Source organism: Sander vitreus, chromosome 2 (genome assembly GCF_031162955.1).
Source record: "Sander vitreus isolate 19-12246 chromosome 2, sanVit1, whole genome shotgun sequence".
NCBI classification, from domain to species: Eukaryota; Metazoa; Chordata; class Actinopteri; order Perciformes; family Percidae; genus Sander; species Sander vitreus.
The window spans coordinates 29,349,416-29,637,773 of NC_135856.1; the positions used below are offsets into that span (position 1 = coordinate 29,349,416).

The 288,358-nt window shown below is 40.8% G+C and overlaps 5 protein-coding genes across 10 annotated transcripts in view; 4 read left to right on the plus strand and 1 right to left on the minus strand.

Annotated features, from left to right (window-relative positions):
* The first annotated feature begins 927 nt into the window (after window positions 1-927).
* dtd1 (D-aminoacyl-tRNA deacylase 1) lies at window positions 928-24,754 on the plus strand. 2 transcript variants are annotated; one of them, XM_078264963.1, is made up of 6 exons: window positions 928-1,048; window positions 1,520-1,610; window positions 3,947-4,182; window positions 6,142-6,239; window positions 14,895-15,059; window positions 23,316-24,754. In XM_078264963.1, exons 1-5 carry the CDS (start codon window positions 1,006-1,008, stop codon window positions 15,048-15,050), a joined length of 624 nt encoding a protein of 207 aa, XP_078121089.1. In that variant the 5' UTR covers window positions 928-1,005; the 3' UTR covers window positions 15,051-15,059; window positions 23,316-24,754. The 2 variants fall into 2 exon arrangements, with proteins under 2 accessions (XP_078121089.1, XP_078121099.1); XM_078264973.1 differs by having other exon boundaries at window positions 14,895-15,050.
* Window positions 24,755-26,968: 2,214 nt separating this feature from the next.
* Window positions 26,969-115,193, plus strand: LOC144527079 (sodium/potassium/calcium exchanger 3-like). Its single transcript, XM_078264952.1, has 17 exons — window positions 26,969-29,194; window positions 38,070-38,198; window positions 79,826-79,902; window positions 85,080-85,154; window positions 88,449-88,533; window positions 89,640-89,743; window positions 93,878-93,952; window positions 95,513-95,538; window positions 96,163-96,216; window positions 96,315-96,448; window positions 103,644-103,804; window positions 106,527-106,797; window positions 107,593-107,759; window positions 109,503-109,617; window positions 110,570-110,682; window positions 112,565-112,630; window positions 113,871-115,193. The coding sequence occupies exons 1-17, from the start codon at window positions 28,999-29,001 to the stop codon at window positions 114,021-114,023; spliced, it is 2,001 nt and encodes a 666-aa protein (XP_078121078.1). The 5' UTR covers window positions 26,969-28,998; the 3' UTR covers window positions 114,024-115,193.
* A 3,482-nt stretch (window positions 115,194-118,675) lies between these two features.
* Window positions 118,676-173,010, plus strand: LOC144527101 (ras and Rab interactor 2-like). Of its 2 annotated transcripts, none has more exons than XM_078264986.1 (13): window positions 118,676-118,934; window positions 132,184-132,337; window positions 141,118-141,212; window positions 141,853-142,051; window positions 143,831-143,945; window positions 146,490-146,562; window positions 148,323-148,414; window positions 156,883-158,289; window positions 162,563-162,645; window positions 164,312-164,537; window positions 165,057-165,188; window positions 168,924-169,087; window positions 171,624-173,010. In XM_078264986.1, the coding sequence occupies exons 2-13, from the start codon at window positions 132,269-132,271 to the stop codon at window positions 171,948-171,950; spliced, it is 2,982 nt and encodes a 993-aa protein (XP_078121112.1). In that variant the 5' UTR covers window positions 118,676-118,934; window positions 132,184-132,268; the 3' UTR covers window positions 171,951-173,010. The 2 variants fall into 2 exon arrangements, with proteins under 2 accessions (XP_078121112.1, XP_078121120.1); XM_078264994.1 differs by having other exon boundaries at window positions 168,924-169,127; window positions 171,624-171,715.
* Window positions 173,011-180,509: 7,499 nt separating this feature from the next.
* On the plus strand, window positions 180,510-185,321 carry LOC144527115 (uncharacterized). The gene is made up of 6 exons (XM_078265005.1): window positions 180,510-180,785; window positions 181,663-181,764; window positions 181,855-182,082; window positions 183,294-183,436; window positions 184,056-184,156; window positions 184,580-185,321. The coding sequence occupies exons 1-6, from the start codon at window positions 180,650-180,652 to the stop codon at window positions 184,722-184,724; spliced, it is 855 nt and encodes a 284-aa protein (XP_078121131.1). The 5' UTR covers window positions 180,510-180,649; the 3' UTR covers window positions 184,725-185,321.
* Window positions 185,322-208,555: 23,234 nt separating this feature from the next.
* LOC144527125 (potassium voltage-gated channel subfamily KQT member 5-like) overlaps window positions 208,556-288,358 on the minus strand; it is a 172,945-nt gene continuing 93,142 nt past the window's right edge. The window contains exons 2-15 of one of the 4 annotated variants that reach the window (XM_078265016.1): window positions 256,979-257,069; window positions 253,524-253,650; window positions 246,996-247,171; window positions 244,414-244,539; window positions 240,437-240,547; window positions 239,113-239,208; window positions 236,754-236,848; window positions 232,158-232,184; window positions 227,008-227,231; window positions 222,983-223,094; window positions 219,299-219,430; window positions 217,623-217,730; window positions 215,959-216,085; window positions 208,556-211,782 (exon numbers count right to left, since the gene is read on the minus strand). In XM_078265016.1, the coding sequence (XP_078121142.1) occupies window positions 210,511-211,782; window positions 215,959-216,085; window positions 217,623-217,730; window positions 219,299-219,430; window positions 222,983-223,094; window positions 227,008-227,231; window positions 232,158-232,184; window positions 236,754-236,848; window positions 239,113-239,208; window positions 240,437-240,547; window positions 244,414-244,539; window positions 246,996-247,171; window positions 253,524-253,650; window positions 256,979-257,069 (2,824 nt within the window). In that variant the 3' untranslated portion in view covers window positions 208,556-210,510. The remainder of the gene's footprint in view (window positions 211,783-215,958; window positions 216,086-217,622; window positions 217,731-219,298; window positions 219,431-222,982; window positions 223,095-227,007; window positions 227,232-232,157; window positions 232,185-236,753; window positions 236,849-239,112; window positions 239,209-240,436; window positions 240,548-244,413; window positions 244,540-246,995; window positions 247,172-253,523; window positions 253,651-256,978; window positions 257,070-288,358) is intronic. The other 3 variants (XM_078265024.1, XM_078265033.1, XM_078265040.1) reach the window with 3 other exon arrangements.

Consider the following 288,358-nt stretch of genomic DNA (forward strand, 5'->3'; position numbering starts at 1 on the left):
AGCTTCAAAATGTACAACAGAATCAAATCTACAAAAGAATCTCAACAACACTGAACACATTTTACATGGCTATTGTACTACGTTGTTTTTTGTTTTTCCAATCATCCAGTGTAAGCAATATCCGTTCATGTAATACCTCAACTTTGCACTATATTGTAATATTGTTGGTGTTCATACTAATTCAAATTTGCATGGCATTTTTGTTTGAAAATGCCATACAGTTAGGCTGTCAATTTAATAATTTAGCTATGAAGGGAAAATAAGCACTCTCATTCCCTAAATGTAATTTACAACCATTCACATTTAGTATTTGCTTACAACCACTAACTTAGTATTCAGAGACAGTATTCAGATCCTTTACGTGAGTGAAGAAATACCACATTGTAATACTCCATTACAAGTGAAAGTCCTCGCTTCACATTTTTACATGAGTAAATGTGCACAGTTATAATAACAAATATTAACTTAAAGGTGAAAGTAGGCCTCTCTGCAATGCAGGACAATGACCCTTGTCAGAGTTAACATAACGTGCTAATTCTTAGTGCTGGATTAACATGTAGGCAGCATTTATGTTGTAGCTACCTGAGGTGGAACTAATCTGGGCTATTTTATATACTGTTGGGTGCTTACGTTTACTGTTTAACAATACATCGCATATTATGCTTATTAAGTAACTATAACTCAGATAACTAGCTAGTAAAAAGTACAATATTTCCCTCTGAAATCTAGTGGAGTACAAGTATAAGGCAGCAACAAATTGAATCACCCAAGTAAGGTAGAAGTACCTCAGAATTGCGTACAGTACAGTACAGTACAGTACAGTAATTGAGTAAATTCTAAGTAACTTTTCCACTTCACAAGGTCATTTTTGTCCCAGCAAACCTCCGGAAAAAGGAGAGGATGTGTGCTGCGTGCTTCGGCCGGTAGAGGGCGACAACGCCCGCCCACGCCCGTAGGTAGGTCTTTGGAAGTTAAGAGAGCGTGTGCCCCAACACAACCAAAACAATGAAAGCTATCATTCAGAGGGTCACCAAGGCGACTGTGACAGGTAAGCGGCTGTTTTGAACTGAGCGAAGGTGGCATGCTTTGACGTCTTTGATAATGTCGCTAAACTGAGGCTAATAACTTTGTTTTATTAAAGTCGCTGACCATGCACGTTAGCTAGCTAGCTAACCTAGCTGGGTTAGCATTAGCAGTCCCAGCGAGCGAAACAAATGAGGCTCCGGAGACAGCCAGTTGCGTCTTTGACCGGAGTCCAGATAGAGAACCGCTGGCTGGGTGTACACTCTCGGAGGAAACCAGTAAATGTTATTTTACTGCGCAAATGATGAAAGAGTCCTCTGGTGTCGGTGGCACTGGCTCCTTTTCTCCACACACACACACACACACACACACACACACACACACACACACACACACACTGTCATTCAGCCTGTCACCAGTCAGTCTTGGCTGCTTGTCACTGAATGACTACAGTACCTGCTCACTCAGTCATTAACCTTTTCCTATTTTCCTACAGTGGGAGGAGAAGAGATCAGTTCAATAGGACGAGGACTGTGTGTACTGCTGGGAATATCAGTGGAGGACACCCAGAAGGATGCTGACTACCTGTGAGTGTTTGTGGGAGGGACCCTTCACACCAGAAACAGAACCCTGACTGGATTTAAAATCACTGTTTAAACATTTGTGCCAGAAAAACTAGTTTGTGGTAGGTGCAATGTCACACTGATGAATTTGGAATTCTTAACTGACAAAAGGTATTGTATGTGATTCTAGCTCATAACAAGATGCATCGGTACAGAAATCCTTAAGATCTATTGGAGGTGACTTGTGACTGTCTCCATTCCAGTTAGTCCACCAGGCAGCACTGACACGTTTATTTTTCAACTTTAAAATGTCCCGTTTATGTTAGATTAGGGGGTGCACGATTCAGAAAATGTCAGGATTCAATTCAATATCGATTTTTAGGCTCAAGATTCGATTCAAAATCGATTTTGATTCAAAAACGATTCTTGATTAAAAAAAAAAAAGATTCTCAGTATGTAAGTGTAGTTACTTTTTATACTTTTTTTTGCACACCCCTATGTTAGATGTATACTTGACATTTCTTCTGATTTATTTAATCACAAATATCTGTATCAACCTCAAAAATCCTGTATTGGTTGGGCTATAGTTTCTACCAGTGCCATGATGGTAAGAGGTGTTGCATGTGTTAGAACATTTACATATGCACTATGGTCTCGCCCTCAGCATTTTTATTTTATTTTTTAATTGATAATTATTATTATTATATTTTTAGTATTTGGGGTCTTCTCAACCTTGGGGGTGTTTACATTTTACTATTTAAAAAAACCCCAATACTTAGTAGGTAGGCAGGTCATTTAGAAGCTGATTCCAATGTTTTTAGACTCAGTATGTGTTAAAGTTTTACAAAGTTTTAGACTTCCTTGCTAGAAAATGGAATTTACTGAAAGTGAACAGTTGGATCAGTTAGGCTAACTGAACAAATATGATGGGTGGTAGGGTTTGTGTTTATGGGGGGGGTGGGGGTCTCTTCTAAGTCTTGGCTATGGCCGAGTTTACAATATAGCTAACCATTTAAATGTAGGTTTCTACTATTGGCTTCCATTCATTTTTGCACAGTATTAAAGTCTTCTAATACAGTCTTGAAATGTGTTCAAGTTGTGTAATCCAACACACACATCAGCTCTGCACATGAATGGCATTACCATGCAACAATAATTAAACATGAAAAATAATGACAGACTTTATGTTCACACTGATGGATTACAGAATTTACAAGTCGACTTATTGATTTTCATGACTTCAATTTTATTTAACATACATATTTATCATAACAAGAGTTATCTCAAGACACTTGGGGTCTAGACCACACTCTATAATATATAAAGACCCAACAATTCCAGTAATTCCCCCAAGAACAAGCATTTAGTGCAACAGTTGCGAGGAAAAACTCCTTTTTAGGGAGAAACCTCAGACAGACCCAGGCTCTTGGTAGGTGGTGTCTGACGGGGCCTGTTGGGGGTGTGATGAACAGTGGCAATAATAGTCACAATAAAGATAATGGAACAGTGACAAGAAATAGTAGTTGTAGTAGTTCATGGCATAGCAGGGCACTGCAGGGCGTTACAGGACGTAGCAGGGCACAGCGGAGCATAGCAGGGCATAGCAGGACGTAGCAGGGCGTAGCAGGACACTGCAGAGCGTAGCAGGGTGTAACAGGGCATAGCAGGGTGGCAGCAGCACCATGGCGACAGCTGCCACCATGATTTAGGCGCCACCCTAATCCAAGGAAACATGCTGGGCGAAAAAAAAACATAAGGACTCCGGGGAATAAGCTCCCCAGAGCTAGGTTGGTAACAAGCATTTCTGGGACATGGATGCACACAGATGGAAAGAGAGAGGAGAGAGAGGCTCAGTGTGTCTCATCAGAAATGAATGGAAACCAATGAGTGTCATGAACAAAAGGTAAAAAAAAAAAAAAAAAGGGACTTAATATAGCATGAATTTAAAATGAGCAAAGATGTACTGTAAAGTATTCATGAGTTGTAGTTTAGGAGCTCAAAACTAACAAACGCAAGCAAGGTTTTTAAAAATGATTCCTGCATAAACTGCACAATATTGTAACTCTGATCAACAATATAATCAACAAAGTCCTTGTTGTAATGGATTATCTCAAGTTCCAAGTTGTTTTTCATGTCCTGGCATGAAAAGCAGCCACTGCCTGCCTGGAGGATCAGTCTACAACCTTGTAATATACTTTAAAAAATGTTCAGTATTAATGGGATAAAAACATGAAAAGTCCAGTGTGGTCCCTTCAAATAACACTAATAAGGTATCTGCCAACATTGACCAGATTGATCAGAGTGATTGTCACAGTTACAGACAGGTTGTTTCTCATTTGCTTTTCCTCGTGTGTTTTCAGAGTACGCAAGATCCTGAACCTGCGGCTGTTTGAAGATGAGAACGGGCGGGCGTGGAGCAAAAGTGTCATGGACAGGGACTTTGAGGTGCTGTGTGTGAGCCAGTTCACGCTGCAGTGCATACTGAAAGCCAACAAGCCAGACTTCCACTCAGCCATGCCTGCAGAGTTGGCCCAGCCCTTCTACAATAGCATCCTGGAGAACATGAGGAGTACCTACAAGCCAGAGCTCATTAAGGGTGGGTGGACTGAACTGATGACTGTTGGACCTTAGAGGAGAGCTAATAAAACACTTAATTCATGCAAAGATATGCATGAATTAAGTGTTTTATTAGTTTTCAGATTAAGTGAAATCAGTTGCCATTGTCCCACTTTTTCCCTTAACATTTAAAGTGCTCATATTATGCTCATTTTCAGGTTCATAATTGTATTTAGAGGCTGTACCAGAATAGGTTTACATGGTTTAATTTTAAAAGAACACCATCTGTTTGTTGTACTGCACATTGCTGCAGCTCCTCTTTTCACCCTGTGTGTTGAGCTCTCTGTTTTTAGCTACAGAGTGAGGCATCACACTTCTATCCCATCTTTGTTGGGAGTCGCACATGCTCAGTAGCTAGGTAAGGACTACTAGCCAGTCAGAAACTTGAGACAGCAGCTAGGCGAGCATTATAACGTGTGTTACAAAGTGACGCACGTTCGTCACGGAAGTAAAGGCTGGACTACAGTAGAGCTGTTTGGAGCAGTTTGTGAACAGTGTTTTCTGTTGGAGATGGTAAGTCCCTTTGGGGTGGACTTTGGGCTTTTTCACTTTGTAAACCTATAACATGCACACAGAAGATATATAACACAATAAAGGAAAGGGAAAAGGCCAAAAAGCATAATATGAGCACTTTAATGTCAACCCTAGGTCAGATATTGAGTAGCTGATAGCCATTGTTTGTTTTTTGACAGTATGATGGATTTTGTGCAGTCGGAGTTGAAAAATTGTTTTAAGGGTCATTGTGAAAAGTGCGGAGATCAGAAGATAGAGGCCAGTTTCAAAAAAAGTCCCGGGAGGTTAGAAGACAACATGGCTTATAAAAAAAACTGGGATCTTTACAGCCACAGCACGTTTCCAAGCTTATTAATAACAAGTCTTGAGGCTCACCGTTATATCCACTCACTTATACGTTTGGATCAGTGCCCTGTCTCCCCCCCCCTGCTATTTAATTGCCTGTATTACTACGTCAGTGTAAGGTTATAACTCCTTTGGGGGTGGGAGGTGTGGATTATCGGTGCTGTGACACGCTGGTGGTGACGGTCGCGGTGAATTGGGTCAGCCCACGGGGGAGCAGGTGCGGAGAACTCCTTGTCCCAGCAAGGGAGGCATAAGTTCTCCTAATTAGTCCCCCCCCCCCCCAGAGAAGAAATATGATGATGCAGCGCTTCTTCCACCCAGCCCACGACTTCATTGTGCAGATGGTGTCATTAATCTCGTGGACCCAGTGGAAGAAAAGGAGAACATTTAAGTTGAAACTTCCTCTCCTCCTGCGGCCCCTTTGTCTTTTGTCCCCAATGTCTCAAGGCTCCACTTTATCCTACATCCTTATAAAACATCTACTGTCAATGTCAAACCAATTCCACTTGTGTTTAGCGCCTATTAATACTAGGATGTTATGTGGGATGCACTTGGCTACTTAGATTACGCTGCATTTACATGGCTCCGTTTTGGTTTAAAAATGAGTATCTTTTGCTATGTTTACACCTTGCATTGGCACTGCTCTGGCATCTCAGAGCCCCCACACCGGAGACATTTGAAAACATTTCTGACCCCGTTTTGGTTTGGAATCTGCGGGGTTGTGTTGCAGTCTCAACGGCCGCAAACGGAGACCTTTGGCAACGCCGACACTGACGCCAATATTTCGCCGTCTGATTGGGTCATGACGTCTCGTTCTCTGAGACTAAGCTACTGACAGAGTATACATGCTGCCTCCTGTTTACCCTGGCACGCACATGCCCAGTGTACAAGAATGTTGATAAGATATACCGGTTTGGGCGTGTTAATTTAAACGCAGATTAGTTATTCTACTGTAGGCTAACTGTGGCACTGATGCTATTAGATGAAACTTGCCTTTATCTTATGTCTTTGATTTTTGATTCTCAGGTCTCATTCTTTATGGCTTGTAAAATGTCTCTCTGTTTTTGACTTGTGTGTCCAGACGGGGAGTTTGGCGCCTATATGCAGGTCCACATACAAAATGACGGGCCTGTTACCATTGAACTGATGTCACCTAGTGGCCCCACAGACCCCAAACAGGTACGTTATTGAGCATGAAGGTATGAACAGAGTAGTTTGACAAAAAAAAAAAATCTTATCTCAAGGTCCACTGATTAGCCCTTTTACTGTGGCTTTACTGGATGGCTTTCTCTCTTGAGCCACTAGGTGGTGATATTTGCTCTTCTGTTGTGTGCAGTAGCCATAGACCAGGGATCTTCAACAGGGGGTCCTCAGATTCAATGCAGGGGGACGTCCAAATTATTGTTAATTGCGGTCTTAACATGAATCCAACATATTGTTAGCAAATATAAATCCCCACTGAGGATAGGCTTACTGGCCTATAGGTAAGGTAGTCCCTAAGCTAGCCATCCAAACATACAGCTAATCCTGAGGATTCACTGTGCCACATGTATGTTTTAAATTGAAAACATGATTTACAAAATCATGCCAACAATTATAAGGCTATTTTAAAAGCTTAGTATTCTATGCAAAAAAGCTATGTATAAAGGCTTTAGGCCGCCCACACGTCATTGCAGGCCCAGTTTAATATGCAACTTCATTTTATACAATATATGTAGTAGGGGGTCCCTGCTCCATCTCTCTTTCAGTTAAGGGGTCCTTGGATTCAGCTCATAAAAAAGCTCATTAAAAAAGGGGGGCAAAAACAAAAGTGTTGTGTTTATAATTTTGTTCAGTCTATCTATCTATCTATCTATCTATCTATCTATCTATCTATCTATCTATCTATTTATCTATCTGTCTACAGACAAAGTAACAGAGATACAATGCTAATGTTGCTCTGTGTTTGCTGGTTGATAAATGGTGCAAATAGGCAACTGCTTGTATGGTGCCAGTTTGTCAATGCTGTGCTTTCAGTTTCAGTGCATGCAACTTTAAATACTCTTTTGATAGTTAAACTAGCCTGTCACTAATGAGCAATTCACTTTTATGAATTCTTCCTTCATTTAGTTGTATTCTGGTGTTTCTCTATGAGATGCAAGCTACAAGAAATTATCCCAACCATTACTTACTGATGTCATCTTTGGTGTTTCACTGCTGCATTTTGTTACTTATCACACACGTCACTGCTGTGATAAGGTAAAATCTGCCAGTAATTTCTCCCTGGCAGGTTTATTGGACGGGCTCTACACTCGATGAGTGCACACTCCCGTGGTGCATTTGCCCCTGAGATCAAGTATTGAAGGTAGGGCTGGGTGATATGAAGAAAATCAAATATCACAGTATTTTGGACCAAATACCTCAATATCGATATTGCGACGATATTGTAGGGTTGACTATTTGTTTTTTTACAAAATAATTACACAATGAGATTTGACATTTATAATCATCAGTAATGTGAATATAATGATTAAGTGGGTAAAGCAAATAATATAACAGCTAGAACAGGCTGGTAGGTTCAGAAAATTACATCACTTAACTGTAATGCAGCCTGTAAAACCAGGAAAAGACAACCCCTATGTCATATCACGACATAAGACAATATCTAGTCTCATATCCCGATGTGGATATAATATATAATAATTGCCCAGCCCTAATTGAAGGTAAACTACTACAAGCTAAATACTGATAAAGGATAATAAATGTTGGAATCTTGGACAAAAAAAGAACTTCCCCTAAATCCAGACCCTAACAAGTATGCCCTTTCCTAGAGTGACGTCTGCCATTGCCACCTCTTCCACAGCCTTGTGGAGTGAGACTGATTCACTGTGTTCTCACTCTGTCACCCCCATGGCATAGCTGAAAGCCCCCCAATTTGGCGTGTGTGTGTGTGTGTGTGTGTGTGTGTGTGTGTGTGTGTGTGCGCGCGCGCGCCAATGTGTTCTGTGTGGACTTCAGATGATTGGCAGCACAAGCCCACATGCACAGGCTTTGGGGAGCTTGCTGTGGCCACTTCACGCTCACCCTCTGCAGACCTGCTCCCAGCCTGCTCATTTTGATCTCTGTCCATTTCCATATAGGCTACTACAGTGGTGCTCATAAGTTTATGAACCCATGCTAAAGTTGACTAAAAAATGGAATAAAAAAAGTCATCTTTTGGATATTGATCTTAATGCCTTAATAAAAAAAAGAAGGAAAAATCCAACCTTTAAGCCAATTTTCGTTGTGAATGAATAATGTATCGTAAATAAATAAATGTTCTTCCTTAAAATACAGGGAGCATAAATATACACACCCCTATGTTAAATTCCCATAGAGACAGGCAGATTTTTATTTCTAAAGGCCAGTTATTTCATGGATCCAGGATACTATTAACCTGACTCCGCCAGGTGGATTGCTTCGCATTTGCTCGGCATATCCATCTGGGAACTTTCCGTTGGAGAACTTTTGGGAAGGGGCGAAAATACTGGTTAGCTGATTGGATAAACCATCTGTCTATCACCACCTACAGTCATGTGAAAAAATTAGGACACCCATGCTAAAGTTGACTGAAAAGAGGAATAAAAAAAATCATCTTTTGGAAAGTGATCTTAATGCCTTAATTAACAAAATGAGGAAAAATCCAATCTTTAAGGACACCAATTTTCTTTGTGAATGAATAATGTAGCGTAAATAAATGTTCTTCCTTAAAATACAGGGGGCATAAGTCAGTACACCCCTATGTTAAATTCCCATAGAGGCAGGCAGATGTTTATTTTTAAAGGCCAGTTATTTCATGGATCCAGGATACTATGCATTCTGATAACGTTCCCTTGGCCTTTGGAATTAAAATAGCCCCACATCATCACATACCCTTCACCATACCTAGAGATTGGCATGGGGTACTTTCCATAAAATCATCTCTCAATGCAAATCAAACCATGCCATGACGGTCGCCTCGTGCCAGACCGGGGGGGGTGTTGTGGTGTGAGATACTTATTTTAATACAATCAAGTATCAAAAACTGAGGAGGACACGCTGTTGGATGCTCCCCTCCTCTCCTACTCTTTCTTCAATGCCTAACGAATCTCTCTCTCTCCCTGACCCTGTCTTTCTGCTTGAGCAGCACTGGTTGAAGCCTGAAAATATTGTAAACAAATTAATAACATAACTAATTACACTGGTCGGACTGTTGAGCTCTGTTTCAGACTGATACCTCCAGTTCAGGCTGGTCCTCATCCTCAACACGTGCGTTTTTCAGTGTAAGAGTAAAACAATGACATAACATTATTTATAATAAGTTTATTTGATTCACAGCTGCTACATATAGTGTTTTGACCTCGACAACCCAACTGCTTTTTACCGCAAACTTGCAACTAGTTAACTTTCTAAAGCAGGCACAATTTCTTGCTTGCTAAGAGTCGGGTCGGGACTCCAACATTAACACACTGACAACATTGTATTCAGAATATGAAATATCGTTATAGCACTTTTTAAAGTGTGATTGTGTAAAGGTGTTCACGAGATACCAACCTTTCGTGAACTTGTGAATTTCGTCAGCCGTCTTCTCCTGTTTCTCCTGCGTGCGTGCGTGTGTCACAAGTGACAGAGAGGAGGAGGAGAGCAGGGAAAGGAAATGCAGCTGGACGAATAAGCTGCGTGTTTTAAATAGCGTTAAAAATTTTTTTTAAACACTGTCAACTTTAACATGGGTTCCTAAACTTATGAGCACCACTGTATATGCCTCATAGGGCTGGGGGGGAAAAATCGAATCAAATGTATCGTGATTTTTATTTTTATTTTTTGTGCAGATTATTTTTTTTTTATGTTTTAAAGATTATTTTTTGGGCATTTTAGGCCTTTATATAGGACAGCTGAAGCTATGAAAGGGGAGAGAGAGGGGGAATGACATGCAGCAAAGGGCCGCAGGTCGGTGTCGAACCTGCGTCGAGGAGTAAACCTCTATATATGGGCACCTGCTCTACCAGGTGAGCTAACTAGGTGCCCTGTGCTGATTTAAAAAAAAAAAAAAAAAAAAAAAAGATTATTTTCCTCAGAATCGATATTTTTTATTTATGTTTTTACCAATGATTCACCTACATATTTTCTGTTTATGTGGTACCGCCGACTGCAACTACATCATATCCGTTTCAAAACAAGCGAAACGGACCGGAAGCAGGAAATGCTGAAAATCCATGTTGTGTTCTTCTTCTTTACAAATGAAATAAATGTCAGACTGACTGACTGACTGACACGTGATGTGCATTCGTTTTTAGAAAACAATTAGGTTTTAGAAATGTCTCATGATATATTGTCTCTAGAAGTGTATTATACAACTTTTGTTTTAGTTAAAGAAGGAAATGAAAATCGCAACACTCAATGCTATCGAATCGCAATAAATGAAAATAGAATTAGATCTGGAATCGCTACCAATGTATCGTGGAAGAATAGAATCGGGAAGAAAGCATATCACCCCAGCCCTAATGCCTCAAGATGCGTGTCCATTGTCAGCGTCGTTTCCACGCTTCCCATTCATTTCTACGGGAGCAGCCGTGCAATGCATTCTGGGGGCGTCGCAGGGACTTTGTAGAAGCGGGGCGTCGAGTCGCCCGCTCCTCATTTGCATAAAGCTGAATCCAGGCACTTTCATGCAAATGAGGAGAGATGCCAGCTTGTTTACTTTAAGCAACGTTTTGCCAGTGTTACTTTGCCTAAAGTGGTGGACGTGCTGACATTGCCATCCCTAGAGCCATGCTCCTACCATATTTAAACAGTATTATTCTGGGCGCCCGGATAGCTCAGTTGGTAGCGCAGGCGCCCATGTATAGAGGTTTACTCCTCAACGCAGCTGGCCTGGGTTCTACTCCGACCTGTGGCCCTTTGCTGCATGTCATTCGCCCCCCCCTCTCTCCCCTTTCATGTCCTCAGCTGTCCTGTCAAAAATAAATGCCCAAAAAATAATCTTAAAAAAAAAAATATTATTCTAGTATCAGTATCTAAACTTAAACATTAAACTTTAGATTTACACAATATTGTTCTTTCTGTAATGGCTCTGCACCCCTAGTTTAGGAACCACTGGATTAATCAATAATGTAAATGTGTTTTTGGTAAATAATTTTTTTTTAGTATAGTTTTACAAGTATGTTATATGTCTATTGTTTTATGAATAAAACCAAAATAAAATAATGGTTAGTTTCACCTCTAAATATCTTTAAAAAAAACAAAAAAAAACACCATTTGTATACACCCCACTCAGCCTCCTACTCCAGAAGTTATCATATAGCCGTCCTGAATCGATTCTGGTCACATCCGTGGATTCCGGCCAACGTCCTTATGCTTTGGCTACGGGCCGGCTTTGGCTGCTCTCCCCTTGGTGGGCTTGGGAGGGATATTAAGCAGTCCTCAGAATTTTAATCTTGTCTCTTCGGGATGTTTTGCTGTGGGGGCCGAGGAGCCGAAGCCAAGGCTGAACATGAGGGATAAAAGGCCAGCCAATAGGCTAAGCTTGGCACGGGGGAGAAATGAAGCAATGGCCAACAGACACTGTTCCTTTCTTTCCATGAATCAGGGATTTAGTCCACTGCAGGTCAAATGGGGAGCAAACTATAATGTTATCCAGAGCAATGGAAGTCATCCTGTTTCGGATGTTCACTTTGGGACGCTGAGCGACAGGGGTCGATAGCAGAGGGGTCCTTTTCTGGAGTTTTTCTCTTTGTTTACCTGACTGTTTGTGCATTTTGTTTTGGTCTCTAGTCTGGGATGAAACCCAACATACACAGCATACACAACATGATGTAATGTTTGATCATGTTATGTCATGTTTTTAAAAGTGCTCATATTCTGCTTTCCCCCTTTCCTTTATTGTGTTATATATCTTTTTGTGTGCATGTTATAGGTGTACACAGTGAAAAAGCCCAAAGTCCACCCCAAAGGGACTTACCATCTCCGACAGAAAACACTGTTCACAAACTGCTCCAAACAGCTCTGTTGTAGTCCAGCCTTTACTTCCGTGATGAACGTGCGTCACTTTGGCTACGTTCACACCGCAAGTCTTAATGCTTAATTCGGATTTTTTGCTCGGATCCGATTTTTTTGTTTGGCTGTTCACATTACCTTTTTAAAATGTGGCCTATATCAGATTCCAGTGTGAACGGTTTGCGGTTTCGAACTGACCCGCATGCGCAAAAGAACAATAAGAATGACATCAGAGGCAGCACGCTGTCGCACTAAAGTTAGGGAGGTTATGGAGGAAGTAAGCTTTTTAACTTTTATTTCAAAATGTTTGTGTAATGGCAGCCGTAACATTAATGAGCAGGTGCTGAGGAGGAGAAGAATGAAGAGAAAGCGAGACTAATTGGCTATTTTGGCCTTTTGCAGGGTTATGGCTGCAAATTCACTACAGAGGTCTGTGTGGATGCAGAGACGAAGCCAGGAGTGGTGGGACTGCATTGTGAATAGCTTCACAGAGACCCAGTTTATTCAAAACTTTCGGAGGTTGAGGGCAACTTTTAATTATCTCTGTCAGATTGACATAAAAGTCGCATCAAATCCGCCTTGGTTGTTCACACTGCGGCTGCATTGAAAAAAATCTGACCTGGGTCTGATTCAGGACCACATATGGAAGTGGTCTAAATCTGATTTTGAAAAGATCTGGCCAAGATTTGAGTGTTCACACTACTTCTGAAGTCTGACCTGGTCACTTGACCCCCAAAAAAATCACATTGGGGCCACTTTTGCCTGCAGTCTGAATGTAGCCTTTGTAACGCACGTTATAATGCTCGCCTAGCTGCTAGCATGGCACGCCCTCATACTCTGCTTCTGACTGGCTAGTAGTCCTTACCTAGCTACTGAGCATGTGCGACTCCCAGCAAAGATGGAACAGACGTGAGATGCCTCACTCTGTAGCTAAAACAGAGAGCTCAACACACAGGGTGAAAAGAGGAGCTGCAGCAATGTGCAGTACAACAAATATATGGTGTTTTTTTTTTTTTTAAATTAAACCATGTAAACCTATTCTGATATAACCTAAATACAGTTATGAACCTGAAAATGAGCGTAATATGAGCACTTTAATATTGAGTTGGCATTCCGGAGTTTGGGGTTTAAATGAAGCTTAAACATTAGAGTAAAATGTTGATGCTTGATTGCAAAAAGAGGAACACGTATAATTAGCACCATTCACCAGCCAAATGTTGGTAAAATATGCAAGTGGCTGGTAGATTTGTTTCACTCACCAGCCCAAAAAAACATGGTAATCTATTTAGTGGTTGGTAAAATGTGAACATTCACTAGCCATTTGGCTGGTGGGTTGATTTTGAACCCTGCGTATGTTTATTCCCAGTGTTAAGTCATCAACAAAGGCAGTAGGCCTGGTTTGATACTACAGCATGTTTATGGGTTCAAATGGGAATAACACAGGTTTTTGGTGTCCTCTTTGAATAATGTAACATCTTACGCAATGCTTTGTATTTTAAGATGACATTTAGTTCATAAATATTTCCCCAGCAGCATTAAAGTTTTAGCATGTGTGTTTACAGGCCCTTTTCAGACGGCGCGTAGCATACCTACTTCATCATTACTGCTGTGGTGTTTTATGGACCGTGAAGAATACAATGAGGAAGGGAGTTTGTTTGGAGTAGTGACTAGTCGTGCTGAGTGGCGCTGGGAAGGGTTGTTTCGGAGTGTGTGAGAGGCAGTGCATGCTGTCACAACATTGGAGTGATCGTATGACAACCCAGAATAGCTCTAAATGAGGAGAGAATAGAAGTGGTTGTGCGTCCAAAAAGGCGAGTCCGATGTGCGAGTGCTGCTTTGTGGCGCTGACGTGTTTCTCCTTCTTTGTTTAATCAGTTTAACTAATTCATGCGTGTTGGGAGCTAAGGGTGAATACTGAACATACTGCAAAGGTCATGATCTGCAAGTCATGATGCAGCATGTTCATGGTGTGTGCCTTAGCCCGCTGAACCACAAGGAACCCCAGACTGATAAGGTTTCAGTTACTGTTCAGCCAAAGGAGATTTCTTTTTTTATGTTTTTAGAACTTTTCTTGTCTTAAAGAGAAACCAAAGATTTGCACACGACAAATGTGGATGTCCCACACATTTATTGTATATTTAAAACCCTTTAAGACATTATTTTCCATCAGATATTCATGATTAAATGAGCAACAAAAAGGGGCGTGGGGAGGTGGGCAGTAGCTCAGTCCACGGGGGCTTAAAGACCGTACAGAGTGTGCACTGTTAGCTGGAGAGGTGCTAGTTCGCCTCCTGGACACTGCTGAGGTGCCCTTGAGCAAGGGACTAAACCCCCTAACAGCGTGGACCGCCGACTACATGGCAACCCCTTTACTCTGGGTTTCCACAGGCAGCTGAAGTAACAGCAGAGTGGAGCGATTCACCTCATTCCCTATGAGAACAGCGGTATGAGCGAAATCCAGTGACAGCGGGGAAAGTGCCTGGATGTTCACTGCTCTCCCGCTCTCCCAAAGTTGACAATGAGAGGGCGGACTCGCAAACGTGCCACCAATATATATTCTGCCATGTATACACACATGCTATATTTAAAATTATGAGCAAATGAAAAGATCATGATTTTCCTATAGCCTACTTCACCATCCGTCTCTGTACGACTACAGGAATGTTAACAGCTAGCTTGGCAGAGGGCTGACCAGGCAGAGTTAGGTTTTATTTGGCAGTTGAGTTCAAATATCAACAGCTCTGCTGTAGCATCGCTTACTGCACCTTTATGGGCACATGAATTTAACTGTGAGATAGATCTTAAATGAACCAAGCTTTCTGGTTTCTTGTGTTTCCTCAGCTGTCCAAGCAGGAGAAGCAGCAGCAGAGGAAAGAGAAGACGCGCTCCAAGGGCCCCTCAGAGTCGAGCAGGGAAAAAGTCGCTTCACGTTCCCGACAGGACCCCAACGCCAGCAGTGGAGCTGACGGTGATGTGTCATCAGAGAGGGAGACCTAGGTCAGCAGGGTGAGGGAGCCTCGGAGACGTACCCAAAAAAAAAAGATAGCACAAATGTATGCAGTCACATATAGTCAGTGTTGGGAAGGATACTTTCAAAACGTATTCCAATACAGAATACATGCCAAAAAATTTAATTTGTAACGTGTTACGTTACTCAATCGGAGTAACGCATTCTGAATACTTGGATTACTTCCACATTGAATTACATTTTAGAAGTGTAGGAGTGCGGCCATCACATACAGCTTACTAAACAGGCCTATTCTTGTGTGTTCTTCTGTTCCAACTGGCTGAATGGGTACCTGAACAAGCAGATAGATTTGTAGTATTTGTAGTCCCGAACTGCATACCACAAAGTCTAAGCTACCACGAGCTAATTTTAGCTAACGTTAGCTAGCATGTCAAACGGGGCTAGTCAGTCTTTCAACAGCTCTGGGGCGGGTAAATCAGCACGTAGGAGAATGTAAAGTTGCACGTCAACTATAAAATAGCAAGGTGACCAGTAAAACTACAGCAGACGACTACCCTTGGCTAATAAAAAAAAAAAAAAAAAAAACTTACTTTAAGATGCTTCTTCAGGTTGGAGGTGGAGTCTTTGGACACGTAAAAGAGGTTGGTTGCTGGCAAGCAGAGGTCGCACTGCAGTTATATTTTGTTCTCCCTGTTCTGTGAAATGCTGTTTGAATTTCCAAGATAGAAACGCAGTCCTGCCCTGGCTCTGTTGTGCCGGTTCCGGCTCCATCTCTACCTCTATCAGTGATCGTTTTCATATTGGGGCTTCTGGAAAATGCGTGGAGTTGCCTTAATTTATTCAGAGAGTGAATAAACCAGTGAAACAGAGAAGTATCGTCATGTAAGCCATTGATTTCAACAATGTAACTGTATTCTAAATACCAACTATTTAAATTGTAACTAACGGAATACAGTTACTCATAATTTGTATTCTGAATACGTAACGCCGGTACATGTATTCCGTTACTCCCCAACACTGCATATAGTACAGTGTTCTTACACACACCAGGTGTCTGCAGATCATTAAAACAACACGTCTTTTATGTAACCCTTTGAAATCCGCAATAGATATGGTCGGCCAGTGCCTGCATTGATATGTTTGCTTTATTGTGATGTCATTTTTTGGAGAATCTTCAAATGCTTCTTATCCCTAACATCAGTACAACCTACGCTCAAAAGGTTATGTAAGTCAATCAACCATAAAAATTAATAAAAGTATTAAAATTGTGTCATTAAAAAACATAAAAATAAGATTTGGACATGTGTGCGTCACTTTTTACTAAATAAAAACACAAAACATATTGATCCAAAACAATTCTAAATGTAGAAACATTAACAAAATATTCCTTAATGCTGCATAAGTTGTTTGAACTATGTACACATTTTTGTTTTTGAGATATACAAATTTTTACGAGTTTTGATAGTTACATCTGCTATAAAAAAAAAAAATAGGTCTCGAGCTGTTGTACATGTAAAGAGTTATGTATGTAAAAGTCATATTGAATAGAAAAAGTAGTCTGTATTAACTCAACTCAACAGCAGATACCACAGAAACCTTGACAGACCTGAACACACAAGAAACAATATGCGGAAAATGTACAGCTGTGCCTTTTTTGCAAGAGATTGCACAGTTGGTGTTTTTTTTTCTCTCTCTGTTAGCAGATATCATTTTCCAAGGGAAGTTAAGCTTGGGAATTTGGCACAATTTCGTACCTTTTTAATAGTGAATCTTTAGGTCTTTTAGGTCATGTTTTGGTTAAAAAAGTATGCCCATTTAATAGAATTGTAACCATGCACTGCATTAAAGGGTAACTACAGTTTTTTTTCCCCTGTGTTTTTGTGTCTAAGTGACTGATGGGAACAACAATCTTTGACATTGGTCCAGTATTAAGCGAGATCGCTGCAGTCGGCAGCGGCGAAACAAGCTACAATGTAAGTTAACAGGGCAAATGTCCAGCTTGTATTTACGTTCACAAAAGTGCTCGTTTTGCCACTGACAGGGTCAGGTTAATAATCTAACTGTCTGACAACATTATGGAAAGGATTTCTAAGGAGGTGGACCTTTCTGTTAAAGAGTAAGATCCTTTTTTTGAAACCTAAAAACATCCGCAAAATTGCGTTTGCTAAACCCACCAGACTCCATGTAAATAAACGTAATTTTAGCATCGTAAAATACACTTCATTCAAAGTCGACAGAAACAAAATAAAACTATGAAAAGGCATTTTGGGTCGTCTTTCCACTTTTCCAACCATCACAACTCTAGTTTTGGTTGGAATAAACACACAGTTTACCGATTTGAAAATATGTTGGCTCTATACACGCTAAAAGTATTGCTTTTTTAAATGGAGTCTGGTGGGTTTAGTGCTATCGACCTCAGAGCTGTTTCTGGTTAAACAGAAAGGTCTCAAAGAGATTTTAAAGGTCTATCTCTGAAAGGATCCTTTCATTAATCTGAGCCTGTCAGTGGCAAAATGAGCACTTTTGTGAAGGTAAATACAAGCTAGACATTTGCCCCATTTACGTTAGATTGTAGCTTGTTTCGCCGCTGCCAACTGCAGCGATCTCGTTTAATACTGGACCAGTGTCAAAGATTGCTGTTCCCATCAGACACTTAGACACAAACACATAGGAAAATAGGGTCCAGGTTGAAAAAAAACGTAGTTACCCTTTAAGCCGCACTCTTCCATTACATGTACAGATCATTTGCCGGTATCCCATTAAATAGTAATTAAATGGCAACCCTGTGCATGCACAGTGTATTCTCAAGCTTGAATTCTTTCTAAGTACCTTTCCCCATTAGTTAACTTGCTAGCTGGCTAACTCACCACATGACACATTTCACGCTGTTTTACTGCATTATACTGTATGTATTTGACAAATTCATGGATTTATTTGGCAAATGAATGGATTATGTCTTATGCTTATGATATGGTATAAGTTGTGTTTACATCTGCATATGACACGGTAAATACAGCCGGAGCAAAAAAAAAAACAACCCTATATTTCCATTTTATTCCCGTTAATTACCATGAAACATTTCCACCTTGAATATTCCTGTAATTTTGCAACCCTACTCCCATGTATTATGTTTAGGGCTGTCAATCGATTAAAAAATGTAATCTAATTAATTACATACTCTGTGATTAATTAATCGAAATTAATCGCGTACATAATTAACGGTGCCTGAACCGATACTTTTTAAGAAGGTAAAAAAAGAAAAGAAAAAGGGTATTAAACAACAGTTGGTGACATTAAAGAACGGCTTGTTTATTGCTAAGGCCATATGGTCAAAATTAAATGATTTAATAATAATGTATAACAATAACAATAACTTATTTCACTAGTAAATTGCTGTTGAACGACAAAAACAACAACCAGATAGGAAAAGGACATTTACAATAACTTCAAATGCACCACGAGGCTGTAGTTTACCAGTTTCATTGAACGCACCGTCTGTGTTGTTTCTCCGACGGCAGCTGCAGATTGTTACATCCCGGTGTTGAATCCTCTACAGTAAAACACAGTCAAACTTTACACCGTTTAGCGTTAGCTGTCAGCATTGTAACCGTGTTTAATCCAGCTACTAGCTAGCGGTAGGCTAACGTTAGCTGCTGTTGAGTATTGTGTTAACTAGCATCACATGCAGCGGGGTTTGTGTTTCCTGTAACGTCTGTTTCAGAGCAGCAGAGAGAAGCGCAGACATATCAGTGGAACCAGATTTTCGTCTGTATGCAAACGTCAATATGGAATGGATTAATTTGCGTTAATTTTTTTAACGCGTTATTTTTTCTCAGATTAATTAATCAAAATTAACGCATTATTTTGACAGCCCTAATTATGTTAGTGTACAATATGGCAGCTTTAAATGTGCAGTGAGAGGAGAAAAGCAGTGTGGTTCACATTCACCTCAGCATCTCTGTTTTTTCCACTTCTCCTCTTCCTGTCTGTGCCTGCTCTCTTTGATATTGTTGACATCGCAGTGAAACTCGGCAACGCTCACGAGAGACAGACCTGTTTGTTTCTCATTCTGTGGCTCATACTGCCGGGGGATGAGGAGGGGTTGGGGTTGCTCTTATTTGCCTTCAGTATTTGTTTACTAGTGCAAAAACAGCGGAGTTCTGGGAGAATGGAGACGTGGAGGCATTGAGTCAGCTCCCTCCATGTTCCTTCTGCCGTCCCTGCTGAGGCTGCTGCTGCTGCTGCTGGCTCCTGTGGCACAGCTCCTCTCCCTGTGTGAACTCTCTGGCAGGCACACGCATTATGAGGATACGCCGTTAAACTGGCACTTTAACAGCAGCCATACAGCCCGCTCCTCTGTGCACACGCACTGTCCGACACCAGTATGAACATTTTGAAAATTCACCATTGAGGTGTGTTGCATATAGGGCTTCACGATATGAGGAACATATGCGATAACGTTGTTGAATATCGCGATAACGATATTAAGTGCGATAAATAAACAGGTGATGTTAAAGGGTACTCAGTTCTGCCTTTCTGCTGCTTTCAGGATTCTGCTAAAATACAGCAAATTGCTTGTTGAATTTAAAACAAATGAAAGAAAATATTTTCCAACATTCATTTTTTGAACAAAATGAACATTGAATTTAATATATAAGGCACCACTAAAAAAAGAATGACAGTTACATTTTACAAGTTTTCACACCAAAAAATCTCTCTTTCACGATGTGTTTATTGCGCAAGTTGATATCGTGATGACGATTAAGAAAACGATATATTGTGTATATATTGATATATATTTTTTGTCTTGTTTGGTACAGTTTTGTCTGTTCTATAACGCCTACACACACACACACACCCACCCTGTAGTCCCATCTCAGACTCTTCTACTGCGGGGGGCCCATGCACTGTAATCCCCAAGTGCATGTTGGGTAAGACATAGAGGCTTCAGCACCTCGTTACATAAGACCTTTTTGTCTGACAGAGAGCCAGATCGAGGGAGATCGGAGAAAGAGGGGGGGTGGGGGAGTCTGAAAAGTCAAGAGAGTTATTTGGATTTTCATGTCAGCAGGGGAGTGCACACACAGCACTTTTGGAAATGTGTGCGCTATGCTGGAAGGAGAGGTGGGAGAGGGACATTTGGATGTAAGAGAGTTGTCAGACAAGGGGCTTGCATGGCTCTGTGGCTGCATATTTTAAAGAGAGAATTGGTGTTCCCGAGGTCTGCTCTGCATGACTTAAACATGAGCAGTGTGCTCTTTCTCCCGAATGAGTAATTTGTGACAGTCCTCCATTATCTTTTCTGGTCTTCCTTCCTTCCTGGCTGCAATCTTCTGATGTTGATATAAACAGCGTACAGGAAGGTTTCTGCTGTGAACCAGCAGACTGCTGTGAACAGTTTCTGGCCCACATTGTCAAATGCTTTTTCAAATTGTTTGGAAATCAACTATCAAAGACCTGTCAGAGATATATTTAGAGAGCACATTTAACTTCCATTTTAACATATTTTTATATGGCAGCTCAAGGTTGTGCCTTTTTTTTTTGTTTGTTAAAATATGCTGACAAAAAGTGCAGATTTCCCATTCGACCACTTCATATCACTGAATTTGTATCTGGGTGAGGGCATTTTTTAGATATTTTTAGTATTTAAGCGTCTTTCAGCCAATTTGAACACAACTCAGAGAAATGAAAAGAGAGCGATTACTGGATTTGCATTCCTAAGGGGACCAAAATTGTGCTCCAAATGAATGCTTATGTTGCTCCTTATCTGCTGGATGTGTAAATAGGTGTGCTACTGCAACTGTTACATAACAGCAAGGTTATAAGATGTTGATAGTGTGTTTTGAGCTTGTTGAGCTGCCCTCAAGCTTGTTGAGCTGCCCTCAAGTGGCCCAAAAAAATCAATGAATGCAGACTGTGTTACTTTTGCAAAAATGTAATTAATTAGCTAAGATTAGCTCATATTTTGTTTTTTGGGGGGGGGGCTAATGTTTAGCTCCTTTATTTTATTTACTTGGTTTGGTATGACCGGTAGCTCATGGTGGCTAATGTTAGCAAGCTTTTAGCCTAACGTTAGCCCTCCTCTCTTTGTTTACGGTCTTAACCCCCGCTTGCCTGCACTTCGGTCGGTAAATGTAGTGCAGTAAACATTCCCTCTGAGGTGTAGTGGAGTACTTATGAAGTAGCAGCAGGGGCAATTCTAGGATCAGACCTTTAGGGGGGCTCAGCCCCTAATGAGAATGTGACACGGATATAGTGCCTTGCAAAAGTGTTAAATCTGCACCATGAAATCACCAACTTCTTCACAACCGCACTACTGCTCTCCCTCTGACTCAGCCAAAGGGCCAAAATTATAATGTATTCTCATACGAACTATTTATGTCAGCACAGCTTAGCCAGTGTATCCCACCATAATGGTTATTATATTGCCAGATTCCAGACAATCCCACTTACACACTATATATATATATATATATATATATATATATATATATATATATATATATATATATATACACATATATATATATAGAGAGAGAGAGATAGATAGATCTCTGTCTATCCCACTTACAAATATGAATATATATTTCTACTGGTATGCTTCCTAGTGACATTAATGCAAAAATATGAAGAAAAAACTATTCAACCTGTGTGTGCATGGTTATAATTCTGAATAATTATATATAATTATGAATTCTTTTTAAGTTTTACAAAGATAAAAACATTACCTTTTTTGGAGGTATTTACGCTTCTGAGCCGAAAATGTCCCCGGATTTTGTCTCAGAAATCTGGTCACCTTATAGTATTCGGTCTCGTCACAAAATCTCTGCGGTACCGCTTGGGGCGAGAGAGGTTACGTTAGCGACGCGAAGAGAGGAGACCGCTTCTTTGAGGAAAAAAATAAAATAAAAATCCATATAGGCTGTTAAATATATAAATCTTACCTCGTAAAAACAAACAGTGCTTGTGTGAGTGTCATGAACTCATCTGTCTCTGGCTCCCGCATCACTCAATATTTCCCACACTGGCTGTTAGATAGTTAGATACTCCTTTCCATGGAAGTCTAATTACATAGATATTGCTATTTCAGTGTAAACCAAAAAAAAACTGGAGTAAGGGAGACCCTCTACAGTATGGGGGCTGATGTATTAACGTTATAATTGACAATAATAACAATACTTTGTTACATTTCTTCAATATTAGCTAACGTCTTGTCGCAGCACTTTAGTGTATTATTTAATTGATTTATTTTATTTGGATTGCAACCACCAGTATTAATCACAAATACATTTGATTACAACACATTCTCACACCCATCTCGTAAAATATGGGACGCTTGGTCAGGTGCCTTTGTCGTTCTCATTGACGCAAAGTCTCCTTTAGCGCTTTAAGTAAACGCGCTTGGTCGGGACTATTGCCGTCCCTTTTGATGCAGTTATGTTAAGGAAAAGGTCGTGGGTGGGCTTACGGTTCCGTGACACGCCCGGGAACTACGGGACGGTCGGGTTTAGGAAAGAGGGTCGTGGGTGGGCGTACAGTTCCGTTACACGCGGGAAGAAGCGGGACGGTTGGGTTTAGGAAAGGGTCATGGGTAGGGCGTACGGTTCTGTGACACGCGGGAGGAAAGACAAAAAAAAGCGACTGTAGCAAGCGGGACGCGAATCCCGCTCTCCTGGGTGAAAGTCCTGTGTTTGACCCATCCACCACCCCGACCAACCTCCTTACGCGGAAATTTGCCCTTTCATACTACTCGCTAAACCCTATCGAACTGCTGCTCTCCCCGGTGCGTTACACAAACACGCTGAAAGACGCCTTTTTCGTCGCATCAGACGCTGAGCAGACGCTCAGCCACTGTCCAAATGTCCTTATTTTATGAGTTCGGAATGAGAACAGGTTGTTGATTAAGCTATCAAGCTCAAGTTTCATATTTATGTTTCATTATTTTAATTTGCAATGGGAACTGAAGTTATGTTGAGGCAGAGACAGGACAACTAGGTGACATTCACAGGTGTACAGACTTGAGCAGGTGAGGTAAAACCTGCACTGGAGCCCCGCACGAAGGAAGCAGAGATCAAGGGCGTGACAAAAAGAATCATTGACTTATCAAAAATCAACAGATTAGCCGACTACCAAAAAAATGGCAACTAGACTACCTAATAATCAAAAAAGTAATTCAAATCTCACTTTTTGCAATATGGGATCTTTAATACTTTACCCAGACGATAATTAATGATAGTACAAAAGAGAAGAGCCTGAGACCAAAACTATTGTGTTCTGTTTTTTCTCTTGTGCAGATGTCAAACCGGGGACATAACGGTGAGCCCAGTTTCCACAGGAAGGCCTTAATCCTCAGTGACTCTTACAGCTGACCGTGGACTGTCCTCCTTCCTTTGGAAATCAGCAGGATTCTCTTGGCCTGTCGCAGAGCATCACCCCCCTTTTGCCGGTGTCCTTGGCTTCTCTCCTCCAGATATACAGTAGATCCTCACAACGGATTGGCTAGGTGTAAAGTAAAAACACTGCCCAGTTTTCTTAGATCGATGAAGGGAGTTTGAACAAGGGTGCACAGGAAGGAAACAGCCATCGGCAGCACTGTACTATTTTTTTTTCTACTGCCTATCTTTTTCATGTTTCTACCTCCATCTGGCTTTGTTTCTGTCCCATCTTTTCCTTTCAGATTCCCCCTGCCTGTCTCCCTCTAATCCCTGCTTGGAGTCATGGCACTGACCCTGAAGCATACAGTAACTCAGCTCCAAGGTGGCAAAAAAAAGTATCAAAGGTACCCAGCCCTACCTGAGTCACAACCCGCGATGCATACTGGGCGATGGGGGTTTTACACATCATATTAAAGGAGAATTCCGCCAATTTTTACGCTAATCTTGATCGCTATAGCTCTGCGAGTACTAAAAAGTAGCTAAAATCGTAAGGGCCCTGTTCATGTGGCACAGACATATTAATTGCATTTTGGTGTCTGGTAAGAGGCACAAAGGCACTCTAAAAACTTGCCCCGACCACTGCCGTTTTAGCTCAGGGGGACGCTTGTAGTACGTAGCTGCAGCTTCTCCGTGTTACCTGCACTGATTCGGGTCGGGGGTTTTTCTATCGAAAGTACTCGCGTAGCTATAGCGATCAAGATTAGCGTAAAAATTGGCCAGAATTCTCCTTTTAAGTAATTCAGCGATCTGAATGTCTCTCAAACGGCTTCGTGAGAACAAGTGTCAATTACATGTACTTGTCCCTCTGTGGACAGGCTCACACAGACACAAAACGGGTTTTGACCGCCTGCCCCTTTTTCTGGGAAGTTTTTATTTTCAAATATATATATTCCTGTTTGCGTACAGCTTTCCTGTCAAACTAATTTACAAAATAAGCGGTCGGGAAGATTAGACTGTTAAGTTACGATTAAAATAAATTGATAAGGAAGTCAGAGTTTTGTTAATATATTTAAAGTTTTCTTCTTTTTTTTAATTATTATTAGATAAATAATTATAAGAAGTGCCCTTTTTCCACTTGAGACCCTGCCCCCCAAAATGTCTGTGGACATCCCTGTCTGTGGAGAGGGGCCATCTGTGCTTCACCATCAGTGGACACTGGCACCAGTCGGGATGGGCAGACTTTGGCCTCCCAAAAAAACATCTACTATTTATTAATGTGTTTGATTTGCGCTGTCCTGCTGTCACTTGACAGATCTGAATGTACATTTTCTTTTCATTTTATAAAGATGTCAAGAGAATGCTGTTTTGTGTGTGTTTTTCCACTGCATTATTCTGCTTGTTTTATATGTGATGCAAAAGCAGGGGTGCTTGTCCTTATTTCTCCTTTCAGCATCACCACCTGGCCCGTCTACACTGTCCCAACTTTAGCCCTTTTTTTAATTTATTTTTTAGTTCAGAAAGTTATTCCTGGCCAACTAGCATACCCCCCCCCCCCCCCTCCTCCTGAGCTGAGGTTTCTCCATGTTGTGGTGGAGAGCAGCAGGAGACGGAGAGGAGCTGCTGTAGCATGGGCCTGGGTGCTCTCGGAGAGAGAAGACATGACCCAAATATGTCTGCTAGCTAGCTAGCCTTAGTACTGCTTCAAATTGGGCTATCACTGCAGCTCTCCCACTGCAATGACTGCATTGTGATCCCCAGCGGCAGTCGGGCTTTAAAGGAGACTGCGGAGCCTTGGATTATTGATGTACTGTAGCAAACATCTGAGAGGGCTGCAATTGATTACAGCTGTAACGGGGTGAGAACAGGGAGTGTTGAGTAGGGCAGATGTTCAAGGTTTGTCTGTTTATGGAATCACCTGGGTATCAAACCAACCGGGCTGTTTGTGTGGACACCCTGAGCTGTGGGGCAGGGCAGTGGGCGCGGTGTCCCTCAGACATGGGGAAAGTGGGTTAAATTCCAGGCATTCTCTCACATCTAAAGCCACACTGTTTCTGGTTTGTCTTCTCAACAACTTATCGTACATCTTGTGCGTGTGTGAGAGTCCTTTGCCAAGCCCACTGGCTATGGAAAAACAATTTAACTGGATTTAATTTGTTGCCCACCCCCCTCCCCTCCTTCTTCCCCTTGCGTTTTTTTCTTCTTCTTCTTTTGTGTGCCTCTGAGAGGTTGGGAATTCATCTTGTTTAGTAATTCCATGCCCAGTCTGAGCTCGCTTTGCAAGTTAGAAGGGCCAGGTTCCATGGGCAGCTCTAGGATCTCCTTGATCTCCTTCATGTGTGGATTATTACTATAGTTTCCTTTTCCCATAAACGTGGATTATTTTTCTTGAAAATATGTTGGGCAACTCTCTGTCACATCTCTTGCCTTCCCTCCCGCGCTCTCTTTCTTGTCTTTTATTTTATCAGTCTAAGCTCCATGCTTCTAAGGGTTAAAAAAGCACAATGAAACCAGTTGCCTAGAGCCCTGACCACTTTTTCCATTCTTGCTGGAAAGTTTCCAGTGCTATTTATATGAAACCCCAGGCCCGACAATCAAGAAACCCATTTGGCCAGGATAAAGAATTATGCGTTATCCTAAAGTTCTTCTGTTTAACATAAATCGGTACGCAGAAAACATCAGAAATGGCGGCCACACTGTGAGATCTATCTCGGTTTTGTAGACACAGATAATGCAGTGAGTGAGTAGACTACATGTACAAGCAGGCACAAGTGAAATCAATCCATATGACCTAACTACTATTGTGCAGCCAAAGAAAACACTACACCTAATCTGTCCTGGCTTGATGTATGATTTGCTGCAGTAAGAGTTCCAACTCTTATTTTTAGACCAAAATTCCGAGGAGAAACCGAAACGGTTGTTTATTCATGTTGTCTTTTGGCTGAGATAGTGACATATTTTGGAATGATAACATTATTACTGCTATCGTTCGTTAGGAGATGTAGTTGGCCTGGAAGGCATCAGTGTTTGGCTGCTGCCCGCAGGGTTTTGTGTGTTTTGAATGTGTGAGTGGGATTAGTCCAAAACAACTCAAGTTATTGTTGTGTTATGTCTTTATATGTCTGCTGCATTCTACCACTAGGCGGCACTGTTGTAAAGCAGGTATTAGTTGAGACCCTGTGTACAGAGAGTGAGAGAAGAAGATGGCGACTACTGAATGTACCGTGCTTTGCTACCATGCTTGCTATTAAGAACTGTTGGAATAATGTAATGCTTCCTGTTGAAGTAAACGGGACTTGTTGAACATTCCGGCGTTCTTCTATTCACCAGCCTACACTACAGTTATAAGACAGCCAATACAGCTTCACAAACATAACTTTATATTATTATAATTATTCAGCAATGCAGTACACCATTTCCTTCAAGTACAGGCTGCTGCACTGTATATCAATAAAAGGCATTCCCAGAAGAGGGCAGTGAAAGGCACATGTCTACTTCACCCCCCCTTACAGAATTCGGACTTTAATCTTGGAATTCTGACTTTAAACTCAGAACTAAAAAAAATGTTTAACATGTGGCCCTAATCCTCTTCCGTATTCGCACTATAGCTTTAACTAACTTTATTTTTATGAGCTTTTAATGTCAAATACATGGTTTGATCGAAATTCAGTTGTTGAGCCAAAACCATCAATCAATCAATGTCTGTCTGAAATGATGTTTTTTTTTTTTTTTAAGATTATTTTTGGGGCATTTTTAGGCCTTTATTCAACAGGACAGCTGAGGACATGAAAGGGGGGAGAGAGGGGGAATGACCTGCAGCCATGGACCGGGCGCCCTGTCTGAAATGATTTTAATGTATTGTTGGGTACTTTTTGACCAGGGATCGACTGATACTGGTTTTTCAAGGCTGATACCGATTATTAGTAGTTAATAAAACTGAAACTATTTGGAACCGATATGCATATACAGTAAAAATGAAAATCTTGAAGTCAAAATGAAGATTTTGGAATGTTACAAACTCCAAGACAAAACTTTGTTTAAATGCTTTAGGCAATTATTTAATACATGAAAACACTTTCAACAGAATACACAGTAAAAGATAGTCAGTCAGATAGTATTGTGGGCGGGAATCTGCAAACTACCAAAAAACGGCCGATAATCTGCCACGGCAGATAATCGGTCTATCCCTAATTTTGATTACCAAAATATTACCCTATTTTGTAAAATATTTAGTACTTTAAGTGTGGTTTTGTACCTGACATTATTTGAATAGTTGTGAATTAAAAATAAAACGTGTAGGCCTGTGTATATATATACAGTACATATGAAACATTGCCCAAAATATAAATAAAAGCAACTAAACATACAGTAAAGAATTGTACCTGCACCTACAATATACTGACGTTGTAATCCAAAACATGCTCACATTCAAAGCGATTTTATTCAAGAAAGCGGCACTTTCTCAGCGTTGCTTCACACACGTGTTCATAGGAGACTTAGTTGGAACATTCTCAAATCCTGACCATTCAGCAACTGGGCCATCACTGCTGTATGGCCTACAAGTGTGTCCCAAGTGCACTATGTCTGTATACACTTTGAGCCGCTACCAAACAGCAGGCAGACAAAGTCAGCTGGTGACCATAGTGATCATTTTGCTAAATATTTAGAGTAAATACTGGACTTCATTGGTCTGGTGGCTAGTAACTCAACAACAAATGAATGCTAGTGTTGCTGAGTTGCTAACATGTCCACCATTAGGGTTGGGCATCGTTTTAATTTGAACAGTTCTGAATCCAATTCCGATTCTTCCTTTCGATTTAGGTTCGTATTGATTCTCGATTCTTTTGGGGGAGGGGGGTGAAGCAATTTTGTTTTGCTACAAAGGTGATTTACAGTTTTTAATGTAAAATAAAGCCACACTTTAGAGCGCCGCTTACTGTGCGCGTAATTACGTAATATTTTTTTTTTAAAGCGCTTTCTAGTTCTCCATGCCCAATCCTATTCACCATACCTACTTTATGAGTAGATATGGGAAAAATCTAGCAATGCAGCTTTAATGGCGGTAGTCTACATTGAATGAAATAGAAATGCCAAAAACGTACACAAGTTCAGTGTCACATGGGTTGACATTTCTTAGCCACACACACAGCCTGTAAGTTTTTTCCAGTAGCCTATAGGAAAAATATTTCTTACCTGGCTTTTTACCTTAGTCAATGTGCGTGCGTACATTCCCACGCGCATCGTCTCTCTCTCTCTCTCTCTCTCTCTCTCTCTCTCTCTCTCTCTCTCTCTCTCTCTCTTTTTTCCCCCCCCCCCCTCCATGGAGAGCTCGTGCAGCAGTCCTCTGCTCTACTACTCCCAAAGCCACATTTCAACATGACTTGAGAAGCTGAGCCCGGCTCTTCCAGACAGAAACTGTTTTTGCTAAACAGCCCTCGCAGCATCCCAGCGGTACCACTTTCCAACTTTAAAACAACATTCCCCCCCTGCTCCTTTTGAAGGCCCTCCCCTTTAGTTTTTTTTTTCATCCATTCCAGGGAGATACGTCAGTCCCGGGAATTAAACGAGGTTGCTAGTTTTTTTTTTGTTTACTTCGGGGCTCCGCATGGATGTGGCAGCGGCAGAGAGGATGACTCTGCCGGGTATCCGACTCCGGAATCGGCCGACGCAAGTGATGCCGAACCAGCGGAAGGTGAAAGCCAGACGGAAAAGACGAAAGGAGTTGGTTTTAATCCAGATATGCTTGTTCGGCGGCTTGCTTCTGGTCGTGAAGGGGTTTTCCTACTTAGCGGAAAATTCAGGTGAGGATTTTAGCCGTTTGTTCAGCTCCTGTTCGGAGCACTGGGATGCCGGGGAAGGGGAGCTGAATTCCCCCCCAGTAGTTCGCTTGTTTGTTTCATAGCTGTAGGCTACATGTTTGGCTCTCTAACATTTCTCCAGTTACCTGTCTTTTATATTGTCCCTCTTGTCACCAAACACACAGCTGTAACGTTACTTAGGCCAACTGTGCCACACATTAACATTAGTGTAAGCAGCTACATAGTGAAAACCATCGTACTAAAAGCTTCATATTATCACTTAATGCTAAATGTTAGACTACTCTTAATTTCTCCACAGGAACCTAGTGTGTCACATTCACCAACTGTGTAAATGAACTGTTGTGTTTCAAGGTGTCTTTGGTACTGAAAGTTATGAAATTGCCTATTCTTACAAGACTCTCACGTTAGTTGTGTTCGTTTTTTTTTTTTTTTTTAATGTAATCGCGATATCAACTGGCCCAAAGGTTGCGAGGTATCGCGAAAGACACCCCGAGATTTCTTAGTTGAAAGAAAATATCAGTAGAAAACTGTACTTTAAAATGTAACTGTCATCTTCTTTAGTTGTGCCTTTTTATAGGCCTATTCAATTCAGTGTTCAATTTGTTCAATAAAAGAATGTTGGTTAATGATTTCCTTTCATTTGTTTTAAATTCAACAAGCATTTTGTTGTATTTTAGCAGAATAAGCAGCAGAACTGAAAAGCCTACACTTTACTCATTTATCGCGAGTAATAGCCTCTCGTTATCGCGATATTCAACAAAGTTTCATGTATCGTATATTTCCCTCATATCGTGCAGCCCTATTCCCAAGCATTATAATCATCACTTACAAAAGTGTGTGTTTCATATCATGTATGGGTTATGGTTAAGCTGTCCATGACAGAACCACTGCATTGTCATATTGTGTTAAAACGTGAGAACCGTCAGCCCAGTTTGAGCTGAAAACTCCCATGGGCTACTGTCATGTAGGTGTACTGCAGACTGTCATTGAAATCCATCAGAGCTTTAACTACTGTATGGGATGCTGTTCTGGGCTGAGGGATGCAGAGGCTCCTGTACGTTCAGGTGTTTTAGCTGCAGAGTGGTGAAATCAGGGCACTGAGCCCTCAGGGTACATAGGCCTACATCTCCAGGTTACTGCAAATGGTTGCACATCCCTCCAACTCTATTTCAATGCTGTTCTGACATTAGAGGTGGGGGGGGGGATTTCGATACAGCATAGTATCGAGATATTTTCCGTGGCAATACTGTATCGATACACAAAAGGCGAGTATCGTTCCATTATTATGTACGTGTTGGTCAGTTTGTCTGCTTGACAATTGCATTTTGCAGCAATAAAACTGAAGTGAGGTGAACAAACGGAGACAATTATTTTTTTTCGATGAAACGGATGTTGACAAAGTTTCCTTTTTTTGGAGACATCATTTGAAATTGGGAAAGATTGGAAGTTGGGAAAACGGTATTACAATGCAATATATCGCAGAATATTGCAATATGTTTAAAAACGCAATAATATCGTATTGTGACATAAGTAACGTGATAATATCATAGCGTGAAACTTTGATAGTGAATACATTTTTCATCATTGGCATAGATTTCGATTGGGGGGTCGGTCGTCTCCCCCAATATTTAGAAGAGGTAACAGGAGCGTAAAAAATAAAGAGAGATTTCTTGTCTTTTTTTTCTTTCCATCTATTTTTCTTTCTTACTTTTTCTCTTTCTTTTTTTTCTGAATTATGTGTTTAACGCTCAACATTTCCCGGGGTCATGGCGCCCCTGAGTGCAGTTCTTCCTAACGGCAAACATCTGCACCATTTGACTTGATGTCTGCATGTTCCTCTCGTTCTCTTTTTTTGACTGAGTCGGTGTCAGCTAAAGTGAGACGTATTCATCACTTTCTATGGACAGAAGGCCTGCATGAATATTCATACATACTCATGATGTGTGTATCATCAGTGGGACTCATTTCCCCCCACCCCCCCCACACCCCCCACTTCTTTTCCTCCCCATGCACTGCGTATCCTGGTTACATGGAAATGCAACAGTGCTGCTCGCTCTCTGCATGTGCTCCAAATTAGAGTTGAACAAGAGGATGACACTGGGGCATTTAATGCATTTCCCTTGTCCCCATTGTGTTCTTGTTAAGATCCTAATCAGCTCGCCGGAATGTCAATTGAAGTTGATTATTTATGATGCGCTTAATGAAGTTCTGCTAAATTGAGCTTGGTGCTGTGGAGCTGGAAGCGGAGAACTCCACGCCTCCTCATCACTGTGGTGCATTGATCATTCCCTCCTCTTTTTCTTCTTCTCTCCGCGTGCAAGATAGCGAAAGATAGGAGGGAGGGAGCAGTACAGCGATGGCAGGCACGCACGCAGACCCCACCGCTGCTGCCGCTGTAGCTGCTGAGTGTGGTGTAGTGAAGGTGAGGCCAGGTGAGAAGTTCAGCCCTGCCCCGAGGACTGTTGAAGAACTGGGCCTTTTTCATTTCATTTGAATCCCTCTCTCTTAGGCCAGGCTTGTGGTTGGCAGGGTGGAAAGGGCCGAGCGCTCCTGCTGGGCTCTCTGAAGTATGAAATTAATTCATTGGCGTTGCTGCTTTACTTGAAGAATGTGCAGATGTAGCCACAGTGGGAGCCCCACTTTGTACGCTGCGCTGTTGCTCCACCCACCCCGAGAGGACTTTTGCTTTGGAAAAATCATGAAATTCCCCCTTCAATATATGAATCGCGGGGTGAAGGGAGGAGGGGGGAGATATACCAAACTGACACATCTGTGGTGCACTCCTCCAGCTGTGCACTACCCTATTGTTACATAAATAATCAAAGTTTAATGTGACGGAGAAGACGACCCTGGCGCAGTAAAAAATAAAACACATTGCTTGACGTGCACTTTTCTACCTGCAACATCACAGCAACACTAACGTGTAACCTTTACATCGAAACGAAAAGGCCCAATTCATGACAGTAAAAAATGTTGGTAATATGGTGAATGTGCTGAAATAGAGCTGACACTAGAGCTGAAACAATTAATCAATTAGACGATCGACGGGAAATGTATCTGGTAATCGATTATTTGTTTCACTCATTTTTAAAGGAGGATTCCGGTCGATTTCAACACGTAGCTCTGTTGTTTTTGTCACGTAGTGCTGTCAGTAGGGAGAAAAACGAAAATAATCGGTGTTGCCTACAACGTGTTATCCTGCTAGATTTCTCACCCATGTGGCTGAAACGGGGCAGGTTTTAAACGTGCTTTTTAGCCTCTTAACATGTTCGAGATGTCATTACAAGTCCCTACCCATGTGAAGTGATTCCTTCCGAGTGAACACAGTGACATTAAAGTTCTGCTAATTCAGCTCTGTTTAGTTCCCGTGTTGAGACGGCAAGACGAGTACTTAGGGACCGTCTACAAACTACAACACCGAAAAGCGATACAAAACTATTTTCAAAAATAGGCATATACTTATATATATAAGCATATTTATATAAGTCAGTGCTGTAGTACAACTAGCAGGAGAAAAGTTATAATTGAGGAAAGTTTGGAGACACTACCTTATTTAATCATTAAATTAATAAATAGTTTTGTATCTCTTTTCGGTGTTGTACTTTGTAGACGGTCCCTAAGCACTCGTCTTTCCGTCTCAACACCGGAGCTAAACAGAGGTATGAATTAGCACAACTTTAATGCATTTCTTTCACATCTACTGCAGCCATATTCACTGTGTTCACTGGGAATCAGTTCACATGGGTAGGCACTTGAAATGACATCTTGAACATGTTAAGAGGCTAAAAAGCACGTTTAAAACCCGTCCCGTTTCAGCCGCCTGGGTGCGGAAGCTAGCAGTAGCATAACTCGTTGTAGGCAACACCGATTATTTTCGTTTTTCTCGCTACTGACAGCACTACGTCACAACAAACAGAGCTACATGTTGAAATCGACTGGAATTCTCCTTTTAAAGCAAATATGCCAAACCTTCTCTGGTGTTATTCTGTCCAAATGAGGCTTATTGTAAACTGAATATATTTGGGTTTTGAACATTTGACATTTTAAGACTCCACGTAGGGGTCTAAGGTTTTTTGATGGGCATTTTTTTCACTTTTCGTCAACGCTGGTAATATGGTAAACAGTGTTGGGAAAGTTACTTCCAAAATGTAATACATTATAGATTACCAGTTACTGTCAATTGAGAGTAATTAGTTATATTACTATATAACTGTCTCTGAATTGTAATGCTTTACACTACTTTTGCGTTACTTTTGAGTTACTTTCACCAAAATAACCGTGGAAGTATAGGCTATGACAGGTGTCTTCGGCGTTTTTTAATCATCGAATCCCAGCAACAGAAAACGTTACTCTTTTACTCATTGAATTCATAAAAACAAAAAAACAAACACTTAATGTCGGTTTAAAATGCGTTAACGCGTAACTGAGATTGTAACGGGTATAATATTAATGAAATGTTATTAGTAATGCGTTATATTACTGCGTTACATCAAAAATGAATACGTTACTGTACTTTTGTAATGCGTTATTCCATACACTGATGGTAAATGGGCTGAAATATACTAGAGCTACAAACTATTAATCAATTAGTTGATTGACAGAAAATTTATTTGGTAATCAATTAATTGTTTCACAGATTTTTCAAACAAAAATGCCAAACCTTTTTAGGTGTCATTCTGTCCAAGTGAGGATTATTGTAAACTGAATAGATTTGGGTTTTGAACATTTGGCATTTTAAGACTTCACGTAGGGGTCTGAGGAATTTTGATGGACATCATCTTCTTCTATTTTAACTAGAAGAAGAAGAATCTAGTTTAACTAACTAAAAGATTACTTAAGTATTCAAGACAATAGTCAGCAGATTAATCAGAAAATATTCATTTATTGCAGGCCTAAAATATACTGTATATACTAATCTATGTATTTCCTTGAGAGGTTTGTTTGTCCTCGTACACAGAAAGTAGTCACTCTTGCTCAGATTCAAACTCTTCTTTCAGGCCCCTGTACACTGTGTGTAGTTGATGTGCGAGAAATGTGTAATGTTTGTAGAGCTGCAACGATTAGTTGATTAATTAGTCAGTGAGCAAACAAAAGAAATTTAAAAACATTTTGATGTTCAATATCATTTAGGTCATTTTACAACCAAAAAAGCCTTCTCAAATGTCAGCAAGTGCTGATTTTGTTAGTCTATTATCTGAGTTGTGGACGACAAAACAAGACCTTTGAAGACATCGCCTGGACTCTGGAAGGCAGATGAGCACGTGCCCCATGTACAAAGGCGTAGTCCTTACCACAGCGGCTGCAGGTTCCATTCCGACCTGTGGCCCTTTGCTGCATGTCATCCCCCCCCACCAAAATGAAACATACAATTCACAACATGAACATACATACCCCCCCCTCAAAAATCAGAAAAGATGACACAGTAACTACAACATTCAAGACCATACAACAAAATAGTAACAAAATAGACAATAGACCATAAAGCAAATGAACATATGTATAAATGATAACACCATAAGCCCATCATACTCGTCTCTCCCCAGCACAAAGCTTCTTAGGAGCCCTCCAGAAAGCTCAGGTACTTTCCCCATTTTCTAGTGTAGACATCCAACCTGGCAAACCGTTTATATGACATTTTTTCAAACGCCTCCACCCCAGCCATCTCACTAGCCCACTCCTGGATTGACAGCACCCCTTCATTCTTCCATCCTCTTAAAAGAATCTGTCTGGCTATCATTAAACTAGTGTGGACCCAGCTTCCTATGTGTTTATCCATCCTGTTTAGGATTGACCCAGCTCCCAGAACAAATAATCTTGGGCTGAATGGAACCTGGGTCCCTGCATCATGTATCCTGGTCCAAAGTTCCTGGACCTTGTCACAGGACCATAGGACATGAAGTAATTGGCCATCCTGGCGAAGTTGCAAATATATAAAAAATGAAATTTGATTTTGCCAAAAACTTGATAAAGTATTTAGATATAGATCGAGATCAAGATTTGGTCCAAACGATATTTAGCCAGACCAATCGATATCGGGCTATCGCAGACACATCGCCACTATCTGTATCGAGGTATATGTTGTCCAATATGCGTCATTATGAAATTTTTTCACAGAACATATAATGCAGAAAACTATGCTTTTTTCTCAGTGTTTATTTCTTGACAGTGTATGTAAAATGTATAATAATGTTAAATATTCTTTAATAAAGTTATTTGTTTAAAGCGTAACTCTCGCCAAAATGGAACCTATGGTCTTTTTGTGAATATACCCGAGGTATATATATATACTCAAACTTTCGTATAATTAGGACGGAAACGTCACTTTTAACATTTAACGTTAATTTAATTCTCGTTATCGGTCAAATGGCCTTTTGAATGGGAGTGCTAGGGGCACTACTATGATAGCATCAAAATAGCTATTTTTAAAAAACTAAGAAGGCTCGACACAACATGAAACTTTGCTCGAAGTATCACCAGGGGCTCTACACATGAACTCCAGCATTGAGAACATTGTTTGTGTACACAGAGTTTACTAAAAAGAAATGCTTTAACAACTCACTTTAGCAGTTGTTTACGCTATCCGCCATCTTCTTGCCAGTCATAAAGAGTCGATCTTCGAATGCAACGTAACAGGGAGGAGAGTAAAGATGGAAAGCTCCTAAAGCTTAGTTCCATATAAATGCACGGATAATTTATTGTGTTGTCGTTAGTGAAACACAATATTGACCTTGTAGTTGAAAAAGGAGCCTGATATAAGAATGACATTTCCTCCTATGGAGTCCGTTCATTCGCATTCGGAGATCGACTCTTTTTGACTGGGAAAATGGCGGATAGCATAAACAACAACTGCTAACGTGAGTTGTTCAAAACCTTTCTTTTTAGTAAACTCTGTGTACACAAACAATTTTCTCAATGCTCGAGTTCTTGTGTAGAGCCCCTGGTGATATTTCGAGCAAAGTTTCATGTAGTGTCGAGCCTTCTTAGTGTTTTAAAAGAATACGGTAAATCTTGAAAGTGGCGTTTCCGTCCTAATTATGCTTTTAAACGAAAGTTTGACTTGGGTATAGTCACAAAAAGACCCTATTCTGGCACCATTCTGGCGAGAGTTACTCTTTAAGAAAGCAGCCTGCATAATTGGTGGACAAAATCGGTATTCAGATATAAAAGGTCCACTTTCCTTCAAGCCGAAAAAATTCACTTTATTGGCCGCTATATTGTTAATCTGTGAGTTTTCCCGTTCTGAAATCTGTATAGGTCTGAAAAATCCTATATCAGTCAGCAGGGTTTTTCCCGTCTCAGATTGGGCCTTAGGGGGGTGACTATGCACGACGGTAAGCATGATCGGTCCGCGTACAGTAAAGAGATGAGTCTGTGTTACCTTATTTGGCAGAAATCTACGCATTTTCCTGTTATTTCTGACAATTTGATAAACAAAAAAGTATATGATGCTTGATTAAATAAAACCCCAATTAACAAAACTGGTTAAAAAAAATAATCATATTAACATTTAAATAAATCACCGGAAGAGTCCGGTACAGCCCGACCCTGGAGTTAACACTGAGATTAGCTCTCCTATTCAAATTTATGTTTTGCTTGTTCAACGGTTGTTTAGATAGGGTTTGAATAGCTATTTTTATTTTTCTATTGTTATCATTTTGGTGCTGGTGATTTTCCTTTGGGGCTGGTTAAAACCTCTTTACGGGGCGCCAAAAATTCCTCTATGCAGGAAAAACCCAGAGTCAGTCTCTAGTATTCTCAGAACATGAGAACGGCGCAGATGGACTTGATGAGATGTTTCTACTTGCTGTGTGATTTCCTTATTATTTACATTGTCACCAGGCACTCATCGCACTTCCTGACTTGCCTCAAAACTGCTTTGGTAGCTCACCTGGTTGAGCGTTACGTGCGCCCCATGGACCAATGCTCAGGCTACATTTACTGTACGTTGCTACGTTTTGGTTATTAAGCGAAGTTTTTCAGCCAAAAGCGTATCTTCATGCACACAAGTGTTTTTAGCTCCAGTAAAAGAACTAATCTGCGTTTAAACTAGCCCGCCCAAACCGCATATCTCATCAACATTTTAGTATACCGGGCATGTGCGTACCGGGGTAAACAGGAAACAGCATGTATACGCTGCCTGTTGCTGGTAGTTGCCATGGTAATGTTAGTAGCTTAGTCTCTTAGACCCAGTCAGGCGGTGAAACGTCGGCGTCAGTGTCGGTGTTGCCAAAGGTCTCCAGTTGCGGCCGTTGAGACTGCAGCAACAACCCCGCAGATTCCAAACCTAAACGGGGTCAGAAAAATGTCTCCGGTGTAGGGGCTCTGGATGTCCAGAGCAGTGTGAATGCGAGGTGTAAACGTAGTGAAAGATATGCGTTTTCAAACCAAAACGTAGCCATGTAAATGTAGCCTCAGTCCTCACCGCAGCATCCTCGTGTTCCGTTCCGACCCGCGGCCCTCTGCTGCATGTTATCCCCCCTCTCTCTCTCTCTCTCTCTCTCTCTCTCTCCCACTATTCTTCATCTGTCCTATCAAATAAAGGCCAAAAAAAAAATGTCTGACACAGATCGGGACCGAGACTTTTTAGAGTCATTGCGCAATGAGCTTGTATGGTTATTATCACACCTTTACTACAGTTTCTGTTATAAATCATAACTTTTACTGTTTTCTTTTACCCATGCTCATACTACTCAAACAGTTTTTCTTTTATCAGTACTGAAACTCAGGTATCTTATCACAGTTTCACACTCAAGGTTCTGTGTATAAAAACGCTCATCTAGATGTTTGTAGCCGCACTGAGACGTCTTTGAATCTATTGGGGGAGAGTCGACTTTAAACTGTGATAAACATCCTCCAGGTCTCGATGTGTCCAGCCACGACAGCGACGGGCAGGAGAGATGGGCAGGGAGGAGGCTACTGCAGGAAATGGACAACAGCAGCCTAGAGGACATGGAGAGTGAAGAATCTAAGAACTGCACGGCTCCAGGTAAGACGGAGTCAGGATGAAAGAAAGAGGACACCCAAGTGTTCTCTCCCCCCCCTCTTCTCTCTGCCTCCCTCCAGAACAAAGAGACGGGGATGGGGGGGGGAGAGCGAGAAAGTGAAAAACAAATGATCGCCCCAATTGTTCTGTCTTTCTACCCTCTCTGGTCCCCCTATTTTCTCTTCCTGATGTGGGGTAACCCAGATTGTGAGGTCAGATGATTTCCCACGAGCACCGGCTACAGCAGGCGGTGACATTCTGGCTGCCTCAGCGGGTTTTTTTTTCGCGCTTGGTCTCCGTCACATTTTTTTTTTTTTCCCCTTCTTTTTTCTCGGATCCTGCAGATATCATTCTCACTTCCTCCACCTAAGCTTTCCCCTCTCTGCCTCGCACCAAGTCTCTTTTCATCTCTCCCATTCCTTTTCCTCTGTGTTTCCCTCTCGGTCCCCCCCCCCCCGCGGTGGCCACATCTCAGAAAGAAAAATCTCTGTTTCCATGACGACCTTTTTATCTTATCGTCAACCAGCAACTTCTCGTCGAGGCGCTCAAGGATGGCGTGAGGATGCCTGGAGGCATTTTGGGCGGCTTATTCTTTGTAAAGTAAAAACAAAACAATCACTCAGTCGCGTTGGAAGCATTGAAACAGGCCACACGTAGGTGACTTCATTCAATGAAATGAAATGCTTTTACGTCATTTAAAAGCCTGTCTTGTCATGTAATACAGCCAGTTTCTCATCGAATCTAGGGCTGCACGATATGAGGAAAATATCTTATTGCGATTATTCTGACCGATATTGTGATAAGATTCACGATGTTGGAGGGAATGATCATTTTTGTATCCTTTTTCTCACATTTTCACTGAAAAATATTAAAATGAAAATGATTATACTGTGAGATGTGCAATGATCTGTACCAAACAAAGATTTTTTGCTGTGGGACAGGATAGGATTTGTAGGCCGGGACGTCTCAATAACAATTCAGAGTGGTTTGACACACGATTTCGATAAAATTGCGATTAATTGTGCAGCCCTAATTGGATCAGTCCTCCGCCATTACCCATATCTGTTGCTATTTTTAGATGGAACTAGGAGATGGAAGGACATTTGATGTTCACTCCTGTTATAATTAATGTGTACAAGGTAGGGTGGAGAGAGGTGGCTTCACTGCAGGTCACACTGACATTTGTTCTTTTTTACCTTGAGCGCGAGTCGATTGGCCTCTCCATCACAGGGAGGGGCCGCATCTCTCCTGAGCTCATTGGGCAAAATGGCCGTCATCAATCTTCTTTCTCTCCTCTCCCAAGGTCGGCGCTGTCGTCTATAAAGGGAGCCGCGGTCAAAGTTCAACTTATTTTCTTATCCTGCTTATTATACAGTAGCTGCCCTCGTCTCCTCTGAGGCTAAATTTAACGCTCATACCCTGATGTCGTTAGCTCCTGCCACCCTCTTGAGAACGGCAAGGTTTTTGCTGAAAGAACAACTTATTTTCTGGATGTGTTGCCCCCTCTGATGATGCGCTCCTCTCCCCGGAATAAGACTTAGAGTAAGAGTAAGAGTTAGTGAGTTATTCTTCATTCGACCGTTGAGAGGGAAGAATCTGTGTGTTTTAAAAAGGATGGTGGCTGTGTGAAGGGAGGGATGTCGAAGCAGAACGCATGGGCTGTAAAGCGAGAGCAGTTGCATTTTAGTAGGTTACGTTCAGGGCTGCAACTAATGTTTTTTCAATGTCAAAAACGTGTAAAATGTAAGAGAAAAGTAAATAATTCTGCAACAACTTACTAGAGTCCCAGGTTGAAAGGACTTTTTTTTTTTTTGTCCAACCAACTGACTCAAGGTTTTCTCTTTGACACAGCCCAGTATCCCGAGGAATTACGTTCATTCTAGTCTCGCATTGCCCGACCTTCCTCCACAGCGCTGCGAAGGAGGGTCTGACTAGTCCACACAGCATTCCGGGATGGGAGAAAAACTTGCTCTGATTTATTGCCATTTCTTTAAACCAATCACAATCGTCTTGGGCGGCGCTAAGCCCCGGACGGAGCCACGGCGCCTCTGCAAAATAGCCTCGGGAAGGAACTTGTTTTAGTGGAACGTGTGTACGTGCAAAGGTTGTTTTAGTCGTGCAACAGAAAACTCAGATTGGACAGACAGTCTAGCTAGCTGTCTGGATTTATCCTGCAGAGATCTGAGGAGCAGTTAACCATAGTCCTCAGAAATCCACCGGAGTTTAAAATGCCAACACAAAGAAAGCGGAAGGTGACAGACATCCGGCGGAATTTCCGGGGGCACCTGAACAATCCCGGAAGTGAAACGTCATGCATATAGACTTCGTTCATTCAGACCCAATGCAAGAAGTAGTGTGCCTTTTTATGTAGCAAGGCAGAAAGTAAGCATGTAGAGGTGTAATGTATCCGACATTCATGCGGGAGACCGCAGTTTGCGTCCCGTCACAAACCTGCTCCTGAGGTTCACTCTCATTTCGTTTTTTAACCATAACCATGATGTTTGCCTAACCTTAAAGAGGAAGTGATTTTACACATCGGAGTGTGTTTACAGGTGCTGTGGAGTACTACTACATACGCGTGGTATAAAAAGTGGTATAAAGCCTTTTAAAGCCTCCAGAGGGAGCTGCGCTAAATCTAATCATTTACTTCATGTGATGTCACTTGAGTCAGCATTCAGAGTTTGAAAAAAAAAAAAAAAAATTTAGTTTTTAATTTATGTCATTTGGCTAATCAACTAGCCAGTTATTATTATTAGTTATTTGCGTGATCGAGTTGTGTGTGTGTGTGTGTGTGTGTGTGTGATCATGGAGAAGCTTGCACAAGCATTTGTGCTAGGGCTGCACGATATGAGGAAAAGATCTAATTTTAGAGATTATTTTTAATTTTAGAGATTATATTTATTACCGCAATTATCGCAATCCCGATATGATTCACGGTATTGGAGAGAATGTTCATTTTCATTGAAAAATTAAAAAAGAAAATGATTATAGTGTGATTTTTGCGAGGATCTGTACCAAACAAAGATTTTTTTGTCTTTAGCCTGTAGGATACGATTTGACAGTTTGACACACATTTTGCCGTTAACAAATATTGCGCCCCACCTGCGATTTGGATATTAGTCCATATTGCGTGTTTGATAAAATTGCGATTAATTGTGCAGCCCTAATTTGTGCAAAACCAGATTGCGTGCGTGTGTTTCCACAGCTTGCCAGCCACAGAGTAGAGCACAAGCCTGGCTGATGAGGAAGTATCCCAACATGAGCCCTGTGTTCTGGGATGATGCAGCACTGCGGAGGCACTCACTGATTGTTGCCTGAAATTAGAGGCCTGCTGATCAAGTGCTTGAAAGATGAGGGAGAGAGACAGTCGGAAAGCAGAGAGGGAGAGAGAAAGGCCCTCATTTGCTAATTTCCCCCCTCCCAGCCACACACGAAACAAGCCATCATACCCATCATTACAGCTCCCTCCCTGATTTTAATTGTGAGGGGCCCCGCCGCTTCTACGGATTTCTTGTTTATTCCCCCCACCCCCTCTCTATCACTCTATCATTTCTCACTCAGGGGGAAAAGAGAGGAAGCACAGGCAGCTGTAGTAGTAATGGTTGAGATTGGTTACATCTTAATAACTTTCAGGCATTAGTTTTCCCTTGAGGTTTACAAATTGCTAAAAAAAATGTCAAAGAGAGATTGCTGGCTGGAAAATGGGTGGTGAGTTCACATGCTGTGTGTGTGTGTGTGTGTGTGTGTGTGTGTGTGTGTGTGTGTGTGTGTGTGTGTGTGTGTGTGTGTGTGTGTGTGTGTGTGTGTGTGTGTAACTGGGGAGGTGAATACAAGCAATCTTACACAAAAAGAGCCCTCTCTTTCTTGCTCTTGACAAGAAATGGAAAGCAGGAGTTGTTCATTTTAATGAATTTGCTGCCCAAATCTAGTGTGCGAGGCCACATGTACTTTGATGTATTCTGGGAAATAAGAAAAAAAAATCCATTACTTTTTGAAGATGTCTGAGCAATGTGGAGATTAGTCATACTCTAGTTTTCATCTGCAGTAGGCCTGCTACTAACAATTATTTTCATATTCGATTAATCTGTTGATTACATTCTCGATGTATCATTATGTTTATTGTGACTATTATTGCCACTGTCCATCACACCCCCAACCGGCACCGTCAGACACCGCCTACCAAGAGCCTGGGTCTGTCCGAGGTTTCTTCCTAAAAGGGAGTTTTTCCTCACCACTGTCACACTATGCATGCTCTTGGGGGAATCACTGGAATTGTTGGGACTTTATAAATTATGGAGTGTGGTCTAGACCTACTCTATCTGAAAAGTGTCTCGAGATAACTCTTGCTATGATTTGATAGTATAAATAAAATTGAATTGAATTGATTAATCGATTAGTTGTTTGGTCTATGAAATGTCAGAAAATGAAAATTTTTTGAGACAGCGCAAGTATTTTTTTTCCAACTACTCGCACATGAGCGACCTGCAAATTTGACATTTTATTTTTATTTCATGTTGAAAAAATGAGGGGGGAGTGAGTCTGCCAGAGTTGGCCAATGTGTATGAGAGTGGGTGGGTCCGGGAGTGATTAGTCAACTGCGTGGCTACGTCATCTACACTCGTGTGTCTCGCTTTCGTGGCGTCATCGTCCGTAAAAGTAAGGCCCTTCACAACAGCAAATTGCAGACAGGGTTTCCGTGGGGTTCTTAAAAAGTCTAAGAAAGTCTAAAATTTTAAAATCAAAAGCATTGTGTTCTTAAATGATTTTAAACAGGTCTTCATTTTCCTACGTCCATGTAACGCTACCTCTAATGCTCATTGAAATGTCCCGCAGAGCTTTAGAATGTTTTTATTTTGTGGTGTTGTAGTTCTTTCTGTCGCAAGTCCAAATATAATTCTCTGTATTACGACTACAAATGAGCCCAACATGCTACTTATATTGCAGCCAATCTAGACACCAGTCCTATAATGCCAACGAGGACATCAGGGGATTGTTCCAGACAATGTTTCCGGACTCTGACATCTGACTTTGTTTTTGATATCGTGATATAAGTCTTACATTTCATTCATAATGGTCTTATGGTCTTAACATGGTCTTACAAAGTCTTGTGCCATGCACATACACCCACACACTCGTTCTTCCTCCTCCATCAAATGCACACACCAACACAGTCCCGATGCATCCTTTTCTTTCAGTCCTTCTTTCTAAAGCACAGGTGGCTGAGCAGCTCTGTGTACAGTAGCATTGGCTGTGTGATTCGGCAGATAGCGGTCTGGGTACCCCCGTACATGTGACTGCTCTCTCCAGGGGTCTTTCCCCGGAGGCTGTCCTCCTCCGTTATTAAACATCCTCTCAGCTCAGCTCTGACGCAACACTCCATTTTAGGATAGGAGACTGCTATGACTTAATCAGGGCTCCCCTGTGATAAATGTGATGTGTGTGCGCGCATGCGTGTGGCTGCGAGGTAAACCGTTAGTAGGGTAGAGTCGTTAGGAATAGTATTGATTAACGCGAGGGTGCTGGCCCTGCATGGTTTCTGCACCGAGTAGGAGTGTGTGTGCACAACCTGTGTGTGTATGTGTGTATGTGTGTGTGTGCGCTTGTTTGTTCAGGCTTGCCTCAATTCACGTGGGCAGCCTCCCCGCTAATTTACCATGTGCCAGAGGCAGGTAAGTAAGCATCGCCATAATACAGCTGATGAATTAATCAAATCATTAAGAAAAGATCACTCCCTAATACCTCGACAAGAGACCTCCACTAATCAAATGCAAAAGTGACCCAGGGAGCTCCCGGAAAGATTTCCTCTGAGAAATCAATTCTGCCATGTTCCAATATGAGCTGTGAGTGGGCTGCTGCTGCCTTTATCCAACACAATGACAACAACTGTAATAACAGTTGCAGATGGTGGCAAAGTTCTTTCATAACTGCCTAACGTGCAGATTGGCAAAGTCGTTGTGTTGTGTTATTGCAGCAGCAGGAGCTCCATGCTCTGGGGAATAAGAGCAATCCATCACAGCAATTAGCTCAGCAAGCGCCAGACTCCTCTCTACATCAGCTCCCGCTGGTTCTCTGCCTGTTTCCCCCCTCACTTTCTCTTACTTTCCTGTACCTAGAACATTTATCCGACATTATGTTTTGTTTGTCTCTTGCTGCTTTTCCCCCTTTTTCTTCTTTTCTTTTGTCTTGCCACACAGAGAGAAAATGCTTCCTAGTTCCTCTGCTGAATTATAGAGCCTGTGTTGTTTGCCAGCAGCAGAAGTGGCACGACACACCTTTTAAAGATTCATCCTGCTGGTGTGACTTTGAGCAATGTTGAGGCCGTTTCCTGAGTGCCACAATCATCCGCCTTTACTGCCGCTTTCCAAAGAGTTTCGAAGAACATAAAGGCATTCAGACAAAGTATGGTTCTGAACAGCATGCTGAGTATATTGTTAAACTGGGTTGCAGCGGGCATTTTTGGCATTTTATACCTTTATTAGAGTAATCGACAGCTGACAGGATATGAGGGGGAGAGAGATGCAACAAAAGTTCCTGGCCAGACTCGAACCGGCGAGGTTTTGATTACATGTTCATGGTCTTTTTTTAACCATTTTTGTCCTGCTTATTCCCCATCTGTCTTTGCATTTACCGTTCATTTTGAACTTGATAAATGCTCTGCATTGTTTTTCTGAAACTTGACATGCTCCTCTTTACTCATTGGCCGACCGTAAAAAAAGAAATGTCCTTATTGAGATTAAGGGGCTGCTGTAATGAGAGCTTTTCCTTCTAAATCTCAAATGGATGTAATAAGTGAATGAGTAATGAGTAGGGGTGTCATGGTTTTGATTTAAGATCGAGGATTGGCGACTCCCCCAGTGTATTTCTCTCTCCACGCCCGCCTACTTGCGCACGTACGAAGAAAAACAACAGACACAGTGTAGCTTACCGGCAGATAGCATGCAGCTAAAGACACAGGGTAACGTTAGCTGACCGGTAGCCTGTAGCTGCACTATTTCAGGCACCATGGCCACTGCCGGAGTCAAGAGATAACGGAGAAACAACAGAACTGGAAAAATGCCAGTGAGTGAGTTAAGTAAACAGACAACCACTGGTAAAGCCTGTGGGCTCCAACACGGGACGTTCAGGCGCCCCTTGTTAAACTCATAGTGCATTCAATTGCAACTCGTAAACTCCGGGGGAAATAAACTTCAAACTGGTGTTGTTAAGTACCCTTCTGCCATCTAGTGGCTCTTATTGTGACATTGCTGTCACTGCTTAAAAAATCCAGCTGCACCAAGGGATATGCATGAAAACTGACCAAAACCTTGATTGATTGATTGATATGGATATGAATAAAAGTATTAAAAGAGAGAAGAGGTATCTCTCTAGTCTATTGGAGTTGTTGGAGCTATCAAAACTCTGTCCACTTGCGGTTGTACAGTAGTGTTACAGAGTGGAGCTTCTTTTTTGCCCTTCCGGGTGCGGTCAGCTCAGGACGTCTCTAACAACGAAGTAAGGTTCAGTCAATCAAACCATTATTTTAGGGCTGAAACGATTCCTCGAATAATTCGATTACAAAAAATCCTCGAAGCCAAATTCTTTGCCTCGAAGCTTCGTTAAATCAATGTAATTAAGGTTGCACGGCTCACTGTGTTCCCACACGGAGGATAATTACTAGCGCACACAACAGGTTGACGCTTCTGTGGACACAAGACCGTTTATATACTGTCTATGCACGAGACTGACGGCCCAGATTCCAAATGAACGAAGACGAAAATAGCGAGGGTCTAAGAGAAGAGACGGGCGAGAGAAAATGACAGAAAGTTTGGGATCATTTTAAGCTGCAAACATGCTACTACATCATCTTTGTAGAAAACATCCAGTCTACTCATCCATTCCACGGCGCGAACCCGACACAAGGTAGCTAACTAACGTCTGCTGCTCTCGTCCACCGCGCTGTTTTACACAACTAGCCTACAGCATGCTACTCTGCTAATAGCGATGTTTTACCAACAAGCTAAAACGAGAGCTGTCGGTTTGTAGTCTGTTTATTAGTTTGCTACTAATCTTTGGAAACTTAGCTTCTGCCGGAGACAAACCGACTCCCCCCCCCCCAGCACGGCCACTTAATATGCACGTGAATGACGTCATCATGCCGGTGATGTCTGCATTCTTTATTCTTTCTCCTCACTCAGTATTAGCCTTCTTAAAATGCCCATATTATGAAAAAAACACTTTTTCTGGGATTTGGAGTGTTCTTTTGTGTCTCTGGTGCTTCCACACACATACAGACTTTGAAAAAAATCCATCCATGCTGTTCTGAGTGAGATACGGTTTCTGAATGTGTCCTGCCTTCAGTCTCCGGGTGAGCTGTTCAGAATCGGCACGGCTTGTGACGTCACAAGCCGAGCTGGCTAACCGCAACCGTTAGCTCGTAGCGTTAGCGTTAGCATGCTAACGCTAATGCTAACGCTAGCATGCTTCCTCGTTCTCAATAGCAAAGCACAGCTACAACACACACAAGTTCACCATAATCTACAAAAGAACTACTTACATGTGCGCCCTCATTTAGAAGAAGTCTCCCAGCTAATCCTGCCTTGTAACTGACCGAAGGTGGAGAAACAGCCTTTCTTTTACTGTCTATGGAGCTAGCTAGCTGACATGATCTACATCTGAGCTACTGCATGTGCCAGTGCAATCAAAGATAGTACAGAAGAAGCAAAGAGGTCTCACTCTGTAGCTAAAACAGAGACCAGCTGAAAAGAGGATCTGCAGCAGTGAGAGAGAGCTGTGCAGTACAACTAAAATATGGTGTTTTTTGAAAATTAAACCATGTAAACCTATTCTGGTACAACCTTAAAATACAATTATGAACCTGAAAATGAGCATAATATGGGCGCTTTAAAATGTGTCCCCCAGAACAGTGTAGTTGAATAGCCCCGCTGTAAGCTTTGTACCGTCACATTTACCTGGGCTTAGTGAACAGCTCTTTTGCATATCCAGTGCAAAGAGCCAGAGGCAAGAAGGGGAAGGGGGTGAACAATATTAACATTTGGGCCACCAAAAATGTACTTGGAATTTGGCAATAAAAAATGTTGCTTTTTCAAAAAGTCTTTTCCTGTCTTTTGTATATATACAAAAGACAGGTTTCCTTTTTTTTAGTACACAGCAATAATAAATATTTAGTATTGCTGTTTACTAAGTATTTCTTACTAAGTATTTCTTATCCAATTAATCGATTAATCGATGGAATAATCGGTAGCTACATTATTTTGTTACAGTGTTTTCATTAGTTGTATGGAAGTGAGGTATGGTTGATACTAACAAACCAATGATCACATACTTTTAACTCAGTATTTGATGTAATTATTATGAGAAATAGAACTGTAACAATACCAAATGTTGCTGTACAATTTAATTGTCTCAGAAATAATTGCGATTAACAATATCATTGTCTCTTTCGGTCAAATTTTAAAAGATGTATTCATTTCTTACTTTTTTAAACAAATTCAAGTTTTGAATGAATTCCAGGATACATCTTTTGGTTAAATCACTGTCATGTGACCCAGATAATGTAATAACAAAGGTACACAGCCTATGAAGTAATCCCCGCCTCTTTATTATCATAAAACATCTTTTCTAACTGTATCCCCGCCTTGTTGTTTTTGTTGCTATGAACGTGTTATGAATTAACAGTCATATGCCTTAAAGTGCTCATATTATGCTTTTTGGCTGTTTCCCTTTCCTTTATTGTGTTATATATCTTTTTGTGCATGTTATAGGTGTACAAAGTGAAAAAGCCCAAAGTCCACCCAAAGGGACTTACCATCTCCTGTAACACTGTTCACAAACTGCTCCAAACAGCTCTGTTGTAGTCCAGCCTTTACTTCTGTGAGAAACGTGCGTCACTTTGTAACACACGTTATAATGCTCGCCTAGCTGCTAGCATGGAACGACCTCATACTCTGCTTCTGACTGGCTAGTAGTCCTTACCTAGCTACTGCGCATGTGCGACTCCCAACAAAGATGGAACAGAAGTGAGATGCCTCACTCTGTAGCTAAAATAGAGAGCTCAACACACAGGGTGAAAAGAGGAGCTGCAGCAATGTGCAGTACAACAAAAATATGGTGTTTTTTGAAAATCAAACCATGTAAACCTATTCTGATATAACCTCTAAATACAATTATGAACCTGAAAATTAGCATAATACGAGCACTTGAGCTAAGGTTAGCAATTAATTGCGGTTAAACAAAGAAACCACGACTAAGTAAAAGATTGACAATTAGACAATTATGTAATAATTGTTACAGGCCTAATGAGAATATTTAGAGACTTTTGACTGTTTATTGGTGTTTTGATACAACATCATATCAATGGCATGTCTTTCAGGTCTGGGATATTACTAGGCCACTGAAGGCTGACTTTTCTCCTCACTTTTTTCTCTTCCAACTTTTTTTGGCTCATTGTGCTGCTCTTATACAATGCGTTTTCACATTAAGCAGGTAAAGCCGGTTCACCTCACAAATCGATGTGGCTGCATGATTTGTTTCCTGTACCATTATGTCTTCCATTCTTTAAACCAAAATCACATAGATGGTTTTGAGTGGTGCCCTCTACACACGGTGCATCACATTACAGCTCAAAAACTCAACTGACCCTTTGCCTTTGCAGCAAGATCTCCAAGATGCTCTGAGATTGTGTCAGAGTGTCAGAGTCTGAGAAAGTTCCTGAACTTGAAGTCTGCAGTTGTCATGTAAACGTTACGCTCTTTAGAAATCAGCATTTGAACCTCTGGACTGTTTGTGTGTTTATTCACCCCAAGCAGACAATGTACTGTACTGTAAGTGTACAGACGTTAGCCGTAAACGAGCTACCGACTGCGTGTGTGGGAGTGTGTCTGTGTGTTTTTGTGCAGCTCAGCCTCTGGCTGATCTCAGAATTCTTACTTTCCTCCAGTCTCTCTCCTTTTTTCCATCTCCTGTGAATATACAGTGTGGACAGTTGTACATAAATTCATGCAAATTATAGTGACATCTCGGGTGATACCAACAAGTTTAAACTCTAGTTTTTTACAAATAGCCAACATGTATTTTTTCAGTCAGTTTGAATGCTGCAGCTCCACAAAATTAAGAAAAAGTTAAACAGGTTGGGAACCTCTGAGAGTGTAAAGAGAATGAATTTGAACACAGTCAGCGTATCATTGCACCAGCTGAATTCACACATCCAAACAATGTCTGTCTTAGCTTACAGATCTCAAGAGTTTGCAACAAATATCTAATTACATACAGTGTGTGATTATTGTATTTAAAGGGGGTACCTTTAGAGGAGATTTTAGCCTCTAGTAGTGCTACAGATTAGGGATTTTAATTAAGAGTATACCCTGTTTTGTTTGTATCTCCTGAACTTGAGTGACATTAAGTTTTGTCCTGCCGATGGTTTCACACTAAAAGAGCTTGAAATCTAAAAGCTTTTAGCCAAAATGTGTAAATTTACAGCTAAAATCTCACAGTATCTTACTGTTTTAATGTTATACAGGATCATACTGTAAATGGCAATGCATTCTGGGAGAAAATAATAATATTACAGCACTATCTGCGAATATTAAAGATTACAGGTGTTTACTGTTAATACCAATGCATCTTGGGAACATAATGGAAAAGGCGGAAATTACACTGCTGCTAGTATATTACTGTAAATTCAAATAATACAGTAAGAAACTATATGTCTACAGAAAAATACCTTCACATGTAAAAACAGTACGCTCACTGTAATGTTTTAAAATCCTTATTTAATAGCTTTTTATGCTTATTATTAATTGTAAGAGACCTTACAACATAACTTAAAACCATCTAGAAACTGCACTCCAACACTAGTAGCCTATCAACAGACAAAATGTGTTTTTGTTTCGTCCATTTGACCTACAGTTTTAAGCTAGTTTAACATATTCATCTTTAATAAAATGCATATATATAGACAATATAATATGCCTTTGAATATATGATTCAAAGGCAGCTTGACTAATGGAAACCATGTGAATTCCTTTAGAGTGAAAGGGTGTTTGGCAGTTACTGCTACTCTACTAAGCTAGGGTAGTTAGCTTTTAGCAGGACTAGTTCACCTGGTGTTACTTTTTTGCTCCATTATAATTTAAATTGTCTTATTAATGTGGTATTAAAAACTTAATCTTAATCATTTTAAGTAAGATGTTGGAGCATCAAATGGATTTTTTATGTAACAATATGCTAGCAAAAGTAAGAAAAAAGACTGCCATCCAGCCAACATGGATATGAACAATTTCCAATTGTTCCAAAAAATCGGCTTTGCAAGTGTTTTATGAGGAAAGAAGTGCATTTAACACATTTAACCTCAATAATAAACGGTGTTTCGGTGAGAAACAATAAACTTAACACAACAAGGTTCCTTTTAATATGTGATAGTATAAAGTCAATATCAGTCGGGAAAATAGGTTGTTGCAGTGGCAAAAGTGATAAGATGCAGCAGTGGCACACAACTACATGTACAGTATAATAAACAACACCATAAAATAGTAAAATAATCTACCGAGTAATATTTGTTTGATTGTAGGATTATGTTCAAATTTGTCATTGTCGTGTATCAAATTGTAGACAGACAAAGTGTGTAGATTTAGGGATAATGTAGTCTCGCATAGCCAGACCTTCCTCTACAGCGCTGCGGAGGAGGGTCTGGCTAGTCCACACAACATTCCGTGATGGGAGAAAAACGTGCCCTGGTTAACTGGCGTTTCTTAAAAACCAATCACAACTGTCTTTGGTGGCGCTAAACCCCCGGACACAATGACGGAGCCTCTGCAAAATAGCCTCGGGAAGGAACTTGTTTTGGTGGAACGTGTGTACGTTCAAAAGTTGTTTTAGTCGTGCAACAGAAAACTCAGATTGGACAGATAGTCTAGCTAGCTGTCTGGATTTACCCTCCAGAGATCTGAGGAACAGTTAACCATAGTCCTCATACATCCACCAGAGTTTAGAACGCCAACACAAAGAAAGCGGAAGGTGTGGGACATCCGTCCTAAAAAGAAGGGACATCCGGCGAAATTTCCTGCGGCACCTGAACAATCCCGGAAGTGGAATGTCGTCGATATAGACTAGGGAAAATGTGATGACTAAGATTTGTCATCTCTTAAAAAAAAATAAACAAGCAACTAAAACAAATGAAAAGCTGAATACAAACCACTGTGGCAATGAAAAGTACCATTGTTTGCATTGCAGGAAAACTGCAGACTTTAAATGAGTTAATAGTGTTGTGTAGTATAATCAGTGCTGTCCATTAAGGCACAGTGTTCAAATCTTTGATGCAGTACTGTGTCATCACACTGCAGATGTGAAAAGATTTTCTATTGACTAAGCTGGCCTCATGCTGAGGTAATGGGAATGTGGGTACAATCTATTGCTTCAGTCACTAATATGAAAAAATGTCAGCGCAAGACTAACATTCATTCATTATTGATATTCAAATAATGTTCTGTGAGGTACGTGTTATTTCCTGGAAGCAGTATTTTATAGCCAGAGAGGGCAAGTGCTCAAGAAATGCTACACACACATATCTCTTCTTCTCTTCTGTGCTACATACATACACTCAGTTGATGTAGTACTGTAGTTTCTTCCTGCAGTTTCTTGAAATCACTTTTCTTATTCGTCTGATCTGAATGCAGCAGCCTTGTTGTTTTTCCACAGAGATGAATCATGAGCAGTTGAGCTTTCTACATGGATTCAATGGACTGAACTTAACCTGCTCCAGAGTAAGCTGTGAACTCTGTGTTACCATGGTGATGTACAGTACACTGTTTAAAAATGACTCATCGGCATTATATTGAAAGGCCAGGGTTATAACTTAGCTCCATGGATTTCATCACACTGATTGGTGGATGTGACATGCGGTATGACACTGGGTGTGATAGGTAGCTATAGAAACCTTTTCTTCCATATTGTTGACCAGAAAGCAAAGGCTTTCTGATGTGAACACCTGTAATTAAATACATGTCAGTATCCACTCGTTTCAAGTGGAGAAATCTTAGGTACTGAGCCAGAAGTGACTATTCATATTACACCTTAGTGTCTTTTTAGAAAGAGATTCCCTGAATCTTTCCCTTAAAAAGAATTATTGATTTGACAACACAGCTGTGCCTCAGTCATCTTATGATAAACCCCATGTACTGTGTATAAGTATATCTGTCCTTTTTAATCTTAATTATTCAGTGATGTCAGAGGTACACATTCTGCCTCACTGACGCATTTAAATCCAAAAGGACGCAGTAAACTTACCAGCAATGCGTCCAGGGGACACATACCAGGGGTTTTCCTACCATTATAACACTCGATTATACTCCCAAACGGACGCGTACATGGACAGCTGGACGCAGACTAGACGCATTCCACACAACCGCAGTAGATCGCTACGCTACCACTTGTAGAGGATTTAAACTAGAGATGTTCCGATACGGCTCCAATACTGCCTAAAACGCTGGTATCGGTATCGGGAAGTACTGGAGTTTATGCACCGATCCGATACCACGTAATAAAGCCCTAAAGAAAAAATACGTTAAAGTAGTTTAATTATGTTCTTTTTCCGTTATAACTGTCAAACTGGATAAAAAAAGAACGTTCTGTGGCATTCATGTTTCACAAAGAGTTTAACTTGAGCCAGACCGACAACAAAGATAGAAATCATATCACATCCATACAGGGATAGTATACAGTTCTTAAAACATAATAAAATATATGACACACTGGTATCGGATCGGTACTCGGTATCGGCCGATACGCAAGTTCAGGTATCGGAATCGGTATCGGGAAGCAAAAAATGGTATCAGACCATCTCTAATTTAAACTGGATATAAACATATCCAGGGGTGCGATTTGTGAAAAAAAGCAGAGATATTTTTTGATCATGCACAACAAAACAAAACATGCAAGAATGAATCCCTCTTTCCATACCATGGATATAGTGCCACTCGGCAAGCCATGGCAAAACACCTATTTGTGAACTTCAATATTCAATGGAAAATCATTTCAAAAATGAAATGGCACAAAGTGGTGTCAACATAAAACACAGCGCTTTCAAGCCGGAGAGCGGAGTTCACTTTACAGCGAAAAACAAAATACTTTCACCCAGGAAACACTCGTTCGTTCCTCGGGAGCGTTGTAACCGTGTTTTCTTTCCTAAACTTAACATCGTTTTGGTGCCTAAACTTAACTGTCAGCGCCACATGACGCAACCTTTTTCTGGTGACATTTTGTCCCCACTGGGGATAAAAATAATTCAGCAGATGCAGGGATATGTAGACCAGAAAGAGGGAAATCCCACGCATCGCCCCCCCACCCTGGAAAATCGCACCCTGTCCATTTCCATCCATGTATATAGAGGCTGACATTTATTCAGGAATCTTGCGGGTCATGGAATTCCTGTGGGATTCCGGCATTTTGGACCAATTATATATAATCCACAGATTACTATCAGCCTTGCTAGGGCAGTTTCAGTGTCAATTTGGACCATTGAGGTGGAGGAAGTGTGCGACTCTTTGTAAAAATAGAGCCAGGGTGACCGTTTCTTCAAACCAGCGACACGTCGCTTAGCCCGTTTGCTGCAGCATGGAGCTGGTTAGGACATGCCACAACACTGAAACAATCTAATAATCGCTCAATCGCATCACGTCCAGTTAGGAATCACATACACAATCACACCTGGGGGAAGTAACTTTTAAAAAGTAGTGGTTACTCTTTACTTCTTAAAAAAGTAATCCTTTACTTTACTTAGTTACCCCCTATGGAAAGTAACTTTTTACGTTACTCGTTACTTTTATGTTACTTTTAAAAGCAGGCGTCTCTGGCAGAGACTGAAGTTAATTATACAAAAACTATCTTTGACCATAAAGCCAATCTATGGTTTATCAGTGAAGTGTCACTGCAGACTGGATTCTCTACTCACAGAGTGACGGCTGATTCATTATGAACGAGTCCAGCGCGGGTTGAATGCACATCAGCAGGTCATCGGCGTTACACGGTGTTAGTGTATACTATCTAATGTCTGTACCGTCTTGTACCGGTCACGCAGCCACGATGGTCCGTGCATTGTCACATGCAGCCTCTGTTCTGGAAATCCTTGCGTGTCCGTGCAACCGACACAAGTCCACAGCGGTCTGCTGCGTGTATGTATGAGGCCATCTCCACCGCATCCATCTGTGAGGTTGTCAGCTTTGTGTCTGCGTGGCTCAGAGCGCCGTCCAGCAAACCAGCCTCTGTCACGTACCGTGTGGAGCTTGTGAGAAGGCAGTGTCGCTGTCAAATCTGTCCCTGGGGAAAGTAACGTTGCGGCGAATTGAAAACCACATTTTCAGTAGTAGCGCGTTACACTACTTTTTGCCTGAAATAAGTAGATACGTTACTGTAACACGTTACTTTGTAACGTGGCAGCCTGGGAGCTATTATCATAGTATCAGTGTATTACCAAAGCCGTGTACAGGAGGGTCAGTGAAGTAAACTAGCCTAAAATATAAGCTACTGATAATGTATGTTGCATTCAAACATTCAAAGCAGATTTATTTGGAAGTGAAAACAAAGGTGAATGCTGAAATGATTACCCAAACTCTCAACATCCTTCAAATTTGACTTACTGTACTTAATGTTCTGCTGTGCAGTAAGGAATTATTACTGACATGTTGGCTGTGCTAGGTTTCACTTTAACCTCCAAACAAAGAGGCTTAGACAATTTGGCCAAACTAATGACTATGTTATTTCTGCCGTAGCAGTAAAACAGTGTTAACAGTGGACCTCGTCACATTTTGTTACAGTCCCCACCAAGAAATCTTGGACGAGAAAGAGAAAAAAAAAGAGGATAAATGTAGCATAATAAACAGCCATGAACTAGTGAGTGATGTGTCATACTCAAAACATACAGAAACAATTTTCTCAGTCTTCTTAGCCGAAGGGAGCTAGACTTATGACATGGTGTGTGCGTTCTACAAACTGTGCATGGAAGGCAAAAAAAACGGGAGTCCTTAAATGTCACATTACACAGCACGGTAACTACGCTCACGACATGCGATGTGTCAGCCCGCATCATCCTCGCCCACTGAGCATGTGCAGAACAGGCCCCCAGCCCTCCACGTGCCCTCAGAATATGCACGAGATGTACACAAGGATGAGCTTGTACAGATCCCTGAGGGTAGGCAATGCAACTTTAATCACCTTTTTTTTGTGTGTGTGTTATGCTGAGTGCCATTATCATCCCCCTGGTTGTTTTTGTTATTGTCCTTACTGTTTGCTCTTTGTGTCCCAGCGCCATTTAAGCATCCACAGCTTCGCAGGACAGCTGCGCTTCCAAGGGGCAGCTGTGAGTTCTTGTGACATCAGTGTGAATGAACCCTCTGCATCATCTCTGTGAGAGAGTGTGTCGATGTTAAACTCATCGCTCTCTTTGCTCTACCTCCCACACCCAGTCAAGTCAAACTCCCAGAATGCTTTGCTTCCAGCCATATGACGCAAGGGCAGCTTTTTTAAAGGGCCCATATTGTAAAAAAGTGAGATTTCCATGTCTTTTTTTTATTATCAAGCAGGTGGAGGTGCTGTATAAATACTGTAAGATACTGTATAGATACTGTAAGTATCAAAACGCTCAATCCACAGAGAAATGCACACAGCCTGTATTCAGAAACTGTGCCATGTACGGTTGTGATGTCACAACTTTACTGTTTATAGGTAGAAAGTGCCGTTACAGTCATTCCCCGGCTGCAATGACGGTGTAGAGACTATGAGTGTGCAGTTGCTGAAGACCCAAAAACACTGACCAATCAAAGCAGACTGGGTTTTTAGGGTAGGGGGTTTAAAGAGCGGGCGCAAAAAGTGAGCGTTTCAGACAGAGGGTGAATACAGGTATATTCATACAGACAGTATGAGACAAATAATGTGTTTTTTGAACAATAAAGTATGTATTCATGTTCTAGTAGAAACCCCAAATACAAGTATGAACCTGAAATTGAGCATAATAGGCTACTTTAAGGTGCTATAATGTCTATATTGTCATTTACATCCATTGAGCAGTGGCCCCGACTCTTTTTCACCTTTTTTTTTCTTTTTTTCTATGTTGAAATAAAAAAATACAAATAATAAAGCAGCAGCACAATGTGCGAGTGATAAACAGTTGATCTCAAACGCCCTCCAGCACACTGCTCTCATGCAGCCCCTACAGCTGAGTGGCTGTTCATCTCACAGCTTTAGGAAAGCCAATACTATTCTGTTTTCTAAATCAGGAGGAAAGTCAGATTCATTTGTCAGGGCGATAGCGCTTCAGTGAACTTATTCCCTTTGACTAGATTCAAAACAACATGCCAGCTGTGGCATTTTTGTTTCTCCATTATCTAGAGATTTGCGTTTAGATGGTGATTAAATGTGTCCAGACACATACTGATCCTTCAGTAGCTAGTTAAATACCAAAACAGATGGAAAAAGATCAAGTTGATCAGATGGTATTTGAAGTTTGCCTTTCTGATCACTCCCTGGAAGACCATTTCTCTCCTTTCCTTTTAAGTCCAAATATCTAAAGCTGGCTCTGTCCATCTCTCCAAGCAAACAGGAGATATTTTCTACAGAGGGGAAAGCACACAGTGACTACACACACACACACACACACACACACACACACACACACACACACACACACACACACACACACACACACACACACACAAATCATTTCCCACTGTGCATAATTAGCCAGAAGTGTGAGATGCAGAATCATTGCATTCGTAATGGGCTAGGTTACAGTTGATGGTAGTTTGACAAGACAGAGCATAGGGAAATGTATTGCAGATCCATTTTGCCTCACACCCTTGTGTGGAGCGAGTTAGCAATAAATTAATTAATGGCATATTTAACTATTATTCATCCCCACCGCGACACCCGCAGATCTGCTAATGGAGTTCCACTGTGGCAGTTTACTGTGGGATCCAGAGCATTTGTATGGCAGCTTGATAACAGTGAATAATTCATTATGACAATAGGCAACCAACCAGGACTTCATAGATAAATTATGGTTTAACGTCTTATTTTTGTAGTTTTGGCCATTGTTTCTATAAAAGCACTAAACTCACTGAAGTTAATTACCAAGTTCAGTCAGAGACATATTTATATACTTATTTATAGCAAATGGTTGTACAGTTAGACTTGGCTCTGCTGAAGGAACTGATAAATACATACATGAAGTAGGGATGTGCCAATCCGCTGTTTTTTTACCTCTATACTGATCCGAGTCCTTTCAGTATTGGGTTAGTCTGGACCGACGACGGGTCATTTACTGGATAGTTCTGGCACCGCCGGAAGTTCTGCCGGATGTCCCTCACCTAATGCTATCTGTGTGTTGCTGTTGTAAACTCCTGGTCGGTTTGGTAAACAACAACCAGAACCTCAGAGCTAGCAAGCTACACGCTGAAAATGGATCTTCCGCCGGATGTCCCTCGCCTTGCAAAACGTCGTTGGTTTCGGGAACATCAACAAACTTTGAGCTAGCAAGTTATTCGCTGACAATGGCAAGTTTTGATGAAAATTTTGGATCGTGCAACGAGGCAGGCCTGCTTGGTTCTTTCGGGGAATGGTTGTAAAGATTTACGAAGAATATGTTTACGGCATTTACTCTCTAACTGGGACGTTTTGGGACCGATTGGTAGGATTGCTGTGGACGAAGTACACACAGCGTTTTTTCTCTCCTATCCCAGAATGTATCTGTGGTGTAGCCAGACCTTACTCAACAGCGCTGTGGAGATAGGTCTGGCAATGTGAGACTAGTATTGGGCATCTGCTGATACAGAGTCCATACTCAAATATATGTATCTGACACAATGACACACCTCAATTTTTTTTCACAAGCTACTTAATCCAAATACTGAAAGTTCTGGTTCAAAACTATTAAGTTTAAAAACTTAAATGATTGATATGATTTCATTGGGAGGATGCAACTTCTGATATTGAAATTGAATTAGCTAATAAGACAGAGAGATGACAGATTTGTTACAGCGGAGCTTAGCGAATCTGTGAACATAAAATCTTATACCAAAAATGTAATATAATACCAAAAATATAGCACATGGAGGAGGAGGAGGTTAGGGGGCTGGAGGCAGCTGCAACATTAATCAGCGTAGATGCAGCATAGTATTGCGATATATTGTCTGTGGCAATACTGTATTGATACAAGGGCGCCAAGTATTGATCTTTTATTATATAAATTGTGTAACTTTTTGGTACTAGAAGGATAACATTTTTTTACAGTCCTTTAATGGTGGAGTTTTTTTCTGGTGAGGTCAGCCGTTTTGACTTTGGGGACATAATTTAAAGTTGGAAAAAAGGTAATAAATTGCAATATATTGCAGAATATCGCATTATGGTTAAATTCACAATTATATTGTATCATAACATAGGCACCGTGATAACACCGTAATGTGGCACCCCCTGCTGATTCCCACATCTAGTTGACATGAGCATAGCAACAGTTATAATGGCTGTGCTGCACACCTGCGTGAATGATTGAATGTTACTAGTCAACTGGTAGCCACACAGTCGAATGAGCAAGCAACTGTGAAGCATGAATGAAACAGCTGATGCCAATCAGCTGATACGGGCGCAACTTCAGAGCAATGCCTGAACTATACTCGACATCCATCACAGTTTCCAGCTAACAGTAAATTCCTGCTTTAACTTTGACCCACTGAAGTTTTGTGCGCACAGTTTTCTTAAGCAATGAGGGATTATTATTACTCATACCAATACTTTATTTTGCGTTTGCTAACCTTTAGTTTTACCTCCTGAAAAAAGTGGTTTAGACAATCTGGTTCAACTCCTTTATAATGGGATCATCTGGACACTCGTGGTTTTCGCTCTTTCAGACTTCATTGTTGCGATGTTACTTGCTGTTCACAGAACTTGTTGATGTATTGAGCAGTGTGATCTATGAACCGGTAAAGGGGTTTTTCACACCGCTGCGTCCCTCCAGTCATTTCACTCCGCCTTCCAGTCTTTTCGTTTGAGGGTAAGGCGGCAGAGGGGAAGCGGTTTCGATCACAGCGAAATGAAACGGTTGCCACCCACGTGAACGGCGTTCACAGTGCTGAATTTCTGGCAGTTACCATAAATGCTTTGCTTTTTTCGGGAAACGCTCTTGCAGGTACGTGGTGGTCGCGCGGCAGGTTAAAAAACAGCTTAAGTCTAATTAGTATGTTTTTGATAGAGCCAAACTGTCTTCATAGGGGACTCGCTTGCAGACTCACTCGAATGGCAATAGTGTTTCATCAAATGGTTTCAAATATCCGATCATAGTGCGTTTGTACTGCTCTGTCTCTCACTCTGTCTATCTGTCTGTTTGTTTATCCAGACACACACACACACACACACACACACAGTTAAATCCTCTCTTGAGCCTTTACTCCAGAGGTCTTGTCTGTAGCAAACCGTAATATAATATGCTTAGTCATCACAACAGCAAAACAGCCATGCCCCCCCCCCACACACACACACACACACACACACACACACACACACAAACACGCAATGTGCAATCCAAATAAGAGCCTGCCATCCAAATCTCCAAATGCAGTTAGACAACCCCCTCCCCTCGTCATCTTACCCCCCAACGCCAAATCCAGCCAGCGGTGCCTGTTCGTTTCCATGACAACGTCCTGAAAGTATTATATCATCAGAGAGCAGGGCAGAATTTTGCACGCATGCACACACACACACACACACACACACACGCCAGAGCGTACGGACACTTGCCTGCGTTACGTAAGACTCCCTGGCTCCTACTCGGGAGAGATGACATCATCACCGATCATCATCGTTGCTGCTTATTGCTACTCTGTAAAGTTCAAGCTTACAGTTCCACTACGTCCACAATGAGATGTCTGCTAACAGGATTGAAACATTAGCAGTTTCAGTTGGCAGAACAACAACTTCAAGTTACTATATGTAACTTGTTAATGTTTCTGAAACTGTGTCATTTTTCATCTAATGTTCATAAATGGAGCAAGGTTAAAGGTAGCAGGAGTTTTTTTTTATATAGGCGTAATTATGTTTTAATTTTATTTTAGAAGTTATCTGTTGTAGTTATGGCTGATACTGGGGCAGGGCCATCACAGAAAAGAAGGAAATTAAACGAAGAACAACTCAAAGCTAAAAGGGAGAGACAGACGACGGTCTGGCTTTCAACAGATGGAGACAATTACGGAATGGTAAATGATTCAAAGTCGTCCCCGAATTGGCCCACAGGTATGTTATACGTCTATTTCATTAAAAATAACTTAACAATGCTCAATGTGGTTGTATGTCAGTAGCCGACATTAAGTTACGCCCCCCTTCCGTTTAGCGCCTGGTTTTTATTTATTTTCAGTCCGTGTTTGTGTTGGCCTACTATTTTATTTTCCTTTGTCCCCCTGTAAATCGTCCTTGGGTTTAATAAAATGTGCTATATTAATCTAAGTTATTATTACGTTGGTTGATACAACAAACTCCTAATGCTTTGGCTCGTGACACAGTGACAGTGATACCCGGTTTAGCTCACAATACCTCCAAAGTAGGCTAAGTTACCGTATGCATCACTTGAAATGCAACAACGCATCTGTAACTTATTCTTTTATTGTAAATGAATGATTCTGAGTCTGACCAAAACATTTATCGCAACTATATGACCTCCTGGTAACGCTAACTCGGTAATACAGTGGGCGATACAGCACTGTAAAGACCTTTACGACAGCAGGTGTGGTAAAAACACTACTGATTTTGTCCAAAGTGGCCGCTAGAATCAACACAAACTGAAAGTTACATATAGCCACTTTAAGATACTCTGAACAATTTACTGCATTTTGCCCCATTATGAAACCATTGACATCGATGTAGCTGGTTATCTGTGTAGCCTGTAAAGGCTCTGACACACCAACCCGACGGCCGACCGCCGGCAGAAAAGGCAGCTGGACTGATCATTCGGCTCCCGTCGGTCCAAAAAGTGCCTCGGAACATACTAAAGCAACGCCCATTTGAGCATACGTGCTGCGCGTGCGCGAGACGTAATACGTCTCCATAACAGCAGGCGCCGCTAATCTGGCTTCTCCCGAATTTCAAAGCCGACCATAATGGCGGCTCGTTCGGAATACGATCACGTATTTTACAAAAATAGTTCACAGAAACGTGTTTCTGAAAACATTTTAAGCGAGAAATAGGCCATGCAGTTGCTGAATCCGTTTGTTTTTTTGATCGACAAAGGTCAGTTTGAAAGATTTTCGTCAGATTTTGAGAGGCATCGTCACGCTCATCCCGCTCGTCATTTCCGGTAAGTGTTTTAACATAAGTTCACTGATTCGCTAGTCAAGGGCTAGCACTCCACCAATCAGATTGGTCATTAAGTCCGACTGCCCACTGGCCGATTCAACAAGTCAAATCGGCCGAATTAAAGCCGACGGCTTCTCTGACTGACGACGGCACGGAACACACCAAACAGACTCGAGTCACCGACCTCGCCAGACACTGATGGTTCCTTTGCTGTTCACTTGTTTTGCCAGCTTTATTTAAAGGTGCTCTAAGCGATGTTGGGTGATGTTACTTCTTGTTGACGTTTGAAGTATTGTCAAACAAAACGAGGCCAGCTCGCCCCTCCCTCCTTCTCATCCCGTCCCCTCCCCCTCCCTTCCGTGCTTCCGCGCACTAACCCCCCAACCCCCACCCCAAAATCCTTCTTGGCTGAAACGGTGCAACACTGTTTGTTATGTTTGGTGGTGCAGGTTGGCGCAGTTTGTTTTTGTTGCCGTTTGTGGAGCCTGGGCTGTCTACAGAGACCGTGTTTTTTTTACAGTGTGTTCAGGGGACAGGCAGCTAGCGGATAGTGCGGAGAAGTTTGCTGTATGTGACAAAAAACGTTGTAGCTTTAAAAACGCGTGACATCGCTTAGAGCACCTTTAAGTGAGGGAGTGGGCCTGTGTTGTGGTTTTGATCTCATTCGCTGGGACATGAAGTGAGCATCCGGATATTACTTGTGATTATTACGGATGTACAACTAAAATATGCAGCAGCCAGTGGCTTTAGCATTCTTGCTCTTCATGGCAAGAGTTCTGAAAGGCATAAGCGCTGGGTAGAAAGTGGTGAAGGGGAAATGTAGCTGGGGCAGGGGGCTTCCTGGCTCTATATTTCATATTTAAACAGTCGAGATTGCAGGAAATCCCCAAAGACTCTCAAACATTACTCCACCGTTTCACCCCCATCTCCTACTGATTATAAATAGATGTGAAAGATGGAAGGAGTGGGGAGCCTTAGGTAAAGATGACGAGAGTGGTTATCCACTGGGATTTGTACAGTAGATGAGGGAGAGTTTCAGGCCAAGAGCAAATGTAACACCACCATATGCATGTGCACAGTCCTCCTACTTCTCTTCTCTATTTCCCTCTCTATAAATAAACCCACACACTCGCCCACATACATGCTGTGTTACTTTATGTGATAACATGATGATCTGTAACCTCACTAGTGCTGAAACCACCAGCCAATCGACCGAAAATTCATCAACAACTCTGACTGTTTTGATATCTTGCCATCTTTTACAACTTGCGTGCATACATAAGCTCAGTGGCAGCACGGTGGCTCAGTGGTTGGCACTTCTGCCTCACAGCAAGTTGGCACTGCAGAGTGGTCACTGGTCTGGGCAGTAGAGTTTGCATGTTCTCCCCATGATTGCTTGGGTTTCTTCAGGGTGCTCCTGTTTTTCTTCCACCATAAAGACATGCATGCTATGGAACTAGGACTACAGTTGAAAATTAGCCACCTGGCTAACACTGGTGCATTTACATAAATGTTCATTAATGTGCATTGTCCTAATCAAATAAATCAAAATAAGTAAAATAGTAAATAGACTTTATATAGAGCTTTTCAAGTCTTAGCAATAACTTAAAGCTAAGCTTAAATGCTGGCTAGTATTGTAAAAATACTAGCCAGCATTTACCAATTCATACGTCCATACACTGTTGACAGTACCACCTTCTCATCGGGAGTGGAGGGATAAACATTCCCATGTACACTCACACATGATGGCACAGCCATCAGGAGTATTTTGGGGTTCAGTATTTTGCTAACTTCGACATGTAGACTGCAGGGGCCAGGGATCGAACTACCGACCTTCCGATCACTCTGTTTTATTAATGGTTCACAGAAAAGTGTTCATGTGGATCAACATCGGGTGTCAAATGTCAGAGGTTGTTGAACTAGGTGAAAAGAGAAGACAAAAAAAAAACTTTTTATTTCTTTTTAATGTCATGAGCCGTCTGTGGCAACCCAGGGTACTAGGGTGCAAGAGTCACAATAAAATAGACTCAGAGACCAATAACTTTAAACATAAAGTGTCTTTTACTTAATAATTCAGGGGAAAAGGGAGTAGGTCAAACTCCTTTGGCCTGTATGTAGCCGTCTCTCAAGTCAGGCCTGCTTCACTGTCCTGGGAGGGTTAAGAAAGAGAGGGTCAGTCCTTTTCCTGGCCCGATGGTCCCCTTTCCTGGCTCTTAGTAGAAGCTAGAGCTAGGTGTTGCCTGCTTGGTTGTTTGTTCCCAACTTCTCTCTCTGCTGCATGGAGCTGGCTCAGTAAACAGGCTTGTTCCCAATGAGCCAGCCTCCGCAGAATTGATCACCGGCGATCGCCGTCCAATGCATGCCGGTTAGATTTGTGTCCAACTTGATCCCGACTTGCTCTGACGGACACGTGGGGCAACGATAACCTCACGAGATCAAGGCAGCCGCAGTTTTGAAAGACAGGCACTGCAGTTTCTTTCCACCGACTGCAAGACCCAGGGGAATGCATGGCTCTCAGCTGATCTAACAGCTGATTGGTTCAGAATCGACTCAACATGACGTTTAATATAAACTTTTTTTATTTTGAATTGGAGGGATTTGAATTGCTATTTGTCTGATTGAAAGGCTTAGTCTGTACAGAGCACATGTTGTGTGGCTGATAGTGACGTTTAGAAGTCAGAGAGACTAAATCTGTTCAGATTATGGATCATCTGCAGTCTGTTGTATATTAACATCAGCAACAGAAGTAGAGCATTTTAACAGCTAATCTGTCATAATAAAAACAACTGGAAATTGTGTACAAGCTGATATATGGGTCTGATAACATTTTAATAAATCGGAATTGGACCTAACAGGATGTGAGTGTATCTGTGACTTCCTTTTTGTCACCGCCCCCGGCTGCTGCCGCCTGCTCTTGTCCACCTCACAGGCGAGGCGCAGTTCATCTCAAACGTGCCTATTGCCTTCCCTAATTCCCTGATGGGCTGCAGGTGTGACCAGTGCCATGTGCCTTAGTGGCTGCAGCACCTGAACTGGGTAATACACTTCCTCTATCACCTCCCCCAATCTGAGTACAGGATCCGCCCCCTGTACCGGATTGGCTTGGCTGTTTCCCCTGGTTTGCCACACATCCCAGATACACCATTGGTTGTCTTCCAATATGACACACTGGAAGGGATGAAACGAGACGCCCAAGTGTCTTTTTCGGGTCGAGCCATTATCAGAGAAAAACAAGCAAGCAAACTTTCCCCCATGCACGTCATTACAAAAGAGACAACTGTAAAACATTACAATGCATTTTTTATTAGTGTCACACACAAGTCCCTCTTTGTGCTATGAAGATTGTATCTTTTGGGTCCAATCGTCCAACTTTTGAAGCCATAGAGGTAAATTACTTGAATCATGTGTGCAGGGAGTCAGCTAGCTCGGCTAGAAAAAGTCTATAATGCACATCCTCTATGGGCCCAAAATATGCACCCAGTGAGCATCTGACATTGGAATGACTGGGACACCATCTTGAAACACAGTATCCAAGGCAATGCATGATGTCATTGTTAGTTGCAGCTCAAAGTCTCACTGGGGATCCGCAGACATTCCGCAACCAGTGGAAATTGAGGGTCAGCTATTGTACCTTCTGATTTTGATGCCTGTAATAAATCTGAAGGTAACATGACCCAATTCTCTTGTTAGATAGAAGAATAAAGCCGGAGTGAGATCAAAGATAGTCCACGCAGTCTACAGCACACTGTACTGCTAGTAGAAATTATGCAGAATAAGCCTGAAAGAATATAATAAGAGTCTGAGGAGGATGAATATAGGAAGCAAAAGAGATTTGGCAAAATCTTTACAAGCTACCGGGATACGCTTGTGCGTCTGAACGTGTTCAGTGGAGCATAAAGGAAAAGCAAAAGTGGCGCAGAGATCCTGCAACAAGCAACAGAAGTAATGCTACATCTCCATTCAGAGCCCCTCAGTGGCTCACAGTGGCTCCGTCCAAATTGCCTGGTGAATTACACCGGCATGGGATGATGCAGGTATGTGGGCGAGCAGGCGGGCAGTCAGCTTCAACAGGAGAAAGCAAACTGAGGCCGAATGTGTCCCCCAGCAAGCTAAAGCCTGATTGCTGATTGATACATTGACTGCCACTGATTGTGCATAGTGAAGAAGAACGGGGAAACCGGGGTGATTACAGAAAGGGAAACAATGGAAAACGTACTGGCTTTGTGTGTGTGTGTGTGTGTGTGTGTGTGTGTGTGTGTGTGTGTGTGTGTGTGTGTCTTTGCATGCGAGTTTGTGTCCTGCTCCATCTGCTGTTCAGTGTGTGTTTTTGTGTGCGTACTACAGACAGTGGGGGTAGTCGGGGTCAGAGCACCATCAGCAGCTGTTAAGGGTTCAACCCAGTGACCTTTCTTACAACTGTGCTAATTACCTGGCCAACCAATACATATACATAAGACTTGGATACAGTGTTTGTGACGGAGCCCCGTTCATTCCTGTGCGAGTAGCTCAGTGGCGCATGAAGCCTTCATTGGAGCCATAAGTTACCTGGAAGATCTGCACTACTTCCGCATTGTGCGGCCAACAGAGCAGGCACACTAGAGACCAAATTCCAGATCATAAACCAGACCAAATTCTGATAGTAAAACAAGCCATTTTGCGGGGGTTGTGATACTCAAAAAAAGGTATCAACTGATTTACAGATGTGTCTTTCGCCATATAAGTCTATGGGGAGAAAAAAATCTTTTGGGGCCAGAGGACATCACGTGACGGCCCGGGAGATGCAATTCCACCACGCACTTCCTGGGGGCCTGGGCCAACCACATCACTTTTTTTTCTGTCTCTTTCTTCAGTACACTTTGCTTTCCCAACATCCTGCTTCCTCAACATGCCTGTTAACAGATATTATTGCCTGAGGTGTGAAATTCACATTTTAGGTATCTCTCTCACGAAAAGTTTCCCCCGTCAGCTCTCCTTCTCTTTACTGTCCACTACCCGTAACACACCCAAACCGATCCCATCGTACACCAAGGCATGTGTATTTTTTTTTTCCCAATCCCCAAACATCATACATAATGCACCGCATCTCAGCCTGCGCTCTGCATGTAGTACATTAAACTTCATCGCTAATGGCAAGTGTACCACAGAGCAGCGGCTGCAGCAGTGGAGCGACTCCCTTCAGGTTAAAGCTAGCAGTCTATTATTTTTGCCCACCTCTCCCTTCTGCCACTTAAACACACTCCGCCTCAAGGAGACTCTTACTCTGTTGCTATGGAGTTTGTGTTCAGACGGATACAGTCAAGCACATTCCTGCAGGCACCCAGGCAGGAGTGCTGATATTGATGAAACGGATCAAAGTGGACTGATGTGAGTGCGTACGTTTGAGCGTGCTAGTCACACAATTTTTTTCTGCTCTGACAAATTGTTAATTAACTTCGACAGACTTTCCAAACCCTGAAACGGGCATTGTGATCTAATATTTATCAGATTACTACCTACAGACTTATTCAAACAGACTGAGCCAGGAGCAGCAGGAATACTGTCTTTGCTCTGTGAATATTGAATCCTGAATCTTGAATTTGTGAACTGTACAATGGTTACCAAGTACAGTATGTGTAGAGTAACTGGACATAGGTATCTTCTGGCAACTCTGAAAAGACAAGTTTGCATCTTTTGTTGAACCTGAAAGCGCCCTGTCTTTGCCTGGTTGTCCTGGATGAACGTGTATGAACAGGGTGAGAGTAAGTGGCTCCTCAGATGCACAAATTGAAAAAAGAAGTGAATTATCTAAACTGTGAAACAGACGTTTCATTGGTTAGCTTTTGTTCTTTTTGATAGATAGTCATATGTTGGTGATCATTTGCCCTTGTGTTAATGAATGGGTTGGTTGCTGTACGACATCTGACATACTGTGACCCCCCTGCATGACTTTTTATGCCAAAAATAAGCATTGACAAAAACAACCCAAGAATACTTCATTAAATCTTGACTTGAATACGAAATGACCACTTCTGATACGCCAGTGGACACGCCGACAACTAGCACCACTACGGATGTCACAAAAGACAAGTGTTTCCTCTCCCAACCATGTGCTCCAATAATACAAAAACTTCTCTTTTAGATTGAAGCAGATTTTCTGCTTATGTTGTTTGTTAAAGTTTCTTTAAATATTTATCAGTTACTTTTCAAAATCCACATGAACCACTCTTCAAATCATCATGAATTAGATCCACCGCAACAGCCATAGCCTATATCCATTATTACAGCTACAGGAACTCGGGAGAACCGTCCATATGAGCCTGCAGTGCAGGGTTGCTCAGCCGGGCGCAGTCCTGTGAGTCTGCTTGCCTTCATTATGTGCGCTCATTATGCCTAGTTATATAACTCTGGATTCAGCTATTATTGCATGTTACAACTTTTAAAACATAATGATTTAAATGAGGACTATTTAAGTGTTCTGACTGGTAAGTTGATCGCTGATATATAGACCTGTCTTTCGCCATGTAAAGTCCATGGGAAAAAACGTTGCAATTCCACCGTCGACCACTATGCCCATGTTTGCATCAAAGCCTGCCGCTGTTCCTGGGGGTTTGCTGTTCTCGGCGCAAAATTGTGACGATGATCGCTCTAGAGTGACGTCAGAGTTGTATGAATGCCGATCTGACTGTCCAGACAGGATGCCTTTTTAAAATATTCCAACCTGTAACAGATTTGGACCACATGTGAAAGTGGCCCAAATCAGAGCTGGAAAAGTTATAATGCCATGTGACATGTATTTACGCTGTCATGAAAAAAATCAGATATGAGCAAAGCTGGCAGGAAGACTCTGTATAGCACAGTGTGTGAGGAAAGCGCTACCCTGCTGTCAGTGTGTCTGAACTGTTAAACCCTTAGCCAGCTCAGTGACCAGCAGTAGAACATGAATGGGCAGCTCCCAGGAGTCAGTGTGTGTAACTGTATGAATGCTTAAAGTGAGACATGTCGGGTAGTGATGGGACAACCGACTCTTTTACATGAGTCAGTTCAACCAGACGGTCGTTGGTTGGCCAACCGAGTTAATAGATTCAGTCACCAGTTCGCGTGCCCTCGGCGGCGGGGGGTGATCGCGTTCCCCCGCCAGGAACCAAGACACCGCAGAAGTCTCGAGCGGTTGCAGTTACATTCGGTCTCGACATACTATTTACACACTCCTACTGACCGACACTAGACTCACGCACTGGCCACGGTTACATTCGGTAGCCTGGTGGGCAGTCTCCTCGTGACAGTCTAACTACCATGTAGCAACATTCACTTCTAACATTTAACTTAACATAACTACCAAGATAACATTACTAGTGTTTGTATGTGATATAATACTTTCCCCTTGGTAATGTAGCCTATGAATTTCCATGAACACAATTCTAAAATGCACGAGACATAAAGGCTTCTGCTATCGGTTGATAACTCAAACTTGCCGAGAACCTAGACACCCGTTTGATTACATACACTCATGCATTAGGCACGGTTACGGTCTCATTCAGTAGCCTGGTGCGCGGTCTCCTGGTGACAGCCTATTTACCATGTAACAAACATTTAACTAAGATACTACTAAGATAACATGACGTGCAATTGTATGTGATATCCATCGATAATGTAGTCTATGAATTTGTATGTACACAATCATCTAAGATGCACGAGAAATAAAGGCTTCTGGGATCGGTTGATAACTCAAACTTAGAGAATAGACTCATGCAGTACCCTCGGTTACGGTCCTTACGGTCTCGTTCAGTAGCCTGGTGTGCGGTCTCGTCGTGACAGCCTACCTACCATGTAGCAACATTTACTTCTCTAACATTTAACTTAACATAACTACCAAGATAACATGACGTGTATTTGTATGTGATGTACTTCCCCATCGATAATGTGTGAATTGCCATGAACACAATCCTCTAAGATGCACCAGAAACAAGGCTTGGTTAATAACTCAAACTTGCCGAGAACCAAGACACCGCTTGATTACATGACTCGAGCGGGCCGGCCGGTTGCACGGTTACATTCGGTCTCGTTCAGTAGCCTGGTGCGCGGTCTAGGTAGCTCATTTCCTGATTGATTCTACCACCACCACTCCAGTGGAGGCACTAATGAGCTAGATTACTACACATACAGTAGCAGAAGAATCCCAGCTTCACACAACGGCACGAATGAAGTAAAAGAAAACAACAGGAGTGAGTCGGTTCATTGACATATGGCACTCGAGTCTCCCGGTTCAGTGACACAAGTCGGGTTAATTAACCGGCTCTTCGGTCAGTTCGTCAACACTAATGTCGGGAAAAGTGTGCTCTACATGATGGAAGGTTTAAGGAAGAGTAAGATTGTGTTGATGTGGTCACACTGGAGTCAGTAAAATCTCAGTTCAGGTCATTCAAGGGATTTCTACACAATTCCAAAACTAGAAATATCTATAAAACCTGCGTAGCCTACATGTATAATGAAATTATTAAAGTTTGAGACTCTGTAAACTGAGTCACTTAGGGGGCTTTCACACCAGCCTCATTTAGTCCGGTTGAATCACACTAGAGTTGGTTTTTCTCCTTGGTGCGGTTCGTTTGGGCAGGTGTGAATGCAGCAATTGCACTCGGATGTGCACCAAAAGTGGACCAAACAAGTGTACCGAGACCTGCTTCATGAGGTGATCTCTGTATGCTTTCAGTCCAACTCTGGAGCGGTTTGTTTGTGGTGAGAACGGGATCCGACCACAAACAGCACCAATTGTGTACACTGCAAGGCTGAGCTTAACGGCTCCTGTGGTCAGGTGTGCTTTGCAATCTGCGTTACGCTTTGGATTTTTCAATGTGTGAAACGAAACCGAACCAAGGGCAAATTGCTCCAATCATCATCAACTGATTCGGACCAGAGCAAACTATAGGTGTGAAAACGCCCTTACAGTCACCTCCTGACACATGGAAACACATGGAGGACTAGTGAATGTGTTAAATTACTGTACATAGATACTAGGGGTGCACGATTCAGAAAATGTCACGATTCGTTTCAATATCGATTTTTAGGCTCAATTTTCGATTCAAAAACGATTTTCGATTCAAAAAAAGATTCACAGTATGTAAATGTAGTTACGTTTCTCATGTGAATGCAGTAGACTTACAATTTAAAAGAAAAGAAACACAACAAATTAAATGTAGTTTGATATTACTTATATACTTATATTACTTTTAGATCTAAGATGGCGCCGCAGACGGTCGACTCGGTGTGTCTGTGTGCATTGTTTTGTTTTGTTTTGTGTTTTAACTTTGTTTTTTGCGATGGTACCCGGATCTCTTTCTCCAGAGAAGAGCTCTTGAACATCAGGGGAACAACGCCAGAGGATTTATTTCCTACTTTTCTTCTCCCTACACTGGAAATTTTGGACATTCTAGTCAAAGGTGCGCTCACCTTTGCTCACGCAGTAAAACGTCGGAGGAGAGGGAAACGGGCCGGTGCGCTGGTGCGTCTCCGCCAGCGAGGATTACGCACACCGTTACCGGGCATATTTCTCTCTAACATGCGTTCACTGCCCAACAAACTGGAATAATTACAACTGCTGTTGGGGGGAAACAGGGACTTTTCTTCATCTGCTGTTTTGTGCTTCACGGAGACGTGGCTCTGTGGATTAATACCGGACTCTGCGCTGCAGCTGGCAGGCTTCCAACTCTACAGACCGGACAGAGACACGGACCTCTCCGGCAAAACTAAAGGTGGAGGAATCTGTTTCTACATCAACAGCGGTTGGTGCAACGACGTGACAGTGATCCAGCAGCATTGTTCTCCTGACCTGGAATCTTTCATCATAAACTGTAAGCCTTTTTATTCACCCCGTGAGTTCCATTCATTCATTCTGGTTGGTGTTTACATGCCGCCGCAGGCCAACGTGCAGGACGCACAGCGCATGCCCGCCGACCAGATACTGTGTGTGGAGCGGACCAACCCGGACTCCCTAGTTATTGTCCTTGGAGACTTTAACAAAGGAAACCTCACTCATGTACTACCTAAATATAGACAGCATATTAAATGCCCGACCAGAGAGGAGAACATTCTGGATCACTGTTACACCACAGTCAGGGATGCTTATCACGCCGTCCCCCGTGCTGCACTGGGACTATCTGACCACGTCATGGTCCAGCTGATCCCCGCCTACAGGCAGAAACTTAAGCTCTGCTAACCTGTAGTGAGGACATCAAGGAAGTGGACCAGTGAGGCTGTGGAGGATCTCCAGTCGTGTTTGGACTCCACTGACTGGGATGTTTTCAGGACTGCAACCAACAGTCTGGATGAGTACACAGAGGCTGTGACGTCATACATCAGCTTCTGTGAGGACTGCTGTGTTCCATCATGCACCAGGGTGAGTTTCAACAATGACAAACCCTGGTTCACAGCCAAACTCAGAAGGCTAAGGTTGGATAAGGCAGACGCGTTCAGGAGTGGGGACAAAGACAGACTTAAAGAAGCAAAGTACAAGTTTAGCAAGGCGGTGAAAGAGGCTAAACAACGGTACTCTGAGAAACTCCAACACCAGTTCTCAGCGAACGACTCTGCTTCTGTCTGGAGAGGGCTCAAACAGATCACCAGCTTCAAGCCCAAAGTCTCCCACTCCACCAACGACCGACGCCTTGCCAACGACCTGAACGACTTCTACTGTCGCTTTGATGGACAATGGGTCGGTCCTGACACCATCCCCCTCAACACCTCCCAACAAAGGGTCTTCCCTGACACCATCCCCCGCGACACCTCCCAACAGCTCCAGCTACAGTGCATCACCTCCACCTCCCCCACCTTAAAGGTCCCCCCCTCCACCTTCCCACCCACTTCAGTGATGATTCTCTCCATCAATGAGGAAGACGTCAACAGACTGTTCAGAAGACAGAACCCCAGGAAAGCTGCTGGACCGGATGCTGTCTCCCCATCTAGCTTGAAGCACTGCGCTGACCAGCTGTCTCCAGTGTTCACAGACATTTTCAACACCTCACTGGAGACATGTCACGTGCCAGCCTGCTTCAAGTCCTCAACAATCATCCCTGTTCCCAAGAAGCCAAGGACCACAGGACTTAATGACTTCAGACCCGTCGCCCTGACCTCTGTGGTTATGAAGTCCTTTGAGCGCCTTGTGCTTTCTCACCTCAAAGCCATCACCGACCCCCTCCTGGACCCCCTGCAGTTTGCCTACAGAGCCAATAGGTCTGTAGACGATGCAGTCAACCTGGCCCTACACTACATCCTCCGGCACCTGGACTCTGCAGGAACCTACGCCAGGATCCTGTTTGTGGACTTCAGCTCTGCCTTTAACACCATCATCCCCGCTCTGCTTCAGGAGAAACTCTCCCAGCTTGGTGTGCCTGACTCCAACTGCAGGTGGATCACTGACTTCCTGTCTGACAGGAAGCAGCATGTGAAGCTGGGGAAAGACTTCTCCGACTCACAGACCATCAGCACCGGATCCCCTCAGGGCTGCGTTCTTTCTCCTCTGCTCTTCTCCCTGTACACCAACAGCGGCACCTCCAGTCACCAGTCTGTCAAGCTTCTGAAGTTTGCGGACGACACCTCCCTCATCGGACTCATCTCTGATGGAGACGAGTCCGCCTACAGGTCGGAGGCTGACCACCTGGTGAAGTGGTGCAAGCAAAACAACCTAGAGCTCAATGCTCTAAAGACAGTGGAGATGGTTGTGGACTTCAGGAGGAACTCAGCCCCACCTGCCCCCCATCACCCTCTGTGGCTCCACAATTAACATTGTGGAGTCTTTCCGCTTCCTGGGAACTATCATCTCCCAGGACCTCAAGTGGGAGCTGAACATCAGCTCCCTTGTCAAGAAAGCACAACAGAGGATGTACTTCCTGCGGCAGCTGAAGAAATTCAACCTGCCAAAGACAATGATGGTGCACTTCTACACAGCCATCATTCAGTCCATCCTCACATCCTCCATCACCATCTGGTACGCTGCTGCCACAGCCAAGGACAAGGGCAGACTGCAGCGTGTCATTCGGTCAGCTGAGAAGGTGATTGGCTGCAATCTGCCGCCGCTCCAGGACCTTTACGCCACCAGGACTCTGAAGCGTGCTGGAAAGATTGTGGCTGACCCCTCCCAACCCGGCAACAAACTCTTTGAGACACTCCCCTCTGGCAGGAGGCTGAGGTCCATCAGGACCAAAACCTCACGTCACAAGGACAAGTTTTTTCCCCTCTGCCACTAGCCTTATCAACAAGGCCCGGAAACCACCCTGACTCTCTCCACACCCCCCCCCTCTGGCTCTTCATGCCACTGTACTTAATCTGCTCTTTTTATCTTAACTATTACTCTCTTATTTTTAATACATTCTGTGTGTGTATATATATATATTTATACTTATATTGTTTGTTCTGTTTAACCTGCTTGTTTAACTTATTTTAGAGAATGTGTGACATGCACCTACAACACCAAAACAAATTCCTTGTATGTGTAAAAAACGTACTTGGCAATAAAGCTTTTCTGATTCTGATTCTGATATTTCTTCATACAAAAATAAAAATGTTTGCAACTAAAAACTGCAAAGTGCAAAGCTTTGGCCAGCTTTCAAATACATTTAATTCAAGTATAAAATAAAACTGTTAAATAAAAAGAGCTTTTCGTTCAGAGTTCGGTGGGAGTTTAGAGCATTGAAAGAGAGTGCGTTGGTTGACCGGCATGTTAGGTACTTTAGGTTGTTGTTCGTCCACGTTTTTAATGTTAATCTCTGGGTGATGGCGTACCATTTGAGTTCTCAAGTTTGTGGTGTTTCCAAAATACTTAACTTTCGCTTTGCAAAGCCTGCATATAACATGATTCCTATCAAGTTCCTTCTCCCCCTCGAGGTTATAAAAGCCGAAATGTGCCCAAACTCTCGCCTTCAATGAGGATGGAACAGGTTGAATAATTCTTCCTGTGAGGTTGGCCATTGTTTGCGCCGACTAAACTACTTCTGCTGCACTCGTTCTTCTTTTGATTATAACAAGTGCCCAGGCGTCAGTGTGAATTCGACGCAGCGCCATCTATGGGAATGGCGAGCTAAACACATTTCAGGACAATAGTATACACGCCATTACAAAATGAAAAATATGAATCGATTTTGAATCGGTGGAGCTTGAATCGCGATACGAATATGAATCGCTTTCTTTGCACGCCCCTTATAGATACTCTGTGCTTTCTCAGCTGTATGTTAGGTCATCACAAGGTAAAAGATGAGATCCAGAAGTTCCAGAAGTTCACAGACTATCAAAAACTAATTTACATAAACCATGCATTATTACTAGACCTATCTGCTGAGACTCCCCCTTGGGTTTCCATTGAAAAGACTGACGTTAAAAACATCTCTCTTCCAACACTCCTTTTCTCATTACCCATATCTCCTGCAAATACTAAGGTGAATAACTTCATCATTTTGAATTGCTTGAGAAATTGGCAGCAAATTAGGAGGGGCTGCAGACACTTCTATTCATACCCCAGTATATCATAATCCTGCATTCCCCCCATCCATCTTAGATGTGTCTGACAGTTGGAGGCTAAAAGGTATAGTCACCTTGAAAGATTAGTACATTTACAAGCAATTTGCCTAATTTACTCAGTTAAAAAACATGTTCTCTCTTCACAATTCTTCCGATACTTGCAGATCAGGAGTTATGTTTGTCAGTGTGTGCCTATCAACGACGTTTCAATATCTCCAGATATATTACAGCAATATTAGGTGTAAGCAATATTACACAAGGAGACCAGGCGAACAAAAGATAGGAAAAAAATGTCTTAGACCTCAGAGTTAAATATGCCCTGTTTCTTTTATGTCCTTTTTTTCTACTTTGTCTGTTTTTTGTCTTCTCATATGTGTCTCTGTTTTCTGTAATATATGAAAAAACCCAATCTAAACGTTATTACAGACATAGGACATATTTACACAGCAGTGTGACATGGTGAGCATGTGTTTCTGATTCACATTTAGCGAGAGCGAGGTGCTGAGAAGTGGAACCTTTGAGCGTGGTATTAAACACCTTGTTTTCATGAAGGCTCAGTGGGTTTCTTGTGGGAGTATGCGGTTCTGCATCACATCCGCACATGTACTTACTACTTCTCATGGGAAATTGGGCTTCATGCTTCTTAGAACATAATTAGCACTAGGGTTTTTATCTGCAGGCTCTTTGAAGAATTCAGAGTCAGCGTCAGCATTCTGCTAATTTTGTTACATTTTTTAAGTCTTTCTTTTTCAGTCTTTTCTTTCACTCTTATTATTACATTACAATCCATGTCATTTAGCTGAAAGCGACTTACAATTGCTATATAGGTCAGAGGCCACACGCCTCTGGAACAACTAGGGATTAAGTGTCTTGCTCAGGGACACATTGGTTGATGTATCTTAGTGGGAACTGATCCCAGATCTCCCACACCAAAGGCATGTGTCATATCCACTGCGCCATCACCACCATAATGTATCATGGTCTTTTTGGCATTGCTGCTTTCTACATTAAGCCCTCATTCATGTCATGAGAGCTGCTTGTTGTTTCCCTTCACACACTAGCCTGGCATTTCGGCTGGATTGAGTTTGAGCTAGCTAACACCGGCATGTAACAGTAAATATTAAACACATCCAGCTGTCGCTGTGAGATGGCCGTCTGCTCGGGCTGCTTCGTACCCTCTGTGTCTTTTTTACAGGCTGCTCTGCATTGGGTTAGACTTAAGAAGGTTTATCAGTGGAACATAGTGCAGAGGAGGACTGCAGCCACTCAAACAGCGAGATGCTGTAGATGCAAATAGGTCAACAGAGTACAAAACGGGAGGGAGAGTGGGAGAAAAGAGTGGGAAAGTAGTGAACTATTCTTTGTGCTCCCCTCTTCCTTCTGCAACATGTTGTGAAGGAGTTTAGACTGAAATTAGAGTGACTAAATGAAGGTGGAATGATAAACAACTCAACTACTCCTTACTCACTCGGTTTATTCATTCATTCCACTTATGGTTAGCCTTACTGTCTCTCGAGTGGGTGTGAGTGATGCAGAAGGCATCCCCACACTCTGTAAGACGCACACCATGCAACCTTGATGTTCCTGATTCAAACCTTTGTCTCATGTCATCATCCCCTCTCTGTCTCTGTGTTTCCTGTCACTCCTCACTCTCATACTACTACTTAGTTAGTCCATTTCATAAGAGATGCAGTTAGAGCTGGACGATATGGAGAAAATCAAATATCACCATATTTTGACCAAATACATCGATATCGATATCGCGGCGATATTGTAGGGCTGACTATTTGTGCTTTCACAAAATATTTACACAGTTACACAGTGAGATTTTTGATAAATAATCATCAGTAATATGGCATCACGGTCTCAAGGCAGTTTGTGAAATGGTCACGTTATTTTTAATCTATTGATTCGTGTACACGGACATGTTAATCTCGTTTATTTCGTGGTGGTCAGCTCATAATGGCAAGCATCTAAACGGAGGTTGGGTTTAGAAAAAGAACAACGGGGAAAGTTAACGTCACACGCCGCGACACGATCCGCGGTCTCTGGGGGACGCGGGACAACAACGGGACCCTTGTGTTTAGAAAAAGAAGAACGGGGAAAGTTAACGTCACACGCCGGGACACGATCCGCGGCCTCTGGGGGATGCGGGACAACAACGGGATGGTTGTGTTTAGGAAAAGAACAACGGGGAAAGGACACGTCACACGCGGGACATTAGTTTAAAATACGTGCTGACCACCACGAAATAAACGACATTAACGTGTCCGTGTACACGACTCAATAGATTAAATAAAGTGACCATTTCATGAACTGCCGTGAGACTGGGTTGAATATGGATATAATGACTGAGTGGATAAAGGCAAATAATAGAACAGCTAGAACAGTCTGGTAAGTTCAGAAAAATCACTTTACTGTAATGCAGCCTGGACAAGACAACACTTGTGTCATATCGCAATATTACGATATCCAAAATCTGAGATGATATCTTGCCTCATATATCGATATTGATATAATATCGATATATTGCCCCGCCCTAGATGCGGTCTGTTAGTAATTATCCTCCAAACCCACAGCTTTTGATAGCATTAATGTCCTTTTATAGTAATCAATTAGAAAAGCCTGTTGTCATTAGCAGCAGCCCTGCAATCCAGGCTAATGCAGTGTTTCAAAAATGTAGTTTAGAAGTAATTAGTTAAAGGTATAATATGCAGTATTTTACTAACACTGTGTTAAGACGAATACAAAAGTAATCATTTTCAATCATCACTTATGACCCACCCACTAGAAGTGTGTAGCAGTGTGTGTACCCTGCCCACTGCCTGGTTTCTCTCTTTACTTCATATTTTTCTGTCTGCGGGACGTTTCTGGGTGTCAACAAAGAGCGTGCAGGGTGTGCAGCCCGTTTTCATTCCCAGGTCAATGACAATTGGACATCATTATCAGGTCAAAACTTCACTTTGTCCAGCACTTTGGTGTTAGACAGAATACATGCAACACTAATAACATTAGTCAGCAAATGTCCTATAATATGTTGACATTCTAAATATATACATAATGGTAACAACGATATTGTTCATCTGCAAAACATAAGCATGTTAGCATGTTTCATTGTCAGTATGTTAGTATGCTGAAGTTAGCATTTAGCTCAATGCACCACTCTGCTTTGCTCCATTTCTTTTCCACTTTCCATTAAAAATAACTTATTTTCATCACTTCAAACTCCTCCTGTGAAAATATGGATTGTACTGTAGTGTGTTGACAATGATTTTAATGTTCCATCTCATTGAAGTATTTCATTTGCCCTTTATTTAACCAGGATGGTTCGCATTACAATTGTGTCACACAAACAGACAGAACCAACCAGGCTCCAAAATAAGCCCAATTTACCAGCTTAATGCTTAAAGTGGCTGGTACATTTCTTTTCACTGACTACCCAAAAAACAATGGTAATGTATTGAGTGGCTGGTAAAATTTTAACATTCACTAGCCATTTTGCTGGTGGACAAAAAAAGTTAATTTTGGACCCTGGAACCAACAGTCACTTTCACACAATATTCAACATACACACACAACCATATTGTAACGTGTTTTGGTCTGTTTGTGTGATCAGAGTACTCCTCTGAATTGTCAACAACTCTGGCCAGATGTCTTACGTATGTCTTCCACAGTCACCTTCTTGTCGTTGTTTCCCGTAAGTACTATAACTGTAGCACCTAATGGTTAGCACTGTGGCCTTACAGCAAGAAGGTACCGGGTTCGAACCGTGGTCCTCCGGGGCCTTTCTGTGTGGAGTTTGCATGTTCTCCCCATGTCTGCGTGGCTTTCCCCCGGGTGCGCCGGTGCTCTGGTTTCCCCCACCGCTAAAAACATGTTCCTGTCCCTCTCTACCAGGCTGATGTGTGGTGAGCGTCTGGCGTCGTAAGGCTGCCATGCATCACCCCAGGTGGGTGCTACACATTGGTGATGGTAGAGAGTAGTCCCCCCTCCCCCATGTGCCGGTCAATTACATATTTCTGATTCTGATTAAGCCCAACTCTGTGCCTGGCTGGACTAGTATAGGTACTGGAATATGTAACAGATGTTAGCAGTGGCCTGTGAATGGGCTCCTGATTTGTGTGGGAGGAAATGATGACACGGGTGACTTGATGCTTCAGGGGTGAGAGGCAAAGGTTCCTCAGCACTCTACGGCAGCCAAGCGCCTGTCACTGGCTGTGACTGTAAGGCTGAGAGAGGGGAGGAAGTCAAGAAGCCATGGAGAGGGGGTAGAATAACTCAGGCCTCTTTTTTTCTGTCTGTTTTCTTTCACACACTCTCCGTCTGCCAACTTTCCACGTTTCTTTCAATCTTGTGCTCTCCATCTCTAGCTCAATTGGGCACACATTCCCATGCAGAGAAGTGCAGTTTGCACATTGCGGTTAAACCACCACCACCACCCTTTTCCCTTTTTTCTCCTTTGCCCTCCATCCCACTTGCCATACCCTAAATATCCCTCGCTCTATTTTTTAAAATGCTCTCTCTCCTCTTTGCCCTCGCTTTGTCCTCCTAGTGCTCTCTTTTTCCAGTTCCCTAGTCTCCTCTTGTCGCTCTCAGAGGTGCTCATACACAGACCTTGGCAGGGCACAGTTTGACTGTCACACACAAGGGAAAGGTCTTCTCTGGCCAAAGCTCCTTGTCAGTACACATGAGTTCAATGGGTTTCTTTTCCCATAGGGCTGACCTCTCTGCTGTGCATTGGAAACATGTTCCCTGTACTGTACCACGCTCTGCAGAAACACACACATACATGAACTGTTCTAACCATATGTGTCTGTCTCTTCCAGCTCTGCACGAGTTCCCTACAGACCTGTTCACACACAAGGAGAGAACAGAAGGAGCTGTGGCGCTGCATGTCCTTTGTGTAAGTTTACCTTCAAGTATACAACTCTGCATTCATGTGCGGGTGCGTGTGTGTTGACATGTGACACTGTGAATAATTGCCCAAGTGACCTTTTACATCACATCAACAAATGTCAGCAAATACTAGTCTGGATCAGCGACAATTCATTTCCCCCCTGCCAGAGGGGAAGATGGGGGGGTGGGGGGGGAGAGAAGGGTTATGTTCTGTGGGGAAGGATGGAGAATAATTTTTTATTAAGAAAGCACATTTTTATTTGTTTGACAGGTTTTGTTGTGTTTTTTTTCTTTTCTTGACTTGGTTTTGATTGTTGTGATTGTGATTCTTCTCTGAAAATGGTCCAATAAAGGGACTGTTAAAACTTCTCTTCTCCTCTCTTCTCTTCTCCTCTCCTCTGGCAGTATTGGTTCAGCACATGCATGACCAGCTCCACTGGCCTATCCAGCATGGCCCAGCAGGGGTCAATATGCAGGGACAAGGCTACGACGGAGCCCCTCTCTGCCGTCACTCTTATATGACTGGCACATGGCATGATGACCCATGTTGGGTTGTGCTGATAGTCTCTGGGGGGAGGGGGGGGCTGACTGTAATGGAAGATCATGCCAGCAGAGCAGCATCTCCGGGGAACTTTGCTGTGTATAAACAGGGCACTAAGATACAGAATGGACCATTTTTCCAGTATGTTTCTGGCATTATAGGCAATGTCACTTCTTACAGTGCGCCCCCCCTCTGAGTAAGCCTTTTCCTTCTGCAGAAGGGCAAATGGAAGTAACCTTTTTATAGGATGCTTAGATATTAAAATAACAAAAAAAGCCAACAAAATACAGTATATCATCACAAACTATTTCCCTGTGATGTCTAACCTTTAAAAAAATGTACTCTATATCTCATTTCACAGCAGGTTTTAGCGTACTTGGTTTTTTGCAGAGAACAACATTCTGTGAGTTTCAGGAAAGACAATCAGGGCTTCTATCTGCAGAGGTTGTTGTATAGTTGTAATGCTGTTATATCTTTCCACCATTCTATTTTTTGGTAAAAGAGAAAATGGGCCAGAACTGAGGAAATAAGATTGCCCACCGTGACTACATGTGTTTGAACTAACATGCAATACAACCACAAAAATTCCCTCAAACAGTTTTGTAGGAAGTAAACCAGAGAACAAGCTAAATAAAAGCAGTGACAATTTCTCCTCATACTCAACATAATATGCCATATGAAAACCTGATTTATTAGTCAAGTGCCTTTTAAAGAAAGGTATAAAACTAGGGCTGCAACTAACGACTATGGAAACTGTTAATATGTTGAGCGTTAATCACAGGTTAATGTGATGTGATGCTAACACATGAAGCCAAATCTCTGTCAAATCAAATGTCTTGCTTAATGTCAACCCAACCCTAACGCTAACCTTGTGGTTGTGGGGCAACCATTTTACCTCCGGACCACAAGCCACAAGCCACCCCTCATGTCATAGTTATGACGGTGTCATGTCAGTCTTATGCACACCCCTTCAAATAAAGTGTTACCAAATACTCGTAAGGACCTTAAGACCTTACTAGCCTTTTCCGGAGCCTGCATCTCACATTCTTTATTAGCAATCCGAATGGTCTTTATTCACTGGGCTGGAGACATCTTGTTTTCGGGTTGTCCTTCCTATTCTTGTGAACGCTGTCTCAGGAACCCCTGGAGGGATTTTTTTCCCTCAAATTTGGCACAGAGAATAGTTGTTTAGAGGCTAAAAACTAGTTTAAAACTTGCCCTGTTTAAGCCTGTTGGCTGCTAACTCTAGCAGGAGGATTAACACGGTATAGGCAGCACCGATTGTTTTAGTTTTTCTCGCTACTGACAGCACTCCAAATTTACAAACAATAGAGCTACGTGTTGAAATCGACCGGAATTCTCCTTTAACACATCTCCACCCAAAGCAGAAAATCAGTCCGCTAAATTCCACAGGATCGCCGCTGAAATTCCACAGATTCCGTTTGGGTCTGTTAATCAGACAGTATGCCTACAGTACCTGATTATGTTCCTGCTACAGTGCAGGCTCTAATATATATTCCCTGTGAAGTCAAATCATAAAAACAAAACAAAACTTAAAATCTGAAAATGCTATTCAAAAATTACAGAACAGATGTCATGTCAGCGTGGGGCTTATGTTGTCTGCATTATGCTGCACCTGTAGCAGCATATGATCTCGGTTCAGGGATGCTGATTTAAACCCTGGATATGCCGTCTTTATCTTGTGAAGTGAAGCTGCTGTGAACTGATTCCACTGTCAGTCAGAGATTGTCAATGATCATGTATGTGGTATTGGATTCGGCTTGGAGACAGAAACACACGCTTTGTGTTAGAGCTGAATTTTAATATCACAGTATTTTACTTCCAGCTGCTGTTCCCTTGACAGCTTTACCCCCCCCAACTCTGCACAGCTCATTAATCATCACTTCTCAGAAAAGATTTGCTCTCAAAAACACAAAACACAACTACACGCAAGATAAAAACATGCACACAAATTTACATTTGGGATGCACGCTATGTTCACTCATAGCTTAAGTAGGCTTGAGCTAGTGATGACAGCTTTTCCCTCCATCTCTACCTCAAATCTGAATCAGGATTAAGCCCAGTTATCAGGATTCCCTGTGACTCTCACCTGCTTTCAGAAACAGGAAATAGGAGAGCTCCTGTTGCAAAGTCAAATGTGACTCAGTACTGAGCATAAAGGAAAGAGGAATATTCACTCTCCGTGCCATTCTTGCTTTAAGCAGGTCTTTGAAGGGCTTCATTATTACAAAGTTTAAGGATATTCATGGCATTCCGTTGTTTACACCTTCCCCGTCAGTCCGTCGTCACTACCTGCCATTTTCTCTCTTGATCATCGCTGTCTGTCTTTCATCTCCAATCTGTCTTCTCTCCGTGCTCTTTGTTTTATGTATTATGTGATGCCAAGGTAAGGTTGCATGTGGTAGGTTTGTATTAATAGTACACCAGGGAAATAAACACATCAGTAATATACATCATTAAAAACCTTTCATACGGTAGATTAGTTACAGTCAATGTGTCACGGAAGACATTTGGAAGGGTTTTTATTATTGAAGTTACTTCAAGTTCCTCAAGGGTGAGTGTTAGGCCCATTATTGTTTTATACGTGTATATTTGTTTTTAAGGTTTCCAAAACCTTTATCCTTGACGTTCCACTTCTGGGATTGATCCGTTGCCACCGGGATATCCGCCGGATTCATTTAGGCCGGATATCCATTGCCTTGGGCTTCCTTTCTGTTGGCATTTTAAACTCCAGTGGATTTCTGAGGACTATGGTTAAACTGCTCCTCAGATCTCTGCAGGGTAAATCCAGACAGCTAGCTAGATAGAGGTGTGAATCTTCACTGATCTCCCGATTCGATTACAATTATCATGTTTTCGATTCGATATCTCGATGCATCCCGATGCATCACGATGCGTCAAATACATTTTTCTATTAAAGCCATATAGGATATTTAATTCAAAGCTTTTCAAGCTTCAAAAACAAAACATTCTGCAGTGCTCTAATACTAAATAAATTGGATACATAAAACTACAGCACTGAACACATGGCACTTCCTGAATGTGCAAAATATAACAGAATATGTAAACAGAAAGGTTGTTAGGCATACATTAAATTGTAAACAGAAATAATCGATTATGGCCCAGACGATTATTATTTATTTCAACACCTCTATAGCTAGACTATCTGTCCAATCTGAGTTTTCTGTTGCACGACCAAAACAACCTCTGAACGTACACATGTTCCACCAAAACAAATTCCTTCCTGAGCCTATTTTGCAGCGGCACCGCAGCTTTTCTCCGGGGCTTAGCACCGCCCAAGACGATTTTGATTGGTTTAAAGAAATTTAACGTTTTCCTCCCATCCCCAAATGCTATGTGGAGTAGCCACACCCTCCTCCCGTGCTCTTTGGAGGAGGGTCTGGCAAAGCGAGACTACCAAAACATTGACATTTAGTTTATCTGCAGATTCCATTTTGTTGTGGTAAGAATTTTAAAAGTCATTGGAAATTTTAAAGTGTTGGTTTGATTTATTTTAAGTAGGACTAAAATTTACAAGGCAAACATGATCCATGTTAAAACTGAAAAAGTGTCTGAAATAGAATTTTGATGCCGTGCTAATACATAAATGTAATGGTGTAAAGTTAAGGATATCTTGAAGGAAATTAGGGTATATTTGAACCTGGCATATTTCTTATAAATGTAACCATTGTGGCTCTATGGGTTGTGCTAACTTTGCTCCTGCAACCTCCTTTGTAGCGATTCGGGGAAACAAAGACTCACGCAAAACAACGTACATCGGGGCATGCTGCCTCCTACTTTTCACTTAAACTTCCACACAGTATAATCCTTACTTTTTGGATGTATGGGAAATACATACAAATCCAGTGTTCTTGCTGTGAAAGAGAGCTCTAAGAATTATGTGTGTATATATATATATATATTTACATAACACCCCCTCCTGGGCTTTTGTAGTGCCAGTATGTTTAAAAAGTGAAAACTAACTTCCCTATTTAAAAATGTAAATAGTGTGGTCCCACAGTGATGTTATTCATGAATGTTTGATGTCTGATCCATTAATGCACTGCACTGCATTAATGCACTGCATTTTTATTTATTTTTTTATTTTTTATTTAACCTTTATTTATTCAGGGGAGGTTCACTGAGAGGCAGCCTCTCTTTTACAGGAACGCCCTGATCACATTCACACAGTTGCACACATTCACACCTGGAAGCTGCCCAGCACAACCGCAGTCTGATCTGCTGGCCATGCACTGCACTGCATTTGCATGGGATCAGATCTTTAGTTACTTTGCGCCCTGTTTCATTGTTCATGGTAATTAATATCTGAATTTAATGTAGCAGTTAGAGCAGAGAGGTAGGTCTTTATGTACCATCTAGGGTACATATGCAGATTTGTTCAAAATCGAAAAGCAGGATAATACATGCAAGGTGATAAACAACAATCACTTGTTGTTATCCATGGATAAATCCCAGCTGGTTGTACTGTATTGCCAGAACCTGTCTTAGCTTGCACGTTTCACCCCATCAGTATCATATCATCAAGCAACATGTTCATGCTTCACTGATCCCTGTAATATTTATATCTCTCTCTCTCTCTCTCTCTCTCTCTCCCTCCACAGACCATTTACATGTTCTGTGCCCTGGCCCTCGTCTGTGATGACTACTTCGTCCCCTCCCTGGAGAAGTTGTGTGAGGTATGAATGTGAGATATTTAAGGTCCTGAAAGCTTAGTTTCAAATCTTGAATATTTCTTTATAATATAACTATTAAAGACTGAATAAGTGACAATTCAAATGTATCTGGAAGGGGAAAAAGTTCTTTGGTGTTATTTATTAAGAGATTAGTATATATCCACGACGTTCCACATCTGGGATTGCTCCGTTGCCGCCGGAAAGTCTGCCGGATGCCCCTCTTTTCGGCTAGATGTCCGTTACCTTCCGCTTTCTGTGTGTTGTAATTCTAAACTCCGGTAGATTTCTGAGGACTATGGTTAACTGCTCCTCAGATCTCTGCAGGGTAAATCCAGACAGCTAGCTAGACTATCTGTCCAATCTGAGTTTTCTGTTGCGCGACTAAAACAACCTTTGAACGTACACGTTCCACCAAAACAAGTTCCTTCCTGAGGCTATTTTGCAGAGGCACCGTGGCTCTGTCCGGGGCTTAGCACCGCCCAAGACGATTGTGATTGGTTTAAAGAAATGCCAATAAACCAGAGCACGTTTTTCTCCCATCCCCGGAATGCTGTGTGGACTAGCCAGACCTTCCTCCGTGGCGCTGTGGAGGAAGGTCTGGCAATGCGAGACTATTAAGAGATTAACTCAGCTGATCTTCTTTATTAGGGTAGTGTGGGTGTGCATCATAGTAACAGTACAATACACTGCTTCATATCAAACATAAAAAATAAAGCAAGATTGTCCAGTGACCAACAAGTCCTCCAAACCATAGGATGATATGGGTTGTTTATTCCTACTCTCTAGTTTTTTCAGTCCTTATATCCAAACCCCCTCAGTCTGAACACAATAGATAGTTTGTATCTCTCTTTTCTGCTTTGCATCCTCACTGCTGTGTGTTGCATGAAGATACAGAGATAACATAATATAGTGCAGCCTCTCTCTGATGCTGTCTGACATGCCAGGGACATAGAAATGAGCGGAGTACAAGGATAAGCTCTCTGCTCTGAAAAATATATGCAGTGGACCCCAAACACTGTCGGTTGCGGTTTGGAATGCAACGGTCGCAGTTTTAAACACTGTTAATGTTGTGAAACGGTCACAGTTTGGTTAGGTTTGGGCACAAAAACTACTTAGTTAAGGTTAGAAAATGTTTGGGGTTTGGGTTCAAATCAGACGTTACTTCACTTCTGCTTACACTTGTGACGCATGACGAGAAGTCACTGTTTGTTCCGTTAAGTAAAAAAACCCCGCTGTTTACTTTTCTTTTTAAACAACACCCCAAACTGCCCACTTATGAGGATCTTGGCGCTCTTATACATTGTCACATTACTTTCTGCTTTGCACCGGTAACAATGACTACGGCCACGCATGTAGACATATGTAGAAATCCAAAGGAAAGACATCAATCATTGTGCACTGACACATGTATAGAGTGTTGTGTTTGGTATGGACTGGTATGGACCATAGGAAGAATGGCTGCCGCTGCGGCTACAGCTAATGGAGATCCTAATAAATGACATGAATGATAAATACACCCTTATTTTTCTTCAAGTAACTGAATACTTCAATGTTCACTATTTAAATAGCTAACTAAATGTCTTTATTATATAGCTAAATGTTTTCCTGTTTTAATCTCACTAAAGAAGGTATAAACTAGTTCCCAGTGAAAAGAAAATACAAATAATTTTAGTTTGAATCCAATTTCTTCTTCCAGACTGACAGGCTACGTTCAGACTGCAGGCCAAAGTGATATTTTTTTTGCTCCTATATCATATTTTTCATGGCAGTGTAAACTGTCCAAGTCACATGGCATCCGATCTTTTCCAGTTCTGATTTGGGCCACTTTCATACAGTAGCCTATGTGGTTCAAATCTGTTACAGGTCGGATATTTTAAAAATGTAACCTATCTGGACAGTCAGATCGGCATTCATACGACTGTAACGTCACTCTAGAGCGACCATCGTCACTATTCTGCGCCGAGAGCAGCAAGCCCCCAGGAACAGCGCCAGGCTTTGATGCAAACATGGGCATAGCGGCCGACGGTGGAATTGCAACGTTTTCCCCTTAGACTTTACATGACGAAAGAAAGGTCTATGTATCAGCGAATAAATGTTTTTAGGTACATCAGCTTACATAGTCCTCATTTAAATCATTATTTTAAAAGTACGAAGTCCATCCCACCAATGTATAAAGTACTGCATGCTATTAAAATGTCTTCAGATGTCCTCTGCAGAGCGCTCAGGTCTTTTGGTTGAATATATTGCAACATCTCAGTCTCCTTGAAAAATTCATTGATCAGTATAATTGGCAACTATAAAATCCACAACAGTAACATGCAATAACAGACATAGACACAGCACGACATAACAATTACATCTCCTTGGTTCTCTTAATACATCCATGGGTTTATTTTGCGCATGCGGGTCACTTTTAGGCCGTGCCCAGTACTTGAATCTAATGTGGGCCAAATAAAAAAATAAAATAATTTGTTGACAGTCAAAAAAAATTTGATCTGGAAAATCGGAATTGAGCTTTAAAGGTCCAGTGTGTAACGTGTTTAGTTGTTCATTATCAAAATCTTTGTTGCCCGTTTACATTAATATTTACCACCACCAACAATTCCAAGTATTCCTTTTGGCTTGAAATTTTACATTTGCGTTTGCATGAACTGGGGTAGACGCACCATATTCATGCGCCATCTTGAAATATGTTAGCCGGTAACGGACATACAGGACATACGGCTCCGCCTTTTGCGTTTTCGCTGTCACATGATAAACTCACAGGTGCTGCTAATGCTGATAATGGGTATCGTAGCTTCACGGCCCCGGCAAGTTTGAAGAAGGAAACATGGAGGACCACATGGAGGACTTTTTCTTCGCCCAGAAAAAGAAAAAGGATATTGAAAAGGGCAAGAGACCGGCTTTTTGAAGCGCGAAGGCTACCGTAGCTGTAATACGTACTTTGAACTGCGTGGTGCGAGAGAGCTGATTGCGATATATGATCTCAAAGCTAGATGGCAGAAATTCCCACACATTGGACCTTTAAGGCCTGTGGTTTGAATGTAGCCATACTGTCATTTTTTGACATTGAGTGGTAAAATACCAGGTTTACAGTGTGTTCACACAGTTGCACATATGCAGGTTTGAGTGGATGTGTATGATCACCTAAGGCTCAGGGTCAGGGGTCAGGCTGTGACTGATGTCCTACTGTTTGTGTCTTGGACTGGTCTGGAATTTCTAATCACAGCTGGTATTTCCTGTTTGAAAATTAACCTTTTTTTTTTTTTTTTTGTCTCTTGCTACTTTTCCCTGCAGCGTCTCCAACTCAGTGAGGACGTAGCAGGGGCAACATTCATGGCCGCTGGCAGCTCAGCTCCTGAGCTCTTCACATCCATCATAGGTATTCACCACAAGCACCCCTCCGTCTCTAAACTGTATATAAAGATGGACGACGCTTCTCCACTTCCTCCCACTGTACAAAAGTGAAGCCAAAATATCCCGCTTTCATCTTGTAATTTTGGAGCCAGAGCCTGCGCAGTAGTGATCGGGCGGTGGGGCCGCGGTATTGAAGTCCCGTCCATACACCCGCCCGACCAATTGCGAGACAATCTCACCGGTCAATCATGACGTTTTACCCGGTTTTCATAGAATTGAATAACTAATAAAAATGAACACTTAAACAAACATCAGTGTGATCAGAACTACCTAAAATAACAGAAACCGCTAACATGGAGGGGGCGGGGTTTAATGACCTATACTGAAGCCAGCCACCAGAGAGGGTGATCCATCAACCCCTGGTTCGGACTGAAACGCATGCCACAATACTGGAGATGCATCATGGGGGAAGCATGCATGCCTTTTACTGTAATGGAATCCTAACAGAGACACGCGCAGTAAAGAAACATGGCTTTCAATATACTGAATCGCATTAGAATCACATTAAAGTAATGTTATGTACTAAGCTCTAGAGAATTGCTGGTGAGGAGTAAAGTCCATATGCTTTTTTTTTTAATGTTTGTTCAGCGTAGTATCTGTCTGAATCAACAATATGAAGAACATTCATTTCAAAGGAGGGACCGTCACATTACCATACTGTGTTGTTCATAAAGCAATCTCATTTTATATACAGAGTGGGTAGATGCTTCTTTTCTTTCTCCATGCGTGTGTTTGTGTGCGTATGTTTGTTTGTTTGTGTGTGTGTGTGTGAGTGAGAGAGAGGTCCATGACCAGCATGGCCGAGTAGATATTTACATATGTTTTGACAGTTATGTGACGTGTCGTCAGCACTGCAGATGCTGCGCCGCAACTGGAAATGTCAAGTAGTGTACAACACATCATCTGTGCTCTCTATAGAGTCATAATGCTGTGTGTGTGTGTGTGTGTGTGTGTGTGTGTGTGTGTGTGTGTGTGTGTGTGCGTGCGTGTGTGTGTGCGTTTGTGTGTGTCTTTGTATTTGTGCGTGCGTGCGTGCGTGTCTTTGTGCGTTTGTGCGTGTTCTCTCCCCAGGGGTGTTCATCACCAAAGGTGACGTGGGTGTAGGGACCATCGTGGGATCAGCTGTCTTCAACATCCTCTGCATCATCGGTGTGTGTGGCTTCTTCGCCGGTCAGGTATGATGTCATAGCGGCATTCCACTGCTGCAGCCGATCCCGCCGCTGACCTGGTGGCATTTCACACAGTACATCCAACAGAGTAATGCCACCTTTAGATATCCAGCCACAGAAGCACAAAGTGGGAGAAAGTACTCATGCGTATGTTAATGCAGAAGGATGCGGGACACACAAAGCTGCTGTAGATTTATGCATGCACCCAGGCACCTAAATACAGCTTCAGAGGAAATCTGATCCATGTGTAAACCATGTAGATTTTATTTAAATTCATTTTCATTTTTATTTCATGCAATTTTTAACCTTTGCTTAGAGCTGCAAAGAATTAATCAGTTTGAGTCATTTTCTTTTTTTTTAATGAAAAGAAAAGTTCTTTCTTTCAATCAAATTCTTTGATTCCAGTTCCTTAAATGTGAATATGTTCTAGTTTCTTCTCCCCTCTGTGACAGTAAACTGAATATCTTTGAGTTGTGGACAAAACAAGACATTTGAGGACATCGTCTTGGGCTTTGGGAAACACTGGTCGACATTTTTCACAATTTTCTGACACTGTAGACCAAACAACTAATCCATTAAGTGAGAACATAATTGACAGATTGAGCAACGAAGAAAATAATCGTCAGTTGCAGCCCTAATTTTGCTGTCATAACATGCTTTTATAATTTCATCTGTTTGCATATATATATATATATATATATATATATATATATATATATATATATATATATAATATATAGTCTGATTTGTCTTATCTTTCACACAACTTTCTTGTCTCATATGAAGAATTGTTCAGTAGTTAGTCAATAGTTTTAGCTCAGGATTAAAACTTTTGATTCCACAGTCATCCACAGCCTCGAGTACACATTTCATTTGATTATTTCTTTGTATATTCTCCTCTGTGCTCCGTGTGCTTAACCAGCCACGTATACAGTACAACGTCCCCTCAGTCTGAACACAATAGATAGTTTGTATCTCTCTTTTCTGCTTTGCATCCTCACTGCTGTGTGTTGCATGAAGATACAGAGATAACATAATATAGTGCAGCCTCTCTCTGATGCTGTCTGACATGCCAGGGACATAGAAATGAGCGGAGTACAAGGTTAAGCTCTCTGCTCTGAAAAAGATATGCACTGGACCCCAAACAGGGATGCAATCCCAGATTGTGCGTTACATAATCCGAGTGAGATAATGCAGGAGAAGGGCGGTTGTAATTGGGCTTGGAGGGATGGGGGTGCAGTAAAATCGTCTTCAAGTCCGGCCGTTGCACATCGCTACTGTTACTGTTACCTTTGGCTGGCAGTTTATTGAAAAAAATAAGCACAAAGTAAAACTTATAAGCAATTAAAAAGGAAAACAAAAATAGGGGGGGGGGGTCAGGGTTAGGAGGGGTAAGGGGGGGAAATGACGTGCAACATTATGACTTTGTATATGTTTTGTTTTTTTGTTGCTGGTGTTTTTGTTTTGTTTATTTTGTTCATTTTTGTTTTGCTTGTTAGTTTAGTCCTTTTTAGGCTATATGCTATGTATATAGTATATTAATATAGCATATGCTGTGAATATAATTAGGCACAGTTCACTCTAATATACTGTATATAGGTATAGGCAGAGGTGGAATGTAATTAAGTACATTTTCTCAAGTACTGTACTTGAGTATAAATTTGAGGTACTTGTACTGTACTTGAGTCTTTTCTTTTCATGCCACTTTCTACTTCTACTCTGTTACATTTCAGAGAGAAATATTGTACTTTTTACTCCATTACATTAATCTGACAGCTTTAGTTACTAGATACTTTTTTTTGCACACAAAACACATGTAGTTTTTTAAATTTGATGTTTTATTATAAGATAAACTACCCAACAGTATAACGGCCTACAAGTCCAGCTGAAATGATTAGCAGATTAAACACTGAGCTGATTGACAGAACTGTTTGGATCGTTTTCAGTTTGTAAAATGTGAGGACTTTTCTGCATTGAGTACTTTTTTATTTTACAGTGTGGTATTAGTACTTACTTACCTTTACTTATTTAAGTGAAGGATCTGAATACTTCTTCCACCACTAGGCATAGGTCTCACTTTCATTGTCTCAGTTAAAGTTAACTGGGCCGAGCCCTCTGTTGTGTTTTGACTAGAATTTTTTCACAAGAAGGAGCTCATGCCTTTGAGAGGGGAATATGTTTCAGTAGCTAATGATTAACTGTGCTCTATGTATTTTGGTTTTGGACTACATTTGCAAATTAATGAATAAAACATCAAAAACAGCAAAACAAAAAAGAGGGATCCTTAGCAACATATAAGCAACAAATAAGCAACTCAAATAATATTGTTCATGTTCTAAAGGGCTAGGACGAAGTTGAGAACCTTTCTTGTCTTAACCCCTCTTTATTTTTATACTTATACTATTCTTCATAGATAATAGAAATTCAATTTGCATCCATCAGGGTCCATGTTTAGCTCGGTCGGCTTTAACAAATCGACCCTTTTGGACAAAAAATATGAACAAAATAATGTAACAGATGTAAAATAACAGATGAACCAAAACCCATTAAACAGTCAACAAACAAGAAATAACCAAACATATTTGGATACATTGTTACATTTTTTTCAGCTCATTATCACAGTTATTCCACAGATGCAGTGCACGTTTCATACTAGTTCTCATTATCTCTACAAAGCGAGTACGGGGAACCAGAGTACAGGCAAACATTTCAAAGCTTTGTTATGCTCTGACTTTGCTCTACGCCTCGCAGCAGCAAACGATTCTACGGCGGGGAGTGGCACATTCAAGATGTGACTTCTGACCCTCCTCTTACGTATATCCAATGTGAGCTCTGTGTGGGAAAGCGTTACAGCGTTAGTCACTGCATTGTGGGCTCCGGCAATGTATCTGATTGCATAAAGTCGATAAACACACCGGCACCTTTGAAACGTAGGATGGCACCTTTGCAATTGGCTTTTTCAATGACTGTGATCCACGAGGTCAACTCCAGAGCTCCTGTGTTTACATCAGTATGGTAATGATGTCAGAGGCGTTCCTGTAGCACACTGCTGCATAAACTCCAGCAAAACTATAAAAATGAACTGAAGCTGCATACATATGTTGTTTTAGGGCTGCAACTAGTTTCCAACTAGAAATTCCGATTCAATTTTTGAAAAAAATGTTAATCAGTGTTTCCCAAAGCCCAAGATGACATCCTCAAATGTCTTGTTTTGTCCACAACTCAAAGATACTCAGTTTACTGTCGCAGAGGAGAGAAGAAACTAGAAAACATTCACATTTAAGAAGCTGGAATCAGAGAATTTCAGTTTCAATCAGAGTTTTTTTTTTAATAGAAAATGACTCAAACCAATTGATTATCAAAATAGTTGGCGATTAATTTAATAGCTGACAACTAGTCTCACATTACCAGACCTTCCTCCACAGCACTGCGGAAGAGGGTCTGGCTAGTCCAAACAGCATTCCGGGACGGGAGAAAAACGTGCTCTGGTTTATTGGCATTTCTTTAAACCAATCACAATCGTCATGGGCGGCGCTAAGCACCGGGCGGTGCAACGGTGCCTCTGCAAAATAGCCTCGGGGAGGAACATGTTTTGGTGGAACATGTGTACGTTCAAAGGTTGTTTTAGTCGTGCAACAGAAAACTCAGATTGGACAGATAGTCTAGCTAGCTGTCTGGATTTACCCTGCAGAGATCTGAGGAGCAGTTAACCATAGTCCTCAGAAATCCACCGGAGTTTAGAACGCCAACACAAAGAAAGAGGAAGGTAACGGACATCCGGCCGAAATGACTGAAATCCGTCAGAATTTCCGGCGGCACCGGAGCAATCCCGGAAGTGGAATGTTGTGGATATAGACTAGTTGACAACTAAATGAATAATCTTTGCAGCTCCATTATTAATGCCTCCACCAAACTGGGAGATATTAACATTGAGGGCTTTTAGTTTTTTAGTTTTAGGGACTGTACAAAAAATAAATGATTTCTTAAAAGAACTGTTTCATTCTTCAACCGATTAATCGATTATCAAAATAGTTGGCGATTAATTTAATTGTTGACAACTAATCGATTGATTGATACATCTTTGCAGCTCTATATTGTTTTCAGTGTGCTTAACTCTGTTTTCGTTTTTTTTCCTCGCAGGCAGTGAAGCTCTCTCACTGGGCTCTACTCCGAGATTCAATTTATTACACGTTTTCCATCACGGCCCTCATTGTGGTAAGGGGTTATACACTCACATGCAAACAAACATGATCAAGTGTGTGGCGATTGCAAAACTACTTAACACCACTGTCGCTTACTATTAAGCATAAAAGGCCAATTTGAAAGTGCAGTTTGTGGTTCTCAGCTTTGGTGTCAATACCCAATATGCACTTTCATCAGCTGTTAATGTGGATTTTTGTGTGCATGTAGTATCAAGAGAGGATGGAGCATAATCCAGTTTAATGCTCAGCATGTTTTGAGTAAGCAGTGTATTCACACAAGAAAAGGGTGTCCCTTTTCTTGTGGAGTCATGTATATTAATGAAACCTCATTATGCATACTAAAAAACACTACATTTGAACTCATTTGAACTGATGTACACAATGCAATGCAAAAAGGAAATAGAGCCTAGACCAAGTACACTTACTAAAGTATTGTACTTAAGCACAGTTTAGGGCTGGGTACCGAATTGCCTCTAAAGTATTGTGTATCGAAAAATGCCTCGTCATTCAATACCCAATTTCAATACCTAAGGAGTAAATCTCATCAGCATCAGTGAACCAATAAGCATGGAGCATGCTTATGCCAAGATCTAATAATGTTTGTGATTGGCTGTTTAACGTTATAGAGACACGCAAGAAGAACTCTCTGTTACCAGAGAGACTCACGTAGCAGGAGCTGAAAAATAAATAAAAAGATTTGTGCCGTAATGTTGTAATTTATTTTTGTTTTATAAAATTCGCTATCAAAAAAATCGTTTAGGAACCGGTATCAAAGTCACGGTATTGGTAATGGTATTAGTATTAGGTTTCTGTGGCGACATTCCCGCGCTGGCGCACCGGAAGGATGCCGATACAGTGTGTGGTACTCGAGTATGAGTATACTAGTTTATCAACTCCATAACAATGTTGTTACATGTGCAGTACACAAAGTTCCATTAGCCAACCTTGCTTACTCAGTCCCAGTTCTGTACAGCTTTCTGGGTATTCTGGCTCTCTGATTGGTTACACAGTATGTCAGTCTACCTGTATTACCCAATACCTTGACAGCCAGGAAGATGGGAGGGATCACAGCGACGTGGCGTTATTATGAATACCCTGCTTTTTTTTTTTTTACGCACGTCGACAGGTTCCCTCCCACCACAGAAACTGTATCTGTGTATCAGGAACACAAAAGTTCAAAAAAGAAGAAAGATCCAAGGCACTCGTCTTGCAAAAAGTTAAAAGGCCTTAATTTAGATGGCTGTTTCACACTGAAATTGTTAGTACATTAAAAATAGAGCTGGGCAGCAACCCACATGTAGCGGTTAGGTTAAAAAGATAAATCAGTGTAACAATCACACCACGATGTCATATGACAGCGTGATCCATGACTTTGCATATTCAGTGTGCAGCATGCTTACGGAGCACACCCAATGAAACCAAAAAGTCATGCTTTGAGCTGTTTCTGTCTGTCTGTGCTCTGGATTGTTCATGCCCTCTAGTGGAGTAGATGTTGAAATGGAGAATTCATTTAACTTCGTATTACCGCCTCCACCTAATGTCCTTTTCTGTCGTCTGGGTCTTGCCTTTTTAGATCATCTACGATGAGAAGGTGAGCTGGTAAGTAATGATCTTTCTCTCTCGATTTCAATTCAATTCAATTTCCTTTATTAGCATGAACAGAGCTGTTGTGTAGGACTAGATGTTGATATCCCTCAATGATTGCGTACTTGAGGCACCGATGAGACTCCGTGGGATGGTCAATTGAGTGATGGCACCCTTTGGGTTGTCAAGTGGGCGCCCTCCTTCTTATGTGTTTCGCTGTGTATTCAGCAGTGAATCCCAGCGTCCCAGGTTCACTCCCTAGATGCCATCAACTCACTTGAAGGCCCAGGCGGAGTCCTTTCTTTTAACCCAACAGCCACTTGCTCCCCTTTTTAGCAGCCCTGGAGAGGTCTTTGACTGCCTGCCGATGGGCCTTCCCTCGCACTCCCATCTCCCTAAGTAGCCTGGATGTTGAGGTGGCTACGAACCCTCTGCAGCCTACTTCCACTGGGCGTACCTTTGCATTCCAGCCTTGTTGTTGCGCATCGGCTGCAAGTTCAGCGAACCTCAGCCTACCTCAACAAAGAAAACATGTTGTCGCCAAAACGGTTTACAGAAAATGGATATACTGTATAGTACATATATATATATAATACTGAATGCCTGTATAAATGTGACTGCCCTTGTGATTGTGTGCAGGTGGGAGTCTCTTATCCTGATTCTCATGTATGCGGTCTACATCCTCATCATGAAGTGAGTATTATCATCTAAAACAGCAAATGTCCGGAGTTACCTGATTAGCTGCATTTAGTTAAAAAAAAAAGTTTCTTTTATTCCTCTGTCATTGGCAGGTTTAATGGCAGGGCACATCGCTACTTTGACCGTCGAAAGAAGAGCTCTGTGAATCTGTCCAACGGGCTAACAGGAAGCACTGATCTGGAGGATAATATCACTTGTGATGCTACTGCAGTCCTGCTCAAGAAAGGTAGCAGTACCTGCTCTATTTTACACAGGCTTTGTCCTCTAGGAGGACTCTGTAGGGTTTAGCTGCACATCTCCACGCACTGAATATTTACATAAATATGAAGGCAGCTGGGGCACCAGTGCTCATCTATTTCTGTTCAGCTCCAGGACAAGACAGTCAAGGATGACTTTATCGACAAAGTTCTGTCTATTTTGTCCTGGGATGATTGCCAGCATAGATCCTCAGTGCTAAATCCGTTTTTTTGGGCTGTGTACCAGGGTAATTATAAATGGACTATATTTATATAGCGCTTTTCCAGTCTTAACCGGTACTCAAAGTGCTTTTACAGAGTACGGGAACCATTCAGCATTCACACACATTCATACACTGTGGCCGAGGCTGCTCATCAGATAAACATTCACACACATTCACACCCCGGTGAAGCAATTCGGGGTTTAGTGTCTTGCCCAAGGACACTTCGACATGGGACTGCAGGGCCAGGGACGAACCCCCAACCGTCCGATTTGTAGGCAGGGTTTCCGTCTGAAAAAGTCTAAAAACAAAATTTCAAAATCAAACTTTTAGGCCTTAAAAAGTCTCAAATTCACTAAATTATTGTGTTCTAGGTCTTAAATTATTTTAAAAAGGTCTTCATTTTCCTACATCCCTGTAACGCTACCTCTAATACTCATTGAAATGCTCCCGCAGCGCTTTAGAATGTGTTCTTCACCGTGACTAGACAGCAGTCCTATAATGCCAATGACGATATTGAGGGAATTGTTGGATATAGGGAAGAAGTTTTTGGAGTCTGACATCTGACTCTTTTTTTTTTTTATGTTGTGATATAGGTCTTAAATGTCATTCATAATGGTCTTAAAACGTCTTAAATTGGACTTGGTGAAACCTGCAGAAACACTGGGTAGGCGACTGCTCTACCACCTGAGCCACAGCCGCATAACTATTTGTTAAAGCCACGGACGAAAATTGGAGGCAGTGCTGATAAATCAATAGTTTTTCATGATGTAATCTCACATACAGTGCACTCGGTTACCGTATACTTAATGAGTATCCCTCTGGAGACACCCTGGTGTTGGTAGGCGGCTACAGCCGCCCTATTGTAGTAAACTTAAATGAAAATAGGCAATGAAAAATATTTTTAGTGAACTGAAACAAATTAAAAACTAAACTAAAGCTATATTACCAGGTTAAAAAAAAAATGCAAATCATTTCAGTTGTGGGAAAAAACAAGGAGACTGCATGAATTTCCGTCGACTCTCATTGTGACATTGAACCACAGAAATTTAAACGGACTTGACATGAGGTGGCGCACAGATTAAACACTAAACATCATGGCTATTCTCCAACCGTGTATTTTGTATGTACTGTATGTGTCGCCACATACTTCGGAAATACCTGATTATACTTGGCCCTGACAAAAACAAACTAAAACTAAATATGTAAAAACCAAAACTAAACCTTTCTGAAAAACTGAAACTTAACTTAAACTAGCAAACACACTCTGAAAACTAACTGAAACCAAACTAATATGAAATCCAAAAGTCTAAACTGAAACTAAATAAAAACTAATTGAAAACTCTAAACTATTATACGTTTGCTGTGTGCTTGGTGAGACGATGGCTGATGCGTGATCCCTGATCTCCTTGTCAGTGAAGACTTCTACCTCCCGGCCCCGCGTACAGAAACTGTTATTTTCCACCAGGCGTGTCTGTGCTGCGTGCTGGCTGCACCGTGGTTTTGTTCCGGGGAATTGTCATTTGGTGAATTGACTGGATGCTCTCACTTCCTGTCCAGCTGTTTGAACGCCCCGCGGCTCGCGTGAAATTAGACCTGGCGGTGGAAAAAAGGGGTTAGAGGAAAGCCACAAACCAGCTGCAGACCAAGCCAGTGTCACTCCTAAACTGGACAATCTCTGGGAGTGTGTAGATGAGTCAGAATTCACTGACTTCAAATGAACGCCTGCCCCTCAGCAACACCAGAGCATTCTCCTGCTTATTAGCGTGGTGGCTGCCTGCCTCGCATCTGGTTCTGATAACTGGAGCAAGGACAAGGAGACTCTGCACAGCCTCACAGTAATCTCTCTGCTGGCCCAGTTGATGGTGGCAGGGTACAATTGGTGCAGATGAATCTGCCATACCCTACCAGCAGTGGTGGAAGAAGTATTCAGATCCTTTACTTAAAGTGCTCATACTATCATATTATAACCTGAAATACAATTTTCAGGTTCATAATTGTATTTAGAGATTGTACCAGAATAGGTTTATGTGGTTTAATTTTCAGAAAACACCATATATTTGTTGTACTGCACATTGCTGCAGCTCCTCTTTTCACCCTGTGTGTTGAGCTCTCTGTTTTAGCTACAGAGTGAGGCATCGCACTTCTGTTCCATCTTTGTTGGGCATCGCACATGTGCAGTAAGTACTGCTAGCTAGTCAGTTGCAGAGTATGAGGGAGTACCACGCTAGCAGCTAGGCGAGCATTATAACGTGTGTTACAAAGTGACGCACGTTTGTCATGGAAGTAAAGGCTGGACTACAACAGAGCTGTTTGGAGCAGTTTGTGAACAGTGTTTTCTGTTGGAGATGGTAAGTCCCTTTGGGGTGGACTTTGGGCTTTTTCACTTTGTAAACCTATAACATGCACACAAAAGATATATAACACAATAAAGGAAAGGGGGAAAGCCAAAAAGCACAATATGAGCACTTTAAGTAAAAATACTAATTCCACCCTGTAAAAAAAATACTCTGTTACAAGTAAAAGTCCTGCATTAAAAATGTTACTTGAGTAAAACTATGTAGGTATCATCAGGAAAATGTACTTAAAGTATTAAAATTAAAAGTACTCAATGCAGAAAAATCCTCACATTTTAGAAATCCAATCCAAACAGTTGTGTTCATATTGTCTAATCATTTCAGCTGGACTTGTAGGCCGTTATATTTTTGGGTACTTTAATTTATAATAAAACATTATATTTTATAAACTACATGTGTTTTGTGTGAAAATCTTAATTTGTAAAGTAACTAGTAACTAAAGCTGTCAGATGAATGTAGTGGAGTAAAAAGTACAATATTTCTCTCAGAAATGTAGCGGAGTAGAAGTGGAAACTGGCATGAAAAGAAAAAACTCAAGTACAGTACAAGTACCTCAACATTTGTACCATACAAGTACAGTACTTGACTAAATGTACTTAGTTACATTCCACCACTGCATACCAGGGATGTTGCCGGTGCCTTTGGCTATGCCATGGTTTTATTTATGGTCAGCATCAGAGTCTGTTTAGCGCAGAAGGATAAGGAAAATCTCCTGGGTCCGCCACTATCAAAGGACGGACTGTTTTTGCCACCCAGCACTTCCACTGATTACTCTTGTGTTTGCATTTATTATTTTTTGCCTCTCTCTGTCCTTAAAGGTACGGTTTAGTATGGAACACAATAACAGAAGAGAGCAGCACAAGATGCTGGCTAAGGTCTGCACACATCTTTGCAGCCTCCAACCTACTTCAGCACAGCCTGCTCCGTCAGCTTGTTGTGCATCTGGTTCTCTGAGCGCTGCCCCAGAGAGAAACAGTCACCCTGCTAACTCGGTCCTCGGGGTGTGCTGAGGAGGCGATGAAGAGAACCAGGGTGGCAGGTGGCAGTGGCTTCAGCAGACGCTGGCCAGGCTGGATGTGTTGGAATGTGCAGCGGCAAAATGGTCCTCACATAAACCAGCAGGCACCTGGACTATTGGACAGATCATCAGTTTTTCTTTCTTTTCTTTCTTTTTTTTCATTTAGAAGAAGTCTCCCAGCTAATCCTTGTACAGGCCGAAGTTGCAGAAACAGCTAGCTAGCTCATGTAATCCTTACCTAGCTACTGCGCATGTGCAAAGATGTTACAGAAGTTGAGATGCCTCACTCTGTAGCTAAAACAGAGACCTGACACAGGGTGAAAAGAGGAGCTGCAGCAATGTGCAGTACAACAAAAATATGGTGTTTTTTGAAAATTAAACCATAAACCTATCCTGATACAATCTCAAATTAAAAATTATGAACCTGAAAATGAGCATAATATGGGCACTTTAAGTTGCTGTGTTTATGGATGCCTCTCTCTTGATCATACCCTACCAGGTTGGGTATGATCAAGGTTGGTTTATTGTTTTATTGTTGATTAAGGATCCCCATAAGTCATCACCGTAATGAAGACTATTCTTCCTGGGGTCCAATACAAGACAAACATAAACAAATATTATAAAGCAAAATACATACTGTTATATAAGAACAATGAAAACATCCTGGATTTTATAAAAACAAAATGCACAGAAGCATGTTTTTCATGTTATGTTAAAACAACAAAACAGTAACGTGAAATCAAATATATAGTAAAATACAGCTTCTCTTAGTTTCTTTTTGAAGCTTGAAATATTTCCCATTTGGAATAAATGTGAGGGGAGGCTGTTCCAATAGGTTACAGCTCTAAACGTTACCGTTTTTTTAAGAGCATTGGTTCTGGGGATTGGCAGGGTAAAGCCGTAACCCACGGCCAGTCTAGTATCGTAAACATGTCTATCATTGGTAGGTAATAGCTGCAAGAACAGGCTGGTGGGTTGTACAAATATTCTTTCAAAATACTTGGTAGACGTTATCACCGTGGCGTCACTCGAACACAAAAAGTTGCAGTTGACTTCAATTGCAGATGTATGTGAAATCTGCAACTTGTCTATTTCTGTTGTCATTTTCAGCCGTAACTGTAACGTTTGAAGATATTTAGTTAAACACGGAGGTCCGACCTATCTGACGTTTCTGCTGTGACAGACTGACTGTTAGTTTGGGTGGTGTCATTTTCTTTAGTCTGTGGCCCAACAGGTAAATTAGCTCTCCAACCTAATGTTAGTCAAAGTGTTGACATATGAAAGCATCAAACATGCGTTTTAGATAAATGAGATGAGAGTATATTCAGTTGTTCCTCACCCATATTTGCTCAGCACTGTTAAATTGTATGTATGACGTATATATGTATGATATATATATATATATATATATATATATATATATATATAAGGAATATATACAAGGAATTCAAAGCATGTAATATGTTATACTGACTCATTTATTTATTATCATACAGTATCAGCTTTGATTAGTTGTTTGGTATATAATCAGTGAAAACAGGCTATTGCAATATGACAAAAAACACTAGAAATGCTTTACTCAGGGTATTAGGAAAATATTGCTAAAATGAATAATTAACCTATTTTTCACTTACAGAGCACAACCATGTTATGTGCACTGCGTCTACACCTAATGACAGCCTATAAACTACTGTCAACACATCCCCCAGACTCTCAAGTGTAACGTTAACTAAATAAAACTGTAACGTTACGTGATCAACAATTTCAATTCAATTTCAATTCAATTTTATTTATAGTATCAAATCATAACAGGAGTTATCTCAGGACACTTTACAGATAGAGTAGGTCTAGACCACACTCTATAATTTACATAGACCCAACAATTCCAGTGATTCCCCCAAGAGCATGCATAAGTGCATAAATGCGACAGTGGCGAGGAAAAACTCCCTTTTAGGAAGAAACCTCGGACAGATCCAGGCTCTTGGTAGGCGGTGTCTGACGGTGCCGGTTGGGGGTGTGATGGACAGTGACAATAATAGTCACAATAAAGATAATGACTACAAATAGTAGTTGTAGTGGTTCATGGTGTTGCAGGGCGCTACAGGGCACAGCAGGGCGTGGCAGGACGTGACACTGTCAATAAATAAAGCTGTAACTGGTTTGCAGCCGAGATTAATAATTAACACGGTGGCAGTGCATCGAGTCTTTTGAGGACGAGTCTCAAGTCAAGTCTGAAGTCAATGTGTGTGCGACTTAAGTGTGACTCGAGTCCGAGTCTCAAACTCGAATCCCCATCTCTGGGAAACATGAACATGAACCTACCATGGCTGACATTGATAATGTTGGTGCTGCAACAGTTCCAGCAATTAATAAGCAGTAAAAAGGTGTTGTTGTGACAACAAAGGGGAGCTGTGGGTGGAATTCACACTGTTTGCACATTGCTGGGAGCCTTCAGACACAAGATCTTTTACGTTTCAGGCCTGGAAAAAATGCTGCCATAACATCCAAACGTGGAACCCTGTAGATAAATTGAAATTGTTTCCTGACACCGCAAGCTTGTTTGAGAAGGTGAAAACGAGGCACAATTGCCAACACGAGACTATCCCATGCTAGGGGTGGTATTTGCTCGAGGGTCTTAGCAGACATCTTTCAGCGGCACATCTCTTGCAACGCAGTGGAAATCTTCTTCAGGCTGTAGTTAATTAACCGTAATCAGCTGTAGCACACTGAACAGCTTGAAAACGTACCTGCAAGATGAGTCAGTTTAAATGCTAATTAGCTCGTAAGCTAGGGTCAGCAGCAAGCAGACTCAAACACATACACAGGCCCCCTCCCCAGTCGGAGGCTCGCAGAGTAAAGCTGCAAAACCACCTTTTTCTTTCACTAATAACATGTTAACTTTTTTTAAGAAACAAATCGCACATCCAGAAATTCTTCTGTGCAGGTGCACTGGAAAATATCAGTTTGGAACAAAGGAAAAAATCCCCCACTCTGCTCTTGCTATAGCATCGCCGTTTATTTACAGAGAAGTAACGTTTCGGTCCCTCCGGACCTTCATCAAGAGTATTTTGAACAACAAACACAACCGGGCTTAAATACATTTTGCCCCTCCCATTCTGTGACCCCAGGTGTGGGACACTAGACAATCTCTTTTCAATGGGAGTATCTCTCAATCAACACACGCGTCACTTGTGCAACATTTCACATTCATACAGGCAATCGATATCTTAATTCAATTGCAATACCACATACAACTATTTCATATCCCCATCAGGATTATACAGTGTCATGACCTGGCTCACGAGCCGCTCAATGGTGTTTTAAGCCTCCAACGTCGCCTTCCAGGCGGCTATCCCTAATCTTAACCCTAAACATAACCATTGCCGCACTGCCTGGAAGGCAGTGCACAATTGTGTCCTTTGTAAGATGTTAGAAATATCTTTCAAAATCACTTTCCCATGATTTTTGACTGATGACTGAACAATAAGCACTGCAGTCAGATGGACGTGTGTGTGTGTGTGTGTGTGTGTGTGTGTGTGTGTGTGTGTGTGTGTGTGTGTGTGTGTGTGTGTGTGATTTGTCTCTGTAGCTAACTTCCACTGTAAGCCGTCGGTGCTGATGGTGGACGAGCTGCTGTCTGCGTACCCCCACCAGCTGTCTTTCTCCGAGGCCGGCATGAGGATCATGATCACCAGCCACTTCTCCCCCAGAACCCGCCTCACCATGGCCTCGCGCATGCTTATCAATGAGGTACATACACACTCAACTCTACATGCTCTCACATATTATTCTTTACGATCCTCATTGGGGCTGCAATATATTTTGGGTTTTTGTGTGGCATTTAAGGCATTTACTTGGCAGGACAGTTTAAGGCATGGAAGGGGAGAAGGAGGGGGAATGACATGCAGCAAAGGGCTCCAGGTTGTAATTGAACTCACGGCGCGTTCGGCGAGGACCGAGTCTCTGTATATGGGGCGCACGCTTTAACAGGTGAGCGCCCCATATATATCGTTTTTGTATCGTCATCGCGATATCAACCGGCGCAATAAAGACATGGCTAAAGGCTGCGACATATCGCGAAAGACACTCAGAGATGTTTTGTGTTAGTTGAAAGAAAATATCAGCAGAAAAAAAGAGAAGCGAATTAACTAGAAAATAGTCACGTTTAAACGTTTCAAACCGATAATCAAAATAGTTTAGGCGAATAATTTAATTGTCAATTAATCAATTCATCTTTGCAGCTCTATTAATGCCTTCACAAAACTGGTAAATGCACATTCAAATGTCATTCTTTTTCTAGTGGTGCCTTTTATGTTCAATTCAATGTTCAATTTGTTCAATAAAAGAATGTTGGAAATGATTCCCTTTCATTTGTTTTAAGTTCAACAAGCAATTTGTTGTATTTTAGCAGAATACTGAAAGCAGCAGAAATGCAGAACTGAGTACACTTTAATATCTGTTTATTTATCGCACTTAATATCGTTATGGCTATATTCAACAACATTATCGCATATTTTCCTCATATGCAGCCCTCATAGAGCTGTTTGTTTTCATCTGTGTATGTATGTGTATGCATATGTATGTGTATATATTCACTCTTTTATATACAAACATATCTGTACATAGTAGTCTTATGTTTATGTTTATCTTGTTCAACTTTGTTGATTTTGTTTTATGCAGAGCTGCAGCGATTAGTCAACTAATCGATAAGTCGATCAACAGAAAAACATTCGCTAAACTATTTTGATAATCAATTTATTGTTGGCTGACAAAATTGCCGAAAATGCTGTTTTCACTCTCTCAAATATTTCCTGCTCTTTTCTGTTTAAATATTATATCATATTAAACTTAACATCTTTGGGTTTTGAACAAAACAAGACATTTAAAGACATTAACTTGGACTTTGAGAAACTGGGATGGTCATTTTTCACTATTTTCTGACATTTTTGTAGACCAAACGATTAATTGAGGAAATAATCGGTAGATTCATTTATAATGAAAATAATTGTTAGTTGCAGCCCTGGTTTTTAGCCGTATGTCTATTTTTGTGTTCTTTAGAGAGCATTGAAAAGCCAGAGTCAGGTTTCCTGTATGTGTTTACACTTCTTTGGCCATTAAATCTGATTCTGATATGTGTGCACACTGTGTTCGACGCTATGTTGAGTTATGTGGTTTTACATGCTACAGTCTATTTCAAATTGGGAAAAGTTGAAAAGCAACAAAGCTACCCTCAAGTTACTTTCAAAAAAATCCCTTCCAACGCAGAGTCTTAGCATGAATACAAACTAAATAACCCTGTCTGGGTTCCACAGAAGAGGGAGTGAAATGAATGTTAATTTTCTTTCGGATATTACAGCCAACATTTTCTCTCAAGCACCTGTCTGCTGCAGACTACAGTCTGGATGTAAATCCAAAGCAAACAACCACATTTGGACTGAAAGAAGAGAAAACAACATTAAAGGGTAACTTTGTTTTTTTTCAACCTGGACCCTATTTTCCTGTGTTTTTGTGTCTAAGTGTCTGATGGGAACAACAATCTTTGACATTGGTCCAGTATTAAGCAAGATCGCTGCAGTCAGCAGTGGCGAAACAAGCTACAATGTAAGTTAATGGGGCAATTGTCCAGCTTGTATTTACCTTCACAAAAGTGCTGGTTTTGCCACTGACAGGCTCAGATTAATATTCTAAGTGTCTGACAACATTATGGAAAGGATTTCTAAGGAGGTGGACCTTTCTGTTAAAGAGTAAGATCCTTTTTTGAAACATAAAAACATCTGTGATATTGTGTTCGCTAAACCCACCAGACTCCATGTAAATAAACTTTTGTATTGTATTTTGTATTTTAGCATCGTAAAATACACTTCATTCAAAGTCGACAGAAACAAAATAAAACTTCTTTCCACTTTTTCAATCATCACAACTCTAGTTTTGGTTGAAATGAACACATCGTTTACCAATTTACATGTGAAAATATGTTGGCTCTATACACGCTAAAATTATTGCTTTTTTAAATGGAGTCTGGTGGGTTTAGCGCTAGCGACATCAGAGCAGAAAGGTCTTAAAAAGGTTTTAAAACGGCCTATCTCTGAAGGGATCCTTTCCATAATGTTATTGCCTTTCAGTGGCAAAAAAAGCAATTTAAGTGGACCAAATTGATGATGCACATTTGCCCCATAGGGTAACATTGCATCCCGGTCTGTGGCTGCCGGTCACAGGGTTCTCGCTCAATACTGGAGCAATGTCAAGGATTGTTGTTGCTATCAGTCACTTACACACAAAAACATAGGATAATAGGGTCCAGGTGGAAAAAACACGAAATTACCCTTTAACTAGTTAACTAGGATTAAAAAAGGATCTGACACACTACCATTCATGTTACGCAACAGCAATACAAAATGTCCAAATGTATTAATGGAACTATTGTAGTCAAAGCTTAATGTTGTGTGTAATAATGTTCCATAATCCCTTCCAGAGACAGAGACTGATCAACACCACGGAGACCCGAGTCAACCGCATCACTAACGGCGACTCTGACTCGGCGGCCAGGGCTCAGGGGAGGCGAGGCTTAGAGAATGGGATGGGCGGAGCTGAGCAGGGTCTGAACGGGAGGAGTCGACTTCAGCTGCTGGAGTCTGGGAACGAGACGGAGAACGAAAACGAGGACAATGAAAACAATGAGAACGACGAGGAAGGAGAGGTAGAAGACAACAGCAATGGCCCCCTGGTGCCTTTCAAAGTGCCAGGTACAGCACAGCTGATATGTTGAAATCAAATGATCCCTAGCAAGAAATGTTTTCTTTCTTTTTTTGTTGTAAATATGTTTATTGCAGATCAACATTGGGTACAGACTGCACTGGTTCATATAAGCAATATTATTTTTTTATTCATACAATTACAACAATACAACAGCAACCAAGAACATATACGATTGTAATTATTTGGCAGATTCTAAATACATCAATGGTGAGGCACAGTAGCAAATAGCAAGACTTATGTTAACAGACTAAAGAGCAAACCCAGAGTCAAAAGAGGAAAGAAAAATGTCCTTTGCAACTACCACTATTACAGTATTAATATACAGTATGTGACCCCCCCTCATCCCACACTTTCTACCCTCAGCCCCCTTAAATGTTTCAAAACTGGTCCCCATGCCCTATCAAACACAGTCCTCCTCCCTGTATTCGTGAACCTAAAGCCTCTCCAGATGGAGGACCTCGCCCAGTTCTCTCAGCCACATCTCAAATGAAGGCACAGCATCAGACGTTTATATACCTTTTTTTTAGCCAGTACAGTACCCAGATACACTGGACATTTGTCCCGGCCAGAGTTCAAAGCAGTGTCATTTGTAGACCCCAGAATGGCCACAAGGGTGTTGGGCTCCCATTGCTCGTTAATGGCTTTTGAGTAGTAATCAGATACAGAAGACCAGAATGAGTGGAGGTTAGGGCATGTCCAAAGTTGGAAGAAATGTTTGTTGTTGGTGCAATGTATCACTGAAGCCATCATGCTATCTGCTATCTTTGTCCTTCTCCCTCCAGCTGGAGCGTGTAACAAGCTGAAGTGGCTAGTAATGTGGCCGCTGTCTCTGCTTCTGTTCCTCACCGTGCCCAACTGTGCCAAGCGGCGCTGGGAGAGGTGGTTCATGGTCTCCTTCTTCACCGCCACCATGTGGATCGCCGGCCTCTCCTACATCATGGTCTGGATGGTCAGTCCAGTCGCTCTCACTCACAAACACTAACAAATTGCACTTACATGTCACAGTTGCATGTGGCTCTTTGTAGTTTAGTTTAAAGCTACTACTACATTACTTCCCTAGAAATAGACCTTTTTCCAGAAATAAGGCAACAGAGTGTTATAATGAATCAAGAATATAACATCTGAGACTGCATGAAAATAGTTCTGGTTGATTGTTAAAGCTTTAGTGCATAACTTTTTGATATTAATGAACGTCCGTTTCATTCAAGCCATTGCCAAATGAGTCGCTATGAAGCTAATTAAGACTATCAGCTCCACACAACTCTCTCTGGATTTCTCAGTGTGGCTGTGTTCAGAAGATTGTGTCGTCTGACAACTTTCCTGCGCAGAAACTCGAGTGAAGATAATTACCTCTTCTGAAGAGTCCATTATGTTTTTTTAATCATCCGTGTCTTCCTTGGCTACTAGCAACTGTGTGGAGGAGGGGTGGTGGCGTGCGTGGTCATGGAAGGCTTGTATCATGCCGACAGTGGTAGTCTTTATTTGATTAACTGTTCTGCTGAACTATATATGCAGGGCTTAAAGTATTCCGGCACCGTGCCGGATCTCCGGCGTGCGGCTGTGAGGAAAAAAAAATTTGGGAACTTATATGCGGTTTATTATTTTCGAGTCAATTGATTTCACCTACCAATCATATGAGAGGAACGCAGCTCTAAGTAACGCAAGGCTTAAAGTACTCGGGCCTGGTGCCGGATTTCTGGCGTTTGACTATTTTAGAAAAATAAATACATTAAAAAGTCCACATGGGATTTGTTTTGATGCGCTGGGTTTAACCAATCATAGAACTTCCACCTACCAATGAAACTAGTTCTAGCCAATCAGATGCAAAGTAGGGCGGGTCTTTGCCGAAATGTGAGAGTGCGGTGCCGGTGGTGTGGTCTCAGTGGTAACGCGGCTAAAAAAAAATGGAGGCAAAGTTTATCAAACTTGGAGCATGTAGACAGACAGCTTTAGTTGAGAAAGTAGTTAAAAACAAATGGCGCTGGGCATGAATAGAGGACAAGAGGAAAAGGGTGGAGACGGGGAGCTGTTTAGCACTTGGTGCCTCAAATTGAGGGAGCCGGGTGCTTGCTTCTACAGCGCATGTTCAAGGAAGACACTGTACGGCAGCTGTGGTAAGAGTGCTTGCTAGTCATTAGATGCTAGTCACAAAGCTTCGATCCGTGCACTCTGTCATACGAGTATGTTACCGTCAACGACGGCTACCGCTACCACTGCGACTGTTACAAACAATCCGTGTGTGCACGTTCATAGCGGAGCACGATTTGTCATTAACGATGGCCACTGTGTAAAAGCTATCTGAAGCCCAAACTGCCTTGACAAAGCTGTCTGTTTGGAATCAGCATGGCAGTTATTTAAACATAATGATTCATTGTAGGATTATGATATTATTGCAATATGTAAATCCACATTGACTCTTAATTTAACATATGGTTGGAAGAAGTGAAAATTGATCCAAAACTTTTTAGTTTTGAAAAATTATGACTTTTATTATTGTGTAATGTCAGAAGGACTTTAACTGTTTTGCCAGTCAAATTCACTTTACTGAGTGCATATTGAAATATTACACTATGAACCCCCTTGAAAAATGAACTTTGAAAAAAAGTTTCAAGCTCAGGTTTTTTTTTCACTTTAAGCCCTGTGTATATATATATATATATATATATATAAAAGAGTATATGTTTTTTTTCAGGTGACTGTGATCGGCTTCACTTTGGGCATTCCAGACGTTATCATGGGCATCACCTTCCTAGCAGCAGGCACCAGCGTCCCAGACTGCATGGCTAGTGTTATAGTCGCACGGCAAGGTACACACACACACACACACACACACACACACACACACACACACACAGTGAAAAAGCCCAAAGTCCACCCAAAAGGGACTTACCATCTCCAACAGAAAACACTGTTCACAAACTGCTCCAAACAGCTCTGTTGTAGTCCAGCCTTTACTTCCGTGACGAACGTGCGTCACTTTGTAACACACGTTATAATGCTCGCCTAGCTGCTAGCGTGGTACTCCCTCATACTCTGCTTCTGACTGGCTAGTAGTCCTTACCTAGCTACTGCACATGTGCGACTCCCAACAAAGATGGAACAGAAGTGCGAGGCCTCAATCTGTAGCTAAAACAGAGAGCTCAACACACAGGGTGAAAAGAGGAGCTGCAGCAATGTGCAGTACAACAACAGAGTGAGGCCTCTCAACTTCTGTAAGATCTTTGTTGTCAGTCGCGCATGCGCAGTAGCTAGGTAAGGATTACATGAACTAGCTAGATCCAAACAGTTGTGTGTTTAATGAGCTAATCATATCAGCTGGACTTTTTAATAATTTTAATAAAACATCACATTTTATAAACTACACGTGTTTTGTGTGCAGAAATTGTAATTTGTAAAATAACTAGTAACTAAAGCTGTCAGATGAATGTAGTGGAGTAAAAAGTACAATATTTCTCTCAGAAATGTAGCAGAGTAGAAGTGGAAACTGGCATGAAAAGAAAAGACTCAAGTACAGTACAAGTACCTCAACATTTGTAATTAAGTACAGTACTTGAGTAAATGTACTTAGTTACATTCCACCATTGAGACACACACACACACACACACGTGCAGGAGGTAGAAATCACTATTTGTGTTGGGTGAAACAAAGCTGGAATGCTGTTAAGAGGAATGGCGTGACTCAGCACAATATTGCTTGTCACAATTGACTTGTCCCCTGTCTGTATACAGACCTTGACAGTGTTTCTCTCCCTGCATCAGGTCTGGGAGACATGGCCATCTCCAACTCCATAGGCAGTAATGTGTTTGACATCCTGGTGGGCCTGGGCCTGCCCTGGACCCTGCAGACACTCTGCATCGACTACGGCTCCAACGTGAGTGCTTCTCAGCTCCGCCACACGACATTCTGCTGGACGTATACTCTTTAATGATAATCTTTGTTTATAGAGCACTTTTCAAAATCCAATTCAAAACAGTATGCAAAACACAGAACTTACAACATGAACACATCCCCTCCCCACCCCCCAAACACTCCCATTCGTTAAAAACATCAGGGGCCTCATTTATCAACAGTGCGTAGAAAAGGTTCTAAATTCTGTCTCAAGTACAAAAAAATCTGTATTTATCAAACGTGCGCAAGCCAATTGTACGCACATCATCAAGTAATCAATCTTTTTTTAAAGATTATTTTTTGGGCATTTTAGACCTTTTATTTATAGGACAGCTGAAGACATGAAAGGGGTGAGAGAGGGGGGGGAATGACATGAAGCAAAGGGCCACCAGTTGGAGTCGAATCCACGGCCGCTGCGTCGAAGAGTAAACCTCTGTATGTGCTACCCACGTGCCCAGTAAGTAATCTTGATAAATCCCATCTGTTCTAAACCACAATCCTCGTTCACGCTTAGGTCCATTTGCATTCAGAAATGCAAATCACACAAATGTGTTTTTTGTAATAATGGCAAAGAGAGCAAAGAAGAGGAACTTCTCAAACACAGACATGGAGAGGTTGAATCCAACCAACAAATATAGTTTGGTTCACTCAGTACACGAAAATTTACAAAGAAAAGAACAAAAGCTGCATGGGAGAAGGTCACCAATCCAGTTAATTCCGGAAAAAACTCTCCCAGGAAAAAAAAAAAGGGTGTGACGTTAAAATATCGTCTGTGCGTAAGTACGGTTGATAAATGATTTAAAACAAAATCAATACAAACTATGGGGTGTGTTGAAACCTGTACAGTGTAGGTAAGAATAGGAACAACATTGAAAAGAATAAAAGACCGTTCAAAGGAGGTTTAAGCTCAAGTAAAAGCAGGAAAGGCTCCCTGATAAAAGTATGTTTTAAGAAGGGCCTTAAAGGAGACACTGGACTCAGCTGACCTGATATCTTCGGGCAGATGGTTCCAGAGCCTCGGGGCCGTGATTGCAGACGCTCTGTCTCCTTTAGTTCTCAGCCGGGCCTCTGGCACAGACAAAAAACCTACGCCCGAGGATCTCAAAGTACGTACCGTCGGGGTGCAATTTCCAGGGGGGATGCGTGGGATTTCCCCCTTTCTGGTCTACATATCCCTGCCTCTGCTGAATTATTTTTACCCCCGGTGGGGACAAAATGTCAACACCCCTCCCCTTCCCCCCCCACCCCCCAAGTGATCAATGCTACTTCACCAATAGACCATATAATATATACCTAAAATAGAAGTATTTTATAAGTAAAGGGCTGTAACGTGAACAGTCTATAGTGCCATAGAACGATATAATACGAGCAGCAGTTGTATTTAGTTGTATTTAGCTGCTATAGTGCTCCGGGATGCCGGCTACCAGCGGCACTACCAGATGACACACCCAGCATGCCGTGTGTATGGTACCAGGAGGACAGAGAGCAGGGTGTGAGGCCATGAAGGGCCCTAAAAGTGATCAGTAAAATCTTAAAATCTATTCTAAAACATACTGGGACTGAAACCAGAAGAGAACAGAGCTGTGTTCATAAAGGACGGGAACAATAGTAATAATAATGTAATATTCAGTGCAGACCAGTGCAGTGAGGGAGCTGTGCACAAATGCACCCACAGCTGATTACTTTTCATAAGTCATTTGGAATAGGTGTAATAAAAGTCATAAATACAGGACGTGATTCTGTGTGTGTCAGGACAGAGCAAGAGTCTCTATCCTATTTTGTTTGGACGGACTTTTTTTTAAAAGGAATGCTGACACTATATCTTCTGTGACAAAATAGTGTAATCTCTGTGTTTGTCTCCTCAGATCTATCTTAACAGCAGAGGACTCATATTCTCTGTTGGACTCCTGCTAGCCTCAGTATTCGTCACAGTGAGTACCAGATTTGTACAATTTACTGAATTGGGCTGTCCTGGCGACTCTGGGAGGCTTAAGCACATAAATCCAACATCTTTGTAGTTTTTTTTTTTTTCCTAAATATATTTATTGGCATTTTTTTTACAACAAACAAACAAAGGAACAGCTTAGACAAGACATGACCAAATGAGAGGGTAACAGTAGAAAATACAAATTAAGATAACAGACATTACATTACTTCCATCTCCTGCCCTTCCAACCTACCTTTTTTATTTGTCTACATATTTTCATATGTAGACAAATAAAAAAGGTTACAAGATCGCTATTTTTTTTTTACCAAGGGGGGAACAATGATGGGCTAGACTGGATTAGGAAACCCTTGTAATATGTAAGATGACTCCAAGTAAGGATCCCAGACTTTATACAGTAGAATATTTTCATTGGGAATACACTCCATTACAAGATTGTGCCAAAAAGCAACAAAAACAATTCCTAGCGGCAAAAGTCAGTAGACCGAATAGCCTTTTTTTGTTGACATTGATGATGAGAACATCTTGAAAGCCAAGTAGGAAGCACATAATAGATCTAACACTATTGGAGCACCAACGATAACACACAATGCTAGACCAGGAGCTTTGTAGCTTCACACGTGACCAGAAACAATGGATGAAACTGCCAGTCTCAGTAACATTTACAGCGGAGCGGAGACACATTAGGATCCATCTTGTTTCAGCAGGTGTAACACGCACGCAATGTATAATATCTTTGTAGTTTTCAATCCAACCATAGGTATCAATTTAAAATAGGTATGATATCTCTATCAACTTCCAGGATTCCGACATTTTGACTTTAATCACAAGGCTGATACAGTTGTGTGCTATGGACAAGCGCAGAGTCAGCCTACTGTGGTGCCAGATCCCTATACATGAAGTCCCGCATGTAGATAGGAAATCTAGCCAACGATGATGGAGACAACATGATGAATTGAGAGAAATCTGTCAACAGTGTGTTGAGAGAAATGACAAAAGGAAACGCAGTTCAGCCAACTCGTGTGGAATGGATGATGATTTGAATGTAGCATATGTACAGCAATGAAGTGAAAAGAGGAGCTGCAGCAATGTACATTACAACAAAAATATGGTGTTTCTTGAAAATTAAACCATGTAAACCTTTTCAGGGACAACCTCTAAATACAATACCTGAAAATGAGCATAATATGAGCACTTTAAACTAATTCCTCCTCTCCTGTCTGCAGGTTCTCGGTGTCCATTTGAACAAATGGACTCTGGACAGGCGACTGGGCTTGGCCTGCCTCGTCCTGTATGCCATCTTTCTATGCTTCTCCATCCTCATCGAGTTCAATGTCTTCATCTTCGTCAACCTCCCTATGTGCCGAGACATCCACTGACCTTCCCCTTCCTCTTCTTCTCCGTCTTCTTCTTCTTCCTCTGGTCGAAGGAAGAAAACCCCTCTCCCGGCTTCCAGTTTCTCGGCGCCTTGAAACCAAGTCCTATCTTTTTAAATTTTTTTCAACTAGAAAATAGAGCACTATATGAGTTATCTTTGGTGCAATACACACAAGAAAGAAGACACCGGAAGTTGTTTTTTTTGGTTGGGGGGGGGGGCCGGACAGGAGGCGTGAAAAAGAAAGTCCCAGCAGCAGAGATTGCTGCCAATCGTCGAATGAACCGAAAGGTTGGCTAGAGTGAACTGAACTGTATTTACACCAACAGTTAGGCTACTGTTGGTGAAGAAGCTGCTACTGTAACTGACTGAGAGAAGTCCTGCGCTAACAGAGAGTTTTAGCTGGAATGTTTGTTACTCTTTGTACAAGTTTGGATATAAGCACACCATTAAGGTACTTTTAGGTAAAAAAAAAAAAATGTATTTCTGTGTATATATTTGAGGATTATATAAGTACTTATATTAGCTGATATATGGGATTCTCTTATGCACAACTGGATCCGTCTTGCCGAGCTGAATGATCCGATGACAGTGACAATATTATGTGTTTTACTTTAGTGATTTGGTGTGCCAGTTATTCACTCCAAATGCTTCAAGATGTCTCCCATGCGCGGTAGCAGCCGACACAGCATGCTGTACCAGCCACAAGTCGACTCTAGCTTTGCACTTTGACAGGCAGAATCTAGATTGTTAACACTATTCACACAGTTTCTTCTCGTTTGTCTCTCTACAGGCATATCCGAGTACATGTGGGCTTTATTTATTACTCTGTAATAAAACCCACATGTGAACGGGGTGTGCCTGGAACTGACATCCAGCACTGTCACTTTATTGATTAGAGATCTTATTCTATCATTGCAAAGCGTCTATAGGTACTCAAAACATATAACTACTGAATTTAAAGTTCCCTCTAGACGGTAGACCTCTTGTACATAATGAAGAATTAGTTTTTAGTCTCAGAGTTGAGTATAACATTATTACTTCTTAAAGCCAAAAGTATTTTTAGAATAGGAGTAAGAGTCTTAGATGTGGACTTTTGAGCATCAGCTTGAGTGCACAGTAAGTGTGTGTGTTGGTGTGCGCGTGCGTGCGTGCGTGCGTGCGTGCGCGCGCGTGCGTGCGTGTGTGTGTGTGTGTGTGTGTGTGTGTGTGTGTCACAGTCTCGAGGGGAACCAAGGACACCACTGTTACTGGGAAGACATAATCATGATTTATTTATGAATTAATTTATTCAAAGATCATGTCTAAGTACCAGTTTCAGCCCTTTGGATCATGTACAGTGTATTTAAACGGGACGTTTTCCGCTCTTTGACGACGGAGCTGTACAATGTACTGTACCTAATATATAATCTAAGTACTGGAAACTGACTTGATGTTGTTTATATTTAAGAATAGAACTTTATAATTTATACGTTTTGTATAGTTTGGAAAGATATCGCAACATTTCTATAACATAATTATTATTTTTTTTTTGACAACGCACGGCCGAGTCAAGTTGCCGTGGAAATGTTCTGATTTTGGTGAGATGGCCAAAAAAAAAAAAAAAAACGTAAAAAATCTTAATCACTTGTCCTAACATGGGTGGAAGATGTTGCCCCTCCCCTCGCTACGGTTGGGTATCGTTACAATTCTTTCCATATTAATACCGTGACCTTGATTTTGGTTCCTGAACGATACTTTTTTCGATACCAATTTTATAAAAACCCATTTTAACAAGAAAAAGAAATTACAACATTATACGTTACGGCACAAATCTTTTTCTTTATTTATTTATCCTACCACGTGATCCCCGTCTCTGTGTAACGTGGAGTTTTTCCTGCGTGTCTCTACAACGTGCAACGTTTGACAGCCAATCACAAACACTATCAGATCTTGGTAGAAGCATGCTGCATGCTTATTGGCTCACTGACGCTGATGAGATTTGCTCCTCAGGTTTTGAAATTTGGTATTAAATGACGAGGCATTTTTCAATACCTCGATACTAAGGAGGCGATTTCGACCGGTGCCTAAAAAGTTTTTAAATTCGGTACTCAGCCCTACCCCTCGCGTGTTGAATTAGTGATGAGTCATGGATGTGAAAGATTCCCTTCCACATAAAAAGGAAGTGCGTCCTGATGGCAAACCACCCTTTGAACTTTCACAACAAGATGTTTCTTAAATCACAGTGCTTTAACTCTCGTGCCATCCCTTGTATTTAAGGCTTCAAAACCAACGCGTGTGGCCATTCTCCTGCTTGTCTTTGAGCCAACAAAAAAAACAACAACACATTTGTCAACAGTATTGCCACTCTGTTTCAGCATGTGTTCAAACTAAATGTGGAAGAAATGTACTATTATTTTTGTTGTTGTTGAGAATTCTCATGTTATTAGAGTTGCTGATTAATTGAAAGCATCCTCTGCATTGTAGGTGTTGATGCTCCTCCGGCAGCCACAAGAGGGCGATGTAGAGCTGTGTGACATCTTCAGAGATGGCTGTTATTTTACACACTCAGTAGAAAGTGGTTTGGGTATTTTTTTTTCAGGTAGGCTACCTAGAGATATTAAATACTGGTCGGTTTGCATGCCTCTTTCATAATTCCGATTATTTTGTGTGTAATTTATATGCATTTTCCAAGTTCTAAAAAGGCACTGTCTTGATTATTCTGTACATATCAGAGATGGATATGCTTTTAGAAACACAGATGTTGGAATGACTTCTGATGAGCAGTTATATTTGAAGATATATACTGTATTTAGAATGTAGGCCTACAGCATTTAGCTTTCAGCTAATTAACATTGTTTTATGCTCATGTCTTTGGAATTGTTTGTAAATCCTCACTTTTGTTGATGAGGACCACTGGGCAGAGCTCCGAGACACAGAGAGATGAAGATGTTGGCCTTGTTCCCAGTGGTCTTCCTGCAATAAACTGATTTACATACACAAATCCCTTTACCACGTCTTTATGAGCTGTTCGCTGGACTGACCACTTCATCATTAACTTCCTCATTTTGACAGAAAATGCCTCAAACTGATTAATCGATTATTAGTCTTGCTTTGCCAGACCTTCCTCCACAGCGCTGCGGAGGAGGGTCTGGCTAGTCCACACAGCATTCCGGGAGAGGGAGAAAAACATGCTCTGGTTTATTGGCTTTTCTTTAAACCAATCACAATCGTCATGGCCGGCGCTAAGCACTGCACGGAGCCCCGGTGCCGCTGCAAAATAGCCTCGGGAAGGAACTTGTTTTGGTGGAACGTGTGTACGTTCAAAAGTTGTTTTAGTCGTGCAACAGAAAACTCAGATTGGACAGATAGTCTAGCTAGCTGTCTGGATTTACCCTGCAGAGACCTGAGGAGCAGTTAACCATAGTCCTCAGAAATCCATCGGAGTTTGAAATTCCAACACAAAGGAAGCATTAGGTACCAGAAATCCGGACGAAAGGGGAACGTCTTGGATATAGACTAGTCGATTATCAAAATAGTTGGCAACTAATCTATTCATCTTTGCAGCTCCAATTTGCAGTGCCAATTATCATTTTAAGATGACTTTGCCTGTAACATTCTGACAATCATGGGGTGCCTGCGATAAGTAGATAGTCCATCAAGTCTGACGCGTTTACTATAACATTCTTCAAATATTCAGTAATACTTTCTAATAAGGCATCATTTATAGAGTGTTAATACTAATGTCTAATAGATCAGTTGACAACATTGCAGGCTCTTCTTGAGGATCTAAAGAGACAAAACAAGTGCCATGCGGAAGTAGAAGAAATACCAACCATTGGGATTCTTCACAATATGGTGAACCAAAACTGGACCCATCAATATTTTCATCAACAATGGGTCATTTGACCATAACGATGAAACCACTATAATTATGAATCACCTCAGCAGTTTCCATAAAAGGCATGTTAGCATGATTCAGCTTTGTTATGGTTTTACTGCCAGCCCAGCAATATAACTGTTTTGAGTCACTCTCTTCGCTGCCAACACCACTGCAGGCAGACAGCTATTTTCTGCTTTTTCTGACCCCAAGTGACCAAATACATCAATGGCTATAATTGCTTATATTTACCATTGATAAAGCCATTGGCTTATAACTTATACAAATAAAACGTAATTTAATGTCTTACACTTTAGCCCTCATTGTAATTTTAGGCAACCTATTTTTTACTTTAGTTCATCAACCCACATCAATTAACTGGTAGGCCTATATCAATATTTATTTCATATTTAATAATACAATTATTTATTCAGGCTTTATATAGGCTATTTAACATACTGTACATTTCTACAGTATGCCTATTATCAAACTTTCTACGCAATAAAAGGTTAGCTATTATAGGGCTACTTTAGCCAGTTTTAGCGAAACTAACTTTAAAGTCAGCTAGTTTTAGCTAAACTAACTTTAGCTAGTTTTAGCTAGTTAGTGATTCCACCACTCCATCTATTTTTTTCTATGTGGCAACTGTAATAATAGGGCATGCATGTCATAGTTAGCCTAATTGCTTATGAACAGTGACGACACAAAAATGCGGATGAAAAACTTTTAGTGTCGACATTTGACTTTAATGACAAAATGAAAAGTCAAGGTAAACATCGTCATTACCTCCTCAGCCAATCAGGCAGAGGCGTCATATTACCGCTGCTCTCCTCCTCTGGGTCTGTCACAGCTCGGTGCTGCTGAAACCCAGTCCCGGTCTCTCTGTCTCTGTCCGACATTAAACCATGTTACCGACCGGGTCCGGGGACAGTGAGGTTCCTCGGTGTCACTCGAAAACCAAACAAAACGACGCAACGCAGCGGCCATGACGTTTCCCCGAGGAGCATAACCAGACTACAACACTGATTTACTGTACTAAAAGGAAACGACTTTAAGGTGAGTAAAAGTAGTCTTTCTGCAGAGGTAAACCGGTTGACTCTTGACCATCATTTGTGGTTTTAACCAGCAAGAATGTCAGGAAGTGTTTGTACTGACTCCAACTTTGATGAAAGTTTTCTGCAGGGTTTCTGTTGTCTGTACTGAAATGTTACTGTTCATTCTGGAATTGTAGGAAAGTGGAATATACTGATTTTTATAAGTGGCTCTGCAGGGCCTACAAAACGTTGGAAAAGCTGCAAATTCTTAATTCTACTCCATGTAATGGATCATAGCATATTATTTTGATAGCCAGATATAAGGAGAATGTAGGCCTACAGCAACATACAGATGAATCAAAATGTCTGGTATGAGGAAACTTTCATAAAACCAAACTCAGTTTTGCTTTCAGTTGCTACATGTGGACATGACCAATTTGGTGCCCTAGGCAAGATTTTTGCTGGTGCCCCTTTGCATCGCAGCCAATTCCACCCCCAGTCATTGTGTTCATACACTAACGAAGAAAGCTTTATGTCTTTAAGGTCGTTTTTATTTTAGAAACATACACTCTTGACGTAGGTCCAGAGAGACCGAAACATTAGTATTTTCCAAAAAACTGTGGAGCTGAAAAGAGTAATGTGCGGTGGGCTATATTCTGTACTCAAGACTTTATTTTTAAAAAAATTAAGGAAAAAACCCCCCGACAAAAACAGTATTAAAGAAACAATGCTGTGTCTCTAGGCAACCCAGAAAACAGGGCCTGATATAGGCTATGTAGTTATGTTGTTGTGTGGGCTTTGAAGTGCCCGTGGCACCCCTATATGGATGGATGGCGCCCTTAGCACTTGCCTATACTGCCTATGCTACGGGCTGGCCCTGGTCATGAACCTGGAAGCTTTGGGAGTTTTCTGCATGTTGGGTTTATACAGATGGAAAGTTCTCCCCCTCTTATCTGTAGCAAGTGTATTTATTTATTTAATGGTGCTTGCTTAAATGGTGGCTCCACTAGTCCTGCAGAAGCATTGCTGAACCTGCACATGGCAGCAGCATTTTTTTTTTTAAAGTTCAGTAAGGTCAAGTAAGACTGTGCTACTTATTAGGCCCAAATACCTCAAGCATTTTCTGACTATATAAAGCTTCTCCTAAAAGTACATACAGGTGCATGGCTATACATCACACACATTTTAGACAGGGACTTCAAAGTATTTTCTCCCGGTAATACGACTTCCATGTGTCTCTAAAACCCACAGGCCTTTACTGCAGTTTTATATCAATTTAGGGACTGTACAAAAATTAGTGTGTGTGTGTGTGTGTGGAGATCTTTTAAATCTGTTATATTTTAAGTATTACAAGACCCTCCCACATGTTATACAATTGCTTTCATAATTATAACTAAAATAGGCAAAGCATAAATAATTACAAGATGCACCCCAACCTAAATTATAAAAGAAGTCTGTGCTGAAAATAAATGCATCAATAAAATACCATCTCCTGCTCTCCGTTCAGCAAAAATACATACAGTCTCTTACTTGGTTATTTCCCAGATATTACTCCACCATCAGGGCCCTAAGTTATAAGAACACAACATGTTGCAACATCTCCCCATTGCCTTTCACTGATCACTGATAGGGGATCGTTTTTCCTTCAGAAGTATGTAATACCCATCTGAACCGGACAGAACACAACATACTCTCGCTGCAGCTCAGTTCTTATCCCTCTCTGTTTCTTTCTAAATGAGCAGTGAGTTGAAGTTTATCGATGTAATAAAGGGGCCAATTTCCTCATTTAAGCTGCTTTGGAATCTGTTAGAGAGATTAGTTTATCTGCAAAACCAAGGATTCCTGGCACAAAGAGCCATGTTACATGCTGCCTTGTGGAAATGATTCAGCAGTAAGGGAGTAAAGGGCCGTCCACACCAAGAACGAGAACTATAACGATAACTATAAATCTATAGTTTTAAAAATCGTCCTAACTCAAGTGGATGGTGGAGTCCACACCACAACTATAACGACAACGACAGTGGAGAACGATATTGTTGGGATCGCTTTCAAAGCAATTTGATGAACGGTAGAAACACTGACAGCCATTCAAAATCCATCTGAGTTTACAACGATGGCACGGCGGAGAGAGACACTGTGGAGACATTTGTTTCACACAGGTGGTTAGTGGTTGTGACTTTTCCCTTCGGTGGGGCTACGATCCTGTTTTGTTTCGGTTCTCAACACAGATCTGACATCATAAAATGTACCCAAATTCACAAATATGTAGGATATTACTACAGACATCCCTGTTATCGTACGTTGGAACGTCTGCTGTACTGTATGTATGTATTATCAGCTGGAGCGTGCAGTGCGTGCTTGACGTCGCTGTTTGCAGAACGTCGTCGCTCAACAGTGTGGATGCTCACATCGTCATAGTTCTAGTTATGTTTATAGTTATCGTTCTTGGTGTGGATGGCCCTTAACAGCTGATAGTGTTTTTTGTCCACAGTGACATAAAAAGACAGTTACTGTTGCCGTCTACTTTCATTTAGGTGCTTTTTATTTTATCGTCCTAGTGGGATGTTTCAGATCTTTCTGCTTTAAACGTCTGGGCTTTCTGTGATTTTATAAACGTATGTTTAAAGTAAACTCCCGTCAAACCAACGTTCAAGGCAGAACCGAGAACTTCCCAGGTTTATGAGAAGTGATGTCATCTTGGCTGGACAAGGAAGCAGCTACTCAGGTTACTGGTGTAAGAGTAAACTGTCCCTGTGGGGGATGTTAACACTGAATGCTTTCACAGGAGCAACACTGGTGTCTGCTGTAATCCTGCAGCAGGGCATGAAATCAAACACTTGGTTTAGTGTTAATTCAGACCATGTCGGTGAGCTATGTATCTGCCAAAAGCCTTATTGAAATTAATAGTGTAATTGGACAATATGGCTACTATGTCAGGATTTAGGGTGTGGGTTAGTTGCAGACAATGCCAGATTGACCACATATGGGGCCCTTGGGCTAAAATGAGCTGCAAAAATGAAAATAGCTAATATTCATGAATTTTGTTCATGGATTGTTCTCATATGTTTGTATCATTTTCTCACTTCTATTTTGAATGAACATGTTTGAAAGCTATAGTGCGTAGTTTATCTCGCTCCCATGAGGAATTCTAAGTAATGACAACAAAACTGTCTGCGCGTCCACATGATACAAGCCTTCTGTGATCGCGCACTACCCCCACCCCTCCTCCACACAGTTGCTAGTAGCCAAGGAGGACACAGATGATTAAAGGAGAATTCCGGTCGATTTCAACACGTAGCTCTGTTGTTTGGAAATTTGGAGTGCTGGCAGTAGCAAGAAAAACTAAAACAATCGGTGCTGCCTATACCGAGGTATCCCCCTGCTAGCGTTAGCACCCAACAGGCTTAAACAGGGCAAGTTTTAAACGTGTTTTTAGCCTCTAAACATGTTCAAAATGTCATTACAAGTGTCTATCCATGTGAAGTGATTCCTTCCGAGGGAACACAGCAAATTTGACTTGAATATTGGATTGTATGAGTTTGACAATCGACTAGTGTGGACTTGACCGAAAAACAAGAAACAAACAGAGGTATGTGCACTGGCTGGATTAACACGCTGGATTTTATGTCTTTCTGTCACATCTACTGCAGTCAGATTCGCTGTGTTCCCTCGGAAGGAATCATTGCACATGGATAGACACTTGTAATGACATTTCGAGCATGTTTAGAGGCTAAAAACACGTTTAAAACTTGCCCTGTTTAAGCCTGTTGGGTGCTAATGCTAGCAGGAGGATAACACGGTGTAGGCAGCACCGATTGTTTTCGTTTTTTTTGCTACTGCCAGCACTCCAAATTTCCAAACAACAGAGCTGCGTGTTGAAATTGACCGGAATTCTCCTTTAAATAAACATGATGGACTCTTCAGAAGAGGTAATTATCTTCACTTGAGTTTTTGCCCGTGAAAGTCAGCGGACGACACAATCTTCTGAACACAGCCACACTGAGAAATACAGAGAGAGTTGTGTGGAGCTGATGGAGTCTTAATTAGCTTTGTAGCAACTCATTTGGCAATGGCTTGAATGTAACTGATGTTTAATAATATAAAAAAGATATGCACTAAAGCTTTAAGTAGGGCTGGGTATCGTTCAAAAATGTTTGATACCGGTACCGATACTAATATCGTGACTTTGATACCGGTTCCTGAACGATATTTTTTTTCGATGCCAATTTTATAAAATCCATTTGATCACCAGCATTATTAGATCTTGGTAGAAGCATGCTGCATGCTTTTCCGTTGGTGCCTAAAAAGTATTGAATTCGGTACCCAGCCCTAGTTTTAAGTAGGGCTGTCAAAATTAACATGATAATAACAAGTTAACGCCTTTTGACGCACGATTCACCCACGCGCATTGGGTGATTTGGGCCTCGGGCTGCCCCGTAGTTTGGGATACCAGGAAGCGATGCAGCAGTAACATTGTAGATGGCTAGCAGAAACAAAGCTGCTTGAGCAGAAATCAATAAAGAAATGGGTCTTTTGAATGGCAAGTTGAGTTTCAAAGCCCTTCCAGATGGTTCTCTCCACAAGACTAAAGTTATTTGCGTGTACTGTTGATGTGAACGGAGTTACCACCGAAGTACGTCCAGTCCCAAATACTACTTGAGCATTAAAAACTTGAAAAAATATCCCTATAAAGTACATTTAGAACAGATTAAAAAAATGATTAATTTGTGATTACGAGTTAAGTATGGACAATCATGCAATTAATCACAATTAAATATTTCAACAGCCCTAGTGTTAAGTTTTGCAACTACAATTCCAATTATGTTTTGGGGGATGGAAGCAAGCAGTATAATGTATAGCCCAGTTCAGACCAAAGATTCGCGACAAGGCGAGTTGAAACTTGCAACTTCTTGCAACGAGCTGGTCTGCAGCGTTCTTGAAACCTGCCAGTTCACACCAATGAGACGAGACGAGACGGTGTATTATCTCCATAGCAACCACTCTTTGCACTTCCGTCCTAACTTCCGACTTTTAGGCTTTTGTAATTGGATATATCATTTGTTTCATGTAAATATGAATGTGGATAACGTTAGTGGTATTGATGTATGCTTGCTACAGCTGAATTTCCAGTGATGAATCGGCGAAAACGCGTTATATGTCTCCGATTCCCTGCTTTGTTCTAAAGCCACTGGGCTCTCCCTCTCTTAAGTCACTCTCTATCTCGCGCCACCATATAACATTACCGTGCTTTCGGGCGGTCGTCATGCCATTTTGTAACATAAAAATAAAATGGATTATGGATCATTTTACTTCTATAGTTTGTAGCTGACTTTACCAGCTGACTTCTCTATTAGCTGTTGAAACAGGTGACATCCCGTTCGTTCTCAAACCAGCCTCTGCGACTTGAACAGCTGAGTCGCAGCGACACCATCAGCTGGTTTGAGCTGAGACGGGCCGGTTCAGATCGCTGCAACTTTTCCCTGGAGCGTTCTAAAACGGTTTCGTCATGTCGCGAATCTTGGGTCTGAACTGGGCTTAGGTAGCCTGACAAGCCAGACCCACATCAAGATGTTGGGTCTGGGAACTCACCATTGACAGGGCTCAATCCGAGGGGCGGGATAAACGGTTGTCTTTCAAATTCCCTCTGCACGCAATAGGATAGCGCTACAACCAGGCAGAGCAACGAAGAAGGTAGCAGAGCTAGTTGATAGATTAAACTTTTGCCGTATCCAGTCGGCAAACTCCGAACACATTCTTCCTTTTTTAAGAATGATTTCAGTGCCGTTCTTTGTTCTTTTCTCAAAGAAAAGCTTAACTCCAAGTCTTCCAGAAGACCGCTGTTCCCAGCAGCAGCAGCCATAAGCCCGCCCACCGACTCTATACACGATGTGATTGGCCTGACTAGAGTTTGGTTTTTCCAGCTGGCAAGTCAACAGAGCGTGCCTACACCCCCCCTGGCTGCAAATTAAATTGGCTGCCGCTAGGGTGTGTCTAGATTTCTAGGCTAGGGCTTAACCAGAGACTGTTTAGAACCGAGACGCCCCAACTCAGAGTAGTTTCCTGTATCTGTGTCAAATGGGCTCCGCCACGGCCATGCCTCTTTAGGAGTCCAGCGGCAGGTCCTGAATGTATTGATTCCAACGGAAGAAGTGAACATGAACACAGATTAGGAGTGATTCTTTCGCCCCATATTCACCAAAGTATATATTGGACCCATTTTTCACAAGCCACATATCTCCAGTACATTCTGACACACACATCAGGAGAAAATGTACTTAGTTTGAGACCTGTTTCTGTCTCAGGACCAAACTCTCGCGAGATCCAGCAACACAGAGAAGCTAACGTCAGATAACGTTCGTGAACGCCCTTATAAAACTAATCTCCGTGATGCTATAGTCTTTTAGCTGTGTAAATATCTACTGTTAGCAAAAGAACATATTAATAAATGATTTGAATACAACTTTTGATCCATCCACACAACGACCATCCACACGACTTACTCACTACACGTTCAAACAAGGCCACACCCCTTTAGGAGACAGGAAGTGTTTTTGTTTATTTAGGATCCTCATTAGCTCCTGCATTACAGGTGCTATTCTTCCTGAGGTCCTTACAACTCACTTGAAAATGTGGCAATGCAATGATAAATATACATAACAACATCGTAAACAATAAAGGTTTAGGTTGAACACATTTTTATGTTCCGTTTTCGTTCCTACCCTCACCTATGGTCATGAAGGCTGGGTCATGACCGAAAGAACGAGATCCCGGGTACAAGCGGCCAAAATGGGTTTCCTCAGGAGGGTGGCTGGCGTCTCCCTTAGAGATAGGGTGAGAAGCTCAGTTATCTGTGAGGAGCTCGGAGTAGAGCCGCTGCTCCTTCACATCGAAAGGAGCCAGTTGAGGTGGTTCGGGCATCTGGTAAGGATGCCCCCTGGGCGCCTCCCTAGGGAGGAGTTCCAGGCACGTCCAGCTGGGAGGAGGCCTCGGGTAAGACCCAGGACTAGGTGGAGGGATTATATCTCTAACCTGGCCTGGGAACGCCTCGGGATGCCCCAGTCTGAGCTGGGTAATGTGGCTCGGGAAAGGGAAGTTTGGGGTCCCCTGCTGGAGCTGCTCCCTCCGCGACCCGATACCGGATAAGCGGACGAAGATGGATGGATGGATGGACATTTTTAAGACAGGTATAACCACATACTATCGTCACATAAACATCCCTTATGTACCATTTCATACCATTGGCGCTATCTTTAGTCTAGAGGATATTTGATATAACCATGGAGTCTGTGAGTTTGCTTCCTTGAGCCCTGTTTTTTTGCCTATTTGTTTACAGTTGGGCATTTTTTCCAAGAAAGTTATGGGCACATTTCTGGTAAACAAAAGATTTAAAGTGGTGCTTTTGCATGATTCTTTGTGGAGAAACTCAGTTTTACAGATGGTAAATGTACTGCATTTATATTGTGCTTTTCTAGACCTAACTGCCACTTAAAGCTTTAGTGCGTAACTTTTTCATATTAATAAACGTCCATTACATTCAAGCCATTGCCAAATGAGTTGATACAAAGCTAATTAAGACTATCGGCTCCACACAACTCTCTCTGTATTTCTCAGTATGGCTGTGTTCTGAAGATTGTGTCGTCTGGTGACTTTCCCACGTAGAAACTCAAGTGAAGATAATTACCTCTTCTGAAGAGTCCTTCATGTTTATTTAATCCTCCGTGTCCTCCTTGGCTACTAGCAACTGTGTGGAGGAGGGGTGGGGGCGCATGCACGATCACGTAGGCTTGTATCATGTGAACGTGACGACAGTTTTGTTGTCATTACTTAGAATTCCTCATGGGCCGGCAGAAACTACACACTATAGCTTTAAAGCGCACAGATCTGACGATTAAATCGACTAATCGATTAGTCGAAAATTAAATCAAAAGAGTGTTAGTTGACTAAGAATTTCTTTAGTGGAGCACAGCCCTACACGTTGATTTTGTGCTTTAGTGGTGCATATTCACAGGGAGGGTCTGGGGGCATGTTGCCTGGTTGGTTATCCAGTCTCAGTTACAGCCAGGCTTGGGCCAAAGTCATTTAAATCCACTTACCGTTGTCTGTTTACCTTTTGCTTGTCTTTCATATCTCCTCCAGGACTCAACAATAACAAGCACTGGTATAATCTTGGTAATCAGACTATTTTCTGTCCTTTTTGGAAGCTCCCACCCTTTCAGCCTTTTAAATCTCAAAAATAAAAGTTATGTGGAGACATTTCCCACCTCCTCCCTGGGCTGGATCCACAGTCCTGGTACTAATTTAAAGGGGAGTAGCCCAGAGACAACAGCCCAGGCTTTTCTCGGTTGACCTTTATGGTGGAAAGTTGGGGCTGGGCGGTGCTGGTGCTTGTTTCTCACCATGATTTAGTCCAGTGGCACTGCTGTTATATATATGAAGTTTGATTTGTTTGACGGTGATTTTGAGCGTTTTTGCATGTTGCTACTGCAAGACTCCTAAAGCTGTGATTAGAGGTTAGGCTGGTGGTCAGGAGGGTGTTCGACTGACAGACGGTTCATAAACATTTCACGGAAAAAAAATGGAAGTAATCCTAACCTTCTGTCCTTGAGTGAAAAAAAGCCATGAGTGTGTAGATTCCTTCTCTAACCAGCACAACATGGGGCAGTCGGTTCAGCTGAACTTACAGAGAACCGCTGACCTAAATTCTGCTGCACGCACGCACGCACGCACGCACGCACGCACGCACGCAGACACGCACGCATGCACACACGCACACACACACACACACACACACATATGTTTGGAGCTGTTTTTTAAGGAATAGCCTTGCTGCTTTAAGTAAGTAAAGTAAATAGCCAAAGTCAGTGTATTCAAATCAAATGCACTCCTTTCATCCCTCCCTCTGTCCTGTGGACACGCATGCACACACACACACACACACACACACACACACACACACACACACCATCATCTGGTTTGCCTCAGGGCAATAACATGACCCACGTGTGGGAGTTCTTTTCTGCAGCTGCCTGCAGCTCACTCTTCTGCATGGAGCTCTGAAGCCCTTTTTTATATTATTTTAGGCCTTTATTTTTATAGGACATCTGAAATCATTAAAAGGGGAGAGAGGGAGGGAATGACATGCAGAAAGGGCCGCAGGTCTGGGTCGAACAGTGGCTGCTGTGTCGAGGAGTGAACCTCCATATATGGGCGCACACTCTACCAGGTGAGCTACCTAGGCGCCCTAAGAAGACATTTTAAAGTTGATACAGCCAGTCTTATTTTCTTAGGTACGTTGTTCCTGAGCTTTGGTGCTGTCACTGCAAAGTTTTCATCTGCTGTAGTTTTAAACCTGGACTCTGGAACAGACAAACTACAGACAGGCTCATGAGGTCTGAAATAAAGCCAGGAGCTAGGCCATGAAGAACCTTAAAGTTGGTAACACCTACAGTACAGAGGCCATAGTGTGATGTGGTACCTTAAAGCCTGGCAGTTCAGCTTTTTCTGTTGAAGATATAATATTAAATATTTCTTAGGTAATTTATGCATTAGTGCCACAGCTTCCCATTAAAATAGACCATCGGTCTATGTAGCATGTGCAGCAAACATTAAACCACACAAATCTGCGTGTGATGCCACCGACGTAAAGTATAATATGCTGCCAACTGAGGACTGATCGCTGATTGGTTGAAAGTCTTATCATAGTGTGCCATCAACAGTCAAATAATGTTGTACGGACCAAAGTACAGAGTGTGGATTGGTAGCTGGAGGGTTGCCAGTTCACCTCCTGGGCACTGCCAAGGTGCTCTTGAGCAAGGTACCGTACCCCATTTGTGCATGAATAGGTCCTGAGCATGTGTGTGTATATTTCAGGCCTGTGTGTACTGATATCTAACAAACAGTGTAAATTGTAATTCCCCCACTGGGGATCAATAAAAAGTATAAAATGAAAGTAACTGAAATTAAAAGAGCTTTTACTTTTCTATTATAATGTTTGCTAATAGATTACATTAGTGCTGGAAACTAGTAACATTGTCCTTGTGTGTGCAGTCCGCCTTTAAATAAACATTAAAGGAATTGTTCACCATTTAAGGAGAAGTACTTATTGGCTTTCTTGCTGAGTGTGTGATGGGATGGATGTCAATCTTCTCGTCTAACTCTCGGCAATTGAGCCAACAAGGACATTTTCTAAAATGTTGAACTACTGCTTTTACTAGTGCCACTTTATAAATACTGTAGGCACCCATTATAAAGGGTTTGTAAAGCCTAATTACTTGTGAATTAGTAGTTAGTAAAACCTTTACTAAGGCTGGATGAGTTGTAAGCCACTAATAAGAAAAATAAATCTAGGAAATTGATCATTAATCAAAGCTAAATATAATGTTTTAATGATACTGAAGAAGTGCCAATAACAACTCCCATGTCTGTGTTCAATGCCATCAAACGCTGAAGCTATTCATTAGCACTGCTAAAGGACAGCACCGCCTCACAGCTAGCGTGACACCCACTGGGACAAAACTAGGATCCCACCATTAGAGTGGGCTTTAAAAACAATGCCACAAGGCTTAACGAAGTCCTGCTGTCACTCTCTTTTATTATTATTATTATGCAAAACACAATGAAGTCTGTGTGTGTATGTGGGGGCGGGGGTCTCCTGCTGTGTCTCTTTTTGAACCGGATAATTTATTAACGCGTTTGCATGTCTTGACATTTAACTGTGTCTGTAAAATCTTTTATACTGTATGCTAGTTCATACCATTTTAATGTCTTCATAAATGTTTGTCTGTGTTTTTGAACAGTCTCTGTGCTGCAGAGCCAGGGGGCTTTGTTGTGGCTGTAAGCAGTCCAAAAAAGTGCTGCTGCGAGGGACTAAACACTGAGAGATTAATAACACACTGTGAAGCGCTGAAGATCCAGTTTCAGTGATTTGTTCCTCCAATAAAATACAACTAGTACTGTAGTTATCAAATGTAAAGTTACTTTGTGAATCAAATAAGTGCGTTAGTGGGTTAGTGCGGTCAACAGAAAGTGTTCGCTCCCAGGCTCACCCGCACTCTGTCAAAACCCAAAACCCAGGTGAACAGGTGAAGCAAACCAATATACTGTTATCACTTCCGCTCAAACCACCTACAATATCAGTGCATAATATAATAATAATAATAATAATAATAATAATATAAATGAGACCATAAACAAAAATACAGGAGAAACATGTGACTCCTACATGCTTGTCTGTGGTTCTGTGAGGGAGGGGCGCATGCTGAGATTTGCCTTTTGTTTACTTGCAGCTGAGGCTCTTACACACACACACAGTAAGGGCTGCACAATTAATCGTAATTGTATCAAAATCACAATATGGACTAGTGCAATATCCAAATCGCAGGGGGGGGGGGCGCAATATTTGTTAGTGGCAAAATATGTGTCAAACCATTCTGAATGAAGTATTGTGGTGCAGCAGAGACGTCCCCGCCTACAAATCCTATCCTACAGACTTTGTTTGGTACAGAGCCTCGCAAAAATCACACTATAATGATTTTAATTTCTTTCAATGTTAATCATTTTCAATGAAAGTGACAATAATGATACAAAAACGATTTTTCCCTCCAATATCGTGTATCATATCGCAATATCAGTCAAAAATAATCGCAATTAGATATTTTCCTCTTATCGTGCAGCCCTAACACACGCACGCACACATATGACTGAATGACACTGACCAAGGAAAAAATTGTTACACTTGTGATTCGATTTTAGTGTTTTGTTGTGGGTTTCGGGACGTTCCCATATTTCAGATTCTCTATAACATAACACAGCACATTACCCGTTACCTGTTGAAAAGCTGTTTGTATAATTCATTTATATTTTCTTTTGCTAACATTAGATATTTACACAGCCAAAAGCCCAATTTAGCATTACGAAAAATTTGGTTTTGTTATTGCGTTTGCAAACATTAGTTGACGTTAGCTTATCTATGTTGCCAGATCTCGCAAGAGTTTGTTCCAAAGATCAATTTCCTAGATTTATTTTTCTTATTAGTGGCTTAGAAACAGGTCTCGAACAAAGTTAATTTCCTCCTGATTTGTCCGTCTGAAAAAGTAGTATCTGAATGTTACGGGAGATATGTTCTGTGGTTTTGCCAAGGAGAGCTGCCCTGCTGAGAGGTAATCTTGTTTCACACAACACCCAGCTCAGATTCATCTGAGGCTCAGAGGTTCATGCATGTGGAACCTTACTGTCAGAGCTTTCATTGACACAGCCACTAGTATCAGATCTTTTACAGAATCAACAGCAGGAGGACACTGAATCATCACTAATGGATTTCCTGAAAATGTCCTCAGTGGGAGCGTTTTTGTAAAGTTAATTTTGTTCCTCATTCTCTCTGGCCCTCTGTCTTTGTTTCTCCAACTTTCATGTGTTTTTGGAAATTAAACCATCATGCCACACTATCAGTTGTACTATGAGACAGTCAGGAAATGATGCAGTCTCTGTGTAGGTTACCACATATGGAGCAGAGGGTGATGTCTTACTTACTGTGTGAGATTAAAAAGTGCATGTGGGGACTGATGGATGAATGGCCCATCTCCCCGGTTTGCAAGGACTGTGAACCCTTTGCCAGGAGCGGAAGGGTTGTCCTAATAGTTGTTGCCTGGCTGGAGAGAAAGGAAGGGGGCACGGATGCCAAAAAAGGAGGAGGAGGAGGAGGAGGAGGAGGAGGAGGAGGAGGAGAGTGGAGGGACGAACAGACACAGATAGAGAAATAGACAGACAGATAAACCGAAGAACCAAAACCCTAAAACCTTCTTTTATGGTGGGAAAGAAGGGCAGCTGTGCTGAAAAACTGAGGACAAGATGGAAAATTAATTATGTACTGTATGTATGAGTACATGGGAACAAAATATAGGAAAAAGTGAGCGTGAAATGTGAGAAAAAGGAGGAAACAGGAGAGACAGGTAATGAGAGGACAGAGGTTCAGGCCAAAAATAAGCTGAGGTTTGGAAGGAGATAAAAAAACGATTGAGGCAATTATCTGAGATGAAGGGGCGAGGGAAGGGGAGGGGGGAGGGGGCAAAGACAGAGGAGGCAGGAAAACGAAAGGAGAAGAAGAGGTGATTGTGTAGAAAGAAAGAAGAGACAGAGGGAGAGGAGAAGAGTCACAATAAAAGCATTCCAGCAGACCAGCACCTCCATATTACTGGCTGTGGCCAAGGCAGGAATTTCCTCTGGTTGCACCACAGCTGAAGTGTCTGGACTGAAACGTATTTTTTGACCCACAGAGCCCTGGCCCCTGCAGACGCTGTCCCAGACGTTGACACACACCCAGACGTAAGAGTTACCCAGTCCTGTGGACAGGAAGACAACATGGCCTCCGGCTCACCACCCGGGAATCCTCCCAGCGGCCTCACAGACAGGAGCGGTAGCTTCTTTAAGGTAAGGACTGATGGATGGATGACTTAGCATGACTTTTCTAAAGACCACTTAGAAATATATAAACCACATCGCTTCCTGTGTACCAAATGTGTTTTTGTTGGGAAAGGCTGACTCAGCAATTTGTGTTTAGGACAGGAAACAAAACTCACAAACTGTGGGTTGAATCACTAGCGTTATACTGATCTCGCATCGCCAGACCTATCTCCACAGCGCTGCAGAAGAAGGTTGGCAACAGGAGCATACACTCCTGGATAGGAGAAAAAACGGTCAGGGGTTGGGCGTCTTGGGCGGCGCTCTTGCCAGTGTATCGCTGTGTGTATTTTGTCCATAGGAAATCCATCCTCCCAATCGATCCCAAAACGTCCCAGTTAGAGAGTAAAGGCCGTAAACATACTCTTTATAAATCTTTACAATCATTCCCTTGATCTTGCACGATCCAAATTTCCTTCAAAACGTGCCATTTTCAGCGTGTAACATTGCTCAGAGGTTCCGGTTAATGTTCCTCGATGCGACCGGAGTTTAACGTAAACACAAAGAAAAGTGGAAGGTGATAATATGAATATTGACAAATGATAGACGGACCTAACACCTTCATTTTTTCCACGTTTCAGTAGTTGCCTCTGCCCTTTTAACTCTGGGAGTATAGTTTTTTATCAGTTGTTTAGTTAAACAAAAATGTTCCTGTTTATACTGTACAGTATGCTTAAATTACCAAAATGAAAATCTGAGGTCTGTGTCTTTTTCTTACGTAGTATAAAGAGAATTGATAGATAAATGCTCTCTGGACTATTTTATCCTGTTGGGAGTTTGTCCTTGCTTCAAATTCTCACATTATTAGTTCTGACTGAACACTTGTCTTTTATATTTTCAGGAAATGTTATATAGTATTGATTGATAAAAAAAAAACATAAAAGTGGAGTTGCGTTGCAACAGTTTCCCTTCTCTTTCTGTCATATATTGAAGGAGTGCTGGATGCGAGGAATGCCAGCTGCACTTGTTGGCAGCCTGACAAACACTCAGAGGAGTAATAAAACTCTCTCTCTCTCTCTCTCTCTCTCTCTCTCTCTCTCTCTCTCTCTCTCTCTCTCTCTCTCTCTCTCTCTGGCTCAGTATCTCTCAGCCCCTTTTCATCTCTGTCTCTTCCCTGTTTCTCTTTAGTCTCTTTGGTTTCCTTTTCTTCCACGATCACTCACTAAACACATACTTACACATTGTCATCCCGCATGCTCAACATCCTCCGCTCACACGCCAAAATAATTAAAGCTGTAGTGCTTAGTTTCTGTCTCCCCCATGAGGAATTCTACGTAATGACAACAGAACCTGTCGGCGCGTCCACATGATACAAGCCTTCCGTGATCGCGCACCGCCCCCACCCCTCCTCCACACAGTTGGTAGTAGCCTAAAAGAACATGTAGGATTAAGAGAACATGAGAAGAGGTAATTAGCTTCACTCGAGTTTCGCTGGACGCCACAATCTTCTGAACACAGCCACACTGAGAAATCCAGAGAGAATTGTGTGGAGCTGATAGTCTTAATTAGCTTTGTAGCAACTCATTTGGCAATAGCTTGAATGTAACAGGCGTTCATTAATATCAAAAAGTTACACACTAAAGCTTTAACAATCAACCAGAACTATTTTCATGCAGTCTCAGATGTTATATTCTTGATTCATTATAACACTATGTTGCCTTATTTCTGGAAAAAAAGGTCTATTTCTAGGGAAGTAATGAGCTAAATCTTTCTCTCTGGTGTGCTGTTTGAATCATGTCCTGGCAGGAACAAATAATGCATACACACCATAGTCTGAATACTTTACAGTGTGTGAGCCTTGTTCACTGTTGCCCTGAAGGGGAAGCTTAATGATAATAAAGTAGGGATAGACCGATTATCGGCCCTGGCCGATTATTGGGCCGTTTTTTTTGGCAGTTTGCAGATTATCTTTATCTGCGTTTTGTTTGCCTGATAACCGATAAAGTTAATGAATTAAAAAGTGTTCTACTTTGGCTCGGCTACAGCTCTGTGTCTGTCCCTCTGCTTCAGTTTTCACTCACCACTGAGTCTGACTTAATGTTCCGCCCACAACACTATCTGACTATTTTTTACTGTGTGTTATGTTGAAAGTTTCTAATTTATTAAATCATCATTTAAAGCATTTAAACAAAGTTTTGTGTTGGAGTTTTTAAAATTCCAAAATCTTAATTTTGACTTAAAGATTTTCATTTTGACAGTAAATGCATATCAGTTCCAACCACGGTTGATTAACTACTTATAATCGGTATCGGCCTTGAAAAAACAGTATTGGTCGATCCCTATAATAAGGTAGACTGTTCACCTGGACCGACACTATTACATTGACCTCCCAGCTGCTCAAGATTCTATCTTTTATCGTTTCCAGGTTCTTTCATTCGTGCCATTTAGAGGCTCCAGAAAAAGCAGAAACCATTCCAGCTCCTGCAGGTTTCAATAACAACGCTTTTAGTCGAATAACACATCATGTTATTTCATCACTGCAATCGATGCTCTGCAATTACACAGTTTTTTCTGCTGCATGTTTTGCCTCACATCGCCGAAAAAGGGTCTTATTGTTTTGAAAAATAATATCTGATGTTGAGCTGCACATGATTTGCAGGTTGCCATCACTATTACGCCATGAATAATTGGATTTACTGCATGTAAAGGTGACCTATTATACAGCATTTTCAGATTCATATCTGTATTTTGTGTTTGTATTAGAACATGTTTACATGCTTTAATGTTCAAAAGACACTCATACTGCCCATGGCTGCTGCACCTGTATTCACCCCATAGACTGTAAATATCGCCCCCTCCCGAAAAAGAAAATTGGTCAGATTACATATCAGCGTTCCTGTTGTTGCTGCCTGTCTCCGTACAGTTGGTGGCTTCAACTGAGTTTACAGCAGCACTTTCTAACTTGAAAACTCCAATAAAGGCTTATAAACCAAATATGACCCGACCGGACACGTTTCAGCAGCAGTGTGACCCGAAATTGGGGAGAAATTAACAACATTGGCAGCCAAGATTACATCTTTCACTGCCGTTGGCATGTAGCTACATGCAACAATGATAACAAAAAACCACTCCAGTCCTGCCTGGCTGGAGCAGATGAGCAATCATAGAAGACCGGCTCGGTGTTACCTGGCACTGAGCCGAGAGTAGAAAAAAAACTGTTGTAACAATTAATCTAGAGATAAGGTTCAAGTCTCTATTTATTAAAATGATTTAACACCGCACTGTTCAAGTAAAATGTATCAATCCATCCACAAAATAAAGTCACTTTCAGGAGGAATACAAAAATAAAAATAATAATAATGAATAAGCTCTTGTTTAACATCCAAGCTCTTCTCCCTTTGATCTTACAGTAAAAAAAGTGCAATTTTAGCAACATATGAAATCAGATGTATCAAATAAATCCAACATAAGGCATGTTGCAGAGGGTCTAATATATAACGATTGGGTCGTTGGATGGTAAACCAAATAAATAACGCTGCAGACTGACAGCATTTGATGATGCTTATTGTTGAGTCATAGCGGAGCATTAAAACAAATCAACGGACTAACGTACCGTTGGGCTACTAGTGGGAACACACATCCGTGTCACTATGTTGATAATCGCACACGTCTACAGTGCACGTTGTGTCCGAGCCCGGCCTGGCCCGACACATTAACTGGAATTATGAGCCCGAGCCCGATTTAAACCCGACAATTTTTTAATACGTGGGCCGTTATAAAGGACTCGTGAGATATCTGAAACAATCTGACCTGGTTGCGCAATTATCAAAGACAGCTACGGGGGAGACAGATTTAGCATAGTTTACCTCACACTCAGTGCAGGACATATTCCCAGACCTATGGGAGAATTTGGAGAGGCATAGCTTTCTCCCCACCCAATTAGGCTAATAAAGTAATGATTAAAAAAACACAAATACTTGATGAAGGACCTGGCCCGGCCCGAGGATAGTGGCGGGACATATGGGCCCGACCCGGACCGTGGGTCAAGTTCGAGCTCGGGCAGAGAATCTCAACTCTACTTGGGAGGGAAAGGGACAAAAAGGTGAGCAGAACTTACATGTGTGTTGCTGCTGTTATCCTGACTCAGGGATGCATTTTACCAAGTCTACAGACTACCACGTTATTGTTGGCATTAAGAGTAAAATACTCCCACACTTTAGAAGACCGTGTGCAAGCCTTTTTCTCAACTTGTTGTTGAACTTTCGAGGAATCCATACTTGTGCAATTGCGCTGTTGCTTGAGGCAGCCGGTTATTTATAGATTTCTACGTGTGATGTGTGGACGCAAATTATTTGTGTCATCACATTTACGTAATCAATTACATCGACGAATCGTCCCAGCCCTTATACATTTTCCTCATTATTTGAAGCTCTGGCCAAATTCAGCATGCAGATCCAACATTATAACATTATATATAACATTACAGAAAAGCATAATAGTTCACCTTTAACGGCACATATAGATTACAGTACGTATGCAAAGCAGCTACAGCCTCGTTCATTGCCAGCCTCAGCAATGGACAAGAGATCTCATTTCAGAGTAAAATTCTTGCTCTTCTGTAAAATCTTGGCAAGCAAGAGACCTAAAACCTTTGACGCACGCTACGCCTCGGTAGACGTGCACAGCTTTCACCTGGCTGCATCTTCTTAGTTCATTCAGGTTGTTTGACAAATTCGGTGTTTTGCTCAGATGAACAAATGAAACCCACTTTCAAAGCTAAAAAACACAGACTTGGACCAATATCAACAGTGAACTAAAAACAACCATTGAAAGTTGCCTCACTATTAATTTCCAGGTTTGTCGTTTTTTCCACCCTCAATAACCCTGTGAAAGGGTTCAGTATGTGTGTAAAAACCAAACACATAGTTTCCCATTGACTCCATCCATGGCTTTAACAGCAGTCCATGCAGAGAATCACTTACCGCTTAAAGGAGCTGAATAAATAAACCCTCTGGTGTGTGTCTATTAGCCCTGCACAATTAATCACGATTTTATTGCAATATGGACTAGTCTAGTGCAATATCCAAATTGTGGAGGGGGGGGGCAAAATATGTGTCAAACCATTCTGAATGAAGTATTGTGGTGCTGCAGAGACGTCCCGGCCTATAAATCCTATCCTACAGACTAAAGAAAACATCTTGGTACAGATCCTCACAAAAACCTCAATTTTTTTTTTTTAATTGTTAACAATTTTCATTGCAAATGAGAATAATGATGCAATAGCTATCATTCCCTCCAATATCCTGAATCATATCGCAATCACAATATCAGTCAAAAATATTCGCAAGTAGATATTTTCCTCGGCTCCGTGTTATGCAGAGTGAGTGAAATGAATTGAGAGTGGAAACAAACCAGATGGGTGAAGAGAGAGAGCTTCATAAAAGTCAGAAAAGCCCAGTGTCTTGTTGTTGAATGCTTCCCTGGATGTCAGTAATTTTTCCCTCTAAAAGTGATAAATAGTGTGAAAATAAGGCCTGCATGGGTGCCGCCATTAAAGCTCTGCAAGGCTCTGTGGCCAGAGCCAGTCACTCAGCATTCTGACCTTCATTTTATAGCTCAAGTCTTCTCCTCTGGCACCATTCATCCATTTTCATTCATATAATCCATGGCCCAGCTCTTAACAGAAGGTAATAACCAGTTGTGGAAGAAGTATTCAGACCCTTTACTTACGTAAAAGTACTAATACCACACTGTAAAAATACTACACAGTAAAAGTCATGCATTGAAAATTAGAGGTGTGCAAAAAAATCGACTCACATTTCTATAGCGATTCAAGCTCTACCAATTCAAAATCGATGTAGAATTCCCAAAAATCTATTCATATTTTTTTTTTTAAATATCGATTTTGAATCGAATCTCGAGCCTAAAAATCGATATTGAATCGTGACATTTTCTGAATCGTGCACCCCTATTGAAAATGTTCCTTAAGTAAAAGTATGTAAGTATCATCAGGAAAATGCATATAAAGTATTAAAAGTAAAAGTATTGCAGAAATGCAGAAAAATCCTCACATTTTAGAAACTGGAAACGAACCAAACAGTTGTGTCAATCAACTAAGTGTTTAATCTGCCAGTCATATCAGATAGACATGTAGGCCTATATATGGTTGTAGTAGTGTATAATAAAACCATATTTTATAGGGCTGGACGATTAATCAAAAAATTGATCGACATCGAAATTCTGAAGCTGTTATCGACGTATCTTTCCCATGACAATAATTTCGATAATTGATTTCTGTTGATAGACCTACTTTCTCCTGAAAACATTCTACCGCGTGTCTGAAATTAACACTCGCCAGTCGCCAAATGCGGGGACGGGCCGACACGCACGCACACACCAGACACCAGCCACTACCTTCTGTTTACTGACAGCTAGCGTTTTTAACTCAGGCTAATTAATTAGCTAGTAAGTGGAAATTTTTGGCAGCCAGCCTTCCAAAAGAAAGCACAATGAAATAAAATGTTAACTGATCATTAACCGTTGACCGACAAGCAGGAAACGGAGTCTCAGTTCACTTGTCCGGGAGGCTCTGACACACTTTCCGCACTCCGCGGACAGCTGTAGGCTTGTACCGGTGTTGATGTTTTGTGCATTGTCGGACACAGCGGGACTGACACAAGTCCACAGCGGCCCGCGGCGTGTATGTCCGTTAACTCACCGGTCCTCATCAATATAGTTTCATGTGTCACGTAGCTCTCCACAAGCAGAAAAAAAGAGGAGCTCAAAACGCGACTTGCTGGTTCAAAGTTAGGACTAACAAGTTAATTAGCAGTTAAGAAACAGATTGTAGCTTATTTACATTTTTATTTTCTGGATTAATGGTTTAGTTGTTTGGTCTATAAAATGTCAGAAAATGGTGAAAAATGTGGATCAGTGTTTCCCAAAGCCCACTATGACGTCCCCAAATGTCTTGTTTTGTCCACAACTCAAAGATATTCAGTTTACTGTCACAGAGGAGTGAAGAAACTAGAGAAATATTCACATTTAAGAAGCTGGAATCAGAGAATTGTTACTTTTTTTATAAGAAATAACTCAAATGGATTAGGCTAATTGATTATCAAATTTTGGCCCTAAACCATTCAGTGCTTTATAAACCAACAGAAGTATTTTGAAATCAATTGTTTGAGGGACAGGAAGCGAGTGTAAAGTCATCAGAACTGGAGTGATCTTATCCACTTTCTTGGTCTCAGTTAGGACTGGAGCAGCAGCGTTCTGAATCAGCTGCAGTTGTCTGATTGATTTTTTTAGGGAGACCTGTGAAGACACTGTTAATGGTTCTTCGCTGCTTTTGACAGGAAGAATAACACTTACTCTGTCTCTCCGGTGCTGGTCAATTGTCTGGACTCTTAATAGCTATCCCTATCTTCACCACGGTTCAAATGGAGCATCCACAGTCTGTTTGAACTGTGCAGTTTTCAGTACTGCAGGAACACTGGAGCTAACTTGTCGACTTGTGTCATACAGTCGAGTTTTGATCTGACACAAAGCTATGGGGAGTTTGAGGCTTTAACAGAGCTGGCTCCACTTAGTCCTGCGAGGGGGGGAATTAAAGGGGCCTGTGGTGACTGTGGTCTGGCCTGGAGCCTAGCTGGTGGAGGAAAGTTTGGAAAAGGATGCCTCCTACTGGTTAAAATGTATAATGGTAGCATTGCTTCAGGTGCAGAAACTTTTTTTTTGGTTTACCGCCAAACAACTCTGATTGAAATAAGAAATCAACATACTTTCCCTTGATTGCCTCAGATTGTAGCCAGATGCAACAATATAAAACTTAAAAAAGGCCCAAGGACACCATCTTGATTGCAAGATTGTTTGACCCAGATCATCAGAGTAGAGCCTTCACAACATCTGCACAGGCACACATGTTTGAGATATTGTGTTTTGAGAATAACTCACATATTTTCAGATTCTGTGTGACTTGCACTTCCCGAGGATACCATGATCTCCATTGCGTACATTGGGGATAATCATCCATAAATTCCCTTTAGAAATTTTAGAAAAAAAGACACATTAACTAACTTCAGAAGTTGCCTGAGAAGAATTCTACCATATTTAAGTAATCCAGTGACAGTTGTCTGTACATACATGGGTACACTGCAAACAGGTACTTCTAATAGCTAATTCGGCATACTTTTACTAGTGTTGATTTGCCAAAAAGTAAACAAATAGAGGCTAAAAAAAACTGGGTTCAAGTTGTAGTCCACAGCTAACTAACTGACTCCTTTGGCACAGTTATACTTCCTGTTCACGTTCTCCTTATTTTTCTCACAAAAGCAGGACCAAATGTTGAGCCATTGGTCATTTTTTGGTATGTTTTGTGAGGTTGGTATCAGGGATTGTGAAACACATTCCATATCTGGGTCATCATTATTTCAATCCCAAAATACCTGTGGTCTAAAACTAAATATAGTACAAAGTTGTGTCTTGTTAGAAATTGCATTCTCAGCTGGGACACATTGGGCAAAGAGTTATGTGAGCGTCTCTGCAGTACGACAGAAATTTTCGTCTCACTCTGAATGTTGAGTCATTTTTTGACAATGCTTTCCCTCCGTGTTTCCTGCCTGTAGGAAATGTTCACGCACAGGAAAACCGTTATCCTGCCCTTATCCTGTACAGTCCCTTTGTCTCACAGTTTCTTGCTTTCTAACTTATGTTTAAGCAATGCCGTCAGTTTCGTTTACTGCTGTCCCCCCTTCTCTTCTCCTTTTTATATTCCCTCATCAGTCAAAGCCTCTCATTCTGTCTTCTTTCAGCTGATTGACACATTTGCGTTGGAGATCGGGGAGCTGAAGAGAGAGATGGTCCAGACCTCTCCAACAGTTGACAAAGAGCCCATGGATCTACAAGGGTGAGACTGTTTTCCACATGTTCTCAAAACGTTCCTCAACCTGACTAGTCTAGTCTGTTATTTCCTATCATTTCTTTAAATGCTATTTTGATGAGCCACGTCGTGTTTCCATCAGCTTGTTCTGCATTGTATTTAAGGTTGGGCATCGTTTTGATTTGAACAATTCTGATTCTAATTCCGATTCTTTCTTTTGATTCCGGTTCTTATCGATTCCGATTCTTTGAGGGGTGAAGTTGAAACTGTTCACATGCTTATTTCACAGATAAAAGGAACATTTTATTTTGATTCTATGGTGATTTACAGTTTTACCGGGCTTCTTCAATGTTAAATAAAGCCACACTTTAGAGCGCCGCTTACTGTGCTCCATGGCTGCAACACAGGAAGTGCTTGGAAGTACGGCGGTCGCAACGGAAACCAAAAAGTTTTCCAAACGATTCCAATAAAGAAACGATTCCATTGGAATCATAATTTTTGAAATGTTTCCAAGGTGGAACCGGTTCTCGATTTCCCAATCCTAGTTGTATTACATTCTGTTAAATCTGTTTCCTTTCAACAGTATTTATACATTGGCTCCACACTGATTCTCACCAGCAGATGGCAAAAGTGTTTCACTCTCTGTCTCTCTGCACTTTTCTGCCAGGCTGGAGAGCGAAGTGAGTGGTGTTTACCTGCAGTCCCCCCACTGTGGCGGGGTGGGGGGGGAAAGGGATTCTGGATACGACTCCTTGCGAAGGAGGATGAGCGTGTTGGACAGGCTGACTCAAACTCACCCGGTGTGGCTGCTGCTGGCAGTCAGTGAAGAGGAGGCCTGTCGCATACTGCTCAAACAGCCTCCCGGGGTGAGGGTCGGGAAGACTTGTGTGTAGGGCTGAACGATTTGGGCGGGGGGGGGGTGATGTAATTGTGATTTTTCTGCCAGAAATTTTGTTTACGATTCGATTTGTGATATTTATAGCTATAGTTTAATATTCACTGTGTAACAGATACAACATGTAAAGGAGCATTATAAGACACCATCAAAACTGCTCTATATTCTTATGCAAGGATGAGAACATAGATATGAGTTTCCAGCAATAAGTGTTTTTCTTTTAATAAGCGTGGAACATTGAACAGTCAAGCACAGAACATTTATCACCAAAGCTAAAGTTCCAATAAAAAACATATCAGTACTTTCTTGTAAACGGAAATTTCTGATATGCCTCAGTTCAACAGCAGCATCTACATATTGACCTTCTACTATCATATTAAAGTGCTCATATTATGCTCATTTTCAGGTTCATAATTGTATTTAGAGGTTATATCAGAATAGGTTTACATGGTTTAATTTTCAGAAAACACCATATTTTTGTTGTACTGCACATTGCTGCAGCTCCTCTTTTCACCCTGTGTGTTGAGCTCTCTGTTTTAGCTACAGAGTGAGGCATCGCACTTCTGTTCCATCTTTGTTGGGCGTCGCACATGTGCAGTAGCTAGGTAAGGACTACTAGCCAGTCAGAAGCAGAGTATGAGGGCGTGCCATGCTAGCAGCTAGGCGAGCATTATAACGTGTGTTACAAAGTGACGCACGTTTGTCACGGAAGTAAAGGCTGGACTACAACAGAGCTGTTTGGAGCAGTTTGTGAACAGTGTTTTCTGTTGGAGATGGTAAGTCCCTTTGGGGTGGACTTTGGGCTTTTTCACTTTGTAAACCTATACATGCACATAAAGATATATAACACAATAAAGGTAAGGGGAAAAGCCAAAAAGCATAATATGAGCACTTTAAATAAGAGTAATGAAAAATAAAATCCATTGAAAATAGGACATTTTGGTAAACAATCTGTGATATGTAACATTATTCTAGCCTTTTTCCTGTGAAAAAACATTAAATATAATAACAAAATGAGGAATAATAAATGTTAAACCAAATGTTGCACCAAACATTCAACTAAATATTGCACATTTGATTAATCGCGGTCTTCACGATTAGCTAATCGCATTCTTTCAAATCTCGATTCAAAACGATTAATCGTTAAGCCCTACTTGTGTGTGAATGTGTCTTATTAAATGTGAAATATTATCTATTGCAGTGGCTCTCAACCTGGGGGTCGGGACCCCCAAGGGGGTCGCGAGATAATTTCTGGGGGTCGCCAGATGGTTGGGGGGAGGAAAAAAAAAAGAAATAACATATTTTAGACTGGGGAATTGTTTTTACATTAATGTGTGAAGTTTGGTACATTTCATGTTATATTCAGAGCTTCATTTGTAAATCAGGAGGTCCTGGAACACAGAAAGGGGTCAGGGGGAGAGAAAAAGTCACAAACGCATCACAAATCCACAGAGCCTGGAGCACATTGGACAATGCTAGGTACTAGCTGCTAAAAGTACACTGTCATTAAAGCAAAGCATTCTTTGTTTACATGTATTAATCAGAGCATTTACAATATTCACTCAAAATCAGCAAGGGGTGGCGCGTAGAAACAGCTTTTTATACCAGTTTGCAGCTTTTTCTCTCTTCGCCGAGGGGGGTGGGAGGTTGCGAACACCAACCGCATTATTCTGGGGGGTCATGACTCGAAAAGGTTGAGAACCACTGATCTAATGTATGCTATTTCATGACTTCCGATTTCATGGTGCAGGTGTTCCTGGTCAGGAAGTCAGGCGCTCTGCAGAGAAAGGTTCTGTGTGTGCGTCTGAAGGAGGATCAGTCAGGAACTCCCATCAGCCACTTCCCTGTCAGAGAGAGCCAGTACAGTAAGTAACGTGTTTGTTTTTTACTGACAGCACTTGGAGTGACAGTTGGGTGAGGTCATCTAGACCAGGATATAATAATTTAGGAGACTGTCCTCCCCCAAGAAAACACTCCCATAAGTTGTTTGTTCAAGCAGCAATTACGACCTATATTTACGTTTATAGTGGCAGTAGTAGTTATGACAGGAGCAAAGCAAGAAGTAAGGTGACGAAGTATAAAAGGGCCAAATTTCCGCATAGGTAGGTTTGGATGGTGGATGGTTTAAACAAACACAAACAAAGGAGAGTGGGGTTCCAGTCCCGTTTGAAAATAAAAGTAAATGGGGATCTCTAGCTCACCTAGTAGAGTGTGCACCCCATGTAGGCTGATAGTGCGTTCCATTTGTACTCAGAAGTCTGATTTTCCGAGGTCAATGTCGGAAACACGCCCCCTGACCTTGGACAACCACCGAGTACCCCAAGCTCAAAATCCAAAATGGATGCTCCGTGCATCAACAGTAGTGAAAGCTGTAGTAACATACACTTATAAGCACTTCTGTCTTATTTGTGTCTCACTAAATCAGTCGGACACACAGTCCTGTACAACTTCTGTGGATATGTTGAGACGCCGTTTGTATCTCTATCTATTATATTTACTTTTTTGTCATAAGATAAATGCTGGAATAATTTTACATATCACAGTTTGTTCAAAGAAATGTCCTATTTTCTGTGGATTTTTCTTTTCTTTTTATTTTTTTTTAACTTTATTTAAGTTGATCGTAGAAGGTGCAATATGTAGCTACAAAAATAATCGCAAATTGAATCGTTATCTCAATATGTGGCGGAATTTTTTTTTTATTTATTTCCCAAACCGTTCAGCCCTATCCTGCACTGTGCTGTGCTTCTCTATTGGGAATCGTCGTGGAGCTGTGACAGTGCCAAAGTGTGATGACACACCAGCTGTGGATTTTCCCTGCTGAAATGACAGCACACATGGGAGAGAGGAAGAGAGGCAGGGAGGGAGGGGAGTGCCTTTGGCCTGCTTTGGCATTTAGATGTGAGTCAGCTGCTCTCCACTTGGCCTCTCATACTCACTGTTGTGTTAAGTAGCAGTTTGATACAATTCAAATCACATCACTTAAGTCACATTGCTCATAAACAAGCACAACTATTACTATATATTACATTTGGAAGGGTATATGGTCTTTGTGGTGGCTTTATGTAGAAATTAAAAGCTGAAAGAAAGTACTGCAAATTTATATCAGACAACCTAGAAGTCACAGATTAGCCAGCTCCAAAGTAAGGCAAAGGTATTGGTACTGATAGTAAAGAGCAGGTGTAGAAATACCTTGATGTAACGGGGTTTAAAACCTGGTACTAATGTCTGTACCAAAATCTGACTGCAATAAATCCAATAGTAGTGTAGAATAATCTAACTCAAATGTCAAGGAGAGTGATGGTAGGCAGACTCAGCAGACATCTTGAATTCCCAGAGGTGACTATTTACTTACAGTGCTCTCCATTACATGAAATCAGGACGAATGCTTAAACAAAATTCAAGGAACATAATGAAGACAAATGAAACAAACGGCACATGTTTTTTGGCAGTGCGACCTTCTGCTTCTCTCCTGGCATCTTTTTGGGATTAGGCTATTTCCGGCGACAAAAACATTTCCGGTCATTCGGAAAAGTCACATCGCTGAAGCTTATAACATCTCCGGTCTCTGCCGTGTCACGGTCGTCATCTCTTCTTGAATGTACTGCTGTACCCAGCATGCCGTTCAGCAGTGTAAAAGATAAAAGGAGTCCCCCCTCAATGCATTACACAGTGTGATCATAACTCACTACTAATAAAAATGTCCCGTAGATCTCAAGAGCTCACACTCGACACTGCACTTCCTTGGGTCCTCAGCATCGAAATGAACGGTTGTCGAGAAAATCGAAGGACAGATAGACAGACAGAAAGAGACCCCTTTCATTTTAGTTTGATAATTCGTGTAGTAAAAACACTTTGGCCAAAAGGGCAGGAAGCCAGTAATATTACCCAATGGTGCTTGGGCCTGCCGTAAGTGGTGGTTATAGCCCCACCCCTGACAGTGCATCTCCAATGCAGTTATATTGTTACTTACCTTCTTTATTGATATATAGCAAGTATATATCTTTGCTTGTGCTGTAATATCTTCTGATCAGTTGCTGAACAGCATTAAACAGGGGTTATAAATTGTAGAAATCAAGAGATATAAACAGTATTGTATTCGTTCACTTTAAAAAGAGGCACTGAATTTATTTTGTGTTTGTATTTTTTTTGGAATTTATCAACTTGTAACATATATATGTTTACAAAGGTGACACTTTTCACTGCAGCTTAATTAAACAGACCCAACATTACTATTCATCGAGACTAAAATCAATAAAACTTCCTCATTAAATGTTAAGCTTAAACTTAAACTTAAATCTTAAGTGACAGATTAAAAGTTCCAAATGCAAATGCCCTGTAAGCAACTACATCTAACTGAGTTGCAGTCTATGAAATGTAATTTAGTCTGTACACGTTTCCTTTGTTCGCAGCCTTTTCTCTTGAGGAATCTGGGATCAGCTTTGCAGATCTGTTTCGCCTGGTGGCTTTCTACTGTATTAGCAGGTAAACAACCAATATTTGTTTTTCTCTTTATCCATCCATCTATCACATCCTCAGCTTCTCCTGTGTTTTGTTCTGTAAAGAGAAGGTGATTCAAGAGTGGAAACTCCACGGATGAAAATAATGTATGTTGAGTAAGCACTCAGCTCTCAGCGCCCAAGTCTCTCACTTCTTGTTTTATCTTGTGCCAGCTCAGGAGACACAGACATACACAGGACTTAAAACAACAGACACAGGAAATAGAAGGAAATTGTGCTGCAAGCAATACCCACCCCAACACTCATTCATCTAGAGAGATGACTGCAAGTCAAACACTCTTTTTTGAGCTGAATAAACTTTTGCATTCTCAATCCCAACGGGATGGGCGATTTCAACCCTTTTTTAGGGGTGCAAAAAGGGCTTCATAGGTTTGGTTCTACAAAAGATAAACGATATACATATTACAATAAACGCAAGAATACTCATTCAGTGTTAACCTACATTTTATTGATCACTGCACATGAATAATATACCCTCTTTGGGGACAAAGGTGGAGTTAAAAATGTATGAAAATATTTGCCACAGTTAGTGGGCCAGAGGGCAGTCAAGACTTAATATTTCGGGGGCACAGTGATTTAATTTTCTGAATTTACCAGACTTACTAGCTGTGTATTATTTGCCTTTACCCACTTAGTCATTGTATCCACATTATTGATGATTATTTATCAAAAATCTCAAGTTGCAAATCATTCAAAATGCTGCCCCTAGAATACTGACAAAGACCAAGAGGAGAGAACATATTTTTCCATTTCTGAGATCCCTGCACTGGCTTTCGGTTACATTTTAAAATTGATTTCAAGGCCCTATGTTACTATATTTTCTTTAAGTCATTTATTGGTCTGGGTAGCCAGACCCAATTTCGAAAGATTAAGGGTCTGGCATTGAGTAATTAAAATAGCCCAACTCGAGAGGCGGCACCAAGCATGCATTTTAAAATCTCACTGCACGCAATTGGATAACACTACGACCAATCACAACAATACACGGGGTGACTTATCCAGAGCACAATACGCTTAGCTACCATCGGAGCTAACTGGTAGATTAAACTGTCGTCATCTGTTTAGCTCGCCTGTGGCCCGCCTTTATCAGATACACCGATGTGATTGGTGCAGCTCAACTACAATGGCATAGTTAATGAGCATCATTACTCAATGCCAGAGTGACTCGAGGAGCAAATTCAAATCGTGCTCTCGCGAGAACTCTGGATTTCCAGGGTATGGTCTGGGCCCAAAATATGTTGCAAATATGTTTACTGAGTACAAGCTGGGTAGGTTTCTCAGATCAACAGGGACTGGTCAGTTAGTGGTGCCCAGAGTTCAATCCAAGTATGGTGAAATGGCTTTTAGCCATTACGCTACCCACTGCTAGAATCAGCTCCCCTTGGAACTACAGTAAGACATGCCCAAACTTAAAGTTAAAGACGGTTCTCTTTTCCACAGCTTTTAATTAAATTAAATGGCCTCTGTGTATGAGAAGGTGCTATATAAATAAACTTGCCCTGCCTTATACCCCTGACCATAAAGCTGTATGGATGAGACAGAATCACTAACTTGTTATTGTCACAATTACAATAAGTGTACACAATTATAACTGAACTCACACAGGAAAAATTTGTTTGATGACTACGGCAGTTCCTTTTCTTGCTTCAGGTTTTAATTCTTTCTCATGTTGTGTTTCTTATATATATTGTATTCATAATGTTTATATTCTGTTTCTTTACCTAGGGATGTCCTGCCTTTCACACTCAAACTCCCAGAGGCCATTGCATCTGCTAAGACTCAGAAAGAACTGGAGGAGGTGGCTCAGCTTGGAGCAGGTAACCTCATTTATTATTTTATTGTTTGTAGTTCTGTAGTAGCACACATCTTAAACGACTATACTGGTGCTTTTGCAAGTTTGAACTATTAATCAGCTATAGTTACTGCTTAGCATTTTTCCAAGAATTCTACAGTTTGTAGATAGATTTCTCACCATTGAGGCAGCTATTATTTACATTAATTGTTTACACTGGTAAAAGTGGGAATTGAAAGGTAATCCATCATAAGGAAAATGTTGTCTGTATTTTCTTTTGTCAAACTTCAAGGACTGGTTTAACCTTTTTGGAATATAGATGAGAAGATCATGAGATGAGAAGCTTAATGTCGCTTGTGCCTTAACTACTAAGCTGGAGATAGGCGGTGATTAGCCTAGCTTAGCATTAAGACTTGAAGTAGGGGGACACAGCTAGCCTGGACCTCTCCAATGTTTATTGAAGTACCAGTACTTTAATATACTCCACTCTCTTTAACCTAGTGGTGCCAGGGTGCATGCCTGTGAGTGTTCCACCTGCTATTATATGCAAGCCAGTCAACTAAGCAAGCAAATAGAGTTAAAAGGCAGTAATTGTGTTCACAGGTTTTATTTATTCTTCTTTGCTGACTATTCAGTCAAGTTATTCTATTCTCAGCTCCTGTGAATCTGCAGTGAGTCATCTTCCTGCAGTAGAAGCCTATGACATAACTTAGTGCTTAGTGTTGGGGAATAGGGAGTGGCGAGTGGAAAGCTACAGTAGGCCGAGTGCTTTCTACTCGCATACCATCACACCACATTCAGATGTACTGTATAAAAAACACACAAGGCTTGCAAGTATGAGTGCTAGTGTAACGTGCAGCAAACTGTCATAGCATGACAAACATGAAACGCTGCTGTTATATTTGCATGCTGGAATCCCTGTGTATGGAAGTGGGTGTGTTCCTGCAGTGTGAAGGCTTTGATGCTTTTAGGAGAGAGAGCCGGCTTGTTAGCCTCTCTTAGCTAACTTAAACAGTCATTAGGGGAAACTCCCTTTCTCCACTGGAAAGCTTCTATTTAAAGAGAAAAAGCAGATTCTCTTTGCGGAATCTGGGCACGCACATGTGAAACACAAACACATGTTACAACCTGCTCCAGAGACATTTGAATATTTGAAATTTGCAACTAATTTCCCTTCCCAGAATGCGTGGAGGGGTTATTATGCTAGAAAGGCATATGCTTACTTACTTATTAACTGCTGTTGTTGAACATAAAATCAATTTCTCATGAGAGTAAGCCAAACTAGCAGCGTGACTCTTTGATCCAGACTGACATACAGTATCTCAGGAGTGTTGTATGGATTTTCATTCTAACAGGGATATTCATGTAGCCCTCGTGATTGTGAACTCAGGAATTATAACTTTACTGATTCCTTAAAGGCAGGGTTGGTAATGTTGAAAAGCTAGCAAGATTTAAAAGTAGCATCTCCTCGGGGCTCCATCTAACCCCTCCCCCTGCCCTCGGCACTCCAACCCACACACAGACGTGCACGAGCACCGCTACTTCAGAGCAGAGCGGAGAAAGGACCGCTGTTTCACTTCATGTCTTGTTTACCGGTAGGCAAACACCTAATAGTATCATACACAATGTTTAAAACAAACATGGCTACTGTTAGCAATGTTACGATGACGCACATTGAGCTTAGACTCGTACACGGGAGGGGTAGAGTACACGCAGCGGGGCAAGGAGGCATTTCATTGGTTCTTTCCAAGCGGACCGCGAGGCAGGGATTGGTGGGCGGTTTTACAGGATCACAGCAGCTACAGATGATGGATCTTTTTCACTCCTTTTTCAGACCCCATAAATTATTTTTTGCTGTCGGGCTGTAAAGACCATTTCAAACAATATATTAACAGTATACAGATACAGAAACAGTTACCAACCATGTCTTTAACTTTTCTAGCGCAATGATCAAGTTCAACATGTCATAAACTGTACATTGTGACTAAATGCAAAACTAATGACAATCCCACTAGCCTCAGCTGTACTCTGGATTTACTGCTAATTAGCAAATGGTAGCATGCTCAGACAGTAGACTACGATGAACATGGTAAACATTATACCTGTTAACATCCTAAATGTTGCATTGTCATTGTGAGCATGTTAGCGTTCTAATATTAGCATTTAGCTCTAAGTGCAGCCTCACAGAGCTGGGAGCATGGACTCATTTAATAGAATTATCATGAATGTCTCTCTCAGAAGTTTGTCAGTGGACATTTATAATACTATATGTTCTCAAATTGTGACCTCAACCACCAGTTCTTTATTTTAAAAAGGCTTACAGAGACATGCCCTATTTTTGTTTATTTCTGTTATGAATGCCTGATTATGTTTTTGTCAGGAGCCTTCCTGTTTTCTGATCTACGTTCATTTTAATTTGCTGTTGATGCTGTTTGATTTTAATCAATGTTAATATGTTGTCTTGATGAAGTGAACTTTTCTTCTCCAATAGAAATACTGTTTTCATTTATTCCATTTTGTTGTTTTTTTAATCGCTGTTACCATTACAGTACAGCTAAAGAGATTAAGAGGTTACTTTGTGACAGCCAAGGGTGCACTAAAAGTGATAAAATACATGTTTGATAGTACTGGAACAATTAAATAAATATAAATAAGTCTAATAATAATAATAAAGTATCTAGAATCACATATATTATAAAATAACAACATGAGAAAATAATATATAATGAGCTGAAAATGTTAGATAAAAGTACTGAAATATATAAATGTATATGATATTTATGTATGAATAAAAGCTAACATTATATAAGTAGGAGCTAATCATAAGTGCACAAGTTGTGTTATAGCATCAGGATACCTTATTGCCACATGGTTATATTGCACAGTAGAAATAAATAAGCAGCGACATTTGTATTGCACATTGCCCTCCTGATTATTGTTACATGCCATTTCCAGAGTTCAGTTGTGTTATTTTTCAGTCTGTTAGTGCGTATTCTGGGTTAATCTGTAGCGCCTGCCTGATGGGAGAAGCTCAAACAACCCATGTCCATGGTGAGTAGTGTCCTTGACAATGTTCTCACACAGCGAGTCTAATTGAGGTGTTCAAGTGATGGCAAATCAGTGCCCGCAATTTCCTCTGCTGTTTTCACGACACGCTGCAGGGCTTTTTTGGCAGCTTTGGTACAGCTACTGTACCAGGCTGTCATGCAGTTTGTCATGGTGCTCTCTATTGTATACCTATAGAAGTTTAACAGCAGCTTCTGGGGGAGGTTAGCTCTCTTCAGCCGTCTCAGGAAGTAGAGGCGTTGTTGTACTACTTGTTGTTCTACTGCTGCCGGGGCATTGTCAGCGCAGGAGAGGTTCTCTGTGATGGTAACTCCCAGAAACTTAAAGCTGGAGACTCTGTCGAGATCAGCTCCCCTGATGGTTACAGGACTGTGAGTGGAAGTCTACGATGATCTCTTTGGTCTTTGTAGTGTTTTAGACCAGGTTTCATTGTTGTTTGATATTAGCCTGATGATAGTCGTGTCGTCTGCAAATTTCACGAGTTCGATTCGTGGGTGGGTTGACAGTTATGGGTGAAAAGTGCATAGAGGAGGGGGCTCAGCACACATCCCTGCGGCACACCGGTGCTCAGGGTGAGGATGGAATATGTGTGTCTATTCATCCTGACATACTGTGGGCGGCTGGTGCATCCAGAATCCAGTTACATGTGGAAGCGGTTATTCCTAGTGTATGAAGTTTGCTGGCTTGGTACGATGGTGTTGAATGCCGAGCTGTAGTCAACAAAGAGCATTGAGGACCGATGTTTTTCACCCGGCCTATAAGTGGCCAGCCTTTATTTTGTTCATGCTGGTCACAAACAATATCTATTATTTGAGACTCAGCCATTATTTGAATACCAGCTTTGATCTGAGAATTTATTGGGTGAGTTTTTTCAATCAAATATCAAAGACAAATGTTAACATCAAAGGGACCAGTATTCCTCGTTGTAGAATTAGAGTACCCTACAGTATGTTGAGGTCAGTCAGTATTAAATGTGCTATTTGGAGCACTTGCTCTGCTCTGCAGACAGACAGACAGTGTCAGGTGGCTCACATGGACCAGTAAGAATGCCACAGACGCATTTCAGTCTCCAGATGCCAAGGTATTACAAGACATTTAAAACTGCTGGACCCGGCTCCTTTACTGCCCCAGGACTGCAAGAGGAACCTTTCTATCAGTCATCACTGGGCTTCTGCTGCAGTCACTGCATAAATATTTTGAAGTGGCATGATTTGTTGCTTGTTACAGTTTGATTAAATCATTGTGTTGTAACTACAAATTCATGGTATTTAATATAAGAGAATCTTTCATTTTAAGTAGGTAATAAAGTAAGGTGACCAGATTTCTGAGACAAAATCCAGGGACATTTTCGGCTCAGAAGCGTAAATACCTCCAAAAAAGGTCATGCTTTTATCTTTGTAAAAGAGCTGCACTGGGGCACAAGCCCCCCAGAGGGGTCCATGGGCATGCTCCTTTGTAAGAACATTTAGTCTATTTTAACGTTTAAATGCATCAATCTGGTGCACTTTGGAGAGAAATTCAGAGGTAAGACTTGATTATTCTTATCTATGGATGGAAATACTGTATTTGTGCTGTAGCTTGAACTATTTTGCACTTCAGAATTTTAACCATGCACACACAGGTTGAATAGTTTTTTCTTCATATTTTTGCATTAATGTCACTAGGAAATATTTCACAGAGAGTAATGGTGTGCAGAGATTCATGCAGAATGCAAATATGATAACATTTCATGTAAGTTCAATGTTAATTTCCTTGCAAACCTGGCACTAATATCATTGGAAAGCTTAGATTCTGGTTGAGGTGGTTGTACCAGACTCATGGGCGTAAATCTGTTCTAACAGTAGGGGGGGACAATAAACATAAAATTTCTGAAGAGCAATTTTTGAAGGGGACACAAATAATACAGCCAACTATACTCGTAGAGGACATGTGTACACAGAGGAAAGCCTTAATACTATCATTAGTGTAGCATGGAGACTGTACCATTATCCTTCTTTTCAGTGTTTCTCTTGATTCAATGAAAAAGCTGACTAAATTGACCAAAATATTCTTCTTTAAAACCATGTATTTATGTTTAAGTTGTTTACAATCAAGCCACAAAAATACCTTAAAACATAATGACTTATTTTCAAAAAGTGTCCCCATATAAAAGAAATACAATATTTTTGTACACTTGTTAAATTAGCTGATCATAATGTAAATTAGTGAGCCACTAGTAAAGCTCATCTGCTAACCCTGATGGCCACACACCTCCAAAAATATGAACTAAGCTCAACACACTTACCTGAGACTCTACACCTGACTGTCCCTGGTCTACCTGAGACTCTACACCTGACTGTCCCTGGTCTCCCTGAGACTCTACACCTGACTGTCCCTGGTCTACCTGAGACTCTACACCTGACTGTCCCTGGTCTACCTGAGACTCTACACCTGACTGTCCCTGGTCTACCTGAGACTCTACACCTGACTGTCCCTGGTCTCCCTGAGTCTCTACACCTGACTGTCCCTAGTCTCCCTGTTCCTCAGTTCTTTCTGTCTCCTTTACCTGTGACATAGTGACGTTATTATTTCCATAAGCACCCATTCTTATAAAGATGTTACCAAATTGTCTTGATATGAGGACTTATTGTACTTACTTAGCGTTTTGGTGTACTGAAAAAGGATCTCATGCCTGTTTTTAATTTCTCTGTCATTTTAACAACAACACAAATCTTTGACGTCAGATGTCTAAATATGAGTTAGGTTCATAGGTTCACCACGTGGTCATATTATAAATCTAAAATGATCTTGCATCCTCCACATACATATTAGGTTTCGTCTGGGACAGAGGATATATATTTAACTGATCAGCCACTTCATGTTGAGCAAAACACAACTGTAGATCTTCAATATTAACCCTAATATCAGTTTACACACATAACGTTAGGCTTATCGCCGTGGTAATAAGCTATAAGCTAGGTAACGTTACATTATATTACACTAACATAGCAAACTTTTTTGTCATGACTAATTCATTAATTACTCAGCATCATTTCTATTTGAGAAAAGAACAACTTCATCTGATGTTTAATGTGAAAAAAATAGCCTTGAACCGCCTACTTACTACATACCTGTCACTAGCGCAGATCCTACAGCATGCAGTGGACCAAACCACTGTGAGGCAAGGGAGGGGGGGACTCAAAATGTTTCTAAACTTAAAAAGCTTTTTTTGGGGGTTGTATTGTTTTACTGCTTACACAGATATTTTAAGTATAGATAAGTATGTTATTTACAATACACAGCATTGTTTTAATGATATTTCTAGGGGGGGACAACCCTTAGATGGGGGGGGGTCCTGACCCCCCTGACCCCCCTGGGATTTACGCCTTTGGCCAGACTCACGCCTTTGGCTGAGTCAGAGGGAGAGCAGTAGTGCGGTTGTGAAGAAGTTGGTAATTTCATGGCGCAGATTAACACTTTTGCATGCATTGTATCCATGTCACATTCTCATTAGGGGCTGAGCCCCCCTAAAAGTCTGATCCTAGAATCACCCCTGCTGCTACTTCATACTTGTACTCCACTACACCTCAGAGGGAAATGTTGTAATGTTTACATTTCACTACATTTATCTGACAGCTTTTGCTTTATTGCTTCACGCTGGGCTTGTTTCTGCAACAGCTCATTGAGTATCGGCTACAATTAAAACTATTGAGGAAATATTTTCCTTTGGTCCAGTATTAAACAAGATCGCAGTCGGCAAGGGCGAAACAATGTAAGTTAATGGACGTCAATTGTCCAGCTTGTATTTACGTTCATAAAAGTGCTCGTTTTGCCGGTGACAGGCTCAGATTAATATTCCAAGTGTCTGACAACATTATGGAAAGGATTTCTAAGGAGTTTGGTCTTTCTGTTAGAGTAAGATCCTTTTTTTAAAGATAAAAAGTCCGCAAAATTGCGTTCGCTAAACCCACCAGACTTCATGCAAATAAACAGTAATTTTAGCATCGTAAAATATGGACATTCTAGAACATATCTGAGCTCTGAGCAGCACTTGCTCTGGCTTGAGTTTGCGCGTGTAGGGTAAGTCAGCGCGATTATATGTTTGGTCAATGTTTTCTTTCTTTCATTCCAATTTCGGGTCTGTCAGTCACAGTGAAAACCGGGGACATTTCCGGGGACAGGTCACCAAAACCGGGGACTGTCCCCGGAAACCGGGGACGTCTGGTCACCCTATAATAAAGCTGAGTGTGTTAGCATGAGGGCTGTCTTGCCAAATAGCTGAAAACAATGGAATGAGTTAGTAGAACAGCACACAGGAACATCAAAGTGGGAGCACATGTCCTCCACTGTTATGGGACACTTGCACTTTCAATAGCTTTATTTAACAGCTGAAAATTGTCCTAAAACTACTCAGTTTGGGAGGCTACAGGACAGCCCAATGTAGAAGTAAGAGAGTGTACAACAGAGCAGGAAGAAGGAGTGGAGGAACTGGAAATGTGTGCCGTGTGAGTTGTTTAGTGCCCTCCCACTCTGTGATTAGCATGGGCGACTCCCTCTCTGTGTCTGTGGGTGTGCGCCGGCACCCAGTGAACCAGAGCCTAGAGACACGGAGCTGGACTCACAGCGCTTCTGTCCCCAGCAAGAAAAAAGACACAACTAAGCAGAAAGACAGGCAAAGAGGAAAACTTTGAGGAAACGTCTGAATTGTTGGTGAGATTGTAATTGAGAATGCTGTCTTTGTTCTTTTTCATCTATTCTTTAACTGTTATTTTTCATTTAAAGACTCATAGTCTGGCATTACCAGACCTATCTAGCGCTGCAGTATGGTCTGGCTACACCACCTATCTATTTTGGGATGGTGGGGGGAGACGCTCTGGCTTGTTTGTATTTCTTTAAACCAATCACAACTGCCCTAGGCGCTGCTAAGCTCTGACAGCAGAGATAGTGAGAGGGGAGGAACATCGCACCGGATGTCAGGCTTTATCCCAGCAATTCGTTGAGCCAGACTAGAAGACTCGAGGACATGCCCTTTCTCTGAACCTTGAATTGTCCAAGGAGAAGTATGTGTCTAGCTTAGTTAATAAGTTAATTAATGTGGGAAGACAGAGAAGAGGAGCGCTTCTTTTTGATGGTTGTTATAAAAAGTCTAACAAGGTGGTCTTTGGTGCAGGGGTGATCCAACACCATACAGTAAGAACACCAGTGAAACCAGTGAAAACCAAGGCACTCTTGTTGCATAAAAAGTTTAGAAGCCTTTATTGATGCAGCTTATGCATAGCAAAATGTGTGTGTTGTAGCACACAGGCCTTCTTAAGGGTGACTACTTCCACATCAATAAAAGCTTTTTAGCTTTTTCTTCAACAAGAGTGCCTTGGTTTTTTATGCTTTTGTGACGCAATAAGTTAGTTAATGTTTGCCTCTGAATGTTTCTGTGTCTGTGTATTACAGGCTTCTGGGACTCTGCCCTGTGTAGCCAGCGTCGCACTTCCCCCCGTCCCTGTCGCCCTCTGAGCCGTACCCTCAGCCCCCAGCGAACTAACAGGAACAGGAAGGCCGAGGGCTCAGAGCAGAGACACCCCGGGGCTCACTACGACAGTGCGCCTCCGACTCTGCGGTCCAGCGCTCTTCCAGCTTCCTTCCATCAGGAGAGAAGACATTCCAGGGGTCGTCTGTGCTTCGTTAACCCCCTGTTCCTCCAGACTCATCACCACCACCACCGCTGTGAGGACCATCCGCCATCTCATAGCAGCCTAGAGAATGCCGGGAAATCGTCTGTGACGCCGTTAAATAGCAGCCAAGGTAGCGAGCAGCACGCAGACAAGATCAAACTGAACGGCAAATCACGGCCCCCTCCCCCTCGCCCTCCTCCCCCCCGCTCAATGCCGCGCCGGCGCCCTGCCCCACCTCCGCCTGGACCTCCAGCCGCTACCACCAGACCCAAGAGCATGCCAGAGGCCGCTGCTGTGTCTACAAGGCAACAACAACAGTTCCCCAGCAGGCGCCCAGCACCCGCTCGACCACCAATGGGTGCCAAACATAGCAGCCCTTCCAAAACTGCCAGCTCACCAATCCCTGTGCCTTCGAACCCACCACCTCCAAGGCCTAAGAAGCCTGATCTTGAAGCTCACCGTTGCCACATCGCCCTGGATGATGAGACCATCGCCAAGGCTCTGTCCCGGGCCAAGCTTCCACCATGCCAGCCTCCGCTTGCTGTCCCCGCTGAAGCACTACTGGAGAATAACGCTGGGAGTCCGTCCACCCCCAAGGAGAGGGGACGCCAGCGGCTCAGTGACATGAGCATGTCTACTTCGTCCTCTGACTCATTGGAATATTCACAGTCTCCTGGATTCTCCCTGGGCCTGGCCCCTAGCCCGTCCCGACACCTTAATCATCAGGACACAGTGGAGGACAGCAGCGAAGATGATGAGGATGGGGAAGAAGATGAGGATGAAGACTACGGCGTAGGTTTGGAGACGGACCTAGAAATGCGCCTTCGTCCATCCTTAAAAGCGCGAAGGCGAAGGGTCGGCGTGAGCCTCGGCGGCGGCGCTTTCATCCTCCCCAGGGCCCTGAAGGGACGCTTCCGCAAGATGAGCGGCATGCTCAGCTCCTTCATGACCCCGGAGAGACGGGCGGTGAAAAGGATCGCTGAGCTGTCCAGGGACAAAAGCTCATATTTTGGCTCCCTGGTGCAGGACTACATCAGCTTTGTTCAGGAGAACCGAGGCTGTCACACGTCAGGGATTGATTTTCTGCAGACTCTCAGGCAGTTTATGACGCAGATGAAGGCGTACCTGCGCCAGAGCTCCGAACTGGACCCACCTTTAGAGTCACTCATACCTGAGGACCAGATCGGTAAGTGAGCCAAGAAGCTTGCGAATCTTTAAAACCATGAAGTTGAATGCACTTTTAAGATTTGTTGTTTGCATGGTGGGATCGCGTGCATGCGTGGTTACGTGTGGGATTTTTTTGTCATATCCAATGTCTGACAGCATTCACTTCTCTAAATGGTATACTTCCAGCATAATTTGAGAAGTAAAGCCTCTTTAGTGTCACTTGAGAAATGGATTTCAAAATGACTTCATTCATTGACAATGTTCATTGAGGGCCCAGGCTTGTCATTGTCTCTTGAATCAGACGTACCAGTTTAAGTTTTCCATATTAGCCTTCCTCATTACTGGTGTTGAGTTACAGAAATGCCAGTGTGCTGTGCTGTGAGTTATTCTTGGCTTCTGTTAGTTGGCATGAGTTCACAGTGCAGTTGAATCTCATTTTAAAAGGCAGAAATTCAATTTAATTGGACTGCTTGGTATTAAACCACAGTTCGGTGCCTACCAAAATGTGTCCGTACCACTGAGAGCTGGCAGGGAATGTTTGATCAGATACGTAATTACGTAGTCTATCTGGCTATTTTAATGACTCATAATGCCTGTATGGCTGTTGGCATTTTAGAACTTTGGCTTACATGAAAAAAAGGGTTTGTAGAAAAACATGGTATCTAAAAAAAAAAATAATTATTGTTTTGTTATTAGTTCTGAAACTCAGGTAACTTATTGGCAGAAATATCACAAGCAATTCTAATGATCCCTATTTATATTCATTGGATAGTATCACAATTGTTTATATGCTCCATTAAGGTCATAATGGTTGTAAAAATAAAGTTTGCAGACATTAGCAGCTCTATCAAAGGGACGTTTTATTCCAGTCAGATTATTGTGGACTTGAGTGTTTGCATGAATATGTGAGTATGTCTTTGCACTCGTCTCCCGTCCCTTGTTCATTGTAAACAACAACAGCAAAGCCTTGTTCAGAGACAGAGAAGTGATCCATTCTGGTTGTGCTAACAGACCACAGATATGCACATAAAGCGTCTCACGCTCACAAATGTTCCCTTTGGAGAGGGGAACTGTGAAGAAATGTAAACGTGGTTTTTATACAGCGCTGGTGGAAGTAAACATAATGTTTAATAGATTTAGCTGAGCAGGAATTCTGAGCTATGTTGATTTTTAGATGGTGAGAGGTGTGTCCTTCTTCCCTGGAAAACAAAACAGAACTACCATGAGACAGTGTGGCTGACATCATGCAACAATCCCACAGAATATGTGTGGTGACGTTATGGCTGAAGGTCTGACATCTTTGGAAAGAAATGTTGAACTTTTGTAGTAAAATGGGAGCTAGGAGTCCAAACTTTATGTATTTGTAGAAACTATGACAACTAACAGTTTGCACATGAGGTCAAGAGGTAGAATGGTTAACAATTGGATGTTGGTAGAGGGAGGGTTTACAACTGGCAAAACACACCCTAACTTATTGCCGCCACTGGATAAGAACAAACGCAGAGAGGAAAAGGAAATGGCGTTTCTGGGATGTAAATCACAAAACATCACATATTTAAAGATTGCTTTCGTGGACATTACTTTAAGGTTTTCTCTTTTGTTTTTAGTGTATGTGCTTGCTGGTGTGTACTGTATGTTGTTGTCGGTGTGGATATGCTGTTTATCACAGACTCTCCTATAGATTATTGCTTTTGAGGGAAGCGTTTGACCAGGCTGTAGTCTAGATAAAGCCCAATAACAAACATTGCTCAATAGGAAATGAGCCTTTCTGGAGGGAATCAGGAAGTTCACAGTCAGAATGTGTGTGTGTGTGTGTGTGTGTGTGTGTGTGTGTGTGTGTGTGTGTGTGTGTGTGTGTGTGTGTGTGTGTGTGTGTGTGTGTGTGTGTGTGTCTCTGTCTGTCTGGCTGTCTGTCTGTGTGCTCATGTGCCTACGTGTAAGTAAGAAATGAAATACTGTAAGTAAGTAAAGTGTATATTATAAAGCACTTTTTACACATAAAATACAAAGTGCTTTACATAAACATGCAAGATGATTCATATTAAAACACAAAGTAATACATACAAAATAAAGTGCTGACAGGTCAATCAAAAGTCTGCTTTAAGAGCAGACTGTAAGGGTGGGGCCAGAGCATTCCACTGTGTGGGTGCTTCATACTCAAAAGATCAATCCACATGGGTCTTAAGCAGGGTGCGGGGAATGGTCAATAGATTTAAGTTGGACATACTCCAGAGTGTCCAACTGTGTGCCCTTAACAATCTCTGTAGCTCTCCTTGTGTACTCCTTGTGTAAGGATCTGTCGGATTCATCCAGCTTCGGAGAACACCTCAGGCCTTCCTTGTTCTTGATTTCAGATTTATTAGTCTTAGCAGTGTGCAATATGGAACTGCCAAACTCTTACCTCAGACGATGCACAACACTGCTCTCTTAGACACAGCGCTGTAGTGAAAGTGCAACACATTCCCCCTGTGCTCCTCTGACTCACCATAAAGTCAGACATATTTCCACAAAGTCAGTATTCTTGTATGTGCTTGCTCGCTTGTTTAACGCTGCTAAACATGTATTGGGTTCTTCTGTGTAGCTCATTGCATAAGCACCGCCTGGAGGCTGGGGATGCCTGTGCATGAATAGATGTGTCAGTGCTGCCAGTGAACAATAAGACACAATTGTGTGAATGCAACATGCTGTACATATTTGAGGTAGGCAGGGAATTATTTGAAGCCTATGTACGTAGGTTCGGGGTACAGATGGAGCCATTGTCGAGGTCCAAGTGCAACCTTTTACAGCATGTTAGCTGAATGAATGGTGGACTTATGGATAGGGTTCCAAGTTGGATTTGTCGAGGTCAAACTTACGGCTGAGACTCTAACAAATCTGTGTCTCTGATCACATGCTAAACATTCAGGTGGCCCATTAGCTAAATAGCAAATATGTAATCTGGTAAGACCTCTTTGAATGTCAGACATTGAGGTTAATTATTTATTACTTTTGTTGCTTACTTGTTGAAAGCCAGGAGTCAGAAACGATTGCGATTTGATTCGTTGCATTTTAATGAAATACTCTACCATTCAGGGGAACATATGCAGAATAAATGCACACAGGAAACTCTCAGTGACTGCTACTGTTGGTCCTATGCAGGTTTGGTGTCTTTTTTCCGTTTGCTCAATAATTACTTGGACCTATTTGAATCAAACTAAACTATATACTGTATGCAAATCCTTTTCAAGAATTTAGAGACACAGACAGGGTAGGGGAGTCCAAAAATATTAATAGATGGACTGACACATTGTTTGTTGTTGGGGTTTTCATTGACAATTGACGTTGGGTTTGTTGACAGTAAGAAAAATATCAAAGAAAGCCTGCCTCATGTTTTAACAGGCACATGATCACTTTACTGTTATGCTCTGTAAAGCTGCAAAGATTTATCGATCAATCAATTAGTTGTCAACTATTATATTAATCAGCAACTATTTTGATAATTGATGAATCAGTCTGAGTAATTTTTTCTGAAAAAAAAGTAAAACTCTGATTCCAGCTTCTTAAAAGTAAATATTTTCAAGCTTCTTCTCTCCTCTGTGACAGTAAACTGAATATCTTTGAGTTGTGGACAAAACAAGACATTTGAGGATGTCATCTTGGGCTTTGGAAACTGAGCAACATTTTTTTTTTAACCATTTTCAAACATTTCATAGACCAAACAACTAATCTATTAATCGAGAAAACAATCGACAGATCAATCGACAATGAAAATAATCGTTAGTTGCAGCCCTAATGCTCTGTAACTGCATTTGCAGTGGAATAAAAAGGACATGTTTAGGATTATTAAGTGTATTAAAGTGTACTTATTACACCTTGACCCCAGCAAATTCCAGTAGGGTACATGATTGGCTGATGGGATTTAAGTTCTCCTGAGTTTAATCTGGTCTGGGATGGGCTGTCAGCTGAATTTGTAAAACTATTGAATGTCATTTATTATGTGATAACATTTCTAGATTCCCAAACTTTTTCATCTGATAGAATTTGTGCTTTAAGATGACCAAAATAGTCATATATTCTGTCATTGTGTTACTTAAGGATGGATTAATAGTTAAATTTATTATTCCCCTTTTTTGACCCATGGGGGTCCCCGCACCACACTTTGAAAACCACTGCTCTAGAGATGACCGAACAGAGTGCTTTGACTTGAAGTGTTAACACTTATAGTAGCTGAAAGAAGAGTTTCAGTTTTGTGTGATGTGTCCTGTCGGTTGGTCTTACACAGTAGGCAATAATGCCCTTATCCTCTCCTACAGACCAGGTGCTAGAGAAGGCCATGCACAAGTGTGTCCTGAAGCCTCTGAAGAGTGTGATCGAGGTGGCTTTACATGACTTCCAGGTAAGAGATACGTTGAAGCTTGTTATCCTGCAAGGTTACTGGTTGGATGTCTCTGCCAGCGGTGGAAGAAGTATTCAGATCCTTTACTTAAAGCAACACCAAAGATTCTTTTGTACCTTAAAATAATGTTTCCAAAATCGTTTCAGTGGTTCATCAACTCGTAACAGGGTGAATGGCACTTCTGCATTCGCTTTGCGGCTCTCTGTCGGCTATAACCGCACTATGCAAGTTTGCCAGATCGGGTAGCGGATTTGTAGTGTAGGGGGGACCAAAGACGAAAAGTGCTTTGGTGTTGCTTTAAGTAAAAGTACTAATACCACACTGTAAAAATACTCTGTTACAAGTCAAAGTCCTGCATTGAAAATGTTACTTAAGTAAAAGTATGCAAGTATCATAAAAATGTAGGGAACAGGAAAATGTACTTAAAGTATTAAAAGTAAAAGTACTCAATGCTTAATTTGTAAAGTAACTAGTAACTAAAGCTGTCAGATGAATGTAGTGGCGTAAAACGTACAATATTTCTCTCTGAAATGTAGCGGAGTAGAAGTAGAAAGTGGCATGAAAAGATTAGACTCAAGAAAAGTCCAAGTACCTCAAATTTGTACTTAAGTACAGTACTTGAGTAAATGTACTTAGTTACATTCCACCTCTGTTCTCTGCCAAAGTATTTCACACTATCATAAGAAAAGGGAATGTTCTTAGCTAGATTAAGGATCATTTTAATCTAAACATAGGCATTGTGCACTTTGGAAAAAAGTTGATTTACGCCATCTCCCAATCTTAATTTCTTAAGGGTGAACAGACTCCTTACACATATTCTTATTTTTCAACAATATTAGAGCTGCAAAGATTAATCGGTTAGTTGTCAACTATTAAATTAATGGCCAAATATTTTTTAAATCCAATCATCGGTTTCAGTCGTAACTTTCTCTGATTCCAGCTTCTTAAATGTGAATATTTCTCTAGTTTCTTGACTCCTCTGTGACAGTAAACTGAATATATTTGTGTTGTGGACAAAACAAGACATTTGAGGACGTCATCTTAGGCTTTGGAAACACTGATCAACCATTTTAACCATTTTCTGACATTTTATAAACCAAACAACTAATCCATTAATCGAGAAAATAGACAGATGAATCGACAATGAAAATAATCATCAGTTGCAGCCCTAAATATTTGAATTTAAACACAAGGAATCGCATCCCTAGAAGAGGAGACAATACACATTAAAGATAAAGACATAATATGATGGTCTGTTATGATCTGGTCGACTGGGTAAATTAACCTTACCGTTAGTCTCGCTTTGCCAGACCTTCCTCCACAGCGCTGCGGAGGAAGGTCTGGCTAGTCCACACAGCATTCCGTGATGGGAGAAAAACATGCTCTGGTTTATTGGCTTTTCTTTAAATCCCGGACACAATAACAGTTCCTTTGCAATTCCTTCCCAATAGTCTTGGGAAGGAACTTGTTTTGGTGGAACGTGTACGTTCAAAGTTGTTTAGAATGCCAACACAAAGAAAGCGGAAGGAAACGGACATCCGGCTGAAAAGAGGGACATCCGGTAGAACGAGAGCAATCCCGGGAGTGGAACGTCGTCGATATAGACTATGATCTGGTCGACTGGTAAATTAACCTTAGCATTAACTCTGTGTGTTGTTGTCTGCAGGTGAGCAGCGGAGCTCTGCAGCAGCTGAGAGAGAACCTGGCCCTGGCTAAGACCAAGAGGCCCCAGGAGTTAGGGGTGGATGGAGCTGTGCCTCCTGACCCCATGGCTATAGAGAAGATCCGCCACAAGTTCCTAAACATGAGGAAGATGTACTCCCCTGAGAAAAAGGTGTCGTTGCTGCTGCGTGTGTGTAAACTCATCTACACCATCATGCAGGATAACTCAGGTATGGAGAAGTGTTGGATGGAAGTCTTTTGTTTACCCTGCATATGACAGGAAGCCTAAATCTTATATAGCTTATATATAAGCTAGGGTGTAATTTTCACTGGGGGACGGGGGATTATTGTTATTATTTCATTTTTAAGTCTCTGTGATCGGCCCCTATTTTAAGCAATAAAGATATTAGACATCTTTTTCTTATACATAGTTTGATAGCCTACTATTCTTTTTGGCATAATTTATCATTATGGTCAACTTAATGATTTGCTAGATTTTGTATCATAATAGTCCCTAAATGTATGTAGACATGCAGGAAAACATTTTTTTTGCAGACAACTCCCAGACCCCCACCCCCACTTCTCAAACCAAAGTTACACCATGTATATAAGTAAGGTAGTTTGATTTTGAAGTCTAGTTTTTTCTTTTGGAATATAAGACATTTTGTATAACACATTCTTCAGTCTTAGTTCATGATTGTGACCTGTGTTACCACCACACCCACTGCTCTCTGTCTGCTTCCTACCAGGGAGGATGTATGGTGCAGATGACTTCCTGCCCATGTTGACTTATGTGGTGGCTCAGTGTGACATGCCTCAGCTGGACACAGACATCCAGTACATGATGGAGCTGCTGGACCCATCTCTGCTGCAAGGAGAGGGTAGGTCCTGTTCGTTGGCTCCTAGTCTTGCATTGCCAGACCTATTTCCACAGCGCTGTGGAGTAAGGTCTGGCCCCTCCACAGATACACTCCTCGATAAGAGAAAAAACGGTCAGGGGTCGTTTGCATTTAAATCAATCACAATTGGTGCGGAGACTTTTTTTTACAGTGACTGTAAAAAAAAACACATTTGCACCCTGCAAAGGAAAACGCCACATACAATATTAAATGAAGTTAACTGTTCACACAATACAGTAACGTAACTATTTAAATTAACTGGATACATGATGGTTAAACATAATTTGGTCTTACCAGTGTATCGCCGTGTGTATTTTGTCCATAATCGGTCCCAAAATGTCCCAGTTAGAGAGTAAATGGCGTAAACATATTCTTTGTAAATCTTTACAATCATTCCCCCGAAAGAACCAAGCAGGCCTGCCTTGTTGCACGATCCAGTTTTTTTTCTTCAAAACTTTAAATTTTTAGCGTTTAACATTAGCTTGCTAGACCTGAGGTTCCGGATGATGGTCCTCGAAGTGTCTGGAGTTTAAAACGGCAACACAAAGAAAGCGGACGGTGAGGGACATCCGGTGGAACCTCTGGCGGCGCCGGAACTATCCAGTTAATAAACGGTTGTCGATCCAAAGTAGTTCGCTCTGTATCAGTCTTCCATGGCCTTCTTGGTAAATAACATACTTGAAAAGAAAACACACGGTATACAGTGAGAACAATATCACATAATTTGGCCTTTACCCCTCCTAACTGTGCATCAAGTACAGATATGGGCATCTTTAGCTTAGCTTAGCATACAGAGACTTTAGCAGGGGGAATCAGCTAGCCTGACTTTCTATAAAGTTCACAAATAAGACTAATAAAAGCTCTCTAAGTTGTATCTTGTTTATAACCTGTACGTTAAAAGTGTCAAAATGTCAATTTGTGATTTTAAGGTGAAATACCTGATGTACCTCTATTATTTAGCTAGCTATTATTTGATTGTGCGACATAGAATAGTGTAGAGTGCTGAAATAGTTTCACCACATAAAACCACAAATTGTTATTTTTTACAAACACACAAGATGTAAGTTAGTGAGCTTTAGAGGTGTTGGAAGGTGTGTTTTTGAACTTTGAACCAAGCCAGGCTAGCTGTTTCCAGTGTCTTTGCTAGGCTATGCTAACCACAAGCTAACTGCAGCTCCGTACTTTACACACATCCACATTGATCTTCTAATCTCCCTCTCAGAAAGACAGCGAATATGTGTATTTCCCAACATGTTGAACTATTCCCCCTAAAACCTACAGTTAGGCCTAACCTTAATAAGGAAATGGGACAAAGGGGAAACCCAGACACTCTTCTTGTACCTGTTTAGTTAATGTGAAACTGGAGGGGATAGACTCATTGTAAATACTGGAACAGAAGGCACACCTCCAGTTGAATTGTTGGAAATGGTTCATATCAGTAGCAATCAAGGGGCGGGGGTCACTTATTAGAAGTCTTTACCATTAGAGTAATTTTTTTCCAACAGTTGTTGTAGTGATCAACACTGGGTTATGTAAATTATTGGCTCAAGGTTATGGTGCAAATGACCCTAGGGAGAAATTACTACGAACCATCCCTATAAGTATTTGGCATTTTCCCTTAAGAAAATGCTATATTTTTCAAAAAATAAAAAATAAATTTGGACTATTATTATTACCATATCTGCTTGGGTGCTGTGCCTAAGCCTTATAATGGTAGGGAAAACCCTGACTGAGCATTAAAATTCCTATTTCATCAATTGCAATAGTAATTTGAAGAAATTAATTTTATTCTTGCTAGCCCAGTTTTAGCTTTTCCACTGGCTATGTGATCGTTTTGAGGCTTGCTTTTGAAGCAAAGCTACAAGTGGCACTTACAGCATAACAGCCCATTGAGTCATAAAGTCAACTCAGTAATGTCAGTTGCACAGCAATTTCTATTTAAAGTTGGCTAACATTGACCCCTATAAGCTGTTGGTCATATCAGACTAAGCAAAACCCCTGTATTGAGTGTATTGAATTGAGCACATTCTCTTGCTTCTTAATTTCACTTTTCATTTGTAAGAGGAAGAATGTTATTTCTTCTTTTGTAAGTTACTTGCTCTCAGGATTTACTGAGCACGTACAGGTCAGTACGACACACAAACTACTGTGTGACTCACAAGACATGATGATTACTACTGCAGTGTTATGGTCAGCACCATCCACATCCACTGTAAGATATTTCTACTATCACATGCTGCTGAAAGAAATGCAAGATGCAAGATTTTTTTTTATTTCTGGAAGTCATTTTCACCTGTTTTCAAGCATTCAGGAAGGTTCCGTGAGAGAAGCCTAGACATAGGAAGTAATGTACTTTTGACATTGGTAGGAAATTCCAGTCAGTGTTTGATTTGAATGGGCTGGAGCAGGTTCAAAAGAAAACGGAGGCTGACCCCTCCCAGAATTAAATATTTTCCTATCAGCGTGTCTGGCACGTACAGTTAGCTCATTGTGGATTGCTCAAATGTATGAAGTGTGTATCCTAGAGCTTCAGTTAATAATAAAAAAAAGCTGATTCTTGTTGTGATTTATTTCTATTACAAAGCAAGGAATCTTAGAAAGAAGGACATTGGTACCAAGCCGGTAACATTCTACATGTATTTGATTGTAATAGAGCATCTTTGTTAACACTAATTATTATATTCAGGAGGGCTAATGTTAGCCAGCTATCTCTATGTTTCCTATTATTGTCAGGAGGTGTGTAACGTGAATGGTGTAGGTGGAGAAAGCTAGCAGTTTAGCTCAAACAGTCGACAGACAACTGAATGGAGATTCTAATCTACGCTGACCATCGACCATACAATGCCAGGTCTCCACGGCGCTATGTTTACTTATCATACATGAGCAGTAGTATATATAGCATAATCTGCACCAACCCGTTTGTAAAGTCTCTCTTGATGTGTGTCGGTCCAAGGAGACAAGACTCTAGCCACATTGCCTGCACTCTAGTACAGGGGTCTTCAACGTTTATTAAGCCAAGGAACCCTTACCTGAAAGAGAGACATAGCAGGGACCCCTTACTCGCCTACATATATTGTATAAAATTAAGTTGCACATTAAACTGGGCCTACAATAACGTGTAAGGGCGGGGCGACCTCTAGCTCACCCAGTAAGAGCGTGCGCCCCATGTAGTGCGCTGAAGCACAGAAGGGAGGGAACAGGATGAGGAGGAGGGAGGAGCAAGCTAGTCTTCGTTTTGTTTGAAAATACTTTGAACGTCAACAAGAAGTAACATCACCCAACATCGCTTAGAGCATCTTTAAAATAAGAATTGTTGGCATGTTTTTATAAATCATATTTTAATGTTAAACATACATGTGGCACAGTGAATCCTTTGGATGAACTGTATCTGTGGGTGGCTACCTTGGTGCCTACCTTACCTGTAGGCCTATCATTATTGTTTCTGTCTAGGTCTTATTTTTTATAGTGGGATTGCAATGCCCGCCCCATTACCATAAATAGAACTGGCACCAAAAGTCTGACACCAACGCAAATTTGATGATGTTTGTGACGTTTCTTCTTCTTTCAAAGATTCCTTTTTACAAAGAAGGAAGTGTTCACTTCTTGATAAATACATGAGTAATGTCAGCTGCTTTAATTTCTGGATAAGTAGCTCTGTTTCTGTTTCTTTTTCTTCATCCATCCTCAAACATCTCTCCCTGCATTCTACCCCCCCAGGGGGCTACTACCTGACCAGCGCATACGGAGCCATGGCCCTCATCAGGAACTTCCAGGAGGAGCAGGCGGCCCGGGTCCTGAGCTCTGAGGCCAGGAACACTCTGCACCAGTGGCACCGAAGGCGCACCGCCCAGCGCACAGCGCCGACTGTGGACGACTTTCAGGTATCACGCCTGACCTGAACCGACCTTGAACATCCAGGCAGTGAGTCTAAGTGCTACCAATTCCAAATAAATCTCAACTTTACGTCCAGCATTGGAAAGATGCATGAAAGGTGCTGTGTTCCCGCCCTGCCTCGTCAGAGAAAAGGACTACATCTACAGTTTCTATTAACATCACAGCATGTTTTGGTAGAAAGCACCCTCTAGTGGAACATTTAAACACTGCATGCCATTTCTTGGTGGTTATAACTCAGTGATGTTGACAGGTATTCAATGTAGTGAGTCACCTGGACGTTTGAGTGGGTCCTGGGGAAATTGAATGGGTCCCAGTCCTTAAATTTTTCCTCAATCCTCTAAGAACTTGCCCGAAATAGAAAACTAAGCCGTCCTGAAATGAATGTCGAGCATCCCACATTTCAAATATTGTTTAAAGACACCTCGACCTCTAAAGGTTGGAGGGACTGCAAGGGGAGAGCGTGCGTGAGCGTGCGTGAGCGTGCGTGAGCGTGCGTGCGTGCGTGCGGCATTATAATTACATGACATTGCCTTGGCTTCTATCTCTGCTCTGTGTTGAATTGAACCCTATTCATTAACAAAGGAAACTGTATTAACCAGATTCTTTTGAACCTCACTGGATTGAGCAGGAATGTTATGTAAGAGCTGAATGAGACAAAGACACTGAATGTGTGCTGTAAAACTAAAGGAATACAAGACTTCATTCAGTATCAACCTCTGAACCTCTAAACATTTGGGAAACATGCCATCCTCACATGTTTGATAGTGTTTTCTCATCCAGTGAGGAAGTCTAACCAATCGTTTGCCTGTATTTGTTGGAAAAGAAGATATCTTGGGGTAACAGGGCTCCAGACTAACTTTTTGCCTTGGTTGCACTGGTGCGCCTAACTTTTTTATTTAGGTGCACCAACACAAAATTTAGGTGCACCCAAATTTTTCGTTGCGTCGCCGTTAATGCTAAATGGCGATACACAATATATAGCTCTGTATTCTTTTACAAAGTGGGCTAAATGTTCAGTTTTAAGTCAAAGCCACTTTTCACAAGCTCTTTTATTAAAACAGATTGTGATTCAAATAAAATGCAAAGACATGGTTTCCTTTATCAGTTTGAAAATATACAGCTGCAACGCATGTAAATGAAAGTGATCTGAAATAAATAGCCTATGATATCTAAAAAAGAAATATATATGTATATATATCTGAGAAAGCTCGTTCACTTGTTTTCAACAACAATAACAGACTGATTAAAAGAGAGAGATGACGCCCGGGTTCTACTCCGACCTGCGTCCCTTTGCTGCATGTCATTCCCCCCTCTCTCTCCCCTTTCATGTCTTCAGCTGTCCTATCAAAATAAAGGCCAAAATCTTAAAAAAAAACAGACAGACAGAAAGACATAGGGAGAGAGGGGGAGAGAGGGGGAGTGCGATGGACTGAAGCGTATGACTCATTATGAATGGGTCCAGCACGGGTCGAATGCACTTTGTCGGGTCAGGCATTACACACGTCTTGTATAGGCTATGAAATGTCTGTATCGTCACTGCGCTGCATTTTTATGAACTATGATATTCTGGCCATGGGTCACATCTCTCGCCCAGGTCCAGCAGGCTCCGTCTCACACGCTATTACTCAACAAATTGAAGTTAGTTCCATTCAATAACTTCTAATGTTTTTTTCGCCGTGGCGGCCGCAATAACAGAGAGTTACCAGCGGAAACACTGGTACCAATACAGATTTCCCTCTCATACTTAACAATATATAGCTGTGTTAATAACAATTAAAACTGTAGACAAATGTCAGCATGTGGACTGGCAGCGCTGTGTCTCTCCATGTTGCAGGTGAGCCATGTGTGAGTGAATGGGGGGGGGGGGGGGGGCTGCGTGGAAGAGAGATCCAAACACAGGCACGGCTTTACAGAAGGAATGGGTAACGCAACATTAAACAATGACCAAATTGGTCGCACTCTAGAGCCCTGGGTAATCTATAATACTGTTGCAGTTTCAACCTTCCTTCCTCTCTGTGGGCTGACTTTCTTCACTTTCTTCTGTCATTAACGTAATTTTCTTTGCGTGTGTGTGTGTGTGTGTGTGTGTGTCATTGTAATTGCATGACATTGCCTTGGCTTATCTCTGCCCTGTGTTGAATTGAACCCTGTTCATTAACAAAGGAAATTTCTTTTCACCTTTTGGGGACCTTTTAAGTGATTGTGTGTGTAAGTTGTCAAGGAGGTATTTTTTCTTTCTTTTGTTTATTTCTATGATTTAACACAGACTGGTTGATCAAATGTAGCATTATCAGGGGAAAAATAGGGTGCGTGTGGACGCATGGATAGTGAGTTTACAGTGTCCTTTCAGATTTTAAAGCGCCGGAGACGCAGGACGCGTACTTAGCAACATCACTGATAACTGCATGTTTTCTTTCTGCCTGCATGCTCGATTCATCAGCAGTAATGCCTCTTTCATTCATGGTGGACATTTCAGTCTGTGCTGCCAAATGTTAACACAGGGCTTTTTGTTTGTCTATGTAGAACTATCTCCGCGTAGCCCTGCAGGAAGTGGACACAGGCTGCACGGCCAAAACCCTGATCGTCCACCCTTACACAACCACAGAGGAGGTCTGCTCACTCTGCGCTTACAAGTTCAAGATCCCAGACCCCGACACCTACGCACTGTTTCTGGTCACTGGGGACACCCGGCAGCAGCTCGCCCCAGACACGCACCCTCAACGAATCAAAGCTGAGCTCCACAGCCGGCCCCGTGCACAGATCTTCCACTTTGTCTTCAGGAAGGTACCTAACCTTAACCTCTGTATCCCTGCCCTCATGAACAATGGAAACTGCCTTCAAGTTGACTAGAGCAGGCAAATGTGACAGCTTGCTGCACTTGATCCTAAACAACAGTTATGTTTCGTGGTAATCTGTTGGTGCTTGTTTCATAGAAAACATTTGACACTGTCTGAACGAAAACAAAAAACCAAGCTGTATATTGATGCAGATATAAAGTGTCTTTGATCAAACATGATGCCATGCAAATGATAAGGTGATTTATTTTTTATGAGGAACCATTACGTGGTAGAATGGACTTTGGAAAGTGCTGGTGTTTTACTCAAACACCTCAAAGACTGTGGCTCTGATTTAAGTCAAAAAGCCAAACGGGCCGGCTATATAACACAACAATGTATGCAGAGCGGATGCTTCAACACTACACTTTCAAAATAATCAATAAAACTTTCTACACCAGGCATGAGAGCAGCGCGCAAGTGTTGCGTATGCGTCACGTAAATATATTTTTACATGAAGTGTGTGCAGCTCTTTTATACAAAATTACCTACAAAGCTACCGATATAATGACTGTCAATAAGCATATTGGCAGTTTTGGTTTTGAGAATTCTTTATTTTTATTTATTGTTCCTGTCATCTGCATCCTTTGAGAATAGCTGACAATAGATTGATGTTTCACAGCGCTCTATGCCGGGTCCAAAAACTGGAGAAACAACAACAGTCATGACCCAGTGTCTCCTGGGTGTAGCCAGTTAAAAGCAATATTGTTATTATATTAGACGGCGCATAAGCTCCGTGAACAATCCGCATACTTGTGCAATGTAGCCAACACATAAAGAGTGGTAAGTTGTAAGTTTAGTTCAAGTTATCAACAATTCAACCATTTAGAGACCATTTGGCCCTTGTCTGGGTTTTTTTTAGGTGGTATGCTGAGCGGAAATTGTCAGATATTGTATACAGGCTGGTTTTGCAGTATTTGTATTAAGTTTTATATGGAAGTGAAAAGTTCTTCAGATGGTTGGACATGTGTACCATCCTTAAAGTGCTCATATTATGCTCATTTTCAGGTTCATAATTATATTTATAGGTTGTACCAGAATAGGTTTACATGGTTTAATACAAAAAAAAAACACCATATTTTTGTTGTACTGCACATTTCTGCAGCTCCTCTTTTCACCCTGTGTGTTGAGCTGTCTGTTTTAGCTACCGAGTGAGTAGGGTTGGGTACCTTTCGCATCTGAACCAATATTGTTACCAGTACCGGTGCCTGGTGTTCGGTTTCGGTATTCAACGGTACTATTTTCGGTACCTTACTCTTACTGAAACTGTAACGCCTGGTTAGCCTGACAAGCCAGACCCACATCAAGATGTTGGGTCTGGGAACTGACCATTGGCAGGGCTCAATCCGAGGGGCGGGATAAACGGTTGTCTTTCAAATTCCCTCTGCACGCAATAGGATAGCGCTACAACCAAGCAGAGCAACGCTAGTTGATAGATTGAACTTTTGCCGTATCCCTTAGGCAAAACTCCGAACACATCTTCCTTTTTTAAGAATGACTTCAGTGCTTAACTCCAAGTCTTCCAGAGTCGCGGCCAAAGCCGATTCGAAAGACCGCTGTTCGCCAGCAGCAGCAGCCATCTTCTTTGTTTTCAGTTAGCAGGGAATTCACACGGAACCATCGCAACTCTGCCGTCCTTATGTTAAACCCGCCCACCGACTCTATACACGACGTGATAGGCCTGACCAGAGTTTGGTTTTTCCAGCTCGCAAGCCAACGGAGAGTTGCTAGAATGACCCTGGCTGCAAATTACATTTGCTGCCGCTAGGGTGTGTCTAGATTTCTAGGCTAACGTCTGGTTGTAACAACTACAAAATTTGATTACAGTTAAAAAAAAAAAACTCTTTTTCTCTCAGTTTAAACATTTTATTTAAACACAATACAAACGCCCTCCCCACCCTATATGAACATTTTATTCCCCTCCTAAAAATATAAAAACATGAACATATGAACAATGGACAGTAAACATAAAAAAAACTTTGATCTCAGTCAAGATCAAACTACTGCTACTACTACTAAGTAGTTCTCATGTAATTATTTTTAAGAAAGACTAGCATGTCAACTCTTTCAGGTAAGAGCCGTGCCCGGTCAACACTCACTGTGTCCCTAGCTCTGAGCGCTTGGAAGAAGCCTGAACACAAAGATATTTGTTTGCAAGCTCGCGCTGCCGTGCAGTCCACCTGAACAGTTAGCTTGCTGTAAATAATATGTCATGTCGTTATCACTTTCAAGGTCGGCACAATAAATTCAGCCATTTTAATCGCTGAAACAAATCGGCTGACTGAGGAGTGTGCCCCCCACCACAGCCAAATTGACTCCCGGGGCTCAGTTTGTCAAACAAACAAACAAGCAAAGTACCGAAATTTGGCACTGTTTGATTTTACATGAACCAGTAATCGGTAATACTGACGTGATTCTGTCGGTATCGGTAAAAGTACAGGGTTCGGTACCCAACCCTATGAGTGAGGCATCTCACTTCTGTTCCATCTTTGTTGGGAGTCGCACATGTGCAGTACCTAGGTAAGGACTACTAGCCAGTCAGAAGGAGAGTATGAGGGCGTGCCATGCTAGCAGCTAGGCGAGCATTATAACGTGTGTTACAAAGTGACGCACATTTGTCACGGAAGTAAAGGCTGGACTACAACAGAGCTGTTTGGAGCAGTTTGTGAACAGTGTTTTCTGTTGGAGATGGTAAGTCCCTTTGGGGTGGACTTTGGGCGTTTTCACTTTGTAAACCTATAATATTGCACAAAAAGATATATAACACAATAAAGCAAAAGGGAAAAAGCCAAAAAGCATAATATGAGCACTTTAAAGCAGTGGTCATACAGTTTTATATTGCATTTAATGTAACTAACGTTTGCCTTAACTGCTGTTATCCCAGGTGCCTTCAAAAGGAATTGAACATACTGCATGCTACTGAAAGTTTTCAGCTGTCATCCAGTGATTATTCAGCTTTCATCAAAATGACCCAGAAAAGAACCTCATGCTAAAATGTTGATTTAATAAGTAAAATGAACTATTGTAAAAGTGTATTGTTTTTATATTGCTCTTGTGTTAATTTTCTACAATTGCTGGCCAATTGTAGCTTGTATGCCTGTGTAGAAATATTTTTGTATTCAAATGTTTCCTTTTTTCATCACTAAAGATTTGTATTCAGATTTAATATTTCTGTACTGGACTCAATAGTGGACTTGGATTTATGCCAGTTATTTGTGAAAAGTCAATTTAAAACAACACTGTTTCTATTATTTTTTATGGAAAGCTCAAAAACTGACAGTGGAAATATATATAATTCTCTCCAAACGAGGCTACTTGCTGACTCCAACATAATACTATTTTGCTACATTATTTTTAAGACAAAGTGTCATTTCTTAGGCATAATATTAGATTTCTTTGTGGCACAATATTACCCTGGCAGTACAAGAACAGCAGGATTTTACTTGATCTCTAAGATTTAATCCACATACAACAGCCCATGAATAAACAACTAGTCCAAATATTTCAATCCACAAACATACAAAAGAAATGTAACATGATTTAACGGTTTTATCAGAACCTACTATAGGGGTCTAAACATAAGGTGGTAAGGTAAGGGAATATTTGTGGAGCTTTTTGTGGTTTGATGTATAAAGTCAAATGAACTACTTGTTGTGGGTTTTCTTCTTTTGGTTCGGCCTGCTGTGAGTAACTCAATAACCACTTATAGGCTCGTAGGAGCCAAACACTGAGATACAGCAGACTAAACTTTGCTTGTTCCTGACTGGTCAATAATAATAATAATAATAATAAAAATAATTGGGAGTCCTTATAACTAGAGATGTTCCGATACCGATGCCAGTATCAGTATTGCCTCCGATACTGCCTAAAACGCTGGTATCGGTATCGGGAAGTACTGGAGTTTATGCACCGATCTGATACCACGTAATAAAGCCCTAAAGAAAATCTACGTTAAAGTAGTTTATTTATGTTCTTTTTCCGTTATAACTGACTGTCAAACTGGATAAAAAAAGAAAGTTCTGTGGCGTTCATTGTTTGTGTTTGTTCACGTTTCACAAAGAGTTTAACCTGAGCCAGACCGACAACAAAGATAGAAATCATATGTCATCCATACAGGGATAGTATACAGTTGTTAAAACATAATAAAATATATGACACACTGGTATCGGATCAGTACTTGGTATCGGCCGATACGCAAGTTCAGGTATCAGAATCGGTATTGGGAAGCAAAAAATGGTATCGGGCCATCTCTACTTATAACAGTTGCTAAGTGAAACAGATGTCTGCCTGTATTCTCCTACATTCCTGTCTAATGCTCCTGGTGCAGAGATGCTCTCTGTCTCTCTCTTGCAGTAATAATCCTTACACATATTTTCTGGCAGGTACAGGGCAACACGACCTTCTCCCTCTCTATGTTGTGCATGAATATTACTTTCGGCTCATAAGTCATATGTTTTCTTTAGTTCAAATTAATACTTATAGGTTATGTAAATAGCACAATTTCCTTCAACGTATTCCTGAGAGAGCCTCCTCTCAGAGCTGCCTCCATTGGATCAGGAATACTTCTTTCTTACTTCTTTGATTTTAGCCATTTGAAACTGGCCCAAACAATAAACTCACATATTTACAATAAGGTATTGTGTAATTTGCTATGTTCCAACTAGCTGAAAAGCTTCCTGGAACTATTAGTGAGTTATTAAGCATCCAACTAGCCTTTCTGTAGTCCCTGTGATAAGTAATAATATATTTGACGGCATAATGGCGGGTTCTAACAGTTTAAACACACCATGTCATAAATCTGTAGTGTTGAACTCCTACTGACCCCAGCTCACTATACTGCCTCTTGAGTCTTTCTCTAACTTGGGTTCATTTAAAGAGTTTTAGCTAAAGGCAAAATGTATGGCTTCCTTACTGAGCACATGAAGTCAGTGTATGTGTACCAAAGTAAAATTTAGAAAGAGAGACCTGGTAAAGCATCTTAAATGAATTGCACAGTTTTAGGACAGCTCTAAAAGTGTTATGTTGGATGAGGAAGTCAATAAGAGTAAGACAAATTATTTAAAATATTAAAGCATTCTTAGTGCAACTTCTTATTCAAAGTATTTAGCATGCAAATTACAAATTAAATCCCTAAACCTGACTGAGATATACTTAGCGTTAAGCCTATAAGGATGCTCCTCTATTGCTAAGTGTTCAGTTGATTACATTTAAGATGTTTTATATCTAACCAGGTGCAATTCAAAACAAACAATATCCCAATATATGACTCCAAATTTGTCACAGCCTTCATTCAGACAGAAAATCATAGTAACATACACAACATAGTACAAAAGATGGTGCGATACATATCACCAGCAGGTTTGCTGACACTTTGGGTCGATTTTGGAGGGGGGGGGGAGTATGAAGGAATTAAGCAATGCTGTCCGAACACTCAAAGAGCCTATGATTTGTATTATGAATGAATTTATGTTTTGCATGTTTACATTGATGTGCTCTAAAGCAGCTGTGGATGGCCTTAGTGACTACCTAACCATACCTATAGGCCAGTAAGCAGTGGGGATTTATATTTGGTAATACTATTTAGGATTCATTACTGTAATTTTTGAAAAAACTTATTATAAAACTTATTATAAAAAAATTAACAATAATTTGGAGGCCCCCCTGCATTGACTCTGAGGACCCCCTAGGGGTCCCGGACCCCTTGTTGAAGATCCTTGTTGTATCGTATTGTGGAGGAGGCAGCATGTGAATGTGCCGGCCAGTAGTTATCTGTCCGTGAATCTGGAGGGCGGAGCTTCTGTAACTAACTTCTTCCCACTTTTCTGATGCTTGGAAAAGTGGAAAGACGACCCAAAATAGCTTTTCATAGTTTTATTTTGTTTCTGTCGACTTTGAATGAAGTGTATTTTACGATGCTGAAATTACAGTTTACTTACATGGAGTGTGGTGGGTTTGGCGCAATTTCAATGTTTTTATGTTTTAAAAAACGGATCTTACTCTTTAACAGAAAGGGCGACCTCCTCAGAAATCCTTACCATAATGTCTGTGAGACAAGCATCTAGCAACCTTGTTGTGGATGCTCCTGGTAACCTCTGTGAACTTCGAGTCTGGGGAGGAGGGGGCGGGGCAGACGACGCTCTCCAGTATTTTGAATTTGTACTGCAGTAACTCTTTTAAACACTAACTGTCAGTATTACATATTGCACCTTTAAATCACAGCAAATAAATTAACATGCAAAACAGATGACAAATCAGGAATAAATAAACCACAGCAAACTAAAACATACTTGCACAAAACTATAACCAAACACAAACTCTGCTGTGTGACACCCCCCCCCCCCCCCCCTACTTAAATGGTGGCAGTACATGACACCTTCATTTTCTTCTGCCAATAACTTCTACACAACTTGTGGAGGTCTATGATTCTTGGGTACCAGCACTGCTCCCAACTTGTATCCTGCCTACAACGCCAAATGTGGCAAGCAGCGGTGCCATGCCGCATGTGTTTGGCACCACCCTGGCCACACTCACATTATCGATGTCATCACATGCGTCTGAGTTTCTGTCCACCTTCACACCTGTCTGAAACCTAACTTTCTTGGTGAGGGCTGGCTTGGCATATACAGACATGCTGTTTTCTCACTTCACCTATTCCAACTCAGGTGCACTCCGTTCTGCTCGGACCAGTCCCACACTATTTTAGCATTTGTTTAACCATAGCCCTAGTGAACAGGGAAGTAACAGGAGGTCACGGAGTCATGTGGGTTTCATTAAAGGGAAGAAAATAGAAGAAATCACTGGGCCATGACGCAGCATTATTTCATGAGGTGACAATGCAAGGCACTAAGCCACCATAACACCCCATGATTTATCTCAAGTTCAAACACTTTATTGTGTAGCACAACGAGATTACTTTATGACACCCTAAGGGTGTGCTAAAAGTGATAAAATACATGTTCGATAGTACTGGAATAATTAAATAAATATAAATAAGACTAATAATCTTTTCTTTTTTTTTTTCATCTCACCCTTGTTCAACTCTTATTTACTGTATGTCTAACTACTTAAAATTGTGGTAGTGTAAAATCAGTATCTATCGTTGGATAATACACCATCTACACGGCTAGGGATAGTGTCTTGTTTCTGTCTTTCAGTAAATCAGAACAAAAACTGCATGTGGTCATACATTTTTACAAGACAACTTGCTCAACTTCCTTAAAGTGTGGAATCTATCTATCGATCTAGCTATCTTTTATCTAACACAGCACATAAAAAAGAACATTAACAGAGCAATATTAATAACATAAAATGCAAGGGAGGCCAAAAGCCTAAAAGGCTTACCAAGGTTCCCCAGGTTTTATAGAAAAACATTTTCAAATAACAATTTCAAATACAACTAATTAGTTGTCAATCATTTTCTGTTTCAATTAAAAAAACACAGAAAAAGAATTAAATCTTTTTTTTTTTTTAATAAAATAGTAAATCCATATAAATGAAAATAAAAGAACAAAGACTAAACTTCAATTTTCAGTTTAAAGGTGCACAATGAGTTCCTGCATGGTTTCACCGCGATTTCATTTTTGTCTCAAATCGTAGGCATCTCTCCTTGATCCACTAGCTGCCCGCCCCCTGAATAGACTGTGAAAAAGCCCGGGGTCGTAAACTTCAAACAAAAACTAGGGGCACAGGATAGGCACCAAAATACAACAAACCACTCCAGCCAATCACCGACAAGATGGTTGGGGGAGGGGGTGGAGGTTAGTGACAGTTATGCTATGTTTACACGTGGCCGGCTATTTTCATAAACAGACATTTCAACCTCTCCGTTTTCAAAAATAACATCATGCACAGCTGTCAGTTTTCAGAAAAGTGTTTGTTTATTTCTTCCTCTCTCTTCTCTTTCTCACTTCCTCGGCTGCCTAAACCTCCGTTTGTCTCAGTTTACATGCAAACGTGCAAACAAAGTTTTCCAAAATCTCCACTCTGGCCGGAGGTTTTTAGAAAGACTCGTTTTCAGAGTTGAATTCTCCGTTTGCGTGTAAACGAACAGCGCAAACGAAGGGAAATGTCTCAGTTTTTCAAAATAACCATGTACGTGTAAACAGGGCCATAGTCAGTTAGTCATGACAGTTACGGAAACATGGGGGGAGGGGCAAGCTTGCTCTGTTTTGTTTGAAATTTACTTGGAACGTCAACAGAAGTGACCATGTAGGAACTCATAGTGCACCTTTAATTTTATTTATAGTGTCAAATCATAACATAATTTATCTCAGGACACTTTACAGATAGAGTAGGTCTAGACCACACTCTATAATTTACAAAGACCCAACAATTCCCACAAGATCAAACATTTGGTGTGAGAGTGGCGAGGAAGAATTCCTTCTCTCTATCCATCCATCCATCCATTCTTAGCAGTGATGGTTGAAGATATTTTGCAACATATCTCGAAACTGAATGGAAATCACCATCATGCAGCTGCAAGGCCAAACAGGTAAAAGTGGTCACCTAAAATAGTTCATCCCGCAAGCCCTCAGTTTCCTGTTAAGCAGAGAATCACGTGCGTGAATATGTTGCCATCTGTGTTACTATTTGTGTTACTTCGTCTGAGTACAGTTCAGAGCGATAATTTGTCATTTGTCATCACTTTTGGCACACTCACTCTCAAGACGTTGGGACATTGAGGACCAAACTCTACAGACAATACAGCTGAACATCATGGATCAACAGATGGATATCTATGTCAATGAAGAGGGACCATTTGGTTATTCTGGCAAAAGGAAGAGTTTGGCAAAAAGTTCGGAAAATATTTATGAAAGTCTGAAGTCAAACAGAACTGGACCTGCACTCTCAGGTAAGGAACGTGTGGAATTTGTGGACATTCTTTATACACAAATACAGAAAAGATCATATTTTCTAAAACAAACATCATGGAACAGTAATGTGGAGGGTCAAGAGAGTGGAGAAGAAGAGTCTGGTTTGCTGCAGGGTTAGGGTTCAAAATTAACATTTTCATCCACCAGCCAAATGGCTAGTAAATGTTCAATTTTTACCAGCCACTCAATAGATTACCATGTTTTTTTGGGCTGATGAGTTAAGCAAATCTACCAGCCACTAAATGGTGCTAATTTTGAATACTGTATCGGCTCATACAGAAAATGAGCCGAACAAAGTTGTCACTCGTCTGGCGAGAGTGCAGTGCTTTTCTACGCTGTGACATGAGTGTGTAAATGAAAAAATGAAGTTGTTCAATTTTACTAATTAAGTGGCTGTTTGGCTAGCTTGCTTGCTAGGGGGTTCAGTTCTCAGTTCAGCATTATTTGTATTTGAGAAATAATCACTTCAGATGTTTAAAGTGAACAAAATAGCCTTGCCAGCCTACTTACTTGAGTTCTACAACTACACATATCCTATTTATAAGTACAATTATTTGTGTCTCCCACAACTGGTAAATTACGCCCTTTCTGTGACATAAAATGTCTACTGTGAAAAATCTGTGTAGCAGTGCTTTGTGCTAAATGCTATAGTCAGCATGCAAATATGCTTAAAATGACATAACAGTGTGAGTTGCTAAGGTATAATGCTTCCCATACTTCTTAGTCTAATGTAGTAGCATGCCAACACCTGCTATTTAGCATTAAACACAAAGTACAGCTGAGGCTGATATGGGAATGGCAAAGTAATGGGAATTGCGGAACGAACATATGACAAATACTGACTTGTCCCTTCAGTTGCTGAAGATGTGAAGAAGAGTTCCTGCAGAGCTGCTGCAGTGTGTCTGGGTGTGTTGTGTCTTCTCCTTCTGACTGGACTCATAACTTTGGTTTGCCTATGTGAGTACTATGTTAGCGTGTTGATTAAACACTAAGCAGGTGGTGCAGGTTGATAGTGTTTCTTTATTTCATTGGTTATGTTTCACACAGTCATCAAAGGCAACTCTGAATGGGAAATGAAGATGGTCCTGTTACACAACAGTTTCACCAACCTGACTCAAGAAAGAGACCAGTTACAGACCAGTTTCACCAACCTGACTAAAGGAAGAGACCAGTTACAGACCAGTTTCACCAACCTGACTCAAGAAAGAGACCAGTTCCAAAAAAGAGTTGAAGACATGGCCAATGAGATAATTGATTTCCGTAAAAAGCTTCAAGGTAACTATTATTATTATTTGTTTTTTAATCTAGCAGGCCTAACTTAGTAACTTAATCATCACCTAATCAGTCTTCTGCATGATTAAGCAACTCAACCGTCAACAGTTCAGTCAGTGTTTCAGGTGTGTTATGTCAGCACAGTTAAGCTCAGTGGCAGATATAAGTGAAGCCAAAACATCTGTATCCCCCCCCCTGTTTGCTGGCCGTAGTGTAGGTCATAAACCCTGCCCCCTCCATGTTAGCGGATGGGACATAGGCCTAACTGAAAAATACAAATACAAGACGGTTTCTGTCATTTTAGGTAGTTGTTATCATGTTAGTTCAAGTTTTCATTTTTCTGCTAAGTTTGTATTTTATCTCATGATTGGTCAGGCGTGTCTATGGGCAGGACTTAGATACTACAGCTCCACCGCCCAACCACCAACGCACAGACCCTGGCTCCAAATTTACAAGATGGCAGCGCCCGTATCCTGGATATTTTGGTTTCATTTTTGTACAGCCAGAAGAAGTGGATACGTGTCGTTCTGTCCATCTTTAAATACAGTCTATATTTGAGCTACAGAGAGAGCTCACTTCTTTCTAACTTCACACCCCCCAGATTCTTTCACTTTTAAACTTGTAGTCTTCAGAACCAACCGACTCTGACTCAAGTGACGTCACATGAGGCAATTTATCAAATTTCATGCAGCTCCATCTGGAGCGAGAATAAAAACGTATACACCTATTTTCATATGCAATTGGCTACTCACCAAGACCTGTCAACAGACTTTGATGTGTAAAATCAAATTAAAGACAGAAATAATCCAATTACAGAGCTTAGAAATTCAGTGGCGTGTGCCGCTAACAGCAGATAAAAGCTAAAGATTTCCGTGTAGAGAAAACTGAAAGTGCAGCTTAATTATTTCCATTTTGGATTCAAGGTAAGGTTTTTAATTCAGCAACTTTGGTGCTGAGTTTTCACAAATTCAACAACAAAGCCTTTTGAATTTGTTTTGAATTGTGCCTCTGACTGGCTTCTTCTCCATGGCAGCAGTGGCTGTGGATCATGGGTACTGTAGCATTTAGCCGTCGAGGCTCATGGGTACTGTAGCATTTATCGGCCGAGGCAACTTTATTGTAGAGTCTGCTCTAACACACTTATAACCTGTCTGCTACACTCTATAGAACATTTCAATCCAAACCAACCAAGATTTTCTTCTATTTTGAAACAGATCAGTATAACAAACAAGGATGGGTGTATTTCAGCGGTAGTTTCTATCACGTTTCTTCTACCAAGAAATCCTGGCAAGGAAGCAGAGATGACTGTGTGCAAAAAGGTGCAGACCTGGTGATTATCAACAGCAGAGAAGAACAGGTAACCTGTGTGTGTGTGTGTGTGTGTGTGTGTGTGTGTGTGTGTGTGTGTGTGTGTGTGTGTGTGTGTGTGTGTGTGTGTGTGTGTGTGTGTGTGTGTGGCGCATGAGAGCGAGATTGTGTGTGAATCTGTGTTTAAGAGATGTAGTGAGAGAAAGATAAAAACAAAACAAAAACGAATGATGTTATGTTATGTTGTCCTGCATTGCCAGACCTTCCTCCACAGTGCTGCAGAGGAAGGTCTGGCTAGTCCACACAACATTCCGGGATGGGAGAAAAACGCTCTGGTTTATTGGCATTTCTTTAAACCAATCACAATTGTCATGGGCGGCGCTAAGTCCCTTAGTCGTGCAACAGAAAACTCAGATTGGACAGATAGTCTAGCTAGCTGTCTGGATTTACCCTGCAGAGATCTGAGGAGCAGTTAACCATAGTCCTCACAAATCCACCGGAGTTTAGAATGCCAACACAAAGAAAGCGAAAGGTGATGGACATCCTGCCGAAATGAGGGACATCCGGCAGAATTTCCGGCGGCAACGGAGCAATCCCGGAAGTTGAAGTTGATATACACTATAGTTATGTTGATGTCTTTTTCTCTGTTTCTCCTCTGTGTCAATAAGGAATTCATGAGACGGTTCCCAAAGCCCCGATGGATTGGACTGACTGATAGAGAGACAGAGGGGAGATGGAAATGGGTGGATGGGACTCTGCTGAGCCAAAGGTTCACACATTATTAACTTTTCTGTTGTCACGGTGCACTGTTGACGCCCACTTTCCAATTCACTCATTTTATTCAGCTTCCTTCCAAAATTATGGTAGTTTAACAATTAAAAACAGTTAAATATTGTGTTCACTTGTGTATTATTAACCCACCAACCTCTCTAACCATTACAACATTTTAGGATCCCCTTGAAAACGAGACGATGCATCTCAAGAGTTAATCATAAAATTGAAATGGATATTTTACTGATACAGCCCATAAGACATATAGCTTCTCTTACTCAAATCACGCACATGATTAGACCTTACATTTTTATTTTTTTAATTGAAGGAAACATTTTGAGTCGATGTTGGGTTGAAATTTAATTTGCTGTCTATAAAATGCTTAATTAAAAAAAAGTTAATTTTTTGTTTTTGTTTTCAGCTACTGGATTCTTTCTGAACCAAATGGGCATATGTTGAGAGACGAAGACTGTGCAGAAATATCCAACCATTTATTTAACAGCTGGAATGATGACCTGTGTAACTCTGAAAAATTCTGGATTTGTGAGATGACATCGCTTCTATAAATCAGCATCCAATCCTAGGGCTGCACAATTAATCAAACTTTAATCACGATCACGATTTTGGCTTCCCACGATCAAATTCACGTGATCGAGCGATATTTAAAATGCTTCATTCCGTTCATAGAATGCTCTGTATCAAAGGTTTTTTTTTCCACTAAACTAAAACTAAACCACTCTCTGATCACGTGCCTCCATGAGCCAATCAGAGTTGTTCCCTGCACCGCGCAGCCTAGTTTAGATTTTTTTTTTTTTTTTTTTTAAACTTTATTGAAGAATGTGGACATACAGTAGGAAGGAACGTCTTCTGTACATCTTAACAGTCTATGTTCTAGACGAGCCAGGGGGTTACTAAAGGAAAACAAAATCAAAACAAAGCAAAACAATTCATACAAATATTTTGTAAAGCTTACAAAGGTCATATGATCTAAGAGCTTTTTTGTTTGTACAGGTGGGAATGGAAAAAATGTATTGTTTAATATTGGCAGTCAGCTCCAAAAAGCTTGGCTTCTTTTTCAAAAACTTTGACTTATGTAAATAAAATGTGGTTAAAATAATTATCAAATGTATCACATAATACTCAGAATAAAGCTTTCTATCATATTGAGTGAATCCAAACAATACATTTTCCCAAAGTAATGTGAATTGAGGGTAAATGTGAACAGCAATGAAATGTGATAATCTGCTCCAAAGTGTCTCGGTATAAATGCAAGACCAAAATAGACGTACCAGTGTTTCATTTAGTTCTCCACAAAAAGTACAGCTGATATCAATGTCTTTTTTCATTTTCTGCAGATAATGGTTAGTTGGGTAAAATCTGTGGAGCATTTTGAAAGAGATCTCTTTAACTTTGATGGTTAAGAAGAACTTGTGTGGCAATAGCCAAACCTTTTCCCAACAAATCTCAACATATGAAGACCAGTACGATAAAGCAGCAGGTGTACTCTTAACGTCTTGCTGAAAGAGTTGAAGTACAAATGTTAAATGAAAAACAAATATTACCAACAATTGTTTCTTTCACATTTAACAGTATAGGGTGATCACCAACTCCATTAAAACCTTTAAAGAGTGCAACGACAGCTGAAGGTATTGCATCAAAAACAATAGAGAACTCCTTCGGAGAGACAGGGATGTCGTAGTGATGAATAAACTCAACATAATTATAAAGCTGACCACGCTGGTTGAGTAATTGGCTTAGAAGCAATATGTTGTTGTCAACCCACTGCTGAAAGAAAATGGATTTGTTTTTATACAAAATATATCTGTTGTTCCAAATATAAAACCTATGAGGAGAGAAATTATGCTTGTAGATCAAAGACCAAGCCAGCAGCATTTGTTTATGAAATGACGAAAGTTTAAGAGGAATTTTGTCAATAGTATAGGTACATACCAATAAAAACTGAGGAAAAGACATAATGGGGAATAAAATTCCACAAGGAAGTTGGACATTTTAAGTAACGTTTAATCCAATTAATTTTGAAAGTGTTATTTAAGGTATTAAAGTCCAGGAAACTGAGGCCACCTTTACTGTACTCATTCATTAAAACAGACTTTCTCAGATAGTGAGTGCGGTTTTTCCACACAAAATCATATAGAACTTTGTCTATAGTTTTACACATTTGTTGATCTACATATAAAGACAGTGCAGCGTATGTTAATCTTGATATTCCTTCAGCCTTCGAGAGGAGAATCCTGCCTTTTAATGATAAGTCATGCAAAAGCCAAAGGTTAAATTTCTTCCTTGTTTTTTCAACAATGGGAATGACATTATTCTTGCATCTTTGGAGTTCATTTTTTTATCAATAACAAGCCCTAAATAATGAATACTATTCTTCACAGGAATATTAGAGATCATATCAATATCACAATCCTTAAGTGCTAGTAATTCACATTTTTTAAGATTGAAACGGAGACCAGAAGCTTTACTGAAAACTTCTATTATAGAAATTGCTGGAGGAACCTGGGAGCTGTCTTTTAAAAACAGTGTTGTGTCATCTGCCAGTTGACTTAAAGTAATTGTCTCATCAGCGATGGAAATACCAAGCAATTGACTACATTTAATGTGTTCACATAAAAGTTGGGCTGCAAGCAAAAAAAGGTAGGGAGATATAGGGCATCCATGCCGAATTCCACGTTTGATTTCAAATCTGGGCGAGGATCCATTTTTAAGTTTAAGGGAGCAATTTGCGTTATTGTAGAGAGTTTTGATCGCATTACAAAAGAAATCCCCAAAGCCAAACTTCTTAAGTGAATGATAGAGAAAATGATGCTCGACGGTATCAAAAGCCTTGAAAAAGTCTAAGAAAAACACAAAGCTGTCATCTGAAATTAAATATGAATAGTCAACTAGATCTGAGACTAGTCTAATGTTGTTGGAGAGATGCCTATTGGGCATAAATCCTGATTGGGTTTCATCAATTATAGAGTTTATCACTTTTTTAATTCTTCTAGCAAAGATCAAGGCCAACATTTTATAATCATTATTTAAAAGACAAATTGGACGCCAGTTATCAATATAAAGTAAATCCTTGCGTGGTTTAGGGATTAAAGTGATCAGACCTTGAGTCATACTCCAAGGTAAGGTATTGGTTGATATGCTTTCATTAAATACCTGCAATAAGAAGGGCGCCATCTGCTGTGAAAACAACTTATAAAATTCTGACGATAAACTGTCTGTCCCCGGGGACTTGTTGTCTTTTAAATGTTCCAAACACTCACTGACCTCTGCCAGGGTTAAAGGGAGATCACAAAGATCTCTTTCCGAGTTGTCGAGTTGAGGGGTGTTATGTAGAGAGTTGAGGAATATAGAAGCATCATTTTTCTGAATATTCTGAAGTATATAGCTTTTTTGTAAAACGAGGAGCAGAAAATTAGATATTAACTGTTGATCATCAGTCATAGAGTTGTCAATGTTTAACTCATTAATGGTATTAACTTTTGCATGGTACTTTTCCAGTTTGAAGAAATATGAAGAATTCTGTTCTCCTTCTTCTAACCACTGCTTCCGAGACCTTATAAAAGCTCCTTCTGCCTTCCTCTTATATATTCTATCCAGGTTCTCTTGTGAATTAAACATTTCTATTTTTTTCCTCCTCTGTTAAAGCATCTGGTGATATTTGAGACAAGACCGATATACCTGTGATAACGTTTTTGTTCCTCCAATTTCCTCATTTTAGCAAGATTGCTACCAAGCTTCCTAAAATATTTGGCTGATTCATATTTAAATAACTCCCAATTAACACTAAAGGATTTTTTCCATCTCAGCTTTGTTGAAAAAGTGTTTTATCAACTGTGAGATCTTCTGTTTAACCTCCTCAACTTTAAGGAGAGAGTTATTTAATTTCCAATAATTGGCTTTGCAACCATCTGAGGGAAATCATTTATAGAAATGTAAATTGCTTTATGATCGCTTAAGGGACAGGGAAGAATGTTTACTGTCACATCTTGTTTCTTAATACTATTTGACACTAGCCAAAAGTCTATACGGGAAAGCCTAGTTTTGTCTTTGTTACTCCAGGTGAAGGATAAAACATCAGGGAATTTAATTCTCCATATGTCAGTTAAATCATATCTTTCCATGAAAAGCTTAAAGTATGTATTTCTACCGCTATCACGCGCAGGTGGCCATCTATCAATCTGGGAATTTAAAGTAACATTAAGGTCTCCTCCAAGTAAATTATGAGAGTTTGGAAACTTTGTTAACCAATGTTTGAGTCTATTCTCTATGTCAGCAAATAGTTGAATGTTTTCTAGATTAGAATTGTACCCATATACATTAAAAATAATTAAAACAATCTTGTTGTAACTAATCACTTGGCAAATAAAGTGCCCTTTTGGATCTGTATCTGTGTGTAGAATGTCACCGTTATACCTTTGCTTCATCGTTAAGACACCAGCTGATCTTTCTGAGCAGTGAGAGAACCAGAACTCATTACCCCACTGAGTTCTCCAAAAACTTGAACTTGAATCACTTGAAGTTGAATGAGATTCCTGACAAAACGATAAATCTGTGTTCAGCTGTTTAACATATAAAAACAAAGCTTTACGTTTAGTAATATTTCTTAACCCCCTGGCATTTAAAGAAACAATAGACAATGAAATATTTCAAGTAGAAAAGGCTTATGAGATACTATAGAACAAATAACCTAATAAAGCCATACTGAGCATCAAGCTGCACCTTAGAGTAATAACGGTTAACTTATTGGTGGAAAATTAAATTGAAAGTTAAAAAAAAAAAAAAAAAAGACCAACATATTTCATATAATAGTCTTTCAAAAAGTTGGTCAATAAGTATATTTTTTAGGAGATATATTATATCCAACATAACCGTTTTCCAAACAAAACTTAGGACCAGGCTCAGTAATAAGGCAGTAAAAATAAACCAAGAGCCTGGATATTCGTTTTGGCTGAGTGCCAAAAAAAAAAATTTAGTTAGTTATGAGTTATGTTTTATGCTCATCATTCAGGTGATTTAAGGTCACCGTCAGTATAGTCCAGTACTTCAGGTGATTTCCTTCCCATCGACAAAGGCTCGTGCTCCAACAAAGTAAGCAGGCTTTCCCTCACTACGTGCCTTACTCACCAAAGGCCACATCTTCAATCTGGCCTCCTTGACTGGTTGAGGGAGATCTTCGACAAAGCGGAGCTTTTTCTCATGCATGATGGGGTGATTTCTGGCTGCCTTCCATAACACATCTCTGTAAGATCTCTGGGAGAAGCTGATGATGATTGCTCTCGGCCGAGAACTGGCAGGTGTTGGTTTTCCGATACGATGAACGACGTTGATCGCGGCTGGGAGCTTGTTGTTTTCATCTGGGAGAATACTCCGACAAAGCTCAACAACTTTCCCCTTCACAGTTTCTGCAGAGTTTTCGGCCACTCCATAGAGTTTCAGGTTCCATCTTCTCGAATAGGTCTCCAGTTCGCACACACGAGTTAGAAGTGCCGCCACTTTTTTTTCTTCCTCTTGAAGACGACCATCAACACTTTTTACTTTCTGTTGTGTTTCTTTTAATTCATTGCAAGCAAAGTCTAGAGTTTTCTTCAGCCCTTCAATTTTCAGTGCGTTTCCATCAATTTTCTTGGAGTTTTCACTCACCAGCATTTTTATGGAGTCAGCCTGCTCCTTTATAAGCTGAGAGAGGGTAGAGATAACGACATTATCCTGGGGAGTTTTGTTAGCATAGAGAGCCTTTTTTGCAGCTGGGGAATCACACGGAGTCACAGGAAGAGGGGGGAAATCTTCTGACATGGAGACTTCTACTGTTGACATAGTGCTAGCCAAGGTTGTGCTAGCATAGTCGTGGCAGGAGGCTATCAGAGCATTACCTGCCTGTACATCAGGAATGACATTCTTCTTACTCTTGTTCATTCTCTTTCTATCACGGGATGACATATGGTCGTTTCCCACAAGTAAAAACATTAGTTCGACAATGTAAGGATATAGTATTTTTTAAGTTTCCACCAAAATAAAACTTTTGTGCAGGAGCTCAGCAATAACGCACTTACTAGGCCGCCATCTTGGTCCCGCCTCGCAGCTTAGTTTAGATGTAGACAGTCTGTCAGTACTGACAGCGTCACAGAGGACCGAGGACAGAGTAACGTGAGGAAAATTCCACAACAGATAGCAGTCAGTCATAAGTCTTCACGAGGTTTACCAGTTTACCAGTAAACGCAACATGTTGTCCCGTCTGTGTTGTTTTTCAGACAACAGCAGTGACCAGTGTTAGTTTGTGTCTTTTAGCTCATAGCTTTAGCGGCAGACTGTTGTACGTCTCGCTGTTTTAATCCTCTACAGTGAAATACAGTCACACTACACCGTTTAGCTGTCAGCAGTTTAGCCGTGTTTAATCCAGTTACTACTGTAGCTAATGGTAGGCTAACATTACCTGCTGTGTAACATGTTATTAGTGTTTACTAGCGTGACATGCACGATGTTTCTGGTGCCTCTAACGTCTGTTTTGGAGCATCAGAGCGCAATGCAGACATTTAAGTGGCACCGTAATGAGGCACCGTAATCCGCGTTGCTATTTCGTCCGGTAGATACCTGGCACCGGTGCCCTATTGGTTAACGTGAACAGAAAATTGCGTTGCCTATATCTTTTCACGGCAAACGCGTATGTGTGGAAAGCGGTCGCACAACAATTTAAATGGCATACTCCTTCATAGTATCCTTCAACAAAGGAGGAATGTAGAACAATATGGATGTGAAAGCAGTTATAATTAGCCTATGTGACAATAACATTTGTTTTGGTTAAAATCAACAAATAATCATAAAAATGAATCGTGATCAATATATTGATCAAAATAATCGTGATTATCATTTTGGCCATAATCGTGCAGCCCTATCAAATCCTACAAGACAATGATATAAAAACAGGTAGACACTCTGCATTTCTCAGCTGAAACTGCCAAGACAGCCTAACATAATGCTATGCAAGCTATCATATAACCCTAACCCTAACTGTACAGGAAAAGTGTCTCATTAACATACATGGACATAAATATCCAGCTTAGTTCACTGCTATGAATGTTGAATTTGATGACTGATGAATAGGGATAATACACTCAACTCACAAACCAATACAATTCCTGATTTTAAGTTTACAATATCATTTTCTCAGGATTTATTGAGCTGCAGATAAATGACTGAAAAATATTCCTGTATTGATATAATCTGTGCAAAACAACAGATGTGTCCTCTTATCAAAGCAACAAAAATTGTATAAAAAATTAATTCGATTTCTTTTTTGTGATTAACATTTTTTTTTTAACAACATACAAAATATACAATTCGCAACATGAACATACCCCCCCTCCCCCCCTTCGTCATCACCAACATTCCAAACAAATCAAGAAAAGATGACATAGTAACTACAATATTGAAGACCATACAACAGCAGCCCTCCAGAAAGCTCAGGTACTTTCCCCATTTTCTAGGTTAGACATCCAATCTGTCAAACCGTTTATGTGACATTTTTTTCAAACGCCTCCACCCCTAGCCATCTCACAAGCCCACTCCTGGATTGACGGCACCCCTTCATTCTTCCATCCTCTTAAAAGAATCTGTCTGGCTATCACTGTCTGGACCCAGCTTCTCATGTGCTTATCCATCCCGCTAAGGATTGACCCATCCCGAGAATAAATAATCTTGGGCTGAATGGAACCTGGGTCCCTGCAATCCGACATAGGTTATCATGTATCCCGGTCCAAAGTTCCTGGACCTTATCACAGGACCATAGGACATAAAGTAATTGGCCATCCTCTGTCTTACATTTCCAACAATTTGGTGTGTCTTTCAGACCAATTCTAAACATTCTGGAGGAGTCCAATAAGCGATACATAATCTTGAATATAATAATATAATCATTATATCAATTATAATATAATAATAATCTTATTTTTTAAATTCCTACAGATTCTGTCCACTACTTATCATCCTATGTAATACTCAGATCCCTTTCCCATGTCTTTTTGTGGGCTGTCCCGGCTCCATCACCCAGGTTCTGCCTCATGACCTTTTCCATATTTCAACATCACCTTATTCAAACATTCTGGGCCTTCGGGGCTGAAGAACTGGAATCTGCTTAGAAATATAGGAAATATTAGATAGGATAGAACAACACAATGTAATTCCGCTAAATAAAACCTCACATTCATTATTAGTTTCTCTTGTTTTCATTTTAAACAAATTGTATATCCGAATACAATACACATTTTCTATAAGGCTCAGCCTGCCACTTTAAAAATAAAAATTCAATTGCTGGTTCCATGGTATCATAGTCTGAGAAAACCCTGACGAACTTCCGGCAAATCTGAGATTTGCTCTGCAAGTCAGTCTGGCCAAGAGCCCATTCAAGCCCTTTTCCAATTTTTCCAAATCGATGCACCAATCACAATGGTTGAGGCGGGCTTTACACAATGACGATAGCGCAACGATGGCAAGCAGCTTTTTGTTTACATTCAACATAACGGCCACCGAAGCGCAGCAACCCGTTGATGCCGCTGTAGCTGCTACATCACCCGAATCGTTGGTCTGATTAGTTGAAGGACTATCCAATTGCGCCCAAAGGCATTTGAGTGGCGTCCGTTGGTGACGCCCCTTTAGAAATGGGCAGCGAATGAAGCTTGCCCAGACACACTCTCAGTTACAACTGAGAAGGGTTTGGTGTCAACCAGGCTAATGGTATCAGAATTTTGGATAGTCATCATGGAAACATTAATTGGTCTTGTGACAAGGGCTGGGAAGATTGGCGGAACAGGCAGCCAAGTGACAGTACTCTGACCCAATGGAAATCACGATTGTCAGGAGGGGAGGGGCTAATCATGTTTCAACGGGGGCCTGGTGCCCCGTGGCCCCCTTCCTGCCCTGCCCCTGGGTCTTCATAGGGTATAAGTGGGGACTTACTTTATTCTAAACTGACTATTATTTCTCTATAATTTATATATTACCAATAACAAACTAAAAGCTAGTGAAGACAATAATCTACCAAACAGTAATACATCAAATTTAGCACAGAGTGTACCACAAAATACCACCAAGTAACACAACGTATGCAACAAAGCATCACATACTGCAGTATCACCAACTTTCAGAAATTACAGAATGTTGTTCTCGATTCATTCAATTCATTGTTGTCTTTTATTCTCACTGAGATTTGCATATTTTATTTTTCCATATTCCAGTTTCTTTCATTATATATTGTATTGTTGTGACAATCAGTTTTTATTCAGAATATAGTATAGTATAGTATAGTATAGTATAATAAAGTCATTTACATGTACAAACACATGATATTATGCTCTTGCTCTTGAATATGGATCTTTCTCCAGTCTGGATCACTTCTCCCTCGCTCTAACACACACACACACACATGCCGCACGACGCACACACCGGCGCACAAGTATAAACATCAGGCCACTTACGTAGGCTACGGCGAAAGCTCTGCGTGGAGCCTGCGCAGAACCATAAAACGGCCTTAAGGTCTGGCTACACCACACATGAAGCATAGCGTAAGTTCTGGCAGGTCACGGAGTCAAGCTCGGCTATTATCTCAGCCAGCTGATGGCTCAGCTGATTCCCTTTTTTGATTGGATTTCCAAATAGCGCGCTCTATTTATACTGCTTTTCTTGCTCCGCGGGTTTGGGGGTCGGCCCCGTCCTGTCCTCCTTGTCTGGCATCCAGTCACTGCTTGCTGGCATACATTCCAGGATCGAAATCTTGGAGTCCGGCGCGAAATCAGCCGCCCCGCTTCTGTCTACCTCCAACGCTGGACCTGCGCCGGTGTCACTAATAGATGAAGTCAAGTCATTCCAGCGACGGGATCCCTCGGAGAACGCTGGGAAGTGCAGTTCCAAAGCACAAGTAGACTTTTATATTTTGCAAATCGTTCTAGTTGACGGAGTTTCCGACCACACTTGAAAGCAGCTTTATTTCACAGGAGAGAAAGAAAAGAGACGAGCGTGCTTTGTTGTTTGCAGGAAACATTCAGCTATTACACAAACTCCCGGCAGTTCAGTGCTTTTTTTTACCCTTGCAGTGTTTTGAAGTTCTCGTGTCAGTGATAAAGGTAGTGATGTTTCCTGTTTACTGTACGAGATTCTCACGCCGCCTCAATATCGCTCAAAACACACCGTAATTCTAGCAGGAGGTTCCTGCCCCCAGCATCATGCATCATGCATCATGTCTTGAAGCAACCATGGGCTTATTAAAAAATAAAAACACATCGCACTGCTGCAGGCTCATATGATGGTTCTCCTGAGTTCCTGTAGCTGTAATTATGGTAATAATGGCTGTGGATTATCATGTTTATTATGCATCCAAGCGCTGATGCATAATAAGATCCGGTGGATTTCTGAGGACTATAGTTAACTGCTCCTCAGATCTCTGCAGGGTAAATCCAGACAGCTAGCCTATCTGTCCAATCTGAGTTTTCTGTTGCATGACTAAAACAACTTTTGAACGTACACATAATAAACCAGAGCACGTTTTTCTACCATCCCGGAATGCTGTGTGGACTAGCCAGACCCTCCTTTGCAGCACGGTGGAGGATGGTCTGGCAATGCGAGACTTTGTCTAGATAGATAGATAGGTAGATCAAAGTTTGGTGTGTTTGGTGTGTGATGTTCTTGTGGAAGATTAGGTTTAAAACCTTCTTCTTTCTCCTTGTCTTGGTTATGTGTGACCCTTGCAGGAGACAGCTGGAGGGGAGGAAAAGCACTGTTGTAAGAGATAAAATACCTGACAAAAAGAGTTTTGGCAACAGTTTAAGCATAACATACTATGACTTTTTTTCGAAATGCTAAACTATGACTTTTTATCGGTTTTTCGACATAGTATACTATGACTTTTTCAACATGTTATACTATGACTTTTTTATAATTATTTTCGACATGCTATTCTATGACTTTTTTATCACTTTTTTGGACATAGTATATTTTGACTTTATCACTTTTTTCAACATGCTATATTAAGACTTCTTTCATCACTTTTTTGATATGCTATACTGTGACTTTTTTCAACATACTATACTATGACTTTTTTCGAAATGCTATACTATGACTTTTTATCGTTTTTTTGACACGCTATACTATGACTTTTATCACTTTTTTTGACTTACTATACCATGACTTTTTTATCACTTGTATTTATATCATTTTTTTCTATATACTATGACTTTTTTATCACTTTTTTCCACATGCTACACTATGACTATTGTTGACAGTATAGTATGTTAAAAAAAGACATAGTATGGAATAGCAAAAAAAAGTGATAAAAGAAGTTGTAGTATAGTGTGTGGAACAAGTGATAAAAAATTCATAGTATAGTATTGTTACAGCTTTCGTTGGCACCCTCATATGTGTGTTTAATTGACTGTGATATGTGAGATGCAAGGCAGGCTGTGTCATCCCATGCTGAGGATTCGGTGGACAAGGGAAGTCCCGCCCAGTTCCTGGAGGAGGAAGCTGATTGGTGTGGCATGTCACCACTGACCAGCCAATCGAGGAGTGCCAATGAAGTCTGCCTCCAGCTTAAATAGCCTGATTGATTGCAGCTGAGGGCAGCTGCCAGACCAGATTTGTTTGTGAAAATGTTTGAGAGAGTGAGGAAGTGGGCCAAGGTTTGAGCTTTAAAAGGAACCCCGACTAGTACGACATGTTGGCCTTATAAGATTAACGTGGGCGTCAGCTATAAAAAGGTGGTACAAAAACACTCCAAATGTTTTGTTTTTTGTTAAAAAAAAAACTGCAGATAATCCGTTCCCTTGTAGGCCGCCATGGTTATTTACGTCTCAATGCATTCTGGGCTAGTGACATATAATGGTTGTACCCCGACATACCGACTATTGACAGTACAGTAACAGAGAGATGAACACGTCTGCTGTTCAGCCTTTTCAGTTTGACCGTAGGCTTAAATCAGAGTTACATGAAAATGAAGACTATCAGAGAGTTGAGGAAGCGTGAGTGGGGCAAAACCGATGGTGTCTGTGTGGCAACTGCTTGCCAATGCCAAGCGAGAACTTTGCATTCACGTTAGCCACAGCATGACAACCTTCAAGCCAAGGTTTATCAACCATAGAAATGTAAGATCGAGACAAACTAACGTGATCTTAACTGTCAGGGGCACTAAGATAAGTCGGATCTTTAGCAAATATGTGTGCATCTTAGTAGAGGTTGGATCTTCAGTAGCTAAATCCCTGTCACATGGATTACTAGCTCCGAACCCCTAGCTAACTAGCGCTAGTTAGCAAACTTGCTAAAAACTTTGAATGTGGTGTGTGCGACTGTGACACGTAGCTCCTCCGCTAGCTTGGCTCACTCAAACAGCCCAACACAGAACTTCAAGCTGTACCTTAGCCAACAGATAGCTAATGACATTAAGCTAACGTAGGGTGACCAGACATTCCGGTTTGACCAGGACAGTCCCGATTTTGAGTTGCTTCTCCTGAGTTCCGACAAAAGCCTGTTGGGACACTAAAATGTCCCGGTTTACATCAACCACTATGAAATTGTCCTGTTTAAACAGTTAAAATGCTGACAGCTAAACGGTGTAAAAGTGTGACTGTATTGTAGAGGATTCCAACAGTGGTACGTACAACAGTCTGCCGCTAAAGCTATGAGCTAAAAGACACAAAGTACCAGTGGTCACTGCTGGAAAAACAACAGACGTGAAAAAAGGCTCTCCTGATTTAAGCCTACGGTGCGCTCAGGTTCAAACTGAAAAGGCTGAACAGCATACGTGTTCATCTCGCTGTTACTGTACTGTCAATAGCCGGTACGTCAGGGTAGAACCATGACACGTCACTACCCCAGAATGCATTGGGACATAAATAACCATGGCGGCCTATGAGGGAACGGATTTTCTGCATTTTTTTTTAACAAAAAAACAAAACATTTGGAGTGTTTTTGTACCACCTTTTTATAGCTGACGCCCACGTTAATCTTATAAGGCCAACATGTCATACTAGTCGGGGTTCCTTTTAAAAACTGATACCACCTTTGCATTTAACAGGTTTGTCTTGTATAGTCACATTAGGTTCAGGGGTGCTGTGAGTATTGTGTTTGTGTTTTACCAAGTATTTAAGTTAGAGAGGAGTTTTGTTTAAACTTTTTGTTTTCTTATAGTTGTAGAAATAGGCTTCCTTTTGAGGATCTCTTTTTGTTCTGTTTTTGATTTCCACAGCACCCATTGGCCCATTTTTCCTGTTTGTAAGCTTTGTTACTATAGTACTATACTATAATAAATATCCTTTCAAATACCAATTACATCTGGTTTTGTTTATGTCGTGATACCCCCAGCTACGAGACGTAACAGTATGTCAAAAACCGATAAAAAGTCATAGTGTAGCATTTTGAAAAGTCATAGTATGTCAAAAAAAGTCATAGTATAGCATATCAAAAAAAGTGATGAAAGAAGTCTTAGTATAGCATGTCGAACAAGTGAGAAAAAGTCATAGTATAGTATGTTGAAAAAAATTATAAAACTGTCATAGTATAGTATGTTGAAAAAAGTGATGAAAAAGTCATAGTATAGTATGTAGAAAAAATGTATGAAAGAAGTGATATAGATAAAAGTGATAAAAAGTCATAGTATAGCATGTCGAAAAACTGATAACAAGTCATAGTGTAGCATTTCGAAAAAAGTCATAGTATAGTATGTCAAAAAAAGTCATAGTATAGCATATCAAAAAAAGTGATGAAACAAGTCTTAGTATAGCATGTCGAACAAGTGAGAAAAAGTCATAGTATGGTATATTGACAAAAATTATAAAAAAAAGTCATATTATAGCATGTTGAAAAAGTCATATCAGTATAGTATGTAGATATTATATATATAGTATAGTCTGACAACAATAGTCATAGTATAGCATGTTGAAAAAAGTAAGAAAAAAATCAAAGTACATACTATGACATAGGACTAGGACATACTATACTTTGCAAATATGGGTTCCCGTTGAATTTGAAACCTGATTCGCATACTACAGCTACTCACCATTCTAAGGATGCCCAACATGTCCATATCTACTGTGGAATTATGGAGAAAACCCAGAAAAGCCAGCTCAAACAAATCCAGATAGCGACAATTCCGTTGCCAAACCTCCTGAATTTGTGCTAACCCCAAACGGCCAAATATGGGTTCCCGTTGAATTTGAAACCTGATTTGCATACTACAGCTACTCACCTTTCTAGGGATGCCCAACATGTCCATATCTACTGTGGAATTATGGAGAAAAACTAGCTCAAACTATTCCAGATTTTCGACAATTCTGTTGCTAAACCTCCTGACTTTGTGCTGCCCCCAAACGGCCAAATAAGGGTTCCCCTTGAATATGAAACGTGATTCACATACTACAGCTACTCACCTTTCTAGGGATTCCCAACATGTCCATATCTACTGTGGAATTATGGAGAAAAGGTAGCTCAAAGAAATCCCGATTTTTGACAATTCTGTTGCTAAACCTCCTGACTTTGCGCTGCCCCCAAACGGCCAAATATGGCGTCCCATTGAATTTGAAACCTGATCTGCATACTACAGCTCCTCACCTTTCTAGGGTTTCCCAACATGTCCATATCTACTGTGGAATTATGGAGAGAAGCCAGAAAAAAGCCAACTCAAACAAATCCAGATTTCGACAATTATGTTGCTAAACCTCCTGACTTTGCGCTGTCCCCAAACGGCCAAATATGGGTTCCCATTGAATTTGAAATCTTTGAGTCTTAAATCCGATATTATCCTCCAAGAGACACACTTACTCAATTCAGATCATCTTAGGTTGCAGAAACCATGGATGGGACATATTTTCCATTCTAAATTTAATGCTAAGGCAAGAGGAACAGCTACAATAATACACAAAAAAATTCAATTCTCTGCTTCTACAGTTATTGCTGACCCTCAGGGTCGTTTTTTCATGGTGTCTGGAGAACTATTTCATACCCAGGTCTTGCTGGTGAATGTTTACGGCCCTAATTGGGATGATAAGAATTTCGTAAATAAGTTGATTGATGCTTTACCTAGCTTTAATTCACATTATCTGATTTTAGGTGGTGATCTAAACTATGTAATGGACCCAAATTTGGACCGCTCCAACCCAAAACCGCAGGCACCTTCTAAAATGGCAAATGAAATCTCAACCTTTTTGAGCCAGACTGGCTGCTAGTACTTAGATATCTAAAATACTTAGATCATCCCCTTCAGCTTCAAGAAATATCTGCGGCCATATCAGCGTTGCAAAGCGGCAAGGCCCCGGGGCCCGATGGCTTTCCGATCGAACTCTATAAGACGTTTTCTACCAAATTATCTCCACTCCTGCTCAATATGTTTGAATATTCTTTGTCTCAAGGATCTTTACCAGAGTCCCTTACCGAAGCACTCATTATGCTTCTAATGAAGCCTGAGAAAGACCCAACACAATGTAGCTCATATCGACCAATTTCTTTGCTAAATGCAGACGTCAAAATTTCAGCTAAATTACTGGCTATCTGATTGGAGTCTCCCTTGGTCAGTATCATTTCAGCTAATCAGACTGGTTTTATAAAAGGTCGGCACATCTTCTCTAACGTTCGTCGTCTTTTGAATGTTCTTTACACCCCCCAATCCCAGGACACCCCTGAAATTGTAGTTTCGCTAGATGCTGAAAAGGCATTCGATCGGGTGGAATGGGACTATATTTTTTTTGCCATGAATAAGTTCGGATTCGGCCCCAGATTTATAGAGTGGACCCGTCTTTTGTACATTTCCCCAGTTGCGTCAGTGGTTACTAATAAATTTCGCTTGGCCAGATCTGGGTTTAAATATCTGGGCATCAATATTGCACATAACTTTAGAGGACTATTTGAAAATAATTTTACTCCTCTTTTGATTAAACTTAAATCCGATCTTTAAAAATGGAGGATTCTTCATCTAACCCTGGCTGGTAGGGTGAACTGTGTTAAAATGACAGTTCTCCCGAGATTCTTATATTTATTTCAATGCCTACCCATCTTCCTATCCAAAGCTTTTTTCAACAGATTATCTCCAGTTTTATATGGGATGGAAAAACCCCTAGGATTCGGAAATAGTTTCTCCAGAAGCACAGGAGTGATGGGGGTTTAGCTCTCCCTAATTTTTATATTATTATTGGGCAGCCCAAGTTCAAAAGATAGTCTACTGGATGCACTCATCAGGTACCACTGATTGGTGTGAAACAGAATCTAAATCCTGCACAGCAACCTCGCTACAAGCCCTATTAACATCTAGCCTACCTATTAAAATAGCACAATATACATTAAATCCGGTTGTTCATTCTACTCTTAAAATTTGGACTCAGCTACGCCAACATTTGCAGTTAAGACAAGCACTTTTGCTTCAGAGCCCAACATGCACCAATCATGCATGATCCTCCCTGCTCAACTAGACTCTGCATTTAAACAATGGCAAGATAAGGGCATCGCTCAGTTTGGTGATCTTTATATTGATGGTCTTTTTGCTAGTTTTAATGATTTGCATTCTAAATTCAATCTTAATCAAGCTGACCTTTTTCGTTATTTTCAGATATGACGTTTTGTGAATGCCCAAAGCCCATCATTTCCACATATTCCATCCAAGTCTCCTGCAGACTCTCTGTTTGAAGCTCCCCTCCATCTACAAGGTTTTATCTCAAGAATATATACAATTTTCATGTCTTTAAAAAGTGTAGGAACAGACAAAGTCAAAAGTAGATGAGAGAAAGAGCTTGGAACAGTATTATCAGAGGAGTTCTGGAGCAATGCCCTCCATAGAGTGAATGGTAGTACCTCTTGTGCCCGATTGAGTCTTATACAGTTTAAGGTTTTGCACCGTGTGCACCTGAGCAGAACAAGGATTGCTTCTTTTAATCTTACTTTTGATAAGACCTGTATAAGATGTCACACTGGAGAAGCTGATCTGACTCACATGTTTTGGACGTGTCCTACACTTACCGTTTACTGGTCAACTATATTTGATACACTCTCTCAAGTATGTAACGTACAACTGAAACCAAGTGCTGAATTTGTTATATTTGGTGCTCCAGCTGATGAATCGAATCTGACTCGAAGGCAACTAAACATTATTGCTTTTGCATCCTTATTGGCTCGCTAACGGGTGTTATTACAATGGAAATCTGCAAACCCACCTAACGCATCGCATTGGCTTCAGGATCTGATGTTATACCTACATTTGGAAAAGATTAAATATTCAATTAGACGCTCCCATACATTTTCATATGTCTGGCAACCCTTATTATCCTATTTATCTGCCATAAATGTACTTCCTGGGGAGTAGTGGGATTTACATTGGTACCTTTTACATACACCTCTCTGTATGACAAACTCGTGGTCTTTGGTGCTTCGGCACAAGTGCTCCAGGTGTTTCTCCAGGTATTTACATTTGTACATATGTAGGGCTTGTGTTCATTGTTGTATCATTGTTACACTTTGATTGTGGTGTCCAACTGTTTTTCTCTCTCTTTTTAATTTTTTAAAAATGTTTTTATCTTATTTTATTTTAATATTGTATCATTATTATTATTCTCATCATATTTTGTACTATTAATGAATATTATGTAAGGCAGACTGTTCTGGGTTGGTCGGGGAGGGATTGAAAATGTAAAAAATACAATCTCTGTACAAACAATAGCATTTGTCCTTGAAATAAAAAAAATAAAATTATATATATATATATATATATATATATATAAAAGTAATAATTAATTAATATAGTATGTTGAAGAAAGTGATAAAAGAAGTCATAGTATGTTGAAAAAGTCATAGTATAGTATGTTGAAATAAATTTGAAAAAAGTTAGTATTGCGTGTCAAAAAAAATTTGGAAAAAAAAGTCTTATACCATGTTGAAAAAGTCATAGTATGTCAGTGATAAGTCATAGTACAAGCATGTCAAAAAAGTCATAGTATAAAAAGTAATAAATTATAGTATGTCGAAAAAAGTGATAAAAGTCATAGTATGTTGAAAAAGTGATAAGTCATTGTATAGTATGTTGAAAACAATTAGAAAAAAAGTCATCTTATACCCTGTTGAAAAAGTCATAGAATAGTATGTCAAAAAAGTGATCAAGTCATTGTATACTATGTAGAAAAAAAACTTATGAAAAGTCATATCAAAGTGATAAATAGTATGTCGAAAAAAATGATAAAAAAAACAAAACAAAAAAAAGTCAAAAGTCAAGTTAAGTCATAGTATAGTCAGTCGAAAAAAAGTGATTAAAAAAGTCATGGTATAGCATGTCTAAAAACAGATAAAAAGTCATAGTATAGCATGTTGAAAAAAATCAGTATTGTATAACAGACTGGAAGTCTGTTAATTTTAAATAAATCTAGATTGAGATTTCCGGCCACACCAACACAGCGAGAAAGACACAAGAAATATATAAATAGTATTTTATTATTTTAAAAGTTAAGTTTAAAATGACATTAAAATCACAATCTCCTCCTCAAAAACAAGGGGAGACAATACAACCATGGATTGTCCAATATTCTGTCCCAGGGTGAAACAATACCCAAGTCCAGTCCAGCCTGGGATCAGCTCCGTGTTTCTCCTGGCGCCGGCACAGAATGTCTGCTTCAGCGGGGCTTCGAATAGCCTACTCCAATCCAGAAACTCAGGACCAGGAATTCCGTGGTGCCGTGGTGCCGCTCTGCTTCTGTCAGTGGAGAAATCGTAAAGTCAATGGGCAGCCTGCTCGTAGCCCGGCAACTTTAAAACAGTCTCGCGTGACTAGAGTGGCAACTTTCCTTTCCTATACTTCAAGTGGGCTCATCAACAATACTGCCGTGTCTGCTGCTCTACCGTCGGCCCCTGGCTCTGGCACCTTCACAGAAATGAACAACAACTAAAAATGGCTCCTTTAGCTCAAATGCTAAACACACACACACACACACACACACACACACACACACACACACACACACACACACACACACACACACACACACACGCATCAGTGTGGGAGAAAAGGACCACTTCCCTTTAGTCGGAGTTTGACACTGCAGACCATAGCATGTAGTGTCCAGCCTTCTTCTTCTGATGAGGCATGAGCTGACCACACAACCATGATAATTTTAAGACTAAGCCATACACAAAGTATCAGATATAATAAAGAATAACAACTCATTACGCTTGGATGAATGAATGAAATTGTATTTTTTTATTAAACAATGAGTCTAACTGGAAAAACAAGAACAGAGTGAAGGAACAGGGATGAATATTGTTTTTATATATAGTTATTAAGAAAAGAGGAATACGGTGAGGAAAGGGGACAAAAAAGAATTAATTTGGCGCTAAGATATGTATAAGATAAGATAGGTCATAGTATAGCATATCAAAAAAGTGATAAAAGAAGTCATAGTATAGTATGTCGAAAACGTGATAAAAAAGTCATAGTATAGTATGTTGAAAAAATTTATGATAAATGTCAGAATATAGGATGTTGAAAAAGTCATAGTATAGTATGTCGAAAATAGTGATACAAATGTCATAATGAAAAAAGTGATAAAAAGTCATAGTATAGCATGTCAAAAAAGTGATAAAAAAGTCATAGAATAGTTCGTCAAAAAGGTCATAGTATAGTCTGTCAAAAATAGTCATAGTATAGCATGTCGAAAAAAGTGATAAAAAATGTTAGTATAGCATGTTGAAAAAAGTAATAAAAAAAGTCTTTGTATAGTTTGTTGAAAAAAGTGAAAAGTCATAGTATAGCATGTCAAAAAAAGTCATAGAATGGCATATCAAAAAAGTGATAAAAGAAGTCATAGTATAGTATGTCGAACAAGTGATAAAAAAGTCAGAGCATAACATGTCCAAAAAAGTCATAGTATGAGATGTCGAAAAGAGTAATAAAAAAGTTATTATATATATATATATATATATATATATAAAAGTACAGAAAGTAAAAAAAAAGTCATAGTATAAAAAGTAATAAAAACTAATGTTATAGTCAGTCCTTCTAGAAAAATGCAGAGTTTTTTTGTGATTGTTGCGGGCCAAAAAAAAATCCTTATTATGTGGCACGTTTTCTTAAAAAATGCTATGGAATATGCGGGATATTTATGCAATTTTATAAAATGAAATTGCGGGAACTTGCAAAAATTGCAGGAACTTGCAAAAATTGCGGGAACTTGCAAAAATTGCGGGAACTTGCAAAAACTGCGCTTTCATCGTGGCTTCATGGCGGGGTTTACAGCTTTTCGATGATGTTCATGTCACGTAATTACGTCACTTAATAACATTCCCATGGCAACAGGGGAAAATGGCTGCTCTTGTGTGAAGTAAACGCAACATTTATCTAAGATATATGTGACTTTTTTGCAACGAAAATGAGGGGATTATGAAATTATGCAAGCCTGCACATTTTGCGCAGAAATCGGCAATTTATGTGGCAAAAGTGCGGTGTATTCGAAAAAAATGCGTCCCCGCATAAATATGCGGACTTTGGCTGATTATGCATTGAATTATGCGATCGCATAATCACGTTTTTCTGGAGGGACTGTATAGTACGTCGAAAAAAGTGATAAAAAAAAGTCAGAGTATAGTATGTTGAAAAGTCATAGAATCGCATATCAAAAAAGTGATAAAAGAAGTCATAGTATAGTATGTCGAAAAAGTGATATAAAAGTCATAGTATAGTATGTCAAAAAAATTTATAAAAAAGTTATAGTAGAGTATGTCGAAAAAAGTCATATTATAGCATGTCAAAAAAAAGATAAAAAAGTCAAAATATAGTCTGTCAAAAATAGTTATAGTATAGCATGTCGAAAAAAGTGATTAAAAAGTCATACTATAGTATGTCAAAGTCATAGTATAGTGTGTTGAAAAAAATCATAGTATGGCATATCAAAAAAAGTCATAAAAGAAGTCATAGTATAGTATGTCAAAAAAGTGAAAAAAGTCATAGCATATTAAAAAAAAGTGATAAAAGAAGTCTTTGTATAGCATGTTGAAAAAGGTCATAGTATAGTTTGTCAGAAAATGTATAAAAAGTCATAGTATGAGAAGTCGAAAAAAGTGATGAAAAAGTGAAAGTACAGCATGTCGAAAAACGTCATAGAATAAAATGTAATAAAAAGTTCATATTATAGTATGTCGAAAAAAATTTATAAAAAAGTCATAGTATAGCATGTCAAAAAAAAGTGATAAGAATGTCATATTATAGTATGTCAATAAAAGTGATAAAAAGTCATAGTATAGTATATCGAAAAAAGTCATAGTATGAGATGTCGAAAAAAGTGATAAAAAAGTGAAAGTACAGCATGTCAAATAAAGTCATAGTATAAAAAGTAATACAAAATTAATATTATAGTATGTCGAAAAAAGTGATAAAAAAGTCATAGTATAGTATGTCAAAAAAGTGATAAAAAAGTAATTGCATAGTATGTCGAAAAATGTAATAAAAAAGTTATAACATGTCGTAAAAAGTGTTAAAAAGTCATTGTATAGTATGTTGAAAAAGGTCATAGTATAGTATGTCAAAAAAGTGATAAAAACGTCATAACGTCGAAAAAAGTTATAACAAAGTCATATTATAGTGTGTCGAAAAAAGTGATAAAAAAGTGATAGTATAACATGTCTAAAAAACGATAAAAAGTCATAGTATAGCATTTCGTAAAACGTGATAAAAAAGTCATAGTATAGTATGTTGAAAAAAATGTTATAGTATAATATGTCAGAATATAGGATGTTGAAAAAAGTCATAGTATAGTATGTCGAAAATAGTGATACAAATGTCATAGATGAAAAAAGTGATAAAAAAGTCATAGTATAGCATGTCAAAAAAGTGATAAAAAAGTCATAGAATAGTTCGTCAAAAAAGGTCATAGTATAGTCTGTCAAAAAATAGTCATAGTATAGCATGTCGAAAAAAAGTGATAAAAAAATGTCATAGTATAGCATGTTGAAAAAAAGTAATAAAAAAGTCTTTGTATAGTTTGTTGAAAAAAGTGAAAAAGTCATAGTATAGCATGTCAAAAAAAGTCATAGAATGGCATATCAAAAAAATGATAAAAAGAAGTCATAGTATAGTATGTCGAACAAGTGATAAAAAAGTCAGAGCATAACATGTCCAAAAAAAGTCATAGTATGAGATGTTGAAAAGAGTAATAAAAAGATATGTATATATATATATATATATATATATATATATATATATATATATATATATATATATAAAAGTACAGAAAGTAAAAAAAAAGTCATAGTATAAAAAGTAATAAAAACTAATGTTATATAAAAAAATCCTTATTATGTGGCACGTTTTCTTAAAAAAATGCTATGGAATATGCGGGATATTTATGCAATTTTATAAAATGAAATTGCGGGAACTTGCAAAAATTGCAGGAACTTGCAAAAATTGCGGGAACTTGCAAAAATTGCGGGAACTTGCAAAAACTGCGCTTTCATCGTGGCTTCATGGCGGGGTTTACAGCTTTTCGATGATGTTCATGTCACGTAATTACGTCACTTAATAACATTCCCATGGCAACAGGGGAAAATGGCTGCTCTTGTGTGAAGTAAACGCAACATTTATCTAAGATATATGTGACTTTTTTGCAACGAAAATGAGGGGATTATGAAATTATGCAAGCCTGCACATTTTGCGCAGAAATCGGCAATTTATGTGGCAAAAGTGCGGTGTATTCGAAAAAATGCGGCCCCCGCATAAATATGCGGACTTTGGCTGATTATGCATTGAATTATGCGATCGCATAATCACGTTTTTCTGGAGGGACTGTATAGTACGTCGAAAAAAGTGATAAAAAAAAGTCAGAGTATAGTATGTTGAAAAGTCATAGAATCGCATATCAAAAAAGTGATAAAAGAAGTCATAGTATAGTATGTCGAAAAAGTGATATAAAAGTCATAGTATAGTATGTCAAAAAAATTTATAAAAAAGTTATAGTAGAGTATGTCGAAAAAAGTCATATTATAGCATGTCAAAAAAAAGATAAAAAAGTCAAAATATAGTCTGTCAAAAATAGTTATAGTATAGCATGTCGAAAAAAGTGATTAAAAAGTCATACTATAGTATGTCAAAGTCATAGTATAGTGTGTTGAAAAAAATCATAGTATGGCATATCAAAAAAAGTCATAAAAGAAGTCATAGTATAGTATGTCAAAAAAGTGAAAAAAGTCATAGCATATTAAAAAAAAGTGATAAAAGAAGTCTTTGTATAGCATGTTGAAAAAGGTCATAGTATAGTTTGTCAGAAAATGTATAAAAAGTCATAGTATGAGAAGTCGAAAAAAGTGATGAAAAAGTGAAAGTACAGCATGTCGAAAAACGTCATAGAATAAAATGTAATAAAAAGTTCATATTATAGTATGTCGAAAAAATTTATAAAAAAGTCATAGTATAGCATGTCAAAAAAAAGTGATAAGAATGTCATAGTATAGTATGTCAATAAAAGTGATAAAAAGTCATAGTATAGTATATCGAAAAAAGTCATAGTATGAGATGTCGAAAAAAGTGATAAAAAAGTGAAAGTACAGCATGTCAAATAAAGTCATAGTATAAAAAGTAATACAAAATTAATATTATAGTATGTCAAAAAAGTGATAAAAAAGTAATTGCATAGTATGTCGAAAAATGTAATAAAAAAGTTATAACATGTCGTAAAAAGTGTTAAAAAGTCATTGTATAGTATGTTGAAAAAGGTCATAGTATAGTATGTCAAAAAAGTGATAAAAACGTCATAACGTCGAAAAAAGTTATAAAAGTCATAGTATAGTGTGTCGAAAAAGTGATAAAAAAAGTAACAGTATAGTATGTCTAAAAAACGATAAAAAGTCATAGTATAGCATTTCGTAAAAAGTCATACTATAGTATGTTGAAAAATGTCATAGTATAGTATGTCAAAATAATTGATAAAAAGTCATAGTATGGATGTCGAAAAAAGTAATAAAAAGTCATAGAATGGCATATAAAAAAATTATAAAAGTCATAGTATAGTGTGTCGAAAAAGTGATAAAAAAAGTAACAGTATAGTATGTCTAAAAAACGATAAAAAGTCATAGTATAGCATTTCGTAAAAAGTGTTAAAAAAGTCATAGTATAGTATGTTGAAAAAAGTCATAGTATGTCAAAAAAGTGATAAAAGTCATAGTACAGTATGTCGAAAAAAAGTGATAATCAAGTCATAGTATAGTGTGTTGAAAAAAGTCATAGTATGGCATATCAAAAAAGTTCTAAAAGAAATCTTAGTATAGTATACTTTAATAAGATAGATAAAGATGTTTAAACAGAATGTCATGGTTCCTGGTATCATTGCTAAGTCTGAGCCACTGACTAACCTCGCAGGTTCAGTGAATGACGACGAGAGAGCAAAAATCAAACTTTATAGAATTTCCTTTATTGATGAATGAGAATAAAAGTTCACTTGCATTTTCATTACATTACAGGCTTCATAAATCTAACTGAGACTATTACTAGGGTGTGTAAATATGTGCACATAATTTAAATAAATTAAAAGACACGAGACAGAATGCTGACATGTCAAAGGCCTGTTTTTTATGCCCAGTGGCAAAAGGATCTCGGGATAAAAACACGTAAAATGTCATAACATTTACAAGGAGAGAAAATGAAGACGACCATTTCTGTTCGGAGGGACATAATGCACTTTTCAGGAAATTGTAGATATGGAGATGTACCACAAAAGCAAGGCACCAATATACTGTATGTACTGCACATGTTGAGGTCTTCTGACTTCTGATGCAATCAGGCTGAACCGTACATAGGGATTTGTCTTAATGTTGTGGCAATCATTCTCAGTTATAGATAGGTTTGGATATGACAACCTCTTCATGCAAAATATATTTAAATATCTGAAAGAAAGTAAAATCCACATCCTGAAAGCAAACTGACCCCAAGCCTCCTTTGAAAATATATTTGGGTCTTTGATATGGGTCTATATTGAGGTACTGCTAGCTAAGGGGGATTATTCCACTGAGGCTTTGGATGCTTTATGGGTAGTATTTACCTGCAGCTTGTGGCACTATAATTATTTACCTGATTCTGTACCATGCAACAGGAATACATTCTGCAGCGGGTCCACTTCAAGGAAGCAAACATAATCCCACATTACACTGTATGAAAAAAAAGCAAACATTGACCATGACCATGAAATAAGATATCTTCCCTTTACTAAACTTAAAACTAAAATAAGAAAAAATAAATGAAAGGACGTCACCAGTGCTGTGTTCTGCATGTTTTAGTTTTTGTTTGGACTTAACATGCTGTGTTTCAGAAATAGTAATAGAAATAGAAAGTATTTTGTCTGTTGTTTGGCAGTATGATGCAAATCAGTTAGCAGACTTTTCAAACTCGCTTGTTTCAAGTCATTCAAGTAATTTCTTTTACAGTGATTTTAAACTGCATAACCATATCATGTAAAATTGACAAAAATGGCCTGATATTCACTGTAATATATTACATAACTCAAGCATGTCTCAGGAGTCTGCTAATTGATTTACTGTTTGGACATTATTGCAAACCAATGGATTGCTAAAACTGTAGAAATAATACATTTAAAAAAATCTTCTAAAACTGTATTGCCCTCATTTGGAAATGGTCAGAAAAAATGGTAACAATTCAAGACCTGTAGTTTTCAAACTAAAACTAGCATGTACACTGTTATGGCCCTTGTGTGGAGGATTTTTGAAAAGATTGTGGGCAACCAAAGTCATTGGTTAAGGATAGCAATTCATATAATTTAAGGATATAATCTTAAGGAGGTTATCTGGTTTTCTAAAACGGACAGAATTTGATGGACATAAAATCGAAATTGAACGTTAGGCAGTGGTAAGGTAACATTCACTTCAATATGGAAAGAAAGTGTTTGTTGTCCATGCCTTCTTACTTTAAGTGTAAACTGTTTCTTGCTAATGTCAGTACTTTTGACTGAAAACATGCAATGCTCATGCTCTGTCTTAAGGTCACATACTGTACAGTATCAAACAACCGTCTCTCAGGACCAAGTTTAGTTGGCTTAGTTTAACAGCAAAGTCTCAGCTTTGGGGGGTTGTGCTCCCATTGTGCACATCTTCATCTTTTATCTCAGATTTGTCAATCACACTATAAAACTAAGAGTAACTCATGCAATGATATGCCATACCGTATGTGATCATCCTGTATGAAAATACTGTGATTCTTATCAAATGGATCAACATGAAAATAAACAAAAAAAAAAGTTCCCACAGTTATATTCCCAACCTCCCACTCCCCTCCAAAAAGGCTAAAAACTCTGTGAGGTGAGATTTGCGTGCCTTCTGAACAGATAGGCAAGTTTATTTTAGCCGCACGTGCGGCATGTTCAGCAATTCGGTGTTGCCAGCGGAGGGCGAGGCTGTGTGAGCACTGGCCAGGCTGCGGTTAGAGCTGCGGGCGCCTGCCCCAACACTGCTCTCTGTCCTCAGCAGCTCCGAGGAGTAGGTGTGGCCTTCAGCGGCCCCCAGTGACAGGAAGTCAAACCCCTGCGCCTCCAGGTCCCTATCGCTGATAAAGAGGTCCTCCTCACCCCATCCACCTCCAACACTCCTGCCTATACCACCACCCCCACCACCACCCCCCCTTCCTCCCCCAGGGTCTTGGCTACAGCTGTGGAAGCCAATGGGCGAGTCACTGCTTGTACTGGGGCTCGGAGATGAGAGGCCGTGGCCGTGCTGGGCGTCCTGGACAGTCCCTGGGGCTGCCTGCATCAGGTCCTGCACGGACATGGACTTGCCCAAGCCTCGGTCCGTTTGGCTGGGGCCAGAGCAGCAGCCCGGGGCAGGTGGCACCAGGGGCTGCAGCTCCAGGCTCATTTGTCTCCTCCAGGAGCCCTCATCCTTTGTATTCAGCCTGCCGTTGGTGTTGGCGCTGCCCTGTAGCTTCTGCCCCAGTCTGCCCAGCCCCAAACCAAGGCCAAAGTCCTCCCCAACACTGCTGCCCTCCAACTGCATCCCCAAACCTCCACAAAAGTCCTCCATGTCAGGGGACACTTCTGCGGAAGTGGCTCGTGGCAAGTTGCTCGGGCCCCCACTCCGGCTCGGAGGGGGTGGTGGCGGAAGCCTCGCCAGAAGAGGAAACCCTCCATCTCCAACTCCTCCTCCACCACTGCTGATACTGTTTGGGGTGAGGACGGGTGGAGAGCTCCCCACAGCCTCGTCAGTGCCACTTTCAGGAGTGGTGGCCTGAGCCTGGGTGTGGTGGTGGTGGGGATGATAATGAGGACGGTAGTGGTGGTGGTGAGGCAATGGAGACGGGCTGAAAGAGGAAGATGTGAGGCCGGTGGAAGAGGAGGCATTGAGATTGAGGTTGAGCTCATTGGGCGGCGCCAGGATGAGATGGAGTCCTCCCTGGGAGGGGTGAGAGTTGCTGCCGAGGGGAAGCGCTCCACCGCTGCTGACCTGGGTGGAGCTGGACAGGTCCTTGCTAAAGACGGAGGAATGGTAGTCAGAGGTTTGCTCCAATTCAAACAGGGGCAGAGAGGAGAGCGTGAGGGCCGAAGACGAGCCTTTGCGCAAAACCTGACGATAGATGTCGAGCAGGGAGTCGAGCTTCGACTCGATCGACTGGACCTGGAAGGACAGAAAGGGAGGATGGGAGGGAGGAGTGCAGAGATAAGGAAGCATGAGGTTAGAAAACGGAGGCACGTACAATTGGTCCTTGGATCAAGAATATGGCGCAATGTATTAGGACAATGTAGTAGGCAACATATTGATATAATATTGACATTGATATATGAGACTAGATATCGTCTTAAATTTTGGATATCGTTCAGTGGTACACTGGTACAATGTGTCCATTGTTTGCTTATTTCAAACATTTGTTAAGAAGAAAATATGACGTGAGTGTTGTCTTGTCCTGGTTTTAAAGGCCCTTAACAACCACACAGGTGGTCATAGTTAATGTGGCTGATTGGACCTTTTCCAGGACTGTGTGGGTGTGGTTAGACTTAGAGTGATTGACATCTTCCTGAGTCCACTGTTAGTGTTGTTGCATCTGTTAGGGCAGGACAAATGACAGCTTTTGTCATCCTTATTGGTAGAAAGAATTTGTGACCTAATAAGTTCCCATCAAAGCTCTGGCCCACCTTCAACCTGAAAAGAGTCTAATCAGCCAGAATAACTGAAATCACCTGTGTGGGAGTTCAGAGGCTTTAAAGGCAGCATTACAGTAAAGTGATGTCATTTTCTGAACTTAGCAGACTGTTCTAGCTGTTCTGTTATTTGCCTTTAGTCATTATATCCACATTATTGATAATTATTTATCTAAAATCTCATTATGTAAATTTGTTGTGAAAGCACCAATAGTGAACCCTACAATATCACGGCAATATTGACATCAATGTATTTGGTCAAAAATATTGTGGTATTTGATTTTCTCCATATCGCCCAGCTCTACAATGAATGTCTATGAAGAGAGTGACATATACAGTATATTAAAAAAACTAATTGGGGGTGTGTGAGAAAATCTGTAAGCCATCTAACCAATTTATTAAAGAAAAGGAGACATAGGGGAGCTTTTACAGAGGGGAAATGCGGGAAAGGATACCTAAAATTCAAACAAGTGGTGAAGCCCAGAAGGGGAAAGGACTGTGGCATGTCTTGGAGGGTGAAAGCAAAGGTGCAACTCTTATTTATTTTTGAATAATGCATATCAACTTTGCTAGAGGTACTATTGTTCTGTGCATAATGATACTGTTATATAATTTCTCTCTTTTTTTTTTTTTTTAAGCTCTTATAGTACAACAGATGTTAAAGCCCATCTTGCAGGGTTTATTTTCTAACGAATTTGCGCAATTTGCTTGTTGGTAATAACCATTTTAACTGTTACCCAGCAACATCAAATACAATGGATATCACAAAATGGAATAAAATACGAAAAAGTAGTACTATTTTACAGCGGTTTGCAATGATTCTCTTTTCCCCCACAATGCATTGCATTACGTCACGTTGGGGAGACGACAGACGAAAGCCCCGTCTTGGTTCACTGTCTATGGTCTCGGTCTGTGCCACTGGTCTTGCAAAATATGGCTTTTGGTCTCGACCGAGTCCATGTGTCTTTATTATGTGTATAATAATATTGGAGGGAAAGTGAAACACAGCTTGGACGGGGATGCTGTTCGGCTTTTCACAAGTTTAGACAGCTAGCTACACAGACGTTTGCTAACGTTAGCGCAACAGCGTTAGCCTAGACTGCTAGCTAGGTAAATATTACGACTGCCTTCGGAGTTTCCTATATCTGCGTCCACGTTGTCAACATAAGACCTGTGGCATTAGTGCTCCTTTTGTACCATAGTTTTATTGAATTAAATGTTAAGCTTCGCTTGTACGAGATGGGTGGGTTTTTGTTACGTTACACACAAAGCTAACTGGCTATAGTTAGCCTGTACGTATGCTAGCGGACATTAGCTAACATTGCGTAGCCAGCCAGCTACTTCGGCAATTGGCAGTAGTTTTGAGCGAGCTAACCACGACAGTATTGTCGCCCACAATCAACCTCTGCTGCTAAAAGCAGTCAACCTGCAGTGATGTTTGAAATAGAGACACTTGTGGATGTGTTAGCTGTCGTGGTTAGCTCGCTGAAACTACTGCCGAAGTAGCTGGCTGGCTACGCAACGTTAGCTAATTCCGCCAGTTAGCTTTGTGTGTAATGTAACAAAAACCCACCCATCTCGTAGGAGTGAAGTGAGGCATCCTAACGTGACGTTATCACCGAATTGCGTTAAAAAACCAACACTAATACCAACAAAAACGACAAAAAACACATTTTGACATTTTTAACAATTATATACATATGTTGAGTGCTTTATGTACCTATTAATCAACAGTGGTTGTTAACCTGCAACATTAAGAGGGGCTTTAAGAGATAAACTGTTGTGGGCTGGGATTGGGGGGGGACGGACTTGTTAAACAAAAGTTGTAATGTACTAAAAAAAAAGCATACGGTTTTGTATATGATTATCACATTTCTCTAATTATTCTGGTAGCATAAGAGGTGGGGTTGGACGCAATATCGTTTCAATATGGGGATCATGGCGCACATTGCAACAGTCTCTCTTGAAAGAGACATTGGTATAATTATAGTAATTCATAGTTGCACTTGGTTTTACGCACAAAAAAGTGACATTTTAGGTTTTAGGCGGAGATACATACTACTATTACTTCACAAACAGCTGTAGCATTGTTGCAACTGTGATGTTACCACGTTTGTTGCTGTAACACTGAACTATTTCACAGTATTACTTGCAGATAATGTGAAAGGCGTTTTTCCATTACATGGTACCTGCTCGACTCGCCTCGACTCTCCTCGCCTTTTTTGTTTTTCCATTTTGAAAATAAGTACCTGGCAGTAGCTAACAGGTACTTCTTTTTACTATCAACTCCATCAAGGTTCCAAGCGAGCTGAGGCGATACCAAAAGGTGACGTGAAAACCTGCAGACTACTGATTGGTCGGAGAGAATCATCACTAATCACTGCGTCATCATTGCTAGCGACGGACGGGGGTGCCCTAAACAAATCTGCCATTTTTAAATAGTTTAGCCAGCTGTGTTTTTTTTGCTGCCTCCAGCTTCTTTTGAAACAAAATTTGTCTTCTTGCTGTGGCAACAGCCACATGACGAAAAAAACAACACACCTTCGATGTTCTGTTCTGTGTGTCGCGTTAGGTTGCGGCAGTTTCCTGCGGCGGCGCTATGACGACCAGCCACGCTCGCCTCACGCTACTAACCGTGCTTTCATGGGCATCGGAAAAACATTTTTCCCAGTGAAAACGTCATCATTCACGTCGCTTCATGTGGGAATCAGAGGTGGGAAACGGGTTGATTTTGCTAACAGAGTTTCCCAGTTGGTGACGCATTGTTGACAACGGACATTTGATATAGGCGACTTTGGTTCACTGAAAATATTTCAATGACAATAAACTGTTTATTGTGGACAAACGCATCTGCCAAGAAACATACACAGACATAACATGTTTCAAATTATTCATAAATAGGCCTATGTATAAAAAAACAACACCTTATCCGTGTCCTTTCCCATTCGTTGTCCTGCAGATAACACAAACAAACACCTGTCGATGTGCTGTTTGTATGCTCGCATAAGAAAACAGCAGCAATTCTTTTGTTATTGTGCCCTCCATGTTTTCACACACCTGATGCTCTAGGCTATGCTCAACAGTTGTTATGCCAAACGCCAATATAACAGCAGAAGAAGAACATGCATCCCGACCATGTGAACGCTGGCAGTCAGAAAAACAACGTAATCACGAGGGCGGTCCCTGATATTCCCAGGTGGCATGAACGCACCACTAAGTTACAATGGAAAATGGAGGACGGGGCACCGCGGCCGAGTCAAGCAGAGTTAGTACTAGCAGTGGTTAAGCGCCAGTTCAGTGGTTCCCAAAGTGGGGGTGCTTCACACACAGTGGGGATGCTAATGTGGATTCATTTTGTTTTGTTTACCTAAGTATGGACACTAGTGTACACTGGTACAACGTGTCCATTGTTTGTTTGTTTCAAACGTTTGTTAAGAAGGAAATGTGAATGTATCAGTAGAATTATATTTTATTGACAATGTGGAATTATCCATATGCCTCTGGTGTAACTAACTGGCTTATTTCTATTCATGACAACCAGTTACAGGCCACTGCACATCAATAAGAGGAATGGCTCTGTGCCAGAAGCGTGTAGAGTAAATGCATACTGGTTGCTGGTTATTTAACACACTATTAGAAAATAAAACAAACGGACCTGCCGCTCCACCTTACAGACTCGACCCAGCATGCTCATGTCCTCTAAAATATCTCCATCAGACAGCAGCTTCTCCCGAATCTTCTTATCCAGAGGAATCTGGCCTTTCCCGAGGATCTGGTCCACTCTGGAACACACACACACACACACACACACACACACACACACACACACACACACACACACACACAGACAAGCACATGCAAAGACAATAAGACATTAATGACAGAAGAAAGTGAAGAAAGTGGAAATCCGCGAGTCAGCCCACAGAGAGGAAGGAAGGTTGAAACTGCAACAGAATTATAGATTACCCCAAGCACAGCTTCTTTTCCAACAAATACAGGCAAATGAGAGGTTAGACTTCCTCACTGGATGAGAAAACATTATCAAACGTAAGGATGGCATGTTTCCCGAATGTGTTTCTACTGTTTCTGTATTAAACAGTTAAGAGGTTGATACTGAATGAAGTCTTGTATTCCTTTAGTTTTACAGCACACATTCAGTGTCTTTGTCTCATTCAGCTCTTACAGAAACACTATTCCTGTTCAATCCAGTGAGGTTCAGCAGAATCTGGTTGATAAAGTTTCATTTGTTAATAGGGTTCAATTCAACACAGAGCAGAGATAAGCCAATGCAATGTCATGCAATTGTAATGCCACCAACATTTTGGAGAAATAAACTATTAAAGCTTTGACATGATCTTCCAACACCAAACTAGACTCCCATCTAAAAGTGTGTCTTTCTTGAATGTGTGTTTTTATACATTTGTGGTTTGCCACTTGATGTGGTCATACCAGAGACATGCAATGTCACAAAAAGTGTATTAATTTGAGCAAAACATTTGAAATTCCCACATTGTTTTTTTGTGGTTAGCCAACATTAATGAGGTTTCTATCCAAATGTAGTGCAAATTTGAACAGAACCAAACTCAATATATTGCATTTTTCTTGAGTTTTGTTAGTGGATGACTTCATATTCAGGACAGGAAAAGACAGGAAAGTTTGTGAGAAAAGAGCAGTGCACTTCCAGGTCAATCAATTCAAAGAGGAAAGTTTAAACTTTGTTTTATAATCCAGATATTTCCGTTTTTCTGTTTTTTAACCATTTTAATTTATTTTTTAATTTGGTCATAGCTTTTGACCATGAAAAGGAAAAAACGCCTTGTATTTAAATTTTAGATTTTGTTTTTTCAAACGAAAATCAAGCAACAACTTATTTTTTGTTTTTTAATACCCATTTATGAAAGGAAAACCAAATGGTCAAATGGACCATTAATGCATATGGTATGATTTGGGGTAAGAGTGTGAGTTTTTCCTCAAATTTTGGAAGTTCAACATCAGTTCCTATATTTAAGTCAAAAATAAACTGTGTATTCAAAATACATTTACACACTCAGACCCAGATGTCCACAATATAACCCACTAAAACCAAATGTTTTGATCCCACGGCCATTACAGCAAGAAATCATATATTCTATTATATCAGGCAATCAATCTAGAGCCCTGGCATCAAATTTGTAGTTTTTACTATTTTCCACCATATTGAGCCATTTTCTCATATTTGCCCTATGGAGCAAATACATGAGCATACCACCTCCTGAATTGAATGAATGACAAGCCAACTGAACCCATAGGACATGTGAAGGATGGGGGTGTTATTCTGACCCCTGGGTGGAGTTCTTTCTGCCCTGGCTGTAATAGACAGGCAGGGAGGGGGAGGAAAAGGTCTTGGCCCGGCTGCTCAGGGGCTGTGGGCCTACTATCATGTCCAGCCTGTGAGGAAAGCAAAGGGAACACACACACGTAGAGGTACACATGTATAAACACGCACAGACAAAATCACAAAAATGCAAAGAACACAGACACCCGCGTAGCACACACATATACCCATGCATGTATAAGGTATGAGTGCAGGTGCACATATACACACATGCTAGCCATGTTTGTTTTTGTTTTTTTCCTAATTAACTTTACTTTGATTTCAGCTCCTCTGGTTTGTTTTGCACCGTTCTGTTCGTCTTCTCGTAATCGATACCACACGCTAGGCACGTAGCCCACGTCACAACATAGTGTTCATGGGAAATGTAGGATTAGTTCTACAAGCAGTGTTGCCAGATAAATATTATGTTTCCAAGCCAAACACAAAAACCGCCCACATTTCTGACTTGTTGCATCGTTTCTGCAGCCGGCCGATTCAAACAGACGCAGAGTTGTTTGCTTCCTTATCAACCGGCCAAACTGGCTACTAGATTTAAAATGTTACCCGCCAAAGGTAATTTTTACCCACATTTGGCGGGTTGGCAGGTGGTAATTTAAAGCCCTGAGTGTGGGCATACATCTCTAGTCTTAAAAGTATTTAAAGGTGCCCTGCTACACGTATTTCATTACTTTGTGGTAATGTCTGAAGTTCTACCATGGACTCTATAACATTTTTTGTGGAAAAAAATGCCTTGGTTACCTTGTTTCAAGCCATTCTATCGTGGTATAGAAAGCCTGCAGGAAGACTCTGCTCGATTTGTGCCAGTTGTCATTAATATTCAACGAGCTAAGCTGCTTGACTCTGATTGGCTAACAGCTAGCCAATGAGAGCCTGGCTATCAGCATCCTTTACCCAGCGCAACTGGGCGAGCTCATGAATAGTAATGAGCTCAGGCAACACCACCTCAGACTGACCAACTTTTGTAAATGGCCTGATTTCTCCACTTATTTCTTTTCAGTGGCTAGAGCTGACAGAGGAGTTAGCAGTTCATTTTCACATTCACAACATAACACAAACACATATGGACCTAACATGTTTTAAAAAATATAAGTAAAAACGGTTTTGTGTGGCAGGGCACCTTTAAAAAGTCTCACATTTAATATTCTAAAAATAAGGCCTTAAAAGTATTTGAGTTTCGTTTTGATTATTATTAGTATTAAATATCGTTTACAATATCGTCTTACATTTTTTAATTGTCCTATCATAGGATTAAATAAATGCCGTAACGTCATAAAGAAATATTTTGTGGGGGTTTCCTTGAATTTTCTTTAATTCACTTTATTTTGTATTTTTGGTTTCATAGTATACAAGACATTTTTTGTATTAATTTTATGTACAAACAGAGTACACACAATTCACAAAAATATTTAATTAAATTCAGGTAACGTTACATGGTAAATACTTTTATGGTGAATACTTTTTCTCTGGCTTAGAATCCACACTGATATGACCATGAAGTTGGCTTTGAAATTCATCCTAGGTGGTATCAAAAATGTCTTGAAAAGTCTTAAAATGAACTTGAAGAATCCTTGGGGGTACTCTGTGTTGTCATGCAGTGTGTGTGGCCTGTGGTCATTCCTACCTGGTCTGCAGGCTCTTGATGCGACACAGCATGTCCAGGTGACCGGCAGAGTACTGTTCGATCACATCCTTGACATCATAAGGACGCAGGGTCTCCTTAAACTTCTTCTTGGCTACATGGAACTTCATTATCCTGCACAAACAGCAGATAAGTTCATATATCATCCACCAGGGGGAGCTGTTATACAGTCAGTTTTTCTCCCTGAATCAGAATTAGAATCGGAAAAGGATTTATTGCCAAGTAAGTAGCCCTTAAGAGGAATTTGCCTTGGTTGTTGGTTCATACATAAACATATTTAACATTAATATGAAATAAACAAACAATAAATACAGAAACAAATACCACATACTACATATAACTATTTAACATTAGAAAAAAGAGGCTGCATGTATGTATGTATGTATGTACGTATGTATGTACGTACATATGTATGTATGTATGTGTGTATGTATGTTTGTATGTATGAAGCTGAGCTATTTTACAGACTCCAGCTAATGAAAACACATCAAGCTGCACATGTTGTTTTCCTTGTTTTTTTGTATGTGTTTCTTCACACCAATGCAAACAGTCAGAACACCTAAACAATCACTACATTGTAAAACATCCCAAATAACCAATGAGGTTATGGCTGCTTATTTTAGCGGTGTGCATGTAAAACTATCACTCAAAAGCAACTCTATGAATGTGCTGTATGCACCTGTGGAGCCTCGAGGCAAAATTCATGAGTATTTGACCGAATGTGTGAATTTCTGAGGAGAGAGGAAAGGATCGGCAAGCACAGACAGCAATACAACTGAGCCTGGCTTCAGTTCTGGAATTTCTCCAAAACATAAAATCGTCAGAATTAATTAAGAAACAATCAATGTTATAAATACATTAGGAGGACTTTAACTCTCAAATGAGCTTCATCAGGACTGTGTGGGTGTGGATTGATAGAGTGATCAAACAGCCTACCAATTATCAGATTTTAATTCAAATGTTGCTAGATGTAACATAAGCAAAATTGTTCCAACTTTGGAAAAACATTTTCAGGAAAATGGCAGTGTAACTTCCTAAGATCAATTGAATGGCAACGTTTCGGTACTAGACCTTCATCAGGCAAATAGTATGAGACACTGAAACCATTTTAATAGAAAGTGGCTGTGGGTCTGCACCAATCACATTCTCCTCATGAAATAAGGCATAAATACATAACATCCGTTTACTACACATGGAGCTGAAAAGAAGTACAACACTTTATATAGAGTTCAACAGTCCCGCCCCTCTTCTGAGAGACCTTGGGTTCCGGAAGGAAATTTCTGATTCATTTCTCCCATTGACGTCTGGAAAAATCCGTATAAAGAGTTTTAGACCATGCCTTAGGCTAACCAGGTGGTACGTGACTCATAAGCATACAACGTATCATTTCGAGTAAAAAAATGAACAGAAAATCCCCAAAAAGTCAAAGGTACAAGACTGTGTACATATCGTCATCTCAGAGCAAAGGAACTACTCCTCCCATAAACCACCGCTAGCTGAGACAGCATGTAATAACTTTAAAAGACCCTCAAAATAAAACCTGAAAATAACCGTTAACATATATAACGGCTGTTACGTCAGCTGTAGACGGCTTTACCCAGTGTTAAGTTTGAGTTAACGTTATTTTAGACTGAATCAAGCTGTCAGCTAGCGGTTAGCCGAATTAGCTGTTAGCTAAACTAATGTTAGCTTCCCGGCAGAGGCTAACGTCAGAAGCGTGGAAAAGATCGTGATTTGTGCAAACGTAATTCCTCGTGACGGATCGTGCAGGCAGCACAGATTGGGTACTGACACCCCCCCTCCTCACCAGCATGAGTTCCACCAATCAGAGGCATCACTGTAGGATTGTTCAGAATTGTGGGTAATGAAGTACTTATCCAAGACGTCGCGAATAAAAGACATTTATCTCTAAACAAGGTTAGTGCCCCATGATTTGTGGCATCTATATGAGCATATACAATCACTTAGTCATGTTGGCAAGCTGGTTTTAAGTCTACCATCAACGGTTACAAGTTTATGGCTTATACTGCAACTGTCAATGGAGAAATTGCATTGTATTTTTACTTCCGGAACCCGCTGTGGGCGGGACTGTTGAGCTCTATTGTAACAATAACGAACATCCCAAAGAAATCTCTATATATTAGATGGATGTGGATTTTCTGTACAATGATCTCCACCTGAGGAGTTCAGGTGGAGATCAAACAATCAGTGATTCCACGCCAGCACAGGTGCTTTATAGGAAATAGCATAGGGCGTGGCCGGGCAAGCTGGTGTGTCTAAAAGAAGTATCCACGTACCTGACCTCAGGGGGATCATCCCCCGTACATATGGAATACAGTGGGGAGAACAAGTATTTGATACACTGCCGATTTTGCAGGTTTTCCTACTTACAAAGCATGTAGAGGTCTGTAATTTTTATCATAGGTACACTTCAAATGTGAGAGACGGAATCTAAAACAAAAATCCAGAAAATCACATTGTATGATTTTTAAATAATTAATTTGCATTTTATTGCATGACATAAGTATTTGATCACCTACCAACCAGTAAGAACTCCGGCTCTCACAGACCTGTTAGTTTTTCTTTAAGAAGCCCTCCTGTTCTCCACTCATTACCTGTATTAACTGCACCTGTTCTCCCTTTACATAGCTTCGCAGTGTTAATGCACGCACTAACCGGAAAATATATATTTGTCCGGTCACTTTAATCCCCGGAGCACGTTCAATCAGGAGAGCCCCAAGAAGGCAGCGGGTTGCAATCAGGGTTTGTTTGCATGCAAGACAAAAACAGTATAGGGGTGGAACAGTACACTGAAGTCACGGTTCGGTTCATACCTCGGTTCAGACATCACGGTTCGGTACAGTGGAGGGAAAAGCATAACAAAAATGCAGAAGACAATTTTTTTTATTGTGCATGTCTCAGGCTGTACCACCTAGTGTCATCCAGTCTCTCCCCTGAGCTAGCTGCAACAGCCTGAAGCGTATAAAGTAAGATGTAAACAGTAAACAATAAGTAGGCTACCCCACATCATCTCCAGACTCCATCTGGAACTTGTAAACAAAATAAGACAATCAGCTAGTAGTGTGATATGGGAGACAAGCGCTGCTCTCATATGTGAATACACAGAGCTGGGGTGTTAAAAGAGCAACTTCGGTTACACAGAGCAGTTGGCGAATTGTGGCGTTAGCGTCACACGCTAACAGCGGAGCTAGCAGCAAACAGCGAAGCTAACGGCGAAGCTAACGGCGGAGCTAAAAGCGGAACTAACAGCGGAGCAAACTGCGAAGCAAATGGGCCCGGAAGCCATTTGTGGTCGAGGCAAGAAGGGATACAGCTACAGTACATCTGTGTTTGGTTGTATATGGAAGGGACTAGTTTGCTTCGTGTGGACTCACTGGACCAACTCGACATGTAGGCGGAGCTTGGGAGCTTCAGAGCTAAGGCGGGGCTACAGATTAGGTGTCCCTAAGAAACGCGTATGTAACAGTAGTTCCACATTACATTAATTAATTTGCACGCAAGTTTTATTTATTTTTATACCGTGTATTCTCCGTGTAAATTCATGTACCGATCTGAGACGCCCGTACTGTTTCGGTTCAATACGAATACATGTACCGTTCCACCCCTAATACAGTATTATTTGGAATGAAGGAGGCTTTGACTCACCTGACAGCTCTAATGACAGCCTTGACTGAAGGCACCAAGTCCTCCACCATGATCTCGCAGTGACAGCCTTTCTCATCGAAGCCATCCTCCCCCGCCATATTGGAGTCTGCTGCTGGGGAGAAACATGTTCTATTTGTTTCTTCATTGATAAATTCAATTTTATTGACAGTATCAAATCATAACAAGAGTTATCTCAAGACACTTTACTCACTATAATTTACAAAGACCCAACAATTCCCCCAAGAGCAAGCATTTAGTGCAACATGTGAGGAAAGATCTTTTAGGCAAAAACCTGACAGACTACCTTATGTCACCAATGACATTTTACTTGAATGCAAAAAAAACAAACGTTTACTGTGAGGCAGGGACTCAGACTGTGCATTCACATGTGATGCATTAGTATGACTACTGTCTGAAAACCCCAACTGACATGCAGTCAGTGATCATATTCCTCCCACCCAGCTCCGAAAAAAGCATCCGATTTTATCCGTCTTTCCTGCATGACTGTACACCAGGGACATTTTTTATTCTTCCAATAATTCTTTCAATTGCAGAGTATATAATACGTATCTGGGAACAGTGATTGATAAAAACATGAAGTTTGATGCCAATTGTGAAGCGTTTGTACTTCCTTAGGACATTCAATAGAAATACTTTCAAAGTAGATGACGATGTCTTTATTTTATAAGTCCTTTATGGAATCTGTTCTAACTTTTGCCATGATTGCTTGGTATGGTAACCTTCACATCAGGGCACTTTAACACTGGCCTGATTGGAGCTGGCATAAATTACTGTCTACAGGTGTTTAGGCCCCACCCCTGCTAATCAGTTGACAAAGCCCCTGGTGGTGATGGCTCTGCATAGGAGAGTCGTTAACCACAGATTACCAACCGCACACTTCACACTATAGGCAGTTTCAGTTTCCAGCAAATCAGTGACAGAGCCACACTAGCACAGAGTAAAACTATCACAGGGTAACCCTAGCACAGAGCAACCCTAGCACAGAGCAACCCTGGCACAGAGCAATCCTAGCACAGAGTCTAGGAGGCTCCGACAGCTTCGGTGTCACACTGACCACTACAAAAAAAAAAAAATCCTTCCTATCACGGGCAATACAACTTTTTAACACTTCATCACTGAGTGTTAGATAAGACTCATCACAATACTGCACTGCAACTTGCACAAACAGGTTTGACTTACATCTTTATAAATACTATTTAAGTAGTTGTACATTTTAATACCCAACTTCCTCAGTATTTTTTTATCTTTATTTCTGTCTTATTTCTGTAATGTCTGATATTTTGATGCTGTAGCACTGGAATTTCCCAATTTGGGATTAATAAAAGTCTATCTAATCTATCTAATCCAATCTAACCCTAGTTTGTACCACAATTATGGGTAAGAAAATGCAGCAAATCCAGCAAAACACACAGCAGAAACAGAAGAAGCAGCAAAGCCAACAGCAAAAACAGCAGAATGAGCGAAAACAGCAAAACAAAAGCAGTCAACTTAATCTAAGACAGCAGATCCAGTGACAGTGAAGCAGAGAAGCCTTTTAAAGTAAGTACTTATCTTAGATTCTAGCAGTCTAGCAGTAAGACTCCTCAGAAGTCGAATGCACTTCATCAAAGTCTGATTATTGTGATACTAGGGAACAATCACGTTACAACAATGCATGCAAACATGCTGATTGAATAAGAGTAAAAGACAGACAGATATGTTGTTCTTATAGACTGAAAGAGAAACTGTTGAGCTGCTGTCCGGAATCGCTGACTAGTAGTAAAGAACATGCATCTGATTGATCTGCAGATATATTACTAACAATGTGACAACTTTATGACAATGCAGCTCTGTTTATGGGCCTCCTATGTTACGACACCCTGAGTGGGTCAGCAGAGGGTTACAAAATCAGAGCCAGGGTTGGGGATCACCAGAGGTCCTACGATACAATAATATCACGATACAATATTATTGCGATTTTGAACGTATTGCGATATTCTGCAATACACTGCAATGTATTACCTTTTTCAATTACCTTTTCTCAAATGATGTCCCCAAACATCTGTTTTATCTACAAAGTAAAAACATACATTTCGTTTGTTCATCTCACTTCAGTTTGATTGCTGCAAATGGGACTGTCAAGCAGACAAACTGACCAACACTGTCATAGAAGATAAAATTCTCATATGCAATTTATATAATAAAAGATCGATACTTGGTGTCCGTGTATCAATACAGTATTGCCACAGAAAATATCAAGATACTCTGCTGTATCGATTTTTTCCCCATAAGAGCTGGACTGTAGAGTTTAACCAAATGCTGTAAAAGGCCTCAAGATTAGTGTCTCTTGATAGAGCTGCATGTGCTGAAGTGTGTGTGTGTGTGTGTGTGTGTGTGTGTGTGTGTGTGTGTGTGTGTGTGTGATACAATGAGTCAAAGCTGTGGTTATTAAGAAGATAATGTGGGACTGGGATAGTGTGTCACCTAATTTGTGATGTGCTCCATCAAACAAAACAGATTATTAAACTACAGTTTACTTCTTATTTCACCTATAATGAAAATGAAATGTTTCCCAACTTCTAACATCTCAGTTAGCCAACATGTCAGTGACAGTGAACGATCATACGGAGCGGGGCTAACCAGCCAAGCAAATTGGTTTTGGCTAGCTTTGTTATTGATTCCTCTCCACCAGTACGCCTCAGCCAGCTGGCTGGATCTGACACCCCATGTGACACCCCCACCTTCCATCAATCCATCAGTCCACCCACCACAAACACCAACTGGCCGCTACCCAGGAGGGCTTGCCAGGCTGGCACTGCTAGGCCAAAGGAAGGAAACGCAAACAACCATAAGCATTCCTCCACTTAGCTGCCTGAAATTGTGGGCAAAACCAGTTCTGGGGGGTTGGATGGTCAGCCAATATTCCACCATACATGAAGTGAAACTGGGGGGTTCAGTTATGTCATGCTTGGACTTAAAGGAATAGTTTGACATTTAATTTGCTTTCTTGCTTAGAGTTCAATGAGAAGATATCACTAATTTTTGTTAGTTAAATATGAAGATACACGCTTACTACACAGCTTTTTTGGTCTGTTATTTCTGAATAGCAGACCTTTGCTATGGACACAGTTCTGATCATAGATGCTGGAGGTCCACATACATTAATTCGCAAATAGAAGTTCGGTAAATATAACCAGCTTTGGCAAAAAAATTTGCTTTCTGTTCCTCCATCAGGAAGCACCATGGAAGTTTTTTCTAAAATTATTTTTTATATATTTGGAGAGCATGAGACCTTCAATTCAAACTAAACTTGGCTCTGTCCAAAGGTTATGCAGTATAGGTCATAAATAGTAAAAGTACGTTATTTTAGGTAGTTCTTATCGTGCTGAAGTTTGTTCAAGTGTTTCAGTGTTCAAGTATGAAATCAAATTTTTTTCTGATCAGTTTGGTTTTTATTAGTTATTTGCTGCTATAAAAAGGGGGTGAAACGTCATGATTGACAGCTGTGATTGACTTGCGATTGGTCGGAAGGCTGTCCTAACCTTAAAGATATAGTAAGTGATGTTAATCCAATACAGTTTCTGTCAAATTCAGCGAATAGCTCCTCACGGTCACCTAGCTCTCTATTTTCTGTGTGCGCTGAAAGAAAATCCATAGTTAATACACAGCCCTGACGTGTAAATGGAAAACAAACAGAAAGGAGTGCACCAGCCACATAACACTATTCCAGCCAATCAGCAACAGGCGGCGCCAGTTGATGGTAGGGGGTGAGGAGGGGGGAGGCAGCATGTGAATGTGCCGGCCAGTAGTTAACTGTCCATGAATCTGGGGGGCAGAGCTTCTGAAGGGGGGGTTGTATTAGTTTGCAGTTGAGTTCAAATATCAACAGTCTTTGCGCAACATCGCTTACTGCACCTTTAACTACTCAAGGTCAATGCCTAACCTCAACCAATCGGGCTTTTTCATAGGGCGGGTCTTGCCAAGAAACCAAGTGGGATCCATAATAACGCGACATAGTCACTCACCATCAGTGGTGGAGCGCGACTGGCTCTTTAGGCGGAGCGAGGGTCTGAAGCGTGTGCGGTCGTTGAAGCTCCAGCTCTTCTGCACCTTGGCAGGGCTGGTGCCCTCTGTCCCGGCATCAGCCACCGGAGAGCGCCGGTCGTTCACCGAAGACGTCTGCCTGTTCTTGATGCTCTGACCTCGAGGGCTCGCCATCCTCACCCGGTCCTTGAAGCTCAACTTCTGACTGTGGAGTGAAATGAGGATGAAGAGTGGAAAAGAGTGGGGAGTTGGAGTAGGGAGAAGAGTAAGAAGGGAACGATGTTATGAAGAGGTGGAATGACAGATAAAGACATGTTAATGATGTAAGGTTTAGGGCAACACTATAAATGATCCAAGACTTTTGGCATGAATCTGTTTCTACACAATCTCTTCATATGTCTCCATTCAGAACTGTATCTACTAATATGAGGGTGAGGGGCAGCAGGACAAGATGGAGACTAGCATGCATCGCAGCACTGCAGCAGGTGCTTTACACAAAATGCAAGCTCAGGTTGGGTATCATTCTTCGACTGCGTGGTGTAGTTTGTGCCTTGATGCGTTCACATTTTTTAAATTGGACCCCACTGACATTGACTCTCAATGTCACATTATCATATTAAATGTTGTTACACTTTCATTTATGCTTATATTATATATGTTGCATACCATACCCTACAACAAATCCCCATTCAAAGCTATAGTATTATTTGCACATATGTTCCATGTAAAGTGTCATGAAAGAGTGAGGTTATGGAAGAAAATAGATGAAAATTACTTGTGGTAAGGGAAGGAACAGGACGGTGAAGTGTAAAGAAAGCAAGGGAGTGGCTGATTCTCTGATTGTGCGGCTATATATAATGACTGCATGCAGAGGCGGTGCACAAGCATCAGGCATGGCTCATTTAAAAGTGTTACTGTATTTTGGATTGAACATGAGTAGTTTAACATCAAAGAATAAGGTTCGTATATAGTTTTGTTATTGTCAGCAAATCGAATGAATGGATCAAAACCAACAATGCGTTCGTCGGTCTTCAACCTTTCTGTGGCACCAGCTCATTGGTTCCTACTGAAGAAGTAAATATTTTATAACAGAGAGGCTCAGTCATTTCCTAAACCAACTCGGCACTACGTTTTGTCAAACAATTCTTAAGCAGGAATAAAGGTGATTTTGTAGGGTACTACTTTCAGCTGTGAGTTAATACACATTTGGTGCTCTTGTGACGATTTACATCAGCAGGACAGCTTTTGATTGAGTCAAATTAAACTTAAGTGGACATGTCTATATCCACGACGTTCAACTTCTGGGATTGCTCCGTTGCTGCCGGGAATTCTGCCGGATGTCCTTCTTTTTGGCCAGATGTCCATTACCTTACACTTTCTTTGTGTTGTAATTTTAAACTCCGGTGGATTTATGAGGACTATGGTTAACTGCTCCTCAGATCTCTGCAGGGTAAATCCAGACAGCTAGCTAGACTATCTGTCCAATCTGAGTTTTCTCTCGCACGACTAAAACAACCTCTTAATGTACACGTTCCACCAAAACAAGTTCCTTCCCGAGGCTATTTTGCAGAGGCACCGGGGCTCCGTCCGGCGCTTAGCGCCGCTCAGGACGATTGTGATTGGTTTAAAGACATGCCAATAAACCAGAGCACGTTTCTCTCCCATCCCGCAATGCTGTGTGGACTAGCCAGACCCTCCTCCGCAGCACTGTGTAGTTACAAACAGTTACAAACAGGTTCTGTAGTGAACAACACGCTAACGTGCTGATGGATTTGGTGTTTTTTACTGAGCTGGGCCAGAGTACATTTGGTTAAAACCATAAAGTAGACTTGCTTGAAAGGAAAAAATGGGAGTAACAGGCTAAGGCAGTCAACCTAGGGGAAAAACTTCAGCCAGTGCAACTGTGTGGCTCACTGATGCGTTTTAAAAGATTATAAACAACAATGGAGCTCTATGACACGGAGGAAGAAGATATCAGGCACTGGCTACACAGCAATCCTAGTTAGGATCAATCCATTGCTGGTTTCGGTCTTCTCATTGGATTTGTTGACAAGAAAAAATAAAATATCACCAGACTTATCTTTGATTGTGTATATAGAGGCACATGATGTGTTTGAGTGGCCAGAACCGGAGTAACATATAGTTTAAAGTTTGTATCTGAGATATGGGGAGCACAGTGTGATATGTAGTTGAGGTGTAACACCAGGAGCTGCGTGAAAAGAAAAATGATGGTGGTCTATGACGTATAATTATTTTGATCCCTCCGTAGTCAAGAAAAAGCTTGCAGATGTTCATTATTTCACAGGATACTGCTACTGACAATGAAACCTGGTACAACTATTGACAGAGAGAATGTAGTTAAAACCAAAATCACAACAGGCAGGAGTAGCACATTACTCAGGCAAAGATCAAACAAAGGCAGATAGTGTGTTACTGTAAAGGTGACGGATGTCTTCCTGCAATATTTAGTTACTCTGTCCTCTCTGAGGCTGCACAGCCTGCTACAGATACTCATGCACCAAGAATTAGTCAGCATTCCCAAATAAAAACGTCATGTAACAGAGGTGCAGAAACGATGTGTACCTATGTTTCCGAGTGGTACGCCTCCTCAGTAGCTTCTGTTTATTACTAATAATTTTACTAAAGCACCAAGGGGAGATAAACATATGGTGATGTGTTACATGATGCAGGACCAGAGAGAAAGTATTTACCTCTGAATTTTTTGTGAGGTGAAACAGAGCGCACCTTTTTTCCACTTGCCCTTTTTTAATTTAACCATTCTTTCTACTACTTTCTTTTTTCATGCTGCATTACAGTAAGTCAACCTGTAAATGCAATGATCCTTAGTTAGACTAAATGTTTGAAGGCTACGAAGTACAACGTAATAAAGCAGAGTGTCTGTTGCCGCTTTCATTTGTCAACCACTGACATTTCCAAGTGGCAGAACGGAGGCAATTGAACTTAGTAGGGGAAAATGAACATCTACAGCACCATTTGAAAAAGGCTGCAATTTGGTGACTCACGCACTTCATGTCCCCCCATTTAACTATGTGAATTCAGCTGGGCCATGGCAACAAGTGCCTGAGTCACCAGTGTGAGGCCAGTAACCTTAGACAGACACTTGTGGGTTCACGGAGGGCATAAAGATGCAGAAGTTGGTTGTTTTTTTTCATTCATTTTTTTGTCCTACAGCTGTGTTTTATTATTGCACTTATGTGGTATATTACTTGGAAGATTAATACATTTAATCTAGTTAATAAAAAAAGTAAGGCAGCTCCAGTTGGACTGTACAATGTGGCTTTTAATTTCCTCTCCGGCTCAGCAGTATAGATGTAAATAGAGTCAGGGGTTTGCAAAGAAAAAAAACAAAAGGTGAAGGCTGGAGCTCTCCTGCCTCGTTCTTAAGACATGCTAAAGATTGCATGGGATGGATTCTGCTCTTACCTGTGTGCAGGCAAGGCTGATTCCCTATAAATTGGTTATTTATTTAATTGATTTTTCCTCTGCAATGTGGTATAGTTCATATATGACACATGGCTCAAGGGAAAAACAGTACAACTGGTTGCTCAGGTGGTTTACAGACAAACATTTGCTTAGTGTTTCATAAACACAACATATTACATCACTCAGCCCTCACTACCCTGCATGCTGTCCTCCCCTTGTGATTCTAAAAATGCATTAGCTAAAAGACTACCGTCAGGATATCATCAGAACATTTGGTAACATGAAGACAGGCTCCAAGAAAGCATACTTTCTAATAAGAGCATAGTAGGTAGCTGAGGCAAAAGGATGGTTAAAAAATAGGGGAAAGAATGTGTGGGCATGCAAGTATGTGTATGGTTGCTTGTATTTGAGAGCCTCAGCATGTGCATGTACTGTATGTGTGTTTTTTGGAGAGAAGAACCAGTGATAAAAAAGAAACATAGATGAGAGCACAAAACGTTAACATAAAACAATGAGTCATACAGAGTGCTAGAGTAAAAGTGGCTATTAGAAGGTCTACATTTCATCACCCGCAGCCTTTAACACCTCCTGACTTTACTCTCTCTGTGACAGTGCAGTTCACACAGAAGTGGAGCAAAAGGAGTATTTAGGTGTATTATGCTTTGTACTGATGATTGTCCTCCTTAATAGGGCTGGATATCATTAAAACATTTTTTTAAAACTAGTGGCAATACCATACCTTATAGTTTTTTTACAGATAGCAAAATTGTGTTGAGTCCTTATTTTAAAGTTCACTTAAGCACTTTTCAGTATTTTTATATTAAAGGGATATTTTAAGGAACTACTTTTTAATCCAGCTCTGTGCCATCTTTGTGTGGGCAGTGTGTGCAGATGAACGGTGTTTGGCTTCCCTCCGTGGCGCCAGTGCACGGAGTTTGGAGCAGCCGAGGTCTGCCGAGATCCAGCGGATATTAACAAACCTCCGTGAAGGGAATCTAAAACACTGTTCATGTGCACACAATGCCCACACTGCCATGACACAGAGCTGGACTTTAATCAGCAAAACGCGAAAGCAAAACTGTCGCTCAGTCTGTTGCTGTTGGTCCACCATTGGTCGGAGTGAGTGATAACTTTGGTTGAGTTGTTTCAAAATTAATCGGCATGCACAGTCAACTGGTAAGTCCTCTGCTTTTGTCAATCAGTCAGCTGATTTATTTCCTCAATATGCTGTTGATGTTGCTGCCACAGCCGTTTTAATACAAAGTGTGTGTGTTTGTGGTTAAGTTAAAACTCAAATAACAGAAAGGAGTAAACACTATGAAAAAAGGAAAAATCATCTTTAAAATAGAACTATCTGAAAGTGGGGCAAGGAAATGATGACAGTGGAACTTAAGTTTCACGTTCAGTTCGGTTTAAATTATTTAAACATGTTTTTCTACTAAATCCTTTCTTTCGTTTTACAAAAGAAACCAAACTTCTAAATGTTAAGTGTTCTTATACACAAGCAGCCACACAAGACCTTTGCTTAAATAAAAATTGAAAAAAAAAATAAAATAACCAAGGAACTATCCAAAAATTTTAACTTTTTTTACTCAGTCAGTCCCAGAAAAAGTATTTAAGTTTGATACCCAGCCCTATGGAACATAATGGAAGACCTGGAATGTTCAGTGAAACAGCAGTTACAAACCTTGTGGTCGACTCTCCCTGCTCCTTTCTGGAGTTGAGAAGAAAGCAAAAAATATATATTAGAAAGCATCTTTTCATAATAATTCAGTGTCAATTGTCCTTTAAGGACCATAACAATGCTTTTGCATGTTGCAGCCCATTTATTACAAATCACAAAGACTTTACATTACAGCTAAGCATGTTGCAAACCACACTGCTGTGTATCAGACATTTGACAGCATTTTTCCCATTGGCTTCCATTTATTTTAATACAATATAAACATCTATATGCAGACTCTTGAAACTTGATAAAGTAATGTAACAGAGAACATCTAGTCTGAATTGGTTTGGTATTAGCATACTCGTTTTAAGTAGTCACTTAGGACAAGTGGGGCAAAGCTGAAAGTGTGTTTAAAAACAATCTGCATAAATGCATGACATGAAACATAATTGGTTTCCTTATTCTACAATTTAAGATCAGTGGCTGTATATGATATGTTTAAAATGGTGATTTGAATGCGCTTAATTTAAGAGGCAGCTATGTGGGGATAACCCCACACTCAACACAAAGTTACGTGCCCCGAGTGAACAACGATACGCATGCCCAAAGCCTTTGGCAATGAAAGTAAATAGCACAAATGTGATGCTAAGTGGGGCTGATTGCCTGTTGCCCTGCTGCAATTTGATTGGCTATTTGCCCAGTACTGTTGTCGTCATTGGCTTGTGGTTGGCAGAAGATAGTATTTATTTTAAACAAGATAAAAACTGCGATCACCATGAACAATGTGGATTATCTTCTACAGTACAAATTGGAAATTCTGCTGTTGAAGAAAAACTTGACATTAAACACCTCTGTGCCCACCAGCCAAGGGATATTGTTACAGTATAACTAACTTGATGTTCATGGCAATGGATTACAGGACCCAAGCAAGTTTCAAGAGTCTGCTGCTTTTCAGTTACAAGAGTTGTAATTTATTTTTTATTTTGTACAGAAATTGATGGAAATCAATGGATACATAGAAATGTAGGTTAAAGGGAAGAAAATGGTATAGCCTGCATTCAAATTTTTTTTTAGGTGTACATGATTTGCAGTTAAGGAGCTAAAACCTGCAAACACACTGCTGTGGTCCACTAAATCAGCATGATAGAAAGATTACTGAATTAAGGGCTTTGTCAGCGACTGTTGCAGAAGCATTCCAGGGAAATAGACCTTAACAAACAGCAGGCTCACTATACATGCATGTCAATGCAGACTATCCAGGCAATCTAAGGAAGCATTTGCAACAAGAGATTATAGTGACTGAGTGACTGAAGATCTGTTCACTTAATCACTTAAAGCAGTGTCTTTGTAATCAGAGTATGTCTTTTGTACAGTTCAATATGACTCTATAACTACATACTATATGCCTTGCAGATGGTTTCACAATATTTCCAGGCTCCATAGATGGGTTTAGAAAAAAAACTGAATGCCATGCTAAATGCCCTGAACTGTTAAAATTACAAAAAATAATGGTTGGAAAATGTTCAATATCCCACGAAGGAACCCTCCCAGTTAGCTAAGAGTGGAGAGTTAGCTAGCATCTAGTGATCTGGTCAGAGCCATGGATAAGATGGTGGTTAGTTAGACATCTAATGCATGGTATACATATCTCATACATGCAGACATTACTAATATAATATCCAGAATAAGCAATGTTATGTGCTCTTAACTTGTGGTTAACTTATTGTAAAGATTAACAAAGAATATGTTTATACAGTGGGGCAAAAAAGCATTTAGTCAGCCACCAATTGTGCAAGTTCTCCCACTTAAAAAGATGAGGCCTGTAATTTTCATCATAGGTACACTTCAAAATGAGAAAAAAAAATCCAGAAAATCACATTGTAGGATTTGTAATGAATTTATTTGCAAATTCCTCAGGAAAATAAGTATTTGGTCACCTACAAACAAGCAAGATTTCTGGCTCTCACAGACCTGTAACTTCTTCTTTAAGAGGCTCCTCTGTCCTCCACTCGTTACCTGTATTAATGGCACCTGTCCACAACCTCAAACAGTTACACTCCAAACTCCACTATGGCCAAGACCAAAGAGCTGTTAAAGGACACAAGAAACAAAATTGTAGACCCGCACCAGGCTGGGAAGACTGAATCTGCAATACGTAAGCAGCTTGGTGTGAAGAAATCAACGGTGGGAGCAATTATAAGAAAATGGAAGACATACAAGACCACTAATAATCTCCCTCGATCTGGGGCTCCACGCAAGATCTCACCCTGTGGGGTCAAAATGATCAGAAGAACGGTGAGCAAAAATCCCAGAACCACACGGGGGGACCTAGTGAATGACCTGCAGAGAGATGGGACCAAAGTAACAAAGGCTACCATCAAGAATGCTGAGTTGCATCCAAAGAACACCATACCTACTGTGAAGCATGGGGTTGGAAACATCATGCTTTGGGGCTGTTTTTCTGCAAAGGGACCAGGACCACTGATCCGTGTAAAGGAAAGAATGAATGGGGCCATGTATCGTGAGATTTTGAGTGAAAACCTCCTTCCATTAGCAAGGGCATTGAAGATGAAACGTGGCTGGGTCTTTCAGCATGACAATGATCCCAAACACACCGCCCGGGCAACAAAGGAGTGGCTTCGTAAGAAGCATTTCAAGGTCCTGGAGTGGCCTAGCCAGTCTCCAGATCTCAACCCCATAGAAAATCTTTGGAGGGAGTTGAAAGTCCGTGTTGCCCAGCGACAGCCCCAAAACATCACTGCTCTAGAGGAGATCTGCATGGAGGAATGGGCCCAAATACCAGCAACAGTGTGTGAAAACCTTGTGAAGACTTACAGAAAACGTTTGACCTCTGTCATTTCCAACAAAGGGTATATAACAAAGTATTGAGATGAACTTTTGTTATTGACCAAATACTTATTTTCCACCATAATTTGCAAATAAATTCATTAAAAATCCTACAATGTGATTTTCTGGATTTTTTTTTTTCTCACGTGTACCTATGATGAAAATTACAGGCCTCTCTCATCTTTTTAAGTGGGAGAACTTGCACAATTGGTGGCTGACTAAATACTTTTTTGCCCCACTGTAGAATTTAATGTTATCTAACAGGGACAGGCTAGTATGTTTGCCCAACGGTTATTGAAAGTTATTTTCAAAGCATGGCCTATCGTCTGCATTACGCTAGCGAGGGTAACACAGAGACTTGGCCTGAAAAATACTATGGTTTTGGTTGTGTCCTCTCGCAATAATGAAGGACCAGGTAAAAACCCTGCAGTCATGGGGGGTAGCTGTAGCTAACGCCGGGCAAGATAAAGTATTCCATTGTAAACAGATCACCAGAAACATTCATTGGCAACGATAGATGGAAAGCCCTCCTGCAAATGGCAACGACGGTTTTGGGACCGATTGGCGGAATTGCTGAGGACGAAGTACGAGCAAATGAGGTTTAACCATGTATCCAGCTAATTTAAATAGTTCACGTTACTGTAGTATGAACAGTTAACTTAATTTAAAATTGTATGTGGCGTTTTCTTTTGTGGGGAATTAGCCTTTCCAGAGCTGGCCTCCCTACGTGCAAATGTTCCAGCAGAACAAGTTCCTCCCAGAGACTATTTTGCAGAGCCACCGTCACTGCGACTGGAGCTTAGCGCTGCCCAAAACCATTGTGAATGGTTTAAAGAAATGCAAACAACCCAGAGCCCATGTGTGACATGTTAGCTAGCTAGAGCTGAGAGATGTGTATCAATAAGTTTTGGAAATGTGAGGATGAGAGCGACCAGAAACATAATTTCACTGTTTTCCAGCAAGTTGCTGTATCGCTAAATAGTGTAAATAACCTTACGCTATCATGACATCGTGGCAATACGTTGTCTACCCCCATGCTGCATGCACATACTCGACTTGTAAGTTGAAGACTCGTCTATATTGATATATACTGTGTCTGTGTGTATGCACGTATTTTAGATAAGTCAGCTACCAAAGCCACTGACAGACTTAAGTATATGCACTGTACCTCTAGATTTGTCAGGGCATTAGTGCTTAGTGGCCACCCAATTTAAAGAGACTGAAGTGCTGCAAATTCAAAAAAGCTTAATTGGCTCATTGAGGCCACAATTTCCATCATAAATAGATACTGAGATAATGCTGAAATTGCTGCCTCAGACCCTCAAAGTAACATCAGTGAAAGTCACTGGCCCATTGAGCACTCAAATTACTTTAAATACAGAGAGCCTGACTTAGTGCGAGTTCGGTGAAGGGACAAAATGTCATTTATATAATAGCAACAAAAAATTAAAGAGATTAAATTAAGAGATTTCCTAGAAGTCGGCGTTAGATTAATTCACGCAAGCTATATTCAAGTACTAATGGAGCCTGGAAAGGATCAGTCTTTTTGATGGATGTGAACCAATTTCTCATGAGAAAAATAAAAATTTAAAATCAATGCATATATATGTTCAATAGAGAGAGCAACACGGATACGTTGAGCAATAAGACTGAGCACAAAAAAAGTGAAAATCGGAATCATTTTAAAAAGATAACCACAGCTATACAGAATGAATGGCTTGAGTGGCACAGACACCAAATACAGACACCAGCTGCCATAGTTGTACCTACTTTGTAGGGCTGCAGGTATGCAACGCCTTCAAGTGAGGCTTCCAGGTAGCAATGGAAACCGAGTTCTCATCAGCCGCATAACTACGCCAAACACACTGCATGCAGAATACACAAAACCAGGAAGAAAAAGGTACAAAGAAAAAAAAAAAAGATTAAAAAAAAAGTAAATACAACAAAAACAAGGCAGAGGAGGGAGTAAGAAGGAAGAAGAGGATGAGGAGAATAGAAAAGAAAAAAAATGAAATAGCTGATTAGTGAAAACCAAACAACAGGTGTGTCACGTCTGTGGCTGGGCGGAGGTCAGGCATGGATACATGCCTGTGGGAAGGCAGGAGGCTCTCATAGTGCCGCCAAGTGGCGTCCAGGTAGGGCTTGGTGCTGTCGGTGGAGTAATAACGCCACGCAGCCTGGTACAACATTGGGACGGACAGGGTGAAGAGAAGGAGGAGACAAGAGGAGGTGGAAGTCAGGAAAGGGGGGGGGGGGTTGGGAGAAATGGAGAAGCATGTGGGAGGAAGGAGGGTGAGAGAGCAGAGGACGAGAAGGAAGTGTACAGAAAAATATATGAGGAGGACAACGTGAGGTCAGCACCGATAAAAGTCAGGGTCAAACAAAAGGTGTGTGTGAAGATCAGGCTGGAAGAGAAGGAAATGTGTGAAGCAGACAAGAGAGGGATAGCAAGAATGGGTTTGCCCAAATGGTGTTTCTGGGCTTAAACTATAGACTGTAAAAATGGTGGACGTAGCACCCGTGACGTCACCACTTGGTTCATGGACTGCTGTTTTGAAGCCTTGAATTTGGTGATACGGACAACGCCATCTTGGTTTTTTGCAACCGGATGTAGCGATTTCTGACGAGAGGGTGAAGCTGGGGAGGATGACGCAACCAAGCCAGTGTTGTTTATGGTTGCAATGGTGCTGTGGTAAACGCTAAAGAGGGAAAGTTGCTGATTTTCAACCCTTCTGAAGCGAGTCATCCAGTGGAGATTTACCGATGGGTAAGCGCTGACCTCCGGGTATTGCCACCATTTATCTGCATGTACAGCAGTACAGAAGATCGACAAACTTTCCCATAAGTTATCAGCTAGCCATAGCTAGCTAGCTTGGTTTGCATAATGGTAAACAAGGCATTTTTAGGCGACCAAATGTTCCATTCAACTTTAATGAAGTGAAAACACACAGTGAGAGGGTCAAAGTTTAAGACAAAAACAAGTTTACGGCTATTTCAATGTCGACAGTGCCATGGTTAGCATTGCTATGCCTCTTAGTGCATTTAATTTACCTTCGAAGCCAGAGCTGGGAATAACGTCACACCCGAGTTAACCGCGTTCCATTAAAACAAGTCGGATTTCACTGTGGAGTTTGCTCTATTCAGATTAGCCATTGTTAGCAATACCAGTTGATTACAACGCATTACGCTGTTTTTGATGCATACAAACAGCGTCGCAAATATCCACAGATAGAACCTTGGACAGAACTGTGTTTAAAACGTATTTAATGATACACAAATAAGACATATATAGATATATAAACTGTATATTACTACAGCTTTCACTACTGTTGATGCAGCCACGTTGGATTTTGAGGTCGGCTGCTCGGGGTACTGCGAGGTGCTCGGAGAAATCCGACTTCAGGGGGCTTGTTTCTGACTTATAACTCGAAAATTCCGACTCCCGAGTACAAATAGAATGCACCATCTGTCCTGATTAAAACACAGTGCCATGGTTAGCATTGCTAAGCCTCTGTCCTGATTGACAGGTCAGCGTGTAGCCACGCCCCTAAAGCATCCCCTGCTTTATTGTCAATTTTTAAAATAAGTGGGACCAAAATTTACTAAATGAACATCGTGCTGTATTGAAGAAGACTTGAAACTAGTGATTAAGACCATAAACCCATTATGAAAATGTTGACTGAGGAAAATAATTAAGTGAGAAGCCATTTTCTCATAGACTTCTATAGAAACAGACTTCTTTTTTGCAACCAGTGGAGTTAAGATACTTTCGCATTGGCTTCACTTTTCAGTCCCAGAAGCTTCATCCATTATTATTACAGTCTATGGGTTTAAACAAAGTGAGGATGAAGGGGCACAGGGCCGGACAGAGTGAAGCTACATGCTATGTGCTTTTTATTGGGTAGTTTCAGGGTTTCAGAGAGTCCACGGAGGTAAGAGGGAAACTGGAGAATGGTAAAATCATTTAAACACATTTTATATTGAGCAGGCATTCAGTTTACTTAGTTGCTGTGGTGTATTGTTTTGAATAACAGCAACAATTCATTATAACAGTTTTTTTTTATTTCCAGCCCAAAAAACAATTGATGTGTGTCAGAGAAACAGTAAGACAGCAGGCTGTCTGCTTTACCTGGATGAGGTAGGCGGCTGGATTTCTCCTTTTCTCAAAGTGCTTCTGTCTGTGCTGCTCCTGGACCTTCAGGGCAAAGCCTGAGCCCAGAATACCCTGTATGATATTAATAGGATGAAATACTGGATGCATGTGTACTCAAGTATAATTGAGCTGCTGAGAAACTACAACAGAAACAAAGAGAAACCACAACAGGTATGAGAACGTCCATTGTGTCTGCATGAAAAATGCCAGGGTCAGGGTAGTATGTATATATATATATATGTATGATATGAAGCTATATATGAACAAATAAACAACCTATGGGAGATGTTTTTGGCGGGAGGACAGCCTCCAAAAGCCGTCTAAGGAGGTAAGGAAAAGTAAATGTATACTAATTTCCATCAATAACATTTTATTTCCTTAAAGCTATAGTGCATAGTTCCTGTCTCCCCCATCAGGAATTCTAAGTAATGCCAAGAAAACTGCCGGAGCATCGACATAATACAAGCCTTCCGTGATCGCGCACCACGCCCGCCCCTCTTCCACGCAGTTGCTAGTAGCCAAGGACCATGGATTAAAAAACATGACGGACTCTTAAGAAGAGGTAATTATCTTCACACCATTTAGTAAACATAGCCAGTGGCGCCGGCAGCCCTTATCCTGTATTTTTTTCTGTGAGACACACAACGCAACTAATGATAATTATGCGTGAATGCGCACAGGAGCAGCAGCTGACAGCAGCTCTGTTCTGCTCTCTGCTGTGTTCACAGTAATAATTGGATCATTACAATATTTCACCAACAACCCATCCACTATTAATCAGAATGTTCATTTTTATGACTCAGCTGATGACAGCTGTCTGCTCTGAGCGCATCCACCTCTCTCTTTCTCTTACAAAACGCTTTAGTAAAATGTTTTCATGATCTGGTCATTATGATATGATAAAAGTACGCTAGGAGCACACTGTCATAAACATTAAAGATTATAAGAACAGCTGATTTCCGGCGCAGTAAACCGTTTCAGAGGGCGGGCGGTTTTTGTGCGTACTTTGAAATAGAATCCTGCCGGCACCAGTCAACATAGCCATACTGAGAAAAAACAGAGAGTTTTGTTTAGCTCATAGGCTTAATTAGCTTTGTATCAACTGGCTTGAATGTAACGGCTGTCCATTAATACAAAAATGGCTGTGCACGATAGCTTTAAAGTAAATATTCCATTCAGGTAATCTTCAAAGGCCAAAGCTTCAACGCTTTACAAATTAATCTGTCAGAATAGCACTGAAACATCTGCCTGCTCTTTGACACCGTAAAAGAACGGATTCAATATAAGAATACTGACTTACAGCTGGCAAGGCAAAGAAGGAGATGCCCAGGAGGGCAAACCCTGCGGACAGCATCCGTCCCGTCCACGTCTTTGGCGTCTTGTCCCCATAACCAATGGTTGTCAGGGTGATCTATGAAAACAAATGACTTATTATCAGGTTCTGAATGATGCCCATAATGAGGCTCTGGCAATGTATACAGATGAAAGAAAATCATCTGGAAAAACAAAATAGATATGACACCAATATAATGCAAGCTCAGAAACTATTTCTTTGATAAAAACAAGTTGCCATTAAACAGCTGAAGGAGGTTGTTTCTTGAAAGATATGTTGCTTTTGGAAGCGTTTTCTAATTAGACACCCTTTATCAACTGAAACTAATTCACAGTTAATACATCGTTTATCAGTGTTGTACACATCAGTTAAAAGCCATTAATAAGAACAGCTTTTGGGTGTTCAGGCTGTGAAAAATCCCCTTTGCTGGTGTTTGTCACGGTTGGGGTTTTCAGTTGTAGTTTTTACTGTTTTCTTGTGTTTATTCATTCCCTGTTTGTGTTGTTTCCCTGTTTGTTTCATGGTTGTGTTATTTTATTAGATCTATTTTAGTTTTGGTTTGTTTACATGATGCTGGGCGCGCCCGCCTCCGTCGCACAAATAATAGGCACATCTCCTGACGCAAGTCACGTAACAATGTGTTTTCAGAGAGTGTCCGAAATCTCGTTTGGATGTTCCTTATATAGTTCACTATTTAATAAACACTATAGGGAATAGTGTGTGAGTGAATGAGGGAAATGTTTCGAACACAGCTATTGTCTGCCCTGCCCTGATGTGTTCCACCTGTTCTTCAGCCCTTATGTCACCTGTCCCTCGTTCCTACCCTCGTTACCTTGTGTATTTAGTCTCTGTGCTTTCTTTGTCTCTTGTCAGTGACTACGTTTACATGCACATAATATTCCACTATTATTCAGAATATGACAATATTCCGAATTTGATACAGGTCATGTAAACTGCATATTCCGGTTGGATATTCTGAATAAGGCCTTTTTCCGAATATAACATTTTCTGATTAAGACATATGGGATATGCCGGTATTATTCAGGTGTTAGAGGCATTATTTGGACATGTATACAGCGCATTCAGAATATGTGTCTCAATCAGGGTTTTTACGCCCAGTTTACGGCCTCTTGCCTGTTTACGGGTTATGGTCAGCTCTGTGCGTTGCTGTGGTTGCTGTACACAAACCAACCAACCAACAGTTTGCAAGGCTGCACACCCGATAAGAAGGAGAAACACAGCTACTTTTAAACATGATTAAAGACTTGGATACCAACAGGTTTTTGGATATGTACAAACATTGCTAGGCCGACCTTTTCAAGAAGCTGGTTGAAGGAATGAAAGAGGGACGCTGTGTTTGCACGCTCCAACAAGTCCACCACCGCTGGCAAACTTTTTTTTTCGGAATATTATGTGCATGCAAACGTAATCACAGCATTTCCTCCCACGAGTTGCTTCTTTGTGGTTTGTGCGTCTCTTAGTTATCAGTGTCTACAGGTTGTTAGTTTTTTGTTTGGATCTCGGTTGCCAGTTTCTTCCTGACTGCTTTAGGACACCTTTTGTTTGTAAGCTGTTTTGTTTATTAAACCTTTAAAATCTACCTGCTGCCTCCTCTCCTTCACACTCTGCACATTTGGGTCCAAGCCTGCCATTCCCTAGACGTGACTGTGTTTCTCCTCGTGCAGCAGGACACTTGCTTTATCCTTCTCTTTAGCTCCTTAATGAATTTAGTTTAACAATCCATTAACATTTACTCAGACTCATTTATTTGAAGGATTTCTTCACAAAAAGTTGTCATTAATGACAAAAGTATCTATAAAGCTTCAGCAAATTATTTATTATTAACAGTGGAAAGCCATAACCTATTAACCCTTATAAGGGCACCTTATCAGAAAGTGTTTTTACTGCTTTGTGCAGCGAAAACAAAATTCCACTCATTGAATTGAGCTGCTGGCAGAGGTTTCTGAAACATTTATTTAATTTAACATTAACTTAACATTAAGAGGGTTCATTTGGAGTCACCTGTGGCAGACTTGAATGAAAATGTTGATCTTGATGTGTCAGTTTTCTTTTAAATTATTAGATTAGTCTAACTAACCTCATATGTTCAGTATTTGCCTTCATTATTTTTGTCTTTTGGTGTGCATAACTGTATTATATTTGCATGTGTTTTTCCTTTTGCATACTGCTTGAGTGCCACATAGAGGCATACTTTAAAATGACGCCTTCAGGCAGTGCAGTGTAACACCTTACACCTTTGACTGACTGCACTGAACCAAAGAGAAGATTACAATGTTTTGATAAAAGAAGGAGCCAGCGAATTAGGTTATAATAAAGGAAGAAACAGAGATAATTCTGATAATGATATGCAGTGATGGTCCTAAGCACATTTGAAGAGAGTTATTCACATGTTCAGCAGGAGGAAAAATAAGCATTTGATGGACTGTATTCACCATTTAATGACAGGAGCTGGCTGTGGGCTGGAACTGCAGATACTGCTTGCAAAACTCCTTGCTTGTCTTCAGTACTCTTTATCTGTCTATCTATCTACACATATATCCATCTATCTAGCTGTTTTGGCAGACTGATTGAATGATTATCTTTCAGACTCTGATTGCCTTGCATGACAAAGGCGGCTGCAGCCATTTGGTATTATTATGATTTTTGGAGGCGGTATGAAAATGGTGTTTAATGGAGCCATGCAGGGCTAATGTTTATGGAGGAGCTGTCAATGCTCAGAGGCAATGACAGACTGAACAGGAGAAAAATATTAGTGTCCAATGCAGGACCAATTTCTGTGAAGAGGTAACAGTGCTGAGTTGTTACGAGTAACTTTGAGATCTCCTTTTGCCCAGGAAACCATACTGTGGCTGTGAAAAGAAATCAATTCAAGAAATCTAACAGATAGCTACATATATTGGAGGTGGAATGAAAACGTGTCAGGCAGTTACTAAAATATTCATTACCATTAGGGATGCACAACATATTGTTTTTTTTAATCGTCATCGCGATATCAACTGGCGCAATAAACGCATCACGAAAGGCTGCGACAAGTCGCAAAAAACACTCCGAGATTTTTTGTGTTAGTTGAAAGAAAATATCGGTAGAAAACTGCACTTTATAATGTAACTGTCATTCTTTTTTTAGTGGTGGATTTTATATTCACTTATATGTTCAATTTGTTCAACAAAAGAAGGTTGGAAATTATTTCCTTTCATTTGTTTTAAAGGTCCAATGTGCAGGAATTTCTCCCATCTAGCGTTGAGATCATATATCGCAATCAACTCTCTCGCACCACGTGTTACAGCTACGGTAGCCTTCACGCTTCAAAAAGCCGGTCTCTTGCTCTTTTCAATATATTTTTCATTTTTCTGGGCGAAGAAGAAGACTCCTATTCCTGAAATTTGGATTTTGAATACGTGTGGTCCTCCATGTTTCCTTCTTCAAACTTGCCAGGGCCGTGAAGCTACGATACCCATTATCAGCATTAGCAGCACCTGTGAGTTTATCATGTGACAGCGAAAGCGCGAAAGGCGGAGCCGTATGTCCTGTATGTCCGTTACCGGCTAACGTATTTCAAGATGGCGCATGAATATGGAGCGTCTACCCCAGTTCATGTGAATGCAAATGTAAAATTTCAAGCCAATAGGAATACTTGGAATTAATAGTGGTGGTAAATATTCATGAAAAAGGACAAGTTTGTGAACAAAGATTTTGATAATGAACAACTAAACAAGTTACACACTGGACCTTTAAATTCAACAAGCTTTGTTGTACTGAAAGCAGCAGAACTGAGAACACTTTAATATGTTTATTTATCGCAAGTAATATCATTATCGCGATATTTAAAACATTATCACGCTCATGTCGTGCAGCCCTACTTTCCATTAGGAGTTCTTAATGAATCCTGGCAAGCAGAGCTACAGATCTTCCCCCAGACTCACCGTGCCCCACCACAACGCATCAGCGTAGGTAGCAAACTCATCGTTGGACTTGGTCTCCACGAGGTAGACGAGGAACGAAGAGAAGATGAGAACCAAGAAGCCGATGTACCAGGCGGTTACCAGCTCCTGCAGACAGAGGGGAGATGTTTTTTGATCATGCACAACAAAACAAAAATGCATTAATTAAATCCCCCTTTCAATACCACGGATATAGTGCCAGTCAGCCAGCAATGCCAAAACACTTATTTATGAACGTTAATAATCAATGGAAGAAAGGCCCCCTTTTGAAAACTATTATCCATCCATCCATCCATCCATCTTCATCCGCTTATCCGGGGTCGGGTCGCGGGGGTAGCAGCTCCAGCAGGGGACCCCAAACTTCCCTTTCCCGGGCCACATTAACCAGCTCCGACTGGGGGATCCCGAGGCGTTCCCAGGCCAGGTTGGAGATATAATCCCTCCACCTAGTCCTGGGTCTCCCCCGAGGCCTCCTCCCAGCTGGACGTGCCTGGAACACCTCCAAAACTATTATATATATATATATATATATATATATATATATATATATATATATATATATATATAAAATTATCTACAGTGGCACAAAAAAAACTTACAAAACATCCTCGCTGCATCACAGTCTTACATTATGTGGCCCTTTCAATGTGATGTTGGCTATTCAGTTTGAATGTGCAGCTTTGCTACGAGCAAAGAAGAACTATGTCAGTGACAATGACCTGTCCTGGCTTCTGTGTGGTAATACTGATCTAAGCAGTGAAAAGAAGTTGATGGATCTGTGTGGGTTGATCCGAGGCGGAGGACAAAGAGAGGAGAGTGAGTTATGGAAAGAAAGGCAAGAAATGGCAAAAAAAGAGTAGGCCAGAGAGTAAAAGCTCTAAATCTTTCAATACCACCACTGAGTCTAATACTTCAAGTTCCAAAACACTTTTTATTACCTTTCTATATTAAATCATATAACATTTGGTAATTACACGTTGAACTGGTTATGCTTAATCTAATTTCATGACAATACTCATGTTCTCATCTTTGATTTAAATTAGTACTCTGCATGTAAACTTACTACAACCAATATCTACAGCAGCAGTAGTTGAAGAAGTATTTAGATCCTTTACTTCAGTAAAAGTACACTTTTTTTGCTGGTAAAACAGGACCTCACACTACTGCGTGACACAAGTACTTCAAATTTGTACTTAATAACAGTACTTGAGTAAATCTGCCCTGCAAAGGCAAAAGGCAGTAACTTCGTTTCGAGCTAATGATATTTTTGGGACACTTAAGACATCCTTTATCATGTGGATGAGTATCTTGAGTCAATTTCGTTGTTGTTTTCGAGAAAATAAAGGGTTGTGTTAACAGTAACTTCCTAGCCTGGATGCCAGTCGAACTTAGCCCCGCCCACAACATTTGAGGTCGGGAAGTTCGGTCTGGACTTCAGTTGAGGAGCAACTATGCTCGAACCAGAGCTGTTTGGACCAATCAAACTGTCAGGGCTTGCTTTATACGATGATGGACAGATGATCAAATTTGTTTACAACAAAGATGGCTGCCGCTGGAGAATTGAGATGTGTAGATTCCACCATCGCGTCTGTTATAGAAGATATTGACAGCGCATTCATTTTCAAAGAGGAACAGAGAACCGCGATCACGTATGTATACACATTGCCACACCCGTCCGCACGACACGGAAACTTCCGCCTCTGCCTTTGCTCTGTTGAAGCCTGCCTTTGACTTGCAGCTTCCGTGACGTCTGTCTCCGTTGCTCCGATTGGTTGAAGGTCTATCCAATTGAGCGCAGAGGCATTTTCTTTCCTGGTTCGGTTGAAACACGCCCCATAATCACAGCCCAATGGAGCAGTATCAGACTCATATTCTGACTAGAATCTGAGTATGACGACGTCAGGCTAGTAACTTCCAAAAGCCCAGGAGAAACTAAGGCAGAACACCGTAACACCAGTTATCGCTTTTGACTTTATTTTGGAACGCTCAAATTGAGTTAGGGTACAGGATAGCAATAAGTAGATGGCTATATAAGTAATTGTAAATCATCAAAAATATATAATACCAAATATTGATAATGTGGAAGTTAATGCCTTTTACCTTGGCGTGACTTCTCACTTTTTGCAGACAATACAAAGGCAGAGTATAGTAACTTCAAACTAGAGGTCAAAAGTCAAAAAGTCAAGTTTGAGCTTCAGATTGTTTATGTAGATACATTTCATTACTAAAACATCTCATTGCCAGATTTCCAGTGCCCTACCTATAATTAATTTGGCTGGACAACTAAAAAACTTTAAAGTAATTTTTCTAAGTTCCACACTCTAGCGAGTTAAGGTCTTTTTTCCTTTGTAGGGCAGAAATGTACTTAGTTACATTCCACCGCAGTATGTGGCAACTCGGTGGTGTAGCAATTTCACGACATCACACTGGAGCTTACAAAGTCATGATGCTATGTTGCAGCAATTATCAGCAAGAATCCTTGTCAGCTCCCAGGGATCTTGTCCTATAGCTTACGACCACAACAACAACTAGTGTGTATGGGCCATTGATCTGCAGCAGCCCACCTTGCTGTGTGCGTAGACCACAGAGCCCAGCAGCTTCCAGGTGCCTCCTCTTCTGTCCATTCGCACCATGCGTAGGATCTGCAGGAAGCGCAGGCTCCGCAGCACAGAGGTGGCGAAGATGTTGCTCTGGCTCCCCGCCGACACGACCGCCACTGATGCAATCAGCACTATGATGTCTGGAGGGCACAGAGGAAATACACACAGGAGGCAACTCGTTATGACTCAACCCTGGAATCCAAATACAGTGTTATCTGGCGTCATGTTCATACATTTAAGTTTTTTTTAAGATTTTTTTTTTTTTTTCATTTAAGGCCTTTATTTGATGGGAAAGCTTTGACATGAAACTGGAGAGAGAAAGGGGGAATGACATGCAGCAAAGGGCCACAAAGGTGGGAATTAAATCTACAGCCGCTGTGGTGAGGACTGAGCCTCTGTACATGTGGCGCACGCTCTACCAGGTGAGCTATCCAGGCATCATACATTTTAGTTTTATAAATGTCCTAGTATATTTTACTTAATGGGAATAATATTTTAGGACATGTCTTCTGCTGTGTTATTTTGTATACCTGTGCTTTTATCCGGCATTTTGCATTTTAAAACTTTTTTGTCATCTTTGTGTTTATATCTTTTATTTTCATTATATGTCTTGCATTGTCGATGAACACTCATGTAATTCAGGCCAGCTGAGCTCATTACATTTGAGCGTGGACTCAAATTATTGGTTTAAGACTCTGTGATGCAAATGCAACATTTGTATCACCCAACTACTGGGAAACAACAGTGATTCCCCCCCCCCTGGATAAAGTTCTATAAATACAATGCTACACGCTTACGAACATCAAAAATAAATCGAAAAGACTTGTCATAGGAGCAGAGAAGTGTTCCCCCCAATAGCTTAAAAGTCCAACCTAAAGGCAAGTATATCATACTAATATTGATCTCAATGTGAGACTGGCCCATTAAACAGACAGGCAGGATGCTCATCCAAGCCTGGAGGTCAGAATATGTGGGACTGGCTTGATGTCTATCATGTTGCTGCAATAACAGCAACTCACTGTGGTCACCTCCCTCTCACCCCTCACTGTGGTAAATTATCCCAACAAAGCTTCCATGTTCCTGGAGCTGACATAATCCACCATGGGCGAAAACAGTACAACAATGTATTGTGTACTCTTCCTATATGCACTTATATGTTCGGATAAGTCGCCCGGCAACCACATTGATATTTGTGTGGACACAAACAGGACAGTGGGGAAGAAATCTTTGATGTAAATGTACAGCTCAATTCTCACAGTATCTTACTGTTTTAATGTTAATTTTATGCAGGATCATGCATTCTGGGAGAAAATAATATTATAGCACTCTCTGTGAATGTTACAGATTACAGGTATTTACTGTAATAAAGGAAAAGGCAGGAATTACACTGCAGCCAGTACATTACTGTAAATTCAAATAATACAGTAAGAAACTGTATGTCTATTTACAGAAAAACATTTTTTTTTTTAAAACAGTATGCTTACTGTAAATAAACAGTAGTTTACTGGCGAAGCTGCTGCCAGTATATTACTGTAAATTTACGGTGAAAAGCTTTACAGTGATAGGCTATATCGCACTGCGAACTGCACTGCATGTCACTGAGATTATAACCTCTACAGCAGAGATCTTCAACAGGGGGTCTGTGACACCTAGGGGGTCCTCAAAGTTAGTGCAGCAGGGGCCACCAAATTATGTTTAAAAAATCATTTTTTGAAAATTAAATTTTTTTTTTTTTTTTTAAATATGTCTGAAAATCTACATTAATTTCAATTAAAATATTAAAAGCAAAGATAAATTAGCCTATTTGTGAAAACAACATTTAATTTACACATTAAATATATGCTTACTAGGTAAGGTAGCCACTATGGTAGCCATAGAGTTAAGCTTAAGGATTCACTGTGCTTTCTCTGTGCTTTCCACATGTATGTTTAACATTAAAGTGCTCATATTATGCTCATTTTCAGGTTCATAATTGTATTAAGAGGTTGTACCAGAACAGGTTTATGTGGTTTAATTTTCAGAAAACACCATATATTTGTTGTACTGCACATTGCTGCAGCTCCTCTTTTCACCCTGTGTGTTGAGCTCTCTGTTTTAGCTACAGAGTGAGACATGTCACTTCTGTCCCATCTTTGTTGGGCATCGCACATGCGCAGTACGTACTGCTAGCTAGTCAGTTGCAGAGTATGAGGGAGTGCCACGCTAGCAGCTAGGCAAGCATTATAATGTGTGTTACAAAGTGACGCACGTTCGTCACGGAAGTAAAGGCTGGACTACAACAGAGCTGTTTGGAGCAGTTTGTGAACAGTGTTTTCTGTTGGAGATGGTAAGTCCCTTTGGGGTGGACTTTGGGCTTTTTGACTTTGTAAACCTATAAACCAGTCCCTCCAGAAAAACGTGATAACGCATAATCAGCCAAAGTCCACATATTTATGCAGGGGCCGCATTTTTTCAAATACGCCGCACTTTCGTTTTTGCAAGTTCCTGCAATTTCATCGCATAAAATTGCACAACTATCCCGCATATTCCATCGCATTTTTTAAGAAAACATGCCGCATAATCAAGGATTTTTGCCTGCAACAATCACAAAAAAAAAACGCATTTTTCTGGAAGGACTGTATAAATGTGCACAAAAAAGATATATAACACAATAAAGGAAAGGGAAAAAGCCAAAAAGCATAATATGAGCACTTTAAAACATGATGTATAAAATGTATACATTTCCATTCATTTTCATCCATTCGGCCCAATTGTATACAGTATACTGTATGCAGAAGGGGCTCCCTACTCGGTCCCTCTTTCAGCTTAGGGGTCCCTGGCATAAAAAAACGTTGAAGACCCCTGCTCTACAGGTTTCAGATTTCAGAAAGGTGCAGTAAGTGATTCTGCGCAAAGATTGTTGATGTTTGAACTCAACTGCCAAACAAATACAACCCCCCCTTCAGAAGCTCCACCCCCCAGATTTACAATCAGATAACTACTGGCCGGCCGGCATATTCCCATGCTGCCCCCCCCACCATCAACTGTCGCCGCCATGTCGATTGGCTGGAATAGTGCTTTATGGCTCGTGCGCTCCTTTCTGTTCGTTTTCCATTTATACAGCCAGGGTGGTGGATTAACACCGGATTGTTTTCAGCGCACACTGAAAATAGACCTTGAGGAGATATTCAGTGAATTTGACAAAAAGTGTATTGGATTAACATCACTTACGATACCTTTAAGTAGTAATCCCGGGACACAAACACCTGTTTCCTGGGTGAAAGTCTTGTGTTTATTGTGGGACACGAACTCCACTCCCCCTCATAAAAGCCGTGTTTTATGACACACGCATCCACCCCGACCAGAGCGTTCTTATACAGTGCATTACTTTCCGTGGCTAGAACAAATGGTTCATGAGAACAGCCTGCAGGCTGACTCTGATCAGAGGAAGTCCTCACAGAAACCACACTGATCAAATGAATAAAACCAAACCCACAAATAACACAGACAACTAAAGTAACAAGCTCCTATGACTCAAGAAATAACAGCCCTTTGCTCCTCTCACAAACAGATCGTCCATTTCAATGACGCGCCATGTGAAACTGTACTCTTGAGTAGTGTTATCTAGTTCCCTCTGTGCAAGAGGTTTTTCCTCATATTAGAACCATCTCTTCATCTCCTGTCCTTCTGACGAACCCGTTTTTTGAGAGAAAATGCTGACCAAGGTGTGTCTAATGGCTTCTCTTATAAACCATGAACCACTTGACCCATAGTGGGAAGAGGGAAAAGGGGGAAAAGTCAGCAGCAACACCATGACAAATACATGAATGACTCTCTGGAGATGAAAGTCTCCGGTTCACTACCTTTGAAGGTGTAGAGAGAAAAATGTGAGGAAAGTGATTGACAGAAGGACGTATGTGGCCAACAAACCTCCATTAAATCCTCGTGTTTCGATCGCATTCTGAGGTGGCATTGAGGCATGTGTCAGGGTTCTGAATTCATTTTTAAAATTTGCGAGGGGGGCATGTTCAAAAAAGGTAAAAAAGGGTGTCAGGTAGCTCTTGAAGTTGCAGTCAGATAGTATTTTTCTGAGCAAATTGTTTTAGAATGGTGTAGCAAAAAAAAAACAGGCAGGACCAGAGACAGGGTGGGTAGGGTTGTAGTTGCAAACTGCTGGAGCTAACATGGCTAGCAGGCTTACAGCATTCCACAGTTGTAAATGAGGCTACATTTACATTGCTACGTTTTGGTTTTTAAGCGTAGTTTGGAGCCAAAAGCGATCTTCATGCACACAAGTGATTTTAGCTCCAGTAGAAGAACTAATCTGCATTTAAACTAACATGCCCAAACCGCATATCTCATCAACATTTTAGTATACTGGACATGTGCGTGCCGGGGTAAACAGGAGGCAGCGTGTATACGCAGCCCGTTGCTGGTAGTTGCCATGGTAACATTAGTAGCTTAGTCTCAGAGACCGGGACGTCATGACCCAGTCAGGCGGTGAAACGTTGGCGTCAGTGTCGGTGTTGCCAAAGGTCTCCGTTTGCGGCCGTTGAGACTGCAGCAACAATCCCGCAGATTCCAAACCTAAACGGGGTCAGAAGTGTTTTCAAATGTCTCCGGTTTAGGGGCTCTGAAACGCCACAGCACGGGGAATGCGAGGTGTAAACGTAGCAAAGCATATTCGTTTTTAAACCAAAACGTAGCAATGTAAATGTAGACTGATACAGCCTTTTATCAAACACTTTACTGTTATGAACCCCTATCAGTGTCAATGCGCTCATATTCTGGCTCAACAGATGTACAGTGCTGGGATAAAGCACCCAGCGCATGTCCCTTCCCTTCTGCTTTTGGGGCTTAACGCAGAGAAATACAAACAAGACAAAGAGTGTTTCCCCCTATCCCAGAATAGATAGGCACTGTAGCCAGACCTATCTCCACAGCGCTGACAAAGTGCTGGCCCCTCATACGAATATGTCTTGCTCCGTTCTTCATTGAAATGAACGAGGCGCGAAATCCAGGGTCATTGCATTACAACTTCCATGCCAGGTCAATGCCAACGTCTAGGTTTGTCAATAAAAATGTGTATTCTGGGGTGAACTAGCTCACCCAGTAGAGTGTGTGCCCCATGTAGGCTGAGTCCTTGGCAGCGGCCGCGGCGTGGAATCCTACCCTCGGCCCGTTGTTGCATGTCGCCCCCCCTCTCTCTCCCCTTTCCTGTATTTAAACTGTCCTGTCAATAAAAGCCCAAAAAATAATCTTAAAAAAATAAATAGTGTATTCTCCAAGCCCAAGCTGAAACACAATCATCAGGGTTGTTTTCTTAGATGTAAGAAAGTAATCCAGAGCCAAGGAAAACACACAGAAAATTAAACTTGTGTTTGCGTCTGTTCATTCGCCTTTAAGTCATGAACAAACATATGAAAGGCCAGGGGCAAATTCTACAACACGTATGCATGTACATTTGCTGCCTATAACAAGAAACAAAATTAAGAAAAAAGAAGGAATTTATATAGTTTTCGAATCAGAATTTTACGATGAGCTGTTTGTTGATTTTAAAACAACATACACTCCCGTTTAAAAGTTTGTATAAAAACAGTATAGTTCAGACACCAAATGTGTGTGATTGGTAATACTGCATCATTTTGATTGTAAAGACAATTTATGTTTTTTCATCTTTATCTTGTATCTGTCAAAGCCACAAACACATGTTCTTGGGATTCTTGAAAGGCACTATATAAATAAAAGTTATTATTATATTATTATAAGGACGTTTTTTCCTCGTCACTGTCGCACCAAATGCTTGCTCTTGGGGGGGGTCTAGTGTGGTCTAGACCTACTCTATCTGTAAAGTGTCCTGTGTACCTGCATCTCCTCCATCTGCCTTCTGAGTCCAAGTCATTTTCTCTTTCATTTTCTCACTTTATCCCATTATCTCGCTCATTTGTTCACGCTCTCTTTCACATTCTCCCAGCCTTTCTATCAATTACTTTATTTTCGCCCTTTGGTTATGCTCCTTTTCGCACAGCGCTGGCAAACTACAGCACCCGCTACAAAGTGTGACGATGGGAGCACACGGCACCCTGCATAAACTCTATGCCCTGCTCTCCCTCCCTCCCTCCCTCGAGCACCCTAATTTCCAAGAATGAGCCGAGAGATCCATGTCTAAACAGTGGAAAGAATAAAAAAGTCGGCTAATGCAACCTCATTACGTAAATGCTCTCTGTTCTTATGAGCTCTGACCACAACTGTAAATGGCACGAGCAAACTATGGCCAATAGCGTGCTGTGGAACCCTGCTTACGTCTTTCATCAGACGCCATTAACAGAAAGCACAACTGAGGTCCACTAGAGGGCTAGTGGAAGGCAACCGAAAGGTGAAACAATGAAGGAGAGGAAATGGTACTCCTGCTGGAAAAGCTAGCTTTTTGTTTTGGGAGGGGGGGTGGAATTTTCTGTGTCTGTTTCCACAAAACAGACTCAACAAAAGGGTGTGCTCCTTATCATAACTCACCTATGACGCAGAAAGGCTTCCTGGCAAAGCGAAGTCGTCCCTGCCATCCTCTGTAGCGACAGCAGCATCCCGCCGACCAGATACGGATGATGTACTCCATCCCAAACACCACAATCATCACAAACTCCTGTTCAAAAAGACAGAAGCAATAGCTATTGGCAGTGTGTTCGTAATGGTTAAAGAAGATACTAATGTTACTTTCCAGGAATTATATGTTAGTCATTACTTGTCAGTGTGGATTACAAATAGGCCTACATTATCATGTATTTTTATACCATTATTATTTATATCATTAACGCAATGTTGTTCTCGTTAAAATGAACGCCAGGTTGACAAAGTATTTTATCTGATGCGTCTGTTAATGTGCACACATTGATTCAGCTCCCATTAGATAAAAACAGTGATGCAATTAGTGCAGTGCAATTTTCAATTGAAATTGTAGCAGCAGGTGTAATCATGTGCCGTAAAAGCTCGACTAAAAAAGTGACCTCCCCTTTCAGTTATAGGCTTTTGAAAAATATTTTTGCTCTTGTTGCCACTAGTAACTCCTTCTCTCCTTCCTGACTTTCTTTATGAGGGTAACTTTGAATTCCATTTAGTAGGGATAGACCGAAACTGATAATTAGTAGTTAATAAAACTGATAACCATTTGGAACCGATATGCATATACAGTGAAAATGAAAATCTTTAAGTCAAAATTAAGATTTTGGAATGTTACAAAATCCAACATAAAACTTTGTTTAGATGCTTTAAGCAATTATTTAATAAGTCAGAAACTTTCAACATAATACCCAGTAAAAGATCAAGAGTCAGATCTTGAGCCCCGTGGGCGGGACATTAAGTCAGACTCAGTGGTGTGTGAAACTGAAGCAGAGGGACAGACACAGAGCTGTAACGGAGCCAAAGTAGAACACTTTTTAATTCATTAACCTTATCGGTTATCGGGCAAATAAAATGCAGATATAGATAATCTGCAAACTGCCCAAAAACAAGCCGGTAGTCTATCCCAACCATTTAGTGTTACTGGAATTTCCGTTACAGTTTCCGTAAAGTTTCCAGTTTAAGGGGGGGCAAAAATGAGCCACTGATCTAGAAGTCTAGTTCTGAAAATTTAATATAGAGGAGGTACTCTTTGTAATCTAATTCAGTACTTAATATTTCCCTTCTGAACTGTTAAATCACAATTAGCTCGAGTCACTCTGCTCAAGTTTTCTATTTATACATTATTCCATTTTCTACTTCAATATATGCAGTTAGGGGCTCTGGCTACTATTGAGAACACTTCAGAACCACTACAGGCTGAAAACCAGTGACCTCTGGAGTTCCACAGGGATCTGTGCTCGACCCTTCACTTTTTGGTATCTATATAAATGATTTACCAAATGTGATACAATCTGATGCATATCTTTTTGCGGACGATACAAAAATATTTAGGATAATTAACAAGGACACTGACATATCCCATCTTCAAGATGGTCTCCGTAGCATGAGTAATTAGTATGACCGATAGTTACTAAAATGAAATCCAGATAAATGTAAACATTCACAAACTGTGAATTTGAATGCTAATGTTAATTATACAGTTGGAGATTTGGTGATTTAGCAAGTGGAAGTGGAAAAGGATATAGGTGTAGTGGTTGATAGTTCACTTGAATTTCACATGCACATTTCAGAAAAGAATTATAAAGGCAAACTCTATGCTAGCAATCTTTTTCAATGTATGCAAGGAAATAATTTTACCATTATAAAAATCCTTGGTGAGATCTCATCTTGAATTTGCAAGTTCAGTCTGGTGTCCTTATAAATTAAAATATATAAAACAATTAAGAAAGTTTAGAAGAGCTACTGAACTAATTCTTGGTCTGAAAGAGAGGTCATATAAGGTGAGGTTAAAATGTTTACAATTACCAACTTGCATACAGCAGACACAGAGGAGACATAATTGAGGTCTATAAGCTTGTTCACAGAACATATGATATCACAGCCGAGCCAGTCATCCACTTTTGGAATAATAGGTATGATTTAAAAGGGAACTCATAAAATGATTCCCACTAAAGTGTTGCTCTGAAAAGAGAGAAAAAAAACCTTCACACTTTGTGCAGTAAAAGCATAGAACGAGCTTCCAGAAAATGTAGTGCAGGCTCCTTCAGTTAACTCTTTAAAAAATAGATACATTCTGGTCAGCATGTATATTTTGTATTTTTTTGTTGTATAGTTTGTTTGTTGTAGTTTTAGTGTTAATTACAGTAAATCTCATTAAATGTCATGTCTAGTCTACCATTGACACGTACACATGGTGGGTATTTACATGCTGATTTCAGTCATTTTAGACACATTTTACTACCTTTAGGCCCAAAAAGTAAAACATTTAGTATTTACCCAAAACAATGTTATTCCTGGCAGTGTTGAGAAGGCTTAGAAACAGCAGTTAGGCCAAATATATTTTTTATTGAAAATACAAGAGTTAACTGCACACTGTATGAAAAATGTAAGGTTTAAGCACTTGACAACAATGTTTTGTAATAAGATAAATGTAGTTAAAAGAGTAAAAAGTACAATATTTCTATTTGCAGAAGTGTATCATACAATGGAAGTACTCAAGTAAAGCAAGTCCCCTAAAATTGAATCATTAAAAATGGTACTTAAGACAGTATTTGAGTAAATGTAGCCTGCTTAGTTACTTTCCACCACTGTGGATGGATAGATAGATAGATAGATAGATAGATAGATATCTGAACTGCAATTTCTTGCTACTTGCCAAGCCCATTTATTGGCGAGCCTCTGGTTTGAGGGGGGTAAGGGAATAAAGCAAAAGGTATGGAAATAAGAACTATGGGGAAAATGTATCACAAAGGAAAACAGCATGAACTTGTTGATAGAATATGCCTTGTGGCCAGTGCTGTAATGTAACAAAGTACAAATACTTTGTTACTGTACTTAAGTAGAATTTTCACGTATCTGTACTTTACTTAGTTATTATATTTCTGGAAATGTTCACTTTTACTCCACTATATATCCTAAATATAATGTATACTTCTACTCCTCTACATTTCCCCTAAGCTTCTTCGTTACTCGCTACTTGCAGGAAATGTTTTCTTACGTTGGAGTGAACAAAAAATTCTTTTTTCTCTTTATTGATGTCAGACTTTGAATTTGATATTTAAGAAGGTGTGTTAACCATGAATATTATGCTTCACTACGAGGAAGCCACAATAAAGTTTTTTTTTTTATACTTCTAATAGTTAAGTACATTTAATATCGTAAAATTACTTTTGATTCTGAAGTACAGTAAATTTCAAATACTTGAAGACATTTTACTCAAGTAATGCTCTAAAAGGTGACTTTAATTTCTACCAAAGTCATTTTCTGGTGAGATACTTGTACTTTTACTCAAGTATTGCTTTCAAGTACTTTATACAAGACTGCTTGTGGCTGATGGTTGTCAAGTTCCGTACCAGAATGAGGAGGCAGTAGGAGGAGAAGACCTGATGATCCGGGATGGTTGAGAACACAGAGAGGACCAGGCAGCTGAAGACCAAGATGAACCTAAACAGAACAACAGAAAAACAAAAGAGAATCATAAATACAACATACGATTGGAATCAAACAAGATGACATCAATGGTCTGACCTCTGAAACCACCACGCTAATTGGCAGATCAAATCTCAAATTCCAAAACATCATTTCCACTGGTCACAAATGTGCTGTGGATCATAGAAATGTCCACGAAAGTGGAATTGTCGGCTGTATTTTCCTCTGTGACAAACTCTTGAACCCAATCTGGCACTGAAGGGCCAAGCAGAACACCAACAACCTGGCAGCACAATCACAGAACTTATTTCCTCTCTGCAGTGAACCACGAGGCCGCCTATTATTCAATTTCCTGAGATATCAAGTTAATCATGCTTGTTTGTGTAACACAATTTGCAAATAACAAGCAGTGAAACTGCGGCTATTGGAAAACAAGCAACATCTGACCATTTCCACACTCTGACTGTCGCTCCCTCCGCCAGGAAACCGTAGCCTTCCATTTTCATAACCATAACATGTTTTTTTTCCATCACATAGATCTTCCAAAAACACGTCGTTGTCTGAAATAGGAACCTGGGGTTTAGAGTTACGGTGGCTCTTGATGCTAAACAGTAAGAGCACATCTGTGTTCTATCATCTCAGATCTCCTCTTAAGCCTGCTGGAGAAAGACCGGTTGATATGCTGTGTGTGTGTACTTTTCATGGAGAGGCTTTAGTAGAGCACACATAGATTTTTTTCCAGTCATGTCCTGCTTCATGTTTGTATAGTTACAAGTTAATAATTCAAACTGCAGACCTTTCGCTAAGCTCTTACCTTTATGCGTCTAAATTTGTGATTTCAAAAAGTAAGGGGGAATTTCCCTCTCAGGCAACTGGTGTTGCAATAGGCTGGTGTGTGTGACAGAAAGACCAGCAACATTATGTGCAAAGCCAGTGGTAAAGGGACAGGAAAGGTGGAGCTAATTAAAAATAATGAGCTGTCTGGGTGGTACCTCAACCAGTCATGTAATAGAACTTTGTCTGTACATTTTCAGTTCATCACAGATATCCAACAGCCTCCAGACAAACTAATATTTACTGTCGGACATCTTTTTGAGAGTGTCTACATTTCTTTTTAAATTTTTCCTTTATTTAGAACAGCTGAAGAGAGACAGCAAATGGGGCAGAGAGAGGGGGGATGACATATGGCCTAGGGTCGGATTTGAACCTTGTCCACTGGCAAGGACTGAGCCTACATGGTGCGCACGCTCTACCAGGTGAGCTAGAGGCTGCCCCGGGAGTGTGTGAATTCTGAGTGTAAATGTATGCACTATGTAGTGCCCCCAAGAATTTCACTGAAAAAAAACACGTTTTAGTAACATTAACTGCGTCCATGTTTCGGACACCATTCGTGGCTATCGGTCATATCCGGACACATCCGCTCTGACGCAGTTTTCGGTCTTTTCACATTGCTTTTCCTGGTCGATCTCCCCCAAAAGTGCAAATAGAAGTAATTTACACACATCTAAGCATCTCTGTGCAAATTTTCATATATGTACATAGACATGTACATGTCTGATTAGTATATAAAAGTGACTTTGATCAGAGAAAGCAGTAGGAAGGCTTGGGCGACGCTCAGGTGGCGGTATACCTTTTATTCAAAGTGGAAATCAAGAAGCTTTAACTGCATCATTTGGACTTGTTGAAGCATGAATGTTAATTTGGGCAACTTGTTAATATATTTAATACCCCCAGAAAAAAAAGTGCGGGGATATAGGGGAGTCCGAGTATGGCCATGGGTAGCGCACAGCTAATTCACCGGTATTGGCTTCCTTTTTCCTTTTGACTCTTACAAAGACAAAGCTAAAGTAAATGGTTAAAATGACATTCCATTAGAAAGGGAATAAGTTACACTTTAGTTTTACACCATTAAATTAACTGAAAACTTTACAAGATCATTTATTTCACGGTATGTATTTTTTACATACCATCGCTGCCGGGCGAAAACCTTGAATTTCCAAAATTGTTGCTTAGGAAATGAATAAAGGCTAATTGGAAAACATTTTATTTATTTACCTCAAAAGAAGTCAGATGAAATCGCCTCATCACTGTTTAAGTATCTCGCTCTTTAGGTGCTAAATGCTCCACTATGTTCACCAAAGGAAGTCTTTCAGCTTTAAAATCGGGGGGGGGGTCATCAGGATTCTAGTGTTTGAAATGCACCTGTGTGAAAATGGTGGGTGTGCAGAGTGGGTCCGTGTCCCATTGTATAGGACTGTGCTGTTCTGACCCCAGTCAGGCCCTCTTTGGCATTCAGAGAGCCAAAAATGGAGGACAAACTTTCCACAGCCTCTAGGAAGGTTGATGTCCAGGGTGCGAATTTTTGGGCGGAATACGTGGGATTTCCCCTTTCTGGTCTACATATCCCTGCCTCTGCTAAATTATTTTTATCCCTGGTGGGAACAAAATGTACCCCCCCCAAAGTGATCAATGCTACTTCACCAATAGACCATATATTATATACCTAAAATAGACGTATTTTAAACTAAGTAGGGCTGTAACGTGAACAGTCTGTAGTGCTATAGAACGATTAAATCAGAGCAGCAGTTGCTGGTTGTATTTAGCCGCTACAGAGCTCCGGGACGCCGGCTACCAGCGGCAGTTGTTTAGCCGCCAATAGGTGACTGTGAGCCGGCTACAGGCACCGCCAGATGACGCTCCTTTCAGGGGCCGTGGTAGTGGAGTTTAGTCAGAAAAAGTTAGCGTCATGTGGCGCTGACAGTTAAGTTTATGCATCAAAACGACTGGTTAAGTTTAGGAAAAAGATCATGGTTTGGATTTAAACACTCCCGAGGAAAGAATGATTGTTTCCTGGGTGAAAGTATTTTGTTTTTGTCGTTCTCTCCGCTCTCCGGCTTGAAAGCGCTGTGTTTTATGTTGACACTACTTTGTGCTATTTCATTTTGAGATCATTTTCCATTGAATATTGATGTGCATAAATAAGTGTTTTGGCATGGCTGGCCCTATATCCACGGTACTGAAAGGGGGGTTTAATTCTTGCATGTTTTGTTTTGTTGTGCATGATCAAAAAACATCTCTGCTTTTTTTTTAACAAATTGCATCCTGGTGATGTCATTGAGCCATACGTTCTCTTCTTGCTCTGTCTCATGGCCCAGAGAGCTGATGGACGTTCGGAGTGAAATTAAAGCATTAAGTATCAAAAGTTTGCTCTGTTGACATTTCCAAAGATTTGAATAATGTGATTTTGATTGGAGGAAAACATTCTAGTGACAAGCATTGTGGTGCTGTCATCTGAAAAGCAAGCTCCTTGTCACGGGCCCACCTACGCCTCTCACACTTACAACGTTGTCAGACCGAAAATTACAGAGTGACAATCAAATCCCTTCATCCATAGCCAAACTCGTGTTCCCATTTTGAATATATTTACTTTAAAAGCGGGTAGAGAATGACTGAAAAGCACCCTGATAGCTTCATTAAGCTCTCAACGAAGTTCACTAATTAATCCCACAAACTGGAGTTCTCAACCGGCCTTGGTCCCTGTGTGTCATAATGACCTACGCTCATAGGCGTCAGAATTCATCTGGAGTGTCGCGCCGCACTTCCAGCAGAGTGATCGCTCTTAACCTTTCAAACAGCCGTGGCTGAAAATTAAGCTGGCTTACGCCACACACACACACACACACACACACACACACACACCATGAACACCCTCGCAAAAGCAACATCCCTTCCATCCATTCACCTTTTTAAAATTCACCAGCCACCCCTGCTCACATATGAACAGAAAGACCCAGCCCCACTGAAGTGCTGCTCTGATTTGCATAATTTAATTGATTTGTTTGGAAAATGGGTTGTAGTGTTTGACTAATTCAAGTAACACACACTGCAACAGTGTATGTAGAATTTGACTGGTGGATACAAACAGTGTCTGTGCAGCACTGACTTAATGCAGGGCCCTATGGAATCTGTCTTATAGCTTTTTTAAATTCTCAATTTCACAATTCCATCCTGGATTCTGTTATCACAGAAACTATCGGGCTCTACATTAATGCTGCCATCAATCTATGACTGGTCCCAGCCGGGCCCTTGTCAAAAAAAGATCACCGGGATAAACAACCTTTACTGGGGGAAACCGTGCAATGCAACCTCTAGACCAGACTGACAAAGTGCACAGTTTAAAGGACCATTATTCTGACAGTCATTAAAAAGGGGGTTCTGTTAACTCTTAGTTGTGCGTTAATCCTTAAGCCCAGTTCAGACCAAAGAGTCGCGACAAGACGAGTTGAAACTTGCAACTTCTTGCAACGAGCTGGTCTGCAGCATTCTTGAAACCTGCCAGTTCACACCAATGAGACGAGACGAGACGGTGTATCATCTCCATACAACCACTCTTTGCACTTCTGTCCTAATTTCCGACTTTTAGGCTTTTTTGTAACTGGATATATCATTTGTTGCATCTATATATGAATGTGGATAACGTTAGTGATAGTGCGATGCTTGCTACAGTTGCATTTCTAGTGATGAATCGGCAAAAACAGGGTTTATTTCTCTGATTCAGTCACTCTCTACCTCTCTCCACCATATAACGTTACCGTGCTTTCGGGCGGTCGTTGAAGCTCTGTCTAAAGCTCTGCAATTTCTACCAGCTGTTTCGTAACATTAAAATGGATCATTTCATTTCTGTAGTTTATAGCTGACTTTACCAACTGACTTCTCTATTAGCTGTTGAAACAGGTGACGTGTCTTACGTTCTAAAACCAGCCTCTGCGACTCGACAGGCTGAGTCGCAGCGACACCATCAGCTGGTTTGAGTCGAGCTGAGACGGGCCGGTTCAGACCGCTGCAACTTTTCCCTGCAACGTTCTAAAACTGTTTGGTCTCGTCGCGAATCTTTGGTCTGAACTGGGCTTTAGAGAATGGACTTCCCGCCTGGCAATCACTGGAGATTGTATGTATGATCCGGTTTAAATCGATCTAAAATAAAAAAACGTAACGGCTATAGAATTAATTCCTTTTTGCAGCAGAAAGCTAAGGCTTCTGTCTTTAGCATCATTACGTCGTACACTCGTGATCACACTATCGCATTACGTGACGTCCGGTGCAAAACCGCGTGACACCGTTCTACTGCAGATGAAACTATCAAAACGTCTTAACACTCTGCTCATAAAAATGAGCATATTTCAAAAACAGAAAAATGCACATAGTTCAAACAAGTTATGGAGTGTTAAGAAATATTTTGTTCATGTTTCTACATTCACAAATCTTTTGGATCAATATGTTTTGTGTGTTTTATTTAGTACAATTTTATTTAAAAAAAACATCTCAAATGGTTGTATTTTTTTATTCATGACAACTTTATAGTTTTATTCATTTAATATAGTAATTTAATTTATCGACTAGCATAACCTTTTGGCTTAGGTTGAACTGATTTTGGGGATATGAAGCATTTGAAGATGCTACGAGAAATGACATCACGGGGCACCTGGGTAGCTCACCTGGTAGAACGTGCGCCCCATGTACAAAGGCTCAGTCCTTTCCGCAGCGACTGCAGATTCAATTCCGACCTGCAGCTCTTTGCTGTATGTCATTCCCCCTCTCTCTCCCCTTTCACATGTCCAGCTGTCCTGTGTAATAAAGGCCTAAAAATGCCCCCCCAAAAATCTTTTAAAAAAAAATGACATCACAATAAGCAAAAATACCAATGTAGGCACTGGCGGAGCATTTCTATTGCAGAGTTCAAAGGGTTAATTGGGTCACAGAGCACTAATAGACTAATGATGCTGTAATGATCAGATCTGATTGGCCAGGTGTTACAGAAGACGCTGTCGCTCTCATGACCTGTAGATATATGTTCTCTGATGCTATCCATGGTCCTGAAACCAAGTTCTCTGCTGGTTGTTGAGCCATCATAAAGTTTTGCTTTCACTGTACTCCATCATGGTATTTTATTTGGGTTGATATGAAAGCAGATATTAAATTGTCTATGTCTTTGAAAGGAAGCTTCCTTTCTTATTACCCTGCCATTTAAACTGAGCTACGTCTCTCCAAACCACATTATACTATCATTGCCAGTTAGTATACCAGAAATGAATGGACTTTATGTTATAATGGACTTAGTTTAATTATTTTCCAGCGTGAACACTGGGGCTGCAACTAACGATTATTCTCACGGTCAATCAATCTGTCAATTAGTTTTCTTTCCAATTAATCAATTAAAGGGCACTTCGTGGCTCACTCGCCGGATGTCTCTCTCCTTCCTTTCGCTCGCTGTGCGTCGCCGTTCTCAAAATCCCTTTGCTTCGGGAAACAACAAACATGGAGCTAGCAAGCTACAAACTAAAAATTGCAAGTTTTGAAGAAGATTTGGATCGTGCAACAGGGCAGGTCTGCTTGGTTCTTTCGGAGAATGATTGTAAAGATTTACAAAGAATATGTTTAGGGCATTTACTCTCTAAACTGGGACGTTTTGGGACCGATTGGTGGGATTGCTGTGGACGAAGTACACACGGTGATACACTGCTAAGAGCAAATGAGGTTTAACCACGTATCCAGCTAATTTAAATAGCTCACGTTACTGTATTGTGTGAACAGTTAACTTCATTTAATATTGTATGTGGCGTTTTCTTTTACGGGGTGCAAATGTCCCACCACAACAAGTTCCTTCCCAAGACTATTTTGCAGAGTGCAGAACGATGCAGTCTTAAGACACCAGATGCTCACCAACACATCCGCTTGGTAGAGAGGGAGGGGAACATGTTTTTAGTGGTGGGGGAAACCCACGCAGACACGGGGAGAACATGCAAACTCCACACAGAAAGGCCCAGGACGATCAGGGTTAGAACCCACTACCTTCTTGCTGTAAGACCACAGTGCTAACCACTGGGCCACCGTGCAGCTTTTTAGAACGCCGGGCCCCCTCTAGGAGGTGTGCCCCACAGTTTGGGAACCCCTATCTTAGACCATGTCATTAGATACGGGTCAGAGTTCATTGCCTGGTGAAGGGGTTCAGTGTACTCGTACGCTTCACCAAAAGATACCATTCTCAAGTGCCATAGCTGGCTGAAGACATAATGAAAACTGACCGTTTTTTCACTTTACTTCTTAAAGAAAGCTGAGCCGGGGGAACAGGGGAAGTGTGTGTCACGTTAATGTCAGCTCTGCGTTATACTTAGTAACTTTATGAGGAGACAAGGAATATAAAGTGAAACCTAAAACCTCATAAAAGGATTGTTCAGGGTCATAAAAGTAGTTGTGTCTGTCAGCCTTTTGGACGTCTGTATTTCTTGTTAGTACATTTGCAGAGTGCGTCTGCTATTGTTTACTTGTCCAGGTTCTGTATAGATTGTATTATTAGCAGTGGTGGAATGTTACTAAGTACATTTACTCAAGTACTGTACTTACGTACAAATGTGAGGTACTTGTACTTTACTTGAGTCTTCTCTTTTCATGCCACTTTCTACTTCTACTCTGCTACATTTCAGTGGAAGTCTAAGTCTCAGTCTAAGTCTAAGAGAGAAAGATCAAGTGTACTTTTAACTCCACTACATTAATCTGACAGCTTTAGTTACTAGTTACTTTACACATTAAGATTTTTGCAAACAAAACACATGTAGTTTATAAAATACGACATTTTATTATCAATGAAACTACCCAAAAACATAACGACCTACAAGTACAGATGAAATGATTAGTCGATTAAACACTAGCTGAGTGACTAAATAACTAAGTAACTTCTAGTTTCTAAAATGTGAGGGTTTTTCTGCATTGAGTACTTTCATTTTTAATACTTTAAGTGCATTTTCCTGATGATAGATACTTTTACTCAAGTAATATTTACAATGCAGGACTTTTACTTGTAATAGAGTATTTTTACAGTGTGGTATTAGTACTTTTACTTACGTAAAGGATCTGAATACTTTTACCATACCTTCCACCACTGATTATTAGATTGTTGAACATCATTTAAATAACATTTATGTTTTTATGAGAGTGTAATGATTTCTGATTTTCATTTTTAGCTTTAGGTTTCAAGTCTGAGACCTTAGACTTTTCAAATGGGTAACACTTTATTTTAAGGTGCTTGTAATAAGCAGTAATTAAAACACATTTAATACCTTATAAGATGCTTTTTAAACACAAATAAGTCCATATAACTGTTAATTAACTCACAAGTAACACATTTATTATTGGTTATAGGGACCTACGGGCTTTTATTAGAAACGTGTTAATGGTTTATATACCTGTAATAAACAATAAGATGTTTTATTAACATTCAATTTACTTCATAATGTCAATTACAGGTATATAAGCCATTAACAAGTTTCTAATAAGAGCCTGCAAGTGTCTTATAAGCAATAATGTTAAATGCTTTAATTAACACTCTATGGGCATATTTATGTTTATAAGCATAAGGTCTTATAAGTGTCCTAATAATGTTAAAATGCTTTCAAATGCTGGTCAATTACCTCAAAAATACAAAGTATTCAAACTCAATTATCTTGAAGATCATGCGTCGTGGTCATCAGACGTTATCACTACTGTAGGGCCAAAGAGTTCAACATCATCCGTAAAAACATCATCAACATGACACACAGTAGTCTGTCTGTAATCTGCCTCCTTTCTTGGCGACTGTGACTCATAGACATAGCCTTCTCTGTGAGGTCATGTACTTGCATTCCTCCATGCCATGCATTTCATCTGTCAAAGCGTTCTTTACATTCGGCCTGACAAAAAGTTTCGGCCTTTTTCCAACAGCGACAGGCCCTCTCAGTGTACCCATTTCAGAGGCTTACATGGTAGAGGAGATTTAAGAGATGTGTCATAAGCTGTCAGATTGTTATCACTTGTGTTTAAATAGTGCAATTACATTTCCTGTCTTTACACTCCTTTAGCACAGTCACACACGTAAGCACAAACATTCTAAATCTGCAAGACAACATGTGTGCGCATGTGTTCTGTGCATCAGCTGTTATAAGCCAAAGTGCTGACAGTGAGCCGGGGGAAAAGAGTGGGACCTGTAAAGCTCACTGCCGTGAGACCCAAGATGCTAGATCCATAATTCACCTAGCTCTGTAAAAGGTTGAGCCAAGGATGTACTCTGTATTTTGTCAATTGGTTTTTGGGGGTTGTGTTTCTCCTTCCCCAATACGCTGATGTTGTGCATCTGCGTCTGCAAGAGGTATTGAAAGAGAGAGGAGAATAATCAGAATGTGTTTGGGGAGATTAGACAGAGTGTAAATGAACTTGCAAAGTTGGCTCAAAGAGGGAGCGGGAGCGCGGATTTTCACGACATCTCTCCATTGATACAGTAAGGTGTTTAGGAGGAGTCGTGTGGGCACCTTTGTTGCTGTGAGGCTTTTAGCTTTTGTAAAGTGTTTGGAAGAATGGCACCGTTTCGATAACACAGGCAACACACACTACTGTGGAAATAACGCAAGCAGAGTCGGATCTGTTGGTGCTCTGTGCATCCAGCATAGCAGAAGGATTTCCAAACGGTTGCTGCTAAGTTAAGAATTACAAACACTATAACTTGAATAATACATATTTTTGATGACGTCCTGTTTTGCGGTGGGGCTGCCGTTTTGTTTATTTCTGGGTTAAGGAAAGGAAGTTCTCTCCACCACAATGAAAGGTTTGACATTTTTGGAAAAATAGGAAAGTCAACACATGACAGGCATCTTGTCGACTGCCAAGATTTTTTTTTTTTGCTCATCTTCTACTTTGTAGACAGAGAGCTTCCTTTTTACGTCATTTCATTTTATTTTTTGTGGTTTGTAACTAAGCACAGGGTTTGCCATTTTCATTACAACCATGAAACTCACCAATGCTCTCAGTCAATGCTCCAAGTTCTCCTCCACTGACATTTTCGGACATCACGGGATGAGGGAAAGACTAGTTTGGCTGTGATCAAATCAATTTCCTTCTCTCTGCAGCGCTAATTTTAGGTTTTTCCTGTTTTATTTTGTGAATTCATTACCTGTGTTACTGTTTACCTGTTATTTCTTCATGGCTATGTTTTACCTGTGTTCTTTCTGTGTTCTCTGTTTTGTTTTCCCAGTTCCATCTTTGTGTACATGTTCATGCTTCAGTTTCCTGTTTTACTTTGTAGAGTCTGTTTCTCCTGTGTCATGTCTCGGTTTACTTCCTGCCTTGTGTGTTTTCCTGTTTCCCCGTGATTGTCTGTCCTGCCCTGATATGTTCCACCTGTTCATCAGTCCTCATGTCAACTGTCTCTCATTACTACCCTCATTACCTCGTGTATTTAGTCTCTGTGCTTTCTTTAGCTGTGTTCGAACACGTTCCCCATCACGGAAATAGTGCACTATATAGTGTGTTCGCCATTTAGCTCGAATTCTCCAGGGTAATTACATTAACTATTTAGTCATCTATAAAATGCCCACAATGCACTGCTAATTTGAGTATACATACGATGTACCCTACATTTTACTCCCGTATCCCACAATGCAACGCAGTAGTGTTTTCCCATTGGAGAAGAAGCAGAAGCACCCGCGAAAACTGAAAAGGAAAAATATAGCGGGCTTTCGTTTCTTAGCAGTGGAAATGTAACATGCAACATATATATATAACCTTTTACTATTCTCCTGAGTGCTCGGTTTGTTTCAGGGGTGTATTAGAAGTATTTTTGTTTCGGTTTGTTTACATGATGCTGGGCAAGCCCGCCTCTGTCACACAAATAACCGGCGCATCTACTGACGCAACGACATTTTCAGTGAGTGTCCAAAATCTCGTTCAGTCGTTCCCTCTACAGTTCTCTATTCAATAAACACTACATAGGGAATAGTGAGTGAGTGAATGAGGGAACGGTTTCGAACACAGCTTTTGTATGTTGTCCGATCGTTGTCGTTACGTGTGTCTTTTCCTGTGCCGTTCCGAGTCAGTTACGGGGGAGTGTCAATGAAACAGCCCATTTTTGTGACATCCTGTTGTGTTCCTAAACCCCCCATAAAGCACACGTAGACTTTATATTTCACAATTACTGTTTTCTGTCAGATCGTTTATAGACAGTTTGGCTTCTCGCGTCGCCTGTCAGACTGCCCGCAACCCACTGCCCACTCGCCTCTCACTGAAAATTAATTACGAGGCGCGACAATCAACAATCAACAAAAAAAGGCCTTTATGCTCATAATACGGAAAGCCCCACCCAACAAATTGATGGGATTGGTTCCTTTGGTATGTGACGTATGAAACCCTGAATGTCTGAATCCATATTTTTGAGACCGTCATTGGTACACTGCAGTTCCAAGGCAGAAATGCTCAGCCATGACTTTGAATGCTTATTTTGTCCTGTACTATAAAAAAAAAGGGGGTTGGAAGGGGGTCTTTAAAAGCCTAAATGTTGCCCTAGTTGGTGTTATATTGTATAACTAATTACTCAGTCATTTTACCTCATTTCCTACTGAGCCCCCAAAGAGATAATTAGTACAAAAAGCAGATGGATGGAGTGCATCATCTTGTTATGCTCCCCCCCAAAGCAGCACTGGAGAGAGAGTCAGCTTCACAGCTGGGCAGAGATATCACAACTCAAATCCCAAAAAAGAAACACAAGAGGAAAACAAGACAGGCCTGTGTGAGGACACAAACATAATCCTCTGTGCTGAGGATTGATGTGCTACTACAAAAACAAAATGTGAAGGCCCTATGAGGAGATAAAGCCACAGAGACCACCCACAGCGCACAGCTATTTCACACTCGTCCGTCATTGGAACACAGCAGCAGAGTGACCATAATGAAAATTCAGCAAAAACTGCAATGAGTCACTCAATTTTCTGCACGCAAAAGTCACCTGACGACACAATCTTCTGAACAAAGCCATACTGAGAAATACAGAGAGAGTTGTGTGGAGCTGATTAATTAGCTCTTAATTAGCTTTGTAGCAACTCATTTGGCAATGGCATGAATGTGACGGACGTTCATTAATATCAAAAAGTTACACACTAAAGCTTTAAGAAGCTGGAATCAGAGAATTTTTACTCTTTTCATAAACAAATGAGTTAAACAGATTAATCAATTAACCTAGCAGCTGGCAATTCATTTAATAGTTGACAACTGAACTACTTGACTTGACAATATTCATCACGATACATTTGTAATAATGCTTGGTAAGTGATCTCAGTCAAAACGTTGTATAGTACCACAAAAAAAGAACCTGGACTTTCATTCGTAGATAACAGTTGTGACTTTAATTGCAATATATGTCGGAGAAACACTCCATGAAAGAATTTTCTCAACTTTCTAATAGGCCTACTTGTGTCTATACAATGTAAGGAAATGTTTAATTGGGTTTAGTTTGTTATGGGACCCACCATAATAATAAAACTTACACTAATAAGTGTGTCTATGAATCTAAGCTTACACTGATGACTCTCTTAACATAGTTTTTGTTTGCTTTTTAAACATGGTTTAATATAGTCAATAACAAATATATTCAGTTTGAATTCCATGTTTTCACTCTATATACCATTGTGCGTTTAAGGAAATAAAAAATAAAAATCGTACAGTTTGCAGGGCTGCGGTAGAGATGCATGTCCAAAAGAAAAGCCCACATCTCTGGTCAGAAGGTGAAACACAGACTTGGATATCAACAGGTTTTTGGATATGCACAAACATCACAATGCCGACGTTTTCAAGAAGCTGGTTGAAGGAAAGAGGGAGGCTGTGTTTGCACGGTGCAACAAGTCCGCCACCGGTGGAAAAAGTCCTAGTTAGCACGGGTGCATGTAAACGGGAATATAATCGGAATGTTAATTTTCATTAGCCATGTCAACAGCTTAGTCGGAATATTGTCGTTATCGTAATAAGGGCAAAAACCGGAATGATATGTGCATGTAAAAGTAGTCAGTGTCTCACTGTGTATGAATATGTGCTCACTGTTATATTCTTTCTTTCTTTCTTTCTTTCTTTCTTTCTTTTATTAACCAGCATTGGAAAAATCACAATCAAGAAACCCCCCCTGCCAATTAAGACTGATGTGCCACCAAGCAAAAAGAGCCCTTTAGGACCAGACTGACATGACGATTCATCCTCACTACTTTAATTTGACTATTTCTCAAACACTGCTCCCATTATCCGTTATTGGAGAGGATATTATCCAAAGGGATTGATCTGTGCCATCTGCAAGCTTATTGATCCTATACTCCACAGTTGAAAGTGTTTAACAGTGACTTCCTCGTACGTACTCATCTGAGCGGCTGTGATGTGCTTAGTCTGGTGGCGTGCCACTTTTCAACGACTCTCTCCATCAATCAACAGCAGAGAAAATAGCCTACTTTCTCAGCCAGCGACGGGTCAATACTTGGACCTTCGGGCTACGCCCTGCTTCTACCTCCACTCTCCTTCTAGACAAACAAGTATAAATGGTGCCAGGTGAGGGGATAATGAGGCACCCAGACATGGACTCAGCGAGGTCGGGGAGTGGCAGGGACACACAGAGCTCTCATTGTCACGCCGTAATGAGAGGACATGGAAGAGAAGGGAAGCTCTGTTTTTAAATGTTTTTTATTTGGTTATATATATCTGGTTTATGTATTCCTGCGTACGTCAGTATGATTGTTATCTTTTGCTGTTGGACTGCAAGTGGCTGGTGGAAAACAGAGCTGTATCAATTCCAAATTGTTACTGTACAATCAATTGTCTCAGAAATAATTGCGATGAACAATATGTTGTGTCTCAGTCAAATATAAAAAAAAGATTTATTAATGCATTACTTTTTTAAACAAACTAAAATCCCAGGGTACATCATACATACATACATAAAAACACGCCTCTTTATTATCATAAAACATCTTTTCTTACCGTATCCCCCCCGTCCCCCCGGTCATTTTTGTTGCTATGAACGTGTATAGGGTCAAGTACCAACAACTAATAAATACAATTTGGCATATCTAAACAAAATCAACAATTACCAGTCACACAGCTTAAGACCTTAGCTAATGTTAGCAATTCATTGCGTTTAAACAAAGAAATTGTATTAAATTATTTAAAAAAAAATTCAGGCCTAGTCTTTTCATTTTCTTTATGTATGTAAGTACACAAAGAACTATGACAAATACATTAGTCTGAATCTGAAGCAGAGTCCTGGACTAACCCCTACACAGTTTGGAAAACTAATACCTTTATGTCTTGCATAAAAGCATCACCTGTCCAGATGGTGTTCTGGCCAACAGTCACTGGAACCAGCAGGCCCACGCTCCCCTGTGGTGTGCACAGCCACCTACTCAAAGGTCAGATTAATAGATAAATACGCCTACTGTACGTGTGGAAGATGAATCAGCACGGGGAGAAAAAAAATCCAAGTTAGAGGCTTCGATTCATTCAGGACGGCTGCAGCCGGACAAATGAATCTCAAAGGCCGAAAAGAGTTTCAACAGAACTGCTCAGCACTAAAACAAAAGCCAACGTCAAGACACATTGAGAGACCGTCCTCCCCCGGAAAACGCTCCCAGACGTCGTTTGCACAAGCAGCAATTAAGATCTATATTTACGGTTCTAGTGGCGGTGTGCTCTAGTGGCCGTAGTCATTGTGACGGGAGCAAGACAGGAAACGAGGTGACAAAGTACAAGAGCGCCAAATTTCCACATAAGGAAACAAACGCAGGACTTTCACCCGGGAGATATATATATATAAATATAAGTAAAGTGCGATTTTTTTTTAACTTAGCGAACATCACGTTCAGCGCCACGTGCGTAACCTTCAGGAAGTGAAGTAACGTCTGATTTTAACCCAAACCACAACCTTTTTCTAAACTTAACTAAGTAGTTTTGGTGCCCAAACATAACCAAACTGTGACCGTGGCGAGTTTCCTTTAAAACTTTAAGAACGTCACGTTCAGCGTCACGTGCGTAACCAGAAGTGAAGTAATGTCTGATTTTACCCAAACCACCGTCTTTTTCCAAACTCAACTAAGTAGTTTTGGTGCCTGAACATAACCAAACTGTGACCATTTCACAACGTTAAAGACGTGTTTAAAATGTTCAGCGTTACGTTCACAACCGCGACCAACGTTCTCTGGTTTAGATATGAGGACGTACTTCCGCCACCGCTAAGGGCGCTATTTTATGAACCGCTCCTGTGGGTCGTGTTATAGGGAACAAACAACTCGTATCGTCGTGTGGTTTGGAGCAGGGGTCTTTAAAGTTTTTTAGGCCAAGGACCCCTTAGCTAAAGGAGAGATGGAGCAGGGACCCCCAACTACATACACTGTATAACATTTAATTGGATACAAATTGATATTCACATATTATTTATACATCAAGTTTTAAATATCTTACCTATAGTAAGCCTATCATCAATATTGTGTACATTAAATGTTTGTTTTTTTCTAGCAAAAAGGCTTTGCTAATAATGTGTTAGATTCATGTTAATTTACAGACACGTTTTAATAAAAAAAAAAAAGAAAAGAAAAAAAAAAAAAGAAACAATAATCAGGCGGCCTCCCATGCAGCAACTCTGAGGACCGCTTAGGGGTTGCGGACCCCCTGTTGAAGATCTCTGGTTTGGAGGAATTGACCCTGTGCTTCAAACATTAGAGCTTTTAAACTACATCAAAAAACCCTCTCTGCTCACACACATTACTTTCATTTGAGTTTCGGAGGAGACATAGCAGAGCTATGTGCTATATGCAGCAAATGTCTTCACTGTGATATCCGCTCAGGCAAACCCCTGTGACCTCAAAATAGCCAGGACCCATTCATCAAGAGTGCGGGAGTGGGCCAGTCGATGGGCTGACGGCTAGCATCCATCTCCATGCAGGCTAAATGGGGGAGATAACGAAGGGTGACGCTGATGGCTGAGAACATTAAAATGGGCTGCACTGCTGTGCCAGAGCTAGATTATTAATCCAACACAGATACACGCTGGGACGACAGCTTTTCAATCAACAGGCAATCTTTGCCTTTTAAATCTTCTCTGTTTTTGCTTATTTTCTTCAGGCGGTAACTGATGGCTTTTGAATGTAATTAGTTTTGTCTGTCACAAAGAATCTCTCTCTAAAGCACTACATCAAACTTAAAACAATCTCCTCAACTGTGCTGGGACTGTTTTTTTTTTTTTTTTACATTGACATTCCCCTAAGGGGACATGACTTCTTTTTTCATCAGAAAGTTTCTCATGCGCACCAGAAAGTATCTTGATGTGCGCATGAGAAACTTTCTGTTGAAAAAAAACCAATCTAAGGCTAGCTAAATGATGCTAACAAAGTACTGCTAGCATTATGTGGCTAAAGTTAGTATTTCACATTCACAGCATGACATCAGCTAACAGTTGCCTTATCATCTTAAAGTTTGTTGATGACACTGTCAGGTACATCTCGTTGCGTTTTCAGGGAGAAGAATGCCTCCTCCTCGGCAGCCATTCTGACTGCTACCCAAATAGATTTTTCGTGCGCACCGGAACGTTTCTTGTGCAAGGAAAAAAAATTCCCATGTCCCTTTAGGGGCTCCGCAGCACAACTATTCTAATAGCCCAGTTTGTCCTGAAAAAAATTATGTTCATAGATTGACTGTTCACAACAGGGTATACAAGCGTTTTAGAAAATAAAACCAGGCCGACCATAAGTTGTCAATTTCCCTCAGGGGGACTCTAAACAAATGTGAATATTGCTCCCTGTCTGCTTCACAATATCTGCTTAATAAAGTGAGAATATGTCAGTTTTGTGTTTCCAGCCTGTCCAACAAATCATGCATGCAGATTTAAATAATTGAGTTTTTCCTCCTGTGTGGATTAATAGCATGTGTTGTGGATGTTAGATGTAATGCTCGGCTCCCCCTGTTCACACGCCAAAGTGTCTTTGAGCGAGAAACTTAATCCAAATGTTTCATGAGGCCAGCAGCTTGCAGGTAGCTTGATGCCAGCAGTGTGTAAATGGGTGAATAAGGCAAAAGTGGAAAGCGCTTTGGATGAAAACAATCTTTATAAATGCAATCCATCCAGTGTCAATCCAGGAAATAGTGTGCCCTTTACGTAGGGCAGACAGAAATTGTAAAAAGTTTCAATGGCAAGCCACCGTTCCGATCTAGAATCTAGAATCGATTGCTTTTGCTTTGGTTCCCGGATGTTAACACTGAATTTGTATACATTACATTTTGCAGCTGAATTTGAGCAAGTTCAAAAACTATTAGTTGACATTTTTAACGTTGAATTTTTTATTCTGAAATTTTGAATTTTTTTAACGTTGATTTTTGTGTACATTGAAAAATAAAGGCAACAAATTCCGATACATCATTTCAATGCATAAATATTCAGTGCTAGAAATTTAGTGGCTTTTCAATTTCAAAATCCGATAAAACAGATTTACTACTACGTAATCTTTCTTCAACCTTGCCTTCTATACTGTAGCCAGATGGTTTGTTACACAGAACCATCTGAGAAACCGTCATTGGAAACTGTTTGAAAAAGGGCAGGCACTAAAAATAAAAAAAAAAAAAAAAAAAAAAAAAAAAAAAAAATACCCACCGGATGCAGGTACGGTGCCTCTGCAAAACAGACTCGGGCAGGAACTTGTTTTGGTGGAACGTAGGGAGGCGAGCTCTGGAATTAAAATCGCTGTCGAGTGTGTGATGAGAATTTTACTCCAAAAAAAAAAGATAAGTATAATTTGATTGTCGGTTCTAGCTCGGAGGATGTTTTCCAAATTGCTTGGTAGAATGCCAACACAAAGAAAGCAGAGGGTGAGGGACATCCGGCCACACACACACACACACACACACACACACACACACACACACACTTTAGCTGTTTAAACCTGTATTGGAGAAAAACTACCACTTAAATTCCATTCAGTTCCTTAGTGGTAGACTGGGAGTACAATCATCGGAAATGTGATAGTGCTGTGATGAATGACATGACAAATGGCCTGCAGGGGAGCACTACAGTCCTAGATAAAGATAAAAAACTACACAGAGGACAACAAGGAGGACTATGTGATGAGGCCTTAATGATTCTCAGCAGATATCTGATATAACAACGGAAATGACTGAGTGTCAGCATCTCTAATGACTGCTGCCATAAAGCACCGAGATTCTTTTAGAACATGAACGATCATCAATCAGCTTATATCCTACAATATCTGCCTGTCATGTGTATGTATAAAAGAAGTTTTCTTCTTACATGTTTCCAGCCATGGATGAATTACTATGTCTGAAAATAGTTTTTTTTTGGTACTTCTACCACATGACTTAAAAGCATTCTCATAATCTGGATTCAGTGTTTGTTTTTTTTCCTCCACGTGAGTGAGAATAAAACCATCGCTCCAGCATCAACCACCTCACCCAGTCATAATCTCATCCGAGATCGTGTGAAATTGTCACATCCTATTTTTCAGACAGACAGACAGTCTCACAGAAGCAGCTGTATGATCCCTGATCCAGTTGGTGTGAAAAAACTGCCACCAGCCCGGTCTGTCTGCTCTGCAGACCCCAGCGAGCGTGTAGACTTGAAACAAGAAGCAAAACCGAGAGTCTGCTCCATTCACATTTGTAGCATTTACAATCTCAGCACTTTTTATACTAAAATAGCAGTTGGGCAAAGCGTTTGGTGGAGCATCTGTGTCCAAAAAAGGTTCCTGTAAGTAAAGATACAAGAATATGTAAAAAAAAAAAAAAGTAAAAGGAACTAAAAGGATTCCAAAAGTGTCTCGCTGTTGACACAGCTGAGAAATCAAGACCGACAAAATCACCATAAACCTGGGTGTTTTATTTTAAAATGTGGTTTATTTTGTAAAGTATCCAGCTGTACTGTCGTCTTCCCGTATGGGATTACCTGCTTGGCTTGACACATTAGCTCGCGGACGAAATAGAGGAGACGCCCAAATGATTGCTGCAGTGCGAGGGACGGCACGGCCGCGCCGCACCTGATTGCAGCCGGTGTGGCCGGACCAATTGAATAACATGGGTGCCAAATGAAAACAGCTCCGCTTCGCAGCGCTTCAGCATGCGGTGTGTTTATGGCTTCACGTACTGTAGTGTCATGTCATTAAGCACCTGTCACTTGACGCCCGTAGCACACAGACACCAAACACATTGTGCAGACAAAAGTCAAGGTACAGTAGCTGGAATGTACCGATTTGAAGAATGATTGAAATAAACAATGGAATGTTGGCCTTTCATGGCGTTCCATTCAACAGTTGTTGCAACCCATGCTCACTCCCAACTCGCCAACATACTGACGCTTGGTCAGTGGCTCTCAGTGTCAAATACCGATGCACAAAGCACCCTTTAGCGTCTCCATGGGACGCACCATACTCACTCCTAAAAAAATAACATGAATAAACTACTTTAAAGTAGATTTTCTTCACGGCTAAATTACATGGTATCGGATCGGTGCACTAGCCAATACCAGCATTTTAGGCAGTATCGGAGGCTTTTCCGATACTAAAGCTTTCATTTATTGTAGGAATGACTATTGAAAGATGTTTTAATGATAAGCAATTAACACAAGAGTATTAAACCAACCCCGGTCTCCCCTAATACGTAACGCATCTGCTGCTAGAGAGGACAACAAACCGCACCTGCAGCTGCTGTGCCATTCATCAGAAGCTTTGGCTTAAGTCTCGCATTGCCAGTTTAGAATGCCAACACAAAGTTAGTGGAAGGTAACAGACATCCGGCCAAAAAAGAAGGGACATCCGGCGGAATTTCCAGCGGCAACGGAGCAATCCCGGAAGTGAAACATCGTCGATATAGACTACTTTGGCTTTAAAAACTTCATAGAACAAGGACCAAACACAAGAAGCGCTGAATGCAAAATATGTGGACTCTAACTCAGGGACTTGTGAGCATCTCAGGTGTCAGTACACAAGAAAGAATCAGTAGAAAAAGCGCTGTGGCTGCAAAACACAACCTCCACTGCAGCTGACAGAAGACAAAACCACACAGCTTCATCTGTCGCCTCGCATTTGTCTTTCTGTCAACAACAGCACCATCAGCTACCTTTTGTTTCCTCAAATGACAATTCACACTACTTCAACAAACAAGAAGCACACACACACACACACACACACAAACACACAAAAACTGAGTCATCCAAACACTTGTATCACACTGACATGCAGTGTTTGTTAGGCGGATGGTTGGAAAGTACAAATCAGCACATTTCCACTCACCTCACTGCGAACATTTATTTCCTTTTCTTATTATATTTAGCCGCATGCAGAAATGATTAAACACAATTACTGAACAAACCTCCCAAAAAGGGACTTGGAGTAATTTTCCTATAGCCCATACTGCAGTTCTCTCATTATTTCATTACATTGTGTGTGCGTCCTTGTAAACGTTATGCGTAGGCTCTTTCATTACAATTCACTGCAAAAGAAGAAAGACACTTACACAGCAGCTTTCTAAAGCATATTCAACAGAAAGCTATATCAGGCTGGGGATTTACATTATTAAGTTGCAACATGGGCGAGATGAGCCCCAGTGCCTGGTCCGTCCCGTTGCTCTCGGTTCGTGAAGATGAATGCGGTTGAATAAAAGCAAGTGCGACAAACAGCAGTGTGACGAGGATGTATAGGCAAAGAGAAGACAAAGAGAAGTGAGGCTGCAGTGAAGTGGTGACAGCATAGAAATCAAATGGATAGAAAGGCCATTGAACTCTTTGCCATGGTCATTTGATTGTTGTCAGTTGTCGTGGTGACGATACGCATTAGTGGGGCCTTAAACTGTGTCGCAGGCAGCTCGTTGGGAGGAGAGTTGCCCGATGCAGCTCGGGAGACATTTTCTGCTCAGTCCTTTCTGCAGCGGGCGCGAGTTCAATTCCGACCTGTGTCTCTCTCTCTCTCTCTCTCCTTTCCTGTCTTAAGCTGTCCTGTCAAATAAAGGCCTAAAATGCACCAAAAATCGTGGTTTAGGTTCAAATCAGACGTTACTTCACTTCCTGAAGGTAACGCACGTGACAAGTGACACTTTGTTAAAAAAAAAAAAAAAGCTCAGCCTTTAAGTTCATTTTCAAACGGGACTCGAACTCTACTCTCCCGGGTGAAATTCCTGTGTTTCCAAAACCCAACCAACACACCTACATGAAAATCCATAATTACTACGACCACTAGAGGGGGCCGCCATTAGAGACGTAAATAAAGCTTGTAATTGTTGCTTGAGCAAATGACGTCTCGGGGCGTTTTTCGGGGTAGGAAAGTCTGCCATATAAAGGCGGAGGGCAGCCATTGCTAAAAGAAGACTATTGGCTCTGCTAATTCAGCTACAACAACATTTAACACGCTTTTCATCACCTTTCCCACTCTTGCACCATCCAGACTAGGGCTGCACGTTATATCTTTCTTTTTCTTTTCTTTTTTAAATCGTCATTGCGATACCAACTGCCGCAACATACATTTCGCGAAAGGCTGCGACATATCACAAAAAGACACAGAGATTTTTTTGTGTTAATAGAATTCTTTTTCTAGTGGTGCCTTTTATATTCAATTCAGTTTTCAATTTGTTCAATAAAAGAAAGTTGGTAATAATACCCTTTCATTTGTTTTAAATTCAACAATCTCTTTGTTGTATTTTAGCAGAATACTAAAAGCAGCAGAAATGCAGAACTGAGGGGTGCCTGGTTAGCTCACCTGGTAGAGCGTGTGCCCCATGTACAGAGGGTCAGTCCTCGCTGCAGTGGCCATGGTTCAGTTCTGACTTGCGGCCCTTTGCTGCATGTCATCTCTCTCTCACAATCTCTCTCTCTCTCTCTCTCTCTCTCTCCTTTGATGCCTTAAACTGTCCTGTCAAATAAAAGCCTAAAATGCCTAAAAAATAATCTTAAAAAATAAAAAAAATAGTGTCCGGGTTGGCTCAGTTGGTAGAGCAGGCGCACATATACATAGAGGTTTATTCCTCGACGCAGAGGTCCAGGGTTTCCTCCATGTCTTCCCTCTATCTCCCCCTTTCTCACCTAGCTGTCCTGTCTTATAAAAATAATCTAAAAAAAAATGTAATAAATGCATAACTGACTAAACATGTTTTTTTATCACAAGTAATATCATTATCGCGATATTTAATGTTATCGCATATCACATATTGTCCTCATTGTATCATGCAGCCCTAATCGAGACCATGAGAAGGATGAGAAGTGACTGACGGCACTCTAACTCCTACCTTCCGGCTGCTCTATTGATCTCTTTGGCTGGACTGACACAACAGAACACATGCACCTGATTGCATGCCACCACTCATAGGAAAATCATTTTTTTGCGGAGTCGTGTGGAAAAGCAGTACACTTCCTGTTGAGTGTCAGAGTGGTGAACACACATTCTTTGGCGGGGGGCTCAGTGTCTCTGTGTAAGGGATTTGTCATGGCCTTTTTACAGAATGGGAATACGCTTCAGAATCATGCGTGCGACTGAGGGAGCTGCTCAATTTTTGTGGAACCAACAATTGAGGTGGCATAGAATCCCGCTCACTGTTTTCTGGAGAGAAAAAAACTATCAACATTTTTTTTGTTCAAGATCATTTAAACTTCAAGGCACCGTGGTGTGACACAGAATTCAGAAATCAAAAACAGAAATCAAGAACCAAACTTTTGCTTCACTGGAGAAAAAAAATCAAACCACCATCGTGATGTTTGGTGGATTAAACATCACGATGGTGGTTTGATTTTTTTTCTCCAGTGAAGAGCAAAAGTTTGTTCTTGATTTCTGTTTTTGATTGGACATTGATTGAAATGGAGAAACAAAATGGCATTGTGTATGGTGTTGGAAAAGATACCTAATATATTGAGAAATAAACAGAAAGAGTTAGAGGAAATCTGGAAACCGTTAGAGACCCCTTACAACTAGGCCTGTCACGATAACAAATGTTGCTGGACGATAAATTGTCCCAGAAATTATTGCGATAAACGATAATGTTGTTGAGAGACCGTTTTCATCTAATATAATGATAATGGCATAATAATGCAGGTAGCCTACACCTTTTCAAAGATCAATAAACTTTTATTTCTAAAGAATATTTAACACTGGACCTGGAAGACATTTTAAATATCCACAATAAATGAACAAAACAACCAAAAACAATAAATAAAATGGACTCCCAGTCTCTGTTAACAAAAAATGCACTGGAATAAAAACAATCAAAACATTAACGTTACCTGAAAACAGCGTGTAGTTTCTTTTTAGCATCTCACATCACACTTTCAGTCACTATGACCACTACTACGGTCAGAAAAATTGTGCAAAAATATGAACAATAACGTTGCTGTCAACAGGCTTATCTGCTAATGTTAGCTACCATCCGTTTGAGCTTGAAATAGACGGTACCGTAGGGTGCCGTTACCTGAAACCGGTGATTTAATGTCACCGCTTATTTTACACACAATTTAACAACAAAACAAAACACTGAGTGAACATTACTACGTTTTTCATGTTGGTTTTGAGCGGTATGCACCCCTACTGACCTGGAAAACGGTTTTAAAACAGTAACGTTAATACAGCGTGTCAGAGAAATACAGCGTTCTCCTGCAGCGGGGAGTCCGAGACAGAGGGGCCGTCACCGCAGTGTTAGCTAACGTTAGCTTCTTGTCTCATCTACAGATAAACAGTAAATTCAACTTCAGAATCAACTTCAGTGTCCACAATGCTATTTTCCAATAAACTGTAGCTGTCATATTTCACGGGACCCGGCTTTCGTCGCCGTTTGTCACTTTGCCTAAGATTGAGTGACAAGTAGTACTCGCCCTGTTGTTTCTTTGGTTGCCATGACTTCACGAGTGATGACGTCCTGTCACTGTTCCAGTTGCTCACCCTAAAGGGGAGAGAGAGCGGATGACAGTTTGCTTGAGTTCAGTAGAGCAGATGGTTCTGCAGAGTCGTGTAATTACGACTTTATGACTTTTCATAAACAGTTGAAGGCGGCGGTGCGCGGTGTACATAGCGGAAACCCTGTTGCCCTATTTCTGATACCGTGGCGGCAGAGGAAAACAAACAAGCATGCAAATAGAAATTATCGCGGCCGGAAAAATTATCGAGCTCATTTTTATTTATCATGCGATTAATTGATTTATTGACTATCGCGACAGGCCTACTTACAACGCATTCTCATGAATGGTCCGTATGATATCATACGAAAATGTATGCACACCTAAACTTATGATATCCTACGAAATTAGGAGACCGCTGTCTGGTCATGTGACGCCGGTTGGCTACGAGCTCCATGACGCCGAGTGGCAGTTTCTAGTTGTTTAAGCCGCTACAGAGCTTCGCGACACGGGCTACGGACCTCCGTTGTATCAGCGGTAGTTGGTGGTTCAGTTACCCGAAAATAGCTGACTTTGAGCCGCTCGTTTCGGCGGACATTACGGTTAAATTTATTCCAGAAAATATGAGCGTTTTGCTGCGACAAAAGTTAAGATTAGGCACCAAAACAACTAGTTAAGATTAGGAAAAAGACAGTTTTGGATTAAAGGAATACGCATTTCCACACCCCCATCCACCACTACCTGCCAGCCACGTTCTTATATAGCGGCAGTCAATGTGGTGAATACAGCAAAACAAAAATACGTGGAATGCTTACGAATTACAGTGCTTATCTTTTCGTAGCTTTTCAACGAATGGTTCATGAGAACAGGCTGCACATTAAAGGGGCGCTATGCAGTTTTGGCAATTTCTTCGCTTTTTGCTCGCAAGTTTCTCTATAGAGCTCCCCCTACAGCTTCGGAATAGATATTTGGCAACACTGTGTAAAAACTTGCTCGGTCAGTCTTCCGTTTCCTCTTTCTCTGTTCCTCCAACAATGCTTTCCTAGCTTTCTGCTTCTTTTTTGCCGGCTCAGCCATGACGATAGTGTGAAAAACTCCATCCCTACCAGCCGGTTCCTGGATGCGGGCGTGTATGTGTGCAGTGCCTAAAGCAATTCATCACATTGCAAGACCTGATATCGCGCGATACTTCCTGGCCGGCCAAAAGTTGAAAGAGTGGTTTGTCCACTCACAGGCACTAGGGGGAAGTGAGACGACCACCATTCAACCCGAAAAAAGTCATATAACCATCCAATGACTCCGAAGCTCCATAGTTCTCCTTTAACATAAGGCCAAGATTTAATATATAATCACCCTAGAGACATGAATTGCATTGGGAGTACTACCTAACAACATTCATTCAATTTTCACTATTGATTTTGGTACCATTCTTTTTTTGTGTGCTATGTCATGTGTTCTTGTTTTGTTACTTTCACATTATTGTATTACTGTGATATTGTGAAATGTCTACGGCAGGCGTTCTCAAACATATCACTCAAAGGTCCGCATCTGATTTTTATTCCAGATCAGAGGTCCGAAATGATTGGCAATAACAAAATAACATTAAATCAACTCACTTTTAACTTTTAAGCAACATATGTTCAAGTTGAGTTCTCTGTTTTCCTACTCAACTTTTGGACCAATTTGGGTACCAGTGTTGTTTTGTACCGTTTTTTTTTTTAATCTTTTCCAACTTTTTTATCGACTTTTTTGTTTGTTCTTTTCAACATTTTTGTTGTTTGTTTTTTTTTTCCTTTTTCAACATTTTTGTTGAATTTTTTTTGCATATATTCAACATCACTAACAATTAAATGATCAATAGACATTTTTTATAACACAAATTATGTACTGGGTCAAGATTTATTTGCAGTTTTGTCCGGATGCGGACCTTGGCCCGGAGTTTGAGAAGCGCTGGAAAACGGGGTGGGATGGGGGAGTACAGTTCAATGTTGATGTTTGTACGTATAAAAGGAATCTAATAAACAGTGTCAACAATAAGCACATTTAAAGGCATTGCAATATTGACAAAGGAAACAGTGACAGGAAAAATGGTTACACGGCAAGAATGGTTCGGGTGTAGGATCGGTTTTAAATAACCAGCCACATTTTTTATTTTTTTTTCAGACAAGGGGCATTCACAGGGTCAGGGAGATAAAACAGGATAAATACAGGAGCCGGTTGGCTGTTTTTGTTACAGTAACGATAACAACCTCACAGTAAATTACAACCGGGCTCAAGCCGTGGTCATGATGAGAGACAGCCAGAGGAAGCCAAATGGAAAAATGATATAAATCTGAGATGCTAAATCTATTCAACTTTAAAAGGCACAAGTTGGAAATTATGAGAAGTTTTTCTGGTTAAAGGGTGTGGGGAGGATGAGGTCGGAGATGGAGGTATTTTCCGTCCATTAGTGGCGTAGCATGAGATACACACATAATTCACTTTCCACATCTTCACCCAATTAACTAATCGCATCACAATCGGGCGAGCTCTGGCTGGATGTTTCACGTCAGTGGGAATTTATTGAGCCCCAAAAGCCAAGCAAAGCGTTTCTCCCTCACACACACACACACACACACGCACGCACGCACGCACACATATGCATGCACGTACACACACACACACACACACACACACTACTCATGTATGATTTGAGTACAGCTGATGCAACCAAATAAACCGTTTTTCAAACACATTTTGGCAGACGTTAGGTCTCAGCTGATTTATTTTTAAATGGCAAAAATCTGAATTAAGAATGAATAATGCGTGGTGTGGATGTTAGCAGCTTTGGCAGCTGCTGTGGCTAGCATTGAACATTCTCTTGTAAAACTGATGTGTTCATAAAATGTCCATAAATACTGAAAATAAGACTGCAGCAGAAACCAGGAGCCACAAAAGCACAGTGGGGAAAGACAAATGCAGGTGTGAAACAAACATGGGCTGCAGCTAATGATTATTTTTTGGCAGATTAATCTGTTGATTATTTTGATTGGATTAGTTGTTTGGTCTCTAAAATGTCAGAAAATGGTGAAAAATGTGGACCAGTGTTTCCCAAAGCCCAAGAGGGCGTCCTCAAATGTCTTGTTTTGTCCACAACTCAAAGATATTCAGTTTACCGTCGCAGAGGAGTGAAGAAACTAGAGAAATATTCACATTTGAGAAGCTGGAATCAGAATTTTTTTTTTTTTATCGATTATCAAAACATTTGGCTATTCCAGTTCAAATCTGTTTATTAGGATAAACCTCTTGAGATGTATCATCTCATTTTTGAGGGGATCCCAACATATATCACAATCATAAAATAACAACAGTGACAGGAAAAAAAGAATAATAATTATAAAAAAAGAAAGAAAACACATGCATACATTTATCAAAACATTACAACCACTATGGTATTAATTTGATAGAGCTCTAAAACAGTCATGTTCACATTTACATTCACAAAGGATGTTTTCAAGCAATGACACTACTGTAAGCACAGTGCCTGAATGAAACCAAAAGAGCTGCCAGTCCCCTAATTCAGCAGTTGCATAACATGATAATCTCATGTGTCCTGGACATATTTATACGTAATATATCACTTCAAATGCATTTGCATGCATTTCATTACACAGGCTACATTCAGGGCGTGACATTAACGTTTTTGCTCACTGTGGCACTCACTGTTTTTTTTTTTATTGGATTAAAGTTGACTGTGTTGTGCTAGAATTTACTTTAAGTAAACCCTCCATCCATCCATCCATCTTCATCCGCTTATCCGGGGTCGGGTCGCGGGGGTAGCAGCTCCAGCAGGGGACCCCAAACTTCCCTTTCCCGGGCCACATTAACCAGCTCCGACTGGTGGATCCCGAGGCGTTCCCAGGCCAGGTTAGAGATATAATCCCTCCACCTAGTCCTGGGTCTCCCCCGAGGCCTCCTCCCAGCTGGACGTGCCTGGAACACCTCCCTAGGGAGGCGCCCAGGGGGCATCCTTACCAGATGCCCGAACCACCTCAACTGGCTCCTTTCGACGCAAAGGAGCAGCGGCTCTACTCCGAGCTCCTCACGGATAACTGAGCTTCTCACCCTATCTCTAAGGGAGACGCCAGCCACCCTCCTGAGGAAACCCATTTTGGCCGCTTGTACCCTGGATCTTGTTCTTTCAGTCATGACCCAGCCTTCATGACCATAGGTGAGGGTAGGAACAAAAACTGACCGCTAGATTGAGAGCTTTGCCTTCTGGCTCAGCTCTCTTTTCGTCACAACGGTGCGATCTACACTACATCAAATGTGGACTCTAACACTACAGTGACGGAATAATCAGCTGTGATAAGGTTGTGAGTAAAGCTCATTGTTGTATGAAAACATGCAACCAGTGGTGGAATGTAACTACGTACATTTACTCAAGTACTGTACTGAAGTACAAATGTTGAGGTACTTTACATGAGTCTTTCTTTTCATGCCACTTTCTACTTCTACTCCGCTACATTACGATTTTTGCACACAGTTTATAAAATCTGTTGTTTTATTATAAATTAAACTACCCAACAATATAAAGGCCCACAAGTCCAGCTGAATTAACTAGCTCATTAAACACAGAATTTGTTTTTGACGCCTTTAACGCATATTTGACCCTTTTTTCATTTCCAGTTTCTAAAATGTGAGGATTTACCGGCATTGAGTGCTTTTACTTTTAATACTTTAAGTACATTTTGCTGATGATACCTACATACTTTTACTTAAAGGTCCTATGACATGCTGCTTTTTGGATGCTTTTATATAGACCTTAGTGGTCCCCTAATACTGTATCTGAAGTCTCTTTTATATAGACCTTAGTGGTCCCCTAATACTGTATCTGAAGTCTCTTTTATATAGACCTTAGTGGTCCCCTAATACTGTATCTGAAGTCTCTTTTATATAGGCCTTAGTGGTCCCCTAATACTGTATCTGAAGTCTCTTTTATATAGACCTTAGTGGTCCCCTAATACTGTATCTGAAGTCTCTTTTATATAGGCCTTAGTGGTCCCCTAATACTGTATCTGAAGTCTCTTTTATATAGACCTTAGTGGTCCCCTAATACTGTATCTGAAGTCTCTTTCCTAAAATTCAGCCTTGGTGCAGTATTACAGCCACTAGAGCCAGTCCCACAATGAGCTTTCCTTAGGGTGTGCCATTTCTGTGTCTGTAGCTTTAAATGCTATTGAGGAGAAGGAGGAGGAGGGGGGGGGGGCGCAAGGTGGGGGGTGGGGGTGTGGCCTTGACCAGCTTGCGGCCACAGTTGCAGCTCCATTTCCTCATGGGCGGGCCTAATTCTCCGGGCAGCTGTGGGCGGCGGGCAAAGCAGAGAAAGGGGAGGTAACCTTTCCCCTTATGACCTCATAAGGAGCAAGATTCCAGATCAGCCCATCTGAGCTTTCATTTTCTCAAAGGCAGAGCAGGATACCCAGGGCTCGGTTTACACCTATCGCCATTTCTAGCCACTGGGGGACCATAGGCAGGCTGGGGGAACGCATATTAATGTTAAAATACCTCATAAAGTGAAATTTTCATGCCATGGGACATTTAAGTAACATTTTCAATGCAGGACTTTTACTTGTAGCAGAGTATTTTTAACAGAGTAGTATTACTACTTTTAAGTAAAGGATCTGAATACTTCCACCGCTGCATGCAACCTCTTAAGACACAGACATAATTAGTCTCCTGTCCGGGGAGTGTATGTCCGAGCTCATCTCCACCGCATCCACCTGAGAGGTTGTCCGCTGTGTGTCTGACTGCCATACTCTGTCTCTGTGTCTACGACGGCTGATTTAACCCGCCAGTCCTCGTCCATATAGTGGCACGTGTTTAGGGCTGTAATCTCCCAGTCGACTAGTCGATTTATTGGTCGATACGTTCTGGCTCGACCAAAATTCTGATTGGTCGATTTTTTGCCGTGTTAATTCCTTTCTTTTTTTTATTTTTATTAATTTATTTTTAATATTATTTTTTGCCGTGTTAATTTCATCAGGTGGAAAGCACTAATTGCTAACGGGGGTATTTTCAGAGCACCCCTGTTTCACAGGTAACAGTCTGTCTTCAGAACACCCCCCTTGTTTTCACTTTTTGGATCAGCCCAACCCACTGGAGACAGAATGAAGAAAGTACTAGAAGGCCTTGGTCTGGTGGTTTGCTGAATATTTATTTAATCGTGAGCGTTTAATTTATAATCAGTCCTCCTCTACCATGTCAAAGACATCGGCAGTGTGGCAGCATTTTATAAAAATAGATAATGGAAAAAAAGTCGAATGCAAAGTTTGCAAGCAACAGTTTGCATATCACAGCTCAACTACAAACATGGCATATCTTTACATATCATTACCTAAAAACGGTAAGCTAACTTGTCTGCGTTAGGTTGCCCCGTCTGTTTTGATTAGGCTATAGGAGCATATCAGAATTGGCATATTCTAATGTTTTAGTCTAATAATCGTTTTATAACTGCAGGCGCACCCGTCCGCAACTATGGTAGCATCCCCCAGGGTTAGCCGCGAAGCTGAGCTCCTATGTTCAGCCTCGCTCTGTGCACAGAGCTGCTGAAATGATAGTATCTGTCAGTTATAACATATCACAAAAACAATTGTCTTATTGTATATTATTGTATAGTATTATGTTGCATATTCCTCAACAGTTCTTGTGCTGATGTCACTAGTTGACATAGTACTATTTTCGGAAATCATAGGCTATGATATTGGGCAGGTGCACGTGATGCAACGCTGTCAGAGCTGACAGACTCGAGTGTGTCATTTCAGTGCAAAATAATTAGGTTAAAAGACGATTGAATATACTGCAAATAGCCTACTAGTTTTTTATGTTTATTTATAATTCATTTAGACGGACAAGGCTACCAAGTACTGCGCAGCTAATTAATCTAACGCTTTTTTTTCTTCACCCCCGCAGTCAATTTTCAGTCGAAATTTCAGAATTTTTTCAAAGATTTTCTTTGGTTGATTACAGCCCTACACGTGTTACATAGCTCTCTGCTGAGCGGCGTCGAAATAACGAAAACTAGGTGGGAAAAAACATTGTCGTTAACTGAAATAAAAATACGATAACTAAACTAAAACTGTAATGGCTCTTTGCAAAACTAACTAAAATAAAATGTTAGAGTAAATGTCCTTAGTTTTCGTCTTTGTCGATGTCTTTCATAGATCAAATAACGTTATATCTTTCCGACGATGACATTTCCCGTAGACATGTATAGTTTCCAACTGGGAACCCAGAAATCCCGACATTCCATGTCAAATTGAACACAACATAGTCCATGCCCCTCGCCTGACATCATAGCGGTACCGAAAGTCGGAAGAAAGCGGCACCTATTTGATTATGAGTGTGTCAGATAAAAGCAAGTGCCTTGCAGTGGAAGGTGGTAAAATATGTGGACAATTTATTACAGGGAAAAATCTCACGAATTTGAGAAGCGCACATAAGCTAGGAGGCTAACCGAGCTTTCCTTAACAAGGTAAAGGAGAAAGCAAAGCCCCCTTTCCCAGGAAACAGAAGCTAACCCCGGTAATGTTACCGCAGCATGACAGAGACAACAGCAGGACAGAGAACA

What these genes read in the sequence shown, in the direction of transcription:
- dtd1 (XM_078264963.1), top strand. Translation starts at nt 1,006, where the DNA reads ATGAAAGCTATCATTCAGAGGGTCACCAAGGCGACTGTGACAG. An exon ending in CACCAAGGCGACTGTGACAG is followed by an intron (nt 1,049 to 1,519) that starts GTAAGCGGCTGT and finishes ATTTTCCTACAG; the next exon opens with TGGGAGGAGAAGAGATCAGT. An exon ending in CAAGCCAGAGCTCATTAAGG is followed by an intron (nt 4,183 to 6,141) that starts GTGGGTGGACTG and finishes TTGTGTGTCCAG; the next exon opens with ACGGGGAGTTTGGCGCCTAT.
- LOC144527079 (XM_078264952.1), top strand. Translation starts at nt 28,999, where the DNA reads ATGGATGTGGCAGCGGCAGAGAGGATGACTCTGCCGGGTATCCGACTC. An exon ending in CGCGCATGCTTATCAATGAG is followed by an intron (nt 103,805 to 106,526) that starts GTACATACACAC and finishes AATCCCTTCCAG; the next exon opens with AGACAGAGACTGATCAACAC. An exon ending in TGTTATAGTCGCACGGCAAG is followed by an intron (nt 109,618 to 110,569) that starts GTACACACACAC and finishes TCCCTGCATCAG; the next exon opens with GTCTGGGAGACATGGCCATC.
- LOC144527101 (XM_078264986.1), top strand. Translation starts at nt 132,269, where the DNA reads ATGGCCTCCGGCTCACCACCCGGGAATCCTCCCAGCGGCCTCACAGAC. An exon ending in GGAGCGGTAGCTTCTTTAAG is followed by an intron (nt 132,338 to 141,117) that starts GTAAGGACTGAT and finishes GTCTTCTTTCAG; the next exon opens with CTGATTGACACATTTGCGTT. An exon ending in CATACCTGAGGACCAGATCG is followed by an intron (nt 158,290 to 162,562) that starts GTAAGTGAGCCA and finishes CCTCTCCTACAG; the next exon opens with ACCAGGTGCTAGAGAAGGCC.
- LOC144527115 (XM_078265005.1), top strand. Translation starts at nt 180,650, where the DNA reads ATGGATCAACAGATGGATATCTATGTCAATGAAGAGGGACCATTTGGT. An exon ending in CATAACTTTGGTTTGCCTAT is followed by an intron (nt 181,765 to 181,854) that starts GTGAGTACTATG and finishes TGTTTCACACAG; the next exon opens with TCATCAAAGGCAACTCTGAA. An exon ending in TTTCCGTAAAAAGCTTCAAG is followed by an intron (nt 182,083 to 183,293) that starts GTAACTATTATT and finishes ATTTTGAAACAG; the next exon opens with ATCAGTATAACAAACAAGGA.